Genomic DNA, 288,358 nt, shown 5'->3' on the forward strand with positions numbered 1-288,358 from the left:
GTGACATGGAAGTGGCCCCCCACCCCCACCCAGTGGATTTCATAGTTTACAGTCTGCTCTTTAATTACAAATGAAACAATCAAAGAAAAATAATCACTTAAGAACACACTGATAATGTTCTGTCTTTTCTTGCCTGTATGCACTTGTGTGGTGTAATTTTTTGGCTGTACAGCATTTCAATAATAAACCCTGTCAGATTAACGTAGACTTTACATGTCTGACAAATGGGCTTCTCTTTTTATTTATTTATTTTGAAAACATACATTCTAACCTTTATTTTTCTAAATGTAAATGTTATTTGGAAAGTAAAACAAGATCCATAATCATACTGTGTGAGTCAGGATGGACATTTGTCTTTCAGTGGAAGCACTCGAAGCGATCAGCATTAAGTGACAAATGTGGCTTTCAGTTCAGTCCTTTCATTAAAGCACTTGCTCCTCTGATACAGCATTCGGTGAATGGAACCGTACCAGGGTTAAACGAATGGTATCACTGCAGCTTAACAAAGCCTCTAGAATAACTGTCATTTTAGCACTGTGGACTGAGGGATGTTGAAAATATATTCAGTGCTTCCATAGAAACCAAATATTTCGTTTTTTGTGAATAGTAAGATTAAAGTCACACCAAACTTTCTTTTCTCTAGCAAAGCCATTGCTTCAGAACTCAGTGCCCTTGAGAAGGTAAAGTTAACTTGCAGTTCCAGTGAAAACATGCAATGACAAATGTCAGTGCATGATATTCACCATGCATATTCATTAAAACCTGATGCCAGCTGTTTGCAAGGAGCACCTAGAGCACCTACTCAATGTCAACCCTACTAAATTTGGCACTCATCTTTATCAGATACAAGTAGAGTTAATTTTCAAAATGTATTGACACGGCTCCCTCCGCTGTGGTACAATGTGTTGTGTAAAACTGTTGCCCCAGCTCAGTAAGATTTGACCAAGACAAATGATTAGTACATAAAGTGAGGCAGCCTGCTAAGGAGTGACTTTTCAACTCAAGATGCCAAACATCAACACTGTTCATCCCTGGACTTGCTGCTAAATGTCAGTGTGTTACTACAAATGAGAAGGATTTGCTCGCGGTCATTTTCAATCATGCTGCAGCATCTCTCTCATCAACTCTGTAGTGTTCTCTATAATAAAGTCTTGTTGCAGGACCAAGAAGCCCCTCTTCGTTTTTGCTTTACGTGATACTTCCTGCATCCAATTATGGGCCACATTAGGGTAATTTTCTCCCAGCACTGCATTTGCATTCTGTATGAGACAGGTGACAGGGATGTCAGTCATTAATCACGGCCCAATGAGGGCTGTCAGAGCATTGTCATGCTTGTCAAATGTCTGCTCTCTAAACTCCCTCCAGTTATCACATCCAGATCTCTGACCCACCTGCAAAGCTCGACAGAGCTGGAGGTGACCTCCTTTGAGCAGGTAAAAGATGGAGGGGGGTGGGGGAGGTATGTGTGCATGTGCATTTATCTGTCCTTCTTCCTCTTGTGCTTGCCCAATCTCTCTCTCTCTCTCTCTCTCTCTCTCTCTCTCTGTCTCTGTCTGTGTGTGTGTGTGTGTGTTTTGTTGGGATTGTGTTGTCTAAGATCTCAATTAGCTAATCGCTGTTTGTTGCCTCCTTTTTCTGGGTTTCTATGGCCGATAAAAACATAATAGCAAATTGAATTTTAACAGAGGCTGGTGATTGTGTGTGAACATAAAGAAGAACCCAATGATTAGATAGTGCTAAACAATGGTAATTCAGCTGTGGCAATGCAGGAAAACAACAAAAAACAAAGTTGCTTTTCTAGAGCCTGGTGACACAAAATCCATGCCAGAAGCGCCAGATGTGAGACAATGAAATGTTTGCACTATTTGAATTGGCTTTATGTCACCTCTTCTTTTTGGTCCCTCAAAATAACACCTTGGTGTCCATTATTTGCACACATAATTGCTATATTGATTTTCCCTGTTGCTTCTTTCTTTTCATCCCACCATGTTTTTGCTTGCCATTGTTCAATAGATGTTCTTGAAAGTAAAGGTTGATTGTCTTGAATAATACTACTTTGGAAAGTGATTAAATGACCATACCAGTGTTTATATATATGTGTGTGTGTGTGTGTGTGTGTGTGTGTGTGTGAGATAGATAGATAGATAGATAGATAGATAGATAGATAGATAGATAGATAGATAGATAGATAATTGTCTTTCTCCATTTTTCAAAGCATAGCATTTACATTGTATGTCTGGACTGGCCAAAGACCATCACTACATCAGAAAACTTCAGTGAGCGAGAGATAGAGTTGAGTGAGTGATGAAATTACACCATTGGTTGGTCGACCAAGTGTTGGACTTTTCCCATTGGCTGTTGCTTTTTCAAAATGATTTGTCATATACAATTTGTAGTACTTCGTCAGGGAGCATTTACAGCGGCTCAGTTTTTGATTCCTATATTTCCTCAGGTAGTGACGGGGGCCTTTATTTACTTCAACTGATGAAGATAACAGGCCTTTATTAGAGGCAGGCCTTGGGGGAAGGGGGCTGTGGCTCAGGTCGTGTTGGTGAGGGATGATAACATATGTGAGTCCAGTCCTGGAACACAAAGAGGGCTGGTAAAAACTTTATGGATATTTTTTTTTTGACAAGCCCAAATGTGGTGGCCCACAGTGATTGTGGATCCTGGTGCTCTCCCATCATCAGTCTGACGATGGAACAGACAACTGTAGAAAAAACAACAATAAAATGGACCTTTTCTGTCAGCGCTTCTGTGTAGTAGGGTATATTATCCCATTCATTATCCATTTAGTACTCTAGCAACAATACAACAACAAATAAAAACCTCTAACCATGGAAATTGATTATATATTCAAACCACAAACACAACACACCCTGCGTCAACACTGTTGTTTTGTTTGATCTTCCGGATTTCAAAGAGGAGGGAGAGGCGTCCTACCATCGGAGAGACTCTGACAATAAACTCCATGGAGGAAGAGCTTCAGGGACTTGCTGCCTTAACTGCAGGAAAGCTGTGTGTGTGCTGAGCGTGAACGGGCTTGTCAGGCACAGTGGCTGCCCTGTGATACTGTCTTTAGATTCACACAAAGAACTCGCAGTAAAAGCAGTTTCTCTGATGTACTTCCTTACTGCGAAAGGGGCATGATATGAACTTGGTTTCTCTTTATTACCTATCAGGGAAGCCAACATGTCTCATCTTTTTTTTTATTTAGGCAGGAAAACCCAGGGAGAATAAAAGTGGTAGTTGTTATCAATGATTAGAGTGACACACAGAAAACTGTTAACAGCATGGATGGCAATGATGGGCTGTCTGTCAGTTCACCACTTGGATCCAGACTTTCATCTTTTAAACACTTGTGGATGGATTGATGTTCATGGTCCCCATGAGACAAATCCTACAGATTTAGTTGATCTCTGACATCTAGTACCACCATGAGGTCGACATCATTGGTTTCAAGTCACATATGTTAAATGTCTAAATATCATCTTAACGTCAGCATGTTAAAAGTGTCATTGTTAGACTATTAGCATGCTGTTGCTTCAACCACTGTTGTACCCTCCTGTAGCTGCTTGAGTGTAGACTCAGCTATAAAGTTATTTGCTCCAGGACTGGTATCTTGTTCTCAGCAGGAAAAATCATCACAGGCTCAGAGGACACGAATATGTAAGAATTTTATTGTGAAAAGAAAATGAACAAAGTCAAACTCCACTCAAAATAGTTCAAGAACAGGCCAAACAATGACAGCACAAAACTGTGATGACTGAAACTCTGTTTGAGAGGCCACGTAGCATCAACAAGTTCACTGGACTGAAAATAAACCTTGGACTAATGTCTATCGTGTACATGATACATAGAGATCCATGGCTTCTTGTTTATTGCAGATCTTTTCAGTGCATGACACATTTTGAGCTGCTGTATGGTCTCCTATCAGTAATTGCTCTCTAATGGCAGAGGGAGATTTTCTGGCAAGGCTTGGGTTCTCTAATGTCCAAGAGGACAAGGTCAAAGTTAATTACTACCAATTACCCCAAATTTTGACTAATCATTTGGGTCCTCTGTGATGGCAGTGAAGAGTGTTGTCTGACCCTCTTTTAATATTCCCATCAATACTCAACTGAGATCATACTGGATGTGGTTATTCAGACAGCTTGGACATGTGGTTAACATCATTGTCGTGGTGCTCAGCCTACTGGATAACTAACTAACTACTTCTGTGTGTGCTTCATTAAAAGAGACACCGCCAACCTAGAAGAAACCAGTGTTGGAAAAAAGTCTAATTTTTACTCCTAAATTATTATCAGAGATGGACAGAGTACTCGACCCCAGTACTTGAGTAAGAGTACAAATACTACCGGTCAAAATTTACTCCATTACAAGTAAAAGTAGCTCAGTCTAAATATTCGAGTAAGAGTAAAAAAGTACTTGCTTTTAAAGGTACTTAAGTATCCAAAAGTACATGCTTTTAAATTTACTTTAAGTAAAAGTAAGAGTAAGAGTAAACTTCTTATTTTTCACATCAATGAATTACTATAATTTTTTCTAAATGAATTTAAGGACCTTTTAACTCTTGTTTCTGAGAATTAACTCTTTGAAACCACCTGCACTGATGTGCTTGCTTTTAGAACCACAAAGTTATATAAAGCCTGCAGAAACACCTATAAAAACAAATAAAATGAATGGGATCATAAGAGGACAGCAGATGTTGCAGATGCAGTGTTTATTAACGATCATTAAAATTGTAACCAAATGAACCTGCACCGTCCAACTAACTCTCTATCATTTAGCTAAGTTGGGAACTGGAACCCCCTCAAAGACCAGTGTTGTCCCCAGACCACTGGTTGAGAACCACTGCTTTACAAAAAACTATATCTCTGCTTTCAATAACTCAATGTTGAAGTCACTTGACTTTCCAGGAAGGACATGTACCAGTACAATATAGGAGCACAACAAACTCTGTCTCCCCATGTCTGTCTTGTCTGTCTCCGTGCCTGTCTCCCAATGTCCGTCACCCCATGTCTGTCTTGTCTCCCCATGTCTGTCTTGTCTGTCTCCGTGCCTGTCTCCCAATGTCTGTCTCCCCATGTCTGTCTTGTCTTGTCTCTTGTCTCTATTATCCGCTTTTACGTAGATCCCAGTGGAGAGCGTGCACTGTGATAGGTTTCATTCTTTGACAAACACAGCTTGTGTCCAATAGTATTTTAGAAAAAAAAAAAAAAAAAAAAAAAGAGCAGACCTGAAAGTAACGAGTACTTTTCAGCCTTCCTAGAAATTTACTCGAGTAAAAGTAAAAATATTTGTCTTGGAAATGTATTCAAGTAAGAGTAATAAGTACCAAAGAAATCTAATACTCAAGTAAAGTACAAATCCTCTGGATATGTACTTAAGTACAGTACTCAAGTAAATTTACTCCGTTACTGTCCACCACTGATTATTATTATTTGGGAGTAAAAAAATAAGTGAATTATTTCATTCACTTCGACTCATCTGTTGTCACATGTTGGTGTAGTTTGGAGGACTAGTTTTGCAACTGTTTATGTATTTCTGTCGCGCAGACGTGGAGGACAGTTCTGTGCATGGTCCCAGGAGTAATTTCTGCAAAGGGTCCCTCAAGGTTGAGTAGAGATGGGACAGAAACTGTTCAGGACCTTTGCCCTCTCAGAGCAGAATATCCTGCAGAAACATTCAAAGCTTAAGGGAGTAGATGCTGTTAGGGGATTTGAAAGTCACTGCAGGAGGACAAGTCTGTTGAATTTGTCTTTAATCTCATCCCCTGTTGTTTTTTAATATATAAAATACTGTATTTCTTTCACTTTTATTTTCTATCGTCTGTTCTCCTGAAGATTTTTTTTTGGTCACTGGGCTATGAAACAAATAAAAATAGGTTTATGTAGTTAACTGCTTTCAATGTTTTTAATGTCCTTACGCTATGAGGTCCAACTTAATATAAAATAAAGTTCATTTTCTGTATAATCATGATTTTAGAAGCATCATTTACAGGGTTTTATTTGACAGCCAGTAGAGTTGAGTCCATACAGAGGTGTCTACTTGCACATCAGGATATTTTGGTTCTTAAGCTATCCTGATACAGGCTATCTCCTCTCTCCAAAATACTTTAACTTCACATAAGTCAGTCTTTTTTCTGGTTGGTAACATTTCTCTTTGTGGAGGAAAAATTTTCATTTTGTCTTCCAGAGCTTATCGCAACCATTTCATTTAAAAAAAACAAACAATCATCAGTTTCATCCATCTGCTGACCTCATTTTCATGGCCAGGCTGAAATCTTTGAGTGGAATCTTCTTGGTGTGTACACTCAGTCGTCCCTTGGATGTCGTTGGCATGTCTCCGAAGCAATTTTCTCAACTATGAATTATTCACCAGATATTATTCCAAAGGTCATCTTATAGTAATTAGTACCCTGCTGTTGACTAAACAGCCTCAAGGTACCTGATGGCCAGTTTAATTACAATTTGAAATGAGTGTACTGTTTGACAATCTCTATATGTTCTCCTGACGCTTGAACAGATGACACCTTGAGAACTAAGTAGGCTTACAATAAGTTGGGTTGTTAGCAGATGGGGATGGAGGGTATGGGGTGGGGGTGGGGTGGGGGAGGGGGTGAGAACAGAAACAAGCACTCTGCGCCCTGTTAAGATTATAAAATCCTTACTGTTCAAATATTCAGTAATTACTTAAAATGCAGATTGGTGTAGTTGGATATGCATGTCTTTTGACAGTACGGACATCCTCGGCACTGTCACCATCTCATTATTAGCCAATTACCATGGAAAACTAATGGGGCAGGTCACAGCCAGCTTTCTTAAGGAGACTGGGGACTGAACATATGCTGAAGATGTGGCAAGATGACAGAGTCCAGCAAACCTTTGGCGCTTTACGAGGAACATTACGTGGCTCTGTGTGTCGTGCAAATTAGGAGTCAGTGCCGAGAGATCCTGTCATGTCCTGTTGTTGTGAACATCAACCCCTGCACTATACTGTATGCTTTAGGTTTCCTCTCTGAGGGATTGTATGTATTCATAAGAGAAGAGTGAGTAAAGCACTAAGCCAAAAGGGCCTCAGGTAGGATACATAGCCCATGGGGATTTTCAAGGCTGTTGCAGATTTTGCCTTCAAGGCATCATAGCTCTCATGGATGGATGGATAGATGGATCGGTACATTGATGGATGGGTGAATAGATATATAGATGCACAGTCCAGCTGTATTACAAGCAATGGTCAAAAAGAGTTTTAAATAAAATGAAATAAAATAAAATGTTTTTATGTTTATAATATTTCATTTATCTGTATCTTCGATGCCTATGAGGCCAAATGGCCACAGGTATATAGACAGCCTGAGGGTATCACTGAAGATGCTGGGAGATGATGATGCACAGTGAGTCTAAAGTAAATCAAAGCTGTCATTCTGAACAGCCACAGTACATGAATAAACTGATATTTTTCTACTCCTTGCTTAAACCTAGATTTAATTCTTGGCCCTCGAACCAAAAGGCTAAAATTAAAGGCTTATTGTGTTCTATTGATTTTCCTCTGAAATTTATAGGCATCCTCCCTAAGTCTTTGGCCTATGCTGATATGATAATGGCTGGACAGTCTAATGAGTAGAGGAGCGACCTGGTGACGGGAAGCACATTGATTTGTATTGTTGGAACATATCAAAATTGTAGGAATTGATCGGTGAGAGCTCTGCTCCTTCCTAAACAGAACATAAAAGACTCTCGTGCTACATTCAATCATTAGTTTAATTGACCACATAAACTTTAGGTGCGGCCTTCTGAAATACATAATTTAATACTTACTATGTAGATGAATAATCAGCAGTTTGTTTCTCTTCACTACTACTACTACTACTACTATAACTAATACTACTACTATCACTGATTTGCCTTGGCACCCTAAAATCCATATTTGATTTAATATAAATGTACCAATATCCTGACCCTGATCATTGAATACAAAAGAAAACAATGGGTATGGTATATAATGGTATTGCCTTTGTATAACATAGAGGCTACAAGTTTTAATCACGTTGAGTGTTACGTGTAATTTGACAGTTAATGTGTTTGTGTTTAAAATGAATACAATGCGTCTTTGACGTTTAGCTGCTTCTGAGGAGACATGCAGTGATGTTGTGCAAGACAGCTGCTCCTTGATATTTCTTTGTACTGTTCCATACTAAATAATGGTTGTTTTTTTTTTTTTCTTTTGTCATAAAGATGCACATATATATCATAGGCTGAATTGTATCCCCAGCGGCATTAATTTCCCTGAATTTATGAAGGTGAAATGCCATGTCCAGTTAGATGGGTCTTATATCATTAGCTTGTAATTGGAATAATTGGAATACAGTGACAGTATGCTCTCATGTCACATCTATCACTGATATGACAATACTCTCACACAAATCTAATCAAACAACAGCAAAAAGTGAAGGACAAGCATGATTCAAGAATACTTTGAGGACGCAATATTTAATGGCTCAAGTAAAATTCAATGACAAGAGAAATCATTTCACCATATGGAAGGTCTTTTTTTTTTCATAGATTTAAATGGAATATCTTACAAAGGCATAACACAGACTGTATAGCTTTAATTGACCAATACAGATTCGCTGGCAAGCATTGAAGCCTTCTATCGGAGCAAACTTGACCTGACTCACTGATGACTAATTTACAAGCATATACTTAAGTCTCATATCATATTTTGATATAGTTTTTTGTACAAGATACATTTGTGTACATAAAATATTCTGGCAAGGTGCATGCCAGTATACACATATGTGCACACACGCACACACACATTCATACATGCAAGGAGACACACACATTCCCCCCTCACACACATACAACATCACCTATAAACAAATTCAATCACACTCTCATCAATATTATGCATATGTATCCATTTACATTACAACAGAGATTGTCATCTCATCACTTCTTATGCTTTCCTTTTTATCAACGTTGTGAATTCCAGTATTTAACCCGTAGCTTTTAGTCTTCACTGTATGTGTCTTTCCAGTTTGAAACCATTATCACTGGTTCTTAGGGGTACTGCTATGTACAGTTTAAAATCCAGTTTACCTGACAGTATAGATATTTGTGTGTATGTGGAGGAATAAATGGTATGCACATTTCACAAAGTTTGAATGTGTACACTGTGTAACATTTGCTTTGATCCATAAGACAGACAAACATGTAGAGCAGTAAACATCAATACTGACACTGAATGTAACAATGTCATGGCCTACATAGGCAAGTGTCAAAAAACGCCTCATGGAAGTCCAAACAGTTCATGCAAAACATGACACGGGTTGGCATGGTTATCATGACACACATTTGAATAGAAAGATTCTGAAAATTAAAACAGCAATTGTCAGTGTTGAGTATAGTATCTTCATTATTTCTATCATCAGGGTAGAGGGAATTAGAAAACTATGAAAATAGCAGTGAGAGCAGAATCATGCAAAGTGATAACCTGTGATCACTGTTAACATTTTTATCTTTTTCACTGTGTGTTTTGTGAAAGACAAAAACCTTTGATACAGGACTTAGTCAGAGCAGCCTTATCCCCAAAAAACCCTAAAACAAATGAACATTCATATGGTATGCTCTTTGTTAAAAAAAAAAAACGAAACAAAAAAAAAAAAAAACACCACTACTTTTACCTCTGAAAGGGCATAAAACAAAATGTTACTACAGTAGACAAAATAACTCATGTTATTATCAAAAGCAACATCCTACAGATGTACATTCATGCAGTTATTATACTGTTCCCTCTACAACTTCTCCTTCGATTATGCTGCTGCAATATTATAGTACGTATGGAGTATGTGGGCAGAATAAGTTAAAACACAGTGTGAGTCACAGACAGGTAATATTGTGCTTACTGTACACATGTGATTGGGTAAATTATTTCAACAATCACATTTTTATTACAGTGTGACAGTGGGTATTCTCTTCCTCTGTGGTATGAGGAAGGGCACAATTTCATATTCATAAACACTCCAACAGCAGATAGTGCCTGTATTTCTCATTGTTAATGAATAGAGGGGGTTCGGGTTCGGGTCGGGGTTCTTAAAAAGCTGAGAGTTATTTTTCAGTTTTATTTTTGTTGAAAATATCCAATCAGGAACTTATTTGCCCTACTTATTCACATGATTGTAAACAGAGCCTGAAAAGACTTGTGAGGATTTTGAGGCAACTTTTTGATCACAGATCACAAGTGTTTGATTTGCATTTTTCAGTGATAAAATTCCAATTTTCTGTGACATCATGATGTATGTTCCCTTTGATATGTGCTCCTTTTGATTAAATATGCATTGTTTATACCATTTGGCGATACATGTCTGTCCTAAGAAATAAGATGAAAAGTGATGGAGAAAAAAAAAATCTGAGTATTAGTAAATGAGCTGGAATTGGATTCCCAAACAGGGACATTTTCATCAATGGATGTTTGGAGGAGGATGTAGTTAAGTTGCTTGTTTTGTATTAAATTCATTTTCGTAATTGACTTGGGTGAAAATGAATTGCTCCTTCCTGTGTCCTTGACACTGTTCCTATAAGTGATCATTTCACTGAGTCTCAGATATATCCTCTGTATAATGATAAGAGTCCTGACCCCAAGTATTGGAGCGAATAGGTGTGGTAGCTAAGAGCATGCAAACACAATTTGCCTTGCACCTTCCCTCGAGAATGTCACGTTGCATTATAGATTTAGGCCTCGTCCCAATTTGCAAGGTGGTACAACAAAATGAATCACATGAATCATATACCTGATGATGTAGACACCTGGCTTGGATGTTGCTGGAAAGAAAAATGGATATCAGCAAAGTCACTTATTGCTGTAGCAATAGATTATACTGCACCCAATCTGTTACAGCAGAGTTAGTCTGAAGTACTTATCATCATCAGTACAATTTACACACACAGGCAGTGATGCAGTGTGTGTATGATGAGACCATGGTGAGGGGCAGCCTGCAGGAAGGTCCTTTCAAATAGTGCCAATGCTTATTCTTATGATAACTGCAAAAATAACATTAACATCAATAATTCAGTTGGCCTCAGGACCCTGAAGAAATTTGTGCATTCTGGTCTATTATTCTGCTGTCAACACAGTAAGAACTGATAATACAGCCAAACCAAACTGTGTGGAAACACAAAATACTAATTAATAGCAAGAACATAAATGTTATTAATGATATGATGGGAAGAGAGGGAGTGTGTAAAGCTGCTAATTCAGAGCACTTGTCACCTTTTCATTACCTCTACACATGCAAACTACATGTTTCTGGCTAGCCTGGAGAGCCATTCCAGACCTTCTAACCACAATGAGGGTCGTCACTGAGATCACACATCAAAGTAATTAGACTGAGCTCCATAGCTGTTATCATGTGAGTTTCTCAGCAGGAAAATGTGAAAAATAGAAACAAAGGGAAGGAAACAAAGAGTTTGTCTCCAAAGCGCATCTGTCTGCGCTTTCCAAGGCTAAGCTACTGAGATAATGCTACAAGGAAACATTGTCTTAATAGAGTTGGCATAGATGGAGCAACCACCATATGGAAAACATCTTGGGCATGTGTGAGTGTATGTGCAGGAGTTTGTGTTGTGTCCTCTATTATATTTTGTGTACTGGTCCATGGTGAAAATGTAGAATGCAAAAGATTACCGGTGCTGTCTACCATTGGCCTACTTCTGGGTGTAGACTTTTTTTTTATACTTCTGCAGTCCCCTGACCAAAATAGACTTCTGAAACACGTTCAAGCAAGACAAAAGAAACATCTTCCACCACCAAAGGAGTCTGTGCTGCGTGTTATACAGAGCAATACTTCACTAAAACTTGAACAGAAACACCATCCACCCAGAGCTCATAATTAACATTTAGCCCAATTTAGCTCACTCCACACAAAGTACTGTATTTGCATTTGTTTCTGTGCAAGGAAATAGTCTTTTAGGGCACAGTTCCACTAAGCTGGGCCCAAGGAGCTGAAAGCGTACATTGCCCTTTCTTATCACTAAGCTAAAATCACCAAACTGAAAACAAAAATTATCTTTTTTTCTGTGATGGAACTACTTTGGTATTGAACTACCTTTTATTTCTACATGGGTCTGCGATGTTAAGACTTACGTTTCCTTGAAAATGCTTAAGCTGTCAGACTGATCCCTTATGATTTTGCCTGAACAGCATCATCATGATCAAATCCATTCTCTTCATTAGTAAAACCCAGCTGGTCAAAGTTATTCAGATTATGCATACCTCCACACGTACGCATACATACTAATCATAAGTCACTGACAAAAAGCCGTCAGTGGATGGAGTCTCATGTATGACAGGCCAATGATGATCTGTCTTTTACTCTTACAACTGGTGCTCATGTAAGAAAGAGCTGCTGCCCCCGCCGGTGGACGTCTGCTGCCCTGGGGAGGAGAAGCTCGCCAGGGGGATAACCTTGACGGGGTCCTCCTTCTTATTACTGCAGTGTCTATCCAGGGTGTTGTAGAACTGTGGTCGGTTGATCCCTTTGTCCAGTTCATCCTTTCTGGGCACAGACCTGCCCAGGGTGTGGCGGCCATCAATGACCCCCACGCTGCCCATGTTAGCTTTGGCTCCTCGGGCACAGCTCTGCTGGAAGCCAAAAGAGGGAAGGGTACCGGGGATGGCGGTGGCAGTAGGGGTGGAGGTGGGGCTGTTGCTGCCAGGACTCTGGAACTGGGCCAGGGCTGGGGGCATCCAGCAGCTGTCAGAGTGGCCCAGTATCAGACACTCCTGGGTACAGGTCTCAGAGGCCTCAGCCAAGGCTTTCTGCAGGTTCACCTCGATGGCTGTAAAAATGGAGAGAAGGAGAAAAAGAAGAAAACAACACAGTTAATCCATCAGGTCAGAACATATAGAGAGTACAGCTGAAATACGATGATTTTACCAGGGTGTAGGAGAAAGCACTGAATGAACTCATGAATCATTATGTAAACAGAAGACAGTTGTCGTCTCTATCAGTGGTTGACCCACAAAATGTCAGCCTTTTAGTGAAATGAAAGTCAGTGATAAATGTTTCATTTCATCTTGTAATGAGAAAAACACCAGCAGAGCATTTAATTTCCATTGGTATTCCCGTGACTCTGTCTGTTTACCTACAATATGCAATGAATTCCCTGTAGCTTAATTAAAGTTAGAAAAAAAATGTCTTGCTGTTTGTGTCTTGGATTGGCTTTACTGTATTTAATATTTAATGAACATCTTAACAAAGCATTGTTTATTTTAATCACTGTCAGTGTGGCAAACCTTAAATCCTTCTGATCTTTCAGAATCCAAAATAAATCTGGTCTAATAAGAAAACTCAAATACTGAGAGCTGGGAAAAGGAGAACACATTACACCAGGATGCTGTGAGCATCTTTAGCATATTTAGGTACAATTAATATACATAGATAATTGTGCCAGTGTTTAGTTTTGCATGCATGGAAGAGAATTAAAAAAAAGAAAATTGAATGAAGAGGCGACCGAGCAAGGCTAAACACTCAAACTATCTTATCTCATTATCCCGCCACTGACATCACATGTGGAATGAGTCTGGGTTGAGGCCTCAGCATTGAGCCTCAGCAATAAAGCCTGTCAAGCCAGATAATTAGAATGTAAAACAGTATGCACCACGGCAACCAGGAGCCTGCGGTGTTGTTTCCTAGGCCATACAAAGGAAAGAGGGGTCCTCATTCGAACACCACATCGCTCCTCTAGGCCTCAGCTTCAAGCTGTCATGTAGAAATTATTTAGCATATTTGCATAAATAAGAATGCTATAAATAATTAAGTGGTCTTAGACCCTAGTGTGCTGGGACAACTATTTCCTTCATGCATACAAGTTCTGCACGCACTGTGTAATTCTATTCCACAGACATCGGCAAATCTTCTTGCCATCTTGTTTATTGTTGTATGGCAAATGAAAATGAATGTTCTTATAGGTCTACATTAGTGATAGCAGTCCAGCCCCCCAAAACTATCTAGATTGGTGCATAATGGCCCAGTGCACTTTTTTTTTGTATTTCTGTGCTACCACAGATTGAATAGCATAGCGTCAACTTTAATTATGAGAGCAGTGTCTGAAAGTGAATCGCCTGATATAAATTGTGAGGATATATTTGGAGGGCCCACGTGGAGTCAAATCTGTCCTCTCCATATTGAACTGGAGCCTTGGAGCAGGAGTGTATAAATCCCCTGGGCGGTAAATGTGTCACCTTTCAGAGGGTCACTAACTTCATTAAGGCAAAAATGGATGCTGCTTTCTCATTCTCTGAGCTAGCGCAAAAGGGCCAAGCCAAGTCTGGGCTGTGCCCTGACTCAATCTCTCTCTGAGTGTTTTCTGCTGCTGGTGATGTCTTTTCAGGGTATTGCTGTTTTTGATGAGGTAATGCTATTAGCATAAATGTCTTATTCCTCAAGCACACAACAGACATGCATTCAAAAGTGTATCTTTGCCAGACTTATTCCCACCTCCTCAACTTGAAATGATCAGTGCAGTTGCACAGATGTCTTTAACGTGGCGTACTTTACAACTGAAGCGTAGTCTGAGGCTCTGTGACTTCACACAGCTTGAACTCACAGCATTTCTGTGTCAACAGCCTTCAGTGCCTCCAAATTTTGTATGCAATATTTCACAACCAGCCTCTCCCAAAGACATGGGCCTGTACTATTTTCTATTCCAGTGGGAGAGTTTGGAAAGGTGGTGGCGGGTTTGGGAGGGTGAAAGCACGGCGTGAGTGATGTCGCTGACAGCTCTGGCTGCTTTCGTCAGCTAGAGGTATGCCACAGCCTGCTTGTGATGCCGCTGTCTTTTGTATTCAGGGGAAACAACTGTACCCCGCAGAGCTTTCGGGAGGAATCACACATCACTGATGCTGTGAACATTCTTTCCTACATTCCCTTCAAGGAAATTTGAGTGGCAGACAAGTGGGGATAATGGCAAACAATGGGGTATAATAGACAGCACGACTGAGATCAGACCAACTGTTCTCATTTGAGAGGATTCATCTTCTCTGAGAAGTGGTGATGTGGTTGAAACAAAACTATGATAGGGTTTAGTTACTCTGTAGAGACGGAACATCTAACATAAGTTGAGTTGCAGTCACCGGAAGTGACTGAGCTCTGTTGACTCTAGAAATGAAGCAGTATTCAATTCATGCTCTGATTCAAAACAACTTGCAGGTTAATTTGGCTGCTCCGTCATGAAGTAATCTATTATATGTGGTCTTGTGTATTTCTTGGAAACCCCGCTATGCCATGGTTCTAGGTTTCTAGTGGATGTTATGGTCATACACAAGGTCAATACCAGTGGTAGCCTACAGCAGTCCTGTTCTGCAACATCAACACATCCTTTGGCCAGCCGCTGATCGAACACCGCTGTATCCACCTTCAGCTGACCTTCCATTCATGTGGTCAAACATTACAGCTTGTATAACCATTGAACACATGTGAGAGGGAGGCATGAGAGTGCTGGATGGCATGAAAAGCATTCTGAACCAATGTTTTCTCAAACTAAATGAAAATACAGCCGTTCCTCTGGACACACGGTGGGGTTGATGCAGTGCAGATGTTTCTCTGTGAAATCTTTTAATTTAGAAATATAAGGGGTCAGACATGATAACTTGAATGCCTGCAATATTTTGCAATCCAATTCAGTTCAATAGTCCTCACAAACTTTTTAAGACAGAACTTTTTTTTCGTTCAGACTTTTAAGTATTTTACGACTTTAGTATATGCTGTTGCAAGCAGGGGAAAAAATGAACACCAGCATCAGATAAACATCTTTCAATCCAATGCAGTCTAGTACATCACCACGGACTTGATCCTAAAAGCTGGATAAAAGCCTTACTGAGCCAGTCTTCAGATTAACTCCATCAAAAACTGCAAGTATATTGTATTGGCTTGTGTTGAAGTGTTCAGTTGCTCATCTTATTTTTGTAATATTCCAGTCAGTTGGCGTGAAGGCAATTCATCAATAATCATGTCCTTGTAAATACAATGTTCTAATTTAAAACAATCAGCCCCTAAGTATGACGCACACGTGTTTCTAGTATAATTTTCCTAAACAGTGGTGAATGTGGGATTACATATTTTGTGTTTACACATTTTATTTTGCCTCTTTTATTGTACTGGTACGCATTCAATCCAATCTCCCTTATTTTTTTCTCTGATGGCCATGAAATCCACTAATGCATGTACAGGTTGTGACAGTCAGAAACACACATGCACACACACACACACACACACACACAGCTAGGGTGCGTAATAGCCAGTTTTCAGTACAACAGTATGAGATATTTAACATGACAGTTGATGATATTTACTGACAGAGCTAGTTACATCTTGATGAGCTTCACATTAAGGTCTGCACACATATCACGATTCATCTCATTATTTCAGCATGCATAAACTCATTATTGCTAATTAAAAGGATAATTGCATGCATCTAGGACATTAAATTCCTTGAACAGCCATCAGGAAGGTGGACTAGGCCCCTGACTCATCCTACACTGTTAATTGGTGCAGTCTTTTTAATTTTTCGGCCTGAAACCTACATGCATCAAACTCATGTATTGTCCCGTGAAAGCATCATGTTGCACACTGCATCCATGTTAGCAAGCATGATCATAGCCGTATTTACATTATACTTGTGTTACATGCATTGTTTCTAGATGGTGATCTATTGGACTGAAAGGTTCTCTTGTTGTTTAAGGTTTTGATTCATGGACTGTCGCTATGCAACATAATTGTTTTCTTCACTGCAAAGACTTAGAAAGCTCAGAGGAAGTTCTTTTTCTTTTTAGTTACACAACATTCACAAAACTGCAAAGAAAATAAACCTTTCACCAGAGCTCTGCTTCTCTCAGTATGGCTTCATTTGTGGGATCAACAAGTTTAATCATGTCACAAAATAAAAAAATAAGATGCTGTATTAGATGTTTAAAATTGAGACCTTGTCTTTCATGAACCTTCTTGGAATATATTACATTACCATGACAAGTGGAAAAATGTTAACATCCTCATATTATGTGTTGTTGTGTGATAGGAGATGAGATGAGGCTGAGAGTCTCTGTGTCTGGAGGGAAACCAAAATACTGAAAAACAGGAATATGGAGGATTCTTTCAAACTAATAGAATCTCAGTAGAAATAATTGGCTTGTAATAAATAAGACTTTATCTCTTCACTTGGCCTATACCCACTCCAAATGTACAATCTGGATAGGCAAATGAATGGGCATTTATAATAGCGCTATTAAAACCTCTTGGTGTTGCACTGAAAGGAGAGATGCCATTACTTTCATCACAGCTCTGGCAGTCATCAAGTGAAGGGGAGACCAACGTCTTGCTTTCCCTGAATTACAAATACGACACAGCCCACTTGAGGGCAGTCTCACTCCCAAGTCGTCACATAGGGATGTTTCACTTTTTGACACACCGTAGCCCTTTAGCATAATTTTTCAGGGGTAGTGTGATAGACTTACATTGTTCTCTGCTGTGCTGAAAGTCGACGCATGAGTTAAGCAGGTGTGTATCGGCTGAGAGTGCATTCAGTCAGATGGAACTTTTTCTTTATTAAACCACACCACGATCCTTCCATAATCTTCACCAATGTTCCATTCACTCAAAACACATGTTGTCTAAAGGAGTGTGTTAAGAAACGACACCATGGGGTCCTGACCAAGCATCTGCATGGAACAAGTTAGTGAGAACATGTTCATGCTTGATACCTGTCACCGTTCCTCCTGCCTTCTTTGGGTTTATATTTATGATACACACTTGTGACTGATTCATGGTTTTGATGACATGTACTCATAAGAATTCAGGTTAAATTCAAGATATAACAAAGCTCATGAGAGGCTGAGGCAAGGACAAGTATATGCTGTAGTTATAATTTCTGCATATACATTACTTTAACAATGAAATAAGAATATGCAGGCATGGAGACAAGGTCTGACTTCTCTGGAAAAAAACCTGTCTCTATGGCAAGGATTCTGAAAATTAACTTTTCTCTGCACGTCAGACTCAAATGCTATTTGGTTTTCTTTACTTTTATCAGGAGGAGGTACAGTATAATCCCTGGCGAAGGCAATAAGAGCTGTCATTGTCACTGCTGACAAGGGCGTGGAGGAGGAAGTAAATATTCCATTGTAGCAATAAAAACTTGGCATGCTCTTTGGAAGGCAGAGACCAGCTCTGCCGTAGAGGTCAGCGGTGCCATGTAGGAGGCTGACATGTATTAAGATCTATAAGGAGCTGTGCTGGGGTTGACAGCTTGTCAAGGACTACTGCAGAATTTTATTAACACGATTTTATCATAGAATGAGGAATGAAACAATAGAAATATCTCTATAGAGCCTGTTCTGAACCCCTGGCCAACCTATTGAGTGATCACATAAAGAACTGCATGCCAGTGAATGGTAATGAATTACTTACAATAATCACAGAGTGGATTTTTCCACTGAAACATAAATTTCAGAGCTATTCTGTGTAGCAGCGATAAAAAGGGAGATGTAAGAAATGGCAGAGCCGTTGCTCCACTTTTTTTACTTTTTAAAACAAATAGTGCCAGATGTAATGAATGTCCCTTTTTAAAGGAGACAATGTGATGCAGATAAGAGGGGAGTGAGGTTGTCCATATATACTCTAGACTAATTACTTTTGATGCATTTACTGAGACGCTGCTGACAACAGTGAGTCTCTGAGCTACATACGTATTTATCAGCACTTGTGGGACCTATACAGTTTCTCTCCTGTAATCCATCTAGCCTTGTCTGCTCTCGACCCCTTTTGCTTTCCGAGTGTTTGACCCATTGTAACTGAAAGTAATTGCAGGCAGAAAACAACATCTAATGATTACTTTATCTAGAGTGTGAGAGAGTGAAAAGTCACAGACAGGTACTTTCAACAAACGGAGGAGGCCTTTTTGTTCCCGACACACAATTTCAGACAACAAAGAATATTATTGACTTGGCTGAGATTAGAACACCAAAACAAATAACAAAGCACAGAGAGAGGACAAAGTGCACAAAGAGAGAAAGGATCTCCTGAACAGCCCAGTGCCAGGCTTTTGCTTCTTTCTTTTTGTTGCCATTGATTAAAAGTATGTTGTAGGGTGAAGCACCTGTTTCTCCCCTGAGAATATACAACAGCAACATAATGTCAAGACTTAATTTAATGTAATTTCCTTTATCTCCAAGTCACCTTTGTTGTCAGGAGGAGAAAGAAAAAAAAACACACACTTCAACTTCATAACACCTCACTTTCCAAAAAAACAAGAACTGACATCAACAACTGTGTGATTTCCATCAGAAGAGAGTGCAGTTGGGAAGGTAGAACACACAAACAGCTTTCGTCTTCACACTTGACTTTTTGTGTGTGACATTGGTTGATTACATCTCCTTCATTATGTCTGGACTGCTATTGGGCCTCCCCACCCGAGGACAAGGTGCCAGTGTCACCATCAACACAATCAGGCCTGGCCAAATACCCAGCATGGGCCAGAGAGATGAGAGGTGCAAACACCATAACAATCTGCAATCAGCGCTCATCACCACAATGACACACACAGGCAGAGGCACAGAGCTTCTAGAGGGGGTAGAATCACAAGACATGTAGACACACACACACACACACACCAACGCTGATGCTCTCCTTTTAAAACCTCACATGGGGGTACCCATTGATTCTCCTCTTTGTGAGTCTGTACTTGTGCAGGCGCTGGACGGTACTGTAGATGTACTGAAGGAGTGCTGTCACTGACAAGGAAGCAATACATAAATGTATATTTATGAGATTAAAAAAATGTGAATTCACCTTAAAATTCATTGCACATGGATGAATGTCTGAAAATTTCCATATTGGGTAGATAATGTGAGGCCTGGGAAATGAAAATAAAGAGTGTGGAATAAAAAAGAAGTGAAAGTATTTTAGAAGGATTAAGAAAGAAAGGAAAATCGGCTGATTAAGTGGGACCTGAAAAAGCTGTCTGATATTTGCAGAAGATTGGATTGTTCCGGTGGGAATACTATCTAAACAATCCTGATTTTTTACAGAATGAATTTCATCTAAAAATGTAAATGTCACTTATAACTCTCTTAGCTTCCCATATAAAAATCAAATTAGAAGGGGAATTGAAGCATGAAGAAGTCCTCAAAGAACGAAACCTTTGCATTAGGAGACACTAACAATGGGATGTTTTCAGATTATCGCTAATAAAAAAAAAAAAAATGCGGCCCCTGCTTTACATGAGGGAGGAGAGAGCAGAGAGACACAAACAGCAGCCTCCACTGTGCTGCATCCTGTGTCATGTAACAAGCAAATTCATCACTCTGACCCATTGCCCCCAATTATTATGGAAAACAAGATTGAATCAAATTAACATTGAAGAAGCTCCAGATCTGGCAGCCTGTCTGTAGGCTATGGCCGATGGATCCAGCAGGAGGAGAAGAGAGGGTAATAAACAAGGTTCCACTGCATATGCTATATATCTTGCAGTCATTGATGATTAGCTCTGTTTTCCCTTAGCCATACATTACTGTTATTGCCTCCATGGCCAGGCAGATAGGAAGTGGATACAAAGGCATCATGAAGCCCATCTTTCAACGGATAACTGGCAGGCTGAAAACCACTCAGCACTGGCGGCAGCATGATTTCAGTGTGTGAGTGGCTGGTGGCCACGGTGAAAATTGTAATCTCTTATATGAAAGAGCTGAGAGGGGACCTAGTGTACACTTTTTGTTGTGTTTTTTTTTGTTTTTATTGTACAGTGAGTGAAATTTTTGGTGTAATCAGGGGTCTCTCTTCAGATGTCAGCAGCTCAAGTCCAGGTGTTTTGTCCTGCTTGACAATCCTGAAAATGTGTCATGTGCATCCCATTTCTCTTCCTTTTCTTTCTCCATTTTCAAAATATTTTGAGGACAGCTTAGGAACTGAATGCAGACTGTACGCAGTATTAGTCACAGTCATTAATGCTGAGCAAACTCATATTTGAAATATCAGTGTGTAGTGTAGCATGGTAAAGGTTTTAATATGAGGGGCAGCCTCTCTCCAGATCCCCCTGTGCATGTACACTTTAAAGGTTTTCCTTTTCCAAAGTGCCACAGACCCTCCTCCGGGGACGACTATTAATTTTTCACTGAAACCTCCCCTGAATAATGAATTCTGTCCTATTTATACGCTGTGATAAGTCCACTGAATGTCTAAAAAGGGGTTATCAAGAAAAGGGTAAGGCTTTCAGAGAAAGACCTGTTCCTGCTTAACATGTTTAATTCATCCGCATCACCATGTTCTTGAAAGCAGAAGAAAAGTCATATAATGTATCAGTGGCAAACATGAAAGCAGAAACAAGCAGCACATTCAATAAATCACAGCTTTACTTTTACTGTTTGATGTTGACTGTGACAATCCTCCACCCAAACAGCCGACACTGAAAGTTCAGATATATGCTTTTTTACTCCCCCAGGTCCCGGCTGACAGATATGCTCTCACTAAAATCACAGAGGTACTCAGTGGCTTGTGTTAATGTTTTTGTCACTACACACTTTATTTGGGGTGTGTTGAGCATAAGCATTGTCAACTACCATTCACAACAGAGAGAAAGCGACAGATTCAGATAGACACAGGGAGGGAAGAAGAGTGTGAGAGAGTATGGCAGGTACTGAAAGATAAAAAAAAAGGTGTGAAGTTAAGTTCATAAATAATGCAATAAAAAAACTAGAACATATTTCCAATCTGTGAAAAAATAAACAATACTTTAAATAACTGCTGCTGTAGAGACTTCAGTTTCAACCAGGAGAGAAGAAGCTTCACTCTGCTGCCATTGGTATCGACTCTGAGTGACCCAAACCTTTCATAACAGTCTCCTCATGAAAACTGCTCTTACATAAACACATTCAATTGATGTTACACACTATCTCTGTGTTATTGACACAGATTAGCTCATGATAAGGATTTGTGGTGATTTTATTCAATACTGTAATGCAAGCCTTTTTAAATGTAAGAACAAACGTAATTATAACTCAGAGCAATTATCATTTCGTTTATATTCAGTCTGGTTATAGAGTATACTGATATATTGCATCAATATTTGATATTGAATTAATGGTTATAATAATGATTATAGCAGACTCCTAAAAATAACTATCTTTAATGCTTTTAATTATGTATTATTCTTAGTTAAGTGTCATTGTTTTAGATTTGATCCAAATATATTGTTACCAGTTTGGAGTTGAAAACCGGTTTCAGTGTCTTCAACACTGCTTTCTTTTCTAGACTGGAAAGTCTAACGGCTCCTCTTTGGCTTCTAAACAGACTCAGTAGGAAAAAAAAGAATTATAATGAAATAAAAGGGCAAAAGCAGAAAGTCGGTTTGCTGATTGTATTCTGCCTGTGATGATGAGGAGAATGCTCCAGTGGCTACAACAGTCCACAGAGGAAGAGATGGAGAAAATAGCCACAGAACTGCTTTCCTCTAGAGACTGACAACAACCCATTGACCTCAATGTCTTTTATGCTGTTTAGCCCAGAGCACTAACTATCAGATATTAACACCCCATGTCTTTGATTTTGCTCGCCTGTCAGGTCCTGAGGACACTTGTATATTGTGTTGTCCCGCGGTTCCATCCTCTTTGTGTCAGTTGTTTCGTCCTCCTCTAACACGACAAACACCAACAAAGAGGCAAGGGTGTGTCACGTTTCTTCTGCCTGGCATCTAGTATCAGCTCTAATGTTGACATGTCTTAGCAGAGCCGAGGGAAGGCATGGAGAGACGGGAACTTAGCAAAAAAAAGACAAAAAAACCCAAATGTCACTAACATGTCCGGGTGTTTGTAGAATTGTGGGAGAAAATTGCCAGGGCTCCCTGGCTCATCACCACCACCACCACCACAGCTACGATGACATCACTATAGCCAATTTCATCCCTGCAGTTTATTTCAAGCTACTGCGTCTGTTTGTACGCGTGCACGCCTTTGTGCACATGTATGAGTGAGTGTGTGAATGTGGGACAGAGAGAAAAACAGGCTCGCTCTCAATGTAATTCAGTGTGTGAAGGCACCAATACCCATCTCTATGATAATTTCCTATTCACCATGAGCAAAGACAGCAACACTGATACGATTCATTTCCCCTTTATTAACTGGTGCAGAAATGTTGGGCCTGGCAGGAGTGACTTCTGAAGTCTTTTAGGGCTGAGGGGTGGCAGCGTTTGTTTTTTATGGGTGGGAAGAGAAAGCTACCAGTGCAGGGTCAATGATTTTAGGAGCAATAGCTCCTAATAGTTAGTATAGAGTGTCTTATTTTGCATGAGACCCCATCAAACCATTTCACTTCAAAAAAAACAAAACACAAAAAAACTTGCTTTTCTAAGAAAAATGGACTGGTCCTCTCTTGTGAAAGTTTTGGTATCAAATGTCTTATTTGCATAACTTGTTTGAATTTCACGTGTGACATCCAGTCAAGTCCAGTCAATCACAGTGACATTCAATTCACCAGAGTTGATGACTTGCTACCAGTCTGCCATTTTTATCTCAGCATGATGTCCTTATTTTTCTTCATCCCCAACTCTTCCTCTCTCCACTCTGATATTGCTAATTATTTCAAACTATCAGGTAGACAGTTTCAATTTCAATTAAATTGTGTCTTCTGTGCTGACCTTGCAGTGGAGAACAGGGTTGCTCTCTGGGCCCTGAACAGTTCCTCTGGCAGTTACTGGTGCCATTTAAGAAGACATTTAAACTCCATTTGAGCCTGACTTCAGTGAATACACGCTGAGTTCACCCTTGTCAAGACAGAAGTGTGCTTGGTATATGTATTCCTGTAAAATACTTAATGTGATAATTCAAAGGGACCCAATTAAAGCTTCAAGTCATAACTGGCTACTCTGTTAGCTGTGAAGGGCAGATTTACAACCATATGCAGCTAATCTGTCTTGTCTAGTAAGGGCTGTGAATCTTAATACACTGATGTTGCAGTGTGACATGTTGGGTGATAGTTTACCAATATAATTTTGTGCTATATCACCAAGAAGGTAAATGTGTCCATTCCCTGTAGGTGCAACAAAAGTCAGGTGTTCATAATAGTTGAGAAAATTAAGTTTTGGAGAAAAAAAATCTAGATAGTAGCTGCCATACAGGCAAATGGAGCAGCAAAAACCAGAGGGCACCATGTATGTAAGAAAAACAATTATGTGATATTGACAGCTGGTGCAATCAAAGGCTCCCCTGCCAGACTCAATGAGGTGCCAATCAACTGAGTGTCTCTGCCTCATGTTGCCGCTGCTGCCTTTCATTTTAGAGTCAGAGGAGATTCTGCTGTGGTGAATCATCAGTCAATAGCTCAGAGCTGATGGTTAATGCTGATTGATGACATTCACCACCCTCCCCACCACCACCCCCACACCGCCACCCCCCAACAATACCTATCATCTGCAATAAACAGTCAGGGTGCAAGCTGAAATCAGGAGGGAAAATTGAGAGGAAATAAGCAAAATTATCATTATTATTATTGTTGTTGTTATCATGAATTTAGTAGTAGTAGTAGTGGTAGTGGTTGTATTAGATGTTGTAGCAAAAGTCCTGTTTTGATTAACATTACTCCATACATTTAAATCCTCTGTCACCATGTTTTGATGGCTTTATTGTTTCACTTTGTAAGAAACTGGTTTCTCATTGAATGTTACTGAAGGTCGTCCATGATTGATTTAAGCTGTAATTAAAATGATTATTAAAATAAATGATAAAGCACCACATGCTTTCTCTTCATTGTCCCATGAAATAATGTGAATTAGAATGTCATTCAAAGCATGGCATTAGCCAACACAATGTGAAGGCACCTTAGAACAATTTAGCACATGCATGTAATTAAAGTGATTCTATCAAATGTGACATTTCTTTCACCACAACGTTCTGCCTTGCTCCTCCTCCACTTCACCTGTGGTGGTTCGCTCATGACCAGAATAACGTTGCGAGATCGCTCATCCACAATGAAAAAGATCATTTCTGAGGAAAAAATTTAATGTGAATTTATGTGAAACATGGCAGCGGTGAGCTGCAGCGGCACTGTCTAACAGAAATGTCAAACAGGAGGAGGAACACTGCAAAAAAAAAGGTACGGCTTTGAATTGGCTAGAAGTGTCATCCTTGAAAAATAAAATGATTTTCTCTCCCGTCTTTGTCTATACTCTCTCTGTCTGTCCCCATCTCTTCATATTCTCTCTCTTATTCTCCCCACTTCTGTTTGTTTATTTTTCTAGATTTCATTCTCATCTTGAGAGGACAATTTCAGGGATTCTGCTTTCTTATTAAAGCATCTGTTGGATGAGGCAACTTCCTCTGCAGGTTGTCCATACAACATGGAAAAAGCATTAGGCTGAAAAAGCTGCACTTATGGTGGACTTCATCCGGAGATGGTTTCCTTCAGCAGGGTTTGTTGCATTCCTTTCATTATCTTTCCTCCACTCCTCACCCACACATCAGCGCTTATTTACAATGGCTCACAGGGAGCCAACATATTGAAGTCAGACTTCAGGAGGGCTGGATGTTAACCATCCATCTCTTTGACATAGACGCAAAATAAACTAATTTACTAATTTGCAAGCATGAGACCCCAGTTATTTCTATTCATAATTCATTATGGAAATATAATCAGACATCATACCTCACCTTAACACAACAGGGAGCTGTTGAAAAAAAGAAAAGAAGAAAACACTGTGCGCTACAACATTGTATGAGAGACCTTTAAACAAACTATCTCAACAATGTGTTCAGTGCTTAGAGACCACAAGGAATGTGTCTGTCTCCCACCCCCTTCATTTCAATTGCTCTTTCATTCATACTGGTCTATAAAGAGCAAGGTGGAACAATTACCATTTAAAGTGCTTAACGTGCCCCAGCTGTATTTCTTTCCATTTCCATCTGAAAATATTATTCATTGTCATTACGAAGTATGTTGAGAGCCCTTCTCTGGGTTTGTTGGGCTATATTGTACATCTTAGCCACGAGCAGTGATAAACAGGCTGAACACTCCCAAACCCGAGTGGCAGGAGGGGAATAATCATGAAGAAACAGCCTCCTACAGATACTTTTCCTCAAAAACAATTATCAAGAATTGAAAGGCCATAAGGAACAAATCACAGTGATATTCCATATATGACACTTAACTCCCCTTCTAGTCCTTGTTCAGTCTGCACTTCACAGTGCACACAGCAAAGAACTGTAAACTCTACTGGCAGAAGAAGAAAGGGTATTAATTTTCCAACCTGGAAACTGTAAACTGAAAATACCTGTGAAGTGGATAATTCTGTCTGGGGGAGACATGTATTTTCCTCTTCCTTTTGTCAACGCAACTTCTTTTGAGGTGTGCAGTGATGTCTGTATGGACCTGATAAGTCTCTTATTCTCAGCAAAGAGTAATTTGCAAAATGCAGACGGCTGTGCACAGACTCTCCACATTGTTAATTAAATCATTCTGCCTTTGATGTTTTCTCAGGTTTTAATGGGAAAATAACAGAATTAAATAGGATGCTGTCTTCCCTCCTTGTGAAAAGAATGATCCATGGATGGTGCAGCACTTACTGAAGCTGAAATACTGTAAATAAATTAAATTAACCGTAAATAAAACTGAAAGCAAAGTATTGTTGTTGTTTTTTTCTTTTTTTTAAGCTGCCAAGGCAATGACATGTGAAAGCAGGCATGTGTTATTCACAGTGATTTGCACTTTATACCTGTTGCCAAACGATCATGAGCCGTATGTTCAGGCAACAACCAAAAGGTGTATGAGATCAACAAAACACTGTTTTTCCTGTCACCTTGTTATTTAAAATCAATGCATTAATCAACAAGGGCTTGAACAGTCTTTGTACACTATATACTATACTTTGTATAGTCTGAATGTAAACTGCATCTCCCCCAAGACTTTCTTTTCCAGTCTCATTCAACATTAACATGTGGGACAAATGTCTCTATTTGAGCTAATTCAGAGTGGAAAATGACAAAATGAGAGGTCACTGAGATTACATGGTGGTTTGGAGCTTGATGATTGGGATTATATTCAGCAGGAAACACCTTTCAGCCTCCTGCAAACCTGAGATGAGTTTCTCTCCATAATGAAATTCACACTCAATCACAAGTTTGTCAGTGGCCACCATGAAAGGTCAAGCAATAAAATGAGACTTTGTATCAGGGGAAAAAAAAAAGAGAGCGACTACTTAATTAGTGTACTCTGCTCAGCATGAGGCTGCTAAACAACAAGTATGATGCCATCCATTCTGTTTAGTCAATAACTTCCTGGACCACAAATATATTGAGAGTATTACATGATGATCTTTGTGCTAATCAATCAACAAACACTTTGTGTCTAAAGAGTAAAGTCTGCAAATCAGGAGGAGAGGAGAGTAGGGTCAAGCTGATAACAGAATACAGCCCCTAAGGTGCTAATGGCAGGTTGATTATCTGACTGCTTAGTGTTTTTACTCCAACCTCTAATTACTTCCAAGGCTAGTCTTTGAAAAAGCAATTATGAGCTGAGCCAAACTGTACATCTCACTTTAATGGTTCAATGCATTTATAATTCATTTGTTCTAATTTGCATAATATCAGCAACAAGTAGATCAAAAAATCAATAAAAAACTTCACTTGCTTTATCCCCTATATCCTGTACCTCTATGTCTTCTTTTATAATTCAACTTAGCATAATTGAATGTTGTTACCCCATAACAAATTCACACCTGTAAATACAGTTAATACATGCGATGTGTCTAGAAAAGGCTGCACACTTAAAATGCATGATTATTTACCTGCATCTATGCGATGCAATATCTGTGCCATATAAAACGAGAACATTCATGATGTTAAACACATTATGTGAAGTAAGCACATGAGGGAATCTGAGCCAGACTCTGCTGAATTATTTGCTTTTATCCACCAGTAGAGGGAGTGCAGTTTCCCCTCCGTGTCTCTTTTCAATGTCCTGCAGTACTGAAAAGTTACTTAAGACCCCACTAATGCTGCATCTAAGCCCCTTGATGTGCTGTTCAGTCTGAGGCACCTCTACAAGGTTCTCTGTTACCAGCAATACATCCAGCTAACAACACATGTAGCACTGCACAAGGGGGAGCAACAGACATACATAAACCTCACCATCAAGAAATGTGCAATGGCTTCCTTTAGTGCTCACTTGACAGAATGATATGTTTTTGTTGTTGTCCTCCTTCAACAGTCAACTGCTCACAACAGGAAAAAATAAAAGATGATATTGTGCCATATATTATTCTGAGTTTCTATGCTGATAGTTGGTTTGGTATATGGTTGGTTTTCTGATTAAAGGACATGCACAGAGGTTTTACATTTATCAGCCTCACACTAACAAAGACGTTTAATGACATTCAATTAACACACCCTGGTGCAACAAAGCAGGAGCTGCAGGTGAGGTCAGATTATTCTGAGCTATCACGTAAGACTGCGAAGGTGTGAGGCGCCTGCTTAAATCATGTGTCCTACTTCTGTCTGGCAACACATGTCCAGAAACAACTTGACAGTGTGGCCCCACAGACGGGCCCAAGATTAATGATTTGTGACAGCTTCAACGAGCCAGGATGTGAACAGTCATCCCGCAGCCATTACATAAGTAGAAACAGCTGTTGTTTCAGCGCAGGCTTTCATTTCTTACTGTACCTGCTCCTCACACAAGTGTCCCGTCACATACAAAATACAAAAAACAATATCGTGGAGGGAGCAAGTTTTGGGGAGAACGCTGGTTGCAATTTTAACAGAGCTGGATGAAATAACTTATAATGTCCACTCTTCCTTGTGCTGTAGCCCTCAAATATTGAGATGTCAGAGAAAACAACAAGCTGCATCTCTGTAGTTTATATTGATGACTTTGGAGGCTTCTGCCAATGCCTGCTGTGTAATTATAACAGCCTGATTTATGTCTGGTGGTAATTCTGCTGCACAGACTATGTTGTGATTAGCATGGGCATGAATGCAGCTAGATTAAACCCAGTTGGAAAATATAGTGAAGGAACTGCAATTAGATACAACAGTATTCCTTTTCTATTTGATTCTGAGAACATTGCCTTGTTCTGCCACAACAGGATTTAGATAGTCCCATTGTGATGAAAACCTATTTTGAAACCTGGTGAATGTACAGAACATGACGAACCACTTTGTTTCAACAGGACAAAAGGCAGGCTTGGCATGTGTTTCATGACTATTACCTTTGCTTGCTATTTCTTTTCTTTCAAGATCACCCCAAAGAGCCATACAGAGGGGCTTTGAATAGATGTCCTGAAAACAGCCTGGAGATTGCTTTGTATTGAAGGTACCGATGCCAGCCTGAATCCTTTTGAATGACAATGTTATTTAGTTTTTAATGTCATCACTACTCACTTTTATTCAGTTATTGTGCTTCAGAAAAAGTACCATTATTCAAAATTCCTATTTAACAAATAATTAATATTCTTAGGTAAATATTGTTTTTAATATTATTTTAACACTAACCCTAATTCACTTAGTGTTTAACAATTAACAACATATAACAAAATTGCAGCAAAAGAATGACAATTTCTGCCTAATTTTAAATGTTCTGTTGGTAGATTTGATATGATGACAGCACTGCCAAAACTGAATGCATATTTTCCAGGAAACCAACACAGCACATCCTGAATCCAATTAATAATCTTACCCATTCACCTTTTGTACAATTCTACATTAGGCTTGCAAGATGTCAGGGTCTGGGTTTACATGTGTGCATGCACTGTCCTTGCTCAGGATTCAGCAGATGGAACCATAGGATGGAGGTTATCAGCCATCTCATTCCCCTCTGGACTGTAATTCGTTGTCGACAATGTGCTATGGACCCTAAAGGCCTGCCATCTGCTTACTTTCACTCCTTCCAAAGGTGAGAAATTTCAAACCACCACCTGGTTGATGTTTGAGCCACGCATGCCACCTAGTCACTAGTGCCCATGTCCATATTGTGCAAAAATAGAATAGTTACATGGGATGAAATCACTCTGAAAAGTCAATGGGTAAATATAGTTAACTTTGTAATCAGCCACCAAAAATGTGTATTCTAAGTGGTGACAGGGTAATCTCAAAGATTACTACTTTAAATTTGACAACAATTAATTGAGATCCTTCTACCTTGATGAAAATTCAAATTGTAAGAAGAAAAAACACATTTTACATGCAGACTAAGCTGTGGCACAAGATTAAAAGTTTAGAGAAACCATTTGGAGTTCAGCTGAGAGTTAATAAATTACCCACATTGATAGTGAAATCCCAAAGTCATTTATGGATTTTGGCATTAATCAGAAAGCTGTGCATGAGATCTTGCACAGTCTCTGTTCAGATGGGAAATGTAAGTGTTTGATAATGTACAATGCACCCTTGTTCATGACTGTGGGCAATGAAACACAATGAAACCACAGAAAAACACAACACTTTAAGTGTCTCATGTAGTTACACTCTTTTAATACTAATCTAATATATGACTTTGGTTGGTGCAGAAAAAATTAAAACAACAATTCACGTGTTTGCAGGATTGACATGAAATGTGAGCCCATATGAAATTTGTTCAGTCATACTGTGACTTGCTCATTCATAATGTATCCGGTCATTCATGTTGCTGCTCTTCCTCTGTGGTCACAGACACAAAACATTTTTAAGCCTTGAACGGATGTCTTGTTGCTTAGGGATCATCACTGTGTTCAGAGATTGCGTTTTGACAAGCAAGCCATCCTTAATCCTTCGTCACATCCAGTCGATGACCAATTTTCTTCTCTTTGTGTGTGTTTGCGAGAGATCATTTGAGGGTGGGCAGTTGGGGTTACACACAGTATAATAATATAATCTGGAAAATGATATTTAGTGATAGAGATTTTTACCCCCAAATATTTTCAAATTTCAAACTTTTTTGTGAGACATCCACAAGCAAAGACAACATTTAAATACTTTAGGAACACATGTACTGTATATCAAAGTTAGGGTTAGGGTTACAGCTGGTGGACTGAAACACCACAGGGATGTTTCTGGACTCTCAGAGGTATGAACTAGACACAGAAAATTTAAATTAGTCTGAATTTGCTGCTCAGATCTCTACGTTGAGCAATAAGGACTTTCACAGCAGATGTAATCTCACATCTTCTGAGTTAACTTTTGAATTTAAGCAGCTGATTCAAGCTGCCAGTTGTGAATATGGCTCACTAGACAAATTATATATGAGGATGCACTCATCACGCCTACTGTAAATGTGCAGCAAAAATGTACAGGAGCATTTCTTCAGTGAAATACTGCATTTCTTTTTGCTGAATTAAGCAGATTTAAAATGTGTACAAAACAGAGGTGACTGAACAGACACACTGTGTCCCATGTGTCTCTTTATACTTTGATATTGAGCTCTGATGCCAAGCTTCCAGCCTAATCCTCTATACATCATCAAATTGATCTAGTGAGGAAGAAATAAGCCTGAGCTGGTAGACAGAAATCCCGTTCCAAGGTCAGGTAGAGGGAGGCAAAGGTCATGGGTCACCTGTCTCCTCACACCTGCCCTTGATGTATCCCCAGCCCAACTCTCTGGGGTCCCAAAAGATTCCTATTCTGCTGATGAGTTAAACCTGCTTGAGCCACAGAAATCTGCAGGATTTCTATCGGCCTTTTTCTGCCGTTGTGTAGGACAGCAATCGTGCTACTCAGCTACATCAATCAGTATCCACGCAACATGGATACAGTATGTAGCGGCTGATTTAGCCAATGTGGCTGATTTAGCCAATGTGTGACGTCCAAAGTTTGTCCAGCAAACCAAAGCTCAACTTGCAAAAACTCCAGGTAATTCATCATGAGATGGATTATTCCAAGAAACTTTGACTCTGCATGGGCACATGGACTCCTCAGGAGGCATAATCTCATTACACTAAATCACTCACTCCCTTGATGCATAGATAGAGGGAGTGGTGAGCTGTGTTGCCAGTAAGATTCAGGGTTGCTAAGTATAGTGCATGCTGCTGATAGAAGCTGTGGACAGAAGATATCCTCTGGGCGCTCAGAGAAACGCTATGTATTAAATGGAGCGGCAAACTTTCTCCTCTTTTTTTGAAATGGGGCATTATGTATGCATGTGGGGTTGTTTGTTAAAAACCCTTGTCTGCTGTCAGGCTTCACCTCCTTTCCCCTAAGCTCAGAGAAGGAAATGTAAGCTGTTTACAAATACAGTATGACAGGTTGGATACTGCTAACTTAAGTTTTCATGTCAAAACCTGTCAGTGACATTTAACAAGAAGAAAAAACATGTCAGATCTAAAATGCTCCGAGAAAAAAAAGACCAAACCAGCTGACAAGTGAATGAAAATAGCATTTAACCTGGGATGCACCAAAGTAGGTTCGTCAGAACACACACGGCTTAATTCTTTACATATGACATGTTATGATCTGATATCTATTTGTATAGTTTTATGTGGTACAATCACTTACTGCATTACAACTGATTTATTTTATGAACAACGTGTCCTTTGTGTGTAGGTGGATTGAGCATTATACTGTAGGTGTCATAAAAATATTAGTGTTTCTTTTCGTTTATGTTTCTTGTCCACCTATAGCAGAATGTACACAGGAAAAATATTGAGTTTGGTCGAAAGGCTTTGGGCTGTTTTGAGTTCAACTGGGAATAGATTTTTTTTCAAGGGCAGTGTGCAATCATGGAGCTGTGTTATTCCCTATGATTGCCAGACCACTGGCAAAATGCACACACACACACAAACACACCTACACGTGGCGTGGCAGTCTGAGAATGTGACTTCACAACATCAACAAAATATTCAGGGGGAAGATCAGAGTGAAGAGACATCAGACACTCAAGTCCAGGTGATGTAAGCTGTTTCTGTGCTTCAGTGTCTGCCCCTCTGTGGCCCAGCAGTTGTGCCTCTTGCACTATGAATTAGTCTGTTGTCAAGGACATGTGATGGACGTATAAAAATAAAGAAAATTAAAATAAAGAAGCTTTTACAGAACTTTGGTCTAGAAAATACCAGGTCGTCTGACAGAAATAGGGATTAGGTGTGCAGATTCAAAATAAGCTAGAAGGTCTGCAGCTGCACTATTTAACTCTACATGGATCGGTGGAGATTTGATCTAAATTATGGCATAAGCCTCATTCACATGATGAAATTCTGCATTTTTGGGGTAAAAAACTGAACATCATCTGAAAAAAGTAACTTGGGTTATTCTGTCTGTTGCATATAGCTACAACAACCAAAGCATTGGTCGTCTATACATGGGAATGATTCATGTTCTTAGATAAAGGCACAGTTGCCTTTGCTAATACTAAAGAACAATATCACCTAATATTAATTGTCATGGGAAAATATGATGTACAGGAGTCCATTTTTCATTTGTTATCTTACTACCACGTTACGCTCAGTTGTGCTCATCAGATTAAATCCTTTTATTAAGTCACCATTTTTCTGATTTTTAATTTTCCCAACTTTCTGATTTGTGTGTGTATATATATTTTGCTTGCCTGCAGTGCCTTTGGGGCTTTAGTAATGAAAGGGAAACAACTTCAAAGAGATTAAATCATCAGCTTTGGATAATAATGAAACAATGAGATAGTGCATCACTTTCTCCTCCTATTGCAGCCACTGTGTGAGAAATCAGGAAAGAATATGTTGAGTAATTTGATCATATTTTCTATCTCTGTCTCTGCTCCTCACTCTTTATTTATTTATTTTTTCAGCTGCCTTTTATTAGAAGGAGGGATTCAGAGCAAGGGCAGTGTAATAGTTAACAGCCAGTGGTTGAAACAGTAGTTATAGGAAAAGCCACCATATATGAGCCTGAGATCACAGGCTATTGTTCTTCCATCTCTTGCATGCAGGAATGAAAAGTCAGGGAGCAAGTCAAGGCAGATCATGGGCTCAACTGCAGGGTGAAATATTTGTTTTCTGCTCTAACATATAGCAGCAGCCAAGTTTGTTATTCAGGAACTTAGCGAGCAGCTTATCAGGGTAATGTATATTAGAGAATGATACAAATGTGCAGCCTGGACTGTGGATGTAGTATGACTTCGAGCTTGTTAAAAGGCCCTGGTCAAGTTATGTCAGAATTTAACAGCCATTCGCACAGATTGGCCTCTCCAGCATTCTGAAGGCCCATAAAGCCTGATTCATCACCCCACTTGCTCGCAGAGGGCACACAGAAGGCAGGGAAAGAGCAGTGCTCAGGTATGCTAAAGTCATCCATGATGGAATCTGTCAACTCTGCAAATGGTTCCCTTTCGCCCTGCTGCCTTGTGCATTTTATCAGCTGAAGGAGTCGATGACAGAAAGTCTATTGAACTCTGACTGTCTTTCCATACAAATGATTTCATTCCACTGAGCAACGTTTGTGTTAGGACAGAGCTTGATTATCAGTCAAATTTGGGCCTGACTTGACGTTAATAGCAATAACTAAGGGAGATGATGCTTGTTAAAAGGCTCAGCCCCATTGTTTGCTCGGAGCATTCCTATTTACCTCATATCAAGTTTTCTTTTTCACCTTCCCTTTAGTAATCATAAATATATTGGGAAATTCTATTTGTTGCAAGGCTGCTGACAACCCCTGAGAGTAAAAAATACAATTTAATAATTTTGCTGCTGCAGACACATCTTCAAGCACGGCAGGATTTGGGGGCAGAAAACAACGGGTGGGCTTTAGCAGCATTATAAATGCTATTGGATCATTTTTTGAATGACAGATAACAAGCTTAGAGTCCCAATGAAGTTTCCCCCAGATGGATATAGAATCCTTTATGCTAGTTAACAAACCTCTTTATTCATGTCATTAAAAACATCTCCTGACTGTAAATGTGGAAATAAGATTGACTGACACAGTGAGATTCAGAAATTGTTTTTGGTAATCAATAACTCAGCTTTGCAAATATTTTTTTAATATGTATGAAGTACTCATCATTCATTTTGTCTCTTAAAAGCCATTCTGTTTTTGTACTAGATTTCCCCTGCAGATACTCTGATATGTTTTACAAGGATTTATACTGTCAGTATGAAGGAAAGCCCTCAGAAGGTAGAGAGGCCAAAGGATGTCTCTGTGTTTCTGTGGTGGAAAACAGTGTGTTGGGTTTAGGCATAGAGAGTGCTTGGCTACCTCCTTACATTTTGTTTCCCTCCACTATTCCAATTTCATATTGATGAGCTCTGCAGCAATTCAAATTGCATGTCTTCTTTAAACATTTAACTAGCAAAGAGAGCAATCACACTCTTTGCTCAAGTCCTGCCTCTGTTGAAAAATGCAAATGCTATTGCTGTGACAGGAAAATCAGGAAGAAGTTGTGATTACCTGAAGAAGTTCAGATTTTCCAGCTAATAAGAACAGGCTTTGTCTTAAAAATGAGCTGGACACTGAATAGGATGAAAATTTAACCACTTCACATGATGGGTCCTTTGTAGTACAGCTTCCACTGAGGATCAGTGGTCAGACTGAATTGCTGCATATGCATCACTCATGGATGTCAACTGCATAAAACAATAAAGTGGGATGCTTCTGTGAAATTTTCTATCAAGTCCAAGGAGAGAGCAGTGTCACTCAAAAAAAAATCTTCTCTGTACCCACATGAATTCAGATCTGAATTTCTTTTTCCAAACTGAATTTTATATGAATTCTTTAAGATGAAAACACATTTCTCTGCATCAGGGTGTGATATTGCTATTATTGTTATTCCCTCATCATTGATAAAAATAAACCAAGAGCCAAGGATTCTCTCTGCATGATTCTGATGACAGCTCATAGAAACATGCAACCCCACAACAGCACAGTGTCCAGGTTGGATGTGTCAGGAAGGGGGAAACTGAACAAGTCCGACTTACAGTAGCAGTTGGTACAACAGAGGGAGGCTCACGATGCTTTTGGGACAAATGAGCCAGAACTTGCTTGGATAAGGGTGAGCAGTAAATTTTGCAAATCATATGAATGGAAGTAAATTGGTGAAATAACTAAATTGGTAAGGTCTATTTTTTTCTATAACGCTAATTCTGGATGCTCCCAAGGAAGCTGCTTAAAAATGATAATCCAGGGGAGGAAGGGAGAATCTCCACAGACCTGCCTCCAGCCTGCTTTCAACCCTATTAAGAAATATTATGCAACTTTCCAAAGAAACCTAAACTCCAGCCTCAGACTCTGCTGCCTGCATGCTCTCCCCTGGCCTTATCCTCTCTGGCTGTGCAAGTATCAAAATGAAAATCTCAGAGCACCTATCAAATATATCAAATCATAAAATGCAACATTCTTTTTCTATTTTAAATTTGATGTAACTGTAACTTTTTTGATATAATTTAAGTAAACAGTAAATAAACAACAATAACTAATAAACAATAACAGTACAAGGCAACAACAAGGCGCCCAGAGGCCTCTTTTTGGGAAATATTTAACCCTTACACAGTGCAGAGATTGCTCTGCCTGGCTGCAAGCTATGAACGTGAGGCTGCTTCAGGCTGATTGTGGGACTCGGTTTTATTACATGCAGCAAACACTTCATACAGGGTCAGGATGCAGATCTGTGCTTCACTGTATCAGCAAGCTTTATTCATAAATGAACATCACTCTTGACTTCTGAAAGCACATTGCCTAAGGTAATTTTTATTTAATATATAATATAACGTAATGTAAGGAGTCTACTGTTTCCCTTATTCTATAATCTTGGGAAATTACATCTGTTATGTGACACTGAAGGCCGTCTCTCACTGGTAGTCACTGTTTATATCAAGTTTTAATAATTTTTTTCTTTTTAGCAACAGAACCTTGTAAAGACTGTTAGGAATACTTTATACTTGATAAATTATGTACAGATTAAATCAGAAATGAATAGATATTATGTTATAACATCCCTTTCCATCAGGTGGCCTTGTTTACCCAGCATGCATCATATCTGACAGGGTGAAGGCAGACAGAAAGACCCTGAGAGTTCAAACCTTGGGTATCTTCTGAAACCTGAGGGCTTGTTATGCAGATTCAAAAATGTGAATTAATAACTTAAAATTGAAATATATATGATTTGGTTTGAGTTACACTCTATGAGCAAGGACAGCGAGCACTCCCCAAACAGTGAGAAAGGCCCGGCATCATCCAGCTCCATGTGATGTTTTGTGGAATTACTGGACCAGTGTGGGCCCTTGCTTTAGTTTAAACTCAGTACTTTGTCAATAGCCATCATGGTTGAAATGCTTATAGTAGATGCAGTGTTCAGTGGCTCCTTTAAAAACGTCTCTCTTGTGGCACACATGTCAATTTGTCTGGTGATTTATTTGTTGGCTAACTGAGCTAGTATCACCTAACTCACTCAGGTAGTCAGTGTGTGTGTGTGTGTGTGTGTGAGAGAGTCACAGAGGGAGAGACAGACTATGCGATGCAATCATACTTGGCCTGCATCCACTCACACTGTAATGGGAAAAGCAGTGTGCAAGCATAACTCTCATGAGAAAACAGGGAAAGATGAGAAAATAAGTGGGTCAAGCACCAGACATGAGGGGCAGGACTGGCAAAGAGGACCCCACTGAAATCAATGCACTTCTCAAGGCTTGCTTTGGTGGGATATCGAACACCAGAAAAGTGTACTGTGGTGGTAAATGACGGGCTAAAAGCTGGAGGTGCCCTATCTGAGTTTGATTATATCATTCTCTAGGCATGCCCCGTCATCAGATATTGTGAGCTAAGTATCATAATAGTTGTGTACTTTCGCTGTTACAGTAAATGCTAGCCAAATTGTTGGGCCATTATAACGCTTGTCTCCCAAGACAGAAGCAATGATACATCGCTGGTGTTCTGGTATTATAGAAGCTAATTGTTCTGTCAGTCCCTGAGCAGATTCAAGCTGGCCATCACAGCAATTACCAAAGACAGTAAAGCAACAACACCCACAAAAAAACAATGTAATTTTAATTTAGAAAATAGTCTGACCCCCATTAATCATCACTCTGATGTATTGTTCTGATTTGAAAGTGTGAAGACCATTCATCTTTCAGAAAAAGTTATTGGTTATAACTGGATGAATATGAAATTGTGTTTGTAATATACAGTACTGGTCATAGTCTCTCGTCCAATCAGGAAAAGGCTGTGTCACAGCAGAATCATCAATTATTATCGAAGTCGCATTATCAATTTAAAACAATCAAATAAAGCCAGTTCAGGGATTGAAGCTACTCATCCCTCTACATGAAATGAAAAGTGCATAGAATCTAAAAAACAACACAAATTTGTTTACCAGGCAATGAAAAGATCTCAATAACCAACAATCTTTTATCTGACTGAGTTTTCATTTCCAATGCCACATATCCCCTGGTGAAGTGGAAAGAAAAAGACAAGAATGTTGGCAAAGCTTTACGTGGATGAGGTATATAATTTAGACCAATCTAAGAAACAATCTTCATTTATAAGTATTCTACATAAGGTTTTATGTTGTTTGTATCCTCACATGCATTTTTTTTTCATAAATGTGTGGGTAACAGTAACAAAAGCATCCTGTCCAGAGAGCAAAACAAGAATCTCCCAGTGCTTTTTCCTCACACAGTTATAAATAAGAATGTGTCAGAATCATCTCAAGTCTCCAGATGAATGCAGATCTGTAGACTGTTAGAAGTGTGTCAGCAGGACCTCCACCTCAAGCCTTCATGAATCACCTACACCGTTTCTAGTCCAGGAGACAGTTTTCAGCAGATGGAGTAAATGAATTCAAAGAATTCAAAGTTTTAAATTGTGCCCACAGGAGCTCAATTAAAACAAAATATGTTTTAAAAGTAAATGAATGCACATTTCAATTCATTATAGTCTGTATACTGTAATGCTCTTTATTTTCCAAATTACAGCGATTGGTTTAAATTTGCCAGCACTGCACTCATCCATAAATGTTTATGTAACCTGGCTGCTCAGGTTCTTGGTGACATGCTGAATCCTTTTCGGGCTTTTGGCTCAATTACTGGCAGAGCTGCTGTGGGAAATACAAAGTGCACTGTCACAAAACCTCCTTTAGAAAGACAGCTTTTTTCTATAAAGCGGATCAACATATGGAATCCCCTTACATTATATATATATAACACAAAATTGGCCATAATAGTGACCACTTTAAATACAAGATGGAACCAGCCATGATGGACTCATGTCTGACCCCACCTCAGTCTCTGTCTGTTGTCTTTCTCTCTGTCTCTACCTCCAGTGCACCAAAAATTTCTGTGTATTTAATGTTGTAATGTGCCCCATTACACACACCTTATTGAACACATACTTGTAAATATTTTATCCATTAAATGTGCATTTTAAATAAAATATATGTGCTGCAGGCATGTGTGGAATCAGACCACTCAACTGAGTACAAGTTCATATAGAGTGAAATCATTTTAAACTGAGGTTAATTCAACATTTTCTAGCACCAGGCACCAAACTTAGCGATCAACACTATATTTTAGGTATTTTACAGTTGAGCTTCTGCAAAACTGAAGCAAATGATGAAATAACAGAAAGATCATGGGGGGGGGGGGGGGGGGGGGGGCATTTACAAATTGTGTCCTCGTTTGTTGTGGCACGGCACCTCAATTACCCAGTGAGCAGGTTTTACTTATTCATGCAGACAAAGTCACATATTCATGAGGATTAACCCAAAACTCGCTCATAGACTGGCAGGCACAGATTGCATATTTTACCATAAGAGGAATAGCTGCTGGTTTACCCTCAGAAGATGAGAAGAGAGAAAGCAGGATGAGCAAAGGAGGAATGGCTGACTGAGCTTTTGGGTCACTGCATGGTCAGTTTCACTAACTTTATTCTTATTTGTGTTTTCAAGAATATATAAGAGGGTATTATGAATAAAATGCATGCAGTGAAGAGTGTTCTTGTTCGGGAGAAGTGAAAGACCATATGGCACTGTAACAGAAACGCTGCACTTCTCTTTGTATTTGTACCATTACTTTGTTTACCCCATGGAATATGGTTTAGTAGCTGAAACTGCAAGAACTATTTGACAGGAAATATTGCCTGAACAAATCCAAATGCAACACCCACATTCAAAAACAGGCTTAGAAACAAAACAGACAATGTATGCATCAATTCCCATAACTAAAAAAGTCAGACAGTGTTACACTGAAGGCCAACAAAATACATTCCCTTCAGATCAAATATACTCTCTCCGGAAAATATCAAATCATCCTAATAGCCAAACTTCTCTCAGAAATTGTTAGGGAAATCCTTTGTCCCCTGTCATATTACCCACATTTATCAGGATGCAGCATAGCCATTACGTCTGGGGGTTTATCAAATTATCTGCTTGCAGAATGGCCGAAAAGGGACACATTACAACCAGCCGACTTTGTCTGAGCTGCTGCAAAGCAATATTCCGGGATGCTGCAGCAACCAAAAGCAAATTATGGTGAACATAACACAGAGTTCAGTGGAGCGTTAACAGAATGGATGGCCCTATCCTGATTTTCTATCTGTTGGGACAGATGTCCCTAAGTCCCCGTGACTCGTGAGGTGGACGGCCCTCTAAGCGATGGCAGATGCTCTAAAGGTAAGACAGATGGAATTTGCCTGTGTTCTGTGAAAGTGTGCACTTTGGAAAAATGAATATTAATCATTTACAACACAACAATAGTAATTGTAATGCTGAGCTAGAAATGATAAAAGAAGAACAAAAAGCTTGAGGTCATCCTTGAGAAACGTAATGTGAGGACAAACAAGATGAACCTTTACAAAAGTATAGAATAGACCTGTTAATATTACAGATCCTGGCTGTACATTATATTTTAAAAGGAGCACAAATCTTTACAACAACCAAAGGCTAGAATTTCTTTGCCTTTTTGACCTTGCTCCACATGTGAATATGAATTCACATACGTCTGTTATATTCAAATGCTGGCAGCTGCAGACAAGTAGCCAAAACCCAGTATTTCAAAAACACCATGCCTCCTGTGATATTGAGCTCTCATTGTTGGGTAATTGCCGCTGATGGAGAAAAAAAAAAAGAACGATATTTCATTCAACACAATCTGTGGTAAACTGAAATCAATGAGGCTGAATAGTGTGATTAAAATTTGATCGGATCACCGACAACCAACAATGACAACAAACACAGAACAGAATTCTTTTTCTGCGCAGACAAAGCTGCTCAGTGGTTTAAATGTTGTTCAGTGTGGCCAGGATAATGGCAGCCAATTGATCCTTTTGAAATTTATTCTGAAACCCAAACTTTTTTCACTGCTTCACATTAATTTCAAGAAGAGGCACTGGCACTATGTGGGACCAGATTATTGAGAAACACTGGGAGACTTCTCTGTTTGGAGCTTTCTCACGTTGGGCTGCAGTGTTAATGTTTGATCTGCTGCAGCAGGAGAACCACACTAAAGACAGATCAGCGAGTGGAGGCTTTCAAAGACCCTTAGGTTGTCAGTGGTTTTGTGCTGGAGATGTCTGTTCTTAACTGCAGTTATACAACGTGGGAGGTTTGTTCAGCTCCATGCAGATCAAGGTGTATGTATGTGCTTGTATATGTGTTTTCTTTGTATGCCTGTGTGTGGAGTTTCTGCACTGCACTGTGCATCTGTGAAAAATAATGGTGATTAATCAAGTAACCAAATACCACAAACCAAATAGATTTTTCTTTTTTTTTTTTGTACAACAAGAGAAAATATAGAAAAATGGGTCAGGTGTTAAACTTACAGTACGGTTCTGGACTCAACCCTTTCTCCTTTATACCCTATAGATTCATTAAAATTAACAATTAAGGCAATTAGTTTCTTTTTACAGAACAAAAACACTGCAGTGTTGTACTTGAGTTCTGTTTTTGCAACATACTGTTCATGCTAAACCTGCATTTTCTGTCACTTTAAGACTAAAATGGTCCCAAAATGACATTTTCTGGCATTTTTAGTGGCTTACTCTCCCTTTTAATGTTTATTGCTACTTTTCTGCATCTGGAAAATTTATTGTTTGTGCATTTCCCCTCCATTATATGTTTATACAGGCATAATGAAAATAAAAGGCCTAACAAGGCATCAAGGAAAGAAAATTTTTAAAAGAGAGCTTTCAGTAATCAAATTTATTGAGTCTCTTCAGGGATGATTGCAGCCTTGCATTCAACATGTAGAGTTAAGGTGAGAAACACGGTTTTCTATAATGTGTTACATGGACCTGTATTCCTTCAATCATCTTTCATACCACATGAAATAGAAGCCAGCATGAGACCCCATGTCACCTCTGTCCACACCACCATGTGTTGCATTAAGGGTGTATTATGGCACGGACCAGTGATTCCCAGATGCAACAGCAGGGCTGATCATCAATTATTATACCTCAGTGGATCAAATGAGCATATCTGCTCATTCCAGCTCCCCAATGCTGGCCTGTGGCGGCTGAGCGATGGGCTTAGTGCACCTCCACCACCCCCCGCCCCCTGTCCACCATCGCCTCTGCACCTGTAAGCTCAGCGACACCAGCCGGAGCTCTCGCAGAGGCAGTGGGACATGCCTCGAGACAACATCTGCCTCCCCTTGGTGACCTGCCGAGTTAAGCCAACTGCAGAATCAAGGGCAGGCTCGCAGAGGTCCCTGATTTTATCATAACAAAGACTTTGCTGCCACTGCTGCCTGTAACTGGCTTCAGGAGACATTCCAGTCTATTTTCTGTGAACGCTGTGAACTCACTCTGTAGAACGCGCTCTGTCTGTCTGTGTTTCTTCTTTCTATCTGCAACGAACAGTGAGGGACACTTTCAAAGAATTCATCTGTGTCTGTAGAGATGTCAGCAAAACAACACAACACAACACAACACAACACAACACAACACAACACAACACAACACAACACAACACAACAAATACAAAGCAAAGCAAAATGAACAATGTTATGCTACGTTACTATGTTATGTTATGTTATGTTATGTTATCCAATATTAAATTACAGAAAAAAAATATAATTTAAATTTTAACTAGTATTGGAAATATGCCATTTCCTTTTGCTCATTCAGTTCCTGTCACATATTCACAATCAGTTCTGTGAAGATTTAGCTGTGGAGGTTTAGTGTGCTGAATTAGTCAGCAAGAGGAGGCCTCTGTGTGACAGATGTTTGACACTTGAAATCCAGCGGCACCCACCCTTGGCTGAATGGAATCAGGACATATCAATGCAATCATGCAGGTGTCTGGGGGAAATGGGGACAAAGGGACACAGTCTGTCTGCCTGCTCGCCAGAGCTTCTGGCAAGGCTTCAGCTCCAGGTCTGCTTCTGCATGCATGGAAAGGCGGACAGATGAGTGACCTCACGAATGCTGTGTTGCCTTGAGGTCCCAACAGATGCCTCACAAAGCGCCTGGGCATCAGTGCCTTGACCACGGCGAATGTGATGAATGCCTCGGCTCGCTTGCTGAGGAGGGTTCACAACAACCAGGTTCATGCGTTCAGTGTCAAGCCCGTCAAAAGCCCCCTGTCACTTTCTGTTAAACCAAACATGTCCTGTAGGTCCCATCTGAAAATCAACTTCTTCAGCCTGCCCTATCTGAAAACCCTATCCTGTTTCTCCCTTTCCTCCTGCACTCATTCAGCACAACTCCTCCTTCCTCTCCTTGCCCCACTCTCACTCCATTTGTCAGCGTTACCAGCCCATGAGTGGTTTCTGAAGTGATCCATTTGTCTGCGAATACCAATTTATCAGCCAGTCAGTGCATACATTGATCAGGTGGGGAGAGGGTCCCACATACTGTACAGTGGGGGCGTAATCCCGTTCATGCGTGTGCATCCAACACCTGGATTAAATCACAGCAGTAACTCAAGATGCAGATAAAAACATACTGTAACCTGCAAGCTTCATTATATTTCAACCAGTTGAATTAACTGCCAATAATGGCACTGGAATTCGAGAGTGTGTGTATTTGTGCTGCCTGTGTATGTGTGTGTGTGTGTGTGAAATGTTATGCATGAGATTTACTGTGATTTTATGTCTGTGCTTGTGAAATGAATGATTTCACAGGAAAATATTGCATTTCTTGTGAATGACACATTTTAGTTGATATATGCTAATACGTAAAATATAGACAGATGGCATCATAGTTGTAGCCGTCTGTCATCATATCATTGATGTCATTGTAGCAAAACCACAGCTCTCACTGTAAATTGAATCCCATCAAAACTGCAGTTGATCTCATACTGATTTCTTATGGAAAAATAAACCAATTTTACATTGGTCACAGCATGTCGCTCTCCAAGCAAGTTTCTCTGGTTTCTCCTCCTCTTTCTTGTCTGTCAGTATAATACTTGTATGATTCATTTTGTCCTAATAGCAATAAATGTACTCTCTTTAGGACAATGAAGCTTTAATATGGCTTTTTCCATATGTTTCTAGCCTGCCATGCCATTCTGCAGCATATCAGACCAACTCAGGTCAACAGCATTAAAGGCTGAGAGACTTGGTGAAAATACAACCCCTGTGATGCTGTGGTCTAGTCAGCCTTCAGGCGACATATTGATGCACAGTTATTTTGGTCAATAAGTCCTTCTGAGCAGAGGCCATCCTTATCCTTGAGACCGACTGCATGTGAAAAATGAGAAAGGGATGAGACCATGCATTTTAATCTGTCTATGGTGCTATATCTTAATCGGGGGGGGGGGGGGATAAAAAAGGAGAGGGAGAGAGAGATGCACTTCCTCTAACCCCATCTCAGCCTCACTAATGCAGTTGTTAACAATAAGCCAAGCCATTGGTTATGCTGAAACTCAACACCTCCAAGCCAGAGCATAATGGCTTTATTGAAATATGAGGCAAGCTGACCCCTGACCTCGTGACAAGGATTTGAAAACATAAACACACAAACATGAAATCTCAAATGAGGAGATTTTGTAGTCACACATTTCCATACACACATATATTCACATTTTTCCAAAGACAGTCCATCGCCTTATCACAGATGTAAATATTATTCAATATAACGCCAAGACACTGGAAATGAGCCAGGACACATTCATAATGCAACGCTTTGGGTTGATGTTTGAACTGGGAAGTGGCAGGTTGTCTATACAGTGTGTGTATGTGTGTTAATGCACATCTCCTGAGAGCGGGGTGGGGTTGGTGGGAGGGACAGGTGCGACTAAATTGCAGGCAAAAATGTTCATGCCAACACGAGCTCAAACTAAAAATGAAAAGGAGTGGGGTTTTTGTAAAAAGCTATCTATAACAAATGGCCTTGAATAAAACATCAGCCCATCTATATTTTATAGCTTCCCATGTTTTCCTCCTCCTGCTTCTGAAGGGAAGCTTTCGGCTCTTTCAGGCAGGTGTAACCTCAGCTCGAGAGGTATGTGGCGAGATTTCTTCAAAGTTTAAAAGCTGAAGTAAGTTTATTATCTGAAGAGCTCTGACTTCGAGGTTTCAGGCAATGTTTACTGGATGATTGATTTCAACATGCATTGCTACATAGCCCAAGTGCCAAAGACACCACTGGCATCCAACAAACGGCTTGCCCATTTTTGATTTCATGTGTGTTGTTGTTTTTAATGATTCATGTTTGGTGTTACTGAGATCATATCAGCTAGATGGAATCAGGCACCAAAGCAGCTCACCTCTCTCCAACCTAACATTTCACAGGTTTAATATGCAGCCGGAGTCATATTCCAGTTTAGGAATCACAGAGTCAGTGAAATGGAACAAAGTGAATTGCTGGCTCGGGCCTTTGAGCCTCTATCCTTGTTTGAAGTCTCTCTCTACCCCTGCAGAGTTCAGAACACATTGTCCAGAGACATGATCAAACTTGGCAGCTATTGATCCCTTTCCAAACCAGACACAAGACTTACTGAACATGTTAACAACTTCAGAATAAGTATTTTAATTGTACAGGTTTTTGAAAAGCCAACTGAAGTCACAGCGCTGCTGAGTGAATTTGAAGCAGCAACTTTTGGACAGTCAAACATGGTGTGCTCAGCCAACTTTCCTGTTTTTCTCCTAAAGATAGCAGAACTCTCAGAGCATTAAAATCACGTCTCTCAGGACACATCAGAGAATTAAGAGATGTTGGAATAAAAGTCTTAAATGATGCATTGATAATCCCCTAAAATTGGTGAATAAAATGACTAAACATACAAGTTAATTAAGGAAAAAGGCCAATTTGTAGATTTGTGGTCAAAGCTAAAACAGCTTAGAGGCAATCCTCTCTCGCAACAATACTAAGTCAAAAAATAAATATGTGTCACTCATAATGTGCTGTAGACTTAAGGGGCTGTTGGTTTATGTATTCAGTCTAAACACTGCTTGTCTGTTGCAGTTATTTTGTAAGTCAGCTCTCAACACTGACAGTTTGTTCTTCCATCATATGTGTTATTTCCTTCTGCTCCTGGCAGTGAAGCACTTCCTGTAAATGCCATGTGCTGATTGTCCTGAAATCTTTTAATATCTCTTCTGTCTTGTCCTGCTAAGATCTGGATGATTGCACCAGAAATCTCCCATCTCAACTTCACAGAAGACTTTGGCAGGGCAACAACGAAGGGGCCTAATACTCTGGAAAAGGAGGTTTCTAACATGACACTTTTCAGTCATTTGAAGGAGGGTGGAGAGAGATTTCTGTGAGCTGAGTTGACTCCTCCAGATCAATAGCTTGTCTCTCTCTCTGAGACAACTGGTGTGGCATTTGAACCAGATAAAACAAAGGTTCCCCTCCACCTCACCTTTGAGTGCTGAGCACTCCCACCAAATCCCAACTGGTTGAGAAGGATACAGATGAGTCCATCTAAATCCCCTTCTGACTCAGCTCTAGACCCCCGGCGATCAAAAAAAAAAAAAAAAAAAAAAAAAGAGGAGAGGAGAGGAAAAAAAATCTAAAATCATCTTAAAAGGAAAGGTCCAATCTATGTAGGTTAATACTCACTGTTGCTTCATTTAGCTCTGTTGCAGGCCCACTGGGGCAGCTGTAAAAAGTTCTAGGAGCCAGAAGGGACAAAGGCTTTTATTTATTTATATGAGGGAGAATATATAGCGGGAAGCAAACTGGTGCAAATGATGTGAAAAAAAGTGGTTTGAAGAAGTTATCTTGTAGACTGTGGGAAGACTGCAAGAAAAGGACCAGACTGCATTACCATTTTATGTGCAGAATGAATTAAATATCCCACTGCAGCGTGAATATCTCTGATAACATGACAATATGTAAGCTGATGTTGTGAAATTAATGAGACATGCTTTCTGTTGTCTTTCAGTAACTACCAGCGATGTACCCTTAAGCAAGGCACTTCATTCTTAATCACCTCAGTGAACCTGCTACTTGGTCAGCGGTCCATGACAAGATGGGTTGGCAGAAGTAAAAGGTTGCACTGGCAGCCCTTAACTGTGTAAATGTGGAGGAGGCCATCGCTATCAAAGAGAACGCCTGCTCAGCTTTACATGAATAAAAGTTGAAAAAAAAAGAATCAAGCCCAACAGTCTTACAGCAGTTCATCATCCCTCTAACCTGTGGTCAGCCAATTATCTGGATCTTACTACAATGTTGGACTTTTTAACTCTCTGAACAAGGGTCTTCTTCTCTCAGCTTAGTCTTTCCCCCTGGTCGCTGATGACATTGTAACACTAATTACAGCTAATTGTCCTATGCTGAATGGATTTAGTCACATTGCAAATGATATGCTATTGGTCAGTGTCACAATGTTTCCACAGAAAAATTCAATAGGGAATGGAAATTTGCACAAATGAATGTAATTAAGAAGCACATTCATTACTTCTAATTGCATATGAGAACCCTCAAAGTGAAACTGAGATTGGACTCATATGAATAATTAATGCGGCTAACTGTACTCAACACTATGGTGTTGTTGCCGTCACATAATAATGTGTTAAACTCTTGGTATGAATGACAAAATGTAGTCTTACACTTTTGTGCTAAAGTCATAGCGTTCCAATAACAACCATCTAACTTTTTTGTTTCCTCATTAAATCTCTTTATTCGTGGGCAGATTGTGTCTAGACAGTTGAATTCCAGTCTTAGTGCGAGCTTGCCATTGGTGGCCAGACATACTGGGTAGAGCTGGAGGTATGAGAAGTATTAAAAATTCAAGTGGTACCAACGTGTTTGGCACACTAGATCAAGTCAAGTGGCCTTTTCCAAAGACAAGGAAAAGGGCAGTTGTAAATCAGTCAACTGGAAACTCAGTCTGAGAGCTATTATGAAAATTTTGGACCTATAGAAATCAAAGAGTTGAGAACGTAACCCTCCACAGAGTAAGAACTCTGCAAGCCTTTAATCAGATTATTTGTCTCCTGAATGAGGAATTATATAATCTGTTATAAAAGCCTGGGACACAAAATTCCACAAAGTGAAAAATAATTTAAATATCAAACAAAATTGTTGATTGAAATCTGTTATTTGATGAAGCAATTCCTTTTTTTAAAAGTCTCTCATTTTATAATACACTGTGCAGCATATTTAAAACTATAATCTTATTATACTTGCAGTGTTTAACAGGGATTGGTTTATTTTAATAGCAGATTTAGATCTTAGACAGACAAGGTGTAAGCTGATCATTTGAAAGCCATATGCCACAGATTAAGATACGGCACTACAGTATGCAGTGTTTTCATGTTTCTTCCAGGGACTAATGCACTACTTCAAAACTACCATTGCTGAGCTGCTTGTAAGTGGGCAAAAGCACAAGCTCCTAAATCCCTCAACTCCAACAACAGGAGGAAGAAATAAGAATATTACAAATCGTCCAGAGAACAAATTTGTGTATTGTTTGAAAAATGTGAAGGATTTAGAAGCAGGGCTTTGCTCCCACTTTGCTGCACTTTGTCTGAGGGCTTAGCACTGTTCGCTATTCGTGACATGATGAGTCCCATCATTCAGCAAAAACCTTTCAGGACAACATTAAGCCAACTGTCGGTCTGAAAATGTATAAATGCATGAAAATAAAAACATGGGACTGAATTATTCAATGTCAACAAAGCTGGAATGATCACAAGTGCAGTAACATCACTACTGTCATTAACATTAAAAAAGCAACATCTACAGGACACAACATCTGAGCCAAGATGGGTCAGGAATGACATTTTCATCAACTGGATGCTTCCACTAAAACAACAGTGCTCGGTCACTGAGGATGCCACAGTGCTGCATCTCACCAAGAGACTTAAACAACAGCATGCATCCTTCTGATTTGAGGGAAGACGTGCATCACATATCGTTATCGTTATGCATTCCTGTTTTTGATGTTTTGATGAAGTGTTGTAATTTGGCCGTGAGGGACAGGTACAATTCATCACGCTTAATTGCTCTGGATGTGTAGTTCTGTAAAAGCCAGCAGTCAGATGTATGGGGGGTTGGCCCGAAAAACATGCATGCTAATGATATTAATTCGCTGCTTTTATCTATTTGTTGAGACAGAGGAGGAAATATCAAAACCTTTGGAACAATGTGTGACAATGGAGGTAACAGCATTAGACTGATGGTGGGGTGGTGAAGTAAGTCCGGGGGTGGAAGCAAGAGCCCATAAAATGAACAGCCGCCTAACTCATAAATAATAGAAACATAAAATGTCATATGAACTTTATTTCAAGAGTGGGTGGTCTAATAAAGATGCAGGTTTAAAGAGGAGTTGAGAAATTCATTGTCATAAGAAGGCCACATGGCTTGCCTTTGGCACAGACAATTATTCAGTGGAAGCTGACATTCAGGTCCAAGCTGAAGCACCTTATGAAACAAACCGCGTCTGACTCCTGAAATTCTCTCTTTTTTCTCCGTCTCTCAGCTCCATTTCTCCTTCTTCTCCTGGACTCAGTCCATCTCCTCTCCCCTCTTTCCACTTCCCCTTGTTCTTTTTGCTTTACAAATTGAGACGACATGATAAGAGATTGCCACTGCCATGCCAGGCTGGTGCTCATTGATAAAACCATATCTAATCCATCTTAGGCCCCCCTCTGTCACCAATGCACTCATCACTGAGACAGTCGCCACGTACAGGATCCATCCATCTCTTTTTCAACTGAGGAGTCAGAGTTTATCTGACTTAACTTCTGGAAGGCGAAAATGGAGCCAGATGAGTCAGACCACTTTCACTCTGTCTTCAAATGATATGTGTGTGTGTGTGTGTGTGTGTGTGTGTGTGTATGTGTGTGTGTGTGTGTGTGTGTAAGTAGTGTGTGTTAAATCAGCAGCATCTAAAAGCAAATGAAAGGACTTTTGTGACTTGGGTGAGAATTTTTAAAGATTTTTTTAAAAGATGTATTTATTGAAATTAAACAAATATATAAAATGTGAATTTCATGTCTGGAAAAGCTAAATCTAATCACCTGAACTCTGCACAGTGCTACATACATTTCATAATGACTTATATATGAGTAAATACAATTTATGGAATGACTTCTCATGTGGTGTTTACACAGCCCTGGAACATTATCAGGTCCTGTCAGCTTTAACCTGTTTCTACATTAACATTAGTTAGAATTACATTGACTTTAATGCCATTTGGTGTGATAAGGTTACAGAGCATTACAAAGGGCTTTGGTCAAATAACTAGTGACTTTCATAATATCCAACTACTCCAATATTACACTCTCAGTTATTCTGTTATCACTCATACTGCTGTGAATTTTAATGCAGCCATTTATATAAGTACACATGCATTTACTACATTAGCATGGTCCCCTAAAACTAATGCACTTTAACAGATATTACCCAAGAGGGAAAGTGTGTAAGTGCAGTATTTGAGAAGGTTTATGAAGTATAAGATGTTTATGTCACTGAATATCAATGAGACGATGAGCAGTTGCCTCTGTATGTCAATGAATCACATGTGAATCACTGCATTAAAGCTGGGGAGTGAGAGGTTTGATCACTAGATGTGTGTGTCTGTGTGTGTGTTCATTCTGGGCCTGTGTGTGTACAGGTGTATGTACAGTATGTGTGAGGGAATATGGAGGTCAGCTGGCTGTGTAAAAAAGGCTATCTTATAATATTTTATATATAATATAAAATAATATTTTATATTAGGGTTAGCAACATCGTCTCAACAGAAATAGAAAAATCACAAGTGGGACGGACCTTCGCATGTAAATGAACAGGAACCCATCGCCAGGATGTCAGCCATCTTGTCTAATGTCGAACAAATGTATTCACAATCACACTCACTCTGACACCCCAGCCCCGGACCTGTCAGTGCAGCTGCTGAGGAGGCAGATGCACTAAGGACTGTTGTCTCACTTACAGCTATGACACAATGGCTATATTGCATGTAGGTGTATGCAAAGCAATCTATTTCTGCCTGTCCTGTAGTTTTTTTCTGCTCCACAGAAGAAGAACAGATATGTTTTTGACATGTAACTCCAGCTCAGGATTCCTGCGGTTATACACATGGGCCACATAGCCAGATAATACAATCTGATTAATCTGGACTGGAATATCCAGCTTGAAGTTGGGGGGGGGTTTGTTTGTGACAAAGACATATTGATGGGGAACTCAGAATCTCTTCAGCAGCATCATTGGCATGCTGGCTTTGGATCTACTCTAGCACTTGTGGAAAAACCCCAGAGTCCTCTGCGGTGTGTCTTAAACACGCTTCTTTTTCCCCTCAGCCAGTTATTTGAGCAATGATTTTAAAAAATCTGTTGTATATGTATGAGGAAGGAGATGTGCATCCTTGCGTTCAATGGAGCTTTTTATGGAGAACATCATTGGGCAGTAAGCCATGCAGTGACAGCTGTCTTGTGAATCATTTGAATAAATTCAGCAAGAGAGTTCCAACTTCAGAGGTATAATTCCCCTTATATTGTACAGTTTAGCCCTGGACAACATTTACACAATCCAGGCCTACATCAGAAGTAAACATACCGTTACCAGTTACACAATTAATATTATTCTGTACTCCCATAACAACAGACTCACTGTCTATTTCGATCACATCCAATTTATTTGCATATATAATGTGACTGAGTTAGTTTCTGGTTTTATCTCAAAGTGAAAAACTGAATAATACAGCACATGGATCAACACTGTATTTCCCTCTCAGCAGTGCAAGCCTCCTTCTTCTACAACAAAATTATTGTCCTAACAGAAATGTTAATGTGTAACTTGCTTCTTACCAGTTATCTGACAGACAATGGCTGCTTGTTTAGCATCTGCAAGGCTGTGTTGTTACTATTAAAATCACAGCTGTAATCTCAGTAAATAATTTCACTGTCTAAAAACACAGATGGCCTCTTGTAAATTGCATTTGCAGACACTCAGCATCAAAAATCTCACACACACACACACACACACACACACACACACAAAAAAACAATAAAAATGAAACACAACAGATTTTCCTGTTGCCAGAAAATCCACACAACACTCAGGACTCACTGGATTCAGGGTCTGAGTTTCCATCTCCCTCAGTGCGGCTGTTAGGTGATGTTTGCTCATAGTATTCGTCCTGGGTGAAGCTGAGGGGAAGAGGCTGGGTGGTGCTGGCCGTGCTGCTTGGCTCTGGGTCTCCCAGCCCGCTATCACTGCAGCTCTCCTGGGAACCATCTGGAAGATGGAACGTCACACGGCGCTGGGTCTGGAGCACATTGACAAAGAAGAAATGTTTTTTTTAGAAACTCTTTCTTGCTATTTAAAGTGTCCAAGAAAGTGGAAATAAATAAATACATGATCATAAATAAGCAACTGCAGCAGTGTGGTGTGCATGGGTAGTGAATAAACCATTAAATTTAAGTCTGAGATCCAAAATACATTGGAAAAAATCAAAAGAAATTTTTTAAGTGTCTAGTTCCTCTGAATAATCCATAGAACACCATGAGAACAGTCTTTATATCTTTTTTTTTACAGTAGAAAATAATTCCAGTGAAAACTGTTTACAGTCAGGTCTGCCCACAGGAACAAGGACATTCCTTCTGAAGAGTCACACTGTTGTTGATTTTTTGTAAAATGTAATATTTCATTGCTTTTGAAATGCACCACAATTGAAATTCCTTTCACCATTATATTTGAGATGAGGACAGAAATCTCAGAAACTGTTTCTGCCACAGCCTAAAACCAAAACTGTGTGTGTGTCTTTGTGGCTATAACACAGGACCTACATGAGGAAATGTATATGTCTATTTTTTGGGTAAAGCCTGAGTGAGTCACTGAACGGATGTAATCATCAATTCAAAGTTTTGCCCTGACCTCAGTTACTGCTGCACTCTTTTTTTTCCTAGCAAGAAACATTCAATTCATGTCCTTAAAACCCGCGTCCTTCCTGGGCTGCATGCACTCTGGTGCATCCTCCCTGTTATTCTCCCTGCTCCTGGAGAGAGTCTTGGCACACCAACACTGACTAACAAAGATTATTAATATCATCATGAGTGATGACAACAAGGCTTGTTTATGGGTGAATGAGAACTGTAGGACGGCATTTACAAGGGAAATCCTTGCCTAATTGTATCAGTTGTAGTTGTTTCATGCCCAGCACTGCATCCATCATCTTTACCTTCTTTATAGGAACATATGCCAAAACTGCATCTTGTCACCGAGGGGACTAATTGAAACAGTGACCTCATAACCCAAAAATGATTTCTGGTCTGTTGAGTCTAGTGAATTATTTTCAGATAATAAACTGACTATAAGATTTATAATTGAGACTTCCCGTCCTGATAATAGATGGGATGTGTATTAACAGGTTGAACTATGTCCTAGTTTTCCCTCTCACCCATTTCAGACACAGAAGAGGTGGAAATTGTATGTGGAGGCTAAGACTTTGATTTGTAAAGTCTTGGGGATCACAGGCATGTGGGTATTTTCCTCTGAAAAGTGCAGGTCTCTTTGATTTCTCCCGAGGTTTACAGAAGTTCATGTTGTGACCTTTCTTTGGAGCTAAAAAGAAAACACATCCTGTATACGGTGGTGTCTGCTAACATGTTAGCGATTCCTCCAGAAAACAAACCACAAAGTTACCATCATTCCTATTGTGAAGCCCGCTGGGTAACCTGCAGACACCGCACATTTCATTTTACTTTTCTTTGTTATATCTTTTCCTTGGAGTTTAACACAAAGACAAATGAGGAATGAGGAGACAGGCTTGGCTTTGAGGTAAAACTGGTAAAAGTGAGCATTGTCGCAATGATATACTATATGATTCCCTATGTAACATCACACTGCATCACAGTGTATAGCAGCATAAAACACATAAAATATAATTATGCCCTCAGCCTCGGTTATTGCGGTGAATTTTATTCGTCCCATTATTCAAACTGATGAGAGGATTTTTTTTTTTTTCAACTGGAGCACAAATGACTGTCTTGATTTTCTTCATTGCTATAGCAACAAAAGCAATATGCAAGTCCTGAATTAAAAACATCATTAACACATGCTCCTTCAAGCTCAGGAGGAGGTGATGTCTCTGTGCAAACATATTTTTCCTTAGCTACTATAGTGCGTAGATAAAGCAATTATTGTTCTTTGATAAGATTAAATAATGCCAGGAAAATGGAGGAGAGAGGGAGAGGGAAATAAAGTCTGGCACTAATGAAGGACAAACTGCCAAAACCAAGTGCACAAAAAGCTTCATTTGAAAACTATCAGAGAGGGTTGACTAACCTAAATCCACACAATTAGCACCCTGAAAGCACAACTGAGTGGTTTTCAGTGCTGTGATGTTGAAACAGCTAGCTAAATATTCTATTTACTGGATTCATCTAGATCCTGAGGCCACAAATCAGTGTGTGTGGTGAGTGTGTTTGTGTGTGTGTGTGTGTGTGTGTGTGTATGTGTGTTTGTGTGCTAGTAAGAAAAGACGGATGAGAGATACACATAAAAAGGGTGGAAAAAGGGCAGCTAAAGAAATACACAGAAAAACACACACAACCTTCAACTCTTGTGTCATTTAACAGAAACTGAAGCTCTTTGTTGCCATTTTATTTTCCCTCAACACAACATGTAAGAAAATAGTTATCTGGTCACATGCACTGCACTAATTTCTGAACCACAATCTTGCCTGACTGCATGTGGCGTGAGGCTCTGCTACCAAATGATGAGGTGTATTTCTACAGTCCTGTACAGAGAGGAGTGCTTTCCCCCGCTCTCCTCATGGTCTTATTCATTTTCTAAGACAGAGAAGAGACGAATACCTCGTTGGCAAAATCATATAGTTCTGTGTGCCATGTTTGCCCATGCTTTCAAGTAGTCTAAATATCTACTTGTTCCTAAACAGTGTTGGCAGCTGTTTCTCAAATTACTGGAGGATGTGCACAAAAAGCAAAGTCCAGGTTCCAGCAAAAGAAAGAGGCCACTTATGGAAGGTTGGCAGCTCTACAAAAAGCATGCTTCCTCTCCACATGATTCTTATTATTGGAAACTTGCTCCAACAATGGCATCCAGAATCTATTAGAACGAACAGCTGTCGGTGACAATTAGGACATAATCATGTTGCATATGGGAGTGTCTTACTTTTTAGGCTTCTGTTTATTCAAGCCCATTCAAGTTGGTGCCAGATGTTAAGAAAGGCCTAATTTGATTTCACGATAACACTCAATGCTATGTTGTTTAGCTACAATATTAATTACAATTAAACACCATTAACGGGTCTTCAATAAATAAAAGTTTTGCTCCCACTGATAATGACTAATGTGAATGAAACATTAATGTTGAAAGACAAACGTGACAAACACAAACAAACATTCACAGAGGAGTCAAGGTGAGTGTTGTGCTAAGCATTATCACTTATTTAAAGAAGCTGCCAGAAATCCATGAAGCAAAGACAAGCTGCGGTAAGAGATATCAAGACCAAACAAAGCCCGTTCAGCCAGATAAAACACTGCCTTGAGAAGTATGTACACAGAGATAAAATGAACAGGAGAGATGCATGCCAAGTTCTGCCACATAACACGCCAGCCAATCCAAAACCCTCCCTCTGGTAACCACCCAGACAATAGGCAGATGGGGCTGGATTCACGGGTTAAGGAATTAGAAGTCCGTTATATTTAGATATAGAGGAGGGGAGGCCAAGTGGCTGCCACCTTGTCCTTTGCTAGACCTCAGCTCTTTGACTTTTATTATTACACATACTTTTTTCCTCGTCTACCACCCTCTAGAAATAGCAAAGAAGTCAGTGCTGCGTGGAGAAGGACTTGGCTGACAACCACCCCACTCTGAGTGATAAACAGGGACCACTTAGGAGTGAATCAGGGGAGATTGGCTCTGCCATTTCAGATAAGGATCAGCTCGCGGGCACACCTAGACCTGAATAAATCTGTTCAGAGGAGATGCTGATTTGTCATGTTGCACATGTCTTATGTGGAGAAAAAAACAAAACAAATACAAAAAAACAGCAATGGCACAATCCACACAAAAAAAGAAATAATAAGAAAATAAAATATCAAAATAAAAATCAAAAATACTGCCCTAGTAGTCCCTTTTCTGTTTGGCATCAAGATCGTACAACAACTACAAAAATCCTGTTTTTGCACATATTGTTCCACAGCAGCATATGTGAGGTGAATATGTCTGTGTGTGTCAGATGTGTGTGAGATGGTGAGTTAGCGTGAACATGGGAGAGGGAGGTGATTCTAGCGAGTGGGTGGAGAGATTACTGGGTGATTTTTGAAAAGTCAAATGAAAATCTATCTGTTATTGAGTCATCAGCTCTGATGATCTTCTTCTTTGCAACATCAACTATGACAGTATTATGAAGACTCTCTAGTCCTGGATAAGTCGGGTCTTACAAAAACCGTTAATAAAAGTAAATTGTTTCAGATATAATAGTTAAACATAATTAAATTAATTAAACATAAAGCAACACATTTTCACCAGTTAGATTGTAAATCCATGTCATTTCATACAAATAGCAGAAACTGTGGAACTATAACTAAACTACAACTAAACACATGGGCCATGATTTCACAGCAGCGGCATTCTCTGCTGAGACTGAAAAATGTTGGAGTAACATGTTATTGTTCACAGTGTTAAAGGAGCTCTGACAGTCGCGCTCCTATGAACCACAGACTGGTGAACTGTGTATATGTTTGCACACAGGCGTATTCAGACCAGACAAGACAGAACTAGATTTAATGTTAATGATGTCTTAGAAGGAGTGAAATGTCCTTGATCTGTTTTGAATTTCAGTTTAACATGCAACAATAAAGACAATTCAAAAGATGTTTTCATGTCACTCTCAAGAAAACTTTGCAATGCAGGTACCTTTTCTCAAGCAAAATATAAAAAAACATGTAAATGATGAGAAAAAGCTTTCGATGTCTTTCCTGTGTGTTCATGGAGAAATACGCAGTTTGACAACACACTGAAGTTAGGATACTACATTGTTAAAGGAAAACAAATCCCTGAAGTCTCAAACATTTACTCGTGATTCTTCTGTTATATTCATAAAAGAACAACACAGCAATTTTAAAGAAACTTTTAAGAAAAAATAAAACAGTTGTTCTTCCTGACTGTTCATGAACAAGATAAATACATCAGTCATTGCTGTTGGATTAAAACTTGAATCTCAAAAAAGTTTTTTACTTTGTAGGGTTTTTACAAGGTTTTTATAATCCCGATGGTGGCAGAATTTACTACTTAACATTTAACCCACAGAAACTTTCACTGAAGGTTCAAACATTAACATCAGTGTGTGGTTTTCAGGTTTTCAACAATATGCATATTTCTAGCAACAGAGATCATAGTGGTGACATGCAGAGTGACTTATGTGAAATCTACTGTAGTAACAGTACCATCCTGTAATGATGCTCATGCACATGCAGGAAAGAGCAGAGAACAGAGTGAGACTTACATTCACAGAGGTTATCTTGCCAAGTTGACAGGCCTCCTGCAAGGACAGAAGAACAATCATTTCACATGCCTGTCTGACTCGAACTTCTTAAAGGCAGTCAGAGTTCACAATTGACAACCTCATAGGTGTTTGGAGGTTTAAAGGGGTTTTTTAAGTTGGAATTGAGATTCAGGATACATATTGATTTTTTACTCAGACACAGAGTTTGCACAGCACATTTGCGTGCTCAGTTGGCACACCAACAAACCCGGCTGCATAGTACACACCCTCTCCTCAGAAATGTAAAGAATAGGGCAAACCTGACATCCTGACAACACAAGCCATACAACTGACACTTTGATAAAGACGTTTTCTCTGCATGTCAGAGAGGAAAGTGAACAGAATATCAAATGAAGCATCAAAAATTAACAATAAACAGCGACAAGCTTCTAAATTAGGAACAAAAGACACCCGCAAGCCTGCAAAATAGCATCCTCTCTCTGGGGACTGAGATAACTCACAGAGAGATAAGAGTATTTAATTTTTAATCACAAATTTTGTTTTCTTTGTACTGTGTATAATAATCTGAGTGCATGACTTGATTTGCAAAGAAAATAGAAGGAATCTGGCAATGAGGAGCCACTTAGACAGGGCAGAAGCAGAGAGGACTGCTGAGGTGGAACGGTTAACAATGAACAGGAAACAAGTTCATGTCAACAGATTATCCCGTCATAATTGTTCACCAAGGGACGCAGCTACTGACTGAGCGATAGAGCAGTACACCCAACGTTATTCATCAAACACAAAATGGAGCTGCATGGTGGACAACATCTCCAAACTTCTGAAAAATAACTGCACGGGAGAAAACCTGTGTTATATGTTATTTATAATAAGCAATGTTTGTGTGGAGACAGGAATATTTAACGCCTTAATGTGGGTAACCACTAAATCATCTCATTGTGGATGAATGAATGAATGGAGCATCTCAGTGCACAAATTAAAGTTATGCATATTGTATATTGCTAACTACACTGGGGAAGTTTTCTAGGAAGAAAATCAACAATATGTTTCCAACAGTTTGTCTCTTCTTCGGTTGTTTAAAGCTCAAATTTTTCATAAACATGTTTTTCATAAACATATTTGGCAATATGGTGGTCATCAATTTTAGCAGTCATGGGGCTGACGACACTGAGTTTAGGGAGTGGATCTTATTTTTTTCTAGATGTTACCTTTCCAGCACCAAACAGCAGACAGACAAAATTGGTGAACGCTGTGAAGCATTTAGCAGCTAAAGAGCCACAGACTTCACTTGGGAGTTGATAAAAATACTGGACCAGGTGACAGGAACATGACCCCTAATGGGTGAAAGAGTTGTGCCTGCTTGATAACTTAACCATCCGGCTACAGTATATGGCCCCTGCATGCAGCTGGTTGTCCATTCATAAAAAGATGAATGTCAGAATTATGTTCTCAAAAATACAGTCACCCCACATCCTTCAGGGGACACCGCGAATGTGGTGGCCTCTGGCGACCTCCGAAGGATGTGTCCCCTGAATAGGGACACAGCTACGCACTATTCTTCAATAAGAATTTGAAATTTTTGTCAGGATTATTTCCATTTAAGATGAGATGCACAAGTAAGATATGCAAACACTGCATATAGGCACAAGACTGTTTTACATATGGAGACATATATAGGTTTTATCTAAATCTTGACATAAGCTATCACCACACCAAACTGACATTATGGCTTAAGTTGTTATCACTAACACCTACATCTACATATATGTTTTTTTCTTTTCTTTCTTTCTTTCTTTTTTTTTTTTTTTGCATTTTTGAGCACACCAACATTTGTCAGGACTGTTTGAGGGGCTGCTCATTTGCATCCACTGACTGGTCACTTAAAGCAGGATTTTACTTGAGGCTGCCATCAGGCAGTTGTTTCTTCTTCAAGCCATGTTTTATTCAACATCTCGTGACACACACTTCAAGTTAGAGACCTTGCCAACCAATTAAATATATGATAATGTACATAAGGGATCTGAGAAGGTGACCTATGGTTGTCTCATATTAAGATGACATTCAAAATAGTAATTGTACATTGGCTTGCTGGAGACCACAAGTTTTTTCCCTCCTCTGTAAGGATTGGTCAGTGACCTTCTCTACACTGATGCCTCTCAAACTAGCACTTTCAAAGCACCCACATGCAAGCCTGGGAGAGAGTTATGCTTAAGATAAGTGCATTTGTTGGTGAACCACATCAAAGTACAGAAGGATGTCTTAGCGAGCAAAGGCAGTGGAGCTCGAACCAAGCCTTTGATCACTCCAGGCACTCTGATCATTAAAATATTGGATAAATAATTGATTAAAAACACCAGACCTTATTGTGCTCTGTTTCTGTATCCAAATGTATCCCATTTTTTAGACACAGTGACTGAATAAATGAATAAATAGTGAATGTAGTTAGAAGTCAAAGGAACATATAAAACTCATTGTAGCATTGTATGGCATTTTGTGAAACAATTCATGCAAATAATTATACAGTTATGTTATTGTTCTAATTCTCTGTAAAGTGAACCGCAGTGCAGTCTTTGAGTTCCACAGCACAGAGTTCCAGTATGTACTGGGGGCAGGTTGAAGTGCTGCAGCAACCTTTCTTCTCCAGTGAGGGTCAGAGCAATGATGTGGCAGGTTGGCAGAGAGGTAGAAGGACTGGTTATAATCAAAAGGCATAGTCAGAAGGTAGGTAGGTAAGGGTGCTTTCCAGCTGTGCGTAGGTGACTGGAAGGCAGCTAATATTACATCCACAGCTGAAACTAAGCCTGCAGTGTGCAGTGGAAAGACAATAAGCCAACTGTGGGTTATGAAGGGTATTAAAACAATTTTCCATCAGCTTTTGTACGTAGGGCAGTTAATCAATCTCCCTCTGTACATATACATTTACATTTAAAGTATAAGAATGATTGTGAATTTTCAAGACTGTACATGGAAAAAAAAATCTTTACACTGCACAGAGGTCATTGTCTATACATCTGACAAAGCTATTGTGTTTCCCTAACTTAAGCACAGTTTATAGCGATTTGTGTCATTTTTATCAATTTTTCATGACCTTACATTATAATTACTTATACTTCGGAACAATATGTGGCAACAAAATTCCAACTCTATCAGATGCAGAAGTTGAAGTAAAAGACAGAACAAACAGAAACTCATGTGTGGAAGAGGAGTGTGTGTCAGGGTAAAGGAAAGGCAAGAACAAACATGGTAAACTTATTATTTAAGGGTAATTAACATTGTTTGGTGTACTGCCTCAACAAAGGCTCAGTTAATATTTACCAGCAAAAACTAAAGTTCATAACATCAAATTGTAATTTCGTCAGCCATTGAACAAATTCGAGCACATTTATAAAACATAAAAACACGGTTTGCAACTTTTATAGGTAAAACTAACACATATCCAGAGAACCCATTTGCACACAAGCGAGAAAATAATCAGAGGTGCAGGCACCTTTAAACACAGAAAATAAAATAACTGTTGGCTTCCCATGGACCTATTCCACTACATTGTAATCATACAGAAAATTAAACCCAGTATTTAACCTTCTTTTTTAATATGTCCTTGCTGAATTGGCTGGACTCTGCACTTTGTTAGCAGCACATTATCACAATAAAAATCTTTGTTGAGTTTTCTCCATTAATATGAAGTTCAAAGATTTTTTTTTTAGCTTGTATGATGTGATAACTTCAAGCTACACTGAAAGGCCTAAAACTGCTCATCCCCGGAGTCCTCATGCTCCTAATAGTTTAAAGCTAATGAGATCTTCTGCTCCATCTCTGTAGCCTCCCACATAACAGTTTATTTCATAGTGTAAACACCTTTGAAGGTGGGGAGAAGCACAGAGCAAGGTAAAGAGATAGGAACCATGCTAGCTAGCATCAGTCTCTTGCTGCCAAAGCTTACCCTTGCATGTTTCACATTCCTTATGACTCAGACACAGGGTTCAGTGGTGAAGCTCACAGTAGTTTGTGGCTGTTCAATTCAACTGGTCTCTGCAAAAAGTTGGTGAAAATAATGGTCAAGCAGGACTTGTCAGAGCTGCTCTGTATTCCAGAAATGTCAGTGTGGCACCACAGTCCATGACTTAAGCTGCTTGGAGAGGGTCGGGGGAAAAAGCATGTGGCCTGCTATCAAGTGGTTATCCCTGCGGATGAGATGGATGTGTCTGAATTTATCGATAGGAAGAAAATGATGGCTTTGTCAGGTGGCCGTGTCACAATCACACACATCCAGACATATGCACACATAATACAAATATTCACAGTGGAAAACTTAGACGTGAATGCCATCTGCTCGGGTGTGCAGGCACAAGAGACGTGACTGTCTCAGCCAAGAAACAGTGGGCAGAGTTCAAATTTACATCCCTTGTATTTCTGGCAAACACAGCATGTCTTAGACAGTGTGATAAAACTGTTGCAAACAAAACAGCTCCTCATCAAAAGGGGCTAATAAAGTCTTCAATATACTTAAGTGTAACCTTAGATAAATAGAATCCCCATTTCCCTCTGCATTGGTGTTCAGTTGTCCAAAGTGTATTGATGTACTTATTGACATTCAATAAAGGGAAACCCTCTCAGCAAACCACACAGAGTGGTGTAAATCCTGTACACCTCTAGAGTGTGCATGAGGAGCAACTTTCCTCTAACGCAATTACTAGACAGCAATAATGTCACAGTGTGTTTGAACCAATTTTGATTTACAAGTGGACAACATGTTGCCTTTTCATCAACTTATTATTATTAAGTGGTCTGTATATGTGTATTTCCCCTGGACAATCCCCCATCTTGCTTCACTCTTAGTGTGGTATTGATCCTCCCAGTGTGCCGGCCCCTCCTGATTTCATTAGACTAGCTGCTGTTAATTACTCCACACTCTAACCTTTTGCTGTTTCATTTGGACCGACAAATTGGATGAATTAAAAAAAGGGGAGGTGGAAAGAGGAAGAGAGAGAAAGGGGGGGGAAAGAAAAGCTCCCTTGCAGCCGTAGTGGTGGACCCCCTCCCTCTCTGTGGCACTTGTGTCAGAATCCCAAGCGGCGTAATAATTAAAAAAGTTCATCAATGTTCTCTTTGCTCATCAAATTATGCAGAAGGAGGCTACTCCAGTAATTGTTGCAGAGGATTCATTTATGAAAACCATACCAGCTAGATCTAGCATGGCTGTCTTGGGAGTTGGAGAATTATGCTTTTTAAACTTCTTTATGTATTTGTAAAACATTTCTCAGCTTCAAGCAGGCTGATCATTACAACATGTTTTATTCATTTATCCATATTTATTTACAAGGATCATGTGATACTCTCAACTAACTTCTAAATTTTGTTTAACACTGAATCAAAATGCAGCATCTGTCTTGACTGACACACCAATTTGTCTTCTTAGTGAAGGTATTAAAAGAGTATGATGTGACACATAGCTGCAAAGTTATAATTAGACTTCATTTAATACCTTATGTCATGAGATTACATGCGCCGTGCATGGCATCTAAAGCATATTTAAATCACGGGGGATCTAATTGATTAACCATATGAGAGTGGAAACCAGATGATGAGGATGATGCTTTAAATCCATGTTAAATCAATATAGCCACTTCCTACACATCAAGGGATTATTGACAGAAATTACTACCAGCTGTACTTACTGATGTACAGCATATCAGATAATTTCTGACGTGGTGCATCAGCGTGTTAATGCGCACAAGTGAGTCAAAAACATTTGACTGCTTTAAGAAATCACCTGCTTTAAAGTGGGACAATGTTTCAACATGGATACATTACCAACCGAGCAAGTGACATTTATAGGATCTTGTGGATCCTTAATATGAGAGATGCCCTTTCCTCAAGGTTGAGTACATTCTAGTTGAAAAAATTCGACATGATGCAGAGGGAGCCATTCAGAGTAGTCCCTTTGGCTGAGATAATAACTTCATCATAATTAGCTTGTGGTGCTCAGGAGTGTTGAATTGTCGGTTGCACTGGGATCTGGGCTGATTTATTGCTTGATTTAATTACGTATCAAAATTCAATTAGACATGCTTTCAACCAAATTCAAAGTGAGTTTTGTCAAGCTGTCCCTTGAAATCAGGTGCAGCTTGAAGGACATCCTTCATAATGCTGTGACATCTAACTTAATGATTATCATCTACCAAAAATCATCCATCTGCTAAAACACAGAAAAAAGAAAACAACAAAAAACTGCTATGCCGGTTTTGAAGAAGATGTGATTTTTTTTTCTTCCATTACTTGTCTCACATCTCAGCTGACATCAAACAGCATCAAATACAGTGAAACAGACCTTGATTCAGTAGTGATGTGAAGAAGGTTGCAGTTACTTTACCAAGTGAAGAAACATGACAAAATGCTCTTTAAGGTTGACTAAAGCTCTTTACCCACATCACTCACTGCCTGCTCAACCCCCTTTTTGCTCCAGACTACACTTGGGAAAAAGGGGAGCTGTTTGGAATGAGTGTCACACCAGCCTCCAAGAGCTACATTACTCTTTACTGCTATGCAAATTCAGGATGTCATGGCATCTGTGCTGAGAAGTCAAGGAAAGGGAGGATGTTTGAGCCGGAGGTCTCTGACTGAAGTGTAGTCCTTTCCAGTACTGTAAATACTCTCATTGACAATTATATTAGGTACACCTTTGTAACACTGTGAAGAGCCCTACTCAACCCACAGAACTGTCAGATTTTCTTTTTCTTTTTTTTTTGAAGCATTGATTCAACAAAGTGCCAGACATGTTCCATAGGGATTCTGATCTATACTCACTGGACAGTGCAGGTTTTGCAGTTTTCCAGTTGCATGAAAGCTGTGAACACCCCCCTCTCCCCCATCTCAGAAGTGTTTTATTAGACTGTGATCTTGGGACTGTACAGACCATTGGAGTAAAGTAATTTCATGGAACCATCTTGAGCCAATGACATATTATCTTTCTAGAAAAAAAAAATCCCTTTTGAAAAAACAGTACATGGTCAACATGAAGGGTTGCACCTGGCCAGCAACAATGTTAACAAAAATATCATGAATGCACCAAGTACCAGCAGACGGTTTGTTTACTACAATATTAAATATTCAGTGGATCACAGAGATTAACCCAGCACCCTTCCTTGCCACCAACATGCAGAGTTACACACTTAACCGTAATATGGCTAATGCTTTAGCATGGTGGCAAATATACAACAACTGAACAGCTACGTTTTTTAGCCGCTGAAACAACAAATATCCACATATAGTTGTGGCTTATTGCTAGCAGTTCTATTAACCACACTTTGCAGAGATGTGCATTACACTGTTATGTTTACATACAGTATTTTACAGAAATGCTTATATAGTAGTTTGCTTAAGCTTTTTCCACCAGCATTTCAAGTCCGTTGTTTGTCTGGAGTTTCTGTCCAAAATAAAACACCAGCAGCAGTTAGAAACCCACTGATGAGATCGGATGTGAAATGATGAAAAAAAAATCTGCTACTCTCATATTTTCCAGCATGTTGACAGTACACAAAGTTGATGTTTTTCTCAGATTCACCATCAATTAGCATCTCCACCTACTCCACCTTGACTTGATTCTTCTCTTGTTTAGTGCAATAAGTCCTCCAGTCTGAATGGGCACAAAGGTCATTTGTCTCTACTACGACCCAGGAGCGTCTTTCTAAACAGCAGCAGGCGTACGGCACCTTCGTCATCATGGCTGCTTTAATAAACACACGCTTAAGCTTATGGAACAGTCACAGTTTGCTTAGGTTTAGACTCAAACAACTTGGCTAAGTGTAGGAAAAGATTGTGGTTTGGGTCAAAACAAGAACTTCCGTAAGGTTAGAGAACCTTCATCACCATGGTTACATTGATCACCGTACAATAAAGATTGTGGATAATAAAACCAAACAAATGACAGTATCATATTGGTTTTCAAACAGGAAACAAACAGCAGTTTTGTCAACCTCTTTGATCCGGTTATAATTACTATGGCCACTAGAGGTCGCTTGGCAATAAAACGTAACTATGGGTTGTAATGAGCTGCCTACAGTTCTTTTTTTTTTTTTCTTTTTTTTTAACATCAGCTGTAGCTGTCACAGCTGATGATGATAATCTCTTTGATGCATAAAAATATCCAGATCTTTACAACTGATGGCCTCTGTATTAGGAGTATGACATTAAAAACACATTTCCTGTTCAGCCAGGACAAAGCAGAGGAATTACATCATGGTTCATGAGTTTGCTATTTGGTTCTGTTCATGTGCAGCTACAAGGACTGAGGATTAGATGTTGCTGCTGCCTCAAAGATGAACCAAAGGGATGGACAGGAAGAAAGCATGTCATTCAGAAACAGCATGTTCACTTGGCCATAGAACATTAACATATTGAAACATTATCCATCACATTTCAATTATGGGCTGCTGAAAAAAAAACACTTCAGCTACAGCCACAACAAGGTTGTGTCCCAGTGGGAGGAGGGAGCATTGCTGTAGTTTTTAATGTCCATGCTATTATGTCACCTTATATGATCATACTTTCATTTTATTGTTATTATTATTATTTTTACAATATGTATTGATCATTCCTACTACCATTATATTTGAAAACAGTAATCTGTTAAGAAGGTTCTGGATTAAAGAATCCAGCACCCTCTGGTATGGGCACCAGCTGGGATAGATCCATGAATCATCTGCATGTGGCAACAGAAACAAGGATTTGTAAGGCAAGTAAAGATTTCTCCACTCTTTAGAGATTCAGTTTTAATGATCATATATCTATTGGAGCCTCGATAATATGCTCATTTTAAAGTCTTGTCTCTGTCCACGTGTCAATCAACATACAGTTCTATGTTGATTTTTACCCCAACTCTGTATTACTGCAATCTGATTGGATCTGCCTTGGATCTGAATCAGTGAAAAAAAAAAAAAAAAAAAACCCAAAAAAACTGTAGATGTTGGTGACACATGCTAGGAGCCCACAGGCTCAGCTGGGCAGTGAGTGAACCTCTCAACTCTGTCTGTCTGCATAATGAGTCACAAAGGCTTGACTCACTGTCTGAAGACGGGAGCTGCATTAACAGGGAGGTGTGTATAATAAAGTAGCCACTAAGTGCACTGTCAAAGAGGAAACACAGTGGAAAGGAGAATGGAAATCTCCTTGATGTGTCAAAACTTCAGTTTATCAAGATTTCCCAGTAATGTGAATTGTTCATCCGTTTGATCTTTCTCCCGTTGAAATTTCTGACAGTTTCCTTCATTGAGACTGGCAGAGGCATTGTCCACACATTGTGATGTGCGATGACATACTGTATCGCAGGCTGGCGTTTGAAGCAAAGAGCCCGTCATTGTCATTCACTGACAAACACGAAGCACAATGATGATACTGATTAATGATTCTCAGAGCGTTTATGGAAATGATCTCCTGAAAAGTGGGAGTTGCTTCTGACTTCAATTTAAACACAGAACTGATAGTTGGTTAGCTACAACACCATTCAGCTAATTTCACCTCAGTTTCAAAGTGCATTCACTGTCACTCTTCACATATCACCACGAGCATGAGGATTTCACAAAGAAGCTTATGAGACATTAACACTCCAACACTATTATTATTACGTTTTATATCACGTTAATGTTTCTAATAATAACAATTTTCTTTCTACTGAAGTGTTGAGGGGTCTCACTTCAAAAGACTGCATTCATTACTATTCCAGTTATGTGCAATCTAATCACTATGCAGAGATCAATTTATATTAAGTGATCAAATTTATTAGAGATAACTGGAATTAGTGAACAACTATTTCCTGTCAGTTGTAAGTCAAACAATTCTTCAACCATTGCTGTTACTACATCATAGATCACAACCTTAACTTCTGAAGATGTTTCTGAAGAAAGAAAGCCTTCTTTTAAATGGATGAATAAATCATCTTTCATCTGTTACTAAGTTGTTCCACTTTACGAACAGACATCATACCAGCCATTAAAGAAATGTGTCTGCAGCACAAAGGAGTTTATACATTTAATATAATTAAAAGAGCATAGTATAATAGCCCAGTTGGACTGATTTGTAGCATTTCAGCAGTTTCAGAATTAGCAACACACTGTTCTTTTTCACACCTCATGAGAAAAATTGTGTGAATGATGCTGTCAAGTGACTGTGAATAGTGTTTTCCTGTGCAGTATCTTTCTATTTAATCATTAACTCTCTACTATAGGACAAACCAAGAAAAGGTGGTGCAGTTGGAAATGACACCCACCCAAGGTCATGTGTTTGCTCCTCCCAGTGAGTGGTAATGAAAGCCAAAGGCCCAGCAGTGAAATAGAAAACAAACACTAGATGCTGCTTAATTACAGTAACATTCGATGGACACGGGACACAAGAGCTACTTTGACCACTGCTGCTACCGAAAAAATATCAGCTGTCAACATACTCAGCATTCAGGAAGAGATACTACTCCACTCCACTGTCTCCAGTGAGGCCAAAATCAAGTTCATGAATATTTTCTCAGGTAATCCGTAAGAATGGGAAAAGCCAAGCAAGATGCATATTCACTGTCTTTGGTTGCAGAAAATCCTTTTCTACATAAACTCTCATCTACATATTGCTGGCTGTGTTTGGAAGGTAAGCAGAATTTCTGAACACATGGTAACAAGCCTGTAAAATTGTATAATTAAATCCTGGGTCAGCGAATCATTTTTCTCAGATGGTAACGTCTATGTGTGGCATAACATTTTTTAAATGTCTTCTTCAACTGACATCTTGTTACTGTAACTGTCAACTCTTGAGAAGGAACACAGACAGTCCTTCTTGCAAAGCCAGTGGCACAGTCTTGGTAAAACATTGATTAGGCACAGAGACCAGGCTCACAGTCATTTCCCCATTTGCTCCACACATATCTTCCTCAAGTATGTTGATGTCAGTTTTTCTGGCAGTGCAGTCAATTAAAAGTGTGCCATTGATGTAATTCAAAAGCTGCAGAGTACAGAGCTGTCTCTCTTCCCCCAGCCTGCCTCACCCAATTGGGGTCCATCACCATCACCAAAACAAACTTCTCCTCTCTGCCAGGGTAATTTTTCCTTCTCCTCCACCACTGAGCACCAGTCATATTAATATCTTTGTAGAAGGCAAATGTGTGCTCCAGGAGGCCAGTCCCATGTGTTTTTTTTTTCTTGCTGTTTCTCTGGCCACAGCCAAGTACATTAACATATGTTCTCACGGTGCACAGTGCTACTCTGCATTGGTAAATGCCTTATTACAGCAGGACCTGTGCTCTTCCACTGACTATCCATAAGTAGTAAAGCACAGCCATATCTGCCCACTCACAACAGTAGGGATGTGTCTCACATGACAGGGGGCTCCTTAACATTTAGTCAGAGGCCCTCTTTTTGAAATTGATATTCCTCCCACTCGCAGTAATGGCGGATGGTAATAATGACAAATAAAGGCAATATTGCTACTGCATGGTACACACTGAGCGTAATAAGGTCATCTGCTGGTTATGGTTTTTTTGGGTTTTTTTTTTTCTCCACACATATTTATGCCTTTTTAGCATGCAGAGTCAAATTCTCTCAGTATGAATTACATCTCCAAAGACGACACCAGTGTGAAATATGCAAAGGCCGAGGGTGAGAAAAATATCCTGAACAATGCAGCATGTTCTTGCCTAGAGAGCTTATGCACTAGTAATCATTTCCAAACCCCAATTTCCTCTTATTAATCCATTTGTTTTGTTTCTTTTGTTTTTTTTATTTTTCCTTTCTGTCTGAAGTGATACAAGACATTTCAGATATCTTGAAATCTGTGTCAGAAAGCTGTGTCCTCTACAACTGGAGCCAAATTGGGAGATGACACTTACTACTGTCTTACTACTTTTGACAACAATGCAGAAACTACAGAATAAAGCAAACTAGCAGGAGGAAAACTAATGAGGCACATTGAGACACTTCTTATAGCATCACAGGATGTTCTTGACAAGACATCACAGGTTTGCCGTTAATTTAACTGATGAGTGGTTACGTATGAGGTAGGTTTAAAACCTAAATAACAGCTTCTCTCCATAAAACAAAGATGTTATGACATTTGAAAAAACACTCAGCATTTTCACGGGGATTAGAAATGCAGCTTGATTAGCAGCTACAGTGAAAGTGTTTCATGTGTAAATTGTGAAGCTGGAGAATGGACAACACATCCACTGGGCTATCAAATGCAGCTCGCTGATGATTATGTTGATTGCTGTTAAAAAACGGCTTTGGTTAGAATGTGTTTGCAGATATTAAATGGCCACCGAGGTCATTTGAGTCGCCGTGCTTGCAGTCATTAACTCCTTGTTTTTGTTTTTGTTTTTTTAAGATTTACTTTTCTTTTCTGATTTGGACAATCTTTGTTCTGTCTGCCAGAGATACCGTTGTGCTGTGTTGATCTGAAGACAGATTCTGAAAGAATGTGTATCAAACACCACAGAGAACTTGTCTTATTGTTGCACAAAGAACCGAGGGCTGGTATCCATGTCATCCCACAGCACTGCACTGATTTATAATGGTTGGGAGGAAAAAATAAGAGGCCAGGATATATCACTGAAAGATGAATAATACTTTGCTCATGAATAAAATCATTAAAAGAAGCTCTTTTATAACTTAGGCCATAACAATGAATCTTGAACATTTTATGATTAATGCTTTATCTATAAATTAAAGGTTTTGGATTTCAAAGGTTTTATATTTATATATTTATTTATGTTTTTAGTTATTCATTATTTTATTCTGCTTCTGACAGCCCAGATCACCTGAGGACACAAGTTCTGTTTGCTTTAACTTTAACTTCTATTTCTTAGACAATCTCTTTTGGGCTGCACCATTGTGCAAACTAATGAAGCCTCAAAGGCTTTGTTTAAGTCATTAAACATGGAAATCTAACTACACAGTTTTCTTCTAATGGCAAACAATTACATGGCAACAACTTTGCCAGAAAAATCAATGTCAGTGAAAAATAATTTAGTTGTATTGTTTATGTTTCAGCTGGGGGAATTTCACTCATGTCCAGGTCCTAGAAATGCTTGACTGCTCATACACAAGATTATAGAAAAAATATATATATAAATAAAAAATAATCTCTGTAACACTTGTATACTGACATAATCCCACCCACATTAATTATGTAGCTATGGCAAAAAACAAAATGAATGACTCTAATTACGCTTCTGTAGAATAATTGTCAAGCCTCTCATCTTAGACAATTAGACAATTCACTCTTCTCTGTCAAAATGTAATCATCTTTTCTTCACATCACAGATCATTACTGCATTTTATCTTTGCCTATGCAACAGTCTCATTTATTAAAAATGTCTACCTGTACTAGAAAAGCACAATCTCCAAAGTAAACTAAATTCTTAGAAGTCATTTCAAATCAATTTTATTTAAATAGCCCAGTGTGATAAATCACAAGGGGCTTTACAATCTGTACAGCATATAACATCTTCAGTCATCCCCTATCCTGGGCATATACATACTGTGTGTATATATATATATATATATATATATATATATATATATATATATATATATACATATATATATATGTACAATATGTGATGTATATAGAGTTGGTAGATCATATTGAAAACAAGATGATTTATGTAGCATAATTTATCATTAGGAAACATATGTTTATTCAGTTTAAACTTCTTTCTACACATTATTAGGCTAACCATAATAATCTCACATTTAGACAGTAAGTGTGTAAAATGCCTCTGATTTGGAGGTGGAAGTAACTTCACTGATTATGTCGTTTCTTCACTGTTTTTCTGATGCACTTCAGTAGATACATGAGAATCATCTCAGTCCTATCAATGATCACACTGCTGTGACATTTATACTCCTGACTCTCCTCAGTTCAGTATGAAGTTCTGTCTATTGGAGGTTTACACTGTTAGGTTCAATTCACAACAAAACTAAGCCCACATAAGCACAGTTGATAAGGTCGATAGCTCAGTGGGCACCTATTTACAACAGTGTTATCATATTATGATTCTTTCTGCAGTTCTTGGAGCCTTTCAGTATGATTTTAACCAGGAAGTATTGATGGCTGAGCTGAAAACTGCTGAGTTGATATGTGACTATGGTGACTCTGAACTGTTGGTTCAGATTGTTAAGAAGTATTCTGGTTACTTGGTAAAGATTTGTTAGTATATATACTGAACATCTGTAACATTTATGAAGCACGCATTAGGATGAGAAGATTTTCAAGTTCTTTTTAAATTATGTTCTGTTACAATTTTTGACCCCAAGCAGTGCACTGCTGCTTTGATGTTCTTCCCTCTGGCTGTGAACTTACAGGAGAAGGCCAAATCAGCATCATTCAGTGGATGAAGACAATGGTAGAGCAGCAGAAAAAGAAACTATTAAATCATATGAAGTTTCAAAACATATGAAATCATCATTAAAAAAGTAAATTCAAGTATAGTTCAGGCCAAGAATGCAGCCAGTCAGGGTGTGGGTGAGAGGTGACAAGGTCTAGATGCTGACAGCAAATTAATAATGATGTGCAGAAGAATCTCACAGCAGTGTTGTGTATGTTTTAGCCAGGGCAGCAACACCTGAGCAAAAAAGTCATGTAGAACAAGCCTTTACACACTGACCTAAAAAAGTAACTGGATGGTAAGTTTACTCATTGAAGTGTGGGTGGCTGACATAGCATCGGCTCATGAGAGAAATGTGACCAACTCTGTTATATGCATCAGAAAAATTCCACCCTACAACCTCCAATGAATTGCATTACAAAGCCTATATGTCATGGATGTATTAGTGTATTTAGTCAGTAAGAGAGAGGGAAGAGTTACTTAATATACAGTACTGAAGCGCAAGCTGCAAATCTATTTTTTTTCTCTTTGATTTATTTGAAATTACTTGCAATTTTATGGTAAAAACTTCAACGACAAGGACAGACTTTCCGTCTTATATTCCTCCCACTACTCAGCACTACATCAGCAGAGGCAAATTGCTTTTCTCCCAAGCCTGTTTAATGAATGAACCAATCATGCATTAATGGCACAATCTATGGAGGAATAGTCCATGTTTGGAAACTTTCCCCATTTGAGACACAGTTTGCAACAGCTCAGAGGTGCACGTTGGCATTGTGAAAAAGAAGTGAGCAGCAGGGACGAGGAGTTATTGAGATTCCAACATGTGCTGTTCTGATGCAACTTCCTTCAGCTTTAAGTATTCTGTGGAGAGCTGGATTTGTACACAGAAATATTTTGTCAATATAGATACATATGACCTAAAAGTGCAGTTAATTGTGGAGGGAGGAAAGATTGTCTTTTAGTGGATTTTTTTTTTGTCTTTCTCCGTTCATGGTACAGGGTTGTTGACAATATCACTTACATTCCCTTCAGTTATGTTACACCTGTCCGTCTGCTATCATCATTTGCACTAATTTTGCTTGCTTGCTCGAAATGATGATGATTTTATTATAATGAATGTGTGTTTATTCAGATCTCTGCAGTGGCATTTCATTAATTAAAGTATGAATAATTTCATTCACACACGGTGACTATACTGTTTACCTCTTCTCGGGTCTTAATGTCAGAACTTAGGTTGTGACATTCACTCTTGATCTGTTCCCCTGATATTGTGACATGAGATTGTAGACGTCTGTATCACAGCTTCGCTCTTGCTTTGAGAATTGCTACACCCCCAGTACTAAAGTGTATTTAGTCACAGCAGGTCACATGTGATAATGCTGCAAGTGCAACTTTAGTATCTATTCCATTCCAATCCATATGAACACCTCAAGTAAGATTGGTGAAAGTCACATTTTGCCTGCTTTAAAAATAGTCCAAATCATTATGGTGGACTCTGGGACTTTGTATTATCCACCGGTCAGGCTAAGATGCTTATACATTAGCAATCTAGGGGACCAGACAGCTGGACTGCAGTCCTGGAGCACACAATGACTTCCCATTAATAGGTTGGGGAGCGTCGGGAGAGCCCACCCTGAGCAGAGATTTCCACATGGACATGGCCTAGGGCACAGGGATACCTGCCCCCAGCCATCTGCACTGATTTGACAAATGATTCTATATCAAAGGCCTCTGCACTGATTTGGATGGTAATTGATTGGAAGTGAGGCCTTCAAATCCCTGATTGGTTTAGCTGGATGTAGGGGGGAGATAGGCTGTGGGAAGTGAGAGGGAAGGACAGCAAGTGAGAAAGAGAGAGAGAGACAGAGAGGGACAGAGAGAGAGAGTACATTCTGGAGATCTGGGAAATATACAGAACTCTGTCTCATTTGCACTTTGAGAGAATTCATAGAGACTTTGAGAGAATTCATTCAATATGCAATTTCTACACACCTCTCTGTGTTTCTGTTTCTGTTTCTAATGCAGCTGTCAGTATATCCAATTTGTTAGTGTGTTCATGAAGATTGGATTTCACCATTCAAAAAGAGGAATTTGGTTAGAAATGGAATATTATTGATTTGTTCCACATGGAGGTGTGGTCTGATGCAGACATATGAGCATGCCGAGTTGGCTGAGAGAGACCATGGATTATGTATTCCTTCATCAATTTCCCCTGAATTTTTTATGCCATTAACCCTTGTTGTGGAAATCATGTGACAAGGGAGATATCATCAAACGTGGAAGCTAACCATTGTTAGCAATTCCCATGAGGATTACCTCAACCTCATTACCATTACAGGAAGAGTACTGTATGAGAATGTACATTGATATGAATCAATGATATGATGAATGTTTACTACAATGTAACATCCTCAATCATTCATGAGGCATAAATCTGAAGGTTTGATTATGTCATTAAAAGGAAGCTTTAAAGCAGATAGACATACTCCTCATTGAGATTAAATACAGTGAGGATTTTTCTACTATAAATGTGAATCCAATCATATTTATTCATACGTGTGACCTAAAAAAGTGTTTATAATGTTAGCCACGCTGTGAGCAGCCCTTCAAGTCATCCAGCCACTCATGTATATAATACACCATGTTGGACGTTCTGCAGATAAGCCAGGACACTGCGGAGCCCTGTTGATGCCACGGTGACAGTGATGTTATGTATGTAAAGGCCTACTGCCTTTATTACACGGCAGGCTGGCTGCACTGCATACCTTTTGCCATTTGACACAGACATGTGGTGCATGCTAGTGACAGATGCTGCACAGTACTGGTCCCAGAGGTCACAAATGACCTTTTGGATTGTCTTTTTTTCAGTCACAAAGCATTATTTGTTTGACGATGGCCACCAATGCAACCTCAGGCACCCTGATGGAGCCGTGGGTTGTTGCTGCTTGTCTTCTGAGATCACATTTACCTCAAATAAATTGTGTGTGTGTGTATGTGAGAGGGGTTGAGTGAATGAATGTGTGCGTCTGTGCACTTGCATGTAGACGTACATGTTGAGGAAGATGCCTCACCAACCACCCATAGTCTGCTTGATGCCTTTAACTAAGCTTAATTGCTGCATGACTAGCCTCTTGTTTGGATGCCAGAGGGATTTTCTTTTATTATACAGAATGAATCATCATTAAGATGTGCTTATTCAGTGACCTTTCCTTGGCTTAAAAAATGCTGCTGCACACAGGATCTTAAGCATTTTATCTGTGGCAATCAGTGTGTTTACATTTGTATTCCAGTCGAAACGTTGCAGGATAAAGTCTGCTTCAAGCAGCAAGGTGCCTGTCTAGCATTTTCATCACTCAACTTTTACATTGTTAGGTGCCATTTCACTGGAGACGTTCTCATTTTATGTGGAAAATAAAGTTGTGAAATGGCATCCTGCAGTGGCACGGTTTTAGTTTACATTAGCAATTTCAGACCTAGCAGGAACAGGGTGCAGTGCAGGCCCCATACTGTCAGAGGTGCTTGATCCCCACCCCCATCCCTTGCCCTCTCCATCTGTCACCTAACTAGATTGCACTGGTCACACAAACACATGCATGCATGCATGCACACACACATTCTTACACACATACAATTGTATTAGCTGAAACACCATCAGCTATCTCCAGTAGCATAGAGCTCACAACCAACTATTTAACGTTTAGTTTTTTTTTTAACAAAGTATACAAAATGTGCCTAACAAGGATACTTCAGAAATGTCTGTTTACCACCTGTGTTACAAATAGGATTCCACAGTTTATGTACAGAAACACATATGTATGTGCACACATTTTATTCCTTTCCTGTTGTGCTATAATGAGATACTGTTATTCATGCTGTATAACCAGACAAAAACCTTGTGAAAAACTGACACAATTTTCTACCGCCTAAAGCCTAATGTCAGAAATATGATCTTACCCTCACCTCTTACCCTGACTGCCTTACTGTAATGACGCTCTAAGGTGAGCACACTCATCAATTATTCACAGAATGCAAGATTTTCAGTCTTTATCTTCTCGCCAGCTAGAGGAGACCATTTAAGAAAAAAAAGATGAGAAAATAAAGGAAAAGAGAGAAAAGCTGCTTGGTGGATGAATAAGAGGGTTCACAGTGGACAGACAATGCTCTCGATGTGAGTTATAATTGTAGTTTAACAATGTGTGGACCTCTGGGATTTTTCAGTATGCAATATATGGCCTTTAGACTAAGATCACTATGGAAACCAAAGGCCTCTGAACGACCTGCAGTGCCCACCCACTCGGACAGCCGTTAATCATCTTTGCTCAGATCCTGGCACTGCAGAATTTGGCCAATGTGTCAAGAAGCAATTATATATACTTAGTGCTTGGGCACCCGATCTCCTCCCTCCCCTCTCTTTCCTCGCTCTCACACTCTTAATATAATCACAGAGCAGTCAGTTTAAAAGCCCTCTGTTCATTTCACTATCTGTCTGGGGGATGCACACAATGCAGATGAAGAGAAGTGTAAAAAGACAGAGGATATTCTATTCTGAGAGCCATAATCAGAATATTCTTTTCATACAAATCATATCCAGTCATTTACTCATTTTACCAGCCTCCTGAGCTGACTGACATACCAAATTACCCCAGCTGGCCCATTGCATTCGCTGCACATACTGGGTTGGTGCAGATCATGGAGACTAATGTGGGCTGACTAGAGGGAGATTATGTTCTGCTGCTAACAGCTAAAACATGAATAACACTATCCGCAAACCCACGATGTTCCCCCATTACATCAGCCCTGATCAGCTGTGTAAAATCAGCAAATCAGAGAGAGAGAGAGAGAATGAAACAGAAATGTGGTGGCTAGAAATTACAAGACATAGACAGGTGTAATCTGTACAGCCATAGGAAGAGAGGCGATCCTGTACTGGACTGTGTCAGACTGGAATTTCTAATCAGAAGCCACTAAAAGGTCAGTGAAGGACACACAGTGTTATTTTTCATTGACGAACCTCCAAACAAAAGTCGATTGCCTTGCTTGTGATTTTCCTGTGATTGACATGGGTGGAAGCGGATCATATTTTATTATTATTTACTGTTCTACCAGCGTCTGCAGCTTTCAGTGCCACCAAAGTCATTGTAGACAACTAGCGGTGCATTAGCCATGTAGAGCGGTGTTAGGCTTTGAACAGTTGATGACAGGCTGTCAGACAGCTTGCCTCCATTGGGCTCCTTTTTTACCAAGGTCCACTCTTGCAATAAGCCACTCTCCACCATACCGGCCGTTCATCCAGAAAAGGACACAGGCAATTTTGACACGTTTGGTGCTAAGTGAACTGAAATTGTGTGAATTTCACTACATAGCACATTATCACATTTGCAAGAGGCATGCACCAGAGCAGGAGTTGAAGGGGAAAGTTACTTCAGGAGATAACTTGAGACCATCACAGTGAAGTGATGACTTTTACTCTGCATGTACAGGACTAATTAGCATTGAATAAATCTGCCCTTCTCGCCTCACGTCAAACGAATGTTGAACCATAATGGAATGCAGACAGATAGAAACGCACGTTCTCTGGCAAAGAGTCTTGTCAAAGGCATATGGTGAACAGAGATGAGATCAGAGATGAGACGGATTTTATGGAGCTAATTTACAAATGTGCGATGTAAATAGACATGCAAACAAAACCTAATAAGACCATTTAAAGCTTAAAATATCTGCAATTTTTCCCCATAATGATGTTTGTCCCTTGCCTGAAAGCCAGCTGGAGCTTACCTTATGAGGACAAATGGGGGCTGGTGAGTTAAAAGACTTCTCCGGCGTCTGGCTCGGATTCTACAAGAAAAACGCATTATCAGGGACATGTTTTCAGTAGAGGGCATCTCCCAGAAAATCTTCAGTGACAGAAGTTGCAGCTTATTTCCTGGTCCTTGCCATTAGCATTTTTGCAATATGTTTTAGAGGGGTTAAGCAACTCTCAATCAACAAACACATCTTTGCTGCCCACTAATCCAAGACCACAGCTTTTGTTGACTGTCATATTTTAAATCTTTATCTTGACAATGTTATCTTATCCTACATCATGTGAGTGGGCACAGTGATGTATTTTGTTTTGTTTTCCAGTTTTTCCTTCTTTCTCTCCCTCCACAAAGATTATAAATCCCTCTTTGTCAGAAAATTTCACTGAACATATGTTCAGACTTTTGCATGTACGCCTGAATGCATTTTTTGAGGTTAAATGATTATCACATTGTTAATACACCAATTCATCACTCAGACACAAGAAAACACCATTAAAAAGCAGACACAAGGTAAGTCGACAAGCCAACAACAGATGGTCCCGCTGCTCGTGATTATGCAAAGATCCAAAGTATTTGCATACTCACAATGCCACAGTAAAAAAAGAAAACAAGAAGCCATCTTGAGTTGACCTCAGTAAGAAATGAAAGGAGCAATGGTTGAGGCAAACCCAGCGGGGAAGTGGACAGGCTCTGCAAAAATCTGTAGGAATCTACCAAGGGCCTGCCTCCTGGGAAGGCCCTGTTGATTTCCAAGCAGGTGCTTTCAGTTATGTCCTCATATCCAATTATGTACCTGTGGTATGTCTGATGCTCCCTGACACTATTAATGGCTGCCTTATGGTATCACCAGGACAGATGAGACACTCAACTCTCCAGACTCTTAACATCTATATTTCATTGCAACACAGAAGGAGGACACCTCACTGTCCACGGCAACTGAGAAAAAAAAAGAGCCAGGCTTTCACTGCAGCATAAACACCACGTCATGAAATATGAATGAATAAATGGGTCTTTCTGGGATGATGGAATTAGTAGATAAAATTTTCCCTTCAGATTGAAAATGCTAGATGGCCATGATATCTTAATTGATGTGACAAATAAACATGAGTTATCTTCTCTGGGGACAGGAGTAGTAGATGGATCTTTGTGTGTGTGTGTGTGTGTGTGTGTGTGTGTGTGTGTGTGTGTGCGTGCGCACGCAAAAAAAAATGCATGTATGTTAATGGCATGAACAACGTTACCTTGATTCCAAACAATGCCTCCAAAACTGTTTCTATTTTTTATTAATATATCATTACTGTTAACTAGGCTGTATCCTATTTAGGGCTTTCATCAGATTTTCACTACACGATTATCATGGGCAAAATAATTCAACAACAATATTATAATGATATTATTCTAATAGCTATAGAAAATTTCAAAAAATAATAATAATTAAATGGATACCAAAAACAACTGGGATTCATGGATAAGAGGGGGTGAAAAGACAACCAGATGAAATGATAAACAAAAGATCTACAATGCTAAACATCTGCCATCACAATAACATCATATTATTAACAGGTTATAATATTTCATTTTTTCTATTTTTTTAAAATGGTATATTGCTACAGTATAATGTTGATTTAAGTCCAGTCCAGATAATTATAACATCACCCACAGTTTCCATGCAGATGATTCTGTCGTTCTCAGGGAGCGACAACCCTGAAAATGGAGAGCTTAAAAAAACCAAACATTTCCAGTATAATCTTAAATTCACTTCACAACCTCCAGTCACTCTAAAAGAGTTTGAAGAGATAATACACACAAAAGGATAAGATCAAAACCTTGTGTGGAATCAGTGAATAAAATCAGATGCCAAATATAATGAAATTACTGAGAAATGTGATGTTTTCTGAAGAGATTTATTTAAGTCTGTTTAAAATTGTGAGTAAACAACAGTATGTTTGTTTCATAATCAACAACTGCTTTAATTTGAAAGAACAAACAATGTGGAAGAAGCAATATTCTCAAATGTGTTGCTAAAAAGCTGCTTGTATTCAGTGCTTTAGCTCATATAAATAAAGGGGCCTGTTCAAGCTTGATACCAACCGTAGATAATCTAAATCTTTTTCCCTTTCTTGGACACACAAACACAAACACATAGAAAGATCTCCCCTGGCTATAATCACTGTGCTTTTATTTATTTTTATTTTTCAGTAGTTTTTTTTCATTACATTTTCATTTTATTCTTTGAGCAGAACAAAACATCACATTGCATTTATGTCATGTCCCTTTGCCACACTACTCCAGTCTAACTCACACATGTAAAAGGTAATTATCAATCATACATTTTTCATTAGTGTGGCAGCAATGCAGCTTTATGAGCAATAACTCACACTCTATGCTCTTACAGGAGACACAAATGTGATGATGATGATGGTGTAAGCAGGAGAAAAAACAACTGTCTTTTTTCCACTCACCTTTGGTCTGGGACATTTTGCATCTGATAGGGAAACACTATAGACAAGACTTGCAACAGAGGGCCTTGGATTACACTACATATTGATGGTTTTTCCTTTTCAGAGTTGCCTGGGGTAGTTATTGTAATTTGATGAGGCCCAGAGAGCATGATGGTACGATATATAACTAAATTTATAACAGAGAGAAACATGATGTTTCTTTGTCTGATTTCTTGGAGACATGCTGATTTAGCAAAGATCATTTCTGCTGTGTCTGAGGTTTGTATTCCTTACGAATTCTTACCCTCACTTCAAACCTCCAAATTGTCCAAGTCTTAATTATAAGTCTTACCACATGTTTTGGTGAAGCAGCTCAAGACAAAGAAACATTAGCCCAAACCCTGCATAGCTTGCCCTCTCCTCTATATGACAGATGTAGTGTAGAGCAGTCTGGTCACATTCAACAAGCCAACCTCCCCAACAAGCCCCATGAAAAGAACAAGAGCACTATTCAGTGCTGAGTGGACAGGGACTTGTGGCACATTTGTGTTTCTAGTCCCATCAGCTCAGCCTCCATTCTCACCACACACAAGGAGGCTTTATGCTGTTGTCTTCTCCGGCTCCCTCAAAACTGCCATGCTGCATTTAGTAAACTGCATTTCCAGCACCTAGTTACTGCTTTTCTAACCCTGTTCGCCACCCTGACAGTGTTGCCCCCCCCCCCCCCCCCCCCCCACCCCCCAAAATAAAATATAGTTCTCTCACTAGGATTAAAGGAGCAATGTAGTTCAAGGATTATCAAATGCCTTTGATCATGTGACTGCCATGTTTTTGATCATAGCACCAAATATATTCTCTTTTTCTTTCCCTCTGTCTCTATCCCTCTCCATGGATTTCCTCTTGCTTGATGGTTCTCTGCAGTGTGAGGAGAGCTCTTGACAGGCAGTGAAAGAAGAGAGTGTAACAAGCGTAAAACACATATATTTGTAATCTTGTGATGAGGAAGATCATACTCACACTGCTTATCAGAGGTAATCTGCACAAACAAGTGCTATGAAAGATAAATCTGCCTTGTGTTGAGGTTTGATTAGCATGTTTATGACATGTAAGAATACGATGAGTATTTATCTTTGCCCAAAATTGTTTCCATGAAGTCCTGTACACATTCTCTCAGTACCCTCTGAACTACTCCTGTATTTAATGTTTTGCTCCTTTTGAGGCAATGACACAGATGTTTTCAGTATAAAAGAGAGCAGCCATAGATTATTTGCCTTTGAAACAGGAAATAAGGTTTCAGATGCTTCAACCCCCTACTGCACCCCCAACTGCACCCTGCTGCTGTTCATTAGCAATTTCTGAGCCTTGGGCTATTTTGCAGTGTTTCAATCCCCACAATATTATTATTTAGTGGATGACTTGGACATGCAATCAAAGGGACATGCAATATGTGCAACTCTTGTATTGGAAGGAAAGCAATGCCTTTTCTATGATGCCCAGACTAAAACCCTGTAATTGTGTGCCAGGGGAGCCGTGGCTCAAATTTAGTCAATATACCTCAACAAATGTTCTTTATTCTCATTGTGCGATCACCCCCTATTATTGTCATAGCCAAGACAAAAACAGGACATATCAAAACAATTATTCTGATGTGGCTTCAACCAACATTTCAATGTGAATGGCACTTGAACCTTGCATCATTATAAGGCGTGGTTTCAGGCAAGAAAAGCCCATCAAAAAATGATTGAATATCATTTTAATGGGTAGAAACCTACAAGGCTTTCATACTGTCTACCTGCCATGTTATTAGATAAACCACGTCAGTCAAGCTGAGGAACACTGAAACAACATACAGACAAGCTGACAAGACATAAGCACGCTGCCTTCCATCTCACTCCCATTTTGGCATGTTTATCCAGACTTCCATGTGAGCTTAGTGCACCACTGTGCATATGCATACAGAGTAATGGAGGTTCAAAAACTGGTGCCTGAAGGAAGCTGCACATATAGCACAAGCTCTTTGAAACAGTGCCAGGGTGGGCCTCATTTGCAAAGCAATTTGACAACAAAAGTAAAATACTCTACAACTTCAATCCAAATTCTAGACATGCCAACTGGTAGGGCTCTGCAGTTTGCTGAGAGAGGGAATTTGAGAGGGTTACATCCGGTGTCTTGTATGTGTGTGTGCCTCTGACATGGCTTATTTGCAGACCTAGTATTGCACCAATGCAATGTCATGATTGCTTTGGCAAGAAGAGAGGGCCTAATTTACATGAGAGGGAGTCCTAGAGGCACACAGGAGCTTGCCTTTGACCAAGGTGCCAACAGCCTGCAGAAAAACATTGTAATTACAATTTTACAAAGCTGCTGTGTTTACAACAAACTCACCCTTAATACAGCAGGAGCACATTCTCAGTAAATCAGTCAGTTCTCCAAATGATCATGACAGAAAAATGTGGTAATGCTTTGTATAGTTGTTGGATTTTAATATTCTACACCCAAATCAAATCAAAACTATTGATGCTATGTTGTATTTGATATTATTAATTATTGCATGTTTACATATGTTTTATGAAAAATATCCCATACATCTTTTTCCTCTCTGGTAAGACTGGTTCCCAGCAGCCAGTCACTATCCACTGTCCAAATATCCTCATTCACTAGAGATTTATGTTTCCTTTTTTTCTTTTGCTGTGATTCTGAACAATCTCTGGTAGCTTGGATTGTTTTGACAAGTGCAATATGACTGTGGATTAACGAGAACAGGATTTCATATGATGTGGATTTATGATAATCTAAAATATGTCGAGGAAGCTTAATATTGTTTTTATTGCCTGTACAACTACTAAGATTTTGTTTTCAGAAACCTGAGACCTACAGAAAGAGAGACAAGAACAACATTTCACAGGCTGAGGCTGTTTAAAATCAAATCAAATCAAATCAAAGTACTTTAATGATCCCAAACTGGGAAATTGTTGCGTTGCAGCAGCAGCATAACTTACAATATGTACAATACGATACAGAAAGTAACAAAAAAGAATGTACAATATTTCAATAAGAATATAATAGAGCTGCTGTGTACCACCACACATATTTAGTCGCTCGACAAAGGTTTACATATCAATGCTGTGCCCATGACATCTTAAAAGAATTCTATTTTCCTTTAGTTTCATGATTTGCTCTTTCAACCCAATGTGCATGACCTTCAGGTGAGAAAGGGTGTTGATTTATTTTTTTTTATATTTGACCTCTGACAAAATGTCTACACCTTGTGTAAACTCTCGCTGAATTTTAAAGTCTGCCTCCATACTAAACAAACACAGCATTTCCTGGTGTTTTTCGTCTGTTTAATACAGTAAACAGATTATTTTAGGATAATCATCTGGTTTACACCACAGGTGGTGATTTGATTTGTTGAAAAAGTGAATTTGGTTAAAATATTCTGAATCAAGGCTTCATCAGTGAAAATCATAGTATTAGTTTAATATTATAAAACAACATGATTTTTTTTTCATGACTATTTCTGTAATTGCCTTAAATGAGTTATGTAAATTTCCTGATTTGCGAGGAGAGAGGTCTCCTTGGATTAAGTTGGATATAATTACATGTGTGATTAGAAATTAGTGAATATTGCAACACTGTCAGTGTCAAAAACACGAGCTAGTAGGCAAACATGGCTAAATCATTGTCACTCAGATAGTTTGAGAGGAGGGGCAGTTTGATACAAATTGAGGCCACGAGACGAGAGACTGCGCACTGAAAAGCTCTCTAATCCAGTAATATTTTGGGTGACTTTCTAAGATAAATACTTTTGCATTGTCTTGATGAGAGAGCCTTGCCTCATTTAAGTGTCTTTGGGATGCAGCTCAATCCACATGGCAGGAGTCAGACTTGTACACTTGACCATATAATGTAGTGTTTGTCACAACCCGGAATGCATTTCTCTCTTCAAAGTATATTTCTTGGCCTGCTCTCGTCACTCACTCCCTCAAACCAATTTGTCATTCTAAGCCTAGCTTCACTGCTGCCAGCGCCTGGATGATAGCAGTGGGCCTCTCTGATCCAGGCAGTGGCTAGGGAGCAGGCCAAGTGTTCCGCGAGCCACCCTGGGACACCAAGCAGGCGCTTCTGCCGGCTGATGCACGCCTCCACGGCCGAGAGGAACTGGCTTTGCAGATGCTTTCAATTCGACACAGAATGGAGCTCATCTACTTTGTGAGGACATTTGCTTTGTGTTTGTGCACTGCATTTGTGCTTGTTTGTGTATTTTGTGCTCAAGTGTGCATGAGCATGCATGTGTGTGTGTTAGGAAGATTAAGAGAGGTCTGTGTGTGTGTGTGTGTGTGTGTGTGTGCGTGTGTGTGTGTATGTGTGTGTGTGTATTCAAATCTTTGTATTTGTGCATGACTGAATATATCGGCGTGTGCATGCACGAGTGTGTGAAGCTGCTTTTTTATATAAAGACACAATTATCCTGAAATGAGGCTAAGTTTTTTTTTTCTTTTTTTGGTTCACAATGATAGTATTGGCTAAGTTCTGATGACCTACAGTACCAATTGTCTGGTCACCATTCTCCTCCACAGACAGACGTTCCTCTCAAGAGCAAGTGGGAACACAACACTGTCGTCGTCACTTCATTATTCCTGTTTTAAACAACCATTAATGCTCATTCCATTGCTTGGATGCCACTTAGCTGTTGAGCTTATCAGCAACCGTCAACCAATTTACTACTGCAGTTCTCTCTCTACTTGGGTGAGCAGAGCACTAAGTGTATTCAAAAGTACTTTAGCTGCATATTGTTACTGACTGCTTCTCATGGTCAGGCAAAACTTTACTTTGATAAAAATGAAAGTAAATACCATCTTATGAAGTTAAATTACCCGACACATGTGCTGTGCATTAGCAAATCCACTCTTTGACTTGACATTTCACTGCCTTTCTGATGAAAGGAGTCAGGATGATGAATATCTTAGTAGCTGCTGTCTAGGTGATGCTAAACAGGACATCTGAGGAACAAGAGAGCGCAACACTGTTTGAAAGTAAATCTGGCAAATGTATGCTAATCATCTTCTGTTTGTCAAATTACAGAGAAGACACTAGCCTCCTCTCAGCAGAGGTGCTCGACATCGACCTTTCAGACCCCTCTGTTTGTATGTTGCAGCCTTTTGTAGTTTAGGATTAAACTATGCATGGCTAATGCATTCGCACAGGAGCAGATGTATTTATCTTTAGCACATAGACTGTCAGCCACCATTCTGCACCCAACAATCAGCCCTCTGAAAACAGACCCCTTCATTTGTCTCAGAATTGAGACTTGAAGTAGCTCGTTGAATGCCTAGCCCGAGCATTCTCGTTAGACACTGATACCCATCTCACAAAGCAACACCAGCCTTTTATCTGTCTGAGCGTGATGCGGGATTTGATTGGGAATGAATTTGGAAGGCTCCAATCAGTTTCCCTTGTATGAGCACAGTTAACATGTATGTGACTGCTCCTTGAGCGCTGATGGCACAGACATGGGCGATTAAGGCCGAAGCCCAATCAAACCAGCTGTGTGCCATTCCTCCCATGGCACCGGTTGTACCAGGCATGTGTTCCATGCTACGAGCAGGCAGAGAGGCCTCAACCAAACTCCCAGTCTGGGGAGTTATGGCCACACATGAACCAGGACGTGTAGGCAGATTGGGGTTTTAGCTATACAAACATTTTTCAGAGACAGAGCTGCTATGCAAGCAGAAATAATCTCATTGGTTGCGTCAAACCTCAGTGGAGAGTAATTCTGGCCAAGCAGCAGTCGGCTGCTGAAGCCCAGTGTAAAAGGCATAGGGTAAGACAGGGGGTAACTAATATTATGAATCCCAAAGCTCTTCCTGAGAAAAAGAATGCAATTAAGGCATATTTAAGCTAAATTATCTGGGTTAGATTGATGGCTGTGAATTTTAAAGTTTGTGTTCATTTATCTTGCTATTTGTTTCTTTTTCTTTTATATGAAAAGTCTTGATGTACCTTATTTCACTCAAATCACACCATTATGTCGCATGAAAAATCAAATAAACCAATAAAAAATAACCAGAAATTATGAAATGACAAAACTGGGTAAAAACGTGAACATTACAAACTGTAACATTTAATCTACATGTCTTTTTAAATTGCATTTCACCATTTTGAGGATGTATTAACCAGTGTGGATTCATTGGTTTGATGGGTACTCATTTTCTGAAATCTAATTTCTCCAAAAAATATAATTACCTGTTAAGTCCAATATGTTCTCTTGACATTTATATCTGAAGTAGGATATTTCATATACCAGTTATTTAAACTCAGCTGTTACATTCTCTGCAGCCCAACCAGGACTGAACCTCATCGTCCCCATGCCGACTTCCCATTTCTCAGTCAATAGTAATGAACATAATACCAGCTAACTCAAAGTACATCATTCACATGCTCTCCTGTTTCTTTTTAAATCAGTCACCATGCAATTAAAGCGTGCACACACACACACATATAAATGTTCTCATCATTTGAACTTGTTTTAACAAATAGCTCACAGTCTGCCAGGATGAGAACATCTACACCTGTAACCTAGCACACATCACATATTCTACAGTAGCACAGCCAGTGAATCATAATTTTATTTATTTATTTTTGGGCTGTGTAGCACAAATTGCCACTGGGGGGGGGTACCAAAGTCAGAAATAGTCTAATACTACAAAGTTTTTTTTTTTTTTTTTTTTTTTGGACTTCGATTCAATACAGCTAAAGGTTTCACTTTAAAGAAACACAGCGGCAGCATGGTCTGACAACAACATGTCTTTGTATAGCACAACTGGAGTTTGGAAATGTTGTAAGGGAAGTAAATTCAAAGTGAAGGAGTGGTATGAGGCTTGTAAAAAAGCAATTGGTGCAGTGATTTAGAAAGAAATACTGTCTTTTAGACATGGTCAAAAACTTTTGTTTAACAGGGATCAATCTGTCACCAGCAGCTCTTCGGGCTGTCCCGTCAATCCCCACTTGATTCTGACAGCAGCAGGGCTGTTATGATCACCAGTGGATTTAGGTTTTCTGCTGTTTCTGTTTCAGGTGGACACACATGCATTATACAGATATACAATGTTACAAATTTACAAGAGATGCCAAACCATCAGCTACCAAATAGAGGCACATACAAGGCCGTCTAAACACCTATTAGGACTATTGATAGCAGAGGCAGGAGTTATGACCGTGGAAGGGGAGGATATCTGTGTCTCTCACTCTGCATTACCAGCATCTTTGGAAAAAGCTTCATAGATTTGGACAGAGGCGAAGGAAGGCTTTATCAGCGCCAACACAGAGAAACACATTAAGGGATCAGAACCCCAAAGGTCAATTGTGGCTGTGGGCAGTGCTTTGTTATGGTCTCCTCTCTGTTTATATTGCACTGAAGCCAAGTGACATGTGAAAGTAAGTAATGATACCAGTTTTACAACAGAAACTGAACATTGTTCTTCATCCTTGGTCGACAGCGTGTTAATATTTATACATATTCCTCTTTCTGTGTGAGTGCTTTTCACATGTTCACAACAGGGGAAGAACAGGTACTGATGGAACATGCAATAATAAAGGATGGAGGCAGAAACCAAATGTCAGAAAGCTTCTTTGTGGCCAGCTTCCATCTTCCTGAATTAATTTATCTATTCTATATGACAGATGAACTCATATGTGACACAGATATAGAAAAACTGAACCCAAATGCAGTTTTGAATTTCATTATCTTCTTTAGAAAAGTGTTAGTGGAGCAGGAGCTGAACTCTGCTGCCAGACGTCGCTCTAACACTCAGGTTTTTCAAACCTCAATTGTATGACATGCTGTCATTACAACAGCACGTTGGCCTTGTTCAGAGGATATAGACCTTTCCTTCCTTTTCAGGATTCAGTGTCTGTTTTTTTGCACATTTTCAGGATCTGAACAATTGACTTTGTAACACCGTGTTGTGATTTACTTGTATTTTGCAGGGCAACAATCACTGGTTGAGACAAATCCATAATCCCTCACAAGATAATAATAATAATAATGTAATCCTTATTCCCAGATGGAACCATTTTCTGAAAAGACAGTTTTTGGCCCCGCATAGGTCCTATTCAAGAAGAAGAGCGATGGGGAAGTTATTTAAAAAACATGGCAGCAATTAAAATAAGACACACTGTCCAATCCTAACCACCATGCTAATCCTCTCTGACACAGATGTAGCTATTGTAGGCTAGTGCAAAAAGTTTCTCATTTTACTGTATCTATTGTGTACAAGTATAAATGCTGCACTCTTACTCTATCCCCAAGGGTATTTCTTCAAAAAATGAAAATGTATTCTCTTCAGATGCCAATAGTGATCTGACTACCTGCCACTGAAGAAGCACGAGATTTTAGTTTCAAAACACCAAGTTTACAACATTTTGGAGAAAACAGACAAAAAAAAAAGGCAGCACCAGCTGCTGCAGAGCTAGTGTACAATAAATGCAGCATAGATGAAAGATGATGAGTGCCTTTTTACCCATGAACTTCACAAGAGTTTAAGAACACACACACACAGGCGTTCATACAAAGAAACCCATCCACGAGTGTGAAACACAGGCAAGCATGCGACTGAAGACATGCTGCTTGATATTTTCTCTTTCTAATGCAAAAGACGACCAATCTGAGAAACAGATGGAATCGTTCCTAACCATGAAAACTGTTCATGACCACAATTAATGATGGTGAATAATCCTAATGAATGCCACACCATGTTCATGATTACCATCTTGCTATCTGCTTAAAGGCTCATGGAAAATGTTAATTGTTATGCTAATCTTTCAAACAGGGATAAATATAGATGAGAAAAAGCTCATGTCAAGTTTATGTGTGTTTTCTTTTTGATATTCTTTTTCTGTTTTCTGTTTCTTTTTGTCTTTCGTTCTCTCGGTTTCTCTAACCATTTTTCCTTTTGAAAGGCAGTATTTCTAAATCCAATACAGTTTCTCTCAGCATGAGGCAGCTTCAAAGCCTTGCTCCGTGGTCAGGCCGTCGATCCTCTCACCCACCTCCTGGTTGTTTAAGAGAGCAAAAGCACAGCAGTGCAGTTTCTTAAACACACAGATCCACCCCAGCACCAACAGAGGGACCGCTGTTTGGCAAAAGAGCCTCTCTCTGTCTCTCTCTCTCTCTCTCTCTCTCCTTCACCTTGGACTCTGACACTCTCCCCCCTCTCATTACCCACACTCCTCCATAGACCTCATTATACCCAGATACTCCTCTCTCTCTTTCTCCTCTCCGCTCTCTCTCTCTCCCATCTAACTGTACAGCTCCCTCATTGTACAATTTATCTTTCGTTCCTTCTCCCACACTCACTCCATCTGTCAGTTACCTCACCCTCTCCATCCCTCTTCCATCATTTACCTTTTTCCATCCTCGGCTACTTCATCTGTCCTCAGTCTTCACCCGGCACTCCATCCCAGCATCCTGTGCCTCCCCCTATCTTTGCTGCAACTCAATTCCTATCGCCGCCTCTGCCTTTCGTCTCACTCTCAATGTAAAGTGATTGATGCCAAGCTTGGGCTCTGGGCCATCCCTCCTACCACATACGCAGAGACTTCACACTGAACCCAAAGGAGATGCCATTACCTCAAAGAGGGATATCAAGTGGATGGTGGTTGTAGAAGGTCTGGCAAACAAACTGTGCCCACCCATGTCTGAGGGGCAGCAGGCTTGGGGGACCCCTTGGTGGGGAGCATGAATTGGTACACTGGAGTGCTCATTATGTCTCTGTAGGGACTGTCCTGCAGGGCATCCACTGTTTGGCTGTGGAGCTCATTACGGCAGGCAGCCACAGAGCTCCAGGCACTCAGAGGCGGCAGGGCTCGTTGCAGAGATAAGAAAGGGGAGGGCTGCCCAGATTACCCTTAATCAGAGGCACCTGTAGACAGTCAGCGCCTCCCTCCTCATTGCCTTCCTTTAAGCCCCCACCCCTCCCAAGGTGCACACACAGTCTTCCTTGCTGCTGTAATTATTGCAATTGCTTCATTTGACTTTCGTTCCTGAGCACGGAGTTGCACAGCTTGCCTTCTAATGAGAAACCCAAGCTATGATCCGGAGGTGTTATTTATTTATTTAATTATTTATTCAACACAGCATGTATAATGTCAATTATTTAAATTAGTGTGATTTTAGCATGGTGCGCTCTGCGAAGCTCTCCCTACGGTGCGTTTTTGGAATTCCACTCACATCACGCTCTTCATAGTGGTGGATGGAGAGTTAATTAAGTTTTAATGTGACATGTGCACCAAACTGGAGGGATATGATTCACATCAACTATTATTGAAACAGGAGGTGGCACATATTTAAATTACATAAAAATTCACCTCTGCACTGCCTTGTAAGATGAAAAGGAAAGTGGTTCAGACAGTTGCTTAAACAATGTGTACAGTGTGACTAAACAAACGTGAATGGACTGGAAAGGCCTGGTTCACTTATCATTCAGATGCAATCAGCTGCTTTAATTCTATTGGAGCAGAGTTGGTCAGAGCTCAACTGTCAGACCTGCTTTGAACTACATGATTTCAGCTTTAGGTCAGGAAAATATAATATATAATATAATAATAAAAAATGGGATAATCTCATGTACTGACTCCATCACTTCCCCACCACCTGTAACCTGATTGGAAACCAGTACTACCCTGAGAACAATGCAGACTCCGACCTGCCTGTTTCCATAATAAGAAATGCTACTGTCATTTATTTGGGCAAGTGTCTATTTCTAAAGATGACACAACAAACAAGTGTTGACTTTGATGTGAGTTAGGGGGTGCTAGCAAAAGTGTGTTTTAAGTGCTGCAGAGATATACAGTAGGGATTAATAAAAACAAGAACGATGTGATGTGCATGACTGAACCACTTTTGTGATTCTCTCCTTCCTTGCACACCTCCCTTCAGGTGCTGAGACGTTCTTTGAAACCAACTGTCAAGCTGTTGTCGGTGCAGGCAGCACACAAAGAGTTCATCCAAAAGCTGCACTTTATTTTTTGAGGCACTTGAATGAGTATGTGGCTTTTCTTATCACACTGTTACGTGATATGTCTGACACAACACCAACCAACATTACTCACTGTTTGCACTCAGTCCAACTCTAAACATCCTATTATGAACCATAATTATGCTTCATGGCATGGTGTTATATTTATACTGTATATATATATATATATATATATATATATATATATATATATATATATATATACACACACAGTATATGCCATAATTACAGTGCAGGGGGAAGAAAGACTGATACTCTTAAATTGTTGTTTCTCTGTCAAATTTCATTTCATGTCACTTAATGGGTATTAGGAATTATAAAACCAAAAAAGCATAAACATTTAAACTCATTACCAGCTTAAACTCCCCACCCACATCCCTCTATCATGTCACCCAGCAGATTCTGCCTCAATTAAATTAACACGCCCACTTATGAACTGGTTTGCTGAATTTATCGTTTCAAGCTTTATCATATGCATAACCATTTTTTGTGATAACTCAAAGTTTTGAGCCGATGTTAGCATCAGAAGTTTCTGTAAATATATAGCTACACTTCACTGTGCAGTCTGAATGTAAACAGTACAGAGAAATGGAGATGGGATCTTGGGTGAAATAATAAAGTGACAAATAAGTATTTGACAAAAGTAACAGTTTATCATTACATAAATATGTAAAGACTTTTGTCACTAATCAGGGAACATGGCCTCATTATTTCAGCTTGATGAGCTGCCACACCTGACAGAAATATGACATGAACAACAAAAACAAAAGATTTTTGTTGAGAGGCTGATCAGCTCATTCCCTCGGTGCCCAGTGAGAAGACTTAACTTCATGGGCTGCATGGTAGCTGCACCATGAGGGAAAAAAATAAAAATCAAGTTCAAAGAAGTTGTCATCTCACAAACTGGAATAAAGTGGTAAAACATCCACAAAACATTCAGTTTTATGTGTGTTTTATCTCCAAGTTTAGTTGATGAAATGGAACCGCCACACATTTTGTTTTGCCTGCAGTGGAAAGGCAAAAGGTGAAACAAAGAAACAAGAAGCAGGAAATAGAAAAAACAACTTTCAAAATAGAAGACAACAAATTTTCAATCTCTGTCATGGTCACAAATCAAAATCCCCCAAGTTTCATGAAACATGGCTCCTCATGGGCCTTCATCTGTACTTCTTCATTCTGTTTGTAGTTATGCAACTCTGAAAACTAAAAGCTAAGGGCTTGTGACAGAGTTAGTGAAACTAAATTGTCATAAATTTCTGCTGCTTACAAGATGATGGATTACATTCATCAGTGCGAGGCCTCTAATCTAATCTGGAGCTGCGCTCATCAAACTCCTCTCAGAGGAGGTGTGCTGATCTGGGATCACTAAATATGTCCCTGTTTTTCTTCCATTTTTGGCATGATCTAAAGCTAAAACTGATGTTAGATCAGCACGGGCACTTTGGAAATAATAGTCCTGATGTCATTTGTGCTCTGATGAAAGAGCTATAAAAGATCCAGTACCACTGAAACATCTCACCGTGATATCCAGAATTTTTAATGCTTCAATAATTTGAGGTAGATAGATAGACACAGAGAGAGAGAGAGAGAGAGAGAAAGAGAGATAGATAGAGAGAGGGAGAGAGATAGACAGATAGATAGAGAGAGAGAGAGAGAGAGGGAGAGGAAGAGAGAGTGAGAGATAGATAGATAGATAGATAGAGAGAGAGAGAGAGAGAGAGAGAGAGAGGGGGAGATAGATAGATAGATAGATAGATAGATAGATAGATAGATAGATAGATAGATAGATAGATAGATAGATAGATAGATAGATAGATAGTTTTTCTTTTTTCATAAGCATGATTAATCATAATAAATTTGTGCTAAATTTTATGTGACTGTGAAATGACTGCAATCTGGTTTTCAGTTTCAACAGAAGTCTGTTATTAGGACACTTTCTGGCTTTGCCTCTCCCTGCCCACACATAATGACACACTTGAGTTGTTAAGCTTTGCCTTTCTGCATAAACTGGGGCCACAATCCTCATAGCAAATGACACTGGAACGTGAACTGTGGTGCAGTGTATTTCTTTTCTTCAGCCTGCCAGTACATTTGTTTTCATTAGATGGGATTGGTCAGCAGTCTAGACCCTTGTGTCCAGTAATGGAGCATACGATTGCAGGCCCATTATAGACTCCCAGTGAAATAAATGATATATTGATCCTAAATATTCTGCACTCTTGTGTCTCTGAAGAGCTGTTACTGCCACCACACAAAAAAAACCTCATTGCGCATCTTCTTAAGGGAAAATTCAGTGTAATTCATGCAGCTCACTCACTGGATGTAACTCGAACAAATGAAATTCTACAGGTACATATAGCATACTGTACATAACGTGTCTCTCTATATTGAGACTTTGCACAATAAGGCAACAGACTTGGTAGAGCAATCACAGCTAATGTAAAGCTGTGATGAAAACAAACTATACGCAGAGGTGTGACACTGAACATTAATGAAATTACAGAGCTGGAACTCAGCAGACTTCTCTCTGTGTTGTGCAATGAAACAGAACAGGACAGGAAAGCAAGTGATGCATGCAAGTCACAGTCACAATTACTATTTCATTAAGGAGCTGCTGCCATTGGCAGGCGTTCTCTGGCATTGTTGTGGGGAGGCTGGCACGGCATCAGAAGTGGGGGTATATGGGTTTGGGGAGGGGGAGTGTCTGAGGAAGAAGAGGGGGGTGATGGGTAGTGAGGAAACATGCTTTAATTTGGGTCATCTCCCAGTCTGCACGGGGTCGGGTGACAGAGCTTCCTCTGCGCCTAATCTGAAAACACATATGTTGTACTGGGTATCCACCTGAATTAATTGCCCTAATTATTCCTGATACAAGGAGGAGTGGGAGTTAGAGACAGAAAAAACATTTTTAAAAAATGGTATAGCACGTTAGTCCCACAAAGACTTATGACAGCTGCACGAAGGCATTTAAGGAGATGGAGGCTACCTGTAAAGATGACAGGGGAGCTCTTAATTGCTTTAAAAGGGGGAACATGCACATGCTTTATGCTGATGACTGGAGTGTGGTTGTTGGGTGTGTGTGTGTGTGTGTGTGTGTGCCTTGGGAGGGGGGGGGGGGCACACTGAAGCAGACAGGCGCCATGAGTCAGCATGCTGCCTTGGAGGCCACAAACAGCTCTTATCTGTCTCTCATAGCAACCTTTCACACTTAGCCAAAAGGACAAATAACTAATCAACAACAAAAAACACAATGTTCTGAATTTCTACTTTGACAGAAAGTAAAAGGTATTAAATCGAAGACGAAGTCACAACAAGAGGCTGAGGATCACACAGGGCTGGAGGGTGTTTGATATCCAAATGTACAGTATATGAAAACATTTTTAACCCTCATTAATATTTGTTGTGGTAAAAAAAGGAGAAGGGTGGGTAAAATGACAGTAGAGAGACAACAAAAGGTAAAGCAGGGAACAACTCATTGCACAAATAGCTGGAATTATAGTTCATTACTGTTTATTTCTAAATTGCCTTCAGTTAGCCCGACCGCTTCAACCATCACAAAACTGTGGCTGATGGTAGCTATTTTTTGCAGGTATTATACTACACTTTATTCATCTCACTTTATGTGTAACTGGTTATGTTAATAGGATTTCAACTCAATTTATTCAAGTGCTGATCAATGGCATGCAATCTCGGCACTTCATGCATTATGTATTTTAATGGAACCCACTTGCTTTATAGCTGAATGGCTAAAGGTTAACAGTCCCAATAGGTGGGACTCCCTGAAGACTAATCTGAACTTCAAACACTGACTTTTTTCACTTCATGAGGCAAAAGCGCACAACAACAGAAAAGTTGTTTTTATCACCACTTCTTATGGCTCATTGGGAGAAAGAAAGCGATTTATTACCCCACATCCTTTGCTTATATTAATGTGACTATAAATGCCCATAGACATTTTACTCTCTGTAGGAAGTGAGGCAGAAAAAAGGAGGAGTTATAGGTTGGGGAATTTGTAAGAAGGATACTGGTGCAAGGGAGCAGGTAGGGGGAAAAAGGGAGGGTGGAAGAGGAGAAAGGAATGTGGGGGGGCAGAGATAGCAAAAGTAGAATAAAATTTCACACCAAACCAGAGCATAATTATACTATGTTTTCTGGAATTTTTATACTGAAAATGAAAGTCATTTCAGCAGTGAGATGTTAAGCCTCTCTCCCTGCAGTTTAATATGGAAAACATCTAGGTGTCTCTGAGGGCCCTCGTCTCTTTGTCTCTTTCTACTGCCACTCCCTGCTCAATAAAACTGGCATGCTATTCCCAAGATGAGAGTCCCACTGGAGTACATGAGGACTGTGAGGTAAAAACCCCTCCAGTGCCTACTAAATCTAGAAGAGGATGACAGAAGGTGCTACAGACATATCCTGTGAGGGTCACTTGGCAGTTTTCACCTTATTGTCTTCTCAGCCATCAAGATTTGCCTGTGGCTTCTGGAAAATGATGCTGAGCTGCCCATGAGATGACTTTTCTTATTCCTATGGACACTGTTCATTTTAAAGCGGCATTTTTGTAACCTTGGCAAACAGGAGCTATATGGAGATTTCTGTCCATTAAGCAGAAAAAGTTAGTAGTGTAATAGACTGTTGAAGTGAAGTAAAGATTTGATCAGTGGTTATTTAGGAGCAATCAAATGATGAAAGACTAAAAATGAAATCTGGCTTTTTCTGGGCTTAAAGTGCTGCAGTGAGCCTCACAGCTGGCCTACTTGAATATGGATTACACTGCTGGGATATTTTACACAATAGCTAGGTAAACAAGCATGGATGTATGAATCAATTCAGAACAAGTTAATGGGAAAAAATCTGACTTGTGCAATCAAAATTTGGCTGCATTAGCTGCCATTATCAGTCTGTCATTGTTTTAGCTTCACATGGATGAAAGTGGATTAATGGTAAGATGTACGATTGCTTAGGGAATAGGGGTATTTGGTGAGGCAAGTGGAAGCTTAAAGCTGTCAGAAAATCACTTAGTCGACAAAAGATTCCAGTCAGAAACATGACTTATAACCTGTAAAGAAGCACTTGCCTTCAACACAGCCTGAACCGGGGCCAGCCGTTTTAACTGGCGCCATCAGTCTCCTCCAGGTAATGCAATTAGATGCCACTAATATCTGGGGATGCTCTTCAAACTGCAAATGCACTTTTGCTAAACAGCACACAATGTAATAACTAGTGACAGCACTCAAGGAGCCGCACTGAAAAAGCTTTTGCATGTGATTGGCTCAAGTAATTGCACATATTCCCACTGATAGAATTTATGAACTGAAAACAGATGTTATCCAAATATAAGCTGGCTTGTTTGCTTTGTTGCCATGCAACACACCTCACCTTGGCTTAAACATGCATAATAAACTTGTAAGACGGGCTTGGGCAATCCTAAGGTACAATTACACGTCTGTGGTCTATTTGTTGGAGTTCTGCCTATAGATCAAGTCAATAGGTTCACTACCCAGACCACAGATGAACTAATCCTCACAACTCCCTGTTTGCTCTTTGGCTCCGGCCCGAACCTGCAATCAGGGCTCCATTTCATCTAAACAGGGAATCAGGAGTCGTGGAGCTAATATTTCTCCTGATGAGTACAGATGTGTTTTTGTTTAACTTACATTATGGAAGATGAATCTCTCTGGGATTGTGTCTAAGCTTTGTCATTCATGTTTAGAATTCAAACTGCCTCCAGGAGCTGCTGAGTAGCTTGAGGGAAGCTGTGGGACTGTCAGACCATTGATGGCAATGCTCTCACTATCTTGTAACAGTCAAAGACGCCCACACATGAGACGAAGACAGCCACCACCTTCCTTAACAACACACACACAGACCAACTCACACACATACAGTAAATACAAATGGACATAAAGTGCATCAAGAAAGAAATGCCTAAGGGCTACAGACACGAGTAGTGCATCATCTAAAGTTCACTGAAACACTCTAATCTTGGGCTAAATCTCTTCACTTGATGGATTAACTGGAATATCAAAGAACACAATGCAACATAACTAAACAGGGCTGATCAGGTGCTGCGATAGTGACTATGTATCCTGAGAAAGATAGATAGAGAGACAGAGAGGGAGCGAATAGGATCTGCTTCTTGCTCCCACTATTCCCCTCAAGGCAACGTCAGGATTCCGGGGGATTATCCCAGCTACACAATGTTCTCTGTTCTGCCCATTGTGTGCCTCTTTAAGCACAATTGATAAATTAGTTATTTATATTGTGGATGGATAAAAGTAAAACACAGGATTTTCTTGTGATTCGTCTGGTTTGGGAAGAATTACCATTGTTGGTAATTGCGTGTGTTCCTCCCACGCCAGACTCAAGACGTTCATGAATCTGTATAAGATTACAAACTGCAGAATAGAAACTTTAACGTACCAGAGAAATTTGGCTTTTTTATTACCTAATTGTACCGTGTGGATATGGTTTTCAAGCACATGAACATCGGTGTTTTCAAGCTAAAGAAAGGGCAAAGAGCCAGCAGGAGTTAGACAATACCATGCAGTTGAGATGCTCTGCTACTCTAATGCTAGTTCGCCTGCCAGCTCAATGGGGGCCCAAATCAGTCTTAAATGAGTTACACATGGGATCAGATATCTCTGTGGGAGCCCTTCTGCTTTTAATTTAAGGTAAACTAATAGCTTCATTTATTTGTAATTAGAAAAAAAAATAATATCCTGCTTTAAAACTGTATCATGCTCTCTACATTCTACTGGCAGCTCACTCTTCAATAGTTCATGAATTTTAATTCATTTTGGTGGTTAGGCCAATCCCCCAGTTGTATGAAGCGACAGAGAGTTTTAGTCAAATTGAATTACCCTCTCTGTGTTTCACTGGTCTAACCCCCTACCGTCCTCATTTCTCACATTCTCCTCCTCCTCCTCCTCCCTCCCTTTTCTCTCTCCCTTCATTTTACTCTTCCTCTGTTTCCTTACTTTACTCATCCCTTACAACTTCCTCATTTACTTCACTAGGCTGCCTCTATACAGTAGTACGTTGTATGTCTGTGTTTTAACTCTGGTTGCCCCTAGCACATGTAAATGACTTTGGCACTTGATGTTTGAAGAGAAAAGATGAAGACAAAAATCCCTAAGTGCCAAATCAAAAAGATAAGAGGCAGGAATTTTCACTTTGCTGGGGAATGTGTGTCTTGACATGCGCTGCCTTTTATGTTTTCCTTTTTAAGTAGTCAAGGACAGTTAGTTTTGGAGGCGTTCTAATTCTGAATGCTGAGGATACATTTATGGGTTTCCGTCTCTGTGACACATTTTTAATGGGGAATCTTGTAGAAGGATAACAGACATCGCTATAACTTTCACACTAAACCAACCTGATGTGTACAGGTTGGTCCTTGTGTTATCACCCAGCTCCATATGTGTGGCCCTGCTCTCTGGAAATAGTCCACAGAGTGATCATCCATACATAAGCAACCAGCCATAGCCATATAATAAAAACTTGCGAGAGAGGAAATATCTCAGATGCCAGGAAGTTGGTTGGTCGGTGTGTTTGAGGCTATACGGCCATATGACCCACATTAGACCAAGTCATTCAAATGACCTCTGAGGTGTTATCTCCAAATGGCAAACATGGCAGCATTACTGCCCCCTCCTTCTTGCCAAGGATGCCAGAAAATATCTGACTTTGCAAAGATCCAGTCTTGCTGCATCTGCAAATTCACATTTTCAAGGTCAAATGTTGTATCAAGTATATGGGAGATAATGCTGTTACAATAAATTATGGGAATACATCTCTAAAAGAGCTTCAGCTGAATAAATCCATGGGTGAACAGTCCTCAGTGAAAAAAAGTGTGGACTACGTAGCATTTGCTATGGTTCGGACAGCAGCAACTTTGATGAGATTTAGAGAGAGAGCATCACGGACAAAAGGAATGAGATTTGGTAGGAGTTAAGGTCAAAGGTACAGTGAGGATTAGATTAACGTTTGGACTGTGGAAACCAGAAGGTGAAGAGGTTAGGGTCTGTCTTGTGATCCATCCTGAGAATCTGTTCATAACTTCTGGTGTGGAGCATTTTGTCCTTCTCTGACCTGGATCATCAGCAGTAAACCCATTAGAAAGAGAACACCAGATGACAAATACCCCAGGATCATGCTGAGTATTCATCTGCCACATTTGTCTGAGTGACAAAGCATTTCCTGCTGGCAGGGAGGGTCATCTTACAGGGTAACCATGGAACGGCTGCGTACTATACATAAGTCAAAATCAACTCCCTTGATCTCACTGAAGACATCCTTCATCTATTACGACCATCCATGAACACATCCATCCACTGAATTCCACAGAGGCTTAATTGACGCTGTCTGGAGGGAGCCGCCGGTCTCCATTTCATCCCAGCATGTGTCTAAGCCCTGAGACAAGCGGTTGTACATTGACAAGTGGATAAAACTCCATAACTTAACCAGAGAGACTGGACACCCCTGGCAATCTCTTTGTTGTGTCTAAAAATAGTGGGTCCCAACGGTCTCTCTTGGAAAAAAGCAGAGGCACACTTCATTATTTCATTATATCCCTCCACTCTGATTTACATGCACACCAGAGGAAGAGTAATTTTTATCTGAGCGTCATGGCTGTGGCACGGAGCTGTGTGCTGATCCCCAGCAGAATAGCAAGACACAAAAACAAGCCAGATATCCACTCAGTGCATCCTGCCCTCAAGAGGCCAACATGATCTCATGTTATCCATGTTTCCCCCTAAGCATTAAGGCATGTATGCACCATGTCAATGAGACCTGGACCAGGCCTTCTCTTCAATAATGTATCAAGCTAGGACCTGAATAGAGTTTAATTTGAGAAGAATCAAGGATTCAGTGTTCCATCATCTTTTCTGATGCGCTAAGCTTCATTCACTTGATATTTTATTTTCCCTACATGTGATGCATACTTAAGCACTTGGATATATTTGCACATTCCCTGAGAAACTGTGTATGCATAACTCTTTATTCATCTTATTGCACTGACTCACTGGCATTGCACTGCATTACTGTGCACTTGCATTTATAGTTGCCACTGAACTGTTTGTGACCTCAGTGACTCTCCCTTTGTGCAGTCAGCACCCATGGTGAGTACATAGCAAAACTGGACACATGAGTACCAGCATACTGTGCACCATTCATTGATTACATTGTACATCATATTGTTGTCAAGTCTAAAACAAATGAGGGCAACTCAGGGCGAAATGTATGCATCTTCTGGCACATATCAATGAGAGCTGGTTGCATCCAGAAAATGGTGTGTTAGAAGAAATACTCACAGCTGTTTGTGGAGAGGAATTTTGATTGGTTACCAGAAATCTGCCAGACATGCCTCATGTCCTGTGAGGAGGGGACAACATGTTTTCTTTTGCATCTCCCAGAACAATAAGGTTCTAAAAAATCAGCCTGTTCTCACAGGTGCATTTGATCATCCTGGCACTCTTCTCAAACATATTATCTATGGCTAGTGTTTGCATTGATGAGGAATCCCACAAAAGACTCCCAAAGGATTCAGAGACATTGGTCGATGTGAGTCACCAGGGGGGTCAAACAAATGTGATATGTCTGGGTGACCTTAATCACTTCCAGGTTCATCCAGGCTCGGATTTCACTTGTGTGCCTTATTTCAGGTCACTGCCTCAAAGTCAAAGTAGGGCACAGTCATTATCTGAGGGAGCATAACACAATCATCCACACAATACAATAAGGTCGGTGCAATTCACTGCAGTGTTGTCCATTACCTCTGGGCTTGAACACGTGTTCCATCACATGCAGCGCCTGTCTATATGCGTGGAGCATAGGCAATATATCGAGTGTATTTGTCTGTAATACATGTGCAATTCTCACAGATGCTTGGCTCTTTCTCTTGTGCTGAAAACAGAGACTGTAACCCCAATCACTGCGAAACAGAGGCACAGAAAAAGTGATTTGGAGAGAACACTGGAAATTCTATAGTAGGCTACAGTCTGTATACACAGGGCTCAAACAAATAGAGAGATGGAATAAAAGTGGCTGTGAAAGCAGTGAAATTCTTGTCTCATTGGTTTCATTTGTAAAAGCTGCTGGAGAAACTGCAAAATTCTAACAGCAAAACTGTAAATGAAATCAGTACTTTCTCAGGAAAAGTTACTATTATAACCAAGTCGTAACTGCAAAGGGGTGTTAAAAGGAACATCTCAGGGGGTGTGTGAAAAGCACCAATTTCCCTCAAAATTCATGGCGCAGCATGTAGTGAAGCCACATCACTTCATAATGACTGTCTGACCAGTCAAGCAACACAGACCTCTGCCACAAAAAACTGTCAAAATGTCATGTAATAATCTGTCTGACTGATCTTGGGAATGAGTTGCTGCTCTTTTTGAAGACTGCATGCACATGAATTCTTTATGACCATCAGTGAATATCACACGCATTATTTAAGAAGACTCTTCAAAATAACCCTGATTCTATTCTACTTTCATGTATCAAGCTGGAGCCATCCTTCCACTTCATTACAGAACATGATCTCAGACACTATAACTGCAGCATATTAAAAGTAACATGTAGTTCAGGTGAAGATGTTAATGAAAGTGAAGCTGCCTCTGATGGACAAGAGTGATTAAAAAAAGGCCTGGAGATGTTGCTTTTGTTTGCTGTGCAAGTCAATGCTGTGGTTTCCACTCAAAGAGCCGACAGTGGTCTAACACTGGTCCAGGAAAAGATCTGAGCCATTAGAATGAGCTGTACAATGTGTGTTACCACCGACTGGCATTAGCTTTTTGTGGTTCACCATCTATTATTCCCTGCTAATGGCTCTATGCATATCTCCTTGCTGATATGCAACCAGTATTCATACACATGTCAAGCACACGACACACAGTAAATTTTTATTATGAGGAAACACTTGAAAAGCGCAGCACTAATGACAAGAAAAAATGTAATTACTGCATTAATCATAGCCAGTTTGACACAAAGATATTAAGCTGTGGATGTAGTTGTAATTATAACGTATAATGTTTGTGGGTCTCATACAAACTGCTTTGAATATAATCAGATATTCACATTTTCCTCAAATCAATCTTTTTTTCAAGCATTCACTTTGTGTCAGTGGATGAACTGAGAGCACACAAAAAAAATCAGCATGTTATTGTGTATGTGTGGATTAACTCCACACTGTGTGCATGTTTGAGCGGGACGCATTTGGAGCCTCTGCTTGTCTTTTGTGTTCCTGCCCCAGATTGAGCCTGACAGCTACGTACAATATCCTGTTACAGAACACAACTGGACAAGGAAAGAAGAGGAAGCATCAAACGCCACTACATGCAAACCTTTCTACGGACCTCCAGTTTATGCCACGCAAAACTCTAATTAGTCAATGGCCTGATCTCATTAGACAAATGCTTTTGTTGCAGGTGTCCAGTCCAAGTTGAGAAGATTGCCAGAGGCATAAGGTTAGAGAGGTGAGCTTAGGAAACCAATATAAACGACTTAATGGCTTATATGCAGCCATGCTTACACGCTGAAAGTAATCAGAGGTATTGCATTGCCACAGTTACTAAAAAGACATGATACTGCATCTAATGGTTACACTGAAATGATGAGCACTCAAATGTAGTGATTAGAGTGTCTCTGACATATTGTAATTTACAGAGTGGTGCCCTGTGCAAATGAACTGTTTCTTTATTTGTCTTATGTACAGCATAGAGGAGAAGGCTTTGCCTCTATCTACAGTCAGGAGAGGTCAACACACTGGCTGTGCAGTGCACAAGTGTTACAATCACCCTGGAGTAGATTTCCAGCTTCATAGTGTGTGTGTCATCGCACTGAGGAGCAGGCAGATTCAAACACAAGTACTTATGGAGATATCCCTCATGGGATGTCTTCTCACGGCTGGATGTGGTATGTCCACTGCGCCAGAACAAGGGGTGTTTAAAATTCAGTGATTAGTGCAGTGTCCAGTTAATTTTAACAGGGTTTGCCATGGGACTAATCAGGAATTAAGAGTCGGCATCTACTTTTAATCGCCTTCTTTACGCATTCATGGGGGATACTGTCAGGATAGAAAAAGGCAATTGTCTGCGGTCTCCTGATTATCCCCTGCAAAAGCCCGTAATCTGGCTGAAAGTACTTAAAGAGTCAAGCAGCAAAATAAACAACATTGATTATCATCCCACTCCCCCCCCCCCCCCCCAAAAAAAAAAACAAAAAAAACTGGACCCTGCAGGGAGGGAGGGAGTTGAAGGCTAAGGTTGCGCCTTCCCCCATCAGTGCCATCTGCTTGGGCAAATGTTAAGGCAGAGTAAATACCCCCTGAGTCCTCTGTTCAAACCAGATTATCAGCTATTCTAAGGAGACGGACGAGCATCTTATCATCTCCCAATCTCTTTTACAAAAGCAAATCAAGAATTCTGTACGAGGATTACCAGGATTAAGGAGGACACAGACATGGCTCTCCTTGGACAATGTCTCAAGTTGATGCCTTTCAGTCTGGCCACCTTCGGCCTGCAAACATGCAACGTCTGCATCCTGTCATGACATCGTCCCTATCACACATTTATTTTCTTTAAGATAAAACATCTCTTCCAGGAAAGGTTGTTCTCCTAATCAGCATGTTGCCACACAATATATCCAGTATAGGGCTACAGTGTTAAGATGCATTCATTTTTGACTGTTGAGTAACTGAACTAATTTAGTCAAACAGCTCAGTCACACTTCAGAAAAGAGCCTCTGCTTTACACAACACTGACAGCATCACATAGTGTTGAACAATAACCCACAGTGGGACGTGGCTAGGTTTGAAAACTGCATTTATTAGCCACAGCAGCATGATAGATTTCTGGACAGGTTTTCCACTCTATGCTTCAAATGGGGGACAAAGTCCAACGCAAGCACCCTCAGTGTGGCTGCACCTTCGTTGCAGATGTCTGCAGAATGCAGATGCATCACCAGTGACCTGGTAGCTAAAAAAAAAACAAAAAAACTTAGCTAAATTCAATTTTGCCTTCTCTTTACTGTATTTGTCTTTGTGTTCAGGGGGATTAGTGTTAAATCTACATGGGCAAAACTGAGGTCGAAACCATGTGATTACTTGAAAGAGGGTGGGGTGAGGGTGATAGGGATAGGGAGGACGGGTGTTTCCTAAAGAGTGCTTGTAAAGCTCACTTATCCCTTCTGCAACAACTGGACTAACACACATTCAGCAAAACAATCAAGCACTGACAAAAGCACAAGCCACAGCACTAGCAGCTACATCTGCATACATTTTGTGTGACTGCCAGTCATAAGGAAATTATTAATCCTGCAAGAGAGATTTCTCTACCTGAGCTATTTTAAAGAAGGCAGAGACACACTGTCTTGCAGGGCACACTGGCAAACCATATGCTCCTTGCACACTATCAACAACTACTGCTTTAGATCACACTTTTAACAAGGAACAAACAATTGTACAAGCAATCGATGTTCCTCAGATCCCTGCTCCACAGTCACACCTCGTTTAATCAACAGAATTGTTTTCAATGAAAACAATCTCCGGGCTGTAGAGCTACTCAGTGTCTCAGAAAGAACCACTCGGCGGGCTTCCACACTGATTTGATTGTTGCACACACAAAGGTAGCTAGACCACCGCAGCTATGGGGGATGATTGAATTATTCAGTTTGGCAGAGATTTGGCAGCAATTGTGTGGAGTGTTGCCTTGAGTGGAGTGCAGCAGAAAGACAGCATCTTCTTGTTTCCTGCACCACTGCACAGCACATGCATAAATAGCCCCTGCTTAAACAGTCAGTACCGCTTCAGGACAACTTCACATCATACCCTGAACATGCTTGCTGCTTGGCTAATTGACCTACACCTCCCCATAGACACTCTTAACATTAAATGGCTCAAATGCAAGTATTTGTAATATTTACACTCCTGGCACATTTTTAAGTGGAGGTCTAAAACCACTAAATACAAGCTCAATGTTTGCGGCACCTTTATGTTTTTAAAATCACCTCTCACATTCAGATGTGTTCATATTTTTATGAAGGTATGATTCACTGCCAAAATCACCATTCTCAAATTTGCAACTCATAAAAAGAAGAGAAACAAAATCTATACAGACTTTGAAAGAACTAAAATATTCACAGTGATTCTCACATTACTCAATGCACATTGCATTTGAAAAGTTAACTGAGAAAGCAACTTTAGCTCATTTAGTTCAAACAATCTGTCATCTTGAATTGCTATTCTATACTGCCTGCAGCAGATGACAGTGATCTCAGCACAGAATGTGAGTGACATGTAAAATCAATGTAAAGTGAAGGGAAAAATAGTTTTTGCCATATTGAGAGCTGCTTTGCAACGTTATCCACACGAAAAAGGAAGATGTTCTAGTTTTATGTTACATTAATCAGAGGGACACTGATAACAGGGTGAGGTACTGATTGCACTGATTGCCTTCTCAAGGTTGTGGAAAGTCACTGGAGCAGTGAGCTCCACTTTTTCTCAGAATGGTGAACTTTATATGTGGTTTGTGATTATTTGTAATTGATTATAAACACGTATCCTTGATAACTGCAGTGCATCCAAAGGTTTCATATTAAGGGGAAATGCTGCATGTAGCAAGCTCTCTGTAGCTCGTCTGTATTCATTCTATGAATGGTAAAATAAAGAAATTGGAAAAAAAAAAACAATTAATGAAGACCATATGGACAGCCTCAACCCCCATAGCAAAATGAATTGCTGCATGTGTCTGTATATTTCTCCATCTGCAGACATATCATTGCATTATATGTAATCAAACTTAGTACATATGACTAGCTTCCTGGCCTGTTAGATGGAATTGAATACTGTGTTCTCATAAATCATGAATCAATCTGTCAGCAAAGAAACTCTGAGAACACTTCCCTCAGTGACATACTGTAACGCAACCATGGGACAACCTTTAAAAGTCATTTTATAGACAATAAAAATCACAAGGAATGCTCTTAATGTGAGCTGACCAAGATCACAAGCGCACGCTGGGACATGACAACTGCACATTTCTGTGGGAGCAGAGATGAAACGGTCCAAAGACATTTTCTGTTATAAACTGGACTCGTGCTTCAGTATAATCTTTCTCCTTTTCTCCCAGCCCTTCTTTCTCATCTTTGCACTGTGAAGCGGAAGAGAAATCCATTTATCGCCTACTCTATCTTCATGCACAAATGTTGAGACTCATTAATGCCGTGGCTTTGTTGGAGTTTTTAATTTATTTATTTATTTATGGCTCATTTGAAAACATTTCATTTCCTAATTATGCACAAAATGAAAAATCAAACCATAATTTATCCAGCTCAAAGAGATACAACTACCTTATGATCTCCTTCAGCTCCATGTTTTTAAGTAAGAACGAAGCATTTAGCAGGTTTACATTTATCTATTAATAGAAAGCTGACATTTATGCACTCTCTATACAAGAATGCTCTACTTGAGCGTGCACCATTTTCTCAAATCACCAAGGACACTTTCCCCGAGGGAACTGATTAGCTCTCTCTCTCAGTTTTAAAATATGAAGTAACTTTGATAAGCAATTAAACATTTTCTGTTGTTTCTACTCTGCCTTTGTTTTATGCCTTTCAAGTCTGTATTTTTGGATCAAATCCGCATAAACACTGCATAACACAATGTTAGAGCGGCGGTTATTGTACCTTCTAGCATCAATCTTCCTCTCAGATGTGTAACACCCTGTGTTTGTGCACTACTGTACATCATCATAGCAGGGTTATCCTTATCAAATGATCATTATCAGCTCTCATGGAGGAAACACAAAAAAAAAAAAAAGTTGTGCTGTTCCAAAAAAAGCTTCCGTTCTGCTGTTTTCTGTCTGTGCACTTCAAAGGATCTGCTCCCACCACATTTCCATAACTTTTTATCTGTAATCTGTTCCTAATGAGCAATGTACATCTACACAATTTCTTCATTTATTTTCCCAGTCAAATGCTATATCGCTGTAAAATGTAGAAGTTATGGGCAGTTCTTCTATGGCTGAAATGAGCCAATTACTGGTGTCCAAACCAACACAGCCACACACACACACTTCTACAGGCCACAGCCTGTTTGACCCACACCACATGCTCCTGGCTATCTGTATATGAGAAAAACAAATTATTATTCTACAACATGTGTTTTGCCTCATTTTAGTCCCACTGTTCTCACCAAGTGCAGAAAACTGATCGGACTGAGTGATGCAGACTAATGCTGAAATCTCAAAACAAGGAACAAGACGAGTCGTCAAAATATGCAATACAATGCAAAAGACTTTAATAAATTTCAGAAGCGCACACATACATAAACAAAACATTTACAGTTTTCTCCACACTGGCAAATCAAAGTCAATTACAAAGATCATGTAAGGTGCATATTGTACTTCACATTGAATAAAAGTGAGGTTGTCTGTCTCTTACAAGGACAAAAGCTCTCCCCATGTATGAGTTTTTTTTTTCTTTTCCCCAAAGATCAGGCAAATCTAATCATTACACAGTGCTAGGATGCTATGTATGTTTCATACTGTGGCTCCTACGCAGTATTGAATACATTTGATACCATAATTACATGAATATACCTCCTTCAATAATAACAATCTGCCTCACAAAGAGGCGACACACATAAAATTAAAAGCTTTAAAATAGACATAGTCGGTGGAACCATGACATATTAAGACTGGAACAAAATCAAAAAGGCTTATGACCGTGCAGTAATTTCATTTAAATATACACAGTCTCTCACAACAGAGGGGAAACAGCCCAGGTCCAGTCCATCTGTACATTTCCAGCTGACCACACAGGCTATGTCCATTTTAATGACTCTAATTCTATGGTTATATGTATTTTACTGTAGGTGCCTTTTGGGCCTTACCTATCAAAGCAGTCTGTAGCTTATCAATTAACAGGACTATTGAACAACAACGCTGCTAACCCATCTAGCCAGTTACTGGTGTATACTGTAGAAATGATTCTAGTCAGCACGTACTGTACCATAATGATTCTACTGGTGTAGAAATAGTAGAGGCAAAATGATGCATGATGAATGAACAAAAGGCCTACCAAGTAGTCAGTGCACCATAGTGGAACGTCTGTCAAATGTTCACTTATTGCTGTTTTTAAACTGAAGCCTGGATTACCTTTTCATTTTGGTGTTCAGTGTCTTCATCATCAGAACATTTCGGTGTAAATAAATGCGCAAAGTCAGGTCATTTTTGCTTAAGCCCACCAACTCATATTAAAAACTGTCTGAGGATTATTATTACTATTCTTTTTTTACCATCTGGAGTCACTTTAATATGGATCTCACAGGTTAAATCACTTCCGACTTAGGAATTGAAAGCGACACACAAAAGGTTAGGCTTAGTGCTCTTCAAATCTGCCCTACATAAACAGCTTTTGATTATAACCCCAGGAGTTAGTCCCTTGTGATTGTGGCTTAGCTCAAAGTATTAAACTTGTCCTACCATTCCTCCCAGTGTAATAACAGCATGGTGATCAGTAGCACAGTTGTAAAGCTCTACAAATGTGGTCGTATTGTGGGGCCATGCATATTTCTGTAACATTAGCCACACTCTTCACTAACAATGCTATCGGTGGCATCAAAAAGTGGGACAGAAAGAGGCGAAAGTAGACAGAAAAAGGTACACTGTGATGTGGGCTCAATGCTAATGTAAGTCTACAGGTTGTAGACCTTGCAGCATAAATACATTAGAAGTCATTAGTTCCATGAGCAAGCCCAGATAGAGCAACGTCAAATAATACAAAAGTCAGAAAGTAAGAAAATAAATCGGCCACCAGGCAGTTTTGAAAACAAGGCAAAGAAATGGAATCAATAAATATAAACACCATCAACTCTGTGACAGATATACATACATACATATAAACATACTTTACAGATCTACTGACTGTATCTGACACCTATTTTACAGAGTGGGTGCTGGAGTGGGACATTTATCGAGGAGGGTTCAGGGCATACAGCATCATCCTCACTGACACAGGTAAGTAATAGCATAGGACTCAAAGCATTTCAAACTTCCAACAGATTCACAGGAGGAGCTTTGTCAAGTTTCAGGCAGGCAACATGAAGTGTCTCTCTTTTTCTGAGAATTTTTTCACCCTCCAAGTTCATCTTTTCTCTCCATTGTATGAAGAGGTGGGGTTTGAGGCTGTAGAGACAGTTAAGTACTTGTTTCACCTCTTCAGTTCTTGCCTTCCTTCTTTCCTCCCTCTGCCCTCTCTCTCTCCCTTTTCTCTCTTTTTCTCTCTTTAGGTAGTGGGAGCTAGAGATTGATTTTAATCCTGTGGGAGCGAGCTGTACCTGTGCCACAGAGTGTGCCATAGTGTGGTGGTTTCAGTGCCGTCTCCTGAAATATAGAGAGACAGACAGATATAGGGAGATTGTAGTTACAATATCATCGAGCTCTGAGCAGCCTAAGCTGTAGCCTTATCAGTGTGAGGCTATGCTGAACACTGAATAAAAAAATATCTGAAGAGAGTGTAGAAGATAAAAAAAAGCATTCTTCAAGGCACGGCTGGCAATCAAGTCATTATCGTGTCAGGTTTCCTTGAAGAATGCTACAGGTGTCACAAGTTTGTGCATTTCTCCTGTACTTATCAGAGCATGCAATCTTATCCAATTATCACTCCCGATTTGTCTTTTTGTCTCCCACCACACCAGTGCAGCACTCTTCATTTCCCCTCAAAAAGCCATTTGGATCAATTTAGGCCCACTCTTTCTTTGGGACCCTTGCCAGTGGGTCCTCTGATATGTACAGAATATGACACTTTGCTGCTCCTGAGGAAGCTAGCAACACATCTGCCAGTATCTGAATCAGAAAGAGAAGCTGACCTAACAATGCTTACATCAGCAGGGCACAGTGATCATAGATGCAATGACGCAACAGAAATAAAATATCAAAAATAAAACAAACAAAACCAAAACCAAAGAAACAACACAATGATAATAAAATTAAAAAATTCAAAATCAGTCCCTAGGATTTAATACTAGCATCAGATTTGATTAACAAGCCCTGTTAGCCTTTTAAAATAATGGCTTCCACCCCTGACTACGCATCCACTATGAGTCAGCACAAGTGCTTTGTCATCAGACCATGGGTGGCTAGTGTGAAAGGCCCATTCCTTCACCCACACAAATTAATGACAATGTGCAAAGATTTAGTTCACAGCTGCCCTCGTTATCCAACGCATTTACATTATGATCTTTTTTATGAAGATAATTCCTTAAATTGCCTTATAAATAAGGAAACAACAACACTTATGTGTTAAAGTATGTTTAATCAAACTGTAATATATGCATACGTGATACTACAAAAAAACAACAGCAGTTTCTCCAACACTGAGGTGGTTAGTTTTGTTAAGCAGCGACCCTTTGTGCTCTGTGGCCCCAGAATTGTGGGCCAAACAAAAGAATGTATTAGCCTTTTTACTCCTTGCATATTCATGGTGATGTCTGAGATCACTCAAGCAGGGTGATACTCATTTGATCTGCCTCCGCTAAAGCACATACTCTCACAAGAGCTCCTCATCACTGGAGGCAGACTGACCTCTAATATCATGGGGCAGGGGTTAAAAGAAAATGATGAGATGCGTAAAAACCGAGAGGAGAAGGGAGGAGAGGGAGGAGGTTTGGATTTGCAAATACAGCTCTCACTGTATAATGAAGCCATATGGTGGCACAAATCTGTAGTCTCTGAAGTATTTTTACAAGCTTTACTCTTTATCGGCTACATCTGTAAAGTCCCCTGAAAACATTCGGGTGACCTTCAACCATAATCATCTCCTCTTGTTATTCCATGGGTGGGCTTTTTGTCTTTGCTTTATTTTCTGCTGCTTTAGTCGTGGGGAGGGTGTGGGGCGGCGAGAGATCACTGTAAAGGCACTAAAGCACTGTCTATCACTTTGATGAATCAAAAAGGAAAACACGACAACCTGTCTGTGATCTTTGCTTTTGGACTTCTGGCATCAGGTTCAGGCTCAAGAGAGACTGAATAGCTGGCACTGACAGACCAAATGCAGCTTTTGTTTTAACAGCCACACTTAAAAATGATATCTACAAATTCTTGAGTGCTCAAATATTCACTCTGCTAAAAGCAATGGCACTTTTTTTCTTAAGAAGTGCTGCTTTCAAGTGTTCTTCCACAGACTTTGAAAACAGATTTTCTTTAAAGAAGCATAAAGATGAAATCAAGCAGAAATGAGAATATAAACCAACCTCAACAAACAGGACTGCTGGTCGACTATTGTCATCACCACTGAGAACGTGACTCACCAAAAGATAGTACGTGGCATCTCTGATAATCTAAAAGGATGGCTGCCTTTTTTCTCCTTTATTATCAGCCTCATTCCAAACCTAATTACAGTGATTTTAATCATACTGTATTATGAGTGATTAACCCTTTAGTGCATTTAATTAACCTTTGCAGCCACCAACTCTCATCAGGCAGAGCGTCATGCTATTTTTTTCCATGACACAGGCTTTAAATAAGCACACTTAAAACTAGTGGGAAATCTAATGTCTAAAGTGGGAAGCATCACTTGTCAATTGCTCAAGGGGATAGAAAGATTTTGATGTATTATCAGTTTAATATCATTGAAGATGTGGTTGGTGAGTAGAACCAATGAGGGCATTTTTTTCTTGATAATATTCAAATGCTGGGAGTGTGTATAAGCATATTAAACTTGACCTATCTCAGAGCAACGAACAAAAACACCTAGAAAATAATCAGATACACACATAGACTGATATAGCGAAACATAAGATTTGGGAGGATGTTTACTAATCATATATTAATTGATTTTAAATTATTCGGACCAAAATACTCCACTCTGATCAGCAGCGTAAGTGAAAATCAATTTAAATCCTTGATACAAAAAATTCATGACAGATAATAATTCAGAATTGTAGAACACAGACTGAATATTTCTGCATATTTCAGGGAAGACGTTATGAGTAAGAGGGGAAAATCATTCTGACAACTCGTCAGTGTGTCGTATAAACACATTATGAATTAAATCTTTGCTACCAAGGGCATGTAGCAGGCTTATGTATAATGTACTGCGGCAGAGCATAGCTTTTAACCAGGGTTTCAAATAAAAGGTGGATGAAGGGAATGACTATCAACACTGTGTGGGTGTCTTCATAAATTATCCGACGCACAATACTTCACAGGATCAACAGTCATTTACCAAAACTATGCCACAGGGAATTTTAACGCTTGCTAGATGTCACACAGAAGTGTATTGGGGGCAAAAAGCCAGAAATGAGCCAAAGATCTGACAACTGTCTGCAATACGAGGCTAGACGCAAACAAAAGCAAGCACCTCATCAAACAAAATCAATTATTGATGCAATATCATGAAACTGACCGAGAGTTTGATGAATGGCAGTTGTGATAATTATGATCAAAACAGTAACAAAAATGAAAGCCAATGAAACCAAGCAACAACCAAAAGCCCCAAAATTGTAAAAGGAACAAAATTTTAAATAAATAAATAAATAATAATAATAATAATAATAATAATAATGATAAAAATGGAATTTGTTGCAAAAGCCAGCAAAATCAACAGGATGTTTGACACTGGGTGAAAATGATGGCAACACATGTATCAGTATGAGTGAGTGAACTAGTCAGCCTTGATTCATTCCACTGTGCTGCTGATATCAACATGTATGTTCTCTGTCATGCACTGGGGATACGATGATGCATTCCTCTCTAACACAAACTATAACTGATCACAGAGGCAAACCTTTGTTGTCATGTCACTGCGTCCTCTCCTGTATGGGCTAATTTAAAGAATGTAAAGGATGTTTATCTACGTGTGTCGTTTATTACAATAATTGGGGTCATTAAAGTGGAGCATTTATGGGCTAAATGCAACGTCGGCCTGGCAGGCTTTTTTATGGACTACTGCTCCCTTGGTGTTTAAGTATATTGGTCTCAAGACTCTGCATCACCTTGATCCCTGTGACCCCCCCTCCCCTGCCCAAAGCAGTACTCAGTCTTCCCCACGGCACTCTGCTCTGTCTGTCAGCACTGAGCAAGGCCACCTCTCCTTACCTCTGATTTACATTTATTTCCCTCGCCAGCTTTTATTTATTGGGGCACTTCGCATTTGGCACATATCTCTTAGGGAATCATAAGCCCTTTGCTGTACCTTGGCATTCAAATGAGCTTCTCTCCCACAAAGCCTCACTGGCACAGTTGAGGCAGCACTTAATATTTTCAGGACAGAAGCCACAAAAAGTGGGATTATTTATCAAGCTGTTTTTACATGTCAAAAGCACTTTTTTTGTTTGGTGCTATTACCTGCACACTTTTTGCCAAAATGAATTGAGTAGCCCTTGTCACTCTGGCTGCCATATTTAGTTATTTTCTTTTTTCCAAGGCTTGTTTAAATGTGTCGATCAAATATATTAGCACACAGCTTCATTCGCCCTTGACCTCAAATACATCAGTAGAGAGTTCAGTCATTGCTGCCTATCCCAGGCTCTTCTAAATCAGGCTGCATTGCCACCAACCACTCACACTGAAGTTTAAAATAGCTAGCCATCATAATTGCACTGCTGCCATTACTCAAGCTTTTGAATATGAAATTAACCTGCACATGTAATTTTGTAAATGATTATGCAATTATGGTTGCTTATGAAGGAGGGTGAATACATGAATTAATAACAGTCAGTACAGTGAAAGGTTTTTTCTGTATTAATTGCAACAAATTATGTTTCCTCTCTGTCATTTTTTCATTTCCTTGCAAGTCTTAAGTGCAAATGACATTCATGTAGACATGGTCATGATCTGTGTGGGAAAATCCCCTAGCTCCATGCTGCCACCCTCCCCCTTTCACATCACCTACCATGGGACAGCAAAGGGAGTGTGAGTGGGGACTAGTGTGGGTGGGTTTAAAAAGGAAGTCATGAATTACCTGTCGGGTGGTGATTTGCCCTGCAGTCTTGAATCCCCCCTGACAGCTGCACTCTGAGACACTGTACGGGTCGGAGCTAGTCGATGAGCACTTGGAGAGTGAGTCACAGCCCACCACGAACGTGTTGTCCAAGGGGAGCTCCTGGATCACATGGTGTTTCTTTGGGGCCACTGGGGTCTCCGGTTTGATTTGAAATGTAGGCTGAGGGGACGCGGACTTGTAATGCTTGGCTAAATCTGGGCTATCGGGTTTGAAGGTGGTGGGCGTGGTGGCCCAGTTGTACTTCCCCATGGTTTGCTCCTCGAGCTCTACAGGGAGATCCAGTGTACCATTAACATGCTCATGGGTGGGGTCATCAGGCTTAGATTCATCTATGGTCACAAAGTTCAGGAGGAGGCTCTTGGGGGATCGCTTCTTCCTCTTCTTCTTCTTCTTGATCTGACGGTTCTCTTGGTTGGGTGACACCCACTCGCCACTCTGCTTGCCCTTCTGCACCACTTTGTGTCTGGGTGTCTGCCGGCAGCGCACCAAGGCAGTCACAAATATCACCAAGATGACAGTCATGGTCCCTGCTATGATGGCTATGACAACAATCACATATCCGTTGGCTTGAGGTGTTACCTCACTGTCCCCGATGTTACGGTCCAAGGGTGTCTCCATGCTTTTTCGCAGCTGCTCTTGGATAAAGGTAGCATTTGACACAGTGTCATTGACAAACAAGTGAATGAGTGCTATAGCGTGTAATGACTCAGGCTGACCTAGATCTTTGACCTTGACTACAAGCCTATGCAGCCCCTGATCAGCTGCCACTATTTTCTCCTGCAGGGTTATGTTACCCGTTGTTTTGTCGATGGCAAAGAGACCTCGAGGGGAGACCCTAGATGTGATGATGATGCTGCTGATAATACTGTACTGCAGCTCAGCATTCATACCTGTGTCATTGTCAATGGCAAACACTCTGGTGACCACTGCGCCGGGGGTGGTGGTGGTTCGCACTAGGTCATATGAGTAATTGGAGGATGGGATAACGAACACAGGGCGATTGTCATTTACGTCGACTACATTAATAGTGACCTTGGCATAGGAGGAGCTTGGGGGTTGCCCTCCGTCAACTGCCTTGACCATAAATGTGTAGGAGCTTTGCTGCTCCCTGTCAAAGGTGATATTGGGTTTGATCACACCAGTTTGAGGGTCAATGATGAAATTATCTTTCCCGCTCAAAATGGACAGGGTTATAACAGCATTATCTCCCGCATCTGCGTCCGTCACTGTAATCAAGCCCACTGTTCCATAGAGAGGCAGGTTCTCAGGCACATAGAAGTTGTACTCAGGGTGTGTGAAAGCTGGGCTGTTGTCATTAAGGTCCTGGACGATTAGCCTGACAGTGACATTGCTCTGTAGGGATGTGGAGCCATTGTCCCTCGCTATGACAGTGAATGAGTACCTCTCCTGCTTCTCTCTGTCCAGTCGTTTGCCAACAGAGAGGATTCCTGACCGTCTGTCTATGTTAAACCCATCAGGTGCGTCAGGGCCAAGAGTATAAATTATCTCAGCATTATGTCCGCTGTCTGCGTCGGTGGCACTGATTTTTATTAACTGTGTAGAGGGGTCATTGTTCTCCGGTATGGAAAGTTGGATTTCCGGCTGGGGGAAGATGGGCGCATTGTCGTTCTCATCCTTGATTTTAATTAAAACCATAGCTGAAGTGTTCAAAGGAGGTGTCCCCCTATCCGAGGCCACTATCTTAATTGCATATTCTCGGGTCGTTTCATAATCTAGGGGGGCGGCTGTCTCTAGTAAGAACTGATCATTAAAGACAGGCTTCAACCGGAAAGGAACATCATGGTCAGTGTAGCAAGCTACTTTGCCATAAAGATCTGCATCCTTGTCAGTAACGGTAATTAGGGCTATTTTGGTGTTGAGGGGTGCATTCTCAGACAGCAGAACAGTCCCATTAACCAGGTTGATAATGTAGCGAGTGTCTATGGAGGGAACATTGTCATTAACATCTGTTACATTAACAATCACTGTTGCTCTGGAGGGGGTGGAGCTGCCGTCGCTGGCCAGGACGATGAGTTTGTGAACAGGAGTTACCTCCCTGTCCAGCGGCTGCTTCACAGTGATCACTCCTGTAGAGCTGTCAATGGCAAAGTGACGTTTGGTCGAGGCAGAGATCTGGTTGCTGAAGGCAAAGTGGATCTGCGCATTGGAACCCAGGTCAGCGTCTGTGGCGTGAAGCTGAGCAACTGATGTCCCCATGGGGGCATTCTCTGGCACAGTGACCTCCAGCTCACTGTCCTTGAAGATGGGACGATTGTCATTGACATCAGAGATGGTGACTTGCAGAATGGCAGTGCTGGACTTGGGAGGGTTGCCACCATCTTCCACCTTTATCTTCATGACAAAGGTGTCCTTCTGCTCACGATCCAGGTTCTGCTGAACGATAAGCTGTGGCCACTTGTCACCTTCGGGAGTCTCGATGATGTCTAAGCCAAACTCACTGACACTCTGCAAAGACAGAACATATTTCCAGTTGGTATGAATCTGTTTAGTTCTCATAATACTTGTATGTGAACAACACAAGCATATTTATTTATTTTTATTTTTTTTACCAGAAACTTAAGATTATTGCATAAACAATGAAAAAATTATTTTTCCTCTTTCCAGAGTTTTTCTTTTGTGTTTTTCCTCATATACCAAGAGTCTCAGGATAGAGAGTTTCATAAAATGTGCAAATAGAAAAGCCCAAACTGACTAGACCAACATATTAATCTCATAAGTAAGAATATCCCATTTTCACTTAGGTAATAACAAAGAAAGGTGCAGTGATATGGGAGTAGATTCTGTGGTCCTGGTTTTTGTTCTTTGTTCTCTTTGTTCAGTCGTCTTAAAAAGCCAAACAGCTTGTCAAGATATTTCCTTAGGCTACTCAGGTTCATTTGTAGTCCTTCTTAGGATCGGGCTTTTAGGCAGTGATGAATGTCAAGAGCAAATTAAACAGCCTGGGACATTCTTAAACAAGGCAGCTGGCTCTTGGCTCTGCTCTGCTCATCTCAGTTAGGGACCCGTAAATCAAAAGCACTTTCAAACACGCTAATCATCAGCTTGTTTCGAAGTTTCAGTCATGGCTTACACACACTACACAATACATGTGCTAGAAAGATTTCAGTGAAGTGATCCTTTTATAAATGTGACTAACAGCTGATTGTTGTATATATTGCATTTTGCTTGAAGGGATTTGTTTGGCTCCTCTACCTTCCTATCTTCCTATGACAAGTTAGAATAGAGCAGGCTGCCTCGTAACGTTTCAACGTCATTATGAGAGAGAGAGGGAGACAGCTGGAAATGGAGACACGCCAATAAGCTCCCATTCATATATACTGCAAGACCAGATCACCACAGATTAAGAGGAGGAGAGAGAAAAATTCTGCCTATTAGAAGACTTTTTGCTCAAAAAGGGCTAAATCTAGGCAAAAGTAAAGCTGGAGGAAAATGAAAACAAATGCATCAGTAATCCCCATGAGAAACCAGAGGAACTGGTTCTGGCTGTTATGAGTAATTGCCTTCCACCCCCAAAAACGAGCACTAATATTTACAGTGTCAGATGCAGTATGGTATGGATCCATACACGTTTTCAAATTAGAAGAGAGAGGAAGGGAATGAAGGAAGACGGAGCGACAGAGAGCGAGAGAAGTGGCAGAAAAGGAGAGAAAGAGAGAGTAGGGGGAGGAAATAAGAAGAAGATCAAGCCCATGAATGAGCTGCATGCACATTATGAAACAAAGGAGCCCTTTGAAGCTCTTTCAGTCAGAAGCAGTTTCATGGTAAAACAAGAAAAAGCATCCTACTTAAAGAGATAAGCTTCATGCTGCACATAATGTTGGAGGAGATTACTCTGTCTAGGCACAGCTATCAAATGAGATTAAGATATATACATTCTCCCTGTTCAAGGGAGGAACATTTCAACCAAATTGTGAGCACAAGTCCTCAGTAGGTTTCAAAATCTAGACCCATCCTTGTGCCAACACGGTGTTGTAGTCGAATCAAGAAAACGTGCAGCTGCAGCATGTAAATTATTGTGTACTCTGAAAAATTGCTTGCTGAGGGAATGTTGTCAACATGTCAAGTGATTGACAGAACTACTTAAAACAGCCAACACTGCAGCAGTGATCCTTCAGACCTTATTTTGTGATCCGTCTGGCAAGCAGAAGTCATATAGGGGTAAGCAGACATGGCATATAAAAGTATGTGTGGAAATGTAGGGGAAGAAGCCTTATAGATGAACTGTGCTGAATCTTTCTGTCATAACTGAAAGGTCCAAGACAACATTCTAGGGGATCTTTGCTAAGCACTACTCCATCCGCACAGAGTTCAGTTGTTTGAATAGTTCACAGATTCAGCACAGTAGCTGAATATCTGCACACTGATATTTGGCAAAGCCTGATGTTAATAGTTGGATGTTGAGTTAGGAGGTGTCAAAGGGAATGCTGCACGATGATTTATGAGCTAGCATTTCCTCTATGCTTTTGTCTTGGTTTCACACAATTTTACAACTGACAAGACAACGCTCAGTGCATTTCAATAAGTTGAAGAGAGCTATCTTTCAGGCTGTGCATCCTCCTCCTGAATGCAGAATTAGTCTGGTGGATTGTGATAAGATCTAGGGCAGGCTAAGAAAAGGCCAAATACTAGCATGAATCACTCACTGGAGACCCTAAGGCTGAGCAAGAAGGACAAAGTTCTATAAACAGCTAAATGTGCAAATAATACCATGCCTCACTCTTTCACCACACACACTGTACAGGTACATGTCTTCTTGAACTGTGATTACTCACCATTCGCTCCCACATTACAGGGTCACAGGTACCCTCAGAGCAGGGTACTACAGTATGTGGGATGAGTACGGTACAAAATCTAATCAGAGTTTGCTAATTTAAATGAAAATGACTGAGGGACACTGACAGAAGCAGGGGTGGCTGATGATGAGGGATGGATGACTCTGAGCCCCGTTCTGTAGACAGTGCCTCAGATTATCAGTGGATGCATCTTTCAGTCAAGTTGATGACCTTATTAAAACTCAGAGGAGACTGAGATTGGGCTGTGAATATGTCAGGAGGACTCTAGTTACAGTGATGCCCATGGATGGGGCTAACTGGGGAGGGCTATTCATCACAGGTTATAGCACCGCTTTATAATGCTGATAGAAACCCACTCTCTCTATGTCTCTCTCTCTCTCATTCCTCCCTCATTTTTTCTCTCCATCCCTCATTCCCTTTTGCCCCTGGCCATGATCTCATGCATATAATTAAGACAAAAGAAGCTGGGAATTGTTTGTCTTTTTTTTGTCAACCCCTAGAAGAGGATAATGTGTCAAAATCGGATGCTAATGAAAACTGGAAATGCTTGACAGGGAGCTCTCTGCCCAGAAATCCTATTCACTGCCTATAGGCAGCAAGCAATGCATTAATCAAATTTCTCTCACTACTTGGGAATGGTGCTTGAATAAATTTTGCATCCTCAAAATGCAAAGTTAGAATCAGTTTAGGAAAAAAATTATTCAAGCTCAGACTTGGAGTACCAGCAAAAAGACCACTCTATCCACTCCAGAATTTTTAGGTATATTTCAGATAGACATGTAGCAACCAAGTTGATTGCAAAATACCAGAGGAAAACCCTCAGAAGGTGGCAAAAGGTTAAGTCCAAGAGTCCTCCAGCTGAGGCGTAGCCCAGCCAGCAGCAGAACACTGATCTACACGAAATGACTTGAACAAGACGCCCTCTTCAAATGTGTCTGAAGATGGTCACACAGATGCATCTTGGATTAATGTAGTGTGTGATGCTGCAAACTCAGACATCAGTGGAATAAGGTATTTGTGAAGAGTCAAGATCCTAAGTGAAACCACCAACAGACTCTCTTTTAGTCCTGCATGTTTCCGTGTTATTCTGTGAATATGTACCATGATCAGATCTGCTTTCATGGGAGATCCTCCTCCACCCATGCATGTGATTGCTTTCTCTGACCTTGACCATTTCTTAGGACACCTTCTCTGCAGTTCAGGTGACGTAACACACCACTGTACAACACTGATGGCAGAATTTCAGTCAAACTGTAATTGCCAGCCATTATGTGTGGTGCTGGAGTATTGTGTAGGATGAAATCACCTGTTGTCCTTCTTTAGTGTTGGAAAAGGACAAAGTTGTAGAAAAAGAAAAGGCTACCATGTTTCTTTTATTTGTTCTGTGTGTTGACAAGTCAGGGATTGCTACATGTGGAGTGGCAGACCATTGAGTGTGGCTCACTGTGCTACACAATGGTAGCAATTTCAGCACCGTGCCCCACACAACACAAGAAAACCGGGCAAACTACTATTCTGAGGGAGCTTCTGAGACAAATCTCCCAGGACCATACAAAGATAGTCCAAGGGTGGCTTAGCGGCCAAGAGCTATTCTGGGAAATGCTTGCACATTCTCGCCTCACTAAACCCTTAGCTTTCTACTGCACTTTGGAAATAAAAGATACCAAAGGTTGAAAATGTTGCAGTCTCTTATGGCTTCTCCCTGTGTTTTACTCATACAGAACCTGGAACACAAGGAAATTAATCTTGAGTACAATGAGAATATAATGACAAGAAGCAAATCAGGGACACATTGCCAAGGATGCTCTAAGAGGAATTTCCTGCAAAGGATAATACAACTACAGCCTAGGCAAGGGTTTTTGAAAGCTTTATATTGGGAAAAGGGCAAAGAAAATGATTGCAGATGATCACCATAATGAGCAGAACATTTGGCTGGTGATTTTCCAGGTATGAACAATTCAGGACATTGCACTGGAGAAGCCTTGGCAGTAAGAAGACTCTTTAAAAATGCAAATTGGTATTCAAGGCAGACACGGACAGCTACGATTCTGTTCATTCCAACCCAATGTTAACGTCAAGACGGACTTGTCATTTCTAACCTTTCTTTATTTATTTTGTTTAGGATTTCCTCCAGAGTGCTTGCATCTCCCTCTTTAATTACACTTCATTTGTAAGGGCTCATGTCATCTCCAATATTCGTCTATTCACAAAGCACAGAGTGTTGTCTAGACTATAAACGAAGACTGTATGATATTATCCTACATTTCTGGATTTAGGGCCGACTCCATTAGGCAACTGAGAATATTGCACTGCAGTTTAATAGTGCATCAATTAGATGATGAAGAAAAGCTTGTCCCAGTTCTGCATGAGGCAGCTATTAGCATAATACAGTGCATTTCTCCTCACTTGCTTTAATCTACCATGTTCAGCACATGTAACCTGTTGCTGGAAATTGGACATGCAATATATGCTGTGTCTGCACTTTCTACTGCGTGTTCTCTCACATTACTGTACATGGTGCAAACTTCTCCTTGTTCACAGAGTTCTATCATAATGAAATAAAGAATATGGAAATATTAATGGCTGGTATAAAACACTGTAGGCCTCATGACATATTCCACTTTATGAAAAAATGTAGGTCATATTTTCAAAGCATTCAAAATTAATTTCATCTATGGGTCTACGACAGCACTATGGCACGAGAGAAGAAGCTATGATGCAGAATCCAGACCATATTACATGAAAAACACTGGCAAATAAAACTAATGGAAGTCCTCACTGATTAAAAACAGTTTACTCTTCAGACCTGATGTAGATGGGTGGGATGCTGCAGGCATAGCAACGTGCCAGAGGTTCCTCAACAATATGTGCATTGACTAATATTCTGCTTGCGTTGCAGACTTCCATTGGTTTATTTATGTTTGATACAATGTAATTGATTGACAGATAGCTACAATGGTCTTTGGTTTGTCATGTATTGTTCTGTGCTTGGATTTCCACAAAGCCTATTCATTCCTAAAAGCTATTTATTCTATTAAGTCCATATAAAAAGATGAGGCTTGTTCCTGTATCACAAAGCTTCAGGCTCATATCTTTCACTATCAAGATCTTTCACTCATTCACTATTGGACTAAATTAATTTGTACAAGATGGCTTTTAGTTTAGACATAGGATTACAGACATACAGTAACAGCCTCTTATCAACTTTAGTGTCAGTAGAGTGAGTCTTTCAAAACCATAACTTCTAGTTATTTATTATTTAATGACAGCTGACAAACACAGGAATATACTGGAGTTATTATTGGCATGTACTCAGAGACTGCAGCAGGCCTGATGTTAGATTAACCACATCGTCATTCAGAAAAGAACTAAATGGACATTCAGGGATGGGCTGACAAAACTGTTTTGGGAAAATGCATTTGATGTGATTTATAAGGCTCATTTATTGAAAACTGACTGCTAATGACAAACCGCTCCACTTTGAACTACAGCTCTAGCACTGCGCCTCCAACCACACACCTTTACAGTGGTGATTGTGAATGTTGGTCCAAAAAGTTTTCTTGTACAAAAACACTGAAAACAGCAGTTTTTCCACTGAACTTACAACCTTACTGAAGGCACTGCAGGAGAGGCTCTTGGGAAATTCTGCCCTGAATAAAATTAATTGTAAAAAAAAAATCAGGATAACTGGGGCTACTCTTAAAAATAAGAACAGTACCTATGCATTTCATCTGATACAGAGATGAAACAGGAGTGATCCTCACCTTGACCAGTTCATAATGTTGGATCCCATTGATCCCTACATCAGGGTCAAATGCTGAGGGCACCGGGTATCGGGTGTTGATTGCTGTGTTCTCTGGGATGGAGATGTTTATTACAGTGGACTGGAAAAGAGGCGCGTTGTCATTCACATCCTCAATCAGGAAGCGGATCTTGACCAATCGGAAGATCTCGTCAGGCAGCACGGCCACCTCGATCTCATAGTAGCAGCGTTTCTCAGAGAAGACCCCAGAACACAGCTTCTCCCGGTCGATTCTGTGATTGGTGGTAAAGATCTCCCCCGTGTTGGCCTCCACTCTCACCAAAGGCACGTCGCCTGTCTTATACACAGGCTTGAACTGCAGCGGCGAGGATAGCCTGATGTTGGGGTCTAGGTTGAGGTCCAGGTCCTTCCGCAGGTTGCCGATGCGGACATTCTCTGGCTGCTCCTCCTTCACCGTATAGTCCCTCTCCTGGGCCCAGCATAGCAAGACCACACAGGTGAGCAAGACCACCAGCACATGAGCCTGACTCACTAAGTCCATACTCAAGGGTGGATGGGAGCTTCACTTTTATAGCAGCAATTCTGTCACAAGAGAGAGGAGAGACAGAGAGGGAAAAGAAAAAAAAGACAGGACACACAATGTCAGTGCACAGAAGTACATGGCATTCAAGTCTCGCTGTAATTAGTACTACTTTCCCTCACGGAGAGTTTTCAACTTGACCTATTCATCCTAACTAGTTATGAGCCCACATCATTCCCATGTCTTTGAGAGCAAATTAACGTCAGTTTTACACAATTAACCTTTAGTGACATCCACTGAGCAAGCAGACACGAAAAGGTTAGTAGATCACGTATTCCATCAATCCATTTCATCGCTGTAATGAACCATTTCATATTTTTACTGAGAAGTATGAAAGCAGTTGAGTTCACCATTACGACAAAATAATTTGCTTTGAAAGCTTGTTCACAAACTACGGTGCATGGGGGAAAAAATAAAATGGGACGGAGAGAAAAACTGATCTCATTTCTGAGTCAGTGTGAGTCAATATGGTGTGGTGGTGTCTTTATAAACCGCACCTCACATCCACACTTCAGCTGATTTGGAGGCAGAATAACTGAGCCCTGAGCATTGGCGCTTCCATGCATGAGCACACACAGGCAGACACACACTCGCAGTTGTACCGCTTGACAGCAACTATTAATGGAGAGCCTCATTTGCTCCAAATGTAAACAATTGAGCTCTCAAATATTTCATGAACGCCCATGTGTGTGTAAACATACGCAGTGTGATAAGAGCACTGTTTAGAGTAACTGCGCTGGAAGGAGACAACAATGTGAAATTATTTATTGTGAAAACCACCATCACTCAAATGAGTGAAATTTAATCATAACTTCATTACATCCTGACGAATGTGTTTTCTCCAACATCAAATTTAAACAGCACCCTGTTCTCTACTGAACAATGCCTATGGTAACAGAAAATTCAGTGCAGATGGGTTTACCATCACTGAACATTATTCATTAATAAGTTGTGTTGTGTGCCAATTCATTTGATGCTGTTGTTCTACAAAGTCTTTAACTGTATTATATGTGCTGAAGCTTGCCAAAGGGCAAGAACCCCAATTGCCAAAACCCAAGTAGGTCATTGGGAGATGATGAAGGAGTCATACTCTGCAATGCCAGTATATGAACATGAAATACTGACTGCTTTCCAACAGCTGATTAGTAGGTTACTTAGTCAGTTATTAGGGGAGTTAGTTCATGTGGTCTGCTAGCTGACTTATTTATTCTTTCTTGGATATCTTTAACAACATTTCCAACCTGATCACATCTCTATAAAGGCTTGTCCATACAGGCTTATTGTTCTCTTGACATTACAGTGCAGGTAAAGCAGTGTAATTATCAAAGTATATCTGTGTGCTGAGTGTGGCTTGATGTGTTAGGGTACAGCCACCAATGCACAGCTATGTTTACTTCTCATAATAATACTGGCTCCCCCATGTGTGTACCGATGCAATATATTTAACAACTAATATAATTTCATTGCTCATATCCTACTGTGAGTTTAGGTTCCCCAACCCCCTGAGTGTTTATTAACCTCATATGATTTTCCTCGAGATATTGGTTTGTATTCATAAGGCAGCTGCCTCCATATCAAACGTCCATTTCCTTCAAAAGCATGACAATAGTGTGTGACAGGCATCACACAAACAACGCACAGCTGGTGCTGAAAATACATACATACCTGCAGTAACAAGGGACCACAAATAGCTCTTTGGGAACCATAATATTTCCCAGTTTATGAAATTTCCATCCATTTGCATGAGTCAAACAATATCCTGTGGAAGGTATGACTACCTAAACTGCACTACAGGGGTCCCCTAAATTGGCAAGGCAACAGCGTTCATAGCCACTGAAGCTCTCGGCCTACTGACAAAGAGGAATTGATTAAAAATAAGAATTTAATTAAGCTGGTTTTGAATCAGCAACAATTGCAAAGCATCCATGCAGCATGTACAGACGGACTTTTTTTTAACCACACATTTCATAAAGCAGTCACATGAGACTCATTAAAGACAGTTAGACAGAAAAAAACCCCCAAAAAACACAGCTGACACTGATCAGTGTGAGGGCTTTTCATCCTACACAAATACCACAGACAGTGTTGCACAGTCATGTCAAAATATTGATGAGATATATCCCATTAGTAACTGTGACACACTTTACTTTGAAGTGTGCATCTTTCTGAGAATTGCTTTACTGTGATGATCGCCAGGCAGTCCAAGGCTGAGCTCACACAACGCATAATGAAGTTTAAATTACATCCTTAAATGGGATGTGATTCGCTGAAGTAAGAAACAGAAAAGATCAAAGCGTGATCTACATTTTCTCTCTTGTAAGTGACAATAATGTTTTGCAGGATGAAGGGGTGGAATGTGATTTTGACTCAAAGTACATATGTAGTAAGTGAAAGGACGAGTTAGCAATGCTAATGTGATGTTAGGAAGCTACATTTTACTAGTATAGGAGATTTACACATGTACACTAGATTAGATAGATATATGGAGGTGTTTCTCTACTTATGTGAAGCTTAAATGCTAAAATGTTAGATGTTTTCATAGGGATGAGGCACATGCTGACCTTCAACATATTACGGCCAAACTTGTTAACTTAATGTGTGCTCTCTTCTCTTTACTGTGATTTTTCCAACATTTGCAGGGATTTTCACTTGTCAAAACTCTTTATAGACCTGTCCATGAGGGATGAGCTAGGTGAGAGAAGGAATTGTGCTGGAGGGGAAAAAAGTAACAGGGAGGGAGAAAGAAATCCTAGGTGTCAGTCAGAGTGTCTCCTTTGCTTACATTTCACTAGTCTCCTGAAATGCTATTTTGAGCCCCAGACAGCAGGTTGAATCCAGTAGGCAAACTCAAGCCTCCCTCTTGGGAGACACAGAGTGAAGAGGAGCAGGCTGGCCCTGGATCACTTTACACAACAGTGTGATGGACAGGCCTTCCTGATGTTTGCATCCGCTTAAGGGTAGCAGTGAGAGGGGGAGACATACAGCGACTGTCACCCCCTACTTTCACCCCTAAATATACCCTCCACTGGAAACTTTGAGTGTAGTTAGTCTCCGGCTGGGACCCAGGACATTTGGAGTCCTTTAGCTGTCAAAGCCAGGGTTTCACCACTGTTGTATCTATCAAGACTGCCTGTGGATCGAAAGAGATTTTCAAAAGAGGGCATCGGCAGATGTAATACTTTTGATTGTCTTGGGCTTTCTCTCTTTTAACAGCTCTAAGGATCGCTGACAGGCTGACAGACCAGGTTTCTGTCAAGATCAGTCAGATCTTTTTCAGTCCACACAGCCGGAACAATTTTCCTTACAAGGTGGTGAAATAAAAGTTATTTTCTCTTGGGAAATTCAACAATGATTTTATTACCTGAGACGTGCTGCAAAGTGAGAAAGAGCAAGAAAATGATGCTTGACATAAATGGCCACATTGACAATGTTAATAATAGATATAATATACTGCCAGAAAATGCATATTAAAGTTCAAATGTGACTGTCACCGAACACAATACTATCTTTTATCAGTGAAAAAGGAAACATGATATATCAGTCTTCTGACATATCATTTGTTGCACGATGTTTGCATAAAGTCTGGCAGTACTGTTGGCTGAATAACCCAGTGGCTATTCAGCGTTTTCATTCTTTGATAGGCTAGGATTAAAAACAGTTGAACTTGGGCAATAAAATGGTCACTGGGTAATATTTTTTTTACCCTCCTGTATTAGCAAAATGACAAACTAATTTAAAACGTTGAAATTGTGGACCTCAAGAGGGCAGTCCATGCATGCAGATGGTATCCTAAAGCAAAATATATGTGATCATTTTGACGTAGCTTTATGTCACCTTGAATGTTAACGATGACTTTAAAATACATCAGTTTTAATGAAAATGAATTTAGTCAATGAAAGTAAATGAATTGTCAGAGAATCTGTGCAATTAATTCAAACAAGTCAGAAAAAAGGAAAACTGTCAGTGTCTGTGACCATAAATTTTAAGAATAACTGCTGAACTAGAAATTTATTTTTGAATAATACAAAAAAAAAAAAAAAAAAAAATTCATATATGTCAAAGTGGCCATAGAATAAGTGAAAATTGTGCTGTTGACACCATATTCAATATATCATTTATGGGAAGTGAAAAGGACAATTCAGATACAATATGCTGACCATCATAAAGCTGTTCAGTAGAGGATCTAAAAGCTAACATGGATCTTAAATGATGGACAAACTCTTAACTCCTTTTATTTAAATGTTTTGTGACTTTGGCTGCAGAAATCTGAAAAGAGTTTGAATTTTTTCCAGTGGCGCAAACACACTCAGATGAAAACTAAAAAGCAAAGCAAAGAGACATAATCTCTGACACCTGGAAGGCACCTCTGACTCTACAGGTTAGTTGCACCATGAACTCTTCAGCACACACACACAGTTCTGACTCCTGGACTCTTCCCTCTGCAGACTATATTTACTTTACTTTATCAGAGGCATGAAAATAATAGGACATAATAACACCTACAGTATGTAAGAGTAACACAGACTATGATCAACTGCTTTGTACCTGCGGGTGAATCTGAAACGTGGATGTGCATGAGCAAATGGTTTTCTTGCTATTTTCAAATCTAACAAATACAATACTCAGACTGCTGCCATTTGCTGACTGAATCTCTTCATATAAATGCCTCAGGCTACGGACAAAATGTGCTGCTCACCTCGGGAAGGTTCACATTACCATTTGATTTAATTCTGAGTGGAATAGGCCTTCCGGGAGTCTTTAAAAAAACGGGCCCAATGATAATCTGTAGCATATTGAGCAGGTAAAACATATTAGGAGCCAACACAACCAACTGTGGCGGCTATCATCTTCTGACTATTTCAGCTGTTATTCCTCACAGGAAACACATAGATATGTCTTTTTTTTCTCCTGGAGTCTGAGCGGGAACAGGCTGATGCCCCTGAGGTCGTGCTCAGTGACAGCTGTACCGCTGGACCAGGAGCGCGTCGTTGCCGCGCACCCAGGCACCGAGATTAGCGGCCAAGCTGCCGAGAGAGCTGCACCGAAAAGTCCCTGCAGTTGGACGCTGTTGGAGAGAAGGCCTATCTACCCGGCGATCGGTGCTGAGCAGGAATAATGATGCCCGAAGTCGTGACCAAGCGCGGTTCCCAATGTAATGCTTAGATTCTCCACGACGCACCGTGTCCGTGGATCATTTCTATTTACATCAGGTTGTTACATCTTTGGAACAGCTCAGCCCCCCCAGGGAACATCGAAATGACCCACTATCGCAACACACAAATTTATCCAACTACCCTGTAGACCATCACTAAATGTCTCCCAGCCTAGGCTGCTCTCTGTGAGGCTTCATACAGCGCAGGTCCTCGCCGGCACCGGGATATCAAGTTGATTTTATTCGAACCACATAAATGAGGCTGCTGGGCGCTCTCCAGCGTCTCTGACTGCACTCAGGAGACAGAGCAGTCATGTGAATACAAATGCTCAGAGGGCACTAAAGTAAAGCACATTTTGATCTCAGCAGTAAAGTCACGATTAAGAGCAAATCTTACCTTTTCCGTTTGGATAGGATGAAAAATCAACCGCGAGTACCGTCGCGTAGAGACATCACAGATTTAGAGAAAAGAAGTGCCATGAATGAAACTGAAGTAGGGGTAAGGGGGGGGGGGCAGGATCCTCATCAGAAGCAACAAAATGCAGTGCAAGCAGAGAAAAAAATGTTATCCACTACAAAAACTTATCCATGCGCTACAAAATTGTGGTCCTCATGTGCAAGAGCCAAAAAATTCATGGACAGCGATCAACTTCGAGGAGGAGACGCTGTAATTCCTCCTCCGATGTCTTGGCTTCGCAATCCCACGGGCGGAGATACGCATTGATCCCAGCTTGTTTTTCATAAACTTTGTGTCCCTAGCCTACGTTTGCCTTGAAATTCCTACTTTATTTTGCCTGCTGAAAACCGCCGGCACCGAACTTACAAGTGTGCGTTAAACGCTTCTTGACCAGCGCGTAAAACTTCAATCCAAGAGCGCAAAAAAGGATTTGTGATGAAAACCTGACAGCTTACACCTAATTCATTTTAAAACCACTTGTTTAGACTGATTCAAGGTTGTTCACGCTCCCCCCGCCCCCGAAAAAAACTCTTAATGGAGGGATGCAGAAAGCGCATCGCCCCCCCAGTGGATTTGGATCAAAGTGTGCCTCAGTGCAGCATCACTTACAGGAGCCGGGAAAGGCGGTTCACCGTATCTGTCTCCTAAGCTGTAGATGTCTCAGTAGTATTGTATGAACTCAGTTCCTCAATGCTGCCCACCTCTCTCCCTCTCGCTCTCCCTCCGACTGACGTCATGGCGGAAGGAGGAGCCAAGCGCAGAGTTAAGAGCCCGGTCCTCTTAAAGCCGCACTGCGTTGGAGAGATGCTCGCGTCGAGATGTAGGTGGACGGCGGGATATGTGTGGACCACAGATGCTGTTTTGCAGTAGCCACACTGCTCCAGAAAACCGCCTGAAAGCAAGAGGGGGGCACTGTTCACTGTTATACCAAGCCTTGTGTTTCTGCTCTTCATTTTCAACCGAGGTCTACTGTATCATGGGCTCTGAATAATGACGAGGTTCAAATTCTTTTCAGACATTCCCGAGAGTGTCAACAGGCCATGGCAGAGCTCTTCTCAGGGACGAGGAGAGAAATTAGCCTGATAATGGCTTTGTTCACCGTTTCCATAGGTGCCATGTATAAAATGGTGTCAAATAATTCCTGTGCTGCCAGTCAATCACAGTCCAGCTTATTATGAACATGTTGAACACTTGAAATGCAAGAAATGATAAAATGGCCACCGGGGGAATTGAGAACAGTTTGTATCTGTACCATCAGTCTTACTGAAGTGAAACAACAATTCTGTTTGCAGTTGGAGGCTCAATGTCAAACAGGCATCCTGCAACATATTGATTGGTTCAAAAATCCCTGATCACAAATCATCAAGTTCTCCCTTTCCTGCTCCCACATACCCTGAAGTAGATTCTAACAGGTGCTTTTATGGGGGTCATAAAGGGTTATAGTGACACTAAGGTTAAATCACCACCCCTGCCATGTTACAGCTAATTACCCTTGTCCCTCTGCAATCACATCATACAACAAATGGCTGCAACTGCATTTTAACAAGTTTAGCCCCTGGCAAGGTTTCGCAAACAATATCTTCACCCGTTCACCATCTCAGTCCACATTATTTAATGTCACACTGCTCATCCCTGCAGATAAAGGGCCAGGGATGTGATCAGATGATTGTTTCTGTTTAAACCAAATCATACTTTAGTCTAAAGGGAAGTTTGAGAAAATTGTCGGGACATCTTGAGGTCAACTAGGAAATGAAAATGCAGCACACTACAGCATTTGTTTCCTTGATTTTACTGTGAGACTTTGAGGATTCTTTAAGGATTTAACTGACAGCCAAAAAGCAATATTATTTGTCAGAAGGCATAGGATTCCTTCTGCATGATGCACATTTTGATATTTTCAAAATTAACTGTCAGAGGAAACTTTTGACATTTCTAACTAATTGGAAGAAATCTAATACCTGCAATGTGACAAATTTTAAAGGATGCATCAATAGAAATATCGCTATTTATCTGTGTAAAACCTGACACTGGTGGGGATTAATACTTTGCCCTTGATTGATTATTCATTGCAAAAAAAAAAATCCTTAGTTATAATGTTGCAGCAGCTTCACCAGAGCAGAGGATGAGCTTAAAAGTCCACTCTGATTTTTGTTCAACTGAAAAGCACCAACGCAAATTTCCCCCAGCTCGCTGTATTTGTGAAAGTCAGCACAGTTCAGCACTGAGTTTCAAAACAGTTAGTTGGGAAACTGAAGGATGTGACTGAGCTGTCACATCTCAACTGTATCTCATGCTCAAACCATCTAAATCAGGGAATGCACAATTATCCCTTTTCCCTTTACAGGACCTTTTAAAACATCCAATTGGATAATGAGCATTATGAAATGCTAACTTTTTTTTTTTACATAACTTTTGACTGGGTATTTTGTCTGAACTGTCAAATACAACTGTTTCCAACACTGTTAAAACAAAACTGTGCCCTACTAAAGGAATCAGATGCACATACATAGAAAAGCAAAGCTTACTTTTGTTTTTTTTTAAAGATATGATCAAATAGACCTTTTCCTCAACATTGCCTTTAATCATCCTTGCTGTTGGCCTCCCACTGAATCCATGACTTGTTATTCACACATTTAAAGAAATAATTGGTAGGAAGAGCACACTCACTAATATGCCTTATCAGTCAGGCACAGCTGGGCAAGGGGATGGGTGAAGGAAGGGGTTTCAGAGCTAAATTGCAAGGTCGCCATGTATTAACACTCTGAGGTTTTGAGAAAGGATAGATTCTTTACCTACTATTCTCAGTTCTATGCAGTTCTGTGGTTTCTATATTATCCTTTCAGCTTAAACAGCACAACTTGTCCAAAGAGACCACAGTGCAGTAGCTGCTGCACCATCGTCTCAGTTCAATGTTGCCATGGATTTTTTGTCCTCTTTTACATTTGAGCCTAAATCGTTTATACTGGATCTTTACAGCAGTAAAAAAAAAAAAAAAAAAAAGAGGGACAAAGTTCTCTACTGCAAGTCACTCCCACAGAGAGCTGTGCAAATATGTCCAACGCATATTTTGTACAAATACAGCAGACATCTCTGAAGAGTCAGAGACATCCTGACAAAACATTTTTTCTCATCCATACAGGCTGGGTTTGTATCCATGGCAACTTTCAAGAACCACTGAGATTTACCACAATGAGTTGAAACTATCTCTATTGCCTCATTTCTTTCTGTTTCTTTCTCTCCCACTTTCTCAAGGATCTCTGGAGAAAGAAAAAGATTTCAGAAAGATGGAGTGGACGGAGTGAGGACAATTCAATATTTGCTTTTACCTTTTTCACAACAGAGGTTGAATTTCATACAAACGGTGTAGAAACCTGAGGCAGACACAAAGACACCCTGAGTGAAATAATATTTGAACTTTTCTGTACTGTATGAGTATGCAGCATGCGTGACTATAGTTTCTTCCACAGCAGTAGATAGCAAAGAAGAAAAAGCCTTTAGGCAAGCAGATTAGAGTCTGTCATGTCTGGGGCAAAATGGCTTAAAACACAGAGACACATCACAAGGCATCAGAGGGTCTTTAATATCAGACTATTGCTTTGAGAATCCTGAAGATGATCAAATATGTACAGTATGTGAGGTCTCCACATTAGAAGAGGAGACATTTACTTGTGTTGTTTTAGCTTTTGACACCTTGTGCTTTTTGGTACCTGGACCAACACAATGCTAAAAGGCAACACTGTGAAAAATATGATTTGAATAAATCGGAAATCTGAAATATCATTTATCTACTTTGTATTCATGCATATTTTGCAAAAGTAGTTGTGGATTGCACATCACATCCTAGTGGTGATTTGATTTATGAAGAAACCCAAATTTATTAAATGGGATTTCTTCAGGCTTTGACTGTTGACAGTGCTATTACACAACTTTTTGTAGACACTGCAGTGCAGAGGTTTTGGTAATTAAGCACTGAAAAAGACACCTACAGTAACTGATTGTGTCCATAGGCACTAAAAACCCTGGACATCATGTGATTCCTGACCCAGACTTCTAAAAAAATAAATAATAAAAAATAGAATAAAATTAAAAACATAAATTTTCTTTTTTTGCTGAGAGGGTTGCTGTCAATGATATCGTGTCAGATAAGGTTGAGTGATGGCTGAAGCAGGATGAGGCAAAATCCATCAAAAAACCACAGAACTCTGGAGACCAATGAAGGCTCTAACACTGACTGACAAGCATTTGCAACACACCAATTAGACAGACAGGAAGTTCTGTGAATCACCATTATTATCAATTGACATGTCCTCACCTGTCATGTTGCAGTGGCAAATTCAAATGTGTGTGAGACAGAGAGAGAGGTGCAGGTGATTGATATACAAGGGCTGATCCTGCCCTATAGAAAACTACTAATTGTATCCACAAGCATTTTGGAGAACGGGTTGACTTCTCTGTGGTTCTGCCATGTCACATTTTGTCCTTGACAGGTGCTAGACTGCTAATTGCTTTTGGCAAAGTAACAAGTAAGGCTACTCTTGTTAGAACGTAGCTGTGTATTGTTTGAAAGAATAGCCTTTATACTTTCCATTTTGGAGTTAATTGCAAAACATGGTTATAACAGAATTTAGCCAAAAAGAATAAGTGTTAAAATGACCATCCTGGTTATTTTTCCTAATAAGGCCAGGACTTCGAATGTGAAATTAGTCATTTCAATTAATAATTTATGACACATATTTACAGTAAACTGACATAACAGGGTCTGTGTGCTGAGACTCACTCCATGTCTTGTTTCAAACAGTGCAAACTGAAAGTGATTATTGTATGAAGAATCATCGGTGGGAAACTATCGGTTAATGACAACATACACTGGCAAGAGTTTGTGAGTAAATTAATAATAAAAGAGTAGTGGTGTGTTGCTGTTCTGCTCTGTTTCATGTACATCACACATCTGCCTTCTGTAACCGCACAGTGCGATATCAATTTGTAGCACAAAAGAAGAACAAATGTTTCACCTACTCACTTTTATCTGTCACTTTTTTTGCTGAAAATAAACACAAATACAACAAATGCTCAAAAATACATGCAGAACATCAACAGACACCAACATGACAGTGTTTCCTTTTTAAGATGGATACCTAAACCAACTCAATTCTGCCTTCTTGGACAGCTCTCTCTTTCTCAAGAAGTAACTGACTGTTAAAACAGCCTTTGTGAGTTGTTTGATGAAGGCGATTGTACATGCTGTGGTGATGTTTCCTTCCATCTGTCTGCTGTGAAACACAGCCCGGGGCAACTCTGTGAGATGAGAATGGCTTGTTTGGCTGTATACTGTACATTCAGTTGAATAAAGTCACACCCGGTATTCATGTGCAGTTGCACTTTCATTCATTTGTACAATAGTTTCAAATAAATAAAAAAAACAACATAGAAATTCTTTAATCAAATTCCTCTTTTGCAGAGGGAGCTATGTGTCCTTAAGAGGGAAAATGAACATGATGAAGTTTTAACCTCTTTAATATTGCAGAGCCCTGATAAATAAAGATATGCAACACTTGTTTAACAGAGTGCCTCAAATCACAAAGGGTTTGACAATGTGTTTTCCTTTGCATGGTGAAGGTCACTGAATTGATTTCAAATAAAATTTTATGTGGTGAAGATTTCAATCTTAATGACGAGCCTTTGTGAGGTCAGGAACTAGACTGGTCCTTGTGGCAACAAAAGCAAGTGGAAAATAAATCGCATGGAAGTGAGTTAAGGGTGGGAGGAGGAATTTTAAATCATTCAGTGTCTTTGAATTGGCAGCCTTTATTTTCCTCCATTTTAAAATGTTCACTGTTTCGCTTTCACACAGGAACGGAGAATCTGAACAATGTAACAAGAACACAAGGTAAGATCAATGCTCACACAGATTTCTCCTTCATCCACTATTTTTTGGGGTGTGACAGGAGATAAAAAGAATAGTGCTTCCATAATCACCAAGGAGTCATTATTTGGCACTGTTCCTCCCCAGATGGTCAAATGCTTGATGTTCTTGTCACGTTGTGTTGCATTTTCCCTGCCTTGAATGGGCTGTGTACACAACCATTGTTTGATGAGTAAAATTGAAGGCAAGCCTTGTAAACTGTGGATGCCCCCTTTGCCAAAGACATAGCACTGAAAAGACAATGTGTGCAGACATCTCTTTTGCACTCTTGAGACTTTGTGCTCCTTAGTTTAAGGGTTGAGAGAGGACAGCCTGGTATCACCAAATACTATATGAAAACCATGATAATTTCTTGTGTCATCGCGTCACATTTTCCTGCTGATTAATATTTTGTACAATGTGGTTTTTCTACAAAAAAAGTCAAAAACAGAACTCTACACTTGCGTCCTCACTGAGAAATTCTAAATCTCCGTCCAGCATCGGAGAGACTCAGCCACATGTTTGTGCCTCAGTCAGAAACGTTAACGTCTTTTATTTGTGCTGGCTGAAGAAGTGTTAGCGGTTGTGCTAATGCAAACTCTTGCTCTCTGTACCGGTTACTTAGGTTTGTGACGTGTGAAACCTGGGCTGTCTGAAACCGTGTTTTTGAGACTGTTATTGGTACAGTCCACTTCCAAGGTGTGGAAATACTCAGCGATGCACTGGCTGCTTATTTTGGCCGAACACTGTCAAGCGGCATACGACTGGAAACGAGCACAAGCTGCTCCAATAGCTCCACTAACATCATTCCACATAATTTCAATGCAAAAAAAAAAAAATAAAATAATAATAATCTGTTCTGGAAATCCACAGGTTTTACAATTTCAAAATCTAGTGACAGATTTGCTTCCATAAAAAAACACCATATGGACATAGCCTGATTTTCATTGGAGGGGTGTTTAAAACAGGTTGATGTGACATGCAAAATGTCCTCAAAAGTAGCTTGATATTTCCCATGATATCACAGGGAGGAAGCAGACTGTTTCATGTGGAACTGACAACTTATATGTGCTATACAGCTTGAAAACTGTTAAGGTTGAAGAAAAACAACCACAATGAGAACAGATTTGCTCAGCTGTCAGTCCTCTGTCAGTGCCACAAAGAGAAAATCATGTACAAAATTTCCTCCATGTTATTTATTTTGTACTTGATTTATTTCAGTCATTTTACTGAGATAAGTGCTTTTAGGCGCAGCAGATAAGCATAAAGCATAACCAACATCAATCAACTTCCAACAATTGAATTTAGCAATCCACTCGCCCCATCATCTGTTATCCTGCCTGTCCTGGGTCTGTCCTGGGTGAGGAAAGTGTGTGTCCACTCAGATGATGGAGGAGAAGCCACCTGTTCCAAACTTTGGTGCCCGTCCATGGACTCTTGATTGCTTTAGTTCAGGTTCTGTCTTTTCAGTTTGGTCATTACATAATGTTCTGGTGTTCAAATCCCATCTTTGAGGGTCCACACACATTTATACGCATGTAGTGTACTTTGTTCCTGCCACTCACTCTAAGTGTATCATATTAAGCACCAAACTGCTTCAGTGCAAATTCCTGACAAGACAGAAAGACGGCATCATCTGCAAAAAGCAGACATATTGATCCAAACTGTACTTGGTCTGGACCAGTTGATTCTCAGCTGCACTGTGACATTCTGTCCATATGTCCACACTGCAGCTGCAAGAGAATCCTGTGTAAGAGCTTTAGAAGAATATCTGTAAAACTGTAACTTTGAATGACTAAAACACTGAAACAAAAGTAAAAGAGTGAAGTAAATATTGTGCCAAACTGGATGTTTGACAGCACACTGAGTCATCCGTGACGACTTATCTAGTACGACCAAATCTCTGTGGTTCAAAAACTGTTTTGTAGTCACTTGCATGCCGTAAAAAGTGTATGCTTGTTTAAGCTGATCTTGACCATGCTGTTACAGCCTATCAAATGCATGGCTTTGATCATCTGAATAATACAACTTCATAATTTGTAGACACTAACTATGTTATTTCTGAAACATGTTTTCATTTCCTGGAGACTTTCAGACCACTTCAGCTAATGCTCCTTTTGGAGCTGGCAGCTAGCTATTCTTTAAAGATCTGAAGGTCTACACGAGAAACACTGTGTGTATGTTTGTGGAGGCCTGTTTAATCTAATGGTATCAATGTTACTAATGCAAAGCACGGCTGATAATAACCCCCATGGTGATTCAGTGGTTTCTGTTCCTAGTCCCACTGTGACACACGGGCGATAGATTATTGCCATGTAGTGCAGTTAAGGTGGTATTATCTTGCAGACGGAGTGGTTAGAAGGGAATCATGAAGTTTAATCATCAGTCATACTCGCTTTTCAACATTTGTTTGGCTTGGGTGGGAAGGAGAGGAGTCATTTTTCCCAGGGCACCCAGTTTTTTTTATTGTTTCACTTGCAACAATGGAATTGGCAAAAGCACTTGGGTAAAGAAGAGGAATAGCTAAAATGTGCCAAATGATTATCCAATTAATCTTGAATTCAAGGTGGAGTGTAATGGTGAGAGCAAATGCAACCTCAGTGCCTGTGTTCTGATGTTATGTATGTGTAAAGTGATAGGAAAAGAGATTGTAAAATTGTACAAATTGTCCATAAAGTTTCTGTGTTAGCTCTCATAAAAGACAACATAAAATATACTTATGTCTCCCTAAAGTGAGGAGGAAATGTATTTATTCTTGGAGTTTGTGAAAGAGTCAAACACACATCTGCACTCATCTAAATAAACAGTGCAAGGTGAAATATAAAGAAAAGTTTTATGTGTGGAAACCCCTGAACTCTCTTCCCTTAAACACAAGCTGAGACCTCCCTCAAAATCTACCTCGTCCTCTCTTACAACACTGGTCCTGTGATGTGTCTGTGATGTGGACTTTCAGTGCATAATCTGCTTTTCTTTCCACTCAGTTTTTGCTTTTGCTTTTTAAAGACTCGGTAAAGTCTGCGGGAAGACTGACATTTGGCCCCTCTAGCTCTGACATCAAACACTGACCTAAATAACCAACGTGGCCATTTCAAAGAAAACACTACTCCACAATGGTCTACCGCCTCCACACTTGACCAGTCCAACTAATAAAGAAGCAGATGGTCCTGCCCAGCTATGTCAGTCAACCTGTGCTGGCCTAGAGTAAAACACTGACACCTGTTTAGTTAGCATTCGTTCCACAACGACAGAGCCCCTGAGTTTTAAACACAGGAGCACAGTTAAATACTCACCTGGAGGCTGCAGTTGTTGGACGCATCTTTGTTAAAGTTACAAGGTTCAGATTTTACTGGCCACTATAGTCAATACCCAATCAGCTTCGAGTATTTAGAATCTTTTTACAAAAAGAAGGAGAACCTCTGTAAGAAAACTGACTGTGGAGCTGAGGCTAACCTTCCCATGGCAGTAGAGCTATGATCACATCATCAATGACAGTCAGTCAGATTTGCTTCCTTTTTGTAATGTCATGTCCGTCATGACATGACGTGGCGTTACGTGACAGAGCCTGTACACAGAGTCACTAGTGAAGAGAAAGGAGAAGTTTGCAGTAGACCTGAGTTTATCAGCAGAATCAGACAAAAAGAGGAAACAGTTGAGGTCTGTGACTGACAAACACGTCCTGGCTGAGGAGGTGCCAGAGAGGGTTACAGAGGGCCAGAGTAGGATTTAACAGACTGAACAAAGAAGGTACTCACTACAAGGAAAACTTTCCAAGCATGAGAAAGACAGAGCCAGAAAAAGTTGCCAAACAAAGCTGAAGCCTATTACAGAGCGGGACACACATGTCACCATGTTTCTGCTCTGACTACTGATGGCCACAAACAGTGCCTGTGCTGCTGGAACCAAGTAGCTCCCCTTTGTGAGACAGCCAGTGGGGTGTCGCTCCACAGCCTGGAGATTCTCCTGGGAAGAGTAAGAGCATGTTTGTTTCACAGCGTCTGTGCATGAACACTCTTCCTCGGCCGGGGAGATGTGTCAGAAGGAGGAGGCTCCAACAGAAAGCCTGGGTTCAACTTCTCCTGCTCAGACTGATGGTAGCACAGAGCGGAGAGAGGAGCAGCAGGGGTGCAGAACAGCAAACTACAAGGCAGACAATGCAAATGTGAATGGAAGGACCTGTAGACTCCCAGCTGCAAGAACAAAACATATTCTATTAAGATGGCAACTTGTCTGGTGGAGAAAGGCAGAGCATCCTTCTTCCTTCACCCAGGTATTCTGTCTGCCATTACAGCTACATAGTGAGCTGGTGACTGGGAGGGACAATGGAGTTTAAAGTGTGAAAATGCTTCTGCAGGTTTCATCAAGCAACACGGATCCTAAATTGAGCTGAGGTGAAGTCCCAGAGCAGCAGCAGCAGCAGCAGCAGCTGAGGCAGATAAAGATCACCCGCCACTGTGAGACCTGGACAGACTGCCAGAGGGTCATCTGAAGTTGCTGTTGCTATTTTAGTTGTTAACTCAGAGAGGATGCTCATTGGTTAATTGTAGTATTTACATAGAAATGAGGGGCGATTAACTGCAGAGGAGAGTGAGACTCTGTGTTTTTGTGTTTGTCTTCTTGTGTTTCACAGCATACACATTATGAAAGACAAAAATTATGAAAAACAAAAAATGTGACAGAATCTACTGTTATGTCAAATACTGATATTTTCCTTGGAGTATCTTTATTTTGTGACGTAGCTGTGAGTGAAATAATAACTTTTTGTGCTGGGTCATAAAATGCCACCTACTAACAAAGGCAAATAGTAATTCCTAAGTTAGAAAAATCAAATCTCTGTTGTATAATTCTAATTTAGTGCAGAGCCAAGGCCAAAACACTGAGAAAAATTATGTATATTTAAAACTGCCCACATTAATGTGACATGGTCTGAAAGCAGGAGTGTGACAGAAGAGAAGTGGGAGGGAAACGGTAACAGACTAGAGGGAGGGCAGCAGAGTGACTGCCACCGCCAGGACATTGATGACCAAATGAATAAAATGTGCCTGCACTAAAGACATTTGCACATTGTTGCTGTGGTGTTGCAGCAACTCGCTTCAGGGGCCACTGCTGCCATCTGTGTTGCTTTACTTCATTGGAATTGATGGTATGCACTGTAATTAAAGTCTAAGAGCCAACTAAAAGAGTGATCTCTGCAAGCTGTGAAATGGCTCTGAGTAACAAAAATATATATATCTTTATGTATATAATACACTGTCTGGATGAAATGAATGAATCCAAAAAGCATAAGCAGTGGAACAGTGGAATTCAAGCACACATGAATACAAGGTAGGCATTAATTTACACTGAATATATTTCATTTGGAATAAGATAAAATAATGAAGTCACGATGAGGAAGCTGCAAATTAAGGACAATAATCTGATCACAGTCACTTTATGGGCATTAGGCCCCGTGCCCCACCCACCTCCGCTGCTTGTGTTAGGTCGACCGGTAAAAGAGCAGTGCACATCAAGATGGTTAGAGGTGGAAACATCAGAGAGATTCAGCCACATGTCTGAGCTTCAGTCAGACCCAGACTCAGTCTGTTGTATAAGAACAGTAATTGCATCTTTTATTTGTGTTTTTTGTTAGCTTGTTACTGGCAGTGGCTGACACAGTGTCAGTGGCTCTGATCTTGCAAATTCTTACTCTCTATACTGACCATCCACTGTGCGCTGGAGGTTGCAGGTTACTTTTGCTCCACCCCGCAAGTTGGTGGGATTGGTTCCTTAAGTTTATGACATATGCGACATATGAAACTCTGGCTGACTGCATCCTTTTTTTTCTTTTTTTTTTTGTTAAGTTAAAACTTGATTCTCATTGGATCTTTAAATTGTAAGGTTGAGATTTGGTGTTTGATTGTGGTAAAAGTTAGGTTTAGTTTATGGGAGGTTAGGTTTGTGTCATCTTTTGGAGGGATTCAACCTCCCACCATACATGAAAAGAATATTGAGATTATCTTCTTGAAACCAAATGAGTAATTACACTTAGACCACAGAAGTCCAGTCTGAGGCAAGCACAACTTCCTCAATTTCATCATTGTAATATCAACAAAAGAAAAGCAAAATGCTCCTGATTTGAAGTAGAAGGAAATTGATGCTTTAGCCTTCAAAAGTAAAAAAAAAAAAAAAAAAAAAAAAAAAAAAAAGGCAAAATGTAAAATTATCTGGCAACAAGTGGTTTTAGAATATTACAATTCTAATTTTGAGGGTAACCTTTAAAATAGACAAGTTACAACAGCCTGTTTACTTTTGTCTCACAGAGGAGTCAGAAGTTTTTATTGCTCTCTTAATAAAGTGTCCAAACCGGCAAAATGTGGTGGCAACTGCACTGTAAGCATCCACAGATAATTTCTGAGACTGCATTTCCTCTGCTGCTGTGTGGTGTTGCATAAAAAATGATCACATTCCTGGCTAAAAAGTCTTTTTCAAATCTTTTTTCCCTGTTGCTTTTGGTTGACACATATTTGTACAATGTAACAAATTTCCTGCAAAATCCACCACAATCCCCAGATTAGCACACTCGCAAAGCTAACAGCTAATTGCTAAATTTATCATTTTCAACACTGTGTAGTGTTTGCATGTCAGTGGGATCTACAAACAACTTAAAGACATGATCATGGTGTGATCCCACACTGCCAGATGCTGTGGTTAATGAATGCCTCAAACAGTGGATTTTTAATCTATAATTCATAGTCTTCATTTGAGATGAATACCTGTATTGTGACAAGCTGCTGTGTGCAGTTACTTCATTGTCGGACTCAGACCAGGCTGAAATGGCCCCTTGTTAGAGAATGTCACCTTTCAAGTCTTTTGTTTTCATGTTACAGTCTATAAATAGAAGCAAGAGTAAGTGTTGGATGTGTTCTCAGATTTTGAACTGAATCATCTGTCATGGCTCGATGTGGACCTTTGAAAAGGAAGTAACAGGAAGCACAAAGGCAAAGAGCATTTAACAGTCGGAGACAACGGCGCAATCTGGTTCGAATACACTTCCTTGCTGTCAGCAAGAGATTGTCACAATAGATCACACAGTAACTTCCTGTAGAGCTGTCTGTGTCAGTCCATCAGTCACATTAGCAATCTAAGTGGGGCTCAATCAAGTGCAGTCCTGGTAAGGGGAATCTGTCTGTCCCCAGTATGTGTCCATCAGAAGGAAAATGTTGAGTATTGATTTCATGTCTGGAGAGCCCACAGACTGCAGCTGGAAGTGACAGTCGGTGACTCAGCTCTGTTCTGGTGACAGACAAAAGCTTTGAAGGTGCACTGAGAAACTATCAAGCAGATGTTTATTGTAAAGACAGAAAATAATTTGGTCTTGACAACGTCATACGCACACTGGGTGCCAGCTAGTTAACGTAGCATCACTGAACTCATAACTATGCTCCAGCTTATTTTTGATAAGAAGAATGACAGTATTATGCCAGGTTTATGGCAGGCTGCCAATTACAGATGCCAAAACAACAGCTCTGTGTAAATTCACATTAATCCTCTTGCCAAGAAAAAACAAAAACATGCTAAGAATAATGAAAATGATGGTATCAGTTTTGTCCTCTTTTCATGTTTGGTATGCTGCCATCTCCCGTTGCTTATTGACTGCTGATGTTTACTTTTTGTTTTCTATGTGTTGGCAGGTCAGACCTTTATAATGAGGGCAAATAGAGAGGCCAGGGTGGAAAAACACGCAGCCAAGTTTGTGTTCCACAGTTAAATGCTAAATATTGGCTGCCAAAAAGACGTGATGAATGAAGCTTACTGTGAAGTGTAGAATTAATTTGAGCCATTATGGTGTGATTTCTCTTTGGTACACGATGGATGTGCTGGTTTATTTTTATAATCACAGCATACTGTACATCTCACATTCCCATTGACTCATCACGAGGATTACTACTCAAAAAAAGCCTCTGTTCACAACGGACATCCCCTCTTTTCACACACATATACGGCACTTTAGTGGAAGAAAAGTAACACATGACATCTCCCCACCCGCCAAGTACAGGCTTGTTGACTAACTTCATCATCTGAGAGAAGATCCTTCCCTGGAGAAGAGACAGACACATCCCCTTGTTGTCTTGTCTTTGGATTGTTTCCTTTATCATGGAGAAGCAAATCTTTAAGGCGTGTATTTCACACTCCCCCACTGAGAGAGATTTTGTTTGGGGGATATCAAAGGGCCTAAAACAAAAAATAAAGACTAGTATAAAAGCACATGGTAAAACTTGCCTCATGCTCAAACTTTTCAAACATGTGAATGAATGAAGAAAAAAACTTAACATTTTTGCTCTGTTTGGAAGCAGACTGAAAACAGTTTTTATTCAGGCACAAAAAGGAGGCTTGTATTCAATGTTTATTAACAAGCTCTTGAAGTCCCTCCTTCTATTTTGTCAAAGCAACAATACAATCCCTCTTCAATTTTGTTATTTGGAGACTTAAACAATTCCGTTTGAAGTGTCTCTTTTTTTTTTTTTTTTTACGGATGTGGATTTGGCTTGTAACTATGGCTTCACGTTTTTTGTGCCACAAGATTTACATAAAAAGCCTGCAGTCTGGAAAGTTTCAAACACATTCTGGCAAAAAAGTCGACTAAGGATGAGCGACAAAATGAAAGCCTCAAGGACTGGTGAGGCTGTGTGTACATTGCGTGTGTGTGTTGGGGACGACTGGAGGGGGTTGCTGGGTAGCTGAGCTTTAGCCTGGCTGCGTTTGAGAGCAGAAAATCCGACTTGGTTGGTAAACAGAGGCTCCAGGGACACTTCTTTAACATGCAGGCTGCTGCGGACGAGATGGAAGCCCTCTGTGATTCTAATAGAGAAAGCTCATAGAAATCACCGTACAAAATGCCAATAAGGCTGTCAGCCACCACCACAGCCCAACACAGACACAAACACCCCAGTGCTGAAAATTATACAACACACAGACACGCACAAGCAAAAATGATGTACATCCCCTTTTGAAGAGTAACTCAGTCTAAGCTTAAAATATCATAAGGGCATCATCTCTCTTTAATTTAACCCCCATTGGCTTGGACTGGGTTAGTGCTTTTCAAACGTATACAACAGCTAACAAACTAATTCTTGGGTTGGGATTTTCAAAAGGGGGCGGCACACATTTCAGAAATTCCCAGACTGAATGTTATTTGTGTGTCCTTGGACGTAAGATTTTCTTTGGAATTTCACACCCATATAATGTTTACATTCTGCTTCACAGAGCTAGAATTTTAATTTCATTTTGGTGTGAAGTTAATATGGCTGCACATAGTCAGGGCCCCTGAACCCGCAGCTCCTGATTTTACACCCCAGTGACATCACAAATTCAAGGGTTCTGCCTCTGATGTCTAGCTTTAGGAAAGACTGATGCAAGTTCACAGACATCGACCGAACTCTCCTGGGACAGTGAAATAATCTATGAATACTTAACATGTCTGAGATTAACCTTTAATAACCCTTTTTTTCTGATCTAGTCTGCTGTATTGGACTAATGCTCTGTGTACAGTTTGGATAGTCCTCTGTGAATGTATAAGACGATGAGACTGACCCTCCTGAGAGCTGGTTTCTCCTCCTTTCCTTTCTTTTCCTTTAGAGGGAAGCACCTGTAATTTGTCTTCATCGACTATTATGGACATCCTCAGGAACAGAACCCGGACCCGAAAAGTATCAAATCAACAGCACATTTTTCAGAAAATGGCAGATCCAATTTTATACATGTCCCTGAGGCTTCCCTCTAACTGTTGGTGTGCTGACCCTTCACTCATCTGACGCTGCTTCTCGCAGCCTAGGAGGAGCTTTTCAAGATTGTTTCTGTCTCTTGCAACCTGTGAGATGGGCCTCAATTGAAGGCTTGCTAACAAGATGTCCCACTGATGTTCAATATAGCATCTTGAAGACATGCAAACCTGGCCGGCAAATAATCTACATGAGACAGAAGAGATGGAGTTTCGTCTCATTTTGACATCTGACTAGATAGCGTTGTCTTGTTTGTCACTTAATGTGATGTGGTAGCAGAAAAACACCGTAAATGTTGATTTGAACTTAGATCGTTCTCTCTGCAGCTTTACATGCTCATGTTGACGACTTGCCTGAAAGGAGGAGCAGTGAACAGAGTCTGTCCTGCAGATGATTTAGAGGGATTACATAACACTGTGGTATACCTGACTTACTGACCCTAAATCAGTACACTTAATGTGGAAAACTATTTCAATTTTACATTTTTATTCTGCTCAACCACTGCAGCTTTTCCACCTGCTGTGTCCCATGAAATATATAATTCCAAGGCCCAATTTAGTCTTTCAAATGTCAAAGTGAAATACATCCTGGTCCGTCTGCAAGCACTCCTCCCACAGTTTTATATCCTTTTTCAGTGGAAACATTCTCATTTCTTAAACCAACAACTCGGATAACTGCTTGTAAACTGAACTATATTACTGATGAAAATTCTCCATCGTTAGGTTTTGTTATTATGTTGGTTCCACAACCCATTACAAATGTATAATTTATGAATAATGAGCAATTAACACATTGCATGGGATTGATTTAAAAGGTGGAAATATCAGGAATATATAACCACACAACCAGTAAACCCCCCTTGATCTTGGGATTTTAGAATATATAGTCTACTACTGTGTCTAACCACATGAAGAAATCAGCAGTTGCGATGCTGTGGCACTTTACAAAAACCACACTGATTCCTCTGATTGGGAAACTATAAATGAAAGTTAAAAATCTGTAAAGTAGCAAACCTGTACTTATCAAATTTGACCTAAATTGCTGCACTTAAAGTAATATCATAGAACTGAACGATTGGAAAAATCATCCAGTGGCTATTCTTGTATGTTCCTTAATTAAAGAGAGATAATTCTACTGATAATTCTCATTTCTGTGTCATTGCTGTGTGTCTTGTCAGTAATTAAATAATAACATTAAGAAGGTAATCATATTTCCTGGCATTAAATAGGCCACTGTAACATTTTTCATGTTGGTAGAAATTGATTGGTACTTGCTCAATTGCCTCCCACATTGATATTCCATGTGGAAATCTTACAGCCGCATAAACAAACGAGGTTTCCCTCTGACACTAAAATCACATTCCAGCAACTTTGATTGGAATTCGTTATGAGTGTGGGCCAAGAGTAGTATCAAACAATATGGATCGGGACCACTCAACGTACTGCAAACTGTCAGGTTCAAATGATAAAACCAGACTGAAATTGGTCTGCGTGCGAAGAATTGCTGAGGGCAAGGATTATAAAGGTTTTTCACCCACCACCTTGCCCCCTATATTGATTTAAGTATAACTAGGAGATTTATCAACACACAAGGTTTGACAGGGAGTTCAGTTACACTTAGAATTAAGTTGCAGCTACCAGGGTGGAATAAAGATGCCACCACAGCAGAGATTTAGGAAAAGGATGGGTGGGTCATGTGACCTTTGCCCACTCTGTACATCGAATACATATTTAATACACAGCCTGTTTTAACCTGTTTCAGCCTGTTTGAGGTGAGTTTCAGTTTCTAAGGCAGTGGATGACAGTACAGGCTCCGCCTGGACATGGACATGCAGAATAAAAGTCCTCCATAATGACACATCTACTTCTAATCTAAGGTGTAGGTTTACATTAGGAAAATTGAGTCATCTAAAACACCCCAACCTTTTTTCTTGCTCTAGTCTGGAAAGAGGTGGGCAAAGTACACAACTCCATTACTTAAGTCAAAGTCTAGACACTGCTGGTCAAATATTACTCCAACAAATACATGACCATAAAAACACAACTGAATCAACAAAAGGAGCTTTTGCATTTCTTTTTTTTTTTTTTTTAGGCAGTGATGAGGTTCAGTCGTGGTAAACACACAAACATTTAAAATGAAAGGAATCTTTCTTTATTTCTAAAATTTCAAACAGGGCCTTAGGATAAGGCCGTGGTCTCTGGTGAAGGATCTTTATCTGACTGTCAGGTTCGGACATGCAGCAGCACAACCTACCTGACAGCGTTTGCTGTTATTGGTTTCTCTCCTGTGATGAACACAGTGTATGGTCTATCACGTTTTCAAAATAAAAGAAAACTCATTCCATTGACTTAAAAACTCAAAGTAACAAGTACGTCATAGAAATGTAGTGAAGTCAAAAATACAATATTTTATATATTAAGTGTAAGTGGAGTGAAAATCATAAGTTTACAAAAAATACTCAAGTGAAGAACAGATACTCAAAACTACACTGAAGCACAGTAAGTAAATGTACTTCCTCACTGTCCACCCGAACACTGAGCAATGTGAATCCTCTGTTTTAAAACCTCAACAAAATCTACGAGCTGCAAGCCTCTGCTGCATTTTGTGTGATAGGAAAGGCATAACATTAACATTAACATTAACATTAACATTAACATTAACATTAACATTAACATTAAGTTCACTCCTTAACCTCCGCTGGCCCGTCCACGGCCCGTCCTGAAGGACCCCACCGGTTCTGAACCGGTTCACCATGCCGCACATCGTTAGATCGGTTAGAGTCTCTAGAATTCAAATATTCAGTTCATCTTGCGCTCATTATAAGCACATAAACATGATTTAATAAGCTCTACCAGTGTGGTGGACTGGAGATAACAGCCATGGGGGTGGTTCTCTGTACCTGTTTCTGGGTCCAGAATCCGTATTCTCTGTCCAATCCTCCACTGTTTACAATCCATCAGTCCGTTAGGGTCCACAGATCACGGCAATAAAGGTTTTTTCCATAAAGTTTTCCGAACGTCCTCAGAGAAGTCCAAGATTACAGAGCGCTAACTCACTCCCGGCTCATGTCACTGTGCGTCTCCTTCCTGTTGCGTCAGCGCCGAGTCAGAGTGGGTGCGTTTGTTCCTCATCTCTCTGTGAACACACCGAGGGCCTCCCGGTAAAGATCCAATCAGATTTCACTCCAGGAGGACCCGGTGAAGACACCAAGCGAACCCGAGCGAAAATCTGATGACGCAACTGTTTGCGTCAGAGAAAGCGTTGCTATTGGCCACTGCCTTTGACAAGCATGCTAGTTTCCAAGGAGACCAAACAGCAGGGGGTGGGCACCCAGAGAAGGATCAGCGTTTCAGTGTTTTCTAAAGGTTTTACTGAAGAGTTACAGCACATTTCCCACAGTTTATAGGTTTATAGGCGCCTGTGAAAAATGAACTAAAACCCTCTGCAATCATAATATTAGCCTCAGAGGTCTGAAACCTGAGTTTCTGACAAGACGCAGAACTAATGTAAAGCTCCCGACAGTTCTTATATAAAGTATATCATAGTTATTGTTATCAATAATACCTTTTCCAGGCTTGGAAAATACAAAAAAATACCACATATGAGCTGATGTAATGTAGGTTGGGTTTTAGTCACACGCATAACAAGAACATTTTCATAAACTCGAAGGCGTTACCTTTCAAATGACGTCTCATAAGAGCGTTTGAGCCTCACAGTTCTTCTGTCATAAGCGTATTACATTTACACAGAAAACTGTGTGGACATTAGGGTTCAAACAGGTGGTGTTAGCAGCCGACCGGCTCCACACTGGTAAAACATCACAAATTGCAGCTTCAGAAACATTCGTGATGAAAAACACTTTTCAGAGAGCGTGAGCAGCATCTGGTCTGAGAGGGCCTTTCTGTTAGACCGCCTGGTGATCACTGACCAATCCCCACAAGGGGACACACTATGAAAGCGGGTCACTGCTTTCATGGTGACACCGTTTCCGGTGCACCTTGCTCCCGCGCTGCCGCAGGTAGGAGGGAATCCCCGGCATCGTTTGCAGGTTGGCGCGTCCTTGTTGCGCGGCTGTGGCTCTGCAGACCTCCTGGCTGCTCCCAGCAGGGACCCTCCTGCTGATCGCTGCTGCTCGGGTGCTCCTGCTCCTGCCCAGTGTCACTGTGCTCTGAGCTTCCTGCCGGTTGCATTTCACAAACAGGAGTTCTGCTCGAGGTCGTGACTGCTGTGGCGGACTAACGCCTGCAGATTCCCTTGTCTTCCTGCGGGTGAGAGCTGACGCTGTCCGATTGGTATGTAGCCTACTCTGGCATCACTTTTCTATTTTTTAATTCATTATTTTGGTTCATTGGACTTCATGCATCATAGGAGCTGGCCTGCTGCTGCCGTCCGCGGCCTTATTGGAGCAGCGGCTGCTGTCGTGGCGCACACCGCAGGGACGCTGCTGCTTTGCCTCTGGTTGTTTTCCTCTGAGTTGTTTGGGCTGTAATCGTTTAACGTCCTATGTGTTTATTTTAACCTGGGCCCGTTTTAAGTGTGAATGGAAAAATATGTGATTGTGAGCAGGACTCTGTTTGCGGTGTTCTGATTTATTGAGAATTTTGTATCTAGGTTTCAGCGTGGTTGTCTATTTCTCGTATTGTTTGCATTATTTATGTGATTTGTTGTTTATGTTGCAGTGATACAGCTGCCATCCAAGCAGCCTTATTTAGGTATGAGTTATGTTGTGTGAGTTGCAGTCGCACAGCTGTCTATTCACAAATGGTTTTGTGTAGGCCTAGTTTATTTTGTTACATGTATGATTTGTAGTGTGGGATTGCCCTTTCATCTCACTTTAATTTATGTATTTTTATGTTTGGTTTAAGTCCTGATTTATTGAGTTGACCATTTATCACTAATTACCAGTTTCTTGTTTTCTTGTTTTACTTTTTTCTTTTTTTTTTTTTTTTCCTCGGTTACACCACTGGCAGGAGGCTCTTTTGGGAGCTGCTGATAACCAGTGTCCAGGTTTCAGCATTCAGCCACTGTATGTTTTATATTTTGTGTTGGAAGTGTAATCCCCTAATTATGTTTTGTTTCTTTTAGGAGCTGGGCACCTGTGGTGGTGGGGCTGGTGTCCTCCTCTGGTGGTGGAGCCTTCTTCCTGTGTGCTGTGTCTTGAGTCTCCTGGTATTGACTTCACTTGTGTGGGTGTGTACCCTGCCACTAGTAAGCCCCCAGCTCCAGTTATATTCATTTACCCTGCCACAGATTGATTGTGTTTTAATGATTATCCTTATGTTGATCAATTGTTAATAGATATTATTGATGGATGGAACCATGTCTCTTGCCTCCTAAGTACAAGGAACTTGTATGCCTTTTTGAAATATTTGGTATCAATTGAGGGTTCACAATTCCTTGGGTGAAATTCCCAGGGTGGCGTTGTCGGATTACAGTATTTTACTGGTGTCCTTTAAAATAACCAGCCGTTGTAATGTACAAAACCTAGAGGTGTGTGTCCTCCCCCTCGCTCGCCACACGTGCATTGTGCCCAATCCCCCAACTATACTCAAGATTTCATATTTTTGTTGAAACTATCTGTTTGTGTATCTAAGCAAATACTTATCGCTGAGAGAACATTTATACCCCATCTGTTTAACTCAGCTATGTTATCTTTATGGAAAGCAGGCTGTAAGCCCTGCGTTGCCTGGAAGCACATGTGGGATGAGATAGGAGACAGATACAAGAAGATGGGAGACAACACAGTGCACGGAGCATTGAAGCAAAAAGCAGCAAGGGAATATGTCAAGAAATCAAAGCCCAGACAAGTTGAAGGGGAGAGGATTCAGATGCACAAACATACACTGTGTTTTTCTCAGACATGGAGGTGGAAGAGCGCAGCTCAAATCAAATTCCACTTAGCTATTTTCAAACTTGGGTCTGCTGCCAATGTAAAATAGTTTTTCACGACACCTTGTTCAACCTTAAAGTGGAGTGGTGTGTAACTGACCCACTTGTGTAAACCTGTGATGTTAACTCAAAAGGCACATTCATATGTGTGTCCCTCCAAAGACAAAAAAAAAATCATATCTGCATATCAAGCTGCAGTTTGATGCTATTTAGATAACTGTGTCATTTAAAAATTGAAGTGCGTAGCATTTGAAAATATCAGAACTGGCAGGACAGACTTTTCATTAGAGGACTTTTTTTTTCTCTTTATATTCAGAACATCCCAAACCTCTTAACATTGTTTTCTATTCAAATATCGTTAGTATGTTTTGTCATCTTTTTCACAACTGATCTATTTTTACTTTGTAATAGGATTCAAAATGTACTTGGGTCTCTGGTTTGGACAGGATATGGCAATCTGATGATCATCTTTAGACATTTCTCTCTTAATTAACAATGTTTAAATAACTATAAGGGATCTGGATTTGTTTTCCAAGAGATCAATGTTTTTTTTTTTTTTTTTTTTTTTTTTTTTTTTTTTTTTTGTCGTTATTTCCTCAATTATAATATTAATGAAATATTTAGTGTTGCCAAGAAAGATCACACATCTCACTGTAAAATAAATAAATAAAAAAAAAAAAAAAAATAAAAAAAAAAAAATATATATATATATATATATATATATATATATATATATATATATATATATATATAAATAAATAAATAAAAAATTAAATTTTTTTTTAAAACTTTGGATAATAACTGAAAGGAAACAATGAGCATGTTCTCACAGGCTCTTCTGGCAACCAGTGGTCCTCCAAACTTACCTGCTCCTGCTGCAGTTGCTGCTTTGCCCCTCTTTCGCCACACTGCCACCAGTGTCAGGTCCAAGGCTATACCTCCCCCTGGGGGGTCTTTGCATGATTTCATCAATCGCAGAAAGGTTTGAATTATTTAAATCAAACATCTGCATTGTTGTTTACTTGTTCAACTTTTTTTTTCTCTCCTAATTGAAAACACATCTGCCAGAGGTTCATGTTCTGCAAATATTGTGTTTGGACTATGTTTGGCTTTTCATCTTTATTGATTTTGGACTCTTTGTTGAGAATTCCCCAGTGTCAGTGGAGATCTGATCTGATATTGATGTGATGACAGACATGATGAGAGGATCATAAGCAACAACGTTGTCATAAATACTATACCTTATTCACTTAAAATGCAACATGCTAGAAGTTCCAGCTTGTCAACATTTTCATGATTGAGTCAGTGTGATGATTGTAATGGTATAAAACGCTTATTGTGCAATTTGATTAATTTACCTTTTGCATTTTATATATTTTAAACACCATTTTATGGGTCAAAGATCCCTACGTACTTTAAACTCTCTTATACTTGGATGCTGCTTTGAGAACATGAAAAGAACAATATCAGCTATTGTAAAACACATGGAAACACCTTAAAACGTGTAATAGGTGCTGTCATCTGTCCAGGTTTTAAGGTGTGACTGTCAGTAAGCAAAAATAACAAAAACTTGACACAAGCAAATTTGTTATTTTTTTTGTAAGGCTTAGCTAATTAACACATTTGGGGGAATGTGTATTGTTCACTGCAGCAGTGAGTCTTGCATATCACCCAAAAACATATCCCTCTTTTCTTATATTTATAGAAAGTAATTAGAGTCTGTGACTCCTGAGTCAATCATCTATCACTGCCTCTCATAGATATCGTCAAACATCAGTTTGATGGTTTTGCTGATAAACAAAAGGGGATACGAAGGTCAGCGACATTTTGCAGAGAACATCTACAATTAAGAACCACAGACAAGTATTAGAGCTTCCTTAAATGAAAGTTATCTTTGCAATTACTCTGCACTTGCTTATCTCTGATGATATTGGCACATGGCGGGTCAGAATAATGATGAGACAGGGTGACAATGACATTTGGCTATCCTTGTTTCGTCCTTTCCCCACTTCAATAAAAATGTAAACAATGTTTACAGTTTGTCCTTAAAGGACAAAAACTCCTGACACCACAGTATCATAATTTACATAGATGGATTGTAGGGGACAGCATGCCACATTTGATTATTTAATTGTTTAAAAAAATAAATAAATAAAAAACACGGATAAAAAGCAATTGTTAGAAGAGTGATATTTGGCCTTCAGGCATCCTCGTGACAATCAGTGACAACATCAAAAATCACTTCCCTATTATTATCAACAAAGATGTTTTTCCTTCCTGTCTCTGCTCTTACTGGCTATTCCAGTGGTAACATTTATGTACAGCACTTATCTTTGTCTCTTATTCCAACAATTGAAGTGGAATCCAAGCTGAATGTAGAGCTTCACAGTGATACACAAGGACACCAGTCCAAAGGTTTAGCTGGCAACTGACAATCTATCATGAGACTGCAGAGCACCTGCTGGGACCCAGATGTGCTCTGGCACTTTTCTACAGGGTGGCTGGTGGAGCACTCCCTAAGGGACCGAGCCTACAGCTGTGACAGTGGCTATAGTGCGTCAGCCTGATCTACACATCGGAGCCCTTCCCTGCTGGTTTACATACAGATGTACAAGAGCCAGCCTGGAGCACTCATGCATGTGCCTCAGCTTTATGAATATAATATGCACGTAGGAGGATAGAAATCTGAAGAGTGCGGCAAATAGAGAGGGCACATCATCCACACTGCAAGACTGGAGTGTGTCAGACGCTGAGGAGCAGCTGGCTGCTGATAGTTGATTCTCAATCCAGCTAAGGCAGAGTCTATACAGCTACAATAGTGTAGAAATGAATGAGCTGCCTGATCTCACCTGTCACTTCACTCTGCTGCCACTCATCAACCACTGTGCTGCTACTGATCAGGCAGTTTTTCAGACTTGTATATATATTTAAAGCTGGAGGGGGGACTCTTACATATAAATGAACATCCATTACATTCAAGCTCCTCACAATGCTGATTAAGCCTGTGAGCACCAAGTAAATCTTTGTATTTCACAGTACACTGGAGCTTTAAATCTGGTGTCTGTGGTGATATTCCTGCGCCAGCAGTGATGTGTTTTACGTCAGCCAGCAGTGATTGGTTTACCAGAGCTGAAGAGATAAGCAACAGTAGCGATGGAGACTAGAGTAGGCTACAGCAACTATGGCGGAGTCTGTGACAGAAAAAAACTAGGGGGCATCCAAGAGAAGTCTCTGACGCTCCAGATAAAAAAGAAACTTTGTTCAAAGGAAGGATGGCAGTCTAAAAAAAGAGAGCAAGTGACAGTGAGGACAGTCTGCAACCTTTGCGGCTGAAAAATGAAGCCAGAATGGAAAAGCTGCAGTTCCTCTAACGACCACTAGAGTCTGGCTCCAGCAGTGAGTCAGTCCCCACAGACTCCCATGTTCAAATGTCCAACTTTACAGCAGAAATAAACATGTTTACAGATAATTTCCTCCTTCATGACAACTGTACGGGTGAATTTTATAGAACTCACCTGTTTACATTTTATTAAGGCTTTATATTATGCATAGTTGAGGGTGCGCTGCTTTTAGTGACAGATGGGTGAGCGTAATCTTGTCTCAGACTGGTATTTACTGAAGTCTCAGCTCCACATACAGCCCCCTTCTTTGCCCGTTTTTGGATTAGCTAGAGGTTAGGGGTGGAGTCAGGCACTGCCAAGAGGGTAATGGCGGAGCAGCTCACTCTGAGCTACAGAACCACTCCTCAGAAACCGACAGGTGAGGTCATGGAGGTTTTGTCCATCTTTACATACAGTCTATGGGATATATGCGGATTAACACTAGTGTGGCTTTTCCTTCTTGGAGAGTGCTGAAATAAGAGAAGGGACTGAGTAGTAGGCTATGTAACTATTACAAGGGGTTATTGTCTTTGAAAGTTGGAAATTTCTCTGTATTTTTGTTATTATTTTTAAACACAAGCCTGAGGCTTTCCAGGACCAGTAGTGTCATAAACATAAAAAGAGTGTGTGTTATTAATGTCACCGCCAGAAGGGGGAGACACAACTTCTGCCCCGCAGGTTTAAAGCAGCTTTTCATTTGTGTTTTCAGTCTAAAAATTGGAACAGGACATTTTTAGAAATATTTTTATTATTATATTTTTATTAGCACCTGAACTTTCAAAAACATCCACTGTAGAAAAATAAAATACTGAACCTTCACATAAATTGTTTCATACAGTTTTTAGTAAGAATGCCGTTTTTATTTCTTACAATAAGTGACCTAGACATAGTCTTGAGTGCTTAATCTGTTACCTTACTGTATGTATGCAACTTTTTATGATTACAACCAATTACCACGATTCAAATACTATGTTGTTGCAAATACTACAATGCTAGAGGATGTTGTTTATCCTGTTTATTGCAGACAGCATGGGTGTAAGTGAGTCACTAGAGGGGAGGTATTTGCAGAACCTTTGCCAGGTCATAAAATCTTGTGTTTGTCCCCAGAAAGACAGAAACACAGGAGCAGAAAGAGTTTCTCTGAGGAACAATGCCTCACTGATTCCATTTTTCTGCTGGTGGATGGCCACTGTCGTTGCCTATAGTGTCCCATTTAACAGTTACTATTGGCTTTCTATGGAGTTGTCAAGTGTTTGGCTGTTTGTGCATGCAGCTTGATGCATCTTTTGTGGTTCTTCATGGCACCATATGTGTTGTGTTTTTGTTCCAGTGGATTTTAAGATGTTTGAAGAGGTCACTGAAATATGCAATTTGATGTTTTATCTGATGGTCAAATACAGGCATCTGTTCCACTCTTTGTTCAACTGGTGATTAAAAATAGGCCTCAAGGGTGTATCATTCAAAGGCAAAGTGAATTGTTCTCTTTGATGAACCAGAATCATTATTCAAAATGTTCAATTATAGAATTTTACCAGATGGAAAGATAGAGCGTCCTGTTATAATTGGAGCAGAAATGGGATCTTTTTAGGAGAAGATATTGATATTGAATGTTATGACCTGAAGAAAATTGAAAATGATTCAAATGCATCTTAAAAGCACATAATTCATATCAGATCTGCTCGAGTGCCATCTCCTCCCCCACTGACTTATACATATAGCGACGTATAGCCAGTGGATTCTTGAGAACGCTGAGAAGGATACGCAACCTGTCACATGAAGGCAAATGGCCTCAAAGCCTCGAAACAACCAACCAAGTGCTGTCATTTGTCGAGTATCTTGCCAGCAGCGACCCAGAGGCTCAGCCTGTGTAAAACAGACATTTGCCCAGAGGCCTTTTTCTTTTTCTTTTTTTGATATTTCTCCTGTATGTTATGCTCTGGAACCTACCACTACCTTCACACCTGGTATCTTGCTGCAGATTCTGAAGACATCTGCTTTTGTTAGAAACCAGGGCAAGATGAATGTAAAGAGATATGACCTGAAATTCTGTGAGGCTGAGGACTTTACATCTGGTTACACTTTTCTAGCCTCTTGCATTTTGCAAAGGAGTTGAAATGTCCAAAAAAAGAATAAAAATACAGAAAAAACACACACACAAAAAGTATCAACTGACCTGCATATACAACAAAAACAGATTGGAGTCCAAAAATGTTCTTCTGACTATGAAGCCTGTCACATGCTGGCGTTCTACTTAGGGAAAGAAAGTAGCCTGGGCCTCAAAATTAGTGCAGCTACATAAGCTAAACAATAAATCTGCAAACCAGTTCAGACTGTACAGTATGTTGGTAACATATTGTGTGTCCACACTATGTATCTATACAGTTTCACAACAGTTTCACCATTGCAACCACTGTACTTCATCACATTACATGGACATAATTCTAGAAGAGCACAGTGAGCAGTTCAAAAGTCTGTGTGGACAGCCTCTTGTTTGACCTTCAGACAAAACATCAGTTTTCACTGCTCTAAATTTTTAGACCCTAAATGATGTAAACTATTTGTACCATGTTTAAACTGCTGAACTGAATATCTCTCCTGCTTTTTATCATCATCAGCTTAAATATCTCCTTCACCAGTACATGTACCAGGTGCACTGGATGACATATAATCAACATTAATATCCATTTTCAAAGTTTTTCAGTAATTTCCTGACAAATTTTTGCTTAACACAAGACAATATATTCTATTGTTTTGCTTTTTCGGTTATCTTCAGTAACAAGTGCTGTTTCAGAAAAGTGCTCAAGTGAAAGTGCACAGAAACATACAGCTGTATGTGCATTTATAATGCTTTTTTTACTTCTGTATTTTATGATATCATACATAAAAGACATATAAAGAAAATATGTACATATCAGTGTGTCAAGTTTGGGCAACTGAAACTATTTAGTTAAGGTTAGTGATAGATCATGATCATGATGTAATTCATGAAAAGAAACCAGCAGTGACAGTTGTTATCCACCCACCACAGCCTCCTCCCTGAGACTCCCATTCACGTACATGCTACATGCTGCACAGGCTCTACGGGTGTTTTATTGTACATAAAGGAACTGTCAGTACTGCTGTAACTGTTTAATATGTGCCTTACACCTCACTGTGAACCTCCAGTCATTTCAGCACTTACTTCTGCCCTGGTGACACCTAATCTGGTTGGATGGGTGCAAGAGCTCACATGAGCAATAATAACAGCTAAAAGGGTGCTTTGGTTTCGGTGACTGGTGTTAATTATGTGTTGTCTTGTACTACAGGAGAGCCAGACAGAGCTCAAGTGTTACTGGGGGATGATCTATTTATTGCTAATTTTTTTACTTCAAGGGTTCACATGCACAATGTGACTGGAGCTTTTCTTCTCATGACGAGGAAACAAATATTTTAACCTTATTTATGAATGTATGCATGGGCATTTATTTTTAATGGCTCTTACTATTGTTGCTCTTTTGTATGTTGTGTGCACTTGGAAAAGAATTGCATGAAATAATAACCCTAATGGAAGGGAGGGAAAGAAAACACAAACAAACACAGCATATGGGTAGTGCTGAATGCTAACATAATTGGCAGTGGTTTGCAGGAAACTACTGGTTAAACAATGCCCACATTTATGCAGGATTCTTCTGTCAAAACCTTAAAAATGTTTTCAGGAGGCGCTTCTCTTGCTTCAAGCCCTGAGACACACCTCCGTGTCCCATATGTTCCCTCATTTCCTTCACAGGCTCATTCTTATTCAGGGTCTGGCTGGTGAAGGGGTAGAGATTGGCTTCAAGCGTGCACTGGGCAGAAGGTACACACACATCTCTGACATACACTGAACAGGTTGCCAGTCCATCACTGGGCTTATACATCGACAGACACATATGGACAATGAGGAGTGAACCTGAGCTGCATGGGCATCAATGTGAAAACTCAACACAGGGAGTAAGAAATCAGGAAGTCTGAACCCAGTTATCTGAGCCCTGTTGTTTGTTATTGGTGTGCGGAAGGTGCTGAACACTGACGCATCATCAAGTGTTCAATGAGAGAAAAAGTCTGTTGTTCTAAAAATTCTCCAAAGCTCTTATTTTATTAGCGCTTCTCTACTTTACATGATAATATTTTTACATTTGTTATCAGGGCAGAGGTTTCAGGTCCCTGCACAAATTGCTTGCAATGTTGATGAGCTGTTGAGCTCTTTAAATACAAACCTGAATACTGGCCAAGTAAATAACTGCTTGCTTTCACATCTATGTCTTGAACATGGTAATTTTGAACTGTACTGTACTGGTAATGATGATTTTTTGGTAAAATATAGGAAACCAGTTTGTCATTACTATACCTGAAAAATTACAACAGGTGTACTTGGCTTGTTTGTAGTAAATAAACACAAAAAAGGGCAACAAACCATAAAATACTCAATGTCCTCAAGGTACACAAATGATCTGCATCTACCAGATCTAAAAACCTAAACACACATGAGCCATAATAGAAGGATGAGGTTAATGATAATAGCATTAGATGAACTTGCCAAGATAAAATGTCCAAAATTAACCTTGTGGCTCACCTCCCAAGACCTGGTAAACCCGACAATTTGTGCCAGGAATACTGTCCACAAAAGATTCAGTGTTAATGTAATATTTGCACTTTTGCTTTCACAACGTATTAACTCTGTTATTCATAATGAGGCCGAATACGAGTTGATAAAACCGAGGTATTCAAACATTCCTGTCTCACTTCACGGCCAGACTGGCAGGTGACTCTCATTGATTTTTCTTTTCTTTTACTTCCAGCCATATTTTAACTACACTTAGCATTTTGTGTTTCAGACCAATTACCACGCCTCCATTTGTCTTAATCTTACCAAAGCTATCTTCATTGTCAGTGCTATACAGTACATACGGCCTAACTGCTGTTTAAAAGCAGTTTGCTGCTGAGATACAGATTTCTAGCGTCTGTTTGGAAACATAAATAACAATAAAGAGCTGAATATGTATTACTACAATATTTTATGATTCCTGTTTTTCACTGAATGATATTCTTTTCCTCTCACTAATTGGACCCTTGGTGAGAAAGTGACTGTGGAATCAGATTCAGAGTGAAGTTGCCAAAATCTTTGATATGATGGCTCAAAGTCAGCTAACCATACAGCTGGAGTGTGCTTTAATAAGGTCTCCTACAAGACTATTACATGAGAAAAGACTGTTGGTTTTCTCTCTGTGCTTGAAAAGACAAACTATTACCTTCCTACTGTCAGCATATGTCTAATAGTCAGCCAAAAAATAAGATGTTTTAATATAGTATGAGACAATGTTTCATTTGATTACATATCTTAGAAAAATAATGGATTAGGTGTCAAAAAAGTTTGGGGATGCCTCACAAAGGCTTGAGAACAAAACACAAACATCAAAAGGTGTTTCATGGCAGACCATGAACGATGTGTCATCAAATGAGTATGTATGTCAAACATAAAGTGGGCAGCCATCTCATATATACATTATATATCGTTTTTAGCACTGTTGTCATCATGACCTCATCGTGTTAAATCACAATAAAAACAATGGTGGCTTTGAAGGGTAAGCAAGCTGTGGAATACAACATGTTTTTTTGTGTATAAATAACGGGAGAAAAATAGACTTTTAAAGAAAAGAAATAAATAATGTTCTTAAAACGCAGTACTTTCATCCATCCTTGAGCAACCGCATTGCATATAAAAGGCCTAACATTCCTACCATTATACACCAGCTAGAATTCTTCAAATAGATAGAGAAACTCAAAAGTAAGGTTCTTGCTGCCATTTTAATGGCAAATTTACTTACAACTTTACCAACAACCACAGAGAGAGAGAGAGAGAAAAAAACCAAAAAAAACAAGGACATAAAAGTGAAGGCTGCTTTGTTTCACAGGCTGCTGCTCTCGTGGGTTTACCGAGACATACGGTTACTGCTTTTTTGTCTCCTGGAATATTCTGTGTGGGCCTCCATCATTAGAGCTGACATGTGATATAAAACAAGCAAAATGATTTGTACTAGTTGTGTCTAGTGCATAGAGAATGTAAGATTAAAACTGTATTCAGGTCCAACTGATGGCAGGGACCCACGTGTTCATCATTACTGTTTGCTGTGAGCAGTCTGTGTGAAGACATGCGACTGTTTATAGGACATTAGAAAACACTGTTATCACTGCATCAGACAGAGACGCTGGCGAAATCATGTATCTGTGCTTTGAGCTGGGAAATGCTTTGCTTTCTCTGCTCAGAACTGGGAAAGAAAAACAAAAGCTGGAGAGAGAATAATTCTGACAGATAGAAGAATTCATTCATTGCTTCAGATATAGAATAGAAGCATTCGCGCCTGCCTCAGAATACACCTTGGTGCCACACCTGACCTTAAGACTAACTTTTCACTTACAAATTAAATTGAAGTCTTTCAGACAGTAGCATCAAAACTGGATCCAGTTATTCTTATAATGTTCAGGATAAAATGTCAATGGACATTAGCTAATTTCATCAGTGATGCTTTTTATTAAATTCTTTTAAAAGCCATCCAGGTTTCCTTGCCAAAGATGTCATATTAATTTAAGGCTGGAGACCTTGAAAGAAGGATAACCCAATTTGTACATTAATATGGTGGGTCTATGGTACATGTTATGGAAATTAAAAGCACACACAGCAAAAATATTTCCTCTGATAGAGATAATCTGTTGCAGGGTAATACTTGTAAAGTCAGAGTTATCAAATGGCATACCTATTTTACACCACTTACTTCTCTAGAATAGCAATATATAATATATTGGTTGTCTTGTCTTGTAATGAAACAATGTGCACTCTATAGGAAACCAACTATTAACATTGGCTATACAGGGCTGCAGAACATGACGTGTGTGTGTGTGTGTGTGTGTGTGTGCGTGCGCGCGCGCGTGTTCTTGTAACTCTGTAGATCTCATGACTTTATAATTATTACCTGTTGTTTCGCACCGTGTTGTTAGTCCTGGAATTGCCAGTTATCGAGATGTTAGGTCAGAACGTGCGTCCCATGTGGTTTGACGTGGCTCACAAACACAGAAAAAGCCTCAGCATCAGTCAAATGCCCTGTAACCTTGAGAAAAGCTTGTGTATGTACACCCTTTTACATACTGTAGCTCCCTATTAAAAGGGAAAATGAGATGAAATGAAAGACTCTTGTTCCCACTCATTTCCTCTGTGCTTCTCTGTTTGCATGATTTCCATAGCAACAAGTGTGGTGCTCTTCCCAACCTGATTCCACTGTCTGAACTGATGCACCAAATTTCAAACAGAATTATGATTTTATGATCTACAGCAGTATGCTGTTTGATTACGCAGTTTTATTGTTATATCATCTTCCAGCAAACAAACAAAAAAAAAAAACATGCTCGCAGCTGGTAACTGGAACAACCCTGACGCTAACCCAAGCTAAGAGCCACATTTTCACACGTGCATAGAACAAATGGAATTTCTGGTACGGATAAGGACGCCACAGGCAACGGTGGCAGACACATGTAAACACCTCTTGTAAAAGGACTCATGTTGAAGCATCTTTTAACCATGAGATGCATGAGGTTTACAATAGGACCAGTGATAACATGTAGAGGTTTTATGCTTTGTTGGAAATATTCTACATTAACTTATGTGTTCCAGTAGTGCAGTGAGGTATGGTATAACCTACCAGTCTGACTTGTAAGTAAGTGACAGAATATTTATTGGCTATTTAAAAATATAATGAATATTATTAAATGAATACAATTGCATAGTTCATTGATTAGGCTCTGATCAATTATGTAATAATTACTACATGATATTATTCCACACAGTTCTCAAAATGTACTAAACACAACACAGTGACCTAAAGGTAGATAACACTGAAGTCATGTTATCATCAGAATAAGTTTAACTATGAAAGTGGAGTGATGTTGTGACTTCCCTGTGGACCTGCTGTCCTGCTGTGCTGTGAATCCTGTCAGTGTCCTGCAGGTCACACTGTGTGTACGAATAAGGGCTTAAAGGGCATGAACAGATCACTGACAAAACTTGTGATCTGTAACCCAACCTGAAGTCAAACAAGCTTGTGTTAGACAGTGCAGCATAATATTGCAGAAAGCCCGCAGGTAGTAGTGTGACATTGAAAAACTACATGAATTGTGTTTAGCATGGTGGACACAAACTCTGCATCTGGGGATGTGTGAGGATGTCTGTTGTGATCCACCAAGTTCAGACTACAGTCTAATTAATGCAAAGGGATATTGGTAGACAATCACCATTTAAAATGCACAAAGCACCGACACCAGGAAGAGGATGCGTCTTCACTTAAAATAGTTCATGACTTTATTGCCACAAGGCAGAAACAATTTCTTGACACTCAGATTGTGAATTTTAATTTAAAAGAACTGCCAGTAAACAGAGACGGCTGTGTGATACACTAGTGAAATTATGGACCTTGCTGGAGCTGGAGGGTATGAAGACAGCGACGAAAGGAACAGGCAAAAGAGGAATAAAAAAAATCCTTTACTCTTCATTTCCTTGGGTTGAAAAATTAAACAAGGAGGGCAATAAGGAAGCTGGTTTCAACAGAAAGTCTCCAAAGATTTCGTAAAATGCCTCCAAGCGATGCATGAGAGTGACTAGTAATATGATTGCTCCTTTATATTTTTAGCTGCTTTTCATTGTCTGAATTTATAAAAAGAAGCATAATATAATAAAATACAGAGCCCAGCAGATATCAGTGGTAAACTTTTTGATAATTTGTGCATAGATGATAATGATCATATGAACCCTAAGATTGCTTAATTTGCTCCCTTAAATTAATAGTTTGTGTGATTCACTTGACAGAAATAATCTGTTATCCCATAATTATGGTTAATAGACTTCAAATATAAAACAGTTTTGTGTTTAATAGCCAGAACCTAGATAAATCTCTGTGCAAATTCAAATTACTACAAACCCCAAGTTTCCAAGCTTTGACCCAAACATGGCAGCAAAGAGTGAACATGTGCTGAAACAAAAACCTGTAGCTGATTTTGAATTTTGAGAGAAAGAAGAAAAAAAAGAACAAAATCAGTGATAGGAGGAGGACGCTCCCTCTGTGTTCTTAGAGTCTTAACTTGTATTTCTGACAACTTCTAATCACAAATTACATCTTATTGGCATCACACGTGCTAAGATGTCTTCACACTTTCAGTTATGTAGGCTTTTTGCCTCTTTCACTTCGATATGATTTCACTCTCACCAAAATACAAATTTAAATGCCTTTAAGGCAGACTCCACACTGTGTGCTGCTGACACTTGGGAGGCTCCTCACTATCTACAAAAATTAGCTGGCAAAGCAGATGTTCTTGCAAAAGGTTTGGAACTGAATATCTTCTACAAAACTGTTCTTTCTCTCCTCTCTCTCACTCTGTGTATTGAGTACTGGCCACCCAGCCTTCACATCTTTGTGGGTGAACTGCAAATCTAAGTCTCAGAAACATTTTTGCAGTCTTGTTTATGCAAATAATTTATTACATTAAAATAATATAATATATTAATAATGGTATAATTACAGCCTACATTGGGTTTGTCCTATGATCATATTAGTACACAAGTAGCCTCCACTGTCCCCTTTCATAACATGAAAATATTTAGGCTATATTTGAAGGTATATTTTTCATATTTGTTGTTCAGTCCCAAATTTTTGTATTTTTCATTCTAACCCTTTCTTCCCAGATGAACACAATGGCCAAATGCATAACTGGTACCCTTTACATCAAAGGATAGGGTTAGCCTACAAAATGAGTGGTCTAATGGTTTTTTGGGATGGAGTGAAATTCCTGGCCTCAATTATTGTTTCAGTTCAAAATGTCTTCAAACAAATTGAATAAAAAATGTGTATAAACACTGACACATGTGGACTGATACGATCTGTTATTAAACCAATTGTGTATTGGCAAGAAAAAGTATGTGAAGCCTTTGGAATGACCTGTTTTTCTGCATTAATTGGTCATGAAATGTGATCTAGTCTTCATCTAAGTCACAAGTATAGACAAGCACAATGTGCTTAATATATCACACAATTATTATTATCTTCTCTGTCATTATTTAACACAGTCAGAGATTCACAGTACTGGTGGAAAAAGTAGGTGAACCATTGGATTTAATAACTGGTCGAATCTCCTTTGGCAGCAATAACCTCAAACCAGTAGCTGCTGCTCAGACCTGCACAATGTTCAGGAGGAATTTTGCAGAACCGTGTCAGCTCAGACATATTGTTAGCATGTCTAGTGTGAGTGGCTCTCTTCGGGTCACTCCACAGCATCCCTACTGGATTAAGGTCTGGACTCCATCTTCTTTGTTTAAAGTCATTCTGTAGTAGATTTACGCTGATGTTTCGGGTCATTGTCCTGATGCATCACCAAACTTCTACTGAGCTTCAGCAGGTGGACAGACATCCTGATGTTATCCTCTAAGAGACCTCGATAAACATGGGAAATCAGTTTCCTCTTGATGATGTTGAGCTGTCCCGGCCCAGAGGCAGTGAAACCCCACATCATGATGCTCCCTCCACCCTACTTCACCTGTGTGATGATGTTTTCATGTTGGTATGCAGTGTCCTTTTTACACCAAACAATTCAAGCTTAGTTTCATCAGTCCAAAATCATTTTCCCAACTTCATACATGTATGTGGTGTTTGACATGTTGTGTCTTCCTCCCTAATGTCCTCCTATAGACACCATGCTCCATGATTTGCACGTGGTAGACTCATGAACAGAGATGTTAACCAGCTCCAATGACTTCTTTCAGCCTTTAGCTGTTACTCTGGTTCTTTGTTACCTCACTGAACTTTCTGTATCATGTTTTTGGGGTCATCGTAGCTGGGCGCCCACTTCTTAAGAGTAGCCGCAGAACTAAATCAGTTTTGTCAAACTCTGATGAATACTGTTGAGAATAACTGTTTGAGATGACTTTGTAACCCTTTCCAGCTTTATGCAAATCTTTATTATCATTCTTGATAGTCCTCTGAGATCTCTTTAGCAAGAGATGGTTTATTTCAGCAGATGCTTCTTGTGAATTGAAAACTCAAAATATTTGAGTGAATATTTTTTTATTTAAGTCAGAGTAGCTCTAACCCACGCCCTCAGTCTTGTTTCATTGATTGGACTCCAGGTTTGATAACTCCTGACTCCAATTAGCTTTTGTTCATGTCATAAGCCGAGGGGTTCACATACTTTTTCCAGCCTACACTGTAAATATTTTAATGGTGTATTCAGTGTGGACAAGGGCAATGCAACAATTTCTGTGTTAGTTAAAATAGTAGAAACAAAATGTTTGTTCATTATTGTGACTCAGATGAAGATCTGACCACATTTGAAGATACATTCATACATAAATGAAGATAATTCAAGAGGGTTTACTTACTCTTTCTTTCCACAGTATTTGAATTAAATTATGTATATCTTTACCAAGTTAAAGAGAGCTATTGCTTCAGTTATACTCTCATCAACTGTTTTGATCATACAATTTCTGCAAGTTCCCACTTATAACATTTTCTGTTCTGCAGCTCTGAATTCAAGATGTTCCTTGTAGTACTGTGATGGATTCTGCCCACACAAACCTGGATATCACCTAAAAGTGATATCTGGTGAGCTTAATGACCTCGTTTAGCTGAGGGGAGGTGAAGGTGCTCTTAGCCTGCCATATTTTCCTAATTGTTTTTTAATTACACCTCAGACTGTATCATTTGCACTAATTTGAGACAGCAGGTCAGTTTCCTGATGGAGTGATAAAACATTAATGGAAAAATTAGGTACAATTCTTTTTAAGGCTTCCATTTATTTTCTGTCTAACAAAACAACAGAGTTGGCTCACATTTCATCATGGATTTCAAAAGTGGAACAGAGCCACTGCAAAATCTTACTCACCTGGTGATTACACAACTCTAGGTGAAGTTATCACAATTTTGTTGACTCATTACAGCATAAAATGACCTGCTTTGATTCTGGTGCAGTTATCAGAGTCCACATGGCTGGTGTCAATCAAATAGATGGTTATTCAAGCTTGTTTTGACAAAGGCTTCACCCTCCAACATGCTTGTCTGTTAAGCCTGTCTGTCTGGACTGTGGGGTGTTTCTGTAAATTCATCAGCTCCAGCAGTGGAAACATTTTGAAGTTGAAGATCTTATGGTACAGGGATGACGACACAGTGAACCCTGCCTCTCCATGAGATGTGCTTGCTGGCAACATCCACCTGTCTCTCCAGTCGACTTTAGAAGATGATGACCTTGAAGTGGATAGCAAGGCACCCTTCCTCTCCTATACTCATTGAAGATTTCAGAGACATCCCCCCTCTGTCCCTGCAAAAAGACTTTCCAATTAATATCTCAGCAACAGCAGAAGGCATTCACCTCCCCATGACGGCACAGAGATCTCTGCTTGAGCTTGGCCCCATGTTTCTGGGTGCATGAGACTTCAGACAGACTTTGGAAACGTTGGTGTTTCATGCTTTATAGGCAACCTTTGGCAGTTGGTCAAGCAAGCCTGGCAGGAGATTTTGCAGCAGAGGCCTGAGGTTCCAGTTTTTGCAGCTTCAATAGACTGTCAGGCAAATCTGAGAAATCCCACCCCTGTGCTGGTTATTTGCATGAAGGTGGTGTCTGTTGTCTATGCTACAGCTAGCTGGTCAGACAGAAAGGGTAAACTATCTGGATATAATCTCCTCACAGCTATGGCCTGCAGCTACATTATCCAGCTCGATGTATCTAAGTCAACGCGTTTGCAAGTAAAATAAATCAAAAAGTCTCTAATATAAGATCAACAGAAAGGTTTTCTCCTTCTCCTCCTCCAGTCAACATGATTGGTGGCCATGGCTGCTCATCCTTATAAAACACCACTCCAAGATGGTAGTGTCTCTAGGTTCCCCTGACTAGGCAACTCATCCTGTCTGTGTTTTCACACAGCACCAAAGATGTAGACTTGTCCTGTTTTAGCAGCAGTGGGGGTGATGATTCTTGTTAGCATGACCCTACCTTGTTGTTCTTACAAGGGAGAAGCTTGTTTGAAAGTGAATTGAAGTTGGTAATTGTTGATAGTGTGGGCCTTTATACAATCAGGACTGGTCTGTGGTGGTGGGTCCCTCCTGATTAGCCAAACAAGCATCTGCAAATCAGTGTTTTACTCCACAGGGGTCAGTGAGTGCACTAGCTACAGGGCTCTATCTTTGCTCATATTACTAAAGGTCACAATCCTAAACTATAATTTATTCACACTAGGGTTAATGGTAAAGAAATCAGATTTATGAAAGCCCACAGACAGCATGTATACTTTTCTCCTTGTTTTCGCTTCCCCACTGTGCTTTCATTATGTGTCAATCTCAACTGAATCCACTGAAGTGGAAGCAGTCAATACCAGCCTGTTCTGTACCACGTGAAGGGTGAACTTTAATCGTGGACTGCATTGGGTGCATCAGTCCTCGAAGGGATGGCTCATCTTCCAGATAAAATGTGTTGAAGCAGAAAAAACAAGACACCTGATTGCTTTTAAAATACTTGAGAAGCTCTTCTCGCTTCATGTTTGGGCTCTAAAGCACAGAGCAAGAGACAATTTCTTAACAGTGATTTGAGTTTTGCTTGTCATTCTGCCAGGTAATCTAGTCAAACATCCTGCAACAACATTTAAAAAAAACCCCACGAGTCGCTACAAAAAGCTTAACTTCCGGGCCGAACACAAGCTCCTGTCGGCTACCAAATGGTTCATTTCTATGTTATGCGGTTTTTACCAGCTACCAGTTAACCAACTGTTCAGGGTTCCATTAGTATATTATGTTGTTTTCATAATATGGAACTTCATTTATCATTACATTTTTATTTTAGTGCCTTTAATATCATTAATTCACATGGTATTCACAATGGAGAAACAAAGTTGTCAGCAATTGCCTGCCCCAGTAAGGCACACTGTAGCACAGCTACAATTGCATACCCATTAGACTACTTTGTTGAATGTAATAACCAAATGATGGTTGCTGCTGGTGGTAATACTGCCTTAAGGTTATAGCTGTCAGTGATCATCTCCAGCAATGAGCATTACAGGCTAAGCCCTCCCCACACCCATCCTCCAGAACCCATAAAGGCCACCCTGCGCTTTTGTTCAGGCAATCTAGATACGCATGGACATTAGTTTCGAAAGCCAAATGGTGCAATTCAACCCTGACCTGCCTTCAGCATAAAATGAATTGAGACTGAATTATTCTCCCCCAGTTACTCTCCTATGCAGCACCATCATAAAGAGCAGTCGCTCTAATTTCCTTTGACAAATCGTTAAAGAGCCCCGGCACTAATGTGTCAATTCATCTCCACTCAGGCTACTTTAGTACAGTGTATACACACACACACACACACACACACGCACACACAGGCGCACACACACACTCACACTTTATTTAAAGAAAATATGAAGTGCAACACAAAACAGTTTTGTTTTCAACATTTAATCATAATCAATAAAACTATTTCTGTATATTTTGTGTATTTCACTTTTGAAAAACATAAAAGCTTCTTTCAAGTCTTCAGTCATTTACAGTTTTTTTTGGTGTGTCGTTTTATTATGTGCCGTACCTGTGAAATGTACCAATGTGCTGCCTTAGCTCTAATATGTAACTCAACACCTTAAACTGTCAGTAACATACTGATTAAAAAGGACTAATCTCTGCCTTTAGAAATGTAGATGTTGCTCTGGGATTGATGCTGTGACACAAGTGATTTGTTCAATATATGTGGTCAGAATTATCAACGATTAAGTGTGAACAGTTCCCAGCCCTTCATGTTTTCCTCTGTTGTACAGCTGGCTTACATTATAAAGCTCACCACCTGTGAATTTGTATTGATCAAATGGAGAGACAGAGAGGGCTACAGCCACTTAAAAGCTGACAAAGAAGCCTTCATTTCCTCAGGCTGTACAGATAGATACACTAAAATGACATTTTAGCAATAAAAGGACGGACACGGTCCTTTTGATGCAGCCGCTCATTAATTGTGTGGTTGACAAAACAAGGTGCATGTCTGAAACCTTTTAAGGAAAAACATCCCATTGAGGATGTAAATGAATTTTCAAATGAGAGCTTGTTTGTGTCTGCCTCCTAAATCTATGTCCACAAATACATTTCAGGTAAGCAACCATCAAAATCCTACCCCTGACACAGTCAAGCTCAGATTTATTCATATGCTGAACAAGCCAGGCAAAACTCACAAAAATCAATATTTAAGTTAATTACTAATTGCCACTTCTAGCTTGTACAATTAAAAAGAAATCCCTCACTTGGTCTCAGCTGGGATTTTTGAAATAACATTTTGTATTAGAAATCAAGAGAAGGCAGAACTAATTATGTTGGAGAGGCTACTGTAAGTGTGATGGGGACTAAAGCCCGTAAACCCAGTCCTCAGACTGAAAACACTGTCCTACACCCTCAAACTATAAACTAATTCTACTTGCAATGACGTTTGAAAAATGGTTAGATTGTTGTGTCAGACACAAGATAACTATGTTTTTTTGTTAATAAACTGTTTTTTATTTTATTTTATTTTTTTGTTATCAAAAACTTAAAATATTAATTAATTGACATATTTTTCTGTATTTTGTCTAAAATGTTCAGCATAGGGAGATTTGTGTGTAATGTTCACTAGAGATCCCTGCAGAGATTTGCTTTAAATCAGTGTTAATCTAAATGACATGTGTCATCTTTTCATGCAGAGTGTGTTCTGTCTGCAGGTTTGTTTTTTTGGATGCACAATAAGGTGTGATAAAGCACTATTATGTTCCCACATGCTTACTGGTCTGCAGTATCCTCTGTGCTTGGTTTTCACACAACCAATTTTCCTGGTGATGAAGAAACATTGAGCATTAAATAATTTCTTCAGATTTTTTTGTTAGTGTTTGTCACCATCCCCCATTGGTTTAGACAAAAAGCTGATGATTATTAAACACCAGTGAAAAGAGTATAATTAAACACATGCTTTGCAAATTCTTAAGTGCACATAACATTAGGATACAGTATAGTTACATCTCTTTCAGTAGCCAACAACATTATGTTGAGTGAAGTTCCTCGGTTCAGTAAAGCAGCACACTCTGCATGCCTCACCTGTAGTAAACATGCAGTGGATTTGTGGCGTGCCCCTAATCTTTTTTTAATTGCGGGGGTGGGAAGAGTGATCTTCCTTTTGTGGCTGTTCGAAGTCTAATGCTGCTAAGACTATTAGGATTGAACCATGACAAATGCTTTGGGGAAGTCTTTTGTTAAGTGGATGTTGGTGCATAAGCGATAACAAGAATGAGTTGCTTTCATGTTCAACAACAAAGTTTTGGATAATCCATGAGCAGAGTAGGGGTAATGTGGTGTGGCATCAACAGGAAGGGCTTCAGGTGCATCCCACTGGTTGGTTCAACTGGTTCCAAAAGGAAAAATCTTACCCCAGTCTTTACTTAAACTAACAGAATAAAATATAAGTCGACTCAGATGACTCAGTTAACTCTAATCTCTTCATGAAAATGCTCTTCACTTTCAGGAACAACATACAGATACAGCGTAGTCACTATATTATATCATTGGAAGCATGAAAACCAGCTAGACATGTCTTTCTCAGTTATGGGAGAAACAAGGACGGGTGAAGAAAGGTATGAAATTATGAATTATTTTCCTGGTTATGTCTTTAGTTAGTTAGTCAACCTCTGACATGTAAAGGAGGGGTGACTTCAATAAGCAGACAAAGCTATAACTGTCCTGATAGAGGTTGTGTTGCAAATTGTGTCCAGAGATACACAGAAAAAACTAATGTTCTAAATGAAAGCTGTTCTTTGTTAAGGTTAAATTTCATCATTTGGCTGTGTCCACTGACAGTGTGTGGCAAAGCATCGCTGCCACGTTCCTCTGACAGCAGCAGCAGCTTGGACCACCTCACACGGCCCCTTTTCTTCCAGGTGACCCATGCAGCAGTGAGCATTTCAGTACCGATCATTTGAGATCACATATTGTTGATCACAACAAAAATAGTTGGCATATGTAGCAACGAGGGTTTAGGAATGCTCCACTGCAGTCTGCAAGTATGTGGATGGCAGTGAATGAAATAGGCAGTGTGTAACCTGTGCTAAGAATATCTCTGCAGTGATGGTGGTGAATGTGATATGATGGGAACTTATTGGCATTTTAGCCAAAACAGTGACAAAGTGATAGTTAGACCCAGGCTGTGAAAAATAATCTTAAGGCTGAGGTTGAACAGACCCAGAAAGTAGGTAAATCATTAGCATGTGCTAATGTGTATGCTATAGGCTACTTAAAGATAAATTATGCAACCTTGTGACTCAAAGCAGCCAAAGTAACATTGTTAGCGTCGCCCTTCTCACCTTCGTTTGTTAACAGTTGTCACTCATCATTTTGCAGGCGCCTGTGATAAGTGGCTCTTGGAAAGCCACAGCAGGCCCTAAAGAATCAGACAGTAGAAACATTCTGCATAAAATAAATGCTGCGATTCACATGTGGCTTTGACTACCACTTGTCTGCAGCAAGTTTGTCATGCTGTTGTCATTTACTGCCACTGTGGCTCTTTGCTTTCTGCGTCACCTCAGCCTGAACTGTTCTTATAACAGTTCATGAACCTAGCCAAGGTTGAGTGGACATGAGTGCACACACTGACACTGAAGATTTGTTTTTAAAGCAATTAACATGACCCATGTTCAGGTTCACAGTCAGCACCGAGTCGGCAGGGACTGGGCAAACAAATCAGGAAATTAGCAGGAAGACGGGGCAGCAGCGACAGGTATTCCTAACAGGGAAGAACCTAACTGACAGGTAATCTGGAAAAGGACACAACTGCCTCTACATATACACACAGACAGTAACTGGAGATGAGGAGCTACTGGGAAGGCAGGCGGCCGATCGACACTGATGAGAATGAGCAACAGGTGTGAGGGACTAGCGGAGAATGCAAAAGGCTGCCTGGTGGACAGGTGAGGAAGGACCATGCCAGGACACCAAAAAGTCAGAATATAAATAAAAACATAGTGATAGGAAAATAACACACAGCGTGGAAAAGAGGAGTGAGGCCAGAGACTGGAGGAGGAGATAAGTCCCAATGAACTGATGCTCTGTGTAGCTGGGGCTTTATTTCTGGAGAGGCACATTGCTTTTGAAATTTTTAAGTGTAGTTTTTCCATGCTCTGAACCACATCAACACATTTTTGTGGTGGTATCAGAACAGCTGCCTTCACCTTCTTCTAAATGATTGTAAGTTGAAAACTATGAGGGCAGGGCTCTGAAAGAGAACCAAGCACGCTCTTGACCCCTGCTGCAGTGTGATTACAGATCAAACAGAGGAGTTGAAATAAAATATGGATCAAGAAAAACTGTTTTTGTTTAGTACTGATTTCTTACTTCATTTCTCTTTCTGTTCAGCTAACCCACAAACACATCTATGTGTGCTTAACTCTCCCTTCAGTCTTCCTATACTGTTGTAGTTTAAAGAGATGCTTATGAAGATGGTCCAAATATTCCAAAGGTTAGACCTGAGCAGAAAGTGATTGGTAAAGTTACTGGCCTCAGGACAACCTTCAGTAGAGGTGTCAAAGCAAATAAGGTAGCAGCACAAAATTAAACAGAGTGAAGTATGAGCTGATGATCCCTTTTGATGCCTCCTGATCTTTTGCTCTGTATGATCAAATCAGGTAAACTTTGCTGTACTTTCTTTAGCAGTGCTTTTTTTTTTTCTTTAGAAAAAAAAGAGTTGGCCTGAGAACCCAAGTACAAGGAGAGCGCAGATCCAGTTGACAAGCCTTGGAAAGTTGTCAAAACACTAAGTTAAGTAAAGTAATGTTGCATTCAGTCCATGCACACTGAACCAAGGGAAATCTGATTCGGTCCACTGCTGAGATTGATCCAGAGCCTCAGTTTGCTCTCTTGCAGACAACACTGAAATTCTCCTCCAGCTTATAGACTGGGACCGAGGCTAGAATCACCTCCCAGAGCCCTGGAATCTCTGTATTCCCAAAGCAACGCCTCGGTCCTAATTGGCTTTTGTGATTGGCTTGTTAGATAGCCAGGGTCCTATCCTGAAATTCCCTCTCAAGTCTGGGGGGCCCATTCATTTTCACTGTGAGCTACTGAGCCTTAACAAGATGTCCTGTCCTGCAGGCAGGCCTCTGTGATCCTCCTGAGGGCAATCAGCAGACTCTCTCACCTCCTGTGTCTTAGAGAGAGTGTCCCTCAGGTGATGACCGGGGCCAGGGATCAAGGAGGCAGTCGCTATAACACTATTCCTTTTAAACACAAGTTTATTCCTCAACTCCACTCCATCCAACTAATTAAACTCCATGTTCAGGAAGAGGCCTGACTTCAGCAGTTATATGAACCTCTGTGATAATCATGGCCAATCACACAGACTCCAGAAATCTTGAGTGTGAGTGTCTCATTGTGTTGTACTATGGTGACTGGTTTAGTGTTTTGGAGATGTGTATTGCAGTGCATGTAACAGTGCACAAGTTAAAAATGTTATTAATAATATTGACAAAGTGGCATCTTATCTTTCTTACTGCAATATCCTGTTTAGAATATCTTCTCCTTATTGATTGTGTAATTGACTTTTAAAATGCAATATTAGGAGGTAGCTCACAGTAACAACCAGAGTGACTTTTAATGACACAAAATTGATTCACCAAGATGCCATACAGACCTTTACAGATAATGTTTTAACTCAAGAACTTTATTAAGGTAATAAATTCAACAGACACATTATTGGTCTTCTGGAGCGAAGCAGAGGATTCTGAGGTAATTTGTATGGTGACAGTATGACAGACGTCTTCTCTAGAGGGGTGATGGAAAACTTGGAAGCTTTCTGCTCTGTAGGCTGTCCCTTGTACAGCACAGTTACCATGAGGAATTGTTTACAGAAGACTTGTGTCTAATTAACTTTGTCTCAGTAATAAAAATTTCTTTCAGTGCATATAGTAATTTCCTTGTATTCCAGACAGCAGAGTGTGTGAACGGTGGCTGTTCAGTGTGCGTATTTCTAAATGGTGTTTTTCTCAAAGTTTGGGATGAATTAATCTGGCTACATAAGGATAGTCAGTGGCCCAGGACTAGACGTGGACTTTGTGTTTATGCATCAAATGTTTTGGAAAATTGTGGCCTGTTCATAACGACGCCAAATCACTTTGTTTTTGTATCGGAAAACACTTTTGTCCTCTGAGGTAATTGCCTCAAATAGCAGGTTGTTCTGGAGGAGAGACAGATGACTACACACGAGTGATATGTGGCAAGGCTGAGGTCAATTAAGACCAGGGGTCTGGGCTGCTGCTAAATTTCAATTTGAATTCATGGATTTGAATTAAATTCAATACAAAAAAGAAACAGAACAGAAGGAAACAGTTCTATTGAATCTGACTGAAATGTGGTCGATTCAGAATTCAAAGAACACAGATACACAGACAGACAGACAGACAGACAGACAGACAGATGGACAGACAGACAAACAAAGACAGACAGACACGCAGGCAGGCAGACAGACAGACAGGCAGACAGATACACAGATGGACAGACAGATACACAGACAGACAGACAGACAGACACAGGCAGGCAGGCAGGCAGATAGACGGACAGACAGATGGACAGACAGATACACAGACAGACAGACAGACACACAGATGCACAGACAGACAGGTAGGCAGGCAGACAGGCAGACAGACAGAGAGACACATAGACAGACACACAGACAGACAGATGGACAGACGGACAGACAGATAGACAGACAGATACACAGACAGACAGACAGATACACAGACAGACAGGTAGGCAGGCAGGCAGACAGACAGACAGACAGACACATAGACAGATAGACAGAGAGAGAGAGACAGACAGACAGAGAGACAGACAGACAGACAGATACAGAGTTCCCTCCCCTCTTCTCCTCCCTCTCTCCAGCTGTGTGTTTAGGAGGAACTGTTGATCATTAGCACTTCTTCCACATTGTGCAGTCTCTGGCATCACTCCCTGCTCTGTCATTGGCACACTCTCCCATCTTGTGTTTTAAATTGTAGGACTCAAAGAATGGAGCTGTGTGGGGCTTGTTTGTTAATGACACAACACCCTCATGAGTTTGTGCTGGCAGCACGCCTAGCTGCCAGAACTGTGGCGCGCTACACTGGAAAACTGGAAGTGAACCCACTCTTGTTTTTAACCGTGCATATTTATTTAGTCATTTACCCAGCAGTCATTAGAGCTATGTGTGCAGTTTTTTTCCTGTGATCTACTCAGACTAATTATATCAAACTTGCTCTTTGGGTTTTAATTTGTTTACAATAGATGATGAAGCCTTTCCTCCGATGGCCTCGCGGGTGATTGAAGTGTGGAACTGAAATGCAGCTGCAGTGGGGTTTACAGCTCGACCACGGTGTCCCACACCACCAACCCAGTTATTGTCCTTTAACTGAATTTTACTGCAGCTTTACAAACACTGGCACACACCTTGCAAAACAGTTATCCGTTGTACGATGGCCAAAATGAATCACACTAAGAGACAACAAAGCCACATGCTGTACACAGGCGTGCACACATCTCCACCCTCACAGCAAGTAAATGGATGATGATGATGGATGTCTGAACATTTACATCATAACCAGGAACCATCAGGAACAGGGAGAAAAGGAGGGCATTATGAAGAGCTTTCTCTAAAACCATTTAGTCTGCAGATTTCACTTTTGCTGTTGACTCTCCTTTGCCTTTAAAAAATGTCCCCATTTCTACCTCAAATTGACTCAAAATGGAAGTAAGACATTTTCACATACTGTCTCTTTCTCGGTTTTCACAGCACTCAGACATAAAAGATGCACAGATTTCAGCTGGCTCTTGCTGGGGACTGCCATCAAGTCTATTATAAACTTAATTCAATATTTCACTTGTGAGAGGCATCAGACGGACACCATACCTCTGTGAGGAGCGAGGTACTGCTTAAATAATCCATGAAAGCTCTTAAGGTGGCCACAGACAAATGTAACAGGCTTATAAACTTTTAATAATAAGCACAATGATCGTGTATTACTCTGACTGGATGCTGGAATTATACATTAATGATTAGGTCTTGTTCAGAAACCACTTCTAGCCAGCTGAGTGTGATGCTTTCAGTGAGGCAGGTTCTGCCCACAGAACACTGGAGGTGAGAATGGATGAGTCTTGTCATGACTCTACTAAACAAATTTATTATGCATTGCCAGAGACAACAGAAAGAAACCTTGATTCATCTATTTATTAGGACTGTCAGTATATACAGTACAGAGACAGCAAGTGTTTTCACTCTCATAAAGATAGATCAAGCCAAAGACAAAATGCATCAAATTATCAGGATAGTGCCAAGGGTATTCATGTTTGTGCAAGGTTTAGCAGTGGGGGTGGAAAACAGTTGTAGGTTGTCAGAAACCTTTGAGGATGAATAAATATGATGAAGGGCCTTAATTATGTGATTGCTGGCTTGGAAACCATATCACTGAAAATAGACAAGAGCTCAGCAGGGAGGGAGAGAACTCCCACACCCTGCACAGAGGGAGAGTGACAGGTACTTTCTACTAGGTGTTTGAATGGTGCCTTTCTGCTTTCTGTATCTTTGTGCACTTGAATGATATTTTGATCCGTTGCAGAGCTGCAAACACATGGCTATACACGCTGCAACGGGTAGAGCTAAAGCAAAGAAGAGAGTTTGATTAATCTCAGGCAACGTGCACAGAAGGCTCCAGCTGGACGACAGTGCACGTCTCAGATATGAGCTCATTGTTGCTGCTGCTGAAACACATCTACATGAACAGAGAGTTTTTCACTCAGATACTTTAATCAACTGGTTTTGGTCATAACTCAGAATAAATTTACTCCTCCCTGTTTGTTTTGGTTTATCTGTGTAAAATCACATCCACACAGTTTTAAGGGCGAAGTTTATTCAGCAAAACCACTGCAGCAGCAAATCTTACTTTTACTATTGGTTACTGTGTTAAATTATACATTTAATATAAGGACTCAGCTCCAGCTGAAAGAGTCTAGCTCTGAGCTGAACCTTTTCATACTTTTCTGCTGAACTGTTGAATCCATGAAGGGGGTTCCTCAGGAAGAAATGGGTATTCTATTAATTTGTATATTCATAGCAACAGTGCACTCCATCACCGGATATCAAAGGCACATGTGTGTAATTAAACTTGAATAGGACTCTAAAGCGTGGCCAGTAGCCGTCTCTGTGCATGTAAATGTATCGCCTGCTGGTGGGAATGTTATAATTTAGTAACAGCAATAGACAGTAATCATTCAATTGGCAAGAGTAAAACATATTCAGCAACTCCGCAGCAGCAGCACGGAAGACTGGTGGGTAAAATCTTCTGCACTGCACTGATAAACATCAGAAGTGAATGGGCATATTTTTATTTTCATGCAGGTGAGGCGTGAAGATGACGTTATTATTGCTTCGGATCAATAATTTTCAGGACTATAATCACTCAGCAGATAACATTTTCTTACCTGCGATGCTAGCATAGTTTAGTGCATGATGAGATAATGGCTGAAAAACACTTGTGGGGCCATTTTCCTGTAGAAACAAATATGCCATTTCAAAAATATGTTCACGCAGAGTTGACTTAACACGTAGCTCCCTATTGATTCTTTCTCCCTACAGCTCTTTCACACTCTAATCACACTAACAAAACAACAGGACAGGTGCTCCTTGAAGATACTGGCAGCACCATTAAGTATTTAACAACAATGGTGCACCGCAGAGGATGTCTTCCTATTCTAGGGTAACCTACTTATCACCACAGTATGAATGCAAATGCTGATGTTTATTACAGTGTGCTTGCATGTTTAAAACATTAGTTGAAATTCACTCGTCTGTTCCCAGCACATATGCCTCTGTTAGGGAGGGGTCTGATGGAAAAGAAATAGAAATAAAAAAATCAATCAATTTTTAACAATTGGTTGTGTGTGCCTACCGCTATCTGAGATATTTCATGTGGTAATTGTATGTTTTATGGTTTCCTTCTTCTGTGTCTGCGTCACCCAGCATATTTACCCTATGCAATACAGACACTGTAGAATACATATTTGTGCATGTTTATTTCATGTGGAAACCACATTGGATCCACAGATCATTCTTCTCATCCACAAAAGATGAGTGATGTCTTTAAAGTGAGATCCAGTTGTTGCGTTGTTCGGATGTGTAACCTCGCTCTCTGTGGTCACACGGCAACACGAGCTGTCCTCACATGGAACAAGCTCTACTACCAGTTTTTGCTGGACCACGGTACCTCAGGGCAAGAGCTCGGTCTGGCCCAGTTGACCGTCAGTAATGCAGTTTGGCTTTTTTGTCTCTCCCAAGCCTGAGGAGGAAGTATAATTGAGAAATCAGCAGGGCCCTCTCCTCCTCCTCAAAGTCATTTGCTTACATACTGTGTTCCCACACCAATCATCAGCTTAGCGGCTTAGCTGTATTTGTACTTGAAGATTGTATGGCTGTTGCCGTCAGCCGTCTTATCCTGCCAGTGACTGTGAAGGAGAGTAGAAACTTTCGCTTTGGCATGCACATAACATTGATCCATTTGTTGTATGAGTCTCTCAGCAAAATTCAGTGATTAAAATCACTTGCATCAGAGAGAAATGTCTGTGGATGAACGACCTCAAAAATACTGACACAAAGACAAAATAATCTTGTAGAAGTTGACACAGTGAATGACAATGCTGTGTCTGGAATAATTGTTTTCACCAGAGCAGATTTTGTTAATGATTCTGAAAGACTGATCACATAAAAAGCAGAAAATTGACTCTTCTTGTAAACAGTCATTTTACCATGATCACAGAAAGATGGATTTATGTGGGATAAAGCTCAGCTAATCATGTGTCAGAGAGCAGTCCTCCTCACGCAGCCCATCCTAACACTCAGTTCATGTGAGGATAAAAAGAGTGAAAACATTATAAAGGGTGACTGGAATAGATATTTAAAGCACTGATAGTAATTGTTTGCTGCTTTTGGAAGGCTTTATCATCATTTTCAAATTCTGTGGTAACAGAGTTGTATTAATAATAAAAAAAAAAATCAATCCACAACAGTTCAGATGCAGAGGTGTGCTACCAAATGACTGAGAGGCCATTTTTTCCTTTACCTCCTATCTCCATATCTTAAAGGATCCCTCCCTGCTGTATTGTCAGAATTTGAAAGGCTACCATCAAATTCAAGTTACACTGAGCAAAATGCTGAGGTGAGGGTTTTCCATAGATTACTGTGTCATCATTTTTGGGGGTTACAGTGAGGAGTCAAGCCCTTGGAGATGTGATCATTCTCCTCTTTTTAAGGCGAGCAAATTGTCGTCTGAAGTAGCAAGGCCTTGCCTGGCTGCGGCTGGGTGTGAATAAATTCTGAAATCGTTGTACATTACTCCTTAAGTAATCTTCCAGGACAGAGATAATGCACTTTCCCACATGTGAAAAATCATGTCTACAAAAATACATAATACACCACTAAAACCCTACATACTGTGTTTTTTGTCTGGCAACACATCATCATAGAACTGCCAGGAGAATAAAAAAAGTGTGTGTGTAGTTTGCATGAAACGCTGAATTAACATTACTTAACACCTGACAATATGAATGATATCCTTTTAATAACCTTCTGACTTATTCCCAACTGAAACATGACTCTTTACTTTATATGCTGACATTAGAGGAACCTATGTGAATTAATAAAAGAGACATTCGATAACATCAGAGCAGCTCGCACTGAAAGAGATGACTAATTAAAACCAGCAAAGGGAATCATGGTTTCATGTCAGCAGTTGATGAATAAGTATCAAAGACTTGCATGTCTAATTGTTACTATGAATCTCACCTAATATGCAAACAGGTGCAGCACTTGCAGATGTTGCTAATGTGAAGAAGAGCCCAGCAGCTGACCTGACCTCATCCTTGAGAAGTTTACAGATTTTACCATGTGTGACAACATCACATCACTGCCACCTTCCATACGCTGAGAGGACAGTCATTATTCACTCCACTGCAAGTGCTTACTTGTGTCCAGAATGTAAACAGCATTTTCAGCATCTATCTAAGCAGTTTTTTTCCCCCGATGAAGACAGTGTTAAAAATCATCTTCATTGAACTATCTGTTAAAAGAGACACTTCACCTCTCTAATGTCCTGCCATCATCATCACATTAGGCTAAACCAGTTATGCTAATTAGATGGTTGATCCAGCTCACTGTTGCTTTCAATACAAAATATTTCTATCAGCATTGTGTCCTTGCATAACACACAGGCAGAATATAAGGCAGAAGTGTGAAAGTTCTAAGGATGATTTTCCTTTTGTGTGACTGAGTGTTGTGTTCACGGAGGCCACCATGACTACACAGTGCACCATGGTGATGACTCTCAGACTGAATTTACCTGTATTCATTTATCAGATTCCCATCAAATGTGAGTGTGAAATTGAATGAGTTATTCAGATGTGCACAATGTTGAATCCTTGGAACCTTCCTACTCAGTAAAGTAAACTCTTAAGCCATCTCTGCCACTGGTGGATCATTAATACTTCAATGAGTTGCACTGATCAGATGCACAGAGGTTGATTTTAAATTTGAATACAAACCATAAAGTTTTCTTATGCTGAATGACAGAGCAAAAGAAATATTGCACAGTTTGATACAATTATTTATTGATAATAAATCTATTTATAATCATGGCATTGTTCCAGAGGAGGTGATACTGTCATCCAGTATGCTGTCTGTTTAATCTAACTTTAAATGGACCTTTGGAGAAACATGAAGGAAAGATTAAATGTTATTATGTTGAAACTTTTATTTTTTTTAAGTCTTAACAAATGTGTTGGTGATAATCATAATAATATTAACTTAAGGCACCAAACAACCAAGGTAGTCATACATTAAAAAACAAGGCAACAGTAAAGGTGCTTTGTTTTACAGATTCATAGGGAGGATGAAATAAGAAGCAGCTTCAAGGTTTGGTAGCTGTAAAGCTTTATCTTGATTTTATCCACATATCATTTTTAATGAATTTTATTATAACATATCAGAAGATATAAAATCATTCTAACACATGCTCAGTGTATTAACAACATTATGATGCATTTTAACCACACACAAGAAGTTGACTGACGTGCAGATGGACATTTTTACTGCACAGTTCTGAAAATTGTAACTGTTTTCCTGCTGGTTGGGACTGAAGTGTGAAAGATTGGTAAAACATCATGCCCCTTGTCATTGTGCTTTATACCTGAATACCCCTATATGCTCAGAATGCTTCATCCAACATTATCTTTGTGTTCAGGGGTCATTCTGTGGGGTTGTGACTGTCAAGGTTGGCAAATACTTGTGACCAAAGTGTACAGAAGTCACTGGCACTAATGGATGGCAAAAAGCTCCCAGAAAGACCCATAAAGTGAGCAGCTGATGTCCATTCAGACACACAACATGAAGAATGTTATTTTTTTTAATTTTCTTTCATTTCATTTGATTATTGGGGCCAAACTAACAAAACACGTCACTGCCTCATGGCAAAAACATGCTTTTAGAGATGCTCATTAGTTCTGTTACACACCATTTAATTCATTTACAGTGTATGAAGAAGGTGCTTCACCTGCCCCAGAACAAGTGGGTTGACTTTATGGTAACATAATACTGTGCTGTATAATGACTTGGTGCAAATTTATTTATCAGATGAAATACACATACTTTGCAGTTGTGCACATGTTCTAGGTTTGATCAACTGATTTGCTGTTGTAGTTTATGTAGTTTAGTCAAATGCAATTTCTAGTTAAAAGCTCACAGAAACCCACTTTCACTTATTACCAGAAATCCGCAACAACTTTCAACACCTTACTCTGCCATTTTTCCAGATGTGAAACAACAAAAAAAGGACTACACCCCTCCCTTTGCATTTATTAACATATTTTTCTGTGGTCATCTTTCAGGTGTCATTTATCCAGATTCATCTGACTCCACTTGTTTCTTAATTACTCTGGCAGAATGCTGGAAATTGTTCGATCCAGCTGTGAATCATCATGTCTGCAGCAGAGCTTCCAGATTAGAATACACTGCCAGGCAACAGCTGTTCTTTGGCCTCCTTTCTCCTGGACTCAACAGGGACAAAATAACATTTTTTTCTGTTTTCCAAAATGTTCATTGAGGCTCTCCTGAGGTGTTAACTTGTCATGTAAAGATGATGGGTGGTGAAGATCTGCTGGTGTGTGTAGCTTGCACATTAAGGGGAAGCACTTTTATTGGCACAAAAGGGAGGTGCTAGTTTCCACACACATCGTGCCCCTCCAACCTTCATGACATCTACATTTATTTATTTATTGTGCATAAAATTATGCACTGTATTTCACTGAATCTGGTTTAAAAAAATACTCCATCAATAGGAATGGTCCAAAAAAAAAACATCTATCTGCAGCAGCAGTTCAGCTACTGATGGTCTGTGCATTTGAAACTATGTGTTTCTGCAATGGTTCATGTGCAGCACAAAATTCTGTTGAACTTTAATAAGCCCAAGAACCCTGTTTCTGGCAAAATAAAAAATAAATAAATTAAATTTCTTTGGAGAGTATCTGTATTCAGCTTTCTACCCTTCTGTTAGCTGCGGACTGAACATGAACCCCGCAGAGTAACACAGAAGAATATTAAATAACCCTCAAATTATCCCAAACTTGATTAGACACAAAACATCACAAAAGACCCAGTGCACACTCCACAGTTCTCTATAGTCAGTCACCCATTCACTGAGAAGTAATAGAAGGAAAATAGTCAGACAAAAAAGAATATATAGCAGAAATAAACTTTTGCCATGCATTATTTACTCTGGGTTCACCTTGGCAGCTTGCTGTACGAGATTAAAAGAATAATTTCAAAGCTGTAAATAATCCGTGCAGGAACATATCACATCCTCTGAAGGGCAGTGAATTATTTATTGTAATCTGGCAATGCAAGGTTGTTTATCACATATTAATGTGATACATCAGGGGAGTAATTCTCCTCTGGCACACCACAAGCAGTTTCACTCACTCGGCATCAGGGTACATACTCTATCTATGAGGATTCATGAGGCTGTAATCTGAGTGGAAGCTAATCTACACCTGCAGCACACTGTCAGGGACTGATGCCGATTATTTGCAAAGACTTGTGCCAGTATGTACAGATAAATCGCTCAGGTGTTGATATTCCCAATACAGACTGCAAAGCTAAGTTGTACAGACGAGAAATGTTCTCTCTGTGTATTGTTCTGTAATGAGTTAGAATTGCCTTCAACAACATAATGAGGAACGGGGTGATGCTGCATTAAGACATTTTGATCTGGGAATTTCATTCAGAGTTTGACATTATTAGATGATTTTATGAAAGCCTCAGAATTATATTGGCTCTTTGGGGCTGTGCACCTGTAGTGTATATGTTGTGTCTCAGTGTGCAGAGAGGGGCTGTTACACACTGTACACAGATCAACACATCATTAACTTCACTCTGTTCTATGCGATTTAGTGATTTTGTACAGAGTCGTTTCTAACTCCAAAAGTCTCATTGTGGCTAAGAGCCAAACTGCACATATAAAGCTAATGCAAAATAATCAACAGAAGTGTTTCCAAATTCTTAAAGCAACGTTAAACATTCCCAAGATGGCTCCTTTAATTTGAATACATTTGAATAAATCTATTCCACTTGTACTTGTAGACTCACTTTTAGGTAGTTCACCCAACCTCTTGCTGTGCTTCAGTAATACCCAAGACAAATGTGGGCAAACTGGTGGTGACAACAAACTTCATTTTCTGGTGGCTGGTCCTCAATCTGTGGGCAGACGATATGTCACCAGTTGCACAAGAGACATGGCTATAAGTTGAAGAATGAGAGATTGCCTTTAGGCTCATTAGGAACAACAGCTGGTTGGGTAATGAAGAAGAAACCACGTGTCAAGAGGTTCCCTAAACTTCCCAAGAGATGCATTTCCAGGGTATGCGATTGAAAAGAAAGATTAATGTTGATGCATCATCACTTTACTTCATTTAAATGACTCAGAGAGTAGACTCTTCTCTGTTAATGGATGTTATTATAATAAAAAGGACATAGTGAGATAATGCAGCTGTAGCTGGTGTATTCACTAGTAAATGAAGAGATGTTCTTATCATACTGTTGGTGTATTTAGTATCCATTAAGGATTACGTGCACAATCTTAATCAGGAAATGCTTCTCTTGAAGTTGCTTTATTTTAAATATGAGAATTAGTTTTCTGAGAGAGCTCTGAAAAGTTTATTGTCATATAATATTTGTACAGTAAATATGTAGCTGGAGCCAGCAGCAGTTAGCTTAGCTGCAGAAAGAGTGGCACTGGGGGGAAACAGTCAGCCTGGCTCTGTCCAAAGGTAACGAAATCCTCCTACCAACACCTGGAAGGTTCTCATGAGTTCTCAGCAGACATCACTGGGTGCTCAGTTTTCATGGGTGAGACCACACCCATCTTTGACCCGTCCTTCACTCTAACGTCTCTTACCTGACATGGTTGCAACATGTTTAAGTGACTACTACAAAAACCCCTGCCAAAGTACACAAAACTGCTGTAGTGGTAGTTCCTGCTAAGTGTTGGACCACATTTTGCCATGATGACACACACACACACACACTCACTCTCTCTCTCTCTCTCTCTCTCTCCCTCTCAAGGTGAAAATAAGTCCAGTCACGCTGTCACTGCTGGTTAAAATGAAAACATCTGTAAATGTATTCATGGGAGTCTCTGCCAACTCCCTGGAAACTCAGTTATTTATGCTAAGCAAGAAAGAAAATCAGTGCATTTCTCAAAATGATAAACTGCTCTTTTAATGTATATTAAATGCCCCACTGGTGATTACACACTTGTACAGTAAAAAAGAAAATAAAAAAAATAAACATATACTAGTAAACAATTTGCATATCTTGTTCATTTTTATTCCTTTGCTTCATCTTTCCATTTGTATTATATAAAACATGTTTCCACTATTAGATAAATAGATGATGCAGAAGCTTAGAGAATGATAGCCCATTCATTTTGATTCACACCCAGCTCGTCTCCTACCCAGTGTCAGCTTGTTAGGTAATAACCTCCACATCTTGTCAAAGGGTTTCCACAGGGATGCGAGCCAATGTTGACTTCAGTGCCTCCCACAGTAGCATCAAGTCGACTGGAAGTAGATCCTTTCTCCAAATGTTCAATCTCATCCTGCAGATGCTCAATTGGATTGAAATCTTGCGAATAGGCAGTCCAGTGCAGTAAACTGAATTTACTGTCATGTTCATGGAGCCGTTCCTGGACAATTCTGTTCAAGTAGCATGGGGTATTACCCTGCTGAAAAAAATCCTTCTGCAGCAGTGCTTTCATGCTGTTAGGGATGTGCCTGATTGGCAATAGCACTCTGCTGTCCTGTGGTATTGAACCATTGCCTCTCTTTTATCAAGGATCCAAATATGTGCCACAGAGAAAAAAGACCAGACATCACCGTGGCACGGCCTGATGTGTGGCATGATTGATGCATGTACTCATGTGGATTTTCCTCTATACTCTAGTCTTTTCATCAGTCTGGAGCAGCAGGAACCAGGATTCATCTGTGTTTCCAGTCGTCTGGTAGAGTGTTTTTATTTCTTTGTCCAGTGAAACTAAAGCAAGCAAACTAGAACTCAGTAAGTGAAAGTAGAAATCTGGAAGGTCACTGGCTGCATTGTCTCATATGATTTCATCAAAGGCTGTTGTTTTTTATGGAGAGCAAAATTAAAAGGAGATTCATTTGGTGCAAACGCTTTTTTATTGACTTCAGTTAATAAATTCTATCCTTAAATATTCATGCAAATATAGACACATTGTGGTTTATGTTTTATATGACACAAGGTAAAACTTTTACACACTTTTACAAGGGACAGCTGCCAACACATGTTCACCTGACACTATTTATGTCACAAACGCAGCTATCAAATCCAAAATGAATTATTTTATTCCTGCCTCCGTCTTTGATTCATGTGCCAGTTGGAATTCACAGCCAGATATCAAAATTATTGCCTGAATGGTAAACCACAGCTCACTGCTGCAAAAATGGAGCATTTAATGGGTGAATTACGGCAGCAGGTTATCAGCAGGATATTTGATAAAGTGGAACGAAATCTTACAATGTGTGAAGCAAAAGGTAACAGAAACTTTACAGATCAACTCACATCTGTTGATGCATTTGTTAAAAAAAAAGTCAAGAAGAGAAATGAAGATTGGCAGAAAAGCTTACTGTCACCCTCTAAGGTGATTACAGCAAAAAGGATGATGATTAATGTCAGGCCTTCCTATGTGGCTCTTATTCATGTTGGAAATATTTTTGGTTCTCTTCTCTTTTTTTTTCAGCTCATCTTCTCATCCAAGAATTCTGAGGTGTCAGTTAGTAAAGTGTCTTCCAGTTGTAAAAAAAAATCATGCTGACTTCCTTTATGAATAATACTATTTAATGCTTCTTTGCATCTTTCTTCTGTAATAGAAAAAAAATGAAAAAGAGGAAAAGGTAATTTGCTTGTAAACATTGTGAAATTCAATATGTCACAGGCTGAAATTAATCAACAACAGCTTTTGTGAGTGTTTGAGTGTTTGAGACAAGCCCCATCAGCCTCACTTTAGATAAGTGAGAGGGTTGTGAAGGTTGAGATGTCTGATGTGATGGGATTTAGAAACATCCAGGCGCCCCTGGAGTCTACGTGTCAGGATGTATCACAAATTTTCCACAGATAAGAAGGAACTACTTCCAAAGAAATTGTTTACCAATGGACTTGTTGGGCGTTGATCATTGCCCTACTACACAGCAGAGTTCAGGGACAGGCTCCAGGGCAAATGAAGGGCAGATCTATGCGCGTCACAGCAGGGACTTGTCGTGTTTTTCTAATGTTGACAGATATGCTGCCATTTTTAAATTGTCCCATAATGTGGGACTAAATCCACAATTACATCATTTTCACTTTGGAAGCTGAAGCTCTGTATCGTATGCCGTGTGCTTTCTGAACCTACTGAGTGTAACGTACAGCACAGTATATCTGCTACTTCATGCTGCACAAATTACTTAAGAGTGTCTATTTTCATGTCACACGCTCATGGAATTATGTCCTGTATATGGATCTGAATTTTTAAATTGTGACACTGCCAAGTATCAAATGGCATAAAAGTAGATGTGTTAATGGGTTCTCTGTCAGGAATAAATTATGTGTTCATGTATGGGTGGTCTGGCAGGTACAAATGTCTATACTAACCTTTCTCAGTGGCTGTGGCTGTTGGGTCCTCTATTGAATTTATAATTAACTTGTGGGGAAATGTGGGCATTTTTCTATTAAAAGAGACATTTTGTCAATTACAATCCTTGCAGAGATATTCACTGAACTTCCTGTTGGAAGAAAGGTCAATAGCTGTGTGTAATGAGTAATTGACTCAAGGCAGAGAGCAGCTCAGGCTCAGACTGTGGTTCTGATCAAGTAGCAAAATGTGATTTATTTCCATATCATTTTCCCTCTCATTTTCTAACATGTTATAGAAAATCAGGCCTGATTGAAGTGCCACTGTTGGGGCCAATTCATCATCAAAAATGACTTAGGAAAATGGAGCTTAAATGGGCTGAATGATGAAAAGAACATGGGTTTTTGAATAAGAACAATGGCACAGACGGGGACTAATGACCTGCTATGCTGAATATCAGACTTAAACAATGGGCTCACGTTTGTGGTCCGCTGATGATGGAGCACAGCGCTAACAAGCAAACAAAAGTGAATAGTATTCAAAGGGTTGACATATTGTTTAAGGTATTTATAAGCCAAACTAAATGACATATAAACCTTTTGTTTCTTTCTTTGTTTCAACTTTTCTGAATTATACAGGAAAGACTACTCATTAAGTAAACAGGAAATGCTCACGTCCATAGTATGGTCCACCAGAGGCAACAAAATCAAATAATTTTTCTTCAGTTTATGTGCATTCTTTTTACCATTGCAATATTAATAGCAGAGCATTGTTTCTTGTGTCCCACTCAACCAAACATCCCCTGTGTACATGAAAAAGTTCAGGAGCAGCATCCACTTTCAAAGACACAGAACATTTGAATTTATGACTGAATTTATAAGCCAACGCAAGCTTTAGATTTGACTTTCATTTTGCCGAGGCTTCTATTCAGGGAAGTAAAACATAAAAATGGTAGGCATGATAGTTGAACAAGAAAAATAATTCATAAGAGGGCAAAGAAATAAATAATGTAACGGGTGGTGAGATTGTTTTTTGGAAACTTGGTGTTCAGCTGCTAGTCAACCTGATTGAATATTTATAGAAATGTATGACTAATGACAGAGACAATACAGTACACACAAAGAGTTTGATGATGGCTTTTGGGCATATGAGGCATAAGAGAATTGTGTTTGTAGGGGATATGTGCACACACAACCAAACATGCACAAAAGCATGCACATTACACACACATCCCGCTGACAGTTACAGTCTTTTATAGGTTTTAAACTTGATTACAAGGGTATAAATTAACCTGTCCAAAACCAAATTATAACCCAGTGAAAAGTTTCAAAGTTCCAGAAGAGTGAGATGTTGCCTCAAGGCAAGATCATTCACTTTGGCCACTGGTCCCCCAGATAACATGAATCGAGTGAGGGGAAAATTCAGACCCCTGCATTTCTTGAGGAAAATGAAAGATTTGGCAGTTTTTCATCAACACGCCAAGGAGTTCCCATGATGCTGAGCAATATCACACAGACATCACAAAGTCACACACTGAGACCTTAGCTTAGATGTTCCTCTCCCCACCAAAGGCAAGGTATGTAAACATATTTGGCAGTGTTAATCTTGACAGCTGTTTAACATGGATGTATTAGGTCTGTAAGATGTTGAGCCTGCACTGTTGAAAACCCCATGTATAATTCTCTGTGAGGAATAAAAGCTAAACTCTAAATGCTTCTGACAGATCCCAGCAGGTAAAAGTTTGGAGAGCTCTGGGATACGGATTTTCAGCTACTTTACTGAAGGTGGTGGCACATCACCAGACTGTATCATAATGCAAATATTCCCACCTTCATCAAAATCCTCCTCATACAGAACCAGCACAATCCTCTGCTATTCTAAAATTATCATTAATGAAATACATGATCCCAAGCTTTTTATCCATGGAGACCAGTCCTCTTCAATATTAAGACTTGTGGAAATTGCACGAGTTGTGGTTTCTGAATTTAATATAGATTTAACACATTAATGACTTACATGCAATCCATGATAAACTGGCAAAACATTATCAATGGTAACATCAATCAAATGTCACCTACAGTGCTCTGAAAGACTTTGTATCCAAACATTTCCCTGTATGAATCTATAAAATTAAAACAAATGATAAATGCCTTTTTAAAATGAATTACAAACCCCAAATCAGATTTATCCCATGGGACTCATATCATTTGCTGCTCACATCTCATAGTTGTGTAGCAGAATAAAGATTTGTTGTAGCGGCTTTTGGCTTAAGAGGATCTTTCTGTTAGATCACTTGGTAATTATTGGCCAATCACCATAAGGGGACGCACTATAAAAGCGGGTCACTCTCGTGTGCTCCTCCGTTCCTGCTGAGAGCGCGCGCCTCGTTTCCGGTGCCCCTTGCTTCCGCTTTGCCGCAGATCTCCTGGCTGTTGCCTTCCGTGTTCTGAGCAGTGACCTTTCTGCTGATCGCCGCTGGTAGTGACTGCTGGATCAGACCAGCGCCTGCAGATTCCCCTGTCTTCCTGCGGGCGAGAGCTCACGCGGCCCGATAGGAGCTGGCTGCTGTTGCGTGCGCAGCCTCATTGGAGCGACGGCGGCTGCGGTGGCGCACACACAGGGACGCTGCTGCTTCGCCTCTGGCTGTTCGGCCTGTAATCGTTTAATGTGTCTGTGTTTATTTTAACTGGGCCCGTTTTTTAAGTGTGAATGGGAAGAAATGTGATCGTGCAGGATTCTATTTTGCGATGTTCTGATTTATTGGTAATTTTGTATCTACTTTTCCGTGTGGTTGTTTACTTTTCTTCTTGTTTGTATTATTTGTGATTTATTACTTGTTTCAGTGATACAGCTGCCATCTAAGCAGCCTTGATCAGGTATGGTTTACGTTGTGTGAGTGCAGTCACACAGCTGTTCATCCATAAATAGTCTTGTAGTTTATTTTGTTATACATATGATTTGTAAGATGATATTACTCTTCATTTCATGTTAATTTATGTATTGTTATATATGTGCTGATTTATTAATTGAATTGACCATTTAGCACTAATTAGTTTCTTTTCTTTAGTCTATTTTCTATTAGTTTACTTTCCTTTTTTTCTTTGGTTACACCACTGGCAGGAGGCCCTTTTGAGAGCTGCTGATAACCAGTGTCAAGGTTTCAGCATTTGGCCACTGCATGGTTTATATCTTATGTTGGAAGTTGTAATGCCCTAATTATGTTTTGTTTGTTTTAGGAGCTGGGTACCTGCGGTGGTGGTGGGGCTGGTGTCCTTTGGTGGTGGAGCCCTCTTTTTGTGTGCTGTGTCTTGAGTCTCCCAGTGTTGACTCCACTTGTGTGGGTGTGTATGTACGTGTGCTTTCGGGTGACTTCTCCTGGGATCCCCCTTTTGTGGACCTACCCTACCACTAGTAAGCCCCCTAAGCTCCAGTTACTTTCAGTTACCCTGCTATTGAGTGAATTGTGTTTTTAATGATCATCCTTATGTTACTAAATTGTTAATAAATATTATTGATGGATGGAACCATGTCTCCGGCCTCCTGAGTAGAACGAACCTGTATGCCTTTTTCTGATATCTATCAATTGGGGGTTCGCAATTCCTTGGGTGAAATTCCCAGGGTGGCGTTGTCGGATCACCGTATTTGTAATGTGTAAAACCTAGGGGTGTGTGTCTGTGTGTATTCTCCTCCCCCTAGCGCTCGCGCTGCCACAGTTGGGTTTTAGCAGCAGGGGCCACAACAGAAGCTGAATTTCAGTGGATTTTGATGTGTGGGAGTGCTGAAATACAGAACGTGTGAGAAGGATGTGAGGGTCACCTGCCGGTGGCCAAGGGATCCTGGTCTTTCACTTTCGAAGATGACATCTGAGGGGCATAAGATATAATTTTGTCAGTAATAATTTTGATTATTTTCAAACCATTTTCATGAGCTTGGTTCTTGGAAGCCACTGTCATCTTCATGTCCATCAATATGTAGTGTGGCTGAACCTGACTGAGGAGATTTTGTCACAGAAAATGACATTTTGCTTCAGATGTCATCTTACCTGTCAAACACCATAAAGTAAAGAACCTAAAGCCTCCTGTGGTTTGAACTATGGGGTCACACACAGGCAGGAGTTCTGCACAGAGACATAGCTATCCACAAATGGATTTGATGAAAAGCAAGTGAATAGAAAAATGAAATTTCAAAGTCGATCAACAAAAACAGTGAGCAGTGATGGAGAATACATTACTTTGGGATCGGGCCGCCTGACTGTCCACTTAACTTTTTCATCAAGAGGCGTTTTCTTCCAGACGCTGTTCATTTGTAATGTCACTCAGCCACCTCACAATCCTCCTCACAGATTTAAACACTTGTCAGCAGCAAATGTCACAACAGTCCGACTGACCTGAGCTGTCAAAGCACTGCCTTCCACGGGGACTTTAAAAATTCCATCACATGATCAAATGGACCGAAGCTAACACAAACAAATGGAGGTTTTTCATAAATTATGATGCCTGAAAGACTTTTCATATAAGGTTTCAGTCACATGAAAGAATGTGCCACAAACCAGGGTAACACCAACACTGAACAGACACTGAGAGCAACCAGCAGTCAGAAAACATGAAAATCACTTTGGTGAAGATTCTCTCTCTACTATACCAGACCATTTCAAAATAGCTTTTCATGGTATGTAATGCTGCCCTACAAGTGACTCTGATCACTGAAATGACTTTAAAATCAATACATCCATGTGCACTAAGAGCTCACACTCTCTCTTCCTAACATGCAAATACACTTTGCGGCCCCCACACGTGCACAAGGCACAAGATGATTTTTAATGGACCTTTTGTTCTTTGCTGCCTCTGGTTTCTGTAGAATGATTCAATGGAAATACTGAATGACCCTAATGATGGTACACAAGAATGTGGAGGTAGATGTTTGACATTCCTCCAGGAGCGCCTGTCTCCTCTGCAGAGCCATCAGCGCTGTATCAGTAAAGCCTCATTAGAGCCGGAATCCGACTGTAGAAAGGGAATTTTTGCAACATTAACTTTAACATTGCCAATCCAGTAAATAATATTCTAGTTATGGCCCTGATCACCTGCTAGAAAGAGTGAGGGAGAGAGAGAGCGGTAGGAGTGAGTTGCTGAAAAGGGAACTCTCATATACATGTATTTTTGCTCAAAGCTTGTTTTGTTTGGTGAATTGAGAGGCAGTTAAAGAGAAGTGTACGTGAAATTGTCATGATACTGAACTTGCCTTTTAGGTTGAATTGTGTAACATTTTTGTCTGTCAGAGAACATTCTGATGTATTAAGAGTCTGTGGCCTAAAATACTGTATGTGGTTGCAATGGATGAATAATTCCAGTTTTTTTTTCTTTTACTTTTTTGGAACTTGATCTTGTAAATTTTTCATATAATTTTTATTCTCTCTATCCTCAAGTAATAAAACACAGAAGTAATATAGCTTGTAGTCAGTTCAATCTTCTATATATGTTGCTCTGAATACCGAGTTTGTCTGCTCCAGCAACAGCAGCCTGTTGTAACAATAATAATAATGATAATAATGTATGTAAACGCCTACATGACCATCAACACAATGACCATTAATCCATGTGTGACTTTTAGCTGTAGTGACTATAATAACAGTCATGTTATAAATCTAATGTAACTAAACAGTTATCCAGTTAAATACAACGTGTGCAGGTTTTCTCTGAGTATCATTCAGTGGACGTGGCTCCCCTTCTCTGCTGTGTAGGAACAGCAGTCCATGCTTGTTTGTTTGGGGGGGCTGGAGCTGCTCAGTCCAGCAACATCAAAGCAACATCAAAGTGTTTGGTTCTGTACTTCCCAAAGGTCACCTGGAAGTACAGTGCAACATCCAGATTTTTGTTTAAACCATCTTTTTTCCCAGAGATTATCACTATCACCCCAAAATGTTATTGCTTGTGGGGAATGATTGCATATGAATGTAATTAGTAGATTGTTCTGCACCCATGCACTAAAACACATCTCCTGTGCGGGTTGTTGTGGATAGTGACGGAGGCTGGACATATTGACGTGTGGTATCACTTGATATCAATAGGTCACTCAGGTTGATGTGTGATTTGTCAAATCTAGTTGTGCAACAGCCGGCTGAGCTTCCCCCAGGACCTTAAATACTACAGTTAGCACTACAGTTGCTGCTGATGTTGCAGCTGCTATTACTAGTGCTAATAAAAATGATAAATCAGCACAGCAGTTAATGTATTTGATTCAGAAAGGTGGCTTTACTGTAAAGTTATCATAGGGACAAGGTCAACAGGATTTCTAATGAGTTTTTAATTTCACCAGTCAACAAATTCTCATTATATATGCAGTACTCTTATTTTATCCTCGTCTGAATCAATATTGTGGAGAGGCAATTATAGATATTATTTCAAGGCGTCCTGCAACCAGACAGCAAATCCATGGGTCAGTTGTCAAAATACAGTAGGCTAAGGAATTACTTCCTGGGACAAAAAACAGGCGAGCAAGCCTCGTCTGCAGAGAGCATACCTGGACCTAAAAGCTTAAAATAGTGCCAGAAGTTATTTATTTTATCTTCCAAAAGGTGCCCTCCTCTCTCTCTTCTTCTCTCCCTTTGTCTCTTCCTCTTTTTCCCTTCTATCTATCCTTCGATCTATGTGCTGAGTTGGCTAAAGTGGCGTTAACGAGGATAAGTGGACCACACATGGGCGAAATAGTTCAATAAAGAAAGCTAGATCAGATGTTAATGATTATGGATTTACAGGAATGGGGTAGAATACATAATCACTCCTCACCTGGACCTTCAGCTGCACTGTGTACCTTTACTTTCACTGAGGAAGTTTGAAAGAGAAAAAAAACAAACAATTTAATTCACTGTCTCAAGGTATTTTTAGAGAGAAAAAAAAAAGACTCGCTGAATATCATCAAACAGTTTAGAGTTTCTCTTATGGTGACTTCATAGCACTTCCTGTTGTGCTGTATGAAAAGGTTCCAAACAATCCACAAACTTTCATCACTTTATATTTGGTGACATTTTTCTCCAATCTCTGTGCCAACACATTATAGAATACTATCAGTTCCACTACCTTGCCTCATATTAATTTTTCCCCTGGTTGGTTTTATATCCTTTCTCTCACCCCTAACTCTTAACTCTCCCACATTAAGGCTGCATACCAATCATTCCAGTTTTAATACCCCACTGAGATTAGCAGGTACAATATTATGGAAGACGTCCACAGCACTGTGGTACAGTGGCCAACAAGATCTATCCAAACTTGCTTTGGACAAAGTATCGTAAGATTATACTTCATAACTTGAAGAACTGCATCACATAACCTTAAAATACATTGTAGTGTATCTTCATGGATCCTCAAAGAGTAAATGTGCCGATATTAATACAAATATAAATAATGGAACTGTATTTTTGATGCCACAAAACAAAGTTTATGCTTTAAGGGGTGGGGCATGGGAATCAGAGAGGTCCAACCTTTCCACAGTTGAGCTACCCATTAAGTAACAAAACAGGTCATTGATTTTACAGCTTTGTCCAGGGATTTTATGGGACATAAGTGACTCTCATAAGATTTCACTACGCATCATTAAATCAGAGATGTAGATGACCCCCCAAAACATTTTCCCCTCTATAATGACAATGAGCCAGAGTCCTTAACATTGCCCTCAAAGAGGTGCAGGGAACAGAGAGCTGAAAGAACTACTCAAGGTCAGTTTGGTGTTTTCTCTTCCTCAGCACACCCACAGAGTGAACCAGGGAATCATCACTAGAATGAAGCTAAATTTCAACTCTGAATACCTTAATGGATATGTTATAATGCCTGTTTCTTTTTCAGAGTAAAAATAACAAATGTGATCATTTAGCTACAGCTAGTCCAGTGACACACAGGCTAACCCCCCCCCCCCCCCCCCCCCCCCCCCTTAGACTTAATTTCATAATACATGAAAAGGCTTTTAAAGCCTCACATAACTTAATGGATGACCTTCTTATGAGACAGTTGCAGTGAAGTGCAAAATTGTTGCTTGATCCCAAAGAGTGCTGGTAGACATGCAAATGGTGCCATCTGTCCACTTTGGAATTAATATCCTAATGTGGGAACAAAATTAGACTTCACAATATTGATGAGGTGCCTTATTTCCACCATCATGATTTTGGCATATATTATTACATATGACAGCACTCGATTAGCCTATTATATGAAAATATTATTTAATGTTTTCCTTTATTTTGAACACAACCTCCTCTTTGCAGTTAAATTAAATAGATTATAATAATCTCTCTTCCTTTGCAGCAATTAAGTATTTTGATTATCAAATACAAATAAATGCACATTTTGACAAGGTGACAGAGGTAATGTTGGTGAATAGGCTACACCAGGCTGCAAGTTGCATGAGTAATTATGTCTTTTTCATAAGGAAAACCACCAGCACTGTGGAGTTGATGTAAACAAGTTTGGTCTTTTTTGGTGTCTTGCAAAAATAGTTTTAAGGAAAAAAAAAAAGGGGGTCTGAATTCAAGTGCTGCCCCCCCAGTTGATATTAAACTATCAAGTGATATTTCTTAAACTGGGGCAGATGAGGCTACTGTACCACATGAGCCCTTTGCGAGGGAAATATATCAAACCTACTGTACTGGTGTGTGTGAAGAGAGACAGATATGGGTTGATTGCTGGGGTTGTTAGAGGACATTTACAGTAATGAGGTGAAACATTGCACAAAAGCCACACTGAAGGCAGAGAAACAAGTGAGACACCTCAACCCCTGTGATCTCAGCACTTGCTGACGGTGGAAACTTGGCTATGTCTTTCAAGGTTACTTTATTTTCTGTCATCTTTCCTCTCGTTCTGCAAAACAGTCCAACCTTCAGAGCATCATTCAAGTCCTATTTTGTAAGCCAGATATGCATATAAACATCAAATATTTAGACAGTTAGACAATAAACAAACAAATAGACAGAATAATATAGTGAATATAATTTTTGTATTCTATTCTAGTTTTATTCTAATACTGCAGAGTACCTCAATGATGTCCAGCTGTTATTCAAAAACATAATCACTGTAATTCTATATTCTTTACAAAGTTCTCTGTGGAGCTTTTTAGCCACCGTTGGTGCTACAGAGAAGATCTTTTCATGAGCAGGGAGAGCAGTGCCGATGAGCAATGTTTTAGGTTCTACAACAATGACGCATGTGCGCATGCATGAACATGGGAACGATGTGTTACATTTCTGCTGACTAAAGAGGGCAGTAAAAGTTGCTGGGGGCAACTTTTAATCCCACCTTTATCATGCTAATTGGTACAAGTGAAAATTATTGGAATAGAAGCCTGAAGAAAATATTTGACATTTTTAATAGGAAGGTTTTGTCTTAGAGTTTAAAATAAAAGGTAATTAAGCCGGCTATACATTCTACCAAAATATATTTTGGTGTGAAACAGCTGAAAATGAGCACTTAAGAACACTAAGAACTCTTAAGAACAGCACACCAGCTGGGCTCAGCTGGCTCATTATTGCCTGTTGTTCGGGAAACAGTGTCATTTGTGTATGAACTGGGATTCAGAATGGGTTGATCTCTGCATGTCAAAAGAACAACTGTAATTTCTCCAAGTGCTATGTATTAGTAAAAGTACTTCATGTGAATATATGATGTAACCTCGCAGATTCAAACTATTTTAGAGGTGCCAAAAGGAATTTGAGAATTTCAAGGAACAAATGGCACCCCAATTAATGAACCACCGGGCTGCTGTGATGATTACAACTTTTGCACAAAAAGCCAATTTTTGCAGGTTGAGATGGACACAAAATTTGCAAATCTATTGTAAAATTGCAGGAAATTGGTTTTAAATGGCCAAAAATGTCTCCAGGGTAGAACCCCCACAATTCCTTTCTAAGGCAATGCACTTTCTGACCTCATTAAAATTTAGGTTCAGTATTGCTGACACACGGAGGGAGAGGGGGACACAACAGCAGACATGAAAATGGATATGAAAACACGATCAAACAAGCAACGTAGAATTATCTTTGCAGCAGCTGGGATAAAATTGCATCTGTAAATAGGCTGTGTATGTCATGAAGTCTGTGCCCAGACACTGAGTGTGACCCAGAGGGGACATAAACGCGATGAGGAAATATTGTTTGGCTTACTATGCCTTACAACTGCTTGGCACAATAGGGGTAACAAGCAGACTGAAAGTAAAGAACGCCGCAGCAAAGTCATTTCAGCCTGACTCGATTGTTTACATTTATCAAGACTGGAGTCTATGCAAAGATACCGCTGTTATGAAAATAATGGATTTAATATGCAACTTTATCTCAACAATCATATAGCTGGTCAGATTCATCAAACAGGCTTGTAGTCTGGCAAATAAGAATGAAAAAACTTCCCAAATTGTTGCCTTCATTGTTGTTGAATTGGATAGCATAGCACGCACAGCTAGAGCCTTTATTCCAATAAAAATGCTTGGTTATCCACTTGTGGCCTGCTCATTATTTCCCTGCTTTTGTCAATTACTTTGATTTGGGCCTGTGCTTGATGAGGTGCTCTCTTGTCCAAAGGGATTACATGTCTGGCTGGTGTTGCCAGTGGCTACACTGGTGCGGCAGGAGTGGCAGCGCGGTTATTCACTGTAACTGGGAGATAGCATCTAAATGTTTGTCAGATCCATTGCCCACTGTTTAGGGCTGCCATTACTTTTATTCTGTCAGGATTGTCACTTCAGATGGGGAACTGCATCCGCTCACTGTTGTCCCCTGGAGCAGAATGAGTGCAGGAGACTGTGTTCTCCTCAAAGATACAGCTTTCTTCTTTTGAAACAGCCAGGCCTTCAGATAGGGACTCTGGGTAATGTATCTTAAAGCTGGATTCGTTAGGAATTATGGATCCTATGTCAAAGTGAATGATTTATGATTGATGAAATTAAATGCTTAAGATGACTTCATGGCTCTTGCTGGACTGAAGTATTACAGAGAACAGGAAATAAACTGTTTCCTTTATTCAAACTGATGGGATTCATAGGTTGACTGATGTTTGTGCACAGACTGTAAAATAACATGTGTCTCACCTGATAAACATGTGTACTCAATTAATAAAGTAGATAGCATGTTGGTATGCCAAAGCTTTCTCCTGTTTCTTGAAAGTTCAAGTCAATTAGATTTGTTTTTCTGGCTGTCAAATATCACTGTGCACTGGGAAAAAATACTACTATACTATAAAATATACTTTTTTTTTTTCTTTTTTCAGATCTTATCTGAATGTGAAAAATATGCCATGGGAGTTCATCAAGGACAAACGTCCTCCCACACTGACGGTTATCAGATCTGCTGCAGACAGGTGTCAGGCAGAATATCATACAATAAGGCAGTTAACACAAATGGCTTTACCTCCCTCACATGCACCGCTTTCAGTCTGTCTTGATTTCATGCTTGACCTGTAAGATCCCAAAACTAATGCAATGTTTACCATGTTGTCCCAAATTCACACTCATATTCTGTTACTGTACAGACAAAGTAGTGAAATACCCTCAAAGCTGAATATTTAAACAGATATTTACAACTCTGAAAATTAATTAGATATCTTAAAGGAAATAGTAGCACGGTCATGCAATATCGCGCTCTAAAGCAAACTGAACAAACCACAGTTGTGAGTTGTCATGTTGTTTGGGTAGCTTTATGTAAAGGTGTAGTAAAACTTCAAATGATGGTACACATAGATTTTAAGTGTGTATTTGTGTAGTTTTGTGAAGTCATGTTGTTAGTCATGAAGTAGCAAATAGATCTAAATTAATTAATAATGAGAAAGACATAAAAATACTACATATTTTGACTGATGTTTTCTAGTCTAACATTTTAACATTGATAACACCATGCAATGATTGGCTTGATATAAAACAGCACAGAATGGCATAAAAACATTTTTTTCTTCAATATTTTCATGTATTTATAAGTTATTTCATTCACTGACATGATTTCCAGCCAAGATGTATTCAGTTTTCACATATGTAACCTTGGTGCTTGATATCTGGAGTGAGGCCCTCTCCAGCTCTGGCAACTCTCTGTACAGTGATATTTCAGACCATATGATAATACAACATCTCCCTTATTTATTTATTCATTTATTCATTTTGGCTCATTTCATAAACCAGATGCCAATTTTTATTTTTTTGCCATTTATTCATGAACTTTTAAAATTAAGTGAATGCGAATTGATGACAGTCATGTCCTCAACAGGCTTGTTTCAGGTGTGTTTTTCCAGAGCCCACACATAAAAATGATTTATCTTCAAAACCAAGATAAAAATCCAGGCAGTAAACTAAGATAAGATAAGATAAAAGTGGGGAAATTCACAGTGTTACAGCAGCAAAGTGGCAGTGCAGAGAACAGGAAAGCTGCAAGAAACTGTAATAACAAATATTTAGGAAGATAAATAATAACAATATAATAATATACAAAATATATAGATACAAAAAATTACATAGTAATAATATTGAACATTGTTTGAAAGAAAGAAAAGGAGAGATGAACTTTAACAATCCCTTTGGGGAAACAGTGTTTAAAACACTAATTTTGGTGGCAAGAGACAGGAGGGAAACCACAAAAATATAAAGCTGAAATTTTCAGCATTTCAAAATAGTGTGTATGTAAATACGTGAAAAGATTCCTATGATGTATAAATTCATTAACATCTTCTTCAACTGAATGAAGAAGTCACCTAGCCACCAGTGGTACAAAGTTTTACTAAACCAGGATGATGCTGTGGCCTCACAGAAGCTTGAGAAACTAAGATGCCTAATGATCCTCTTATTCCAGACATTTGTTAATAAAAAAATGCAGCAGGAATTCAAAGCAACACTTAAAATGAAAATAATTTACTGGATTTCAGTGAGTACAGTGTCCAACTGGTTTTATATTGTCTCGGTTCTTCACAATATTGTGTACAAGTTGTATTTTACACAGGCTCACACGCTCCCCCTCAACCCCACTGCATCATAACATAAGACAAGTGCTTCAACAACCAGACCTTTTTATAGTATAGACATTTGAAGAGGCAAAAGGTTCCCTCACTGTTCCACCTGCAGTTGACTGTGACATCACAACACCACTACTCTACTCCACTGGCGCCATAGTATATACATGTAGGCTGGTAGAGAGATAAATAACGCCTGAGAGCTGCCCTCTGTGACACACTGATACTTCACAGAGAAATGAAGGAAGTTATTGTGGCACCAAACATTCACAGATCATTCAGATTATTTAAACCAGACATGAGGTCATCCTTGGCTGGAGGTACATGTCTCAGTGGCTCTTTCAGATGCTGCATGCATGGTGGAGCTGCAGCACTCCTCAGGAAAAGACTCATGGTAATTGACTATGTAAGTACAGCATGTGACCAGGCTTATAGAGAACATGAAACACATAGAAAGACAGAGGCTGATTTATGGTGTGTTTCTCTTTAGTCAGAGCTTTGATCACAAGCACTGCAGTCCAACATCTGCACTGGTCTTGTATTGCAGTGGGATGACAGATTTATTTCAGTGAGAGCTGCCAGGAGCAAATGGGATCCCAGATTACAATGAAGTGACCCAGAAATGAACAATTCTAATCATTGATCACATTAAAAGAAAGAGCAATTTGGAAACTCCCTCCCTAAAACTAATAAACTACTAGTTGTACTGCAGCACTATTATGTCTGCTCTTATACTGAAAATAGGCCATTTCACTGAGTCTTTTCAGCCCAAATTCCAGTGGATTCTGATATGTGCTCATTCACGTTGGATCAGCCACATTCCTGCATGATCAACAGTCACAGCTGGATTATCAATGGCAGCTACAAGCAGAAGAAACACCTCATTTTCTGGTGCAAGCATTTTTAATACAAAACAAATCTTAGGGTGATCCTGTGTGAAATCTCTCATAGTTCATGATGTCACGCATTTCATGACTGGTTAGCATTTAGAAGTCTTGTCCTATAGGTGAGGCATACGATGCTGAGATTATCTCTGTGGGAACAGGAGACATGCAGTACGCATGTGCACAACATGGCAGTAAAAGGGTTCTCTCTATGCCCTCCTTGCTCCACTGATCTGAGTCCAATTTGCCCTTTGAATATTTGCTGTGGGAACGCTGCTGGTGCTGGTGGTCTCCCCCCACCTATATGGAGAGGTGAGTACACCTTTGATTGGCAGCAGTGATGCCTGAACTGCGAGTGAAATCCCCATCCTTAGAACCCACCTGCTGGCATGGCTTTCCTGATTGCCTGGTGGTAATTGACACATCCCTTTGTTAATTGTCAAGGTGATGTGACACATGTACTCATAGAGATCAGTGAATCTGCATTGCAGACACATTTGCTGCTCAGCGTGTCAGCAAGGTGTCCTTTGGAAGCAAGCCTCTGTCTCAGGTGATTAAAGATCCTGTCATGTTACATCTTCCAGGGCCAATAATTAAAACAGAAACATAAAGCAGGGTCTAATGAACTGCAGCTTGATGATTATTTCATCAATAAATATGTAGCATTCACGTCTATTTTTGTCTCTGAGTTAATGCCTTGCTTGCACTTTAGGGGTATGTCAATTATTGTTTGAGCGAATAAGTCATCAAGAACTAGCATCGTAACAGTATTGGATATCTGCAAAAGTGTGTATGTGTTACCAACTTATATTATCACATGAACTGCAGTGAGTTTATCCTGGTGTAAACTGGATGCAAAGGAAATAGGACTAGGTCAAAAGAAAGTATACAGCATGTGTGCATTCTTCCTAGTGTCAGTCAGTTTCAGCCCTTCATCTGTTTGCCTCTCTCCTCCTCTCTGTGCTCACATACACAGTATTTTAATACGACTGAATTCCCAATAAAGCTGTTCTCATGGACATATTTTTTTCTGTTTCTGCTGTCAGACAACACAACAAGTATAAAAAAGTGACTGAAACATGGCTCACAGGTCAATTTATCGATAAAGGTAATGGGTTTGCAATACTGCTTGTTCACATTGAATAATTTGACATGAAACACTAACACTCGGCCATCCGACCAGTGGTGTAACCTTATCACTCAGTCAGTCTGTAACATTTATAGGTCTATTATTTGGCCAGATCTATTATCTAGAGACCTGGCCCAGCCTCAAAGATAACTTAGCTTAACTTAGGATCTAATATGTGTTGACCAAACTGATTAAGTTTAGTCAACACATATTAAGTTTGCAAAGCAGCCTCATTGTGGTGAAAAGAAAAAAAAACAACTCTGAGTTTCCATTTGTTCCCTTGTGTGTCAAACATCAAAATGAAATTATATTCATTTGAAGGTCGAGGCCACGCTTAGCAGTAATGACAATGTCACATTGAAGCTTGAGTGGCAGCCCTTCCCAACTGAAAATATAGATTTTCATGTTTTGGTAAGTGAGAAATGCTAATGATGCGGCCATGGACAAATATATGTAACAATAACATTTCATTCGGTGAGAAAGCATTATACACAAAACTGCTCATACCTGATAATTTTCAACCATGGGCTTGAATGCAGTGTCACCATCGCTCTATAATATACAGCATTGTCTCTCATTCTGCATTTAAAGTTAGGCTGACATGTTTAATTCAATGGAAGTCATTATGTGATAATAAGGTGCTAGAGAGTGGACTGGTAGACTGGTGACTCGGCTGGTGTCAGACAGAATGAGTTCCTTTCCTAATTAAGATCATTTTGTTCCCATGTTCCGTCATATTGTTCTGGAGTATTAACGCGTCTGTATAAGAAGGTCACAGCCTGCTCTCCACACACTATGGCTCATATTTTAGGGCATCATCAAGCCTCAGGCACAAAGCTAAACGCCAACCTGGATGAGCGTGTCTGTTCCACTAATGATGGCAAGACTCATGCATTTTCATCTAAGGGCTCATGGCTCCGTGTGCTTCACTTTTAAAGGGACAGTCTGTGCACCGCATACAAACAAGACCATAACCCCCCCAAACCACAAAGGAGTTGATCAATGTTTTCAATGGTTGACAATATTTGTTAGCCAAGAGGAGTCTGATGCATTAATTAAATACTAAATTATGCCATAAGAGGAGTATTTTATGATGATGTAAGACAAGTGACAAGCTTATATTTGAGTTAAAGCTCTTAGGATATCAGCAGGAATAGTGGCTTAGACACAGTCAAAGCAATGTATTCATTCATGAGCGACTGATTACAGTTTTAAATTTACAAATGTTATTGTAAAATTGGAAGGGATTAATGGCAACAGAGAGGGCTATATTTCTAAATTCTACAATATCTCAGCTAGTGATCATGGTGATATATTCACTAATTCTAACTCTGTATAATTATATTTTGTTGGCACAACTGAAAACACCACAAAAAGAAAGCCACATGAAGCAGGCAGTCACAGTGTTTGGAAAAAAAAAGATTTTTGGAAAACGGGAGTCTGTACGGTTAGCTCCGGTGTGTTACTGTACAGCTAACATGGTAGTGTGTTGGGGAAGGGGGTAAGGGCTGTGGTGTTTTCACACGGCTGAGGGCTGTGAGAAGGCTCAGGAGTGATATGTGGTGACAGCACAGTGCCACGCTGTTGACACAGCCTGCATCTCCTGGGTACTGAGGGCGGGATAGCCCTGGGCTTGATTATTTACAGGCCTGCGTGCCTTCAAAAAATGTTCTGTGAGGACACCCTGAGAAACCATCCTTTGCAAGGCCTTTTAATTGGATCAGAGCTATCATTTATTAATGGGACTGACTATATGCAAGTCTAGTTTTTTTCATGCCCATGATTATTAATGGCTGCTGGATCAAAAGACTGATATGACCTGTATGATACTCCATGTCAGCCTGAAAGAGGAATACATTTCCATCACCAAATTGCACAAGGTGGAAGGGAGAATCTGCCGTTCACACGGACAGGGAAAGCTCAGGGTTTTTGGAGTATGTTGACCCTGTAAGACATGCATGGTAATTTCAGTGAAATCCCGTAAAATATTGACTTGCATTGACTTGCATCATACAGTGAGTTTGAATGGAGGGTTAGACGGATGTTCATCTATATTGAAGGCTCAATGCAGTCAGTCTACTCTCAAAATCTTTGGGAAAATGATTGTTTCAAAGAATGATTTTTGGAATTGCTCTGAGAGAGATAATCATATTCAGTTCATTTGCATTTGTTTTTAATTGTATGTCAGCAGCTTCAATCCTCAAACCTCATAAAATGAGGTTCTTGTAATTTCAGTTGATTATATCTTCTTGTTATTTGAGGTTAAATGTTGTTTTTTTGGAACTAAATCTGAACAGAATGAAGAATATTAATTATAGGTTTTTTGATTATGTGTCTTAATACTAAACTCATAACAAAGGCACATTAGACTACACTTAGACTCAGACATGTATCTCCTCCACTTTTCAATCTCCCCTAAACTACTCACTTCTTTAAGGATTCTCTGTGGAAGAGTCGCTCATAGTCATTGATTTAGAAGCTCAAAAAGTTGGATTGCACTTGAGACATTTAACAAATGCTTAATGTGAGGTAAGAGAATTAACAAAATAAAATCCTCGCTTTGAACATCACTTTTCTTGCTGAGATTCACTAACATATCTGTGTTGCTGTGAAACAGGATATCTAGAAGAGCCTTCCAATAGTATCCTGTAAGCCGCATGTTTCAGACTCATCATTGTCACTCAGCACAACCAAATGAGATGTGACATTCTCTTGACTGCTTACTTCCCAAATTAATTATTTATAACCTGGGTGGAAAAGTGTGTCAGAGTGGAATTTAATTGTCAAAGTCTCATTATGCTAAAGGGCATTTTCTTGTCACTCACTGGACTAAATTGTCTGAGCATCCTCCTCATGACTATCAACATGAAAACAGTTTATATTGCAGAAAAATACAAGGGCACCCTTTTTTTTTGTAATTGCACAACAGAAAGCTATGATTTTGTGCTGCAGATATGACACAAGACGTAAATTCTCTCAGAGGGAATCTAAGGACAAATTCCACCATATGCACAGTATGGTGTGTATACTGAGGCTGGCTATTGACCAAGAATTTTCACTGAGGATAGAAAATGCATCAGTGTCAAACAGCAACCAACAAGGCGACAGCTTCCAGCCACGTGCTGTCCCTATTAGTTAAAAATGAAGAGTGCATTGAGACTGCCACTAGCCTTCTTTCGAATGCCACGGAGGATGATAACACCATACGTCAATCACTTTTATGAAAGATGCATTAGGGTGACAGTTGCAACATAAAAAGGAAAATGCAAGCACTCATCCTCCAAAAAGCAAACCCTTTTTATAACCTGTGCTGTATCAAGGTATTACCATCGACACACTGCAGTGAGGATGCATCAGTATTCTGTTGCACTTCTGTCCTGGAGCTAACCTTTTGTCACCAAATACAAGCTTGGCACGAACACATGTTTATATGTCCCTTGCAGTTCCATACCCCTTTTTTGTGGCAAAGCTTGAAAGAATTTTTTGAACCCTAAAGTTCAACATGATTGTTTGATGTGACAGATGTGAGAATTGGAGTGGGTGGACTTGACTGATGTTGAGCTCTCAACACTGTGTATGATTGAGACTGGAGTTACAGCTGTTGTGAAGAAAGACAACATGCTGACTTTTGACTGATGTGTTTTGTATGTATGTTTGCGCATGTGTGATTTTGTTTATCTGGGAACAGAGATTTATGCATGTATGCAAATATACGTGTTTATATTACTAATCTAAACTGACTTTATGTGGTAAAGCTACTGTATAGAAACAGAGACAAAAACCTATTTTTTCTGGCAAATAAATGATACGTTTGCTATAGAAGTGTCAGTGGGTAACAACCTTTTTGAAGGCTTTTTAAAAATGTGTTGCCATTACAACTCCACATTCTCACAAGGGTGCTGTCTTGAGTGACACGTTGAAAGAATCAGGAGTACAACATTAATACAGAATGACTGGGTTTCCTCCATGAAGCAAAGCCTTAATGTGCTAATGAGTTCAAACATGCAGTTTAACACAAGACTGTCAATCAAGCTTTTGGCATTTTGTCATCTGAAGGTTGGGTCATGTGTTCCTCTGAGGGACACGAGCAGTTTGCTCACATTACGCTTGGCTTTCTCACAGATTGCTTTGTTGAGCCCCATTAAGAAAAGCTTGTATCGTACGCTAAAATTAACAGCCACTGAATTCATTCATTTCCATTGAGGGTAATCAATTAGGTTTCACTGGTTTGGTGCAATCTGTTTACCACCACACTGTATCATTGATATATCCAGTCCAATTGTGTTCGGCCATTATCACCATTATGTGAAGTGATGTGTTTATCTGGCTCTGATCTGTATTAATTGCACTAACACCAGCTGAGTTTTGGTCTACAATGACATTTTTTTGGTACCTTTAGAAATTATAAAACTGAGTTTACTTTTTCAAAATATATTCAAATACTGGTATTTTTAGCATCAATGTGTTAAATGAATGAAGAGACTTCTATAAACTTTTCACATGGGATAAATATTTCAAATATTTTCCTCACATCAAATAATAATGATTTATGTGCAGACATCACACCAAGTTTCCTGGAGTGAATTTGGATGATAAATATTTCACTTTCTGCTGAAGAGGAGATACAAAGGTGGGAGATGTGCAGCCTAATGAAATTAGCTAAAAAAGTAAAAATGAAATACTTACATTTGAAGTATTATTCAGAGTGTAATGCTGAATATTAAGAAAATATCTGATGAGGAGAATATGTAGCTACAGTATCTTTAGTGACAGACAACCATGCTGTTCAGTGACTTTGGAGATTGTGTCTCTTTCTTGTCAAATAAGATGCTATGTGAACATGTGTGGTGAACACTTTTAACTTGTTGTATTTACAGATTTATGGCACAGACACAGGTTAGCTAGGCCTGCAACACAAACAGATTTTCAGGATAACTTTGGCTACTTAAAATTACCATCATTTGACATGTCAGTGGTTTTTAACATAAAATATCTGTATGTGCAAATGTTCCAAAGACATACAAACACGTCACTGGATAATTCTGTGCCTTGGTAATGTAAAAAAAAAAAAATCTATTGAGAGACCCAAACAACAAGCAAAAGATTTTTTGTCTTTTTCATATTACATAATAAGCGTCTTCTGAGTTCCTTTTTCTCATGGGTGATGTAAACAGCAAATAGGAAGCACAATGTTGCTATGGAGTCACTGAATTAGCTGTAGGCTTCACCTTAGTTCTCTTTTATTAGCTTCTGTGTTTCACATGTTGGCAAACTGCACCATGAAAGTCATGCTGCATTAGCTTCTAGCAGTTCCTGTTTGGTCTGTAACCACAGAGATGCAGGCAGCAGTCAGCACAGTTATTTTTAATACTGAAGAAAACATCTTAACATGATGATTATGAAGCAGGATCTGAAGTCCTGAAGAATCTTTTATACAATAATTCCTCAGGTGCTTTATGAACCACTTCCACTAGAGATACTGCTATCACTGGAAAGACTGATCTGTGATGTGTATGTTGTCTTGATGTTCAGATTTGATTGACTTATAATAATAACAATGACTCATGTAAGTTTTGATCCAAAAACGTCTTATTCGGCTTCAAAGGTTAATCTTTTTCCAAAAGTATTTCCCAGACTAACCTTTAGAATAGATTCCTCTTTCACTGTAACTGTTTGGGTGTAAAAGAAGATTAAAGTGTCTTCAGCATTAAAAGTACAATGGGATGTTACAATTATACAAGAGAAAAGTTCACACAAATCAAAACCTTGTGAACAGTAAAAACGTTGAAACCATGTATAAGACTTTCACAGCTTCTCTTTTAAACTCACTCCCACTGTACCGACAGTGAGATTTGATTCAACAACTGGCATTACTTTATCTCTGTCTTTTTCCCTTAGTTGAGGAGAGAAATGAGACGACCTCACAGGAAAATTGGTCAGAGGACTATTTATCTTGAGCCTATGGAAACAAAGAGAAGGAGCGCGGCAGCACCTCAATACTTCGCCCCGTCACAGGGGTCTCAGGAAAGTGACTGAAATTTTATTTTTGGAGTCACTAACTTTTGACTTGTCAGAATTGTGCAACCTGTCATCATTTCAAATGTGTCTGTGGGTCTCCACTGCTACCTTAAAACTCTGACTTGAGTCATGTATAATTTCCCCATCTTCCCAGCTCCCTCTGTGCTAAATTGCATTGGAAGATGGATTTTTGGCATCTGAGGCTGTCAGGTCTCAGCCATGGAAGACTTTATGCACTAGTACACCCGCTATGAAAGTGAATTCAGGAGGGATAGAGGGGTATAAGAGTGTTGAGTCAAGTACTGCTACTCCAGCAGGGCTCTGGGCATTTTTCTGGCTGTGATTTTATGTATTTAACAATAATGTCAATGCTGTAGATCCTCCTCCACCTCTGCTAATCATTCCCTTCTCTTTTCTCTGTCTATTTCTTCTGCCTTCCATCTGTCTCACTCTCTTGCATTTTCTAAATCTAAAGACCAGCTTCATTCCAGACTGAACTATTATCTTCATTTTTATTATGGCTATTGCGGTGTGCATATGCATTGATTGTAGAACATATTTCATATTATAACATGAGCTAAAAGGAACATGCTCTTCTGATTGGCTCAAGGATGTTCATTAATTTTCAATAACGGCACCCCTCCAACCAAACGTAGCCATCACCAGGGAGGGAAATTGTACCTGTCTGCTTGGGAAAAAATATGTCTGGCAAGTTGAATTTGGGGATGTCTGTGCTTAGAGGTAAAGGTTTTCATTGTCTTCTCTATGTCACAGTCACAGCAATGACACCGCTGTGATAACAATGTGCAAATCCAAGATGCTGCTGTTTTTTTTTGTTTTTTTTGCCTAAAGCCTCCTCCTTCCTCGTCCCCCTCCCTCCTCCTGTTCAGTGTTATTTGTGCAAACAAGACTCTTCCCATCCCTGCATGTTCAAATCTTGAATTTCTTTCCCCCTGCGACCTCATCTGGTAAACACACCTACACTACACATTTGAAAAGGGGTGAGAGAGTGCCACAGAAACAAACAAAAAAAAAACAGGAAGGCAGGAGGCTATCAGACCAATCAAGCTGCCGATATTTGCTGACAGTTACTTGGCAATATTAGTCGACCACTGTTTGAGTGAAAAAGCCTGCTGTTCATGCTAACGAAGCAGAGAGACAACCAGAGGGTCTCAGAGAGGTCAGAGAGCTGTTGTGCTGTATTAAAGAGGCACACGCAACGCATCCATTTGGTGGTAATCACTACAGACAAACAAAGGTTAGTCTCAGGAACTTTTTAAGAGACTGCACTGTGGGCAACAGCACTGGGAGCAGCCCATGAAGAATTAACAGAATATTTAAAGAGTATAATGACAAGCCTCACATGGAGCCAGTGAGGCTCTGTGGACAGCTGGTTCTGGTTACATGCACTAAGCCTGTAGTATTGATGGATTTGATTATATTGATAAGTTGAGCTCACTGTATAAATGTGGCAGAACAACCATGTGCACTGCCGCTGTAATCTTATTTCCTGGACTTTACAACCTATAGAAGGACAAGAAAATATCTTGGACTGTGAAGTGTAAAAGAAAAAAAAAACAGTTATTTGCTGTGAGAAAGCAAAAAAAACAACTTCCAACTGTGTGGGTTGTATAAACACCTGAAGTTGTTAGATTCCATCACCAGACTCATCACACTTGAAACAGTGCATGGACTTAATGTGTGGAGCTTCTAATTGTTCACATAATAATCATTGTTTTTGTCACAGCAACATAAAGCTAACAAAAGTATCATACTTTAGATTCAAGGGCTGACATTGCCTGAAGGAGCAGTGACTATAACAAATAACAAGAAAAAGGTGCTAGTTGGAAGTTTACATACAAAATTACACTATTCAGGATACAAAAAAACAATAAATCAATAGAATAACAAGTTTCACTACATTACATGATATTCAACTAATGTTTGACCCACAGGCAAATTCATCGTCTTTGGGTGATAAATTACTCATGTACAGGAAAGTTCTTTGTTGATCTTTACATGGAATCTATGATCTAGACATTTGCAGTTCTCTTTACAGTAAGTCTAAAACATGCTGTTCTGCATTTTAATCGGTGACCATGATTTGTCATTTTCAGGCAATACCAGGTGGATGTGTGCATTCAAATACTCACACACATTAACCCAGCCTCGCTCCTCTGTCCCCTCCCCACACTTAAAGGCCCCTGTTCCCCACTCCTGCTTGGTCTCCCTCAGCGCTCCAAGGGTTTTCTCTCCAAGACACACACTAACAATGACTGATGGGTAACAAAGCTTACTGGAAAATGTCACTTTCTCTTCCACTCATGTGTGTAAAAGCATGTGGGGGGTGGGGGTGGAAAAGGGAAGAAGGGCGTCAGCGAGGTCAAATGGGATTTAATGTGTACATCCAAATGTAAGAAATTAAAAAATATATATATATACATTTTATATATATTTTTATATTTATGCCTGGTCACACAGGATAGCCTCTTGCAGAATTCATAGCAAAGCACATTACATTATAGTCTGAGATGATTCTACAGTGGAGTATGTTTGTGTCCATCAATCCATTAGCCTGAACTCCTTTCATGGCATTAAGCTAAAGCAGTCTTTTGGCAACAATTGGAAATCCAGAGGCGACAGACGATGCTTAACAGGATCAGTGGGATCAGCTGTGAACAACAAATTGAAACTACTTTCATGTAGGTCATTAACAGGGTTAATTGAATAGTGTTTGTTGGTCTTTACTAATGACTCAGTGATTTCTGGGATTGATGACTCATGTTTTAACCTGTGCTCTATTTTGGAAAAAAAAAAAAAAAATTACTATTAGTTCTATGCACATCACCCTTTTGTGTGAATTGGAGAAACAACATATTGTATATTCCCTTTGTTGTACACCTATAAGGCAGGACAGTACAATAAAACAGTACATCCAGGGTGAATTCATAGTGGATGATAAATCCCCGTTTGATGAAAGAACTGGCTCTCATTTCTCAGGCTAAGGCTAACTTCAAAGACTAAAGACTTTTTTTTAACAAACTTTCAGCTGCATGTTTTACAGTTTAAATCCACAACAATCACAATATAACGATTTGGATGGACGATTTCTTTCAAACACACAGAAAAGAAAATATTTTTGCAACACTGACACAAACCAGAACAGCTCACACTTCAACACACAACTCAAACCAAAAATATTTCTGATTACAGATGAAGAATTCATACAGCTCTCAACCCCTTGGCACAACTCCCCACACAGCCACAACACACAGTTTGTTTGGGGTACTCTGGCTGATATCAAATCATAAAATTAAAGGTTACGGTATGTTTATATTTTCTTTAATAGCATTTCTTGGAATTTAGATGTACCTAGGTGTGCAAGACTCAACACTTCTCTTAAATAATGCAAAAAAAAAAGAAAAAAATTCTTATATATTATATAATATATATAATTCATCACAACCTAACCTTGTGATGCTGTGAGGTTGTACAGGTGTGTCCAAGTTAATGTGTCTCTGAAATCACTAATTTATGTGAGACATTAGTAAATTTCTCTGTTGCATAAATAATTTGTGTGCATAAATTACTTCACTTGTGCATTTCAGTTAATAATATGCATCCTCAGATAACCCACTTCATTCCTTTCAATGAATAGGCACAAGATGTTGTGTTTATCATATAGTGAGATGCAGCCAGTGTGCTAGCGGCACGCTAGCAGCTAGTGGAAAATCTCACTGGGCCACTGTGAGACTGGGTGTTAAACACTATAAGCTATTATCTTTAATAAAAAGCTTCCCTGTTACTATGACAACTTTACTCTATCATAGCTATTATCAGAGTGCATTTCACTACATGCTGTGGAATATAAATAAATGTCTGCCACTCATTGTGTTCTGGTACATTTGAGCTGCTCTTTACACACAAACAGGTCAGACCCTTACATAACTAGACTCGATCCTTATCTCTCCGTCTCTCTCTTTCTCACCTTGTGTTTGTGCTTTAGAGTAACAACATACCAGGAGCATGTCATTAATTTACTACAGCTGGATTCTCCTGTACAACATCTCTTTTAGTGCTTACTCTTTTTATATCTTAAGATCTCCTGGGCCATCTGGCATTGTTAAACAGCAAATAATTAATGAGAAAAAAGATGAGGTAAGGATGTTACACACTTATACATTTAAACTAATATGAGAGACATTTATTTAATAGGAGTTGGATTGCTCACCTAAGATCTTTAAATTCATGGATATAGATGCTGTCTACTATTGCAATATTTAATTTGTTAATATGCATATAAACATAATATTCAGTATTGTAAAACTGTCAAATTGACAGACACATTACAAAATCATTATAGGCTTTCAGGACTGTGTTTTTCATTAAAAAAGGGACTGGAGGCAAACTGGCATTTGTCCCCAGTCAGCCTAGTTGAGGGCTGGAATCACTGGAACAAATATCAACAAAACAGCTTTGGAATTTATTAAATTTAGGTCCCAAACAACATTGTGCGTGTTCTCCACTCTCATACTGAACCACTGGGGTCTGTTTTATGATTTTTCTTCTTTGAAGTTAGGGAAGTTATAAAACAAGAACAATTCAAGGAGCTCTTTTCACCTCATCCTCCACTTGCTCATTTGCAGAGAAAAATATTACGGTTTTATGCTGATTAGCAGCCTTGGCTTTGTCTGCAGCCACATTCGGCAAGGCTGGATCTACAATCAAGGTGTCCCAGTGTGCACCCAGGGGCCAGACGTGTCAACATGCCCCTGTATACACATAAGAAACACAGAAATTAATATTATAATAATAATAAGGAAGAAATGAATACACTATATGAACAGAAGCTGTCTCGGGTTGTAGGAGGTTTTGTATCTGTTCATACAGACAGATCTAAAGGTTATGCTCTGTATACATGCGTGAAGGACATGGAGGTTTTATAGTTCTGTGAAAAGAAGAAAAAAATCTCAGAGAGCAGACAGCAGAAAATATCTCCCGAGCTGACCCACACATATTACACATATTAAACACCCATTGGCCCTTTGCCGCTCAATCCAACCAGTGCATTCAGCCAGTTAGACGACTAAAGAAAAAATAAACTGGAGGAAATAATTTGGTTTACTACATGCCAATAGATCCGTGTGTTGAACCAGTGCTTCACTCTGTGCAGCACAGTACTCCTGGTGATGTCAAACTTTTGCTTAAGTGTGGACAGCACAGAAACTAGCACAGAAAGAGTTTATGCATGTATGATTATGTTAATGCTCCCAATAAATATCTGATGAGCCTTTAACCTGGGTCACTTTACTGCAGAGTTGCACTGTCTGCTCCTGGCTCACTGGGAACAGTGAGGCTTGGCTGTATTCACTCTGTCTGTCAGCTTTTAAATCAAGAGACTCTCCAGTATTGGTAGTCTTACAGGGCCACTAGGGTGATTTCAAAAGCATTGGTCTCTACAATGGTTATCTTGAACCAGTGAAGCAGAGAAAGAGAGAAAGGTTTCAATTCTCTCTTTTCACACCTAGAACTCCACAGAATGAGGCAATTTTAGCTCCCTATGGAAATATGCTGATGACGTACTATCTGGCTTTACCATACATGTATTTGTCACTGACATTGATTTACTTCCGCTAATAAAAGCCTTTTGTAAATTTATGTCACTAATGTATTATTCTGAAAACATCTTTGAGGTATATTTTCAATTACAAATTGCACCTGGCAAAATAAAACTTCCCTGTTCCCTTAGGAGGCAAAACTGAGCTCTGAGATGATAGCAACGTTAATTATTTAAATACTTGGGCCATTACTTTGTCGTGAATGATGCACTTCTCAGTCTGTACACCTACCTGCAAGAACTACCCATCAAATTTATATATCAGGGGGCGGCCCGGTAGTCGAGTGGTTGGGGCGCATACCATTTGGGCGCAAAGACGCTCTTAGCAGGCGGGCACAGGTTCGACTCCCGATCGGTCCGACTCTTTCCTGCATGTCATTCCCCTCTCTACCCCCTTTCCTGTCAGTCTCCACTGAACTATAATAAAGGCATAAAAGCCCAAAAAATAATAACTTTAAATTTATATATCAGGCAGCTCAGCTGTGCTCAGGCAGAATTTATTCTATAATTCATGTGAATAGGTTAGATGGGCAATATTTGCTTGGCCTCTGGCCTTGCCTGCTGCAATGCTCTGTGCTCAATGGAGAAGGCACCAGGAGCCAAGATTACTTGGCTAGTAGCATGCCCATGGCATGATGCCAGCCCAAAACAATATGCAGCCTTTTTGTTTTCCTGGAAAAGTTAACTTACCTTTTGCTAAGCAGAGCTTTAAGGCTGTTTACTTTTATCGACCCTTGTATATTAGAGATGCATTTGATTCATGGAGACGTTTCAGTTCAATAATGGTAGGCTACGCCTGCACCTCAGATTGTGAACAAAGTAATTTTCGAGGATATTGAAAAAGAGTTATAAAGTGTGAAATTTCCTTGAATAGAATGAGAACTCTTAACTGAGCCTCAAGAGTTGAGTTTAATCTGCTGACTGTGGTTTCTCCTTCAACTCACTCGCTGTCCTGAAGAAAAACTCCAAACGCAAGGTGCAGTTATTAGTCAGAGTTTGTTAGACTTCTGCCAGGTTTTAAGCAAAATCCCAGTGGGATTGGCTTAGCTTTCATGAGATGCTTCTGCCTCACTTTCTCTCTTCTGTTTCAAAGAGGATTACATACCAAAGTCATTAATGCCATAAAATACATTTTTTGGTATAGAGTTTTTTTTTTTTTCAACTTTCACAATGATTTCACACACATCAAACACATCATCAAATATCAAAATAAAACATGCAGGTATAAATGGGGACTAATAAAAAGATTAGAGGTGCAGGGTGGAATTTCTGTTGTTGTGGATTAAATTTCCAACTCTCACCCAAATTATCTGACTCTGACAAAGCTCTAACCCTTGGGGAAACTTCAGGGCTACACATGTGAAAACTCCACTGTGCTATGTAGCTACAGCTGTATTTGTTCATTAGAAATAAAAAAAAAAATCTTTCTATTTGTATTTGATTCTAATGTAAGTGCACTGAAATAAACGGGGCTTCCTCTCAGGATAATAATGACTCTTTTTAATTCAATTCAATTCAATTTTATTTGTATAGCGCCAAATCATAATATACATTATCTCAAGGCACTTTACAGGGTAAGGTCAAGACCTTACTTTGTTACTGAGAAAAACCCAACAGTTCCCACAAAGAGCAAGCGCTTGGCGACAGGGGGGAGGAAAAACTCCCTTTTAACAGGAAGAAACCTCCAACAGAACCAGGCTCAGGGTGGGGGGCCGTCTGCCTTGACCGGTTGGTTTTAGGAGGAGATAGAAAGAGGGGGAGGGGGAGGAGAGAGGAGAGAAGAGAGAGAGAGAGAGAGAGAGAGACCAGGAACAGCTGTGTAGCTAATGGTGTTATCAATAATAGTTAATAGTTAATAGTTACAGTTTCTGTGGTGATCTTCGAATGTAAAAGGTTAGTGACACAAGCAGCACAGATCAGCTTGATGCTACACAATTATGCAGACATCTTGTCTACAGAACTGGAAAAAAACTAAGTAACTAATTTGTCTGAGTTGTGTACATGCCATCTGTATTGTCATCAATAATTCTCATTAAAATCTAAGTACAATGAGAGACACTGACCCACTCTCCTTCAAACGACCTCAAATACATGCAGATTTTAATGAACAGGCTGATTGGTCAACACTATACATAGTTAAAGAGGTGTCCTGTATTCTGTCAGACAACAGCAGAGAGAGAGTGGAGGAAAGAGTGAGGAAGGAAAATTGTCTCAATGACTGGCAACAGCAAGGTATTCTGGGATAAGATGACAATGATGTGTTTTTTTGCCATTTCTCTCTTATCTCTTGATCTCAAACATGCAAATTATTCTTTCACACTATTAAAGTTAAGTGGAGAAGATGAGCCAAGAGCAAGGGATTTGGTCTGTCATGGTTGAGCGAGTGAGTGAGCAAGGCAGACGCTGAGAAAGAGGGAGGGAATACAAACTAGATGCTTATGTTTTGGACATGATGGCCAACAAGAAATGGGTGTTAGTACGCATGTCGACCGGGGGGCCACACTGCCTCAACCTAATGAAAATTGGCTGAGCATAGAGAAACAGTGACAAATTAAATGGGCCATCAAAAGCACCACTCGCATTAGAAAGAAAGGAGCAAGCATTTCCTGATGGAATTAGAATCATTGCACTTAATCTTTAGCTGCCACCTAAACCACATTTCTTGTTAGACAACAGCACTCTGAAATGTTACTGGGATGGAATGAGAAATAACCTAATTTGAGGGCAGTGAATAGGGAGGGGTGACCCTAAATTATACATACATGTTGCTGATTGTTAACAATATGTGTATCCTTTGCCATTTTGAATTTCGTGTGTTGCAACATAGGCAGTGCTAGCATTAACAACTGTTAGCATTCTAGAAGAAATGTTATGAGTTCAACATCAAACTTCATTCCTTTACTTCCCATGAGCCGTTTCCATTGGTGAAAAGCAATACGAAAGTTAACTCTTGTTTTTCTTTTATTTCTATCACTTCTTTTCCTCTACTGACCTAAGCATAGATAGATAGATAGATAGATAGATAGATAGATAATCTTCCAGTGCTGTCTATTTTCTTATTTTGTATTGTACTGACTGATTTGTGTCTTAAAGTAGGATTATAATGTAGGACCACATAGCCTTCCCTTTAACAACCATCTCAGTCGTCACACACTATAAATTTTCCATTTTAACAGTATAACTGATGGTCGACATGTCATTGTCAGATGCTTCTTTTTTATTTTTTGGCACATGACACATATTGTATGGCTGAACGGATGGATGGATGAGATGGATTGGTGGGTGGACTGGTGGGTGTGCGGTTAGGTTAGAGGAACACACTTCACTGGTGACACTTACTTTGCTATTCTACAGAGTGATGTGGTGAGAAATAAGCGGGCAGTGTAAAAAGAAAGTGACAGCATCAAATGACCAATCTGCTCCTCCTATTCCAATATATGTGTTTCTGAGTGATGAGTGAAACCAGAGTGGAGTGCTGCTGACAGCCAAGAAATGATCTCTTAAATAGAATTCAAGGATGATGGTGTGCATGAACCAGTCAAGGCTGAGGCTATCCTGAGATACATATTTACACTTTGTTTTAAAGTATACATTATTGATTGCTATAAAAACAGTGGATCAGCAGTGAATTCAATAAGATATGATTTTTAGTAGGGGACAGGGCAATGCACTGCACAGGATGAGTTACAAGAGGTCTCAATGCAAAGATATATGATGAAAGGCTTCATCTAAAGAAGCTGGGGCTGTTGTCCACTGACAGCAGCTTTTAGCTTAATCAGACAGCATAAGCACCATAAAAATGGATTGCAAATAATTTTCCAGGTAGTAAAGTATTGATGTTTGTCAGGACTTGATGTGTAAACAGCACAGTAATTCATATGCTCTGCAAAGTGCTGACGGTCGTCCATAAGTTATGACTGTGTCATTCATACAGTATGTTAGTATCTTGTAGTTCAAAGCCTACTTATTGCTATTATTTTTTCATCTTTAGAGGAGCTAAATTTATCACCCTGGACTTCCCTGTGTTTATGTACAAGGAGTTAAATGTTAAGGATTAAGAATGTATACGAAATAAAAATCACCATCGATTTGCTAGATCTGATAGATTACCATTTCCTACCTTTTTCAACAATAAAACGTATTTAGAGAGCTTTGTTTGTGAAGGATTGCAATCAAGTGCTGCTGACTCCACTTCAGTACTAATTGTTAACATTAAAATATAATTAAAAAGTGACGATCAAGCAGAGACGCAAACAGGCTCTGCTTTGCTAATTTAAAAAGTGAAACAATAATGTAATCCCTGTAGTATCACAGTGTGTATATGACTGTTTAAGGGTAAAGTTGCTAATGAGCACAATAACAGCACATTTGTGTTGCTTTGTGTTCACATATAGATAAACTGCAGAACACTAATTAAGAGCTAGATAAAGGTGGTGAAAGAGGACAGATGTGTCAGGCCTGTCAGTGAAAATAATGTGGAACATTGCTATTATGTTCACACTCTAAACTTTTGCAGAAGCAGTTGAGGGGGTTTGTGTGTAAATTCCCACATTACGGACGACAAGATTTTCATTTGTTCATCTATTGAGGGAAGATGTCTCCTGCATATTAGCATGTGAGGTCGTCTGGCCCCTGTTGCATACCATCTTCACTCTATCAATACATATTCATCAGCATCAGAGAGCCATTCATTTGCCAGATTGGAAAATGGGCAGTGAAGAGAGCTTGACATTCACTTTGTGCTGAATTGTTCTCACTTGACACCTAACTTGCTGATTGATGAGAAATATTATGGCCTGGAGGAAAAGCAAAGTGAAAGATGAATGAGTGTAATGCTGGGGCTCTCCTCACATCTCAGCACCACAACTCTTTATTAATATTTTGTTTGGGCCTGCACCTATCCATCCCTGTTTGTGTTACACAAGTAGGATTGGATCTGTCATATCAGGTACTTACCTACATTTGTCTTGTGGCTCTCCAGTATGTGTGTGTGTGTGTGTGTGTGTGTGTGTGTGTGTGTCTTTGCCTACACTAAACCAGTTTATTCAAATTGGTCATGTGTTCAACTATTGAGGTAGGTAGGTATTATTTTGCATGTGGTTTCAGAGATTCAATAGGAACACGGGTCACATTCTGCACTGCATCGATAAAAAACACAGAACAGACTAAGACAGCACTCGGAGAGATTGTCTGTCCATGTAATAAAAAACATCTGAGTATAAATGGTCTTGAAAGACCTTTTGTCTACTCATGGTCAGAGAAATGTGGCTCTGTGGATACTTTCAAGGTCATGAAAATGCCTGATGAATGCTGCTCAAAATCACATGAATACTGTAATTTTGTCAACATCTTCTGTAATATCTCCTTTGCCCTTACAGGAAAAACATCTGCCTCCATTTCTTAGCACTTATAACACTTATGATGTAATTAAATTGTATTGTATCTGTCAGTGGATGCACTAAATAAACCATACGTGCAATGGCTGGATGCACCTCCTAATTTAGAATAGCAATAACAGAATCTGCTTTAAGAAGCAGAATAATCAAAGCAGCTTGGTGTATATCTGACTGTGGTGAAGGCAACGGCTTGTGTGTGGAGGTAAAACTAAATGTGATGGCCCAGTATGTCTGAATAGTGATGGTAAATCATTGCTATTCCTCTCAAGGCTTTATGTCGATTTAGGAGGGCTTATGTGATCCGACTAACCCCTGTATAATTTGAATGCAACTATAAAATATTACAATGACTGAAAGGAATTTTTTAGGGGAAATGTCCTGATAGTAAGTTGCTGCTCCTTTCACACAATCACATCAATGGCTGCAAGTCTTTTCTGTCTTGTCTGTTTCTTCTTAATCCCTATTCCCTCCTTTGAGATGTGCCTTGAGTTAAAAAAGAGAATCAATAAGGGACTATTACCTGGATTCACTTCACCAGGGTACTTTGTAAAAGATAAATCTACTGAATGTGTTGTATCTTCAGTTTTTGCCCTGTGCTTTGGTAATTAAACACTCAAATTTGCCACTGCTAAGATCTACCATCACATCAACAGTAAGAATCAAACATTTGCTGTAGACTCTGTGTGTGCTCGGTTGTTTTCTAATCAAAAACAGCTCCATTATTCTTGCCCAAGGCGCACTGGAGAGGATCACATTGTCATAGGTTGCTACAAATCCCCCACAAACGACCCACTTGGCACATTAACCTGTGAATATTTGACAGCTCAATGAATATAATATGAAAGGGGTGAAGTACAAAAACGGGTATCCATTACTATCAGGGGGCATGTTCCTCCCTTTCATTTTTAATTTCATGGGCATTTTCTGAACTTTCAAGGGTATTTTTCCCCCAGTGCCCCTTTTAATTTCTGGCCCTGCCAATAAAATCCAAATTGTGATTCATCCCGTCTTTCTCAGCGCCACTCTACTGTCAGACCCTCTCAAGCCCCCATGCCAAGTTTTAAGCCATGGAAAAGGTCAAGCGTCTGTATCATTGTCAGTATCAGCATATTGAAAGACTTGTTATCACTAAGAGTGATTGACAGATTGACTATTGATCGGTTCAAGATGAGGTTTTGCGTAGTCATTTCCAGCACAGGTTTGTTTACATTTCTGCATGTTTCTCATGACAGCATTGTTTCTTTTTTTGTGTTTGATGCTGGGTTTGTGAAAGTGCAGCCTATTATCTCACAGTGGTGGTGTTTGGGATATGACATTCCAAAAGGTCACTGGAAGCTTTATGGCCAGTAGGGTGGCATAGTGGTGAAGGACCATCCTATAATCAGCCCTGTAACCTGCCCTGCATAAGTATCTCACGTAAGACACTGAATCCCTCCCAACTACACGGGCACGGATTAATGTCTGACCCTGCACTCTGACCTCTGACTTCCCTGTGGAGGGGGACAAGAACAAATTTCGCAAGACATAAAAAAAAGCAGACAGGGAAGAGGTCACTTTCAAGAGCGACTGCAAGCACTGTTCTTGTTTCCGTCATTCTTAAATCAGGTCAAACCAAAGTTTCACCCAAATTTCCTCAGGGCACAAGTGAAGTGAGGACTGGAACCCTGCATGTCAGCCACTTCTGCCAGTGTACCATTATTTGCACTGTGGCTTTGTTGTTATGTGTCATGCCAGAAAAACTACAGTAGGCCTTGTGTTTAGTTCAGGTCCAAACAAGGACTGAAAAACCTCATTTCACCGCAGAGAAAAGTTGTTGTTTTTGACTTCAACTCTGACTGCGTGAAGCTGCTTTGATGTAGAGAGAGTTAGTAATGAGAAGCCTGATTGGAGAAACCAGATTTAGAATCACAGGTCAGGCTGACATTAATCGATGCCATTCATTCTGTTGAGCAAAGTGCAGCAGCAACAGCCAGTGTTTGCATTAAAAGATTCACTCACCAATTACTGATATAGTCTCTTAGCTTGGAATGAACAGGATCGACCAGATCATATGGGAAAGTGAATCTAATTGGATGTTTCTGTGGAGTGGAGGTGAATGTTTCGAAAAAGCATGCTATTGCAGGCTGCAGTATGGATTTAGCAACAGCCAGCACAAGAATTATGGTTAGTAAAGGACAGATTGAATTATGTAAATACTGCCTTTTATCCTTGATTGGCCTGTTATTAAAACACCAGCGACAACTCTGCTTTTAAATTCAGTGATTACAACTCAGCGATACAGTCAATGCAATTAAAAGCTGTAATTTTATTTTCTATGGTTTTGTTTTATTATTAATGTCCCTATAGTCAGACTTGTAGGAATGAAGTGAGTTAGAGGAACAGAAGTGGCTTAATGGGCTGAGCCCTGAGTACTGCAGTATGCTAATGTACTTACAGTAAATCTTACACAGAAATATATAAGCTTGCATTTGAATGTGAACTTTCTTTAAAACCCTACTTTTCCTCCAGCAATCTGTTTGAGACCCATAATGAAAGCATAGGCACGCTCCAGTGAGTTTGTTGAATGTGTATAAGATAAGTTGATATGCTTGGCAAATCTGAGTTTGTATAGTCCTTCCACTGTGCAGAAAACAACTGAGATGGATCAGTGGCATGTTAACTACAACGATGCTGACTGAAATAGTATCAGTTGTTTAAATTATCATATCTCCGGGGGCTGCGGGTCATATCTGCCGAAGCACGCTGGCACACTGTAGCATCACATTTCACTGGTCAAAAAGGCTTGAATTGTCTTTTGTTTAGTTAACTTACTGTATGTGATAAGCAAGGTAACACATTACTACCACGGCTTAAAAATTCCCCAAATTCAGAGATTAATATCACAGGGACTTCACAGCCTCTGAAAATCCTTGAAAGTTTGTAGGTTTGAGAAAAACAAACTACAACCTTAAAAGCTTTTGAAAATAAATGGATGACCGTGAAAGTCCTTGATTTTTTATTAAAGGCACTCACAGCCCTCAATATGCCTCAGCTTTCTGGACCTCTCTCCTCTCTCCTCAGAGAAAGATCTGGGGACGGCTAGAAAAAATTGACTGTTCCCAACAGCACAGTGGCCTCCATAACCAGGAATCTTCCTAGAGCTGGCCGCCTGGCCAATCTAAGCAATCAGAGAGAAGGGTCTTGGATAGACAGGTGACCAAGAACCACGAGAAACCAGACAGAGGCTATCACCTGTCCAATACCATCCTAAAGTTGAAAAATGGTGGCCGCAGCTCTTTTCGATCCTGAATGCGGAACTCAGACACAGAGACATCCCCACAGATATAAAAGGCTGTTTATTGTAGATTGTAGACAGCCAAGACAATGCAGGAGTGGTTTAGGGTCAGCTCTGTGAATGTCTTTGAGTTGTGATGCCAGTGATTTTAGCATGAAGCTGCTACATCACAAAATGTGAAAAGAGTGAATGGGTTTGAGTTGACTTTCATTTCAACATGGCCAGAGGCACAAGAAACAGGCTACTAAACAGCTTGCTTACTTTATGTCCTTCAACCAAATGCCCAGAAAACGGTGGATTTTCCATTGCCTTTAATTTTATCACCAATAATAAATAATTTATCAATGCATTGGCTCGTTATCTCAAAAAAATCATTACAGTGATGAATTACTTACCACATGGCTTCGAGTGTGCAAGTGTGGCCTAGAGCTTTGACCTTGTAAGTCACAGTTGAAGCACGTGGATGGCAAATATTACCTTGGTAAAAAAGGAAAAGTACGCAAATGATTAGTGTGATAATGAACTGTGAATATTAGGATTCAACAATATTGTTTTGGTTCTCGCAAAACAGTAACAAGATTATGCCCCGCTGTGTTTTGTAGGGTGTTCTTCCAGGAATTAAGATAATTAGAATTATAACTATTTACATTTTTAATTACTTTGATACATGTGAAATTCAAGGCCAACACAACACGTTGAAACATTTTCTGTCTAGCAGCACATGCACTGCATCTCAGTGATATCACACAACTTTGAGCTGTGTGATTCTCTGTCTTGTCCCTTCAGTTATTCATGTCTCCAAAGCAAAGGACTCTCACTCAAACACATCACAGCCAGACAATATTTCTCAAAAGAACTGGTGACAGGCCTTGTTTGAGGTCAGTGTAGTTTGGTTTCTAAAGAAAATCACATTTAATTTTGAATGGCAGGTTGTCAGTCCATGCTCACAGCTTTCAATATAACCCTGCTTGTATAGTGTATGATGAAATACAAACTGATGGAAAGGCTGTTAAAGCACTATTAGGTCAGCCGGTGCATTGCCTCCTGAAATAATATATTCAGGTATAGCTCCAACACCAAATAATAATTCATACCCTTGATAGAACTGTATATTATACATATACACTACATGTCAGCACAAGTTGTTCTCTGTAACAGAATTCATACTATTTAAGAGAAGAAGGGCGGAAATAGCTCAAGCAACCTATTGTTAATGTATAATAATAAAACCATGCCACCTCTTCCCTATAAAAGTGTGGATCATCCACATCAGAAGGGCTTAATGGTCTCATTTTATTGTGGCACATTCCTCTAGCATCCATTCTTTTGAAAGGGTAAATGAAGTTCAAAAGCACACGCTCACTGAATGGCTGATTTGTCCTGGATGAAAAGGATAGTGGAGAAATCTACAATGGCTCCCTGCACGGCAATCACGAATTGGCCTGAATGCGCAGGAAGCCATGCCACCATGAGTCTGGTCCAAGCAACTCTATTCAAATGACTACATCCATGTCTCCCTGTAGAAATGGCTCAAATGAGCCTGTTAGCCTTTGAACGACTCGGGGAGGAAAACAGGACATGTCAACCAGGGAGAGATCAACAGGGAAACAAGAGGAGCATTCGTTTCCGCCTCAGGGAGTTGTACTAGCTGGTATCCTCTGCTCTCCCCTGCACTGATTTGACAGTCAGTGCTGATCCCCCAAAATACTGTTACATTTAATGAATGAAAGGCAACTTCACATAGTTTTATGTCAAATTTGTCTCGAGGAGTGGAACTTTTTGACTACTTTGTTTCTCCTCTCTTTGCTGAATTTGTTTCAAGCTTTTATTTTTTTACACTTAGTGATAAAGGATAACACAGGGAAGTGTTTGTTGCATGACAATCAGTTATTATTAGAAGCAAAATAACAGCAAAGAAGGTGTCATTGAAACAAACAAAGTCAAAATCTTAACAGTTCATTTTTTCCATCTGTGTTTTCTGAAAATATACCACTGTATGCATGATAAAACACCCCACAAACTGAAAATAATTGCTGTTTCAGATTCATAGCAAGAATGTGATTCTGGTCCACAGCCAGTTCCTTGGCAAACGTGTTGAAAAGAAGATAGTTTGCTGGCTCCCTACTGCTCCTCTCCTGGCAGCAACACTGTGTTTAACTATCAGCTTGACTGCTTTAAGCTCACTTGAATCAAGGTCTCTTAGTTTTGTTGTCACCGGTCAACAACCAAATCTTATACCCCATGAAACTCATATCCTCTAGTGTCTTCTATTCACTCACAACATAGATGTAAAAAATAAAATGAAATCTTTACCTAATTGTGACGCGATGCCTTGCTTTGTTTGGGTGGGAATCTTTGTTTAACGCTTGGGATTAGAATGCGATGCAGAGCTACTTTGTGCAGTGGAGGTGAGTGTGTTGGTGTGAAGAAAGAGACGCCTCTTCCGCCCCAAGGGATCAACAACATTCACAGTTACCGTGGTGACCGATGAGAGACTGCTCTCCCCTTGCCACATAAACCTTATTTACTATTGCAGCTGTTCAATTTTGCAACACCTACCCCACCTTTTCTCTTATTTGGTGGTCATGCCTGAAGAAGTGCACCTCCTGCCTTGTCTCTACCCCTAAGATATATGCATCTGAAAAGGTTTCTGCAGTAAGTCCCCACATTGTTAGAAAACAACCTCTAGGTTGTAGAAAATTCAAATTAAGCCTTTAAAAGCAATAATTAGAACTCAGTAGGTCAGCCCTCTTTATTAGAGCATTGTTTTGGAACTTGTCATTTAATGGATTTTATTGTTTGCTTTCTTTTAGTCCTCACAGGCTATTACTTTATTATTGTTAAGGGCTTTACGTCATCGTCTGTTCATTTTCTCAGAGAATCATGTCCGTCAGAGAACAGGATTTGACACAGGCAGACACTCACATATATACCCAGACAAACTCCTGCCCACACACACACGCACACACGAAGAATAAGCACATAGAACTGCATACAGTTTTACAGCAAATACAAATTCTTTTGTTGCAAACACAGACATACCAGCAGACAAACCCACATGCTCATATGCCCACACACACACACACACACACACACACACACACACACACACACACACACACACACACACACACACACACACACACACACACAGAAACACAGACACATGACACAGACCCACATGCTCATATGCCCACATACACTATCTGCACAGGCAAACAAAGCACTGGCTGCTTCCCCTCCATCCTGTCACAGACACACTCTCTACGGAGAGAAGCTTGTGACGCTAAACTAATAAAGTCAGCATGGTGGCCACTGCAGGGACTGGTGCACTGTTGTTAGTCAACACCATGTATTCCAGTATCCTCATAGCTAGTGGTTCACCATCAGTGCTATGACCTTAGAGACCCACTAAACTGGGTAAATGGTGTGTTAATGAATCACATGTTAATAGAGAAAATGAATGAAAAACAAGAGTGCTGTATTAAGGCATGCCATCGTTTTTACAGATGCACGCACAGCATGCAATCGCTTAGGGGAAAGTTAGAAGAAAGCAGTTTGAAATGCCAAGGCACGAATGCAATCAAATTATGCAACTTGGCCCTGTTTCTGAGATAAGTCCCTCTTTTACGTGAGGCATGGAGGAACATTTCAGTGGGAGAGCAAGTCATAATGACAACAAAACTGCCATTGTTAAATATTTTCATTGCTGTGAATAAATCTGGGTGTTAATGTGGAATTATCCTTTGGCCAAAAGAGCAGTCCACCTTGCAGGCACTCGCATTTGTGTCACCCCACAGACAGGAAGCGCACTTCAGGCACAGAACACTCTCAAGGTCTTGGACAGAATGGGAATTAAAGTCCATATCTTGTTTTCATAACAAGCAGAGTCAAAGCTCAAATGCAAATGCACATTATTAAAAGTCAGCAAAGTTTGGAGGAGTTAGACTGAAAAGTTCATATCAATCAACATCAATTATTTTTGTTTTGCAGCATGTGCACTCAAATTGTGCCCTCTGCACTGCTTGCTATTTCTTAATGACCTGGCTCGCCATTGAGTTCAATGAAAAAGAAATGTGTTCAAAGGAGCAACATGATTTTCAAAAAAAAAATGCTGAAAAAAAAGAAATTATCTGTCTTCTTCACCAATTTATTTGTGGAAAATCTGTCTAATCAAAGGCAAGAGTGGACAATTGGAGCTCTAGCGTCATCGTCTGTATTAATGATTTTGTTTGAGACAAATTGAACTCCTAAACCTGGCTTTTTGCATGTCAGCTTGTCAGAGCTTGATGTCTATTAACATGAGCAGATAAAAAGTTGGGAAACTTCAGGCTCATCAGCAGGCAAAGAAATTACATAAAAGTACAACTTAAACTTCTTCAACAAGTAGTGAGTGGGAGAAGAATAGGCTAGAAATAGAAACGTATTTACATGCAGTGTCATGTACTGCTTAATCAAAATATGAGGCATGAAATGAAGCCACCACATTTAGAAAAGTAGAGAGAAAAGAAATGTTTTTAGTTTTGAAGCTATAGAGAAGGCCAGAACTTCTAGCTGGTGTGTAGACAGACTTTCTTCTTCACTGTGAGCTGAATTCTTTTTGCCTGAAAGGAAACAATAATGGGAATGCTTTATGTACTCCACACAAAAAATAACCTCAGTCTTACCAGCACTTTCTTTCCCTATGGGAAACAAGTAGTTGGAATAACTCATAACTACAAATACAATACATATCAAAAATGTAGTGAATCTGGATAAAACAGTTTGCTCTTTGTTGACCTGTTCATCTCAAAATCACCCAACATCGACCAGGTAACTTAAATCCAGCAGTGTTCGGTTAATTTTGTTTCTCTGCCCAGCGTTAAATTGTATTTGTAGAATTCCATAAATGAAGAATCGATATTTATGGAAGCATGTTTTCCATTGTTGTGATCCTGATTCAATTTGAAGTTTGGCTTCCTCCCTCCTGACAGGAAATCGCTTCACTATAGCATTATGAAAGCATCAGCCCCTGCCCACAATGCCTATTAAAACATAGATGTGTATTGTAGACAAGCATATGTGCAACTTGTAGTAATGTCACAGTAATTGCTTGGCCTGTGGCTGTCACGCTTGTTGATGTTGCATGTTTGAGTGTAATACACAGAAATATGTCGTTATCACAAATTCAATATCATGGTACATTATTGAGTCTTAAGAATTTATCTCTTTGTAATCTATAGTTACCTTCTTTTTCTCCCTTTAGTTTTTACCACAATGATATGAAAATACATTACATTATATTAAATTCCCTACATGCTACAGTTTCAGGTTTTGACAGATATTAGCACATGTAAGAGAAGTGAGTATATACATGATTAATTTAATGTGTTATGTAATTTTTACAGGAGCTCTTGAGTTTTCAGGTTCAGTTTTCTGGTGCAAATAACTGTGAGGCCTCCTTCATCGTGTGTTTCATAAGTTCATCATGTCATCTCAAAAAACATTGTTGGTTTGTTCTTGTGTCAAAATGTGGATGGGACTGAACAGGCTTCATATCCTCATTAGCCCATGATTCATAGCACATACAATAGAAACACAATGTGGATTACGAGTTTCACAACTTGGAGTGGTCTTGTTTGACAGCAAATCATTTCCTCCCCAGCCTCCATGGCAGTGCTAGCTGCTGAACCGCTGCTGCTCCAGTACTGTAAGTCCAACAACACAGCAAAACACCCAGTTCAAATAATAAAGTTTGAATTTAGATAAGAGCTGATCTAATATTAAAAACAAAACATATACACCACTTGTTACTAGGTTTTGTGGTCACTCACAGGCAGTCTGAGAAACACTCAATTAAATTTTAGATTTGTGAAACTATCATGTTGTAAATTTGACATGATATTTTGTTGACATGGTTAGTGGAGGACAGATTGATCATCCATGTTTGAACCTCAGTCAGACCCAGACTCGTCAGTGTTTGAGGATTGAGGAGAAGGCGTATCAGAAGAGTAAGTGTAGTTAGTAATTCATGTTGTTTGTTAGCTTGTAACTGGCAGTGGCTGACATAGTGTTAGTGGTTGTGCTAATGCTAACTCTGTACTGACTGGTTCTCTGTACTGACAAGGTTTCAGGTATATTTAGCCCCACCCCCATGCCCACAAGTTGACAAGATTGGTTCCTTAGGTTCTGTGACGTATAAATCCCCAGGTGTCTGAATCTGTTTCTATGAGACTGTCACTGGTTCACTGTAGTTCAAGGTGGAAACACTCAGTCATGGTGTTGACTGATTATTTCACTCATCATATGTCTTGTATAAAAAAAACATTGCAGGGTCATGTTGACAAGTTTAAAAACTTGATTTTCATTAGAGGGGGTCTTAAACCATGCAGTAGTTACCATAAGCAGATATCTTAGAGAGTAAGGATTTCAAAAACATGGGCTCTGGACATAAAGTTATAAAATGTTTGTTCTCCTATAATAATACACTCAGTTATAAACCTTACTACCCTGCAATCCTGCAGATTTAAATCAGGGATGACACAGTGTTGCAGTCATCTCAGTGGGGAACTGAGAAAATAAGATGATACCTTCCATTTTGCTCTCAATGAGACATGATGTCGCCAGCAATCATTCAATTCAGACCGATGATGAGTATTAGCACTTGCTCAATCACTGGGATAAAGGCAAGGGGTCACCTTTAATGTTGTGCAACAAAAGACCGTCCTTAAAGGTGTGGTGAGCTATTGAAGTCAGTTCAGCGCTATAGTCCCACCACCGCAATGAGAAATCCTTTTTATGTCAGGTAGCTTGGCCTGATTGAATTCCTTTGCGTATCAGTGAATGGATCAAGAAAGAAAAGGGAGCAGATTTGTGCTTGTGATAAACTGTAACCTCCTCTGAGCCAAGGATTTACAGCAGGCCATGTTGATGAAATCCACTCCTGCAGTGTGTATACTATGTGGCTGTGGAGGTATTTTTAACAACCATGCATAATCCAGATGCAGAAACTCATAACACACAAATTACCAGCTCAGGTGTTATGAATAATTAATGTTTTCTATTGTGCCACCACTCAAGTCTTGTTAAGCAAATGAGTCATGTTAGCCACTTGAGATGCTTATTATGCTTATTCTGAATATTGTTATTTCATGTAATTTCATAAAGAGTCAGGTTTAGGCAGTACACAGTACACACAGTTATACCACCATATAATGAAGCCATTATAGCAGTGAGGCAACAGGACAATGAATTCAGACAGACAGAAAACAGACAGACAGACAGACAGACAGACAGACAGACAGACAGACAGGTAGATAGATAGGTAGATAGATAGATAGATAGATAGATAGATAGATAGATAGATAGATAGTGAAATGTTCAGTAATGTAATCTTTTTTTCAAAATATTATCATACATTAGCTCTTTGTGTCTGATAATCACCTTGTGTGCCGAAGTTTCTCCATTTGCCTGAATTGGCTTTTTAATAGTGCTGGGGATGTTTCTGGGGATGTTTTGGGCCATTTGCTGTGTGAGTATGTCATAGGGACACAGCCTGCAGTGAGCTGTGGCCATCAAGATGAGACTGCAGAAAAGTAATAGCAGCCACAATAACTGAAACCAATAAGAATAGAAAGTACAGCGAGAGAAGGCTGTTTAAAACAGGTTGTGAACACGAGCATTGGTTTTCAATCTGAAGGAGACAATTAAGGGCTGAACAGCAATGCAGCACTGGCCTGCAGCCTATAGGCAACTTTTCTCAGGTAGGATCATGTTTCAGTTGCTGTTCCAATACTTATGATTAATAAATATAAAATCTGACAGGCAGTTTTATATGCAATAATGTCTCTCCTTTTCAGTTTTTCAGATTCTGCAGCCCAGTGTTGCTCCTTTACTCACACAGCAAATCACAATAATGACAACCTGTCCTGTACACAGCACACTACACTACAAGAGTCTTCAGGGTTTGGGTTTGCAAAATCTTTGTACATAGAAAGTTGCTATGTGTATGTATTGTATTGTTATTGTATTGTGTTTGTGTAAATATTATTACAATAAATTGAATTTTTATTTGCTGTTTGAAAGAACTGTGAGAAATCCAGCCCACAGTGGACTGAGAGGATGCTGTGTTAGTCCTCACCTGTTTTCAGTGTAATTGGTCCAAGTAGCAACCACCACTAGACAGTAAATTCATGGGGTGATGATGGTCTCAATCATTTGAACTCCCCACATTTGATCTGCACTCTAATAAATACAACCCATCTAAGGTTTCAGAATTATTTTAGAATATTGTCAGAGCTCACTGTCAGAGCCAGTTTGACAGTTATTTTCACTAAGTCGTTTTTCTCCGCTGCATCACCCACTGATGGTTCTTGTGTTCCCCAACCTTCCAAATTCCACTTAAACCCCTGGGAAAAATATTAGCTATTGTGCCACATTTAGCTAGCTGGGAGCACTGGCTCATCCTACAGAATTCACAATATAATACATTTTAAAAAGTGTTAAGAGTACTGACATGCCAGGATGTAAAATACAGTGAAAAATATATTCCCAGAAAGTGTGTCACAAAGTGCCAATATTATAGCTATAGTATAAATGATGAGAGACATTTTGGTCTGAAACAAATTGGTTGCCATAGACACAACCGTAAAAAACCTCTAACCTTTATTGGGGCCATTTATACCTCCATTGCCCCTGCTGATGGTATCAAGCAGTAACTGTCCTGGATTTACAATGGCCGCCCTGCAGTCTGTTTCTGTCCTTCACTCCCTCCCCCCTCCCAGGAAAAATCTAGTGAATAGATTGATAAGAATTTGATTTGAACAACATGATTTGTTTTCCATAACACAGTGAATTTTTAACAAATTATTGACACCAGGCCGAAATGTGCCTGATGAAATGGACTGTGATGAATGAATTCCTATCAGGTTTAACGTGGGTCTAAGAGAGAAAGTATAATAAGCTGTTGGAGATCAAATTTTTAATTAACTTGTAGTAAATTATTTTTTCACCTGTGTGTACTTTTAAAGAGTACATCCTCCAGACCCAGATATGTGAAAAAAAAAGTCAGAAATGCTGAAAATATCAGCTGCCCACAAACTCACAACACAGAAATAACGAACTCCTGCACAGCGAACCATCAGCTCAAACTTCAAACAAATGAAACTATGTTGATGATTCAGGAAGTCGTGATGCAGACGTACAGTATTAGACAGTGGTCTTTATTGAACCATTTAGTTAATTTGCATTGCTGAAAATGTCATCCCGTATGTCCTGCGAAGCGTCATTATGTGTAATCACTGGAGAGGTTATTGTGAAATACGCAAGCAAACATGAATGACCTACACTATGTTCTTCGTGGCATTTAGAAGCATCTTACACAAAAAGGATTAAATTGCTTTGAAATGTTAGGGCTATGCCATTTTACTGTTTTCCTTTTAGTCTACCACATTAATCATATTTATGCTGTCTGAGATGCACTGTCATTCAGAAAGCCACAAATAGCCCTTTTTACCCTGGGCCAGCTGATTTCTGTGTTCCAACACTGCTGGTTTATTTATGACCAACATGAGAGCAATACACAAGAAAGCCCTGTCACTTTTGGGCATTGTTTAATCATATTTTTATGATTTCACTTCTGAACATTCACAGGAATAGCCCGCATTTGAATATGGTTTGTTAAGGTTTTGCTGTGTATTTTTTGTGCTGTGCCTTGTTAGACAGAAAATGGAAACAGAAAATTAAAGAAAGCAGTGCAAAGGTATTAAGAGAAAAAAGATCAGTAAGTCAGATTCCTTCCGATGTTTATACAGTGAATAAATCAATTTCTCATTGAAGGCGTAAAGGAGAGCTTCAGTCTCTGTTGCTGGTGTCGGTGCCTTCTCTTATGCATTAACTGAGTTACCCACAGTTCAGTAAGAAGTGATGCAGATCAGTTGATGGACAGTGCAGCAACACAGACACCACTGGTCACATGGTGGCAATGGCTGTGATCATTTTTACATCTTTCATTAACTCTTCAGTCATATTCTGCATATATATATATATATATATATATATATATATATATATACACACTGAACAACAAAAAGTTTTAACCACATATTTAGTTCTATAATCTTTTTAAAATATTTTTAATAAAAGTGGCAGGCGGGAGAAGGCAATAATTGAAAAAGTAATGATGGGTACATCACAGTAAGCTGATCATTGCTTTCCACCAACATCCAGTTCCGGTTAAATTATACTCAAACACAGGCATAAGATTTAAATAAGATATAGACAAAATACAAAATATTGAAGCTACCAAACAGCCCATTCATTCATGGTATATGTAACCAGAGTCTAACAAGTTGACAATACACAGCTGCTTAGAATTCAGCATGTTTTAATTCCTGTGCTGATAGACACATGCTGCCCAGCTCATGATGAAAACATTAGTCCTACCTTTGTGGTGGAGATGCAAAACAACGCTTGAGAAAGTAAAGTTGAGAAAACATGCTACATCCCTGGTGGCAGCTCAGCCCTCTTTCACACCATCACCGCAGGCTTCATGAGCACTGAAACATCTGCATAGCCAGAAAACTGCTCAAAAGAACTGCAGATTGTCTCAGGGCAATACCAGACAGCATAATCAGAAGCTGATGCTTTGTTCGTACCCGGAGTGTTGTGCAGTGTGGGGCCTTGCCTCTGAGCTCAATGAAGCCATGTCACATCACAGTAGGCTTTGGGATCCTCCAGGCTCTAATTGGGACATGCGGAAATGAATTTTTTCCCCAGCTATGACCTGTCTAGAATTTGCAGCCTGGGCAAAGTGACAACACTTCTCATTACATGTAAAGAAAGATTTCATCTCTTTGTACGCACAGAGAGGCTTCCCCACAATGAACCCATTTCCTTTCAAATTCAACAATCTATTATTTAATTGCTATCATTTATTCTGACAGAATAACTATGCAGAACATGCAATCTTTTTCTCCTCCTCAATTCACTTTTGATGATTTGCCACTATGAATTCTGTCTTATCAGAGAATATGAGATGCAGAATGTGAGCTGAATATGTCTAGTGTAAACTACAGCCAAATGTTATCTGTTTTAACGTTTTCTGTACTTTATCAAAGAGTAACTGAATAACTGTAAAAATCAACAGATTTCAGCATTCTCACCAGTGTCCCTCACAGTATGAAACTTCCATTATACTTATCTTATACAATACCATTGGAAGAAAATGAGTCATTACATTGTAATTTCATGCTGCCAAGATGTCATGCACCCTTCTGGAGTACATAGCCTTCTGTCTGCTTTATTCAGCAGGGTAAAAGCAACAGAGTAAGAAAACCCGACAGAGAAGCATTAAATTTATATCACCTTTCTATATTCTGCTGGATTTTGTTGTGATCCCTCTCTTTTCACATTACATCTGTCCCATGTAGAGGTTTAACTAAGTGATATTATTTATGAAATGCAACCACACACCCTTTCCTGAAGCTGTGCGGGACCGCCTGTCATCAAATTAACAGGAGCATGAGACAGTGAACTAAAAAATGCTTGCTGCCAGGGACTATCATAGTCACTGGCTGCAAATGCACCCGGCTCTGTCATGCAGATAATCATCCCTCTGCTGCAGGGAATCACAGGCCTACATGGTGGTGGGTGTCAGGACACCAGCGGGCGATTGGACTCCCCTCCATGTCCTCCCCCTCCACCAAACCTGTCAAAGGCCCAGTACGATCCTGGTCCTCCAGTGTGACAAGAGTGACCTGGAGCCTGTGATGGCCATCCCCCACCCCCCCACCTCCTCCCTGGCAATGGTGGCACTCGCAGGCCTAATCTGAAAGCAGCATCGCAATGGCAGGGTTCGGCGCCACTGGAGGCCACACAGCGAGGACAGGTCATTACTGCCGCACCCTTCAAAGAGAGTTCCTCGCAGTGCTGCTGCCTTTCCCCACTCCATCACAGTTGGCACAGGGTGCTTCTCATGCCCGCTGAGCATTTTTACTGACACTTTACTCCACTACAGGGGGCCAAGGGCCTAGGTAGGGCCAGACTTCTGCTCCCCAGAAACTCAGCCCTCCTACTTTTAATAAATGTGTATTCACAGTGGCAGACGCACTAATTACTGTATTCAAGAACAATCCGTTATACAGTAGGAGGTCCGAGATACTGTCATTTAGGAGGAAGGGGGAAAAAAAAACATCTAACAGCGTTGTGTCTTCATTGCCTTGGTGATGCCATCCTTGGATTGTACTGCTTTACATTCACCATTTGTACCTAATAATATATTTCAAAGAGCATGACAGCAAATGCAGAATATTTTTTTAGTTCCCTCACCCCCCCCCCCCTTCTTCCACGTCCCCCGCTCTCGTCTTCTTTGCGTTTTAAGAGGCATGAAGTCGGCTGGGTTTGTCAGTAATGGTTGATAACTAATTCATTGGTCCTCTCTCTTTTTCAGAACCCAGTGGTTTTCATCTTATTTCCCACTTTCGAAGTTTCACTTTTAATCTTTTACTGAGTCGGTCAGTCTGGATGGTGACTCCCATGCTGGGTGTTTTTATATATCCTGCCAACAATAAAACTGTCTTAATGAACTCATTGCATCTCTTCACTTATCATCCCTCAGCGCCAGGATGCAAATGCTCAAAAGTTTAAGTTTTAAATGTGTGTGTTTGTGTGTTTAGATTAGTATCTAATTAGTATGTAATCTTCAATAATTCGAACATGAGAAAGGCGAGTCACTTCCACGTTTCTAAGCAGAGCAACGTGGTGCATAATTTTTCATATCAGAGAACAATATCAGTCATGACTGGAGGCTAACTGACTGGAGAGCCACCCCAGGCCAGTGTTTTTGAGACTGCAGGCAGTATCTATCATAATCAAAGGCTTTTTTATGCAAATGTGTGCTGACTGACTCTTTTAGAAGTAGAAAGGCTTTTGTATTTCCTATTGAGAATCACTCTCATTAGGAAATGAAAATTCCGCCTTTAAATGAGCTGCAAAAAGCAACTTACAACTGCTTTGCTATGAGCATCTTCACTGTGCAAATTTCAGCTACATGACAAGGAAGAGACTTGATTCGATCACTTTGAAAAGGTGAAAACAGGCAGGGTGTGTGTGCAGTCTCACAGTACATCACTGTAGATGTGAATTGATCTGGGCAGGCAGTGCCTCTTTGTCTGATGTCTGATGCTTTGCCATGATCGTCACTAAGGATGAAACAGGAGAAATTAACAGCAGGACAAAGGCTGTGCACATGTTTCTGCTTTGACATGAGGCTCTGTTAGCAGTGGCTTAGAAACAATGCTTCTGCTCATGTCACATCAGTGTATATGTTGAAAGCATCTGCTATGTGTAGTGTAAAGCAGTCGTCTCTTGCTGCATTCAAAAGCTCAGATTCTTCAAGGCCAGCCTTTCTACTGTAGCAGCAACCTTTTGTCAAAAGTGTTACACAAGAGTGCCTCTGCAGAAAATCTCACAGATGCTGCAAAAATGACCGTTATGAGAGTGAAGATGAGGATTAGTAAGTTAAAGAGACACATAAATTTACAAATCTGTGCTAGGGTGTGAAATGCATTATGCAATAAACTATTGCCCTCTGTTGGGCAGCAGTGCTATCTGCATTGGTTCTGGCATGCAGTGAATAGGTTATCAGAGGAGACAGCCTGTGAGCAGAGTCTCTTCTCCACCACCACATTATTTAATCTGAAAAAATAAGTAAATGCACATTCTCCACATGGTCATTTTTTCACTATTTATCTAAATGCACACAGGACTTTCATGCTTTCGCACAAGCCTGTGTTTTCTATTAGTATGTTCTCTGTGTATTTTCAATCTAGGGCAACAATGTGCAGGGACTCCACACCTTCCTTTTTTTTTTTTTTTTTTTTTTTAATATAGTTTAGGTGGATAATTGGATAACACAGGTTTATCCTCAGCAAGCACTTTGTATGAGCAATCCAATTTCACATCCTCCTGAAGGGAAACCATTATTCTTAACCAGTGCTTGATACTCCAGTCACCCTTGCACAGAAATGCAGCACAAGGTTCTCCCCAAATCCTATCAGCTTCTAACCTTGTTACCAGCCAATCTGTATTATTGTGCTATAATTCCATATTTTGCCCTGTCCTCACCGTGGCACCAGCTTTTGAAAAGATAAAGCTTCTGCTGCCGTTTTGTTGACAACAATGCCTTGGTGGACTGTTTGTCTTCTATCTGTGAGCATTGGCACGTTCCACTGCACTGTTCAAACCAACATCTCTGGTGAACATTTAACTATTTCATACTCTGTTTCAGAAAAGGCCTGGATGCATAACACTACAGCCACATTTTTTAAAATATATATATATATATTTTGATATTCCAGTGGATTCTAAGACACTAACAGTTGATTGGTCGCGGTGCAGTTCCTCTTAATTCTCCCTACAGGCTGAGTGAAGGCCTTGCTTCATTCCAGCAATTCACTTAATGAATGTGTTTCTATCAAATCTGAAGTCTTTATGTAGTCCATTGAAGAACTGCAAAATAACAGAGAACTACTTGTATAGTTGTTTATGAATTACTGTACAATATGAAGTCTAGCCAAAACATTAAATAATAATAAAACAATTGAAAAAAAAGAAATTAGTAGAAAATCCTGAGCAGCAGCTCTACATGAGTCTCAGATGTGCTACCGAGGTTTGTAATTTGCAGAGAAAGTTGCCTCCAGCTATCAGCCCCATTTCTAGGCAAATGTTGTTCTGCTTGGTTGGATGATTGGTTTCAGGTTTGCCAGGTAGTAGGCCAGATAAGCCAAGGATTTTAGCTTGTAACTTGTGACACTGTACATGTGCCACAGTAAAAGTTTTGCATATTAGCTCCTCCAATAAGGACCTTTCACATCCAATAAAAACTCCAAACCAATTCCAAGTCATTGGTACATTTAAAACACACTTTTTTTTTTGTTTTTTATTTTTTTCTTTCTTTTTTTTATATCAACCTATTTGAATAATTTATCTTTGTACCTATGCAAGTTCTTTGGAATCAGATTCTTCACACCCTTTTGTGAATCATGGTGCAATGCCAAAACAATATGCTGCCTGTTAAAATTGGACTCATAACTGCTGTTAATGCAATCTTTTTTTTCCAGCTGTAATAGCAGACATAGGGTAGTCCTGGCACCGATCACACTACCTCTTTAATGCTGTTCTTTCTTGTTTACTCAAAATACACTAGGTGTTGTTCGGTATGCTATCTGCTCATCTGGCGGGAGTATATGGTGAGAAAATAAATAAACAAATAAAAATTGTCTATATGCCCAGAACTCCAGGGATGTGAGATTGAAACACACAAGACACGGTCTTAGTTGGGGATTTTCACAGATTCCCTGCAAACATATCTATATCAGCCACATTATTTGCTGCATACTGCTTTCAATATCTGCATTTATATCCAGTGAAACACTGGAGTTTATGAAGTATCTACAGTGTCCTGGAGTACGGGACAGGAAGAATATCACAGTGGGTATCACAGAAGCTGTGAAACACATGAGTTTAATCCAAGATTGGTTCAGTGGACAACTGTTTGAGGTCAGAAAGATACACTATTTAAATAGTTCACCATTTTGGGAAATACACTTATTTGCCTTCCTTCCAAGGGGGGGATGAGAAGATCAATATCAATCTCATGTCTGTGCATGAAGTACAGAGCAGGAGCTGGAATGTGGTCAGCCTTGCACAGAGGCTGGGAGCAGCAGGAATCAGCTGGCATTGTTCTCTCCAAAGTTTAGAGATATGCCAATGAAAAGTAAGCGGTCATTTGGTTTTAGGAAGAGTAAATACCTCCTGACAAATAGTTTATCCATCCACCTTCCACTTCTGTGCAGTGGATTGTCCTCTCCTCCACAGTCCCGGGGTCAGAAACAGAGCTGCTGCCTGCTGCTGTCTTATATAGGAGCAGCAGTCACCTGCACAGGTGTGCTGATGGCAGATGATACCATGTTTAACTGGGTCATGGGTTATGTTGCTTAATTTGTTAAATTATAATGAGACTTTGGGATATTTAAGTAATTTAATTGGTAAATTGTGTTTTCTTTGATAAGTTATATTAGTTGGCATCAGAACTGGCAGTAGAGTTGCATATTGAGGGAAATAGAAGATAACTGATCTAAGTGCATTGTTATTTGGTCCAGGGGGAGGGGCTTAGCAGTTATCAGCCTCTGGCCAACAAGGCTCTGGAGGAGGAGTGTGAGGCTGCCTGAGTGTGGCTGGGAACCAGGCAGGTGTCTTCTGCAGATGAATATCATTTTTTTGTTCGTATTATTTTTCCTGTTTTTGCTGTGGACATCCAAAGTTTTGTTCTCACTATTTTTTGTGTAAATAAAAGCACCTGAATTTACTTTTGTGACTCAAACCATCTTTAGTTTCCAACACAGCTGAGACACAGTTTTTGTGACTAAATCTAATCTTTAAATAATGTTTTAATTGGCAATCTGTTGAGGTGTTGATATAGTCTTTATGCTAAGGTAGGATAACCACATCCACATATGTGCATCTTATTCATGGAAAGAATGAGCTGATGATTGTACTGCATATGTCCAATAGTTGAACTGCTCCTTTAAATATTCTTCTATGATGGATGCAGTCCTGATTCTTTATCTCACATTATTTGACCAGTCACAGCTACAGTATACTCGGGTCTACTGCATGAGGGAAGGTGAATTGTATATGAAACCGTGCAAACAAGCAGGTGTTTTTGCACTGGTTCACAAGGTCTCTGAGGCCCTATCTCCACCATGTTTCCAGGACTTCAGGAATCACAGCTCAGACATGCCATACAATATTGTGAGCAACATAGAATAAAGACACAAAATAACAACTTACACAACTTCAGAGGACGATGTAACAAGACCTGGTGCAGTTCAAGAAAGACTGGAGACATCTGTGTCCCTCTGAGATTTAAATGTGTGTTGTTAGGCCTTTTATTTTTAGACCCACAGCTCCCAGTGGGGGTTGTAAGCGTGTAATCCTGTGTTTGTGTGTACCTGCAACTAAATAACTCACTGTCAAGTACAACCACTCCAGCTTTCACTTCTGCTTGAATAATCCACACACCTAATTTTACATTTAAAAAAAAAAAATTTCTACCACTGTAATTGGGCAAAGGAGCGTTCCCTGGGGTCTTATTACACTGTTGGCTTGTAAGCAACTGTTCACAAAATGAAGGCATTTCAAAGAACACAGAGCCATGATTTGTTTACACTTGTCCTATATGTGCTGCATGAACAAACATCACTTTATATTATAGATCATTGCTTTGGTTTGTGCTCATCTACAGGTGCAGAAAGGATGGGGAAGCAATGTCAATGATATTAAATACTAGTATTCACCAGTATTCTTTGTCTTATAAAAAATACCGAAACCAAAATATTGTGCCAACAATATTTTATTAGCTTTTTTATGAGTGTATTAACCAACTGTGTTCGGCACAGAATCACTGCACTAGTGTCCTTTCAATAGCCGACAGTTTCCATGGCACAGTCACCAAGGCTGCACACTGTGGTCTTCAGATTTAGACAGCACCTGGAAGTGCTCTTTTGTAAAGGCTTTTTAGCTTCTGCCACAGTTAGCATCGCCACGGAGGGCTGCATGAGAATCACCTAAATATTAACTAATCTGACAAGAAAATAAGAAACTTACAGAGCAGAAATGCTTCTAACCTATGTTAATGTTCACTGTCATTTTATTTTTTCCCCAAAAACATCCACTTGTGACAATGAAAGTATCATGACGCTCCTAAGAACACTTGGCTAATGTCTTTGCTTAACGTTCACGGCCTTGACATGCAGCTGACAGACCGTGTGTGTGTGTGTGTGTGTGTGTGTGCTCACAAAATGGTAAGACACATGTAATTTTACAATACAATTCAAAAAGCAGTTGTTGCAAGTTATATTATGCTTTGTTGTGCTCCAGAGTGCAGTACGTTTTGTGTATAAAAGTTATGAATGTGTATAGCACATATAGCAGCATATTCACAAAAGCACATACATTTTTTCACTGATATTATCATTATTATTATTATTATTATTATTACCACTGATGGCACTGGTGATAATACACACAAATGTATTTGTCTATAGGCAGAGACTCAGTATATTCACCTGACATGTGGTGTATGTCATGATAATAGTCAACACAGTTTGATATATGGCTGTGAGTTGTACTTTCCGGGGCACTGGCGTCTTCAAGAAGATGAAGTTACACTTTAAGCTTTTCCCTTACAATGTAATAATAGATTAAAAAGATCTTCATATGTAAGCCTTTTATTTGCAGAGCATTACTTCACAATAGTACCACAGGGCATGCTGCTGCTCTGAGCCTCTAACAATGCCATATCTCATAGCTGAATGAGGCATTCTCAGCCTTATAAATACTGCTTTTAATGTCCCACCTGAGACTGCTGCTCTGTCTCCCCCAGGCTGTATTTCTACATGTGTTGCCGGATAAAATGATAAATTGATACATGCTGTTTATTAGGCCTGTGTTGACTCATTAATACTACAGGTGTATATATTCTTCCCTCTCATGTACAGCTGTGTCTTCCTCACACTTCCTCAATATACTATCGTGCTGTCAAAAGTACCATAGTACTTTCAAAAAATTCTCATGGGTCATGTCCATTATTGATTTAGCTGCCATTCTGCTTACAGCTCTGGTTCTCCATGCTATAGGAGCTGTCAGAGAGACATACATGCACAGGCTCCTCTCCACACGTGCACACATTTAGGTTGAAGGCAAGTATAACCCTATAATTCTGGTAAACAATGTCATATGAGCCATTAACATTTGTCCATTAACATTTTTACAAGATTTCTCATCAAGCATTCATGATGCATGGTTTGACTGGTACTCTGTAAAATTCACACACAGCTCAGTTCTCTGGCAATGTCTGGTCTGGCATTGTGAGAAGAGGAGTGTTGTGAGAAGACACAGACGATGACAGATCATTCAGTATACACATAAAAAAATACATTCCTCAAAACTCTCAAACCCTCATCTACATGCACACAGTGTGGCCAACCACCAACACTAACATATATACATATATACGCACACAGCTATGTCACTGTGACATGCAAAATGTCTGAAGCAATATAAAAGGCAACAGCTAGAGTGCACAAAATGTCACTTTTATTTCAATTTGAAATAGCTGGGTTTTGTATTGTGACATATTTCACTGAAAATGTGTTTTTTCATTAATTTATATTCATTCATTTTTCCTGATAGTTTGCCGTGCAGTGTGATTGTGTCAAGCCATCTACCACTGAAAATGCCTCAGCCGAACATATTTCATGCACATTCTCCTCCAATTAACATCCAGCAAAGCTGCAGTCTTTTTCATATCTGATGAAAACTCGGGGTGGTTACCAATTAGTCTGCTGTTAATTATCTCCTTCTCCTTTGATCGTGACTATGACTGCTCTGTCAGACACACTCATTTATTCAGATGGACTTTTTGGAGACTGCACAGATTGATGCACATTAAAAATGGCTTCAGAAGCAAGCTGGAGTCTTGTGAGAGTGCACACATGGCGGTTGCACTCTTTTTCTACGTCTGTACGTCTTCTTGTATCTTCAGCTTCCCGCTGCGTAAAGCCCAGACTGTTTGAGTATCATGTATACTTATTTATTATTCTGTCTTTGGATGTTTTTGCTTTAGAAAAACATTACACTCACGCTGTCTGTTAAACTGCCACCAAAATGCTGATAATCAATACTGCCTATCATTACGCTTTACCTACAGCCAACGTCTCCTCTGATACTCTGCTCATGACATGAAATCTCTGCCGTACACATCAAACGAAACTCCCTTTGTGCAGGGAAGGAAGTGAATTTTTAAGCAGGGCTCACACTGATGAACACCGTGGCACCTCCATTTGTGTCGGGTGATAATATTCTTAGTTCTTCCTCTGTGCAGTGGACAGTAAGTTGAATCTTTTTGACAGGATTAGCATTAGCGTCAACACAAGAGACAACCTTGACAAGTACCACCACGTAACCAGAAGTAGCATGAAAGGAAAAAAGAGAAGATGCATGCCTTGTACAGTACAGTATGGTGTTTCTGAAACACTGGGGGAGTTCTGAACTTGCTGGAGTTTGAGGGAGCCTGTTTTGAAATGCTAAAGCATATCTTGCTGTTCACATTGATATCCTTGCTTTCACTCACACCTTTATTCACACTGAAACAGATTTCTGCTCTTGCTGTGAATTGGCAGGCAGCCTGGATTTCTCAATGGCATTCACCCAAACGAGTATGTAAATGAGATATGGCTCATGCATTTAGAGCTCTTTGATTTAGGCTGAATACTGTATATACAGTACAATTCTATCCATGTGCTGGTTTTCAGTGAGCTGTTAATGTGCATTATTAAATATGTGCCTTATTAAATTCATTCCTATACAGTATGGACCGTTCCACAGTCAACATTAAGAGAAAGTGAGACAGAATGGAGAGAAAGCAGGGGATAGAAAGGGCGGAGGGGAGTGGAAAACGAGATGGAAATCTGTGTCCCTCAAGCCCCGTCTTTGAGTCCCTCCAGTGAAGAATCCCACTCAAGGGTAAAGGATAATCTCCAACTGAGAGATGCTTCCCCAGCTTGGCCAAAGCCTCAGCTGTAAGAAAGAAACAGCCCTCTGATCACAGTACAACAGGTTAAACAGATTACAAATAGCAGAGTGAGCACTGACACACAATCAGAAGGAAAGAGCACTTCAGTTCATTTTCAATGGAATCACAGTTGAAAACACATAACACACAGTAAACACAAACAAACACAAGGAAATTGTGTTATTAATATTATTGTTATTATTTTATAAAGGGTGATTGTCAAAGAAGCCCAGTCATTTCAATTAAGCAGATAGTTTTATGAGAAAAAAATTAATGAAAACATAATCATTGTTGCTGCCATGCTAATCTGCACTTCTTTTTTTGCTACGTGTTCATGGAGTGGAACAATTAAGGTTTGATTGCTTTTAGAATGAGCCGTATCTCTGAGGTAAGCTTGCTGTCAAACCTGTGGCAATGATTTAATTTCACTCAGTTAATCAATCTGTTCTGCTCGTCACATTTTGCGGTATAAGCGCAAGCAGGCACCATTCCGTAGGTAAAAAAAAATCAAACAAAACTATTCAACTTTGCTCGGTTCTGGGGCTCTAACAAGTGAGTTTCATACAAATGTGTGTTAATTCTTTTATACTCCCTCCCTCCTATTGTAAGGGGATGTTCATTTTTGTCCTGTCTACTAGCAGAAGGATGTCATTGCTAATGCATGGTCTGGAATAAGCAGACTCAACGCATGTCCTCCTGGGACAGGGCTAATTACGTGTTCAGAATCTACAGCAAGGCTCTCTGAGCTTTTATGCCTCTGTCACTTCTCATCCACTCAGCTGGATTGGATATATCCCAAGAACAACCTACAGCCTTGATTCCCTCTGCAAAAACAGGTCACAGTGAGTTCGCGGGGTGTGGAATGAGTATAATTATTGGGGTACAGATGGCCGCAGAATACCTAATGGAGGAACATGCTTTGACCCCCACTCCACCCCCTCCTTCCCAGAACAAGCACAAGTAAGACACTGGCTCTCCCACAAGGCAGCCCCCAGCCCTGTTACAGCCCCGGATGTAGGCTAGACTTCTTCTAAGAAGATTGGGGGTGTTAGAAACCAGGCATCCGTGGTTTTTGGGATTAGGATTTCTGGATCAACTTGGATCAGCTGCATAATGTAATCTTATTGACATGAAGACTCGCTATGACAGTCCAAACCAGAAATACAATAATCTGCATTAGAGAGAAGGAAGCTACTATAGTTTGGCTCTATGAGATTGTGTCATGGCTTATCTTGTTAAAGCAGTATCTCCCCATTTGATTGTTATCATCTGCCCTTCGTAAAGGTTCAGTCAAAACAATGCCAATCTTATTCTTGAACCAAAAAGGGAGAATTCAACTATGGTGAACTGCAGTTGACACAAGAAAATCGACCTCAAGAATGCAACTTTCTTTTTCTATGTGCACCATTTTATTCCTCTCTAATCTTGAAAGGTAAACTACAGTCCTGAAGGGTGGAAAACAAGCCCACTGACAACCTCCAAGCCCAAGGGATGCAGTTGAACGCATGCTTGGTTTGTTGTATTCGCATGTAGACCCTCCCAATTCCCTTGTCTGCGTGTGTCTCTGTCTTCTGTCTGAGGGGCAGTGGATCAGAACCCCCTATACATGCAGTACACAGTTAGCAGGTCATTCTTCTGGAGCCCCACATAGCTGTCAGTGAGCCAGGGCTGCCAGATTTATCATACTCTCTGAATTTTGTATTTCAGGCTTGTGAGGGCAAAAGTTGATGCTGACGTTCTGAGTGACAAGCTGCTTTACCGTACGGAAATTCCAGCTGGACTGTTCCATATTCATGAACTGATTTAAATTCCGGCTCTGTACATGGGTTCCAAAACGATATTGAGGAAGACAGTCAGTGTATCCCATTCATATCTCATCCAGCTGTCTTTGTGGAGCACTGCAAGCTGTACAAGCAAGGGCGGAGTACACTGAGCGGCAAGGATGTTAGTTTGTTTAAGTTTCAAAGGTTATTTCTACACTAACAGCAAATCGATTTCAGGTATTGTTTAAAGGCTGATGTGCTTGTTGCAGAGGGAGGTTGCTGGGCAGAAAGTTTCCAGTGTTTCGACACAGTGCTTCGATAAAAAATGCATTATTTTAGAGTCAGCCTCTATGTCCTCGTATCTCCATGTCAGAGCTCCTGTGGAGTTTTGAGATATTTGATATAAAAGACATTTTAAAATACTATGGAGCTTCAAAATGGATAAATTCTGAGCAAACCAATATGTTTTTTTATGTGTTAGGTACAAATGTATATTTCAGTTAATTTAATGATTATCATATTAATGGAAAAAAAAAACTGGTGAATAGTTTCATAGTTTATCTATACAGTGAACTGTTCACGGATATTTTCTGTAGATTATGTTTCCCATCATGAAGTTTTCAGTGTTGTTTCAAAGCTTACTCCACCCCACCAGGAATAAAGTTATGTAGCAGATTATCGTTTATAGGACTCAGCAGCAACCTTCAAGAGTAGCATCCAAAATGTGTGTTAAAACAGTTTAGTTGGTATTGAAAGCTTGGTCAGATTCTTTTTCACTGACCCTTTGATCAGATAATTCTTGATTTAAATCAGGAAACTTTTCTAACTTTGGGCTAAATTTTATTGAGGCAAATATTTTTTTTTATCACTTATACTTTTGACAGTTTGATATCAACCAAGGTTAAAACACATTAAAATTCCTCCAAATTAGTGGTGCATGGACATCGTCAGAAACCAGCACTCACTTCTTTATTTACTTTCTGGCCTAAAAGAAGTAAATTTGACTCAAATGAAACCCAAGTTTTTAAGTGTTCATTGGAATATCAAGAACTTTATCTCATAGGTGCCTGTAAGCCTGGCCCACAACACTCTACAGTAGATACCCTGCACTGCAGCTGTGGTCAAATCACTCTCTCACTTTCAGGGCCACAACTGAATTTCCTCCTCAAAAAGGTAGAAAACACAAAATTTGTAGGTGTAGCTCTTTACAGCATGTTGTGCTCACAGTTCTGACATTTTGGCTGCGGATGTTTACCAAAACATTTGTTCAGCATGTTGTACTGTGTGCCCCTAAAGCCAAGGGAGCGATAACCAGAGCACAGACCTGTTGTTTGAATGTTTTATTGACTTGCTCCAGGGTCTTCAGCAGGGTCTCACACTCCTGCGGCCGCAAGACTAATTGCAGGCTGGTCCCAAGCTTGTAAGGTAGGAACACACAAGGCAACATAATAAACAAGTTCAAAGCACGACTCCCTTTGAAAGACATGCATGAGTCACTTCCCCAGGCCAAATATGATGTGTGTTCTGCCACAAGTATTACATTACAGAAATCTATGGGAGAGGGTGTCTGCCTGAGTGCTGGGTAAACTTCAACATTAGGTTCCAGGGGACAATGAGATTTTATTGAGCAGCCGTTCTCTGAGAGCTCTCTCTCCTCAGACGCCACAGCTCATCAGAATCAGTGAGTTCAGGCCTGGTTTGATTTTAGAGTTTCTGTCACTGTGCTCTCACCAGAATAAAGCAAAGCAACGTTATAGTCACACAGAAAGAAAATTCGTTTTTTTCACATCTAATATTTCAGGGTCACTGTGCACACCGTCAGTGACCAGGTAGGATTTGTGTGTTCCAGCTGTACAATTCATTGATGCATTTACGCCACACCTGCAACACACTGATTATTAACACAAGTGTAAATGTGCAGTCTGGATGCCACTGAGAGTCAATTTGAACCTTTTTTGAGTCTTGGATCTTATGTGCTGCAGTGGTGCAGCTCACAGCTTTACTCAATAACAGCAAATGAGGAGGTTGAGCACATTGTTTTATCGCTGCTGTAACTGTTACCGTGTGTTACTGTTCACGCTGGATATGACAAAAGGCACTGACAAAAACACTGTGAATCCAGTCACAGCAGTAAGAGTGAGTAGGTAACATAAATCATATGTATCACTTGTGGGAGGGGCTTGCAAATGATATGAATAAATAGACTTAAATGGACAACAGTAGATAACAAAATCAAAAATGTCCCTTATCACAGTTTGACTCAGCTTACATTACATTTTTAACTGTCCAAAAAAACCCACTTGGTCTGTGGTTGCCATGTGTCTTCCATTTCACTTGTTTGCATTTGGGCAAATGCTGCTTTAAAGGAAATATTTTGAAGTAAATGAGCATTATCACACCTGTGATTATACATATAATGTATAATAAGAGGAATATTTGTCAGAGAGAGGAGGTGTTTTCAAGAGAAGTCTTTTTTGCGTCTGTAAATCTCAATTTCTTTTTCTTCTTGATGTCATCCTGACTTGTGATGAGTACACCGTATACTGGCTGACCAGTCCACACCTTTCTGCTTTCACTGGGCACTGAGAACTTGGCAGTTTATATCATGTTCTGTACACCCACACCACATTCAGAGTAGTACACTATACAGGTGTGACTTTCACTTATTGTTCGGAGACCTGGTGGAAAATTCCCTTTGCACTCTCTAATAGTTGGGCCTACACAAAGATAATCCTGTCATAATAAAGCAACTGGCCTTTTGGTATAAATTTCTCCAAAATAATTGTTTAGGGTCATTGGGGATGGGTACTTAATTCCTTGAAGCTTTCCCAATTTACAGAGAGATTATTTAATTTCCTCTCATGAATAAAACACAAATGTGAAGTGCAGAATCTCTTGCAGACAGCGTCCATGTATAATGTTTTGTTGCTCTCCCCTGTTAAATGTTGTCCCCTGTCAGACTGATCATTGACATACCCGGGGACAAACAGGTTAGAGCCTGGTTGGATGGCGTGACTAAATCATTCGCTTTAACATATGTGTGTGAGCTTGCATAATATCCCTCCCAGAGACCATTTACAATCTGACAAGCAGTAATGAATGCCAGTAGACTTATTGCCCTGAAAGATAAACTTTAATCAGGCTCCTTTGGCTTTCTTCTGTTTGAGCATGCCTTGGCATATCCTATGTTGTATGCTCCACAGTGAAGGCAAATAGCAAATGGGAAGTTATTTAAGATTTTTCATTTAAATGTGAAGGCCTCTGCTAGTATAATCACCTATGAAATTGCCAGGAGTGACCCTCCAGTCAATCTGTTTGATTCATTTTAACCACATACTGTTGTTCCATTAACTGAAGCACACGGGCACCACTTTTAAACTTGTATGATGTCTGGAGATTTGTATCTATGAATGTCAAGATTCATTCAAGTCCTACTGGGTGTTTCAGCTGAACAATGTAATAAGGAACTTTTCACATTACCATCTTCACAGTTTTTCTGTCACTCAAAAGCTGTATAAAATGATGATGTTACAGATGTGGCAGACAGATATAGCAGAGTGAAAATAGGTGTCAGTATTAGGAAAACACACTTTAATGCTGTAATTGCTGTGATTTAAATACACTTGCATTGAAAGGCCGCAGGAGATAGCCATGTTTTCAATAGCTTTTAAATTAGCTGTAACAGTAGAAGTATTACAGTAAACAGTGAAGCTTGTCTTAACAGTTTAAGTGCATGCTAATGCTAATCTCTCATTCAGTCTACAGAAGACATGATATACATCTGCGTGTTAATGATTATTCTTAAAATGATTCTGTAAATTCTATGGAGAACTCAATTCATTTGTCTTTTTAATAATACAAAATTTAATAATGAATCCAATTTGCCTCTCCTCAGTGGCCCCTTGGATTATCCTAGGATGCAGAATACCATCCTGGCATCTAAATGTCTTCAATACAAGATTAACAATTGACAAAGGGTTGCGGGTTGCAGGGTGATTATTGGCTGCAGGCGGAGATTAAAGCAAAGCAGCTGCATAGCTGACAGTTTGGTTATCTCTTTTGGACTAAATGAAAATCATGGCCTGAATCCATCAAAGGAGATTAGGAAAATGTGAGCCCATTACTGATGTCCTCTCACAGGTTGGTGCGTCTGTATATGTCTGTTTTTTTCCGTCTTCGATTGGAAAATAAATCTGTCTATTCACCTCAGCTGCTCAGTGAAGTAGACATCTCCTTCCACCAATGTCAGCAACCTCATTTGTTGTATGCACTTGAGAGCTGTTGCTGTAATTTTCTTCACAGCTGCTTGTAGCTAAAACGAGGGAACTCACTGGACCTCTAAAATACTGAGCTAGTTAAGATTCTCTATATGGCCTAATGTTGGATGCACAGGCACCTGCTGTAAAGACCATGCAGGCGGTTTCTTCCTTAAAGTTGTTGCTGGTAACCCCCACTAGACTCTGAGTTATCAGGAGGGTTGACTGCCCTCTTTAGTTATTAGTATCCATGAGTCGGCGGCACCACAACGTATTTTGCCCACTGAGAGACAAAATCACAGCTGACGTTGGGACCGTCAAGGGCACATTTCCCTCAACTAGCGGGGAGATCCACAGGGAGAAGCGAGCGAGTGTATGTGTCAGGGAAAACGACAGTGTTTTATGAATTTCTTGGCCACTCACATAATTAGAGGAATAGTTACCCCTCACCCACCCGGCCCCTCGCCTGAACCCCCACCCACACCCCCCACACCCCCTTTCCCTCCTCCACTCTTACCAGGGGAGAGGAGTGTGTGTGATGTTTGCTATATGTTAAATCTGTGGTCTTAGGGCAGTGTGAATCTAAAAGCAAGCCTGTTGTCAAAACCAATTTTGTATCTCACAGAGGGGTGCCGTGCATTATCATAACACCAGCTCAGCAACTACAGCTTTGAATTCATAATCAAACAAAGGTGGGCAGGACAAAGTGTTCCAAGGTTGCCATTCAGATATCTAATAGAAAATGACAGTGGGAAGTTGCAGTTCACATTATGTAAAGGAACAGAGCGTCAGTCAACATTCAAAATATATCTGGTATCCTTGACTTCTGATAAAATACCCATGCTGTAAGAACTGTACGCTACAGTGCTCAGCATTACAGTGTAAACTGAGTAGAGCTGAGCTGTGTTAAAGGCAGAAAGGCCCCTGAGGCTTAAACTGTGGTCAAGTAATCAAAAGACAATTATCTGCAGCTATTTTGTTGATTAATTAATAAAGTAAATCGTTTTTGAAGCAAACATGTCAATCATGCACAGGTTCAAGTTTCTCTGGGGAAAGGGATTTGCTCTGCACATAGTTTAAAATGTTGTTTCTCACAGCTGGAAAAAAGTGGTTTTGAGATCTCAGCACATAGAAAACATGTTTTTTGAAGACCCACAAAATAATTATTTTCTGATCTTAAGATGAAAATTTGTACTTTCATTCTTTTATTTTGTGACAATATTGTCATAACAGTTAATCATTCTGTTTGCAGCGTAACACCTACCATAACTGTTTTTTCCCCTTTATTTATTTTTTTCATAATCAGGCAACAGTTATTTTGTGTTTGCTCTGTTGTATTAAAGAGATAAGTGTGTTAAAAAGAACGTGGGCCTCGATAATACAGTCAGATGTAGTCAATGCATTATTTCTTTATCTCATGAATTCAACACATTGTAATTTCTCCACATGTCGTTGTCCTGTTAAGATAAATATATAAACATATAAATTATTTCAAATTACCTAAATTTACAAATGCAATGCAGGTAATAGATAAAGTGGCTTTTTATGATCATTTAATCTTATTCTGCTCGTTTGCTGTTCAAAACCAAATATCTTCCACTCCATCTGAACGCCAGTTTTATAGCATCAGAACCCACATGAGACCAGACAAAACATGCACCTGCAAAGTGATTTTGACAATGATGAGTCAGACTCAGGCACAGGAAGCATGTGGGCTTGTAGAAGCACTTACTGGCTCCTTAGTAACATGCTGAGATTCTCCATCAACCTCCACCTGGAAGTTGCATCTTCAATGGTGACAATTCAACCAACGTTGGATCAGTCTAATTAACAACAGCAAGAACTGGTTTGTATAATTATTCTGCTCCATAGAGCTTGCATTTTAGAGACATGCGTGTCTAATGATAAAACAGTGCCAAATGCCAGTTGTTGGTTAAGTACCCTCTCTTAGGCCAGGCCAGTCATTTGTATCATGAGAAACTCAGTGGTGTGAGACAAGGCGAGGAGGGAGTCATGTACCGCGATGGGATAAACAAAGAGTGGGTCAAAGGTTCTGCAGCAGCCAAAGAAAATAGATCATAACTTTCTTTGTGTCAAAGAGCTGCAGCCTACATTGTGCTCATTAACACACCCGTTTTTCATGATATGTGAGACGTTTGGTATCAGGCTCTATAACAACTTTGTAACCCACATAACACTTGGCCCCATAATTAAAGCTGAATTAAATCTAAAGTTGAATTGATGTTCAAGGAGGCACTATGACTTGTCTGTGGAGAAGAAATCCAGGTTATATCTATGGTTGTTAGTATTATTATAGCAGCACATATATCCATGGATAATGGAAAGAGAGTTCCCTCACTAGGAGTAGAATCTGAAAGCAAAGACAAAAGAACTTACCAAAAATATGGTAATGAGGCGATTTATTTTGAAATAGCAATTTATTTTGAAATAGAGCAGACAAAGATGTTGATTTTGGGTATTAATGCCCTCTGTTTGCATTAGAATGAATATTTTGTCATTACACATATGTTGTGTTGTCTGCTTATGTGCTATGAATTATTTGGTTGGCCTCTTGACTCTTCCTGCTGTATATAGTTAATCCATTACAGAGCTAAAACAACAGATGCTGCACAGTAAACCATAAAGTGCTGAGACCTGTAGAATGAGATGGAACAGTGAGAACATGTACTGTGTAACTGAACATAATATCACTGAGGATATTTACATATTTGAAACCCAGTAAAAAAAGAGTTTCAGTACAAATGGGTTAAGACACACATTTCATGATAACGTAGCAAATGAGAATGTGCTGAGGTACAAGGAGAAGCACCTTTGCAATTCCCTGGAACAGTGGGGGTCTGAAATAATGGGTCCTTGGCAGTGCCCGCACTCCATCTCTGCACTCCAGCAGATCGACACACAAATGCCATTGGACAGCTCATACTTATTATGCTCAGATGGTTTTGAAAATGAGACCCTGGCTGTTTTCTCAATTTGGAGCCTTAAGGCAGTGATTTAAAGATTTAAATGGGCTAAATTCAGGCACAAAAGCACCATCCAGTCTATCACTGACATGACCTTGACACACAAAGAAAAAGGAGACATGAATCTAAAGGAGCATTTCCAAAGTTCACTGTGAGCTGATGATATAAAGGACTCTCCCTCCATCTCTTACATGGCAGTCTCTCTGATAACTGGTGTATCTGCACTGCTAATGAGGTCATTTGAGTATATGTGTCAATGTAAAACCATTTCTAGATACAGGGATAAATAGATAGCGATATGCACACACTGGCACTGAGTGAAAAAAGTTCAGTGTGAGACAGCTATAGGCCAAAGCAAGCAAAAAAAGATAAGAACTAAAAATCCTTTGAACTGCTTTGATAGATATAATTAAGATCAGCCCTTTCTGAGGGTTAATAACTAATCAACCCATCTATGATTTGACTGACTACTTTTTTACCTCAGTCACGCACACACGGACAGAGAAGCACACTGAATATTATGCATCATTAATTTGGCTTAATGATTCAGATGATAGTAGCACGGTCTGCTGATGCGATAGAACTGCAGGATTTTGTATGAGCATGGCCTCAAGTTCAGACTATGAAATGTTTCACCAGGCAGTCCTTTTCCTCCAGCAAACAAAATGTCAGTTTAAAGTGAATAGCATATATGAAAGCTATGGAAACGAAATTAGGAAGCTACAAAATACAGTGTAGATACTGTAGTTCTGTACGTCCTTATGCACCAGTGAATAATTACATTAGACATTTATTTCCATTAAGAAAAAAAAAACACTGCCCAGATATTAGCAGGCACCTATCATAATTATGCACATAGACAAGTGACTGACAACAATATATTCATTTCAATAGCAATATTTAATTCTATAAATCTTGCAACGTGATTGTTCGCAGTGGATTTTCTTTCCTTTGCTTTTCTCAAAAGCCTCTGATATTTATTCACTTGCTTCCATGTCTATCAACCTCTGTGTCCCTGTCAGCTGTCCATTCCTTGACATCAGCGACAGCCATCTTCTCACACAATGATCTGATTAGACAGTCTGTGCCAAATTAAAGAGCAGCAACCTTGGGCAGACTGTCAGACAGGCATGTAGCAGGACATTTTAGATAAATATTGTAATGTGCCTCAAAGCAGGTCAAAATACAGAAAACACTCTTGCTTTAGCTGATATTTGAACACATCCACGCAGCCTCAAATCACAAGTGAGCCAGATTATATGCGTTGAAAATATTAAGTAACAACGAAATGGTTATGAACATAGATTTAAACAATTATATCCAACCAAAGAGTGTGAGTAGAGAAGTGGTGTTGAAACTCGAAACCTCTGGGATACTTACTATTTGCTTTATGCTCCTGAATTTCAGGAAATGGAAAAACTACAGAGGTTCATTACAGGGCTCTTCATTAAGACTGCAGTAATGGCTCTGTGGCCCTTTGTACCCTCCTGTTGTACCATTATTCCTCTTCCAACATGGAGTAGTCATTACATTTTTAATGCGGTTTTAACACACAAAACACAATAAGTGTCAATGTAGCAAAACAGATGTGTTTTAAATTAAAACGTAGTAGTGTGGATGGAGCCTTAGTCTATCGATTTGTTAATGTTTGGACTGAGCTGGAGGTTGGTGGAGGACGGTGGTGTCAGACTATTGTAAAGTAGCAGGTAAATATGCAGATAACTTGTTGAAATATGCTTGTGTAATTACGTCTAAGGAGGCACCTGTCAATAATTTAACAGATGGTTTATTTTTGGAGCTGTTGGTGTTGCTGGCCTGTAATTGTGGCGTTGGTTGGAGAACGCAGAGATTCCCTGCTGCCGTATTTCAGTCGCTGTATTTACTTTGTCATAAAGTATTTGTTACCTTATTTTTCTGTGGTGTGGACTGTTTTTGTTGCCAATGACAATGACCAGTAAGAAATAGGTTATGTCCACTCTTAAAAATTTTCCTTCACAAACTGTCTCCACAGGGACAAGAAGATGCTGCTAGAACCCCAGTAATTGTCCTGAGTGACAACTAACTTCCTGGTCTACAAGAATTTTGACACAATTAGACAATTTATACAACTGAGACACAACTGAAAAAAGTGCAACACAAATCCACACAACTGAAGGCAGTCTGAACCATCAGACTAGTTTACTGGAAAATGTGACTTGCTACAAAGAATATTTGTAGTGAGACGATGTCATTATGCATGTAGGAAAACCAGGAGGCACTTTGGCTCCAGAATGTCTGTTTCTCATCAAAATGCAAATTTATTTTCTAAGATGCTTGAAATCCAATCAGATCTCCACCATTTTAGAGATGGTACCTGTGATCTAAAGGTGAAATGATATACTCACATATTCTCCTTGAATGAATCCCACATTTTCTCCTTTACTGTGCAAATACATGTGGTAATGCACCAGATTATCTTATAAGATTACAGAGGATGATATAAGTATGAAGCTACTATCAGTTTCATTCACAGGACAAATCTACTCAGAGACAGACACACAGATGCCCCCACAATGACACAATGTCTTGTAAACAGTGTGCCATGGTGACAGGCTATAAAAAATGACAGTATGTCACTGTTACACATGAGAAAACAACCATCACACTGAAGAACACAGAACTTCAAAATAAATCTCTTGTTAGTGTCAGTTAACCTTGTGACATTGTGAGACGTCTCCTATTCTCAGATGACCTGTGCTCTGAACTGTACACAGACACTTTTATTTTCATGGTGGAGCAAAGCTTAGTTTATGTGAATCTCTGAGGAGCTGCAAAAAAAATCATTTTTATACAACAAAATGACAATTTTGCTGTGGCATATATGACAAAATCTCCAAATCAGCTAAAATGACTTCTCCAACCAGCTACCTGCTTATTCAGAGTCAGTGTCAGTTTTTATATCTTTGTACAAAACGTCACATTGTTGAAGAGACACAGTCACAGATTGAAGATCTAAACAGGATTGCAACTCACAACCTCTCTGAGCTATCAGCTTAACTCTGAGCTCTATCAGCTCTCACCGAGCGAATAAAGCTCAGGAGAGACCATCAGCTATTGTGCACAGTGTGCATGAGAATCAGAATTATAACGTCATCATAGGTTTCTATGTTTTTTAGTCTGTGTGCTGTCATTGAAATGTCTATTTAATTCCTTTTACCACTGTGAATGTGTTTTAGACTCAAACAGTTGCAGTGGCTGTGAATGAATGTACATGGGTGTAAATAGTGTGTTTAAGTGTAAAAGTGGAACCAACTGAAAATCCAACATCATGTGGTTTATGCCTGTGAGAGTATTTTCACAGGGAGACAGGTACTATCCAGATTTATCCAGATAAATTATTTATATTCATTTTTTATGGCTTTATAACAACGACATCATTCATCTGTTCTCTTGTTGGTGAAAACTATAATTGCAGTGACTGGAGCAGTTTCTGTTTGATGTCTCCCCCAAAGCTGAAATGAAAATGATAGCCCACCCTGCACCTGACTTGAAACAAGTCCGCTGCCACTCCACTTTTTACAACATCTGGCTCAGGACAGGTGGCTCCGGCATTTACCTTTTCCATAAAATATAAACATGACAGTGACAAATGGTAACAGTGACAGATGCAGTCAGAGTATATTTGGACTGTGATGAAGTCACTCAGATGGTGAAGAAACAAATGGAGACGCCATCACGAACATGGTCTAAAGATAAAGAGAAAAACATCACTTTAAAGCATGTTTACACAAAGACACTTAGGATGGTGAAAAGAGCGTCACACAGGGGACGTCTACTTTTTTCTGCTACAACAGAGATGTGGTCCAGTTTTAACATGAGTCTGTCCACTGTGTTACAAGAAATAGGTCCCTGAAGTCCCAATGTTTGGAAACTTCATGCATGCAGGATGTCCGCACGGCTGCCCACTTGGCTGAAAGCCCACACTATAACTGGAACATGGGCAAAGGAGAAGTGGTCTGCTACACTACAGATAAGGCTGCAAATATTGTGGCTGCAGAGAGGGAACTGGGATGGACTTGGCTCAGCTGTTTTGGCTGTAATTTTCACCTCTCCATTACAAGCGATCTTGCTTCTGAGTCCAGAGCAGCCTGTGTCAGGGGCAGATGTAAAAGTTTAGTGCACATACTCTTATGCAGCTGGTGCAAGAAAGGACAACATGTGATCTCAGTGGGAACCAAACACTGCACAGTTGTTATTGTGCTGTAGTTTTATCATCATTTCAATGGCTAGAATAGAATAGAATAGAATATAAATCTGCTGTAATGAGGTATGATGTTCATTTGAAATATCAAAGTACTGTGTCCAAAACATTTCAAATGGAGATGAAAAAAAACAACAATAACACAAAATTTTACAGGGATTTCATTGGTCACAAGTGTTGGCACCTGTGACAAGCATAGAAGCTGGTTGTTCCCCATTCATTCTTGAAAATCAAAGATGAACACTGCAGTGCACTCACCACTGACACAGAATGGTAAAACCACCATTACGCCATACTTTATTTAACATGTATTTTTCAAGCCTACAAAGAATGAAGCCCACATTTCCAATCCCATTCAAATGTAAGATTTCTTCACAGTAGGCTGACTCTGTACAGGTGCTCCTGCTCCCTTTCTCTTTACTCAAATCACTTTGGCCAGCATTGCATGGAGGTAGAATAAGCTCCTTCTATTTATTTTTGTGTTTGTGAGGGAGAGAAAAAAGAGCAGCTGGAATAATGGTGAACAAACTGTGGATGTTAAAATCTACAGAAACAAATAAATCACAAATGAACGTTACACACATGCACACACACACAACATGACACTTTAAAGAAACTACTGTGAAGTGTACTTTTATGCAGAGTCTCTGCAAAATTTCAAGCAATGTGATTTTCAAGCACAGGAACATATGTTTTATTAATTGTTCATAACTGGTGTTCTCATCTGGATCGAGAATCTTTGAAAATAACTCCTTGAGTCAACAGTCCGAGCTTGTCTACTTAACATGTCAACCACTTCATGTCTGTTTATGTAAAAGATTCAACTTAATGCTGCTACAAAGTATATATTAGTGACCACACTCTGTAAGGTGTGTACTTTTTTCCCCGCCTTTGGTTTTGGCATGAAAAACAGCTCAAAATTCATCATTCAGATTGTGATCACAAAACATGAAGCTATCACAGGTGCCTTATTAAAGTGGTTCAGTGAGCTACAGGTTTCTTTGGGGATAATACTTGGTCATTACACTTCAGCTTGAAAGCAATGACAGCAAATTTGTCACATCTGCATGGTCAGACCATTAACTGACCTCACGGGCAACAAGCTTTATTAAAACTACTGCTAATTTCCCTGGAATGAACTTGAGATCAGGCGGGCTGATGTGAGCCGATGGCTTGACACTGCAGTGCACAAAGGGTCAGGAACTGTAAGCTGCACTATGCCATCACACTTTAAATCAGTATGGTAATGTTCTGAGACTGAAGCTAATGTGAAAGATGTGTAAGTCAGTTAATTTTTAATGCCAGTTTTAGCTCGATTCTGAAGTTATCATCATCATCATCATCAAGCGCTGGCACTTTGCTCCATTAGGCTCTTTGCAAGAACACTCAGGGTCATTTGAGATTTGCTGACATTAATAATGATCACTTACAACAGGCCAGTATTCCCATTTGATAGTTTTTTTTTTAAAGTTCCCCACCTAGTATACTTTTTAAATGATCTGAATGTGACATCTGAGAACACAAATAATATAATATAATATAATATAATATAATATAATATAATATAATATAATATAATATAATATAATATAATATAATATAATATAATATAATATAATATAATATAATATAATATAATATAATATAATAATATTGTTATATATTATTTATTTTATTTTTTATTATAGTGAATTGAAAATATTCAGTATAAACAAGCTGAGTGAGAAAAAGTACTTTTTGTTATATAAATTGCATCGCTGTCAAGAGTTTTACAGTCCTCATCAAAATGAATAGCTCCAAGCTGCCACATCATATAGAAAAGACAGGAATATGTTTTATCCACATGAGAGTCCGTCAACAAGCTTAACATTTGATTTTTTTTTCTTGAAGGGTAATATATTTACCTCAGATATAAACATTGCCGTTTAAATATTAACATTAAATGGTATGTGTACGTCACATGCAGTCTACATTATCTTCTTCATCAAGGTTATTTCTTTATATTAAAACAGTTTTATCTTTCTTTCTCAGTGCTGCTCTCCTTCTATCATTCTCTCCTTTTACTGTTGTTTCTGGTCAAATCCCTGCTTTAAAACTAAAGGAAAAAAACTGGATGTTGCAAGCCTCTGTTGCTTTTGCTGTTTCAAACATTTGATATGTGTGACTGAAACCATAGCTTATCCTCGCCTACTGGAGCATTCAAAGCACAAGCATGGTCTTTGTGAGTGTGTGTTTGCATGATTAAAAGTGTGAGAGATAAGGAAGTGAGCTAATGCCACAAGGGGCGGTGATGTAGCTGTCAAAACCAATACTCACCTACACATTCAGAATCACTTTGCAAAATTACAGTCATTTTTCATTTAATCATCCAATGTATACTTTCAGGAATTTGATGATGTACTTTACAGACTGAGGCATTGCTTATTTCTTGGTTGTTGACACGAGTGTTAATTCAGCTTTCTCAGTGAGTGTTTCACTTTACTTGTAGACCTGTAAAGTCTAAGAGCTCTTAATTCGCTGCTGATGTAGTACCAACCATATACTGCTCCCCTTTGACCTAAATACCCCTCAAGCCAAGAGAAGAAAGAACACACCATGTGCTTGATGCCTTGTTTTAAGAATGAACACAGATGGTGTTGATGTAATTGCTCGATTTTCACCAGTTCAAGTGTGGCGATTTGCACATTCACCAATTAAATTACTTTGGAAATGAATAAGCAAAGCGTTAACAGAACATTCATTTTCTATTCACTATCTGTTGTGCTATTAATTTACAGTGTAAGTGATTTGTGATGCTAAAAGAGAAAAAAAGAAACATTTCCAATCATCCGTAAGGTGATAACTGTGCAGCATGAGCATACTGGAGAATTAGGCAAAACTCCAAGTCAGCTCTCTAGGGCAGGACTAATCATGTTTCTTTATTACTCCCCAAAAAGCAGCGGTATAATATAAGTTACAATGCACCATGATTCCTCTCTGCATGCCTCCACTTAACATTATGAAATAATAATAATAGAATTTACTGAATTATGCTGACTTATTTTTTGGCTCTCAGTGTTTTCCTTAATGTCAACTCCACTATATTGCAAGAGCATTTTCCTAAAACACTAAATATACAATATAATAATATAAGAAGATGCTGTGCCATAAATGTTTAAGGACGTATGAAGCCCATGCTGATGCTCAGTGACTTTATTCCAATTAATGAATAATTCAGCCAGATGAATTTGCAGAAAGTTGCATCAGAAATATACTGTAGTAATAAAAAGGAAAATTCCTTCAAGTAGAAATAACCCAGCATAAATGTTTCAGTGCATTCTGAGCGCTGGTTTTCCACATGCAGGCAGGGCCACCACTGACGTAAGGTGGTGTCTGGGTCTCACACTAATATCAAGCTCTAAAATATTTGAATAATGGAAGAAACAGAGGCTTCCTTTCAAATCGTCAAAGTGAGTTTCTGTCAGGGGGAGACAGAGAGAGCCAGCCACTGAGAGACAGAGGGAGAACTTTGGTCAGTATCCACTCTGACAGGAATGACATTTCTGTTCTTGTTTGCTTGACAGAAGCCTATTGTTACTGGCTTTTCACACTGGTTAATGCACATCATTCCTATCAAAGGACATAAGCGTGATATTTATATCTGTCACAACAGTCTGTTACTGTGAGGGAGCAAAATGCTCAGTGTTACAAGTTGCAGGACATGCCTTGTTTTCACACTGATGTATGACAATGTCTCTTAAAAGACAATTATATGTGTTTACAGTTGTCATATTATTCTGATTTTTAGGCCTTTTCAAAGGATTACCATCAATAAACAACCATTTATTGCTGGAAATTGAGAAGAGTTATTCTTGCTATTCTTGTTATATTTTCACCTCATAATCTCTTCCAAAGAGTACCATACACTCCCACTGATTTTTGCCTGCAGTACTTTTGGGTGTGCACAACACTTATCTGGAGTGCATGAGGCTGGAGAACAAGGTGAAATGGAAATGCAAAGGTTAGCTAATGGAAACCCTGTTCTTTAACATATTCATTTTTAAAGAGATAGACTGCCAATGCACCTGCAGTATCACAGCCAGGCTGCCTGAAAGCCATTACAATAATGCTACATTTTCTCAGATTATTTATTAATCCAACAATGAAAGGTGCAAGCACCTTGGAGGAGACTCCATCCCTCCATTCTGTCTTCTGAAAGAAGATAGAGTGAAAAGTATAAACCTGCAAAGACTCTTTTCACCCTGCACCCATTCTGGTCGGGTTTTCATTGTTGCCACTGTCAAAAGCTGACAGGCCTGAAACACTCTACAACAGTATCCTCCAGATATGTGCCCTTTCTGGTCTTTGGTGAGAGCTTGGAGGGACTATTAGAGATGTGAAATAACTTTTGTGTCCTTGATGGGTGACTTTAAGGGGGATGCTTCCATCTTTCAATTACTTTTGAACACATTTTATCTCCAGGAGACTTTGTTTTTGGTGTGAGTGAACAGGTGCATGCATTAGCATTGAGCTTGGTAAGGCTAAAATGCAGCTTTTAGTCTAAAACATAATGATTTACACTGAGAGACATCCTCATTCCCATAACTACACGCCAGCAAACAAATTTAACGATTCTGAAAGCTGTTTATTGAATCAAAGCCTAAGATACACTCGCAGTCCAGGAAATACTGTACATACAGTACATGCATCATCATGCCAAACATTAACCCAAATGGTCCTCAGTCATAAATTTGTGGCACACAGCATCTATTGGAAAAGCTATTTATTTTTTCCTTTGTTATTTCAGTCTGGTGCATATCCATTACAGAAAATGACTGTAACAACACCTCATGGATCAATTCACTCAGTGAACTCCTGGAAAAAAGGCTGTTGAAGTAACTACAACAACAACTACACAAATTAGCAGTAGTTTTTAAATTAGTGTATGAGCTGTATTTTTCTTCTGGCAGGAAGGTTGGAGCGCTCCATAGGATTTCTTTTTTAATTATTTACTTTAAACTGGCAAAGTGTGGTTTTGAGATTAGCCCAGAGTCCCCGGCTATTCACTGACCTAATGCCTGACCATGTCTTATTAATTAAAGTGCCTTTGTACAGAATAATACATTAAAAATGTCTTTCAGGGTGAAACAGGTTGTACTGTGATCCATTATACCAACCTTGTGTTTCCTGCATGGTGGAAGGTTTTGAATTTAAGGGACACATGCACCAAAATAATAAATACATTTAATACTATAATTGTTGACATTTATCCGAGAATTGTTTTATTTGCTATGCAGAAGTGGCACATGAACATACAGTAGATATATAAGCAATTATTACAAATAAGCAATAAGATACTGATGGACAATGGTTCATGGAGGCAAAATGAAAGACTCTGTTGGTCACTGCTGAATATCTACTATTAACTTATACAAGTGAACCTCTGGTGCTGAATAAAATCAAATCATAGACTAAGCAGAAGAACACACATACAGTACAGATAAAGAGGAAACCCGCCATGGGGAAAGCATCTCTAATCGTTGATATTCTAAAACATATCTCACACAATTTACATACCCCACTCCCCCCTCCGAGCTAAGGCAAATATTACACAGGACCAACAGCCATGGTGATTGAGGAATTAATAGAGTTCGGCTGTTGTCAGTCGTGTTGCATTTTTACTGGCCATACCGCCGCAGCTTGTGAGGAAAGCTGAGACTGATTAAATTTGATAGAGTGCGAAGAAAGGGAATATGTACACAGAGGCACACAGGGAAATTATCTGCAGGGGACTTGTCAGCATAGAGAATCACTGTATGTTGGTCGAAGTGATTTTGTTTAAAGTAATCTGAGAAATACAGAAGGGTTTGGTATCTCGGCTTTGACTTGTGTGGATGTATTCACAAGGCAGGGGAGGGGGGGCGGTGGGGCGATGGGATGCTATGAATTTTTATTTCATTGTATTTTTCAATATAGGATGTGAACAGAGCCTGCCCCGTAACCTTGCTTTCACCACATTATGTGTTTTGTCTATGTACACTGAATGCTTGATCTCCTCCTGGCCCCATTCGTCAACGTATCAGGATTCACTGGGAGATCCAATAAATAACACCGGTCCATCATTGAGCAGATTAGGTGTCAGCTAACTTCCGCTCCGCCCCACGTGCCATGTAGAAGCCTCAGGGGGCCTGTGTCCCAGGAATGATGGGTAATAAAAATGAATCATAGAGGAAGGCCAGAGACAGGGTGCTACAGGAGGAGTCTTGATGCATTAAACAGGAACAGTCGATCTGTCCTCCTGTGATAATAGAGCATACAGGAGTCGCTGCCAACCTATTTAACGCTTGTCAGTCTACACCACAGAAGGTATCAGGGATACATCAGCAGTCCTGAAAATGTTTCATTTGGGAGGTTAGGATGATGAACTTTGACACAGTTTAAATCAGCATTTTTCATACCACGAATACTCCAGAAGTTACTGTCCTAGTTCAAGTATTTGTGAAGCCTGGCATCAGGAAAAACAGTGGTGTGAAAAGTAGAAACAAACAAAAAGGGTATTCAATAAGAAAAATGCTGATTTTCTCACACTTGTGTGAGCTACTTAAGTAATTAACAACAACACAAACCAAAGTGCTGTGTAGCAATAAGATTTGGAGCCCTGTGACTTTCCTCCCTCAGTAGTTAATTGCTTCTGATCTCACTTCCTTCGGTCATCATTCTGAGGAATGCTTTCTGCAAGCGTAAAAGCCACTTCCTTGTTCCATCTTTCAGGAATAATTACGTCCCCTGCACACTGATGGATATATTAAGAACAGAGGCAGGGAAAAACCCAGTAATCCTGTGCTTTCGCAGAACCACACTGGATTTTTTGTAGCATGTCACTCCATACATGCTCTCTTGCTGCAAAATTGGAAGTGTATCAAATTGGCCGACAGCGATGAAATCTGTGTGCAGAATGTGTCACTTCCTAGGAAGTAAGTACATCAGTTACATGAGTGTACCCTCTAATGGAATGGAATATGTCAGTTCTGGTAAGCTATTGCGCCCAATGGTTTTGCATAATTACAGTGATATGGTGCATATTTACACAACCTTATACAAAGAGAGCGAAGCTGCCACTGCAACAAGAGAAGCCAAGCTTATCACTGTCAAATTCAGTCAGCTGACCTATAAACTAAACGATGATGTGTGAGATGTGAACTCTGGGTGCCCTCTGCTACAGTTGTACATACTAACAATTATTGACACTTTCTCATTAAAAATGCATTCAAGAGACAAACTTATGCAGGAAGAAGAGAGGAAAAAGAAGCCTGTTTGTAAAAGTGAGTGTGAGGAGATCGAGAGAGTTCGGGGCTTCATGTTCAGTCAGTGTGCAGGAGTACACGAGCTTTGGGGAAGACTTTTCTTTAAAATTCCCCATCCAGATACTCTCACATTTTAGACTGTGTCTGAAGAATAGTTTTCTAGTGAAATGTTGTAATTTACTACTGCCTCTCCCTCAGTGTGCCTTCTTCTTATGCTTTGAGAGTTTTTTTTTTTACAGAAGAAAAAAAAAGACAGATGGCAGAGAGAACAATGATGTGCTGTATCATGGCCATTAAATCCCAGAAAAAACTGTTTAGGCTTTCTGTGTAACCTTTTGCACAGAACAGCAGGAAAAAGAAAATATGAGTAGTGGACAGGTGCAGAGATTAGCATGCCTGTGATGGTCCAATGCCAACTCAATACTTTTTTAGCACTTTCAAAGTAAAAGCCTTCCAGCAAAGCGAATCTATCTGAAGCAGATGCAGACCTTGTTAAATTATGTGTAATTATCTTTGCTAATGTCTGTTCATGTCTGTTAGGTTCTTAGTGAGTAGTGGAAGAATTGGGTCTAAATCTCCACTTAAACATTGTCTTCCTTTCCCATATTGGGCTGTTCGGGCTAGCTGGTTAGCATGCTAACTTCAGTAGAAGAAAACACGTGATAGAGACCAGAGTTAATATTGGCGTTACTTTCCACCACTGGAGACAGCTAAAGGAATGATTTGATGCTGAACTCACAATGTTTCTTTTAGACTGGTAACAGCTGTAAATGCTAATGTTAGCTATGTAGCAATAGCAACACCTACCTCACTGTAAACCCTTTCTCTCTGTGTGATTGTTGAATGTTGAATGGCTGCTGCTCTAGAAAACCGTGAATCATAGAAGTTGACATTAAATCTACTGTATAATCTTTGAATCAGATTTTTTCTATCACTAATTTTCTGAACCCATATCAAACTCTATTGTAACTGGCCTGAAAATATGTTAATATTATATAGTTCCATTTATATTTAATCAGAAAGGCAGAGTACATAACCTAAAAGCATATTTTTTTCACAATACTGGTGTATTTTAATGTGGATTTTTATTTTAAGCTGCAATTCTGCTGCAATCATGTTCCCTGCAGCAAAAAAAGAACTTGTATTCCAAAATGTTTACTATTTTCTGTCAGAGTAAAGAAATTGATTTAATAACCATTTCATACTGTTCTACTTAATGTTGTAAACTTGGAGATTTCCGATTTTTAGAAGGGTGACATGTACCACCCTGAAAGCCCTGAGTATGACCAGATGAGAGGTTCCAATGTTGGAGTAAGTACTTTGCGAACTGCTGCTGTTCATATTCACTCCTGTTGATATATTTTTTGAAGCTTTCACACTGTTGTCAGTGAAGAGAAAAATCAATTTCTAAAGAAAAATCAATGCCAATTCGCTTCCCTCTGGGCTTGTCTCTGGCTTACAGTATATGGAACAAGTGCAATGGAAATAATGATCTTGTTCTTCTGGCTACACTACCACAGTTTTTTGACCATCTAAAAGTGTTCTTGAGGTCTCCTGTGGAATAGTCTCTGAGATTTGAGTTCTCTCAAATTAGTGTAAATTACCCCAACTCTTCCCTCTCTTGCTGGAGTCAAAAAGTCCCTCTCCTGTCTGAAACTGTGCAAAGTGCTGCAGTGAGGCAGAAGTGAGATCACACAGCCAATCAGTTTTCTCTTTGAGCGTCCTCATTAGATTCTTTATTTGACTTTATTTATATTTTTATAGCATGAGTGGTCCCAGTTTTGTTTCCAACTTCTTGTGACGCAGTACATATCATTAAATGCTTTTCTTTGAAAATTAAAGGGAAAAGGAAATCAAGCCATTCTTAATTAGACTTTATGGATTTTGCAAGACAAGGCTTACAATAACAACAGCTGAAAAATTTTGATTTGTTGTAGTTGCAGTAGAGGAGTTACTGGATGTAGTGAAAGAGGTTATCTCTTGTATGTGTGTGGCTTTGCACAATGCCAGCCCAGATCTGAGCTGAATTGTAGTGATATCAACGTATTTTGTGTTTTTGTTCGTTTTTTTCTGGCAACAGCAACAAATTAATATAGAATGTGCATATGTTTGTAACATGGACCCTGGCTGTGTCAAGCAGTGTTGATAAAACACAATCTTTCTGCAGAGGGCAGCTGTGAAAGCCACAGGGAGCAAATAAACAGATTCATGAATACAATGCATACTCAAACAAATAGCACCATCTTCTGAATACCAAAAACAGTAGCAACTACCTCCTGCTTTGATTTAGTGCCACTACATTTATTCTCATCTATTTAAATTCCACTCTTTCTTTGTAATCACCGTGGAGATGCTTTCTCCTATTCGCTTGTTAAATGTGAGAGAAATATTATGAATTTATGCAGCCAAACACAGCCTTGTTTACAGAAAGAGGTTTTTTTTCTTCCTTCATATGCTTTGTAAAATTATTTTGCCATCAAGCTTGCAGCAAGTATCAATCTTTTGATATGCTGACAGTTTACCAAGGGGGGAAAGATAAGAAATAATTTTGGTTTAATTGAGTTGAAGACCTAATGAATGTTAGGCCACACTTATCTGTCCTCTTTTGATGCAACAGTTGATGGTATCTTTATTTTTCACACTTCCTACCTCTCTCCCTCTCTATCTCCCCCATTCTTCCTTTCCCTCTATCCCTCTTTCTGCCTCTCACTGCTTTAATCACAAGGGGGCCACAGGCAACTTCTGACTGGCCGTGGCTGTATTGCTGTCATAGTGTCCCTCCCCCTCTCAGCTCATGTGGTGCCTCAGCCAGAGCTGGAGCAAGGACACAACCCCTTCAGGCAACCACCTCCCAAATCTGAAGGGATGAAGCACATGTTGCCACAGATAAACCACTGTGATCAATCTCATGGATGCACAGTGAATCATTGGAGCGAAAGGCTTTGAAAATCAAGCCCTGTCCCTGATGTGCCTAGCAATGATTATGTGGTCAGTGGTGCCAAAGGCAACCAGCAAACATCAAGGAACTTGGAGCAGTGGGCCTGTCAGTTCTCAACACTAATTAAACATACACAAGTATCCCAGTGATACGATGCCAACAGGGCAAAGGCTGACATCCTTTGGTGCTTAATAAGTTGAAAATCCTGATTGCCAAAGAAACTATTTTATTATGAAGTAGTTGAAAATTTATCTCAGACATCAAGGTGAGGTGGTGGAGACGGAGGCCGGGACACATGTTTATTGCTGATTTCTCACTACACTGTGTTTCAGGCACCTTCTTGGTGGTGTATATATATATATATATATATATATATATATATATATATATATATATTTATATATATTAAGGCTGTCAAAGTTAACGTGTTATTAATGCATTAACGTAACATCCCTTTAACGTGAGTATTTTTTTAAACGTGATTAACGCTTGTGACATTTGAACCTCGGGCCACTCCGTAGCTCGGGAAATCAGGAAGCAATGCACCGAGGTCAATGCCATCGTGAGCAGTAATGGATAAAAAATATATTTTGAATGGCATTTCAGCATCTTGTTTTACAATGCAGTTTGCACATGTTAGTTACTTGAACTGAGAGTATTTCTCATTGTAGCATTTCTCTCATTTCTCATGTATATGTATATATACACATATGGTACCATTTAGCTTAAACATTTTTTCTAATTACAGGAAACATGTTGAAAAAAAAAAAAAAGAACTTTTTTGTAGTTGATGCAGCGTTCTCTTTACCACGACTTCGGCCTATTGAAAGCATTATTTCTGCTTTTCACATTACAGTACATTTTCTGCAGGTCCTGACGTTCTACACACTGATGACCTCTGCAGAGATGAGAGCTAATTGAAATGAGAGTTACAGAGAAGTTGAACAGTTGTTGTGAAAGCTGTGCTAAAGCATGTCTATTTTTCGAACCAATCAGCCATCACACAATGTGAAAGACACAACAGTCACTGTAGTGTGACACTACTGGGCACATGCTGATGATTCTGATGTGTGACAAAACAAAAAGAGTGTGAAACTCATCCCTGCCAGTTAGCTGGCTCTGGCTCAGGACAGACTTTATTGGCACTGTCATGCAGGACAGGTGCAACTCGACAAGGTGATAAACCACCACCACTCTCCAACCCCTGTAAACTAGACATAAGGTTGTATTTATGACATGACCCAATATGATAACGACATCAATCATAGAAAAAAAAAAAAAAAAAAATTATGGAGAGCCACTTTGGATACCCACAAGGTTGAACCAGACTGGCAGGTAATTAAAAAAATATCTATAAGCTGTTTAATTTGCTGACGTGTAACTACACAACAGGAAGTGTTGATTCTCAGCATTGGTAAGTTAATTAGCATTAAGCAGCCTTCTCACCACCGTTTGACACAGAGATTGATCAAAAGCCCTGATGACGACCAAAACTACAATAATTCTAGTACGACAGGTGATTACAAAATGAATTACTTCTTCCATTATAACATACCACCCAAAAGGATTCTTCTCCAAAAACATTGATTTTACTCGGATTTTCTTTGAGGAAAAAAAGTTAAGACAGTGGTTGTGTCTATATTCTACATGTTGCTCTGAATGTCAAAATTTAAACTGTGAAATGATTCCCAGTCAGCGTCAGTTACCATATAACATATTCTAGGGTGTGTGCAAGGCCCTGAAAGTACTTCAAATGATCCTCGACATAATCTTGGAACTGCAACAGAATCTGAAAATGATGTCTGCCAGACTCTTAAGACTTAGCTAAAGAATACCCATGGGCTCCCTGAGCTCTTGACATTTTGTATATATTTTACTTAATATCAAATGGCAGTTTTAATATTGCAGTTCAATCAAAGCTGACCTCCAGAGAAGCATTCGTGCTGCCTTACTCCTAATCTTTATAGTGAGTCCAGTTCCTTTGATTAGTATGAACACTGTGTACCTGGTCTTCAGTACAGCTCATATGTTCTTGGGCACCACTGGCATCAGGCATGAAAACTGCTGTACTAAAACACTGAAGTGGACTGCCATCTGAAGCATGAACACGATTCAACTCTTCGTCTTTGTGGTTATTGGTGGATCTCAAACCAATTAGGTGCATACAGCCACCTACTGTATCGGAGTCTGTAGAGATGCAAGTTTACTCGGGCAGCGAACAACACAACTAACTTTGGGATGGTCCTAAGGAATTTAATAAGAAAACACCCATAGAAACTATCCTCCTCTTCAGGGGCCTCCAGAACCAGAGCTTTATTAGTGCAACATTGAAATCATCTGCAATTCATCACAAACCTGTTATCTTTAGTCTCTGAGCCTATCAAGGACATAAATTAGTATTTGATCTTATGTCAAAATAACATTACGAAAATTAATGATGGAAAAAAATTATAATACTATGTTGTGTGGCTCATGATCATTTACAACATGTGGGTGAGCTGAGGACCTGGAGCTTCAAAACAGAGCAAACTGCAGGATGAAGCCAAGTGCTGCAATATCATCTATCATCCTCATTCACACTCTGTCAGATGCCCACCTGCAATGTGAGCACACTGTTGTTCTGTGATGATGCTGACCCTGTGGTTAAGTAAGGCTAACACTGTCTGATGTGTTTTGGGATTTTTTTCCTTGATCTGGTGATGCTCCCCGCATAAATTAGAGCTGTGTTCCATGGCTCCTCAAAAGAAGCTCACACTGGCAGCCCTCCAGCTCAATCACATTGATTTTCCATAACAATATGAAGAACACTGTTCACTGCCGAGGATTAATGAATTGCATCTTCAGAGTCACTTTGGCATTCCTAATGAAGGTAGATGAATTTCCCTGAGCAGGCCAGCTGTGTTTGAATTGATGCTGACTGTGCCAGGGCACATCCATGGTTTAGCCAAAGAAAAAATACAAATACTCCACAGACTCATAAATCTTCCTTTGGTCTGTCAGATAATTTTAGTAAAAACATATGATTCAAAGTATGACATTTATCATCATCAAGCCCAGGGCCCTCCATCCTGTTTCTTCTCCCCCCTCTTTTCTTCACCTGAAATGAACATGTTTTCTGTTGGTGGAATCAATTCAGAAAACATTTCTGACATTTGACTGTAGCTACGCTGTCAGTTACACTCTAGCATCTGGCAGTGAGATATTGTGTTGTATGATTGTCTTATGAAATCTCAGTAAAATCATCACATTATGTGCTGTGTTTAATGTTTTGTTTATTGTATTGAAAGGCATGTAAATTAAAAAGTCACAGCTTTATAGAGACAGAGGTTAAAAAACAAAAAAAACCCAGATGATTTGCTGTTGCTTTATAACAGCTCAATGAATTTATATTTACAAGTGTATCTGATGAGTGAGACACAATTATCACATATAACTGATTATGATGCCATGCTTTGGCACAATGGTCTTTTGAGCAAAATGCTAACATCAGCATGCTAACATGTATAGTCTGTTTTAATTCATATGGCACCAAAGCACAGTGCCTTGAGTTATCTCAAGGCACTCTTCATATCGACTGTAGTCTTCATGATACTGATGACAGAAACCCAACAATTCCCATCATCAGCAAGCACTTGGCGACAGAGGGAAGGAAACTTCGATCAGAACCAGACTCAGGGTAGGCGGCCATCTACCTCCAGCAGCTGGGTGGAGAAAGGGAGAAAGAGAGAGAAAGAGACTGAGAGAGAGAGAGAGAGAGAGAGAGCAGGGGGAAGGGCCACCATGCAATAATAATTATAATAATAATAACAATAATGAGAAAGAATAAGATGTTAACTGAAAGTTAAGGCATAAAAATAGGTTTTTCCAGAGCAGGGGCAGGAAAAAGGTCTGCAGCCACCGTACGTCTTTTTAACTCTGGAGACAGAGAGGAGTCCAAAATTCTGGGAACAGAGAGCACAAGATGGAATATAGTGTTTAAGGAGATCAGACTTGTATGAAGGAGCAAGCCCATTTAGAACTTTGTATGTCATTAAAACCACCAAGTCTGCTCTGGCATGCAAAGGGAGTCAATGAAAAGAAACTGACACTGCTGTAATCTGGTCAAACTTTCTGGATTTCGTTATAATTCTAGCTACAGCAAACTGAATCAACTGAAGATCTGTAATACTAGTATGTGGCGGGCCAGAAAAAAAAAGTTACAATAATCAAGTCTTTATGAAACAAAAGCATTAACATACAGCTGAGTATCATCAACATAACAGTGGAAATGAAGTCGGTGATTGGGAATAATTTAGCCAAGAGGTGAAATATAAAGACAGAAAAGCAGGGGGCCAAGAGCAGAGCCCTGGAGTACTCCATATGTAATGAATTATATGTAAATATAGTATTATTATAGGAGACGCACTGTGTTAGATAAGTAGGACTTGAACCAGATGAGGGCCTGGCCAGGGATGCTGAATTTGCTTTCCAGTTGGTCTAGAAGTACAAAATTATTTATGGTATCAAAAGCTGCACTGAGGTCCAGTAAGAGGAGCGTAGAGGTGGAATCTGAATCCCTGGAGACAGGCCCTGAAGGCAGACTGGATTAATGGATTAATTTAGAGAAATGGGCTGTTTTAGCAGTGGAGAGAGCTGGTTTGTATTGTGATACACATTCATGTCACCTGAGATAGAGAGCTTCGGCCTGCTGCAGGCCTGCTGCAGAGCATGTGTTTCCTCAGCAAACCAGAGTGTAGACCTCTTTGACTGTCTAGCTTTAGTGGTGAGAGGAGCAACTGAGTCCAAGAGACTAGATGGAACCGTATGTCACTGTCACTAGGAGCCAGGACCACCAGTAATTGCTCACCAAGTGTTGTGAGGTAAATACATTTGAACTTGTGGTAAGAGGACATGATACTGTCACTTCAAATTTTATAAGAAAGTGATCAGAGATTACAGAAGTGATGGGAAAGACAAGATACGTCAATCAAGTCTAGAGTATTACCGCTGCAGTGTGTAGGTTCACCCACAAACTGGGTGAAACCAAGTGCTAATAATCATTAGAAGGATTGCAGGCCTGATGCAGGTGAATATCAAAGTCACCAATGATTAGAATGTCATCTGCACATGTAAAGACTTAAGATAAATCTTTGAAATTCTTCTAAAAATTGTGAATAAGAACCAGAAAGAAGTACCTTATACCTGCTCACAACAAAGACAAACATGCTCACATTTTTATATTTAGCAGGTATTGTCAACCATGGTCACCATTGTGGTTGAATACAAAGCTGATAGGAATGTCATTAGTTTGGAGATATTTGATCAGCAGCCCAAGGGCTGAACAAATTGAAAATTTTAATATGGTGATCACCAAAGTTAAAGAAAACGTCATACCTGTGGGAACATGAAAGTCTGAACCAAATTCTGACAAAACTAACTAAACTAAATCAGAGGGTTACCAAAGTCTTTAGGATTTATCCTCTGTGCACCATGAATGTCTACACAAAACTTCAATGCAATTCATTGAATAGGTGTCGAGATATTTCAGTCTGGACCAGAGGTGTAGGGCTATTTTTTTTTAAGCACTGGAACACACCTTTGACGTGCACACATCTGTGCATGTGCACAGTCACATTTCCAGCAGGCACTGTGGATGCAGTTGCTGTAGCTGTCCAAGTTTAACAGGCTGACTTTGTAAGGTTTCTTAGAAAATGCATCATAAATAAAGAAACCTCCAGAAGAGTGAATGATGAATGAAAGAATGTTTTGCTGCCTTTTCATCTTTACTGGTTAACGATGGCTGGGTAGAAATATAATTTAATTCACTGAGCTGTTCAAAGGCTACCAGCAGCCACAGGCAACTTTTAAGGTGGAATGTTTTGTGTGTTGTTGTGAATCAATCAATACACCTTAAATGTCAATATGACAACTCTGACCACCTTTTGTTTTTATTGGCTCTCTTGCAGGACATACACTTCAGTGATGATTAGATTTTCAAGTGCTTAAAAAATGCATAAAAATAACCAGATTATCCAAACAGTGAATAGTCTGTTTCCTCACTTGGAGAAAAAAGTAGCGGAACGTTGTTGTGGTGCACTCTGGCAGCACTACAACATGGTCTGGACCAAAGTGGTGCACAGACTGAGTGACCAGCATTGTGGTTCGTAGAGTTATTATGGTTAAAAAGGGGAACTAACCTGATCCAAAACACTGCATAATGTTTAAAAATCTCAGTGTGACATTGGTTTCTGCAGTTTATGTCTCAGCAGCAGTTTCAAGACATTTAGCAGAACAACTTATTACCAAGGGGCTCATGCATTTTTCTTTGTGATGAATAGATTAATGAAATGGAAATGAGAAAAACTTGCTATGACACAGCTCCCTAATAGACTGGGCAGGCGCTGGAAAGGAACTAGCTTCTGTCTTGATATAAAAGTACACACTCGCCCGCCTCTGTGGAATATGCAAAGATGCAAAGATGAACCTTTTTCCATTTTCCTTCCCAGTGAAAGTGTTTAGTTCAACACTTTTTTTTATATTTACGACAATGTGCATAAAGTGACACAGTTTGCTCAGATGTGGGAAACCAAGAAGGGAATAGCTTTCACCCACCATCCCCACCACAGATGATTCTGTCTGTGTTGTCACATATGATGGTCCTGTGGGCCGATCGCTGCAGCACTAGCAGCCTCCAACTCCCATCCTCCCCAGCTGATTGTGATAACAATTAATTCACTGAATCAGAATCTCTGCCTGACATCCATTCCCATTTCAGACCACCAGTTATGTGAACATTGACTCAGGAATAATCATTTGTTGAACTTTCACACCAGCTTTCTTGATAAGCAAACCTTTGAATTATTTTTCTGCTTGGCTGTCCCTGTGAAATAGCTCTTGGCTAATGTAAGCCTGTTTTCAGATACAGAGAGCTGGATCTGTGGCTACAGGAGCGGGACTGCTCTGCCCACAAACACTGATCTGGTGGGCTGAAAAGGTGCTGGGTAAGTTGCATTTTAATCAACATGCACTAGAGTAAAATTCTACCGTTCATAGTGGAATTTTTAAATATCAGTCTGAACAGCAAGCGACAAAGAGAGAACCTCTTTCTGCTTTTAGGTTTTGTTCTCTGATGTTTTCTGTGCAGTAAAATGACTCTCAGCCCCTCATGAACTACTCCTCTGTGGTACGAGTGTGTTTCATTCAAGAGACATGGAATAGGAAAACAAAAACATGAAGTGTGACGATCATGTTTGTCAGCTTCTCTGTGGGTTAAGGAGATGCACAGGACACTAATCCAAGTGCTACAGTAATGCACAGAACAGGCACAGATAAAACTCCTCTCTCACAATATCCCTCCTAATCTCCCTGTACCGCTGTCCCATGAGGAATCAGATGATACAAGCAAGGGGCAGGTTGTATTTCACACACAATGACAAGTTGCATAAATACATCTTTTTCTATACATGAGTCTCTCTGTCTGCAGCTCTCTTTCTGTCTCTCTGTCTCATACACACACTCACACACACACACACACACACACACACACACACACACACACACACACACCCCTCCCTCACACTCAGATTTTCCCAATTTTTTCAGCAAACGTGGTAAAAGCATTTGGGGAAAAAATATAGCTCTCAATCCAATTTTAACCTGAAAATGTAAAAACGCTTCTTAAACAGAAAGCCAGCAAGACAGACTGGGTGGCCTGCTTGACTATGTATGTAATTTGATTCCTAACAAGCATGACATCACTTGCAAGCAGCTAAAATAAAAGGGAGAAAACATGGAGATCTGCATGGAGGTTTCATCCCTAGTCACCCACAACTGACTGGAACCAGTGTGAAACATTGCTCACAGGCAAACGAGATGAAGCACGGTTGGAACTGAAGGCAAACAAATCGACTCTCCACACTTGCATATGCTGTGTTTCTTTGCCACAGACGTGGATGCACCCGTGTGCACGCAGATAGAAACAAGGGGGACAGCTTTGCCTGAGGCCACCTACATGATACCCTGAACCATGTGTGGCTCTTTGTGCCAGCTTTGAAATGTCTAACATTCAGGTCAGAACAGGGAAGTACATCTATCTTCTCTGTGTCAGGGCCCAGCATTGATGGATGACCTGGCCTGTTGAGTTGTGGTGGCCAGGTGACAGAGCTCCATTAATAAACAGATTGCAGGGCTTCACTCCTTTGTGTGTCATCAACAAGAGGTGCTCTTCTATATTATTTCCGTGCCACAGATAATAAATACTCATAAACCTAATGACGCCTGATTACTGCTGCAATCTTTGGCTCATTAGGCTGATTAGCTGCAATTGTGCAACTCTGTGGATGCCGGATGTTTAAAAATACACTCCTGGTGCTTTGTGTGTGTGTATGTTTTGGGTTAAATGAGAGATATACTCTATAGCTCCTCTGACTGAACACTTAGCACGTCTATTTGCTATGGCACTATCGTCTTACATCTTTTTAGTAACATGACACTTTTGACCTCAAACCCTCACAGGGTTGTGTTTATGTGTTTTGCATCAACAAGGGTGTTCTACAGTTCAGCACTTCAATCACGTTGCCTCACATAAGCTGCTCTAGTGCAGGCATGTCTCTTAATTTACAGTCCTTGGTGGAGGAAAAATGTCCTTCAATGTCAGTGTGAGCCTTCTGTGTCCACAGACAAATCAACAGAGCGGGTGGAGTCACTGACCCCAATAATTTAGTGCATTACTCCAGACGGTCTCAGATGCTGCGGAAAGTGCCCATTTTTCCCAAATCGAGCCTAGGCCCCTCCTGTTTATTATAGGTTTGTGACCCACGCTGGGCCCCGCTGAGCAGGGGTGGAGGAGGAGGGTGGTGTTACAGCAAACAGGGGTCGTAGCAATGACACCATGCATCTCCACATCAAACAAAACAGCCTGAAAGCAGTTAAAGGAAGTAAAACTTCCAAAAGTCCTTTAAGCAATAGCTTCGTAGTCAGCCAGGTGATTTTGAATATCCACATGTTATGAATTAAAAAAAAAAACACTAAAATATTTAACAGACTCTTGCAAAGTAATAATATAATAATATAATAGTGTAATAATAACAATCAACTATTTTTTCTGTGTGTGCATTGGCCTCCAATTGAATTTACTCAGGAGGAAACACAATGACATATTTCAATTTACAAACTATGAATAAATGGTGAGGTGTTTAATAAATTGTCAATATACAGCAAACCTGGTAACCATCACTTGTTAAAGAGTAATTTTATCCCCAGAGTGATAAGTCATACACCTTATCTTACCTGAGTCTTCATGAATAAGGAGCAGGAAATGAGAGTTTAACAGCCTTTCAGGCTGCCACGCATGTGCCAAACGTGTTGATGCAGACGACATTGCGACAGTGCATCTAATGTAATTGCTGTATTTATGCAATGAAGTATTGAAGGTATGGAGTGTTTTGTAGCAGCTTAGACTGAAGCATGCAGGCTGATCATGTTTTACACCTTAATTATAGAAACTGTAAATGTATTCATCTCTCACCCACTTTGCTACCCATTTAATTTGTATGTAGGTGTAGTATCCAGATAATTACTTTTTATCTGTGAGGTTAGACTTCAGCTCAACTTTTTCATCAACACTGGACACTGTAGTCTCTTAGTTCACTTCAAGCAAAATCAAATTGCTGCCTGAAAAGGATGCATCGTTTTCAAGCTGCTCCGTTGTATATTACCCAGAGCACACTGTTAAATCCTTGGCTTTATTACTCTCTTCTCCAAGACATAAGATGCTAAGAACAAATTAGTCAAATAAGTGTCAAACCAGGATTGTCAGTGCTGGCAGCAAAACCAAATTCCCCATCACTGTCTACTCAACATCAGTAAAAAAAAAAAAAAAAAAGAAACATTAAACTGCTTCAGCTGGTTCTGTGTGTGTGTGCTTGTGTGTGTGTGTGTGCCTGTGTGTGTGTGTGTGTGTGGTGTTGGTGTTTTTGGTGTGGTAAACAAATCATTAGCTGGAAAACCTGATAAAGAAGTAATCCAGTCCAATCAATTTAAAATCACATCTGTAGCAATGCAGAAAATTGAGTGCACCATTGAGGGGAGATGCAAGTGTCTAATTTTGCCACATATCTAAACATCTCTTTGCACTAACAAAGAAACAACATGATGACAGTTCCTCACTGAGGGTAATAAAACCATTTCAGTGACAACAATGGCTTTTTATTGTATCTTTCAGTGAGAGGGCTCTGAGCGTTTTTGTTTATGCATGGCGGAGGAGGAGAGTGAATAAGGGACGGCAACATTGATCTAAGACCCCAAGGCTTCATTTTTCCATGGAGACAGCATGGCTAATTAAGCTAGCATGTTGCCTGTTCCAGCACAGCTGCGGTGAGAGATTAGACAGACAGAAGCTGCCAGCTGTTACTCAGATGCAGTATCACTGACTAATTGAGACCGGCGAATGTTCGTGGAGCAAGGCCCATGCCAGTCGTTCGCATCCCGTTGTTCATAATGTGTCCAAAGTATATCATCTGACGATAAGGTTAATCAATGGGACTGCTGTGGAACAGAGGACCTGATTAAAATGTAAATACCCCAAATGTAAATGACCCAACTGAATCATGGGAAATTATGAGGCTTCCTCTTGAGATCTCGTAGATGTTGTAGGATTTTTGAAAATCAGAACAGATTTTCACTGTGAAAGGCTGGTTGTGGACAGACACCAACCTGAGCTGAGTCATCTGTTGGCTGATGTCACCGCAGACAGGAGCTGTCACTTTTCATCATGTCAACACATCAGTTGTAACGTTTGATTAGTATTTATGTGACTGATGTTTTTGAACAAATCTTAAAATGTGGAATTTTGAGGTAAAATTCTGCAGATTGATTTAAAGATGAGATGTTTGAATTTGTACCTCTGTCTAAATAAATATAAAAAAAGAAATGTCAGTAGTTTGGTTTAAGTGTAGTGTTTGTGTTGTGCTGTGATCCACATGGCATAACTGTGCTGAGGGCTGTCTGTTGCTCTGTAGGTTATCAGGACAGAGGCAGTGGAAAGATGACAGAGAATGTTGCTGTGGTGCAGCTCTCCATCGGATAAACTACCCTCTATATAGCCACATATACCCAACAAACTAGTAGATAAGACACACATGCACACACATACACATCTCGCCTGAGCCACACTCAACTCCCTGTGCACCTCCCCATCTCTTGACAAACCATCATGTACAAGCCTGCAACTGTATAGTGCTGTCAGAAACCAGCCAAAATAATCTCTTCTGCAGGAGAATTTAACTCCATACATTCTGGCACAGTGCAGTGATGCAATTTAATGCCTCCTGTGATAACTAATGGAAGAAACTCTTAAAACTTCAGAGCTTATAATAAGCTTGTCAGCTTATCATATTAGGCATGTGAGCTTATAACATTAGCATTTAAATGTTCCTGGGTATACAGTAATGTGATTGGAGGGCTTTGCCATTTTGACTTTGCCATTGAGGAGGGATAGAGAGAGAGGTAGAGAGAAAGTGTTGAGGACACGTCTCATGATTGTTTACAACAGTTGTGTGTTGAATGTCCTGAGAATTAGTGAAATTTAACAAACAACTCCGTGGTCCATTTTCCTTCTGCTGGAAAGACTGGAGACTGTTTTTCTCCTGGATATTAACAAGAGTGTGGGTGACTCTTAGTCCTGTAACAGACTGGCAATCATTCTCCAGTGGTCCTATGAAAATATTAACTAATGTTATAAATTAAAATATATATAACATATATATTTTAAGTTGAAGCATTTTTTGCCTCCGTCTCAAAGCATGTTGGAATAATGCACCATCCAGTCTTGTGATGAATCATCTAATTTCACTGCAATTACAAGCAGAGAAATAGCTTAATAAATGTGGAACTAGATGCCATCAATAATGATGGAGAGGCGGTGTGTTATAACACTATGAACAGTTTTAGCTGATATCCAGATCATCTCCTCTGGCACTAAGCCAAACTCCAACAACAAAGTTGATTGTGCAAACTTAGCTTCCTTGTATAACTTCTCTCTATGTTTCAGAAACATTTTGCAGGTCGTAGACATCTCAACCTTTATTATTTCAGTCAGCTGCTTATAAACTAGACATATCTTCTTGATAAAGAGAGGCACACACTAGATATCATGCTTGAGGGGAGTATTAAAGTACAGATCAAGATACCAGCACAGATTTCCAAAGGCTGTACCCTGAGAGAAAAAAGTCAATTAGAATGGTAAGTCATGAAATGATTCAGCTCCTGTGACTTGACCCACAGTGTAGGGCTCCTCCATCCTCCACTGGAATCAATTTCACATACAGCAGAAAACTCTGTTGTCTTGGCATGAGTAAATGTAGGTTATTAAGTATTGATACTGTCCTGAAGAAGTGAAGTTTATTCCATTCTTCCTTTACTTTTATTATTATTATTATTATTATTATCAGTTGTAGTATTATTATTAGTAGTAGTAGCAGTAAAAGTAGAAGTAGTAGTAGTAGTAGTAGTAGTAGTATGTAGCAGCCTTAAGAAATAACCCACCATTAAAAAATAAATAATTGTCTGTTATGAATATGCTGTTATGTGTATGCAGTTAACCTCTTTGCCACGTATCTAAAACATGATGAAAATTTCACCATTTCACCTAATCATGAGCAATCTTCATCCCACCACACTATAAAGACTCTAAAATTAATGATCTCCACAGAAGGATGTGGAACCAAGCAAGTGAGCAGTTTTAGGATTGACAGAGATTATTAAACAAAACTAATTATAGTCATTGGTACAGAACAATAATATCCTGCATACTAAAGTATTAATGTGGGAGATTAAAATAGGCCTATCCATTAAAGGACATGATATTTCATTCTATCTACAAGGAGGAAATAAGTCTAATAGGCCTTTTCATGAGGAAATGGGCACCAGCAGAGGTTAATAATCAGTTAATAATTGAAAATGCTTTCCCATCAGATAGATCACCGGCTGTGTACTTAGCACTGGGCAGATGCAGCTGAAAATACACCATGGTGATCTGACATCAAACTATAGAGAAAATATATAAATAGCATTCTGTCATGGTTGTTATCCAGAGCTTGTGTTGTGCGTCACACCACATCTTCCGATATTTGGTTTGCTTGTGTCGATTTGTGGCCTTAAATGTGCTGTTTGCGGATTTTAAATACTCAGAGAACCAGTTTAAGTCATGATAAAATGTGATCAAATAGAATTGTGTTAGATTTTTTTTCTTCCTCAAACATGATACCTCATGCAGCAAAAAATAGTAACACAGTAACTAGTACACTGAGCAAAGAAGGTATTATTATTGTAATGTTGCCTGATGAGATGAGATGTTTTAAGCCTTTTTTTTATTTAAGATACTCACTTGTGTGTTATTGAGAGGACTATCCTCGTTATCTGAAATGAAGACCCCCCCCCCCCCCCCCCCAAAAAAAAAAAAAAACAAAAAAAAACACTGTTCTCTATGTAGGTCATTCATTGCACTCATTAATAAAATGATTGCACAATTAAGATGAAAAATCACTCCTTAATATAATTTTGAATGCATTGTTGTTCAACTGCACTAATCCCCTATGTTGCTTTAAAGTGTTAAATTAATGCCCCTGTCCAATCCAAAGGTAATTTTCTGGCACTATTGTGCAGTAAGTACCAATTAGTTCACAATTAGTTTAGTTTACTTTACTGGAACTTAATGAGCACTCAATTGTAGACCATCTTGAAAATATATCTCTTTGTTTGTGGAAAGAAATCTGAGGTAAAAAAGCGTTTCTGTGGCTCTCCCAATTGTCCAATTATTTGAGATGCCAGAGTTATACTGACAACTGCTTTCAGAGCAGTGAGAGCTGATAAATGTCTCATATTGTTTGGCTTTTGAATTTGTACGTCTGATTGAATGCAATGGAGGCACGTAGACTATGACAGTTTTTGACCATGCAGTCTCTATTCTGTGTCCCACAATCTTTGTTCAAACTGTGGCCCTAGTCTGCTCACACAAAACCACTCAGTGGTTTCACATCTGCTGTTAACTAAAGTCAACAAGCGTGGGATCAAACAGAGATGGAAAAGGTTGAGGGCTTTGGTTTTCAAATTTTCTGCTACAGTATGAGGTCTTGTCCTAAAATATCCTCCCAAATAAAGACTAAAACCTCTCTGTATTAACAGATATCTTGAAGCTCTCTCAGTACAAGCAACAACAAAGAGAAATTTAAATCCCCTTCTCTGCTGTTTATTCTCATCATTTGAAAAAAAACCCCAAAAAACTGTCAAAAACTACCACTTCTGGCGTACTTGTCACCTTTAAGACTTTCTTTTACCTCATTTTCAGCAATATTTGTAATAAATATTAATGATAAAATATCAGAGCGCTACTGATTAAATTATACATGGATCAATGGGGTTAGTGAGTGAGTCATCAATAGTTAAAGGAGGACTAAACATACTTCTTCTGGCATAATGTCTGCATCCTTTCTAAATGGAGCCTCATCACATAATGAGGTACTTAACTGCTCAGGACCACTTCTGTCTCCTGCATGTCTTATGATCCACTAACATACAGTATGAAAACAACAAGTCTCTCATTAATTAGTAAGGAGGCTGATTTGTCTGCTATTAGACTTCAACATGCACTACTTCTAGCTCACTTTCAGTGTAGTTATTTCTGTTATGGCTTGTCTGTAGGTTTTCAGCTTACATGTCTGATCAAAGATGGTAAAAATATGAATCCATATTCAAGTCTCTTCTTCAGGAAGATGGCTCATATCCTTCTCACTTACACTTCTCTCAGATAATTTCACAGAGAAGCCAGTCCAACCAACAACAGCCTATAATATTGTCAAATTTCACCATACTCTTTGAAATAGCTAATGAAAACAGGGTGCAATCTCATTCTATGTGACTGCAGACTTAAGAAATGTTCTGATGTCATCAGCAGACACAACATCCTTCTACCCACTTCAAGAGCAGAGCTCATGCAGGTTGAAGTGTCTTTACAATGGGAGCCCTGTGGTGCTTGAATGCTTTATCAGTGTGGAGCAATCAGGTGTGTATTCACATCAAAATGACAGACAAGAATGTTGAAGCTCAATGACATTTTACAAACCTTTGATATTGCGGCAGGCTTTTATGCATTCAGAGATTTAAAATTAAACCTCTAGGGAATTTCACTGTTTCTGAGTCATCACAGGTATCTGCTGAATGTAGCTGCACTGTGGTGAAAACAGTGGTGATCACATCACCATTTACTTTCTGCCGTCATGTCTTCACTTGAAAGCATAATTAGTAATAATGGAGTAAATAGTTGAGCAGAGTCTGTTATCCCTACAGACACCTGTTTAGGAAAATGTACATTGTTTAGGATACAAGGGACACAGTTTCTTGAGAAAAATGTAAGCGGTGGGGAACCGTCAGGGCCTTCCTTCTAGGCCAAACATATCAGTAATTAAATTATATACAATATTTTATATTATATTAAACTCAATCTCATTCATTCAATAACGTTTTTACTGTTTTTACTTATCTTGTTACTTTTTTTTTTTTTTTTTAACTGGCTCACACATTGGTTGGGACTTCATCACTTGGACAGAAGGCCTGAAGCCTCCACAGCTGTGTTTGTTTGTTTAAAAAGTGGCAGGTGAGTTAACCAATCACATTTTGTTTAATAGTGGGTGGGACCAAAAATCACTGCCATAGGCCTTATCAAAGACTCAAGGCCAGACCTACTGAACAAGGGAAACCATCATCATTTTTTTCAAATAGGTGCAGCCCCTGCCCTCACTCGACCCCAAGTGAAAACTCAGCAGAACATTGTGGGGACACGTCCAATTTGTAAGCTGCAAACTAACGAAAACAAGCATATCCAAAGCTCCTCAGCTGGAACTTGGTTTCATGTTGGAAGAAGTGAAGATGAAGAAGTTGCCCGAATGTCTGTGATGGACTCCACCGTACAATATTAACAACTTGGATAACTTTTATGAAAAACCCTTTTGAAGCTTTTGATCTGTGGCCCTTGACAGACTAATATAGATTATAGAGGAATACGGACATCAGACTTCACGCTTCAAAGGTCGGGAGTCGCTACCATTTCGCCATCTTACTGGTTTATGATGCTGGTTAATCTGAATGAATAATACTTTATAATCTGATTGAATTGTACTCACAGTTTCTGTAAAACTGAACCGTTAAAATGTGGAGAATCCATCCAAGTAAATGATGTGTAGTTTGTCAATGTTGACAAAAATTTAAGCGTTTATATCTTCATGTGCATTGCCATGCTGCTTTGCATGAGCTTTAAACTGGTGAGTGACTGTGAGCGTTGAATCTACTGTAATACTCAGGGTTAGCCAATAATATTATGTAACACTAATCTAATATTCATATTGAACCTGTGGTATGCTGTAATATATCTAATATGTAATTTACACATTTAGCATATTTTGGGTAGTTTTAGATATAGGGTTAGGGTATTTAAAATCATTAAAGTTTGTTCAGTTGCAAAACTTACTTTTTAAGTAACTTTTTACTTAATTTTACTTGAGTACATCAAAATATGTACAAATCATGTGTTTAATTCACTAAAGTTACACTTTTTATGTATTTTGGGTAGAGATGCTGGTTTTAATACCTTCATGGTCATTGTACAAGTTACAGGTACAAAATTATCAAAATGAAGTCATTCACTGATGAAGATCTTGAATTCTGCCTTGAAAGTCTTCAGAAGACCTTCTATGCTCAAATATTTTTAAGTGTAGTTCAGGTCCATCACAGATATACTTTTGTAGCAGACCTTTCAGCGTTGAGTTGAAGGCCCAGCTCTAATACTCACAGTTTGCCACTGAATATAGGTGTTTACATTATGTGCTTCTAGCTGAGCAATCAAACATACTTCTAAGTGCTTCCATGGTCACAGTACTGAGAGTGCATAAGCAACAGGACTGACCTCTTGGGCTTTTAGTGGAGTCATTTGACAATTGGCTTTAAGCATTCAAGCATAGTGCAGGTCTAATTAAAAATAAAATCCATAGGTATTAATACAGCAATTCCTGAAGTGTTTTAGCACTTTAAGAGACAGGGGGAGAGAGGGAGAGGGAGTCAGAGGAGTAAGAAGAGCAAAGATAAAGGATGAGAGACACTTTTTTTAAGAATTAAGAAAAGTACTCTTTGTTTAGTCAGGTGTGGAGCCCTGTGGTGATTAGGCACTCATATGGCAGCCATGGCTGCTGGAAGCCATGCAGAACTAACAATAAGCCTGATCTCCATGGGCCAATTAGCCTTTGGAGTTCCCATGTAAAACCTTTCATGAAGAGCCTGTGAATGGAGGCCATTACAGACAGAGAGCTGTGCCAGAAGAGCCGCTGTGTCTCCAGTGGATATCTTCCTCCCTGTCCAGTCAAGCCTGCACTTGTGACAAGTGCCCATGTCCTGAAACTGTACATGTGGGCTACTAGGGAATAGAAAACTGACACTGTGCCCTACTGGAAACCAATTACAGCTCTTAAATCAAAGGCTCATTGGCCATTACAGTGGGCAGATAGGGTTGATTGATCCCACCTCAAATCATCATTATAGATAGAATTTGTCTATAAGGCAAGGATTCTGGTGGTCATCATGAACTGTATCTTTGGTTGTGTGGCTCACTGAAGGCCTGTATCAGGAAAGTGTAGTTTCCCACTGTTAACTCTACTTTGCTCTGCACTTGGTTCTGTAGGGTGAAAAAATAACTTTTTTAACTTGAAAAGGTTTGAATGACGTTCTGAGGAAGAGCCTTGAAACATCCCTCAGTGTGCTGGAATAATCCTTGCAGTCCCTGTACCAGTGTGAGAGTAGCCCCGGCCTCCTCCTGTAAGTGCTCTTGCAGTATGCAGAAAACTCAGTTTGTCACATACAGAGTACAGTATTATTGAAAAGTAGATAAGGCTGTTGTTGGTGAACAAATACTGCATGTCTGCTTTTTCTTGAGAGGGCATGTGGAATAGCTGGTGGAAAAAACACTTTTTCCAGCTGCTGTTTTGTTGGTTGCTGTGATTTGTTAATGTGCATGAGTTGACATTTGTCAGTGTGTTTCTGTGAATGCAAGTGTGAATGAGTGTGTGTACATGCTGGTCTTTTGACACATGCACACGGTTGTGTATGAATGTGTGGGAGTCTGAATGTGTGCGCTGGCCATGCAGGGATATGCTTATGGCTTTCCCCAGACTGCACACCTCCCTCCCTAATCACAGCAGAAGCTCAGGGTCCTCCTCATTCTGGATTCTCCTCACACCCCAGCTGTGGGTTTTAAGTCACGTTCACACTGAGAGGTGAGCATAAGCCCCAGCTGCCAACTTTTGAGAAAACAAGAGCTGAACCCAAAACAACAAGAAGGAAATAATTTCCAACGCTTTGTTTTTCATATTCACTTTGCTCTCCTGAGGCACTGAACTCTGAAGAACAGTTGGGGTAACATCCTCAAAGCTTGGCATTTCCAGTGAGGATTAAATACCTGGAATTTGAAGTCAGAAGAAAATGAAAAACTGTCTCGCCTGCATCAAAGAGCAACCATGTCATTATTAGCTGTAGAGGGAGAAATATGCAACTTGACAGAAGTGAATATTGTCTTTGCATTCTTCTTTCAAGGTGTCCTCCTTTTTCTGTCAGGATGCTTTCATTGTACGAGCCTTGAAGTGTATAAATTTTACTGTTTTAATTGGGATTTTGTTGGATACATTGTGCCATTAGCACTGCAGTGAGTTAGCTTCCCGTCATCAACAATGTCACATTGTTCAGCGATATTCACTTGAAGCATTCCCTTAACACTCATCCTATCAGTTGAACCTTGGAGCAGCGTGGCTGCACATGACTTTTCATCTTATCACCACAAAATGAGCCGTAAACTGTAACTCACGTTACCCTCGTTAGATTTAAATCATTTTGGTCATCCATACATGAGTGAAGCCGTGTCACATTTTCAGTATCAATCTGCAGCATGTACAGTATCTTCCACCAACCTGATGCTGAGGTTGTTTTTACTGGGGCACAGCACAGAGAGAAGCCCAGCAGTTTTAGTTGCAGTACATGTCAAAACCTCTTCAGAAATGACTTTTATTTGAATATTGTGAAATGAGCACAATGCCACTTAAAATAACAGCTTCATCTATGAAGACTGCAAGAAATAAATTTCCCAGGCATGTAAGGATTACCTGAGTGTAGATGTACCGTTCCTGATGTAGACTCTGCAGTGGGAAGTTAAGCGCTGGGGTCATGGTGTTTGACAGGTAGATATGTCTGACTTCACCTCTGACAATGCCGTTCCTACTACGAGTGAATTTTACATTTCTTAGCTAGTTTCCCACTTAACCATGACCAAACTTAAAGCATCTGAAAAGTCCCTGTCAACTTAAAAATGTGTTTAGCTTATTGTAACTTCTCTTAGATGTGTGACCTTCACTGTGCATAATGATGTATGTGCAGAGTTTGATACTTAAAAGTTGTTTTCACATTTTTCTGCTTAAGAGTGAAAGTTTCTCTGTACTCAGAGTTTAAGACGTATCTATGAGCAGTGTTTTGTGACACCACTACCAGTTTAGAAACCAATCCAATCGTGATACAGTTTGTAATATGGTCATGGTTCAGTATGCAAAAAAAAAAAAAAAAGAAAAAATCAAGATGTTTGCAGATGTTTTATGAGGCAGTAAATGCATGCAACACTTTAGTCAACACTCAAGGATACAAACTGTGTTTTAGTGAAGATGACTGAATGTATACAGCAACACTCCACAAGGCACCTTTGAACTTTTACAACTAAAACTATATTTGCATATTTATGGATTGTGAATTCTTTCAGGGAAGGTGGAGTAGATGTATTTTTTAACATTTTTTAACGAGATAAATTCACTTTTTTGTGGAAAAACCACATCAGACATAAAATATTATTCAAAGCAGGACACTAAATGTAATGTATATCTAAAATCTAGGATGTAGGCTAAAAAAATAATGATATTTTGAACAACTATTAATCAAGGGTAAGTCTTGTAAAACACTGAACTTTGCTGCTAATACAGGTGTTCATGTCCCTTAAACCAAACAGCTGGCTCCACCACGACTGGATGGAAATATCGGCTCTGTGACATGATCGATTATGGCAGGAACACAGCTTTTCTTTCTGCTCAGATACACTCGCTCTTACAATGATGGTGCTCCAAGACAAGTGTTTGCATCAGTCAGATTGGACTTCACAAGGTGTGTGTGTGTGTGTCCCTCTGTATATGTGTGTGTGTGTGTGTGAGACAGAGAGAGAAAAGAAAGACAGAGAGAGAGAGAGAGAGACAGAGAGAGATAGAGAGAGGGAGAGAGAGAGAGCTAGAGAGAGGGAGAGATAGAGATAGAGAGAGAGAGGGAGAGAGAGAGAAAGACAGAGAGAGAGGGAGAGAGAGCGCTAGAGAGAGGGAGAGACAGAGATAGAGAGAGAGAGGGAGAGAGAGAAAGACAGAGAGAGAGGGAGAGAGAGAAAGCTAGAGAGAGGGAGAGAGAGAGAGAAGTGTGTGGCTGTTTGATAGATCTCACTGTAATATATTTGGTTTTAAATGAAAACTGCAGTCATCCAGCTCTAGCGATATCTGAGGGCCTATGATTTGCTGTGTGGATACACAACCTCCCCTGCAATTCCATCAGTCCCCAGTAGCTGACAGGAATGGATAGGCTCTATTAACGTAGATATAGGGGGCCTGAGGTTGTGTTGTAACTAGTGCTATTAATCCATATAGTTGGTCTATCAAGGTGCTACCCTGTATGGGATCAAAAGAAGTAGCCTCCTGTCATAGAAACACCTCCTGAATTTAAAATGATTGTTCCAGGGAATGAATACGGATTTTAAGCCTGTGTTTTTATGACAATGATCTGCAGCAGTTTCATGTCTTTGTTCCTCATATAGAGCAGAATAATGTGGAACAGATGATAACACTGAAGTACCCTTTGAAGTATGTCTCTGCTATGGTCTATTTTCAATTTCTTTGTCCATAGAATAGTTTATCCAAATTGTATTTGTCCTTCTTCAGTGTTGAACAGTTACAAGTTGGGAGCTATTAAACAACATAAACACGCAACATGGAATAAACGCGTTTCAATGCATCTCAATGACTCCTCAGTCTCTAGGGGAGAGGCCTGACATGGCTGGGCCCTTTGATCAACACCAAAACCATCAGGTTCATGTCTCCAAGATATCCAGTCTTGAAAGGGCTACACTGGGCTTATACACTGTGTACATTAGCAATTTAGATCCAACATGAAGAATATTGTTTGAGCATTTGCATCTCAAAGGCACAATTTTAATTTTTGAAATTGGTCTGGAGCTGAGATGGGTTGATTTCTTTTTCTTTTTTCCTTCTCTTTTGTGCTTTGTATTACTTTTATGCTCTGGAGCCTGAGTGAACACACTGTATTTTTACCACTGGAAATTAAATAAAGAAAAATATTGAAAATACAATGATCCATCACTGAAGGTGCTGCACCTTTTGGTATAATTTATTAAAAAGGTTACACTGACATTCCTATTGATGTAAAACAAAGGGATGGTAATGCAATTTTCATTTCATTGATGCTGCTGCCATTTGAATATAAATCTATTGTCTTTTGTTTGTG

General features: G+C 39.7%; 1 protein-coding gene across 2 annotated transcripts; it reads right to left on the minus strand.

Annotated features, from left to right (window-relative positions):
- Window positions 1-8,472: 8,472 nt before the first annotated feature.
- Window positions 8,473-148,704, minus strand: pcdh11 (protocadherin 11). 2 transcript variants are annotated; one of them, XM_071457590.1, is made up of 7 exons: window positions 129,117-130,141; window positions 122,989-123,569; window positions 114,369-116,876; window positions 77,904-77,963; window positions 57,767-57,802; window positions 52,363-52,561; window positions 8,473-12,842 (listed from the first exon to the last, which is right to left on the minus strand). In XM_071457590.1, the coding sequence occupies exons 2-7, from the start codon at window positions 123,526-123,528 to the stop codon at window positions 12,379-12,381; spliced, it is 3,807 nt and encodes a 1,268-aa protein (XP_071313691.1). In that variant the 5' UTR covers window positions 123,529-123,569; window positions 129,117-130,141; the 3' UTR covers window positions 8,473-12,378. The 2 variants fall into 2 exon arrangements, with proteins under 2 accessions (XP_071313691.1, XP_071313692.1); XM_071457591.1 differs by lacking the exons at window positions 8,473-12,842; window positions 52,363-52,561; window positions 57,767-57,802; window positions 77,904-77,963; window positions 129,117-130,141 and adding exons at window positions 107,682-109,789; window positions 147,733-148,704.
- Window positions 148,705-288,358: the final 139,654 nt, after the last annotated feature.

This window comes from Trachinotus anak, unplaced genomic scaffold, assembly GCF_046630095.1.
Source record: "Trachinotus anak isolate AG129_WGS33_773 ecotype Australia unplaced genomic scaffold, CSIRO_AGI_Tana_v1 ptg000021l, whole genome shotgun sequence".
In the NCBI taxonomy this organism is placed as follows: domain Eukaryota; kingdom Metazoa; phylum Chordata; class Actinopteri; order Carangiformes; family Carangidae; genus Trachinotus; species Trachinotus anak.

Excerpts from the sequence above, each read along its gene's own strand:
- pcdh11 (XM_071457590.1), bottom strand. The coding sequence starts at position 123,528 with ATGGACTTAGTGAGTCAGGCTCATGTGCTGGTGGTCTTGCTCACCTGT. Across the intron at positions 77,964-114,368 it reads GGCAAATCACCACCCGACAG|AATCCGAGCCAGACGCCGGA; the intron begins GTAATTCATGAC and ends TTTTTCTTGTAG. Across the intron at positions 57,803-77,903 it reads CCCCCATTTGTCCTCATAAG|GAGGCCTGTCAACTTGGCAA; the intron begins GTAAGCTCCAGC and ends CTGTCCTTGCAG.